Raw genomic sequence first — 288,358 nt, 5'->3', positions numbered from 1 at the left:
TGCTCAATTGATTTGAATTTTATGGCATTGTTATAAAAGCCTTTAAAGGTACATAATGAGGAATATGAATGTGGGGCATACCCCAGCTTCAAATCAGCAGAGGAAGGCCAGATAATTTAAAAGCAGAACTCACAGTTCATGAAGTGAGCAAAATAATCAAGGGGTAAAGAGTGAAGACTTGTTTTGGGTCTGATGGCCTTGCTGCCAAATTCACAGGAATCTTAAGACCTAGCTCTGCAAGGAAACTTAGAGACCCCTTAGTCTGACTGTCTTATTTTGCAGGTGAGGAAAAGGAAGCCCAGAGAAGTTATGACATGCCCAATATCATGGACCAGGGTCATATGTTCTGAACTGCTGAGGACTGACTTTCCAAGACAACCGTTGCCTTCCGTCTCAATGACCTGCAGAAGAATGGTGAAATAGTAATAATAGTAATGCAAAAATTATTAGCAGGGATCTTCTAAGTAGGAGAGAAGGATGATATTAGATCCTGAGGGAGGGAGGGTTGATATCACTATATACTGATGAGATTTTTGTAGGAATTCCGCTGCAAAGACAATTGAGAATAGCAGATGGGATGATTCATGAGGCACAGAGGTACACCATAAGGGAGCAGAAAATAGCCTACTATTTAGTGAACTTGAGAAATCCTGGAACATGCTAGTGACGTTTGCTGTCACTTCTCAGGCTTGAGTTTGCAGGGCTAGCCCTTCAGATGCTATCTGTTACTTCTTAGGCATGCTGCTGCCCATCTGAGGAGCTAGAATAAGATAAACAGGGGTACTGGGAAAAGGCTGCATAAATAATTAGTACACTCTGTCTTCTCTTGTACATTTTCTATTAAAAATGACCTTTTATTAAAATAAAGCATCATTAATAGATTGTGAATTATAAATAGTTGCATGCATTTCAAGAAAATTTTGAAGCAAAACAATGAAATATGGAGCCTCTTAAATTAAAGTTTAAAGTCTAGGCTTGACCATGAGACTTCTGATTTCCAGTCTTGTGTTCTTTCTATGATGATAGAGCTAAATCTTAATGGATTAACTGAATTTCTTTTTTCATTCTGCCTGGGAAATTAGAAATTATTCTTTCATTTAATCATTAAAAGTTTAATAGTGGTTTCAGTTACCAGTACATTTTCTTTTAATCTGGACCTGTGATTTTATTAGTGTGGGAAATTCCCAGGTGAAATTGTATTCTTTTATTTTTGCAGCTTCTGGGTAATAGTCTTAAAGAGTTGTTGGGGAGGGTGTCTCAGCCAAGATGGCTACTTGAAAACATGGACTCACTTAAGCTCTCCCCCAAATCCTTCCAAACACCTGTAAAAATGACTCTAAACAAATTCTAGAGCTATAGAACCCACAAAATAACAGAGGGAAACAAGTCTCCAGCCCAAGATGGTATGGATGGTCACTGGGAAGGGCCTATCACACCATCCTGAGAGCAGAGAGCATGGGCAGAACGAGGACAGACCAAGCCAGGAGTAGACCACTGAGCAGAGCAGGCTTAAGGGTCCTGAATCACTGAGCTGTGGGAGTTACCAGACTTCTCAACCTACAAACACCAAAGACAATGAAGCAGGTCAGTGGGGAAAACTGCTGGATCTGGGTGAGAGAAGTGACTGCGCTGGCCCTAGCCCCAGGGGTGGTGGAGGTGGTGCAGTGGCAGCAGAAGGAAGCACTGGTGCTTCTTCCAGAGCTCCAGAAGTGGTTGCTTCCAGCACCAGGCCCATCCAGTGGGAGGAATCAAGTGGCTGATCAGAGCAAGAGTGCAGGGAGTCCTTTGCTGCTGCAGTGACAGGTTCTCTTGCTTCACCCTGCTAGGATCTGGGTCATGGTCTTGGTTAGCAGTTCTTGGGGGAGGAGGAGTGCTGGTGTGGCAGAGCTTGCAGTGACTGTGGAATAAAAGTCGTTCTGAAAGCAGCAGCGCAAGACGCCTAAAGCTAGGGGCAAAGTACTTTCCACTCTGAAAGCACTCATACCCTGAAAAAAGGCTCAAAACTCAAGTAAGTGGCTGGGAAGAGGAGCAAGCAATGTAAAAGGACTCAGACTATAGAATCTTTTTGGTGACAAAGAAGATCAAAACATACAGCCAGAAGAAGTCAACAAAGTCAGAGTCTACAACAAAAGCCTCAAAGAAAAACATGAATTGGTCTCAGGCCATGGAAGAGCTCAAAAAAGATATGGAAAAGCAAGTAAGAGAAGTAGAAGAAAAAGTGGGAAGAGAAATGAGAATGATGCAAGAAAACAATGAAAAACAAGTCAATGACTTGCTAAAGGAGACCCAAAAATACTGAAGAAAATAACACCTTAAAAAACAGAATAACCCAAATGGCAAAAGAGCTCCAAAAAGCCAATGAGGAGAAGAATGCCTTAAAAGGCAGAATTAGTCAAATGGAAAAGGAGGTCCAAAAGACCATTGAAGAAAATACCACCTTAAAATTAGATTGGAGCAAGTGGAAACTAGTGACTTTATGAAAAATCAAGAAATTATAAAACAGAACCAATAGAATGAAAAATGGAAGACAATGTGAAATATCTCATTGGAAAAAAAAACCACTGACCTGGAGAATAGATCCAAGAGAGATAATTTAAAGATTATTGGACTACCTGAAAGCCATGGTCAAAAAAAGAGCCTAGATGTCATCTTTCAAGAAATTATCAAGGAAAACTGCCCTGATATTCTGGAGTCAGAGGGTAAAATCAAAACTGAAAGAATCCACTGGTCACCTCTTCAAAAAGATCCCAACAAGAAAACTCCTAGGAATATTTTAGCCAAATTCCAGAGTTCCTAGGTCAAGGAGCAAATACTGCAAGCAGCCAGAAAGAAACAATTCAAGTATTGTGGAATCACAATCAAGATAATACAAGATCTAGCAGCTTCTACATTAAGGGATTGAAGCCTTTGAAATATGACATTTCAGAGTTCAAAGGAGCTAAGATTAAAACCAAGAATCATCTACCCAGCAAAACTGAATATAATATTCCAGAGCAAAATATGGATTTTCAATAAAATAGAGGACTTTCAAGTATTCTCGATGAAAATTTGACTTTCAAATGAAAGAATCAAGAGAAGCATGAAAAGATAAACAGGAAAGAGAAATCCTAAGGGACTTATTGAAGTTGAACCATTTTTTTTACATTCCTACATGGAAAGATGATATTTGTAACTCCTGAGACCTTTCTCAGTATTAGGGTAGTTGAAGGGAATATACACATATATAGACAGAAGGCACAGGGTGAGTTGAATATGAAGGGATGATAGGGAAGGGAGAAGGAAAAAGGGAGAGATAGAATGGGGTAAATTATCTCACATAAAAGTGGCAAGAAAAAGCTATTACAATGGAAGGGAAGAGAGGGTAGGTGAAAGGGAATGAGTCAACCTTGCTCTTATTGGATTTGGTTTAAGGAGGGAATAACATACACATTGAATTGGGCATTTTACCCTACAAGAAAGTAGGGGGAAGGGGATAAGAGGGGGGATTATAGAAGGGAGGGCAGATTGGGGGAAGAGGTAGTTAAAAGCAAACACTTTTTTTTAAAGGTGTTTTATTTATTTTTAGTTTACCACACACGGTTCTACATAGTTTTGAGTTCCAGTTTTTCTCCCCTCCCTCCCTCCTCCCTCCCCAAGACGGCATGAAGTCTCATATAACTGTCATGTATAACTTCGCATTGAATTAATTTATGCTCTAGTCAAGTCGTGGAGAAGAATTTTGACCAATGGAATGAATCATGAGAAAGAAGAAACAGAACCAAAAAAAAAACAAAACAAAACAAAAAAAAACCCCAAAAACAAAAACAAAAGAGAAGCAGAAAAGGGGAGCATGTAGTGTGCCTCAGTCTGTATTCAAACTTCGCAGTTCTTTCTCTGAATGAAGATAGCATTCTCCATCGTGAGTCCCCTGGAGTTGTCCTTGCCCCTTTAGGTTGCTGAAAGAAGCGCAGTATGTCAGGGTTGGTCCTCACGGAATCCACATATCTGTGGCTGTGCACAACGTTCTCCTGGCTCTGCTCTGCTCACTCAGCATTATGTCGTGTAGGTTTTTCCAGGTTGTTATGAAGTCTGCATCATCCCCATTTCTTATGGCACAATAGTATTCCATCACCTTCATATACCACAGCTTGTTCAGCCATTCCCCAATTGATGGGCATCCCTTTGAAAAGCAAACACTTTTGAAAAGGGTCAGGGTCAAAGGAGAAAGTTGAGTAAAGGGGGACAGGATAGATTGGAGGGAAATATAGTTAGTCTTTCACAACGTGACTATTGTGGAAGTGTTTTGCATAACGATACGTGTATAACTGACATTGAATTTCTTGCCTTCTCAAGGAGGGTGGGTGGGGAGGGAAGAGGAGAGAGAATCTGGAACTCAAAGTTCTAAAAACAAGTGTTAAAAAATGGTTTTACAGGCAACTGGGAAATAAGATATACAGGCAATGGTGTATATAAATCTATCTTGACCTACAAGAAAGTAAGGAGAAAGGGGTTGGGGGGGGAGTGGGGTGATAGAAGGGAGGGCAGGTTGGGGAAAGGAGCAATCAGAATATATGCCACCTTGGGGTTGTGGGGAGGGTAGAAATGAGGAGAAAATTTGTAACTCAAAATCTTGTGGAAATCAATGTTGAAAACTAAAATATTAAATAATATTTAAAAAATTAAAATTTAATTAATTTTTAAAAAGAGTTGTCTGTGGCACTGGGAAGTTCTGTCTTATCCCAGCCAGTATGTGTCAAGTGGGACTTGAACCCAGGTCTCCCAGACTCCAAGACTGGCATTTTACCCCTGAAGTACTTCACATTGCTTTTCTAGAGAATTATGGATTTTTAATGGAAAAATGGAGAAGCCTCTGTCACAGAGAATTATACTACTTGTACTACCTTTGCCTGGTGCCAGGTTCAAAGCCCAAGGCTTGCCAGGGGCTATGGCTACATGGGCTCCCTGATCCTGACTGAAATTTTCCTTTTCAGAATTTAGAAGGGTCAAAAGAAGTTTCAGCCAGGAGATAGGTCTTGTAGTGCGAGCGATTATAGATTAGTTGCTGGGAAATATAGATCGTGAAATGGATATGGGGTCACAATGTCCAGAGTGGAAGGAAGCCAAGGTCTGTTGCTGAGGTTGTCAATCACAGTGCTAAATGGGGTCAAAAACACTGTTAGCATCCAAAGAGAAAGTTGGCTCAAACCAAAAACATAACCAATTCCAGGGGTGTCCAAAAGAAAATAAGGTCTGGTGTCAGAAATTAGGGATTCAGTGATAATTTTGCAAGAAGGTCCTGATTTAAATAAGAAGAATTCCATTTTTCTGTGATTGGTATTGTGTTGGCTCACATGAATTTTTCAGTTTGGTCATTCACAGCTAGGATCCTACCTTCTAGCTTTCCCTGAATCCCCTCTATTTTAAGACCTCCTAACATGAACACTGCCTTTATTGTCTTTCATAGGAAGCATTTGCTCAATAACAGACAAAAGTCAGAAAATTAGTTAAGGTGTCAAAGTAAAGGAATCTATAGAAAGTCTTGACCCTGGTCCCATCCCAAGCCAGGCCCTAAGGAAGAAAAACAATGTTCTGAAAAATGAAATAACTTTTAAGTGAGACTTGGCCTGGAGAATTCAAGGGAAAGGTTAGAAAAAAAATCAGACATTTAAGTTGATGATACATTAGAAGATTCATGAACAGAATCATCAGGAAAACATACCAGCTTCTGACTTCCACCTTCATGGCACAACCAATCAGTGAGCTAGGAATCAACTGGAAAACTCCAAGTCTAGGCTCCCTTAAAACTGATTCTCAATGGGGTAAGAGGAGTCATTTAAAGGTAAACAAAGCTGAGACATTAAGGAGTCTCAGTATCAAGGACCCTGCTGCTGGTGCGATATCCTTGTTCCCTCAGTTTTGATTCATCTCCAGTTGTTGACTATCTTCCCTACCATTCAACTGTGCTCCTCACTCTCTAGACTTCTCATCTGCATGTCCTTCACACATGCCAGGTAGCTTGACCTTCTGACATTCGTGGAGATTTGATTTGTCTTGCTCTCCTGGCCTCTTCATTGCACCAGACCCTGATGTTTTGTTCATGCTCAGAAATCTACATCCTGGAGATCTTTGACTCAAACTGATGGGAACAAAATATTACAATCTGTTTTATACATGACTTTTAACAAGATAATAGAGTTGCAGAATTCACTGACTAGAGAAAAATCTATAAAGTAACAGAGAGTCTTAACTCAAGATTTTAGCTGAAGTCTAATAGCTACTTTACAGAAACTCTAAAAATTATATTGATCAACAATGACAAATTTACATAGCACTTTAAGACGCACTTTATTTTTGCTTCAAAACAATACCGTGACGTAGGTTGTTGTTTGTCCTTTATTCTTAGAGAGGACCATGACATCAGGGAGGTGATGCCATGACAAGAAAGTGAATTGGATTTAAATGAGAAAGGGCTATGCGAAGTCACCAGCTTTACTCTCTCCTCTGGATTCATCTGAGTCCAGAGGCAAGATGTAGATCAGGATGACTGGAGATGGCCCTGGATGCAGTGGGAGACATTGGTCTTTTTAAGCTAAGGTCTTTAACAGGTCTCAGTTTGACCTAGGCAATGCCCATTCAGTGATTGAGGCTAGGTAAAAAATGAAGCCGAGAATGGTCTCCTTTTCCTTACTCAAGAAAAATTTAATCTGGGAGGGGAAGCCCCTCGGAGTTTCTGGCCAAAACAAAAACAATAGCTAATTACTTTGACTCTGAGCCAATCAAGGCTAAAACAATGATCCAAGTGAGGCTTGGTCTGGGACCTATTGTTGGTCAATCAAGGAGAGTCAGAGTGATTTGGGTTTTAGGCATGGTCCTAAAGAAAAAACATCTAGTCCATGACCCCCAAGATATCTTGAAAGGTTTCAATTATCACAATGTACATTCCTGTGATGTGGGCAGTGTGGTAATGATGATATTCAGTCCTTTTCAGTCATGTTCAATGCTTCATGATCCCATATGGGTTTTTCTTGGCAGAGATACTGGAGTAGTTGGCCATTTCCTTCTCTAGTTCATTTTACAGATAAGGAAACTGAAGCAAACAGGGTTAAGTGACTTGCCTAGGTGATGGGGTTTAGACTGTGCAGGCCCCAGGAACCAACGCCTCCAGGACCATGTGCATGTGACCATGAGGGACATTGGAGGAAGGATTGTCCCCGAGGTTGGAAAAGTGGTAGAATTGCCCCCCAGTACCCTGTCCTCCAGTTTTCTCAAGAGTTGAAATGACAGGAGAGCCTGGGGCTTGGCAGGACTCCCACTTTCTCCACCTCTCTCACCAAGACCTGGGCAAAATCAAGGCTGAAGGTAAAGTTACCCACTTTATCAAAGCTAAGTTCTCTGGTTTTAACTAATTACTCTGGCCTTACCCACCTGTCCGCCCATCAGGTCACTGGCATTGAAGGAGAAATTAAGGGATGTCTCCAGACATAGCCCCTCCATGGCCTACTCAAGGATCTGTTGTTGGAACACTCCTTTCGTTACGCTCTCCTCTTGCCCTTTCCCCTTGTTAGGGGACCTGATGGTGAAATTAGGGAGCCAATTTTTTCTAGTTAAACCTCACATCTCCCTTTTCCCTCTGTTCACCAGAACTCCCCATGTTCCCCCAGAGACAGCTGAGCCAATTGCTTGGAATCAGGAAATTCCTGGGCAATCTACTTCTGTCACCCCAGCTGTAGTTGGCCTCCAAGATCCTAAAGGGTTCCCCCATTGCAGTCAATATCCCATTAAGCCCAAGGCCTTGGAGGGACTGCAACCATTAATTGCTACTCAAGGCCTGGACTCACTCCCTATAGAGAGGGTCTCCAACCAGACTTTGAAAACTAAATTGACCAGCATTCTAGCAATAGCTTTACTTAATCTAGAAAAAAACCTTTCACTCAGTATGTAGATGAAAGGAGAGGACAGGCTTTGGGATTCCTAATCTAGTCTTTAAGACAAGACCCCATGTTGGTTGCCTATTTTTCAAAACAATTAGACTCCTCTGCTGCTACAGCCATGCTAATTACAGAAGCTTCTAAATCTCTAGTTGACCATCCCTTAGAAGTTCTTAATTCCCATCTAGTTCAGAGCATCCAGGAAGCAGAGGGCTGTCAGTGGCTGGCTAGCTACAGGCTCAAAAAAATGTCAAGCCTTGTTCCTAATTCTTTGGGTGTGATACACTCTCTTGAACCCCAAAGCAGTGTGGTACACAAAACAAGTGGTTAGGAGAGCTAGGGTACAAAATACTCATCTTTAATTCCCAACAGGAAAATTGTCTTTTACTCCAGGGAAATTGTCCTTTTTCTATACTCCTATACTGCCTGTTTGGTTCTTGTTTGCTTAACCTGCTTGCTGAGTTTGTCTCCTCCAGGCTCCAAGCCATCAACTTCCAGAAGACTGCTCAGACTGTGTACCCCTTGAACTTGACCCATTGAGGCAGGGACAGCTCTATATCCCTTGCCAGCAGAAAGAAATTTCAGAAACTGAGACTTTCGCCCTTTACCCCAAAGGAATTTGGGTCCCATTCATTTGAGGGAGGGATGATGGGGTTTAGAATGTGGGAGACCCATTGAACTCCCCTTGAATCTTTCCAATAGATGAGGCATTTGCCTGAGGCCATAAGCCTTTCATTATTGCTAGGCCCAAATGTCTAGGCTAGGTTACTCTTAACCTAGCCTAGCCCTCCATAGTCTGGCTAGTTTCCACCCTTGATATGATCAAAGTGTCTATGCCTAAACCTGTTACCCTTAAAGTAGGCTAGTCTTATATTGTCTTAACTCCAGGTAGCCTTCAGCTACTTCCTACCCTTAATCCTTAATCTTGCTTCCCGAGTCTGACCTCACCCCAGTCCCATCAACCTCCTCCTTAGACTCCTCCTCAAGACCCTCCCTAAACCCCTCCTCCCATCACACCAGGACCACCCTAGATCCCTCCCACAATCTTTGTGTGTATAAGTTTCATCTTGCCTCCATGAAGGTCCTCAAATTCAATCTACCTCAGATTGAATCTGGCTGGCTTGTGAAAACGAGAGTCACAAATGGTGAGATTTCTTAAGACAATGAACTTTGTTTTTCTCTTTGGCTGTGAGAAGGCTCAAATCGAATTCATTCGAGCAGGACCTGGCATGTTGGTATTTTGAGGTCTCAACCACCCCTAAAAACATATAGTTCTCTGACCTAATCATAGGGTCACACAGCTAGTTAGTGTCTGAAGCAGTTTTGTACTAAGGACGGTGAGTCTCCCTGACTCCAGACCTGACACTCTGTCCACTGTACCACCGACAACTGAGGAAACCAAATCAGGTACCTATCAGAACAACAACCTCTGGGACCTTGAATGCCTATGCATAAGGCTTAAAAGTCTTCCCATTCCTTCAGATTTTTGCACCTGGGTCCTTTTCTTGTAGTCAGTTATGACCTGTATTGGGTCCCATTCAATATTCCCCTGAATTTCTACTACCCAAGGAATTTTTTCCCCCAATTGTGACTAAGGGGATATATAGTTAATGTTAATTTCCTAACCCATAATCTATAACTGTCTTCATGTAGTCCAGAGAAAGAAAAATTCATATGTTGGACAAGAATAATTCCAGGCATTCTAAAAACTTCATGTGTGTTGGTTTTGAGAGCGCTAAGGGTTGCCACAATGCAAGGTCATTTCCATTGACATCAAAATTTGGGTCAAGGACCTCCTAGTAACCTCTTGTCACAGGACAATAGGTCCCAGAAGAAGCCCCATGTGCTCATTGTTTGGGCCCTGATAGCTCAGAATGAATTTAAAATTTCTGTTTTGGCCAGAAACCCTGAGGGTCTTCCCCTCTCGGATTTTCATGTATATATATATGTGCATGTGCATGTGTATGTGTGTGTGCGTGTGTGTTTACTAGATAAAAGAGACCATTCTCTGCCTCATTCCTTACCTCACTGAATGGGTGTTGCCTCAGTCAAATGGAGACCTGGGAAAGACTTTTGCTTAAAAAAGTCAAGGACTCACACTGCATCCATCTCCAGTCATCCTGATCTATATCTTGCTTCTGGACCCAGATTACTCCAGAGGAAAGAATGAAGCTGGTGACTTTACACAGCCCTGCCGCGCTTACATCCAATTCACTTGCAAGTCATGGCATCACTTTCCTGATGCCATGGTCCTGTTCAAGAACAAAGGACAAACAACAATAATAAGCCTGTCACACAAATAGTCATCCTTATGGTTAGCATATTCCCTGTGCATTATAAACAAATCCACTTGCAAATTATTATGTCCCTAAAATTTTCAATAGTCCTTAGGTCTCCAGGTCTCCTCATTTATTTCTATATAATTTTGTTAAGTTACAACATTTCTTTTTCTAATCTCTCAACAATTAAACTATCTAGCTTTCTCTCAAACCAGAGATCACTGACTGATATAGAGGCCCATCTTAACTGACACCTCAAGGTCCCATCTAGAGTGCCTTGGTCACTGAGTCTGAGGACAAACATTTCTGGGGCACATTTCAATTTTATTAATCCAAAGAACTAGAAGGGGAAGACATTCAAGGAACTGAGATTCATAATAACACGATCACAGAATCTGAGAATCAGAAGGCATCTAAGTGGCCATATAATCCAACCTAAACACCATAGTAATCACCACTATAAGATACCAAAAAAAGTGATTGTCCAACCTATGCTTGAAGCCTATCAGGAGGGAGAACCTTTCAAGGCAGGTCTTTCCATTTTTGAACAGCTCTCTTTGTTAGGATGTTTTTGATACAATTCAATAAACACTTAGTAAGCACCTATTACAAACAAGGTATTATATTATGCATTAAATATAAAAAAATCCCTGCCCTCGAGGAGCTTATTTTATCCTGCAGGAGTACAACATGAATATAAGCCAATAAGTCAACAAATGTTTTTAAGCACCTACTGTGAACCAGGCATGTTGCTAAGGGCTGGGAATACTAATAAATGGAAGAAAAAAAAACAGTCTCTTTTCTCTATAAGCTAATAGTCTAAAGGAGAAGACAACATGCAAAAAATTATATAAATGAACAAGTTAATACAGGACGATTTCAAGAGGAAGAGAGTGCCAATAACTGAGGAAATCAAGAAAAGTTTCATGATGCAAGTGGTACCTCAGGTGTATTTTGAAAGCCTTTACAAGTAAGGGTGAAGAGGACAAGGAGAACCACTTGTACAAGGCACACAGACAAGATACGGAATGGTATATTTGGATTGCCCAAAGGATAATGTCATGCATTTTATTTGGTAAACTAGCCACTTGTTTCCCATATGCTCTGTTCACAAGAGAGAATGGAATCACAGAGTAGAATTTTACTGTCCTAAGGGACCTTGGAATGTAGGTATGCCTGGTTTGTTTGTTTTTTTTTTCTGACTTTCTTTAGGTTTACATACAAAATATTGAGAATCCATTAGGGGATCATATGTTTGGAACTAGAAAAGACCTTGGAGGTCATCTAGTCCAACACACTACTTTTGAGGTATGGATACTAAACCACAAGTGGATTAAATGATTTGCCAATTGTCACATGGAAAAGAAGCAAACAACAGATTAGAAAAGAAAATGTACAATTTAGGTCCTATTGGAAAAACCTGGAAACTGGCATACTGCTTACATCAGAGGTTTTTTCCTGATACATAGTGTACATTTTGGGAACTTCTCATTTCCTTGCATCGTTTTACCCTCACTACTTGGGCAATGTGGAAAGGTCATTGTCTCACAATCTACTAAGGGAAATTGCCAAGTGCCTTAATAAACTGACTGCCTCATAATGCTCAAAACATAAGCAATTTCATTTACCTATAAATAAAAACAGGTTTCACATCTATGTCCACAGAAAATATCAATAATCCCTAGTAAGCAAACTTCTCCCTAAAGATCTGTGTAGTCTCCATGATTTATGGCATGATTCTGGTTGGACTCCAGTCAGAGGTAATCAAAGTTTGATCACCTATCCTGTCGCTCTCTGTGATCCATCTCTATGTCCAGCACGACTTGCTTCAGTTGCTATCATGTTTCATCTTTCTTAACAGGAATTTCTAATTGCTACTCTTCCGGGGTCTTCTCAACCACTGTCTTTCTCTACATTCCCTCTGAAGTTCCATTCAACAGTCAGCAGGTGGGGTTCATTTTATCTCTATCACTCTTTCTATAGTCTCTGATTCCTATCACTCAGCTCTCATTCTATCCTCCTTTGCTCCCAGCTCTGGTCTTTGTCCTCTACATTTTGGCATTTCAGCTTTTCTCCAGGTAGTAGTACTTGTCACCTTCTCCCTCTGCCTCTAAGCTCTTAATCAACTATTTTTATTCACTATCTTCTCCATTTTTTCCTCTCTACACTTAAGTAATACCATTCTGTCCCAATGGGACTGGCTTCCCTCTTCCACTAAGGGACATTATTTCTGCATTCACGTAGACCAGGCACATCCTTGGGGGGTTTGGCCACTAAAAAGGACCATACTTTTTTCTCATTGACTCTGGCTCATGACACCCCTTAACCCAGAAAATAACTGTGGGAATAATTATTCAAACAAGGCACATACTGGCTCATATCTAGGGTCTCTCCAAAATAGATTAATAATGTTCCTTCTAGAAAAAGTACTCAATGTACAATGTAAATTGTGTATAGGAGAGGTTTTATCTCCCTCCACTGTAAAAGAAATGCTTCAATTACAAAAGACACATAAGTGCACATTGATAAATACTTAGAATATGATACAGTAAGATATCATTCCTGTTGTACTCTCCTGGGAGGTTAATGCCTAAAACATTGAAACATAAACATTTTGCATGAGGGCTGAAGACATTCTACCTATACCTTGGCTCTGTGCTCTCTGAAAAACTCTGGCAACTGGAGCATGACTCACCATATGTGAAATATTGTAGTCGCTGCAGGGAGCATTTCCCCCAGGCAGCTGACAATGACCAAAGAAATTTACAACTTCTGAACTCCTGATTTAGCCACTAGGTTCAAAAAGTCTATCTCCCAGGATGTCTGATCAATCACCTGGAGGCAGGGAAAGAAACACTAAGCACAAGAAGCAGCTAGGGCTTTGAGATCTAGTCTCAGTCTCACTTACATAAGCAGATTGGTCACAAGTGAATATCTTTGTAATGTACGGTATTGTTTTTGTCTCCTAGGTAATATTTTATTTAAGATTTTTGCATCCATATTCATTAAGGAAATTGTTCAATAATTTTCTTTCTCTGTTTTTCTTCTTCCTGATTTAGATATGAGTACCATATTTGTTTCATAAAAGGAGTTTTGTAGGACTCCTTCTTTGCCTATTATTCCAAATAATTTATTTAAGATTGGAATTAGTTGGTCTTTAAATATTTGGTAGAATTCACTGATAAATATATCTGGTCCTAATGCTTTTATCTTAGGACACTCATTTATGACCTATTCAATTTCTTTGTCTAAAATAGATTTATTTAGATATTCCATTTCCTCTTCTGTTAATCTAAACAGTTTATATTTTTATAAATATTCTTCTATTTCACTTAAATTGTTAAATTTATTGGCATATAATTGGGCAAAATAACTCATTATAATTGTTGTTAGCGTTGTATTCACTCTTCATTTTTAATACTAGTGATTTGATTTTCTCTCTTTTTAAAATCATATCAGCCAATTTTTTTCATACACTAATTCCTAGTTTTATGTTGGTTTTCCTACACTCAATTTTATTAATCTCACTTTTAATTTTTAGGATTTAAAATTTAATTTTCAATTGGGGATTTTTAATTTGTTTTTCTCTCATTTTTTAAATTGCATACCCAATTAATTTGTCTGTTCTTTCTCTATTTTATTGATATAAACATTTAGATATATAAAATTCTTTCTGGTTACTGCTTTTGTTGCATCCCATAGGCTTTGATACATTGTCTCATTGTCATTTTTCTTAATGAAATTGCTGATTGTTTCTAAGATTTATTCCTTAACCCACTCATTCTTTAAGATTATGTTGGTTAGTCTCCAATTGTTTTAATCTGTTTTCCATGGTGACTTGTTGAATATAATTTTTATTGCATTGTTATCTGAAAAAGATACATTTAATATTTCTTCTTTTCTGCACTTAGCTATAAAGTTTTTATTTCCTAACATATGGCCAATTTTATAAAGGTACCATGTACCACTGAGACAAAGGTATATTTCTTTCTATTCCCATTCAGTTCTCTCTAGATATCTATCATATCTAGCTTATCTAAAATTCTATTCACCTTCTTGACTTCTTTATTATTTATTTGTATTTAGATTTATCTAATTCTGAGAGAAGAATGTTAAAGTTCCCCACTATCTTAGTACTATTTTCTGTTTCCACATGTAATTTATTGAGTTTTTCCTTTAAATATTTAAATGTTATAGCATTTGGTGCATATAGGTTTAGTACTGATATTGCTTCATTATCTCTAACAAACATTTACAATTTACAATTCATTAACAACCTTTTTCACAATAATCCTGTGAATTAAGTAGCATAGGTGCTATTATCCCCATTTCCAGGTGTGAAAACTGAGGCTCAGAGGGGATACAAATGATTTACCCAAGGTCACATAGATAATGAGTAGCTTCATTATTTAGGGAGGGACTTGAACCAAGGTCTTCTTCCACAAACACTACTGTACATTCCTCTATGTCATGTTGCATTAAGTAGTTTTTTTAAAAGCCAGTGATTTTTGAAAGAGAGCTCGGTTCAAGAGGAATGGGAATCACTCAGAAATGAAATTCCAACATTAGAATCACAAATAAGTTGAAGAAGTGGGGGGAGTAGTTGGGAGATTAAAGAAAACAATGTGGCCATGCAGGGAATTTTCAAATAAACCCAGATTTTTTTTAAAGGAAAAGAAAGCAGACCATGTAATCAAAGACAAATGCAAAAGTTTGGCATAAATACAAAAGAATAGTGTCAGGGGATTAAATCCAGAATGAGCTGAGGATTGTGAAAAATACTAAGGATGGGAAAAGGGTTTGTGTTTGTTTTTGCTTTGTTTTGAATCTATGTTGAGAGGTGGGAAATGGATATAGAAAAGATTGGTCTATTGCTTGGGTCAACAGCTGTAGTATTCACAGATGACAGAGAGAAAGCTAAATGCCCCCTTTTGCTTTTATCTTGTTTCTCCAAGAGAATGAGCTTTACACTCAGAGGAAGAAAAGAAATATGGTTAGGATGAAATTGAAGCCCTAGGTAGAGGAAAATATAGGCAAAGAAAAACTAGCTACTTTAAATAAATCTTCATCTTCAAGACCTAAATGAATCATTTACCAGTCTACTAATAAAACTACAAATGGGATGGCCAAGTAGCTTCCTCTATAAACTCTTTGTGGAAGCCTCAATAAGGAGAGAGGACTGAAGAGGATAACTTCTCCAAGCAAAATGCTACTCAAATATTTTTAAAATGGAGAACAGTAGTTCCCCCAAACCATACAACACTAAACATGATGATGATCACTGGTAAATATCTACAGGATGGCCCAAAAATCTTGATGAAGTTTTAAACTTTCATAGTTTTAAACTTGTAAATTTTATATTTCAAAACTACACTAAGGCTTTGAGCCACCTTGAATAATGGATTGCTAAATGGATGCTTTGTGGGTACCTAAATGATGAATTCATGATTAATAAAAGTCAGAATCTGTTAACTATAAAAAATAAGAGGTAGGTAGATACATAGATAGATAGATAGATAGATGATCAAATACATAAAATGATTGAGAGATAGCTTGATGAATAAATAAATAAAATAATATTTTTTTTAAAGAATCACATTTAACCACACTTAAGGGAGGTGTTTTTTATTTTGTTTTTGCTAGCTTACATTTACTGTGATAATATGAAGGACCTAATTTACCTACATTTCAGAGGCCTTTGACTAAATTTTTTGTGATGTCATTGCAGATATCTTTGTAGTATGATGTGGAATCAGAAGAAAAGGATATACCTCAGGTGAAAAGATACAGGCAGGAGCTTCTAGGTGTAATATTAATTAAGGTGGGACCTCGCATTGGTAATTAAGGGAGGACTCTTTTATTGTTTTTTTTTTCTTTTAGAAATGCTAAAGTAATCAAATACCTTTGATTAAGCCTTACCAGGTGCAAAGCCCCAGGCCCACACCCTTTTGCTAACTAGGTACTAAACCCCAGGCCCACACCCTTTTGCTGATTAGGTGTGAATCCTTCTGGCTTTGGCATGGGTATATAAGATTCAAGGTTGGCCTTTGACTTTTGAGGCTCTCAGTCACTGGAAGAGTGGTGTGTGACTCTGGGCAAGCCATTGTTAAGAGCTCCCTGGCTCATAAACCCAGATGTTGATGCTTTCCTGGTAAATATGAATTGTGATTTGGTCCGTTTATATTGTGTATGTTTTTAATTTGTTTATATTTTCTCTGGAGCTCAGGTTGCTGGCTTTTCTTCTTGAACCAAGTGAGTACATGCATATATACACACACACATATATGTGTGTGTGTGTGTGTGTGTGTGTGTGTGTGTGTGTGTGTGTTTTCTTAGTGTTTTCTCTTCTAGAATGCTAAAGTAATAAAGTGCCTTTGATTAAGTTTTACCAGGTGCAAAGCCCCAGGCCCACACCCTTTTGCTAATTAGGTGTAAAGCCCCAGATCCACACCCTTTTGCTGATTAGGCATGAAGCCTTCAGGCCCTAAGAAGGGTATATAAACTTAGAGGTTAGCATTTTGTTTGGGCTCTCAATCACTGGAAGCATGTTTGTATGGAGATTCTGGGTAGCCATTGGAGCCCCCCAGCTTTGAAGAAAACCCAGATGTTGGTGCTTCTCTTTTTGGTAACTATGTATGTGATGTCTTGCTCAGACAAAGCCTGTCTGTTGAATTGTGTTATTTGATCTGTTGATATTTTCTGTTTGTCATTTCTATTTGTACTTGATCTGAAGTTCAGAGTGCTGGCTTTTCCCCCTGAACTAAGTGAATGATACATGTATGTTTGATTAAAGTGAGATTGTTAACCCCTTAAAGTTGCTTTCCTTAGAAAAGCAGATCAAAGAACCTGTGCTGGCAGCTTTTGTTGCTGGTGTTGTTGGGCCTTACACCTCGGCAGCAGCTGCAAGCAGCATTGTTGTTACACTAGGACAAAGGTAATTCTGTGATTATAAGCAATTTCCAGGTAATTAAAACTGCCTCTGGCCTTTTAATGTTTTATTACAGGCTAAAGACAGACAAAAAATGTTAGATTGACTTAGACCACCACTTTCCTCAGATTATTTACATATACATCCTTGCGATTCCACTTTTATGGGCAAAATACATAGAGATTCAAAACTTGTACACAGAGGCAACACATCTCAAACCCAAGTATCACCATGTGCTATGGTTATGAGGACAAGTCTCAGATTTAGACCAGAGTAACTGATCATAAACATCAAAGTACTGAGTTCCACTGTGTAAGCTCACAGAACTGCAGGGACTCATTTTAATAATTACTAGTGCTGAATGACTTCAACTAGTGCCTTAAATACTAAGCCTATGTTCCCTCTCACCCACAGAAAGGCAACTGTTCCTGCATTATCCATGAGTTACTCCTGCTTCTGTAAGGATGATCCATTGCAAAACTCTTTTCCTACTTCTATAAAGGGTAGTATCATCCAACCAGTCATCCAACTTTACAACCTGAAATCATCTTCAACTTTCCTGTTTTTCAACCCCCACATTCACACAATCAATCACACAATCTTGCCAACTCTTTGCCCACAACAACCCTCACCTCTGTTTCCTTCTCTCCATTCACATAGTCAATAGCTCAAGTCCCCATCATCTTTCGCTTGTGTTGTCATGGTAGCTTCCTAACTTATTCTCCTGCTTCCACTCTCTTGCCGTTCTGATTCATTCTCTACATAGCTCTAAATTAATATTACTAAAACAGAATTATGATGATGTCACTCACCTCCCTACCACTTTTAAGCTGAAATTCAAACACCCCTAGAATTCAGAGCCCTTAACAATCTGGTTCTAGCCAACTTTTCTATAATTCCCCTTTATGCATTCTGTATTCCAACCCAACTGGCCTCCTTGCTCTTGTTCATACATGGAATTCCAACTCCCATCTCTGTGTCTTTGCACAGGAAATCCTCCATGCATAAAATGCACTCCCTCCAATATCTGGGTTTTGAAAGCTGGGGGCTCCAGCGGCTACCCAGGGTCTTGTCTGATCAAATCGCACAACTCTCTTCCAGTGAATGAGAGCCCCAAATAAAGGGTTACCCTCTGAGTTTATATAGCCTACTAAGGGTCAAAGGGCATCACAACCCTGTGACTCAGACCTATGTGAACTAGGCTTTCTTGTTTCTTAAGCAAGTCATCAAAGACTCCCAATTTAATCAAAGAAACAAAAGCCAGACTCATCAAAGGCACTTGATAACTTCAGTGCTCCAAAAGGGAAAACGGTAAAAAAAGAGTCCCACCCTAATTATCATTACAGATTATTAATGTATTTTGTCTTGCCATCACCTTAAAACTCAAGTAGTTCTTCCTTCTTTCCCTCCATAGACCATTGTAACCTTAAAAAAAGAAAGAAAAGAGAGTTCAGCAAACTAAACAATATATGAACCCAGTCTAATAGATTGCTATATGCAGTCCACAATCCACAACCAGAATTCCTCCACCTCTGCAAAGAAGGAAGACAAGTGTTTTTTTCCTCTTCTCTTTGGGAAATACCTTCATAATCATAATTACACAGCATTAAATTTCATATTTTGCTCTTTGCTTTTGTTAAATTATTGCCATTCTCTTGGTTCTGTTTATTTCATTTTGCATCAGATCATACATCTTTCCTGAATTTTTTATAATTTATAATTTCTCAAAGCAAAACAAAAATCCATTATATCCATATTTAGTCTTTCCCCAATCAATAAGCATTGACTTTTTTCACAGTTCTTTTCTTCTATAAAACTGATACTTTCAATATTTTTGTGTGTGTGACCTTTCTTTCTCTCTTTAATTTCTTAGGCTATATGACAAAAAAACTGGGGATCCCTAGGTCAAAATCTATGGGGCATTTTAGGTGCTTTGCGAAGATGCTTTTTTCATTTACTTCTAGACTGAGCGTTGTTCTAATGATTGAGATTACTGGCAGTCCTACATTCCAATAATTGAGGTATTACTATATTCGACTTCCTCTTTTCAGAATCTGTTTTTTTCTCTCCTAATAAGTAAACTCACCAGAGGAAAGTGGGATTGCTAATCAAAACATAAGTCTTATTTCTGCAGACATTGAAATTTTTGATTCTGAGAAAATCCTCATTTAGAGAGGAGCAATTTTTAATTGGCTGGTTGTGTTTCATTTTCATTTAATCATCTTTTCTTTTTCTAAACATTTGACTAAAATAAATATGTACAGTTATACTGGATGAATGCTTTAGAGGAGTCCAAGATTTTGAAAGTGAGACTTTACTTAAATGAGGGAGGGTCTTGAAAACTATCTAGTTCAGCACCTTATTTTAACAGATTAAAAAAAAACTAACCAACTAATTCCCAGAGAGGTTAATGACTTACATAATGTCACACCCAAGTGGCAGAAACAGAACTTTGAAGTTGGGTGCTCTTACTACAAATGCAAAACTCTTTCTGCTATACCACACTACGTTTTGAAAGAACCAAGGAAAGGGAAAACACATGTAAAAATGTTGCTGAAAATGTTGCTGAAAATGTTCCACTCCACATGCAAGTGCATGAAAAAAGATGGAGAGGCAGAAGGAGGGAAAAGTGGCAGGATGCTTGAAACATTGCACAACAGCTTGATGAGTTTCCATGGAAACAGCTAGAGTTGAATGCATGGGTGCATAAGCCAGTCATACCAGGTGCCTGTTATTGGTTTGGAGGAGGGAAAAATTATATTTCCATGACAGTTACAGATTAGCTGAGCAAGTAGCTTTCTAAAGTGATGCACTTGCAAAAAATAGATAAGCGCTGTCCAGAATGAAAATGTTTGTATTCTCTAGCTCCAGCTGGGTAATTAGATCTCCCCTCAGAAAGGGCCAGATTGCAGTTTCTTCTGCCTGACCATTTTGCCCAAGATAGCAGGATCTTCCACAGAGAAGCAATTTTCTGGAAAAAAAATCTCATAAAATTGTAGGTAGAGAGTGAGAAAGAAAATTGAGAATGGGAAAGAAATTGCCCCCAAAGAGAGCTATCCAGGCATCTCAGAGGTTACTAAAATAAGACAAGAAATAGAAAAGTGTGTGAGTAAACAAAGGAAGTTATGAAATATTTATAATGGCATTGAGACATAGGGCCAATTCATAGGGAATTGCAATATATATATATTCAATGGGACTTGAGATTGGCTGACACAAAACACTCCCATCAACCATGAATCAAAATGTATGTAAGAATGAAAGACAAAGTCTATAAGACTTGTTAAAGGAGCCATGATGAGATTCCTATAGCATGGCTACCTACATATTGACTGGGATACTGATGAAGCCCAATGGTAGATCTGAAGACTTTCAAAATTGCAATAGCTCCTGTCAATAGGGAAAACTTTCCAAAAGTTCTTGCTAAACAGTACCACTGATTGAGTTAAACATTTATGGCATCCTGATTGTGTGCTCTAGAAGATGCAAAAAAAAACCAAGATAGAAGTTATGCTGCTGCCCACAGGCAGTTTTCAGTATAACTGGAAGACAAGAATACACATACAAAAATGCAACAGCAATTAAGGTCAACTCACAAAGTATATGATAGTACTAGGCATCGTAGCACCCTCCTGTAATTTCTGATACTGGGAAGGCTAAGATGAGTGGATCACTTACACTCCGGAGTTCTGAGTAGTGATAAGCTAAGCTGATTAGTCTATCACCAAACATGGTAAGCTTCCATGAAAAGGGGGGCCACCAGGCTGCTTAATAAGCCTCTCACTAGCTCATGTATGAAACAGAGCAGGTCAAGAGGTATAAAGAGTTGGCTCTGTGGGTGCCCATTGTACTTCCAACCTGGGCAAATATGGAGACCCACTCTTGGGGAAAATCTGAAAAAAGGAAAAGGAGTTGGAGGAGAAGGAGAAGGTCAAGGAGGAAGAGACAAAGGAGAAGGAGTAGTGCTCTTGAGGGAAAATGAAGAAGAGAAGTGTAATAGTTTAATAACTTTAATCCCCAAATCCTGGGAGATATAGAACAAAGGACTGACTATAGTAAGGCTTTCTGGAGGTGCGGAGTTTTGATACCAATCTTTAGAGAAAGCCAAATATTGGTGAATAGAAATTGGCAAGCCATCCCAAATGGGAAAAATACTGTATCCGTAGACAAAGACATTGTAAATTTTTTTGAGTACATAATCTACATGGGGTCACAGATTTAGAGCTATAAGAGAACTTAGAGGAATTTTAGTCTAGCAACCCTCATATCACAAATGAGGAAACTAAGGCCAAGAAAGGTTAATAGCTTGGCCAAGGTCACTCATAAAGACAGTGCCAAGATTTGAATTCCAATCCTCTGACTCCCAGGCTAGGGCTCTTTCCATTTCATAATGCTTCTTAAGAAGCTAAACATCTGGTTCAGTTAGAGGAACTAAATAGTTTTACCTGAATAGTATTACTCTCTGAATACAAACTATATATGATTTCAGATAGATTTTTAATCAGGTTTCCCAATTCTTACAATCATTTAGTAAATATTTATCTAGTACCTGCTTTGTACAGGACACTTAAATCATTACTTCCATGCCCATCTTAGTTCACTCCCTGATCAGTTAGCTACCTTTTTAGCCTGAGAGCTTTGATAACACCTTCCTTTTTCATAGTTCACTCATCTCCACCCTATAGCCAACATAGGAATTTGGCAGTCACAGGAATGAGAGATATGAGACAATAGCTTGAAATGGCGGCAGAATACCTGGGCATATGTGTAAGTTGCAAGGAATAAGTTGGTAAAAAAAGAAAAGAGAGATACTAAAACTTAGAGAGCAGGAATAATTGAAGACAAGTTTCCAAAAGGAAATAAGAGGAATGAACAAGTAGGGGGATGGATGTTGGCAAGGAAAAGGGCCATGCTATCTTCCAAGACTGGAGCAAAAGAGAAAACAATGGAGACCGTTACTGAGGGAGTGTGATGTATGATGCTGAGAAGAGGACACTCACCATTGATAACTTCCTTTTTGTTAGAACAAAGCTTTAGTGATCTTTGCTCCCTGAATCACTGCAAAAGCAAATCTCTTTCCATTTCCAACCCCAATTCAATGCTTTAGTTCTGGATTGAAACTGCTCTCCTTGTTACTTGCTTACCTGAACTCCAGTTTGGTGTATTCCCTGGGTTCTGCTCACAGAATTTTTCTGAGCAAGCTTTTTTCCTGAGCACACAGTGCCTTTATTATTTCAAGCATCATAGCTTGAGTGGGTCAACTGGGGCTTGGCTGTGGAGTGTACATCCTCCTTGAAGTGGTCCTCCAGACTGAAATTCTTATATAATGCCCATCTCTTGGCATTCTTTCTCTGCTATCATGTATCTTGTCTGCCACTTCTACCATGCTAGAGGATTCTGGGGTTAGACTCTGTAACAGCAACCACACTGGCATACCTAGAATGGCTGCTAGTACAGGTTCTTTTATCTGCTTTACTAAGGTAAGAGAGCTGTTTCAGGGGGCAACAATCTTTCCTTTTTAATCACATAAAAACCACCACAGGATATACAGAGAAGAGAAATAAAGACCAACAGACAGGGCTCTACTGCCTGAATGAAAGCTTTACATCTGCTACTGAATCAAGAGATCCTTTACCTCTGAGGAGTTGGGGAGCTTTGAACATATGGCCACTCAGAGTCTCAATTAGGGAATCACAACATCTTTCTCATAAGTGAGCCCCCAAAGCAAAAGCTCACCTCTCACAATATATACCCTTTAGGCTCAATACCTAATTAGAAATTAACGAAAGGCATGTAAGCCTTCCTGCAAACAAGGAAGCTTCTCTTAATGGGCTCCACATGAGGCCTATTGATGGGCAGGGAAGATCTTATTCCCCATTAACCTTACAGACTCTCCCAAGGACAATTCATGCTATGTCCTATTTTGTATACACGCTGTCAATATGGATCTGACCAGAATCAACTATCTCCTTTTTTTATCACACACTTACCTACACACACACACACACACACACACACACACACACACACACACACACTAGCTCCTGGCACCAAAATTTCTAATTAATACTCCAATCATTTTCCCTAAACCTCCTTTACTCAAGGACCTTCTTGAACCCTTTCTCACTTGCAGTTTCTCTAAAAGATCTTTCCAAGTTCCATTCTCCCTTACCTTAGCCCAATTTTGTCATTTCAGGACTTCCAATTTTCTCATGCTAAATAATAACAGTCCCTTCCAAGGAGTCATGTACCTAGGCATTCATCTCCTAAGCATTATCTTTTCTAAGAGAAGCATTAGCATAGAACACTAGCACCTATACAACTTGATTATACCCCCCTGATTGTTCTGGCCCCAGCAAAACTCATATTAATCCATGCCTGATTTGTTGGGAGGAATAGATTGTTACAGTTTGCTTTGTACAGTAGAATTTAATGAGGCAATAGAAACTATCACCACTGTGGCTACTGCCATTTTTGAAGAGGACTAAACAAGAAATATCATAAATGGTGCTTAGGTCTCCAGGCTGGTCCATACAATTCTATTTAGTTCATTCCATGCCATTGTATTATTATGTCAGCTATAGCTAGTTCCCATTTATAACAGGTTTTATTGGAAAATACTTTCTGAGATCCAGCTTTTAAAGACCGTGTGACCTTGGACAAATTGCTTAACCCCTGTTTGCCTCAGTTTCTTCATCCATGAAATGGGCATAATACTAGCATCTACTTCCCAGGTTGTAAAGATCAAATGAGATAAAAATTGTAAAGTGCTTAGCATGGCACCTGGCACACAGTAAGTGCTATAGACATGTTTGCTATCATTATTGTTTTTTTAAATTATTATTGTTGTTATTATATGGAACAGAAGTAGTGCCTCAACTCTAAACTTCTACAACTGCTTAAGAAGATAGCTCCTTCCTAGATCATTTACCTGGAATTGTAACTAGGGTTTGTTGAACAGAGCCTTGCATGAAGGCTCTAAAACTTAGAAGTTGGTAATAGGATTTGCAGACTTTCAAAGAACTAGAAACCACTGATCTAATACCTAGTTTGCAAGAAAAGTTGAAATGAGATGTGACCACATGGTGCTTCTATACTCACTCCTCCCTCTTCTCAGGTGATAGCTTCTCCAGAAACAAGCAGCCTTGCAGTGTCTGAAAGGATTCCAATCTCCCCGCCAACTGAATTTGCCTTTAAAAGGTGATCTGAGGGTGAATGGCATTTTCAGTTTTTTATTTTGTTTTGTTTTTATTTATCATCCCAGCTAAAAAAAATTAACAGCTACATGTTTATATTTTCCTCTGTGGTATTACAAATTCGGGAACAAAGAACAATTATCTTCACAGAAGACAAAAAATTCCAGAATCAGATTCCCATTGGAGCCCATTTGAACACATGGTTCATTGTAAGTGTCCAAAAGCTTTGTTTTTAAATTTACCTGATGCATAGAAAATTTTGTTCTAGCTCCTCATGTTAATCCTGTGCATTTATAGTTTTGTATCCAGGAGTGTTTTTTTTTATAAGCAACATATCATGCAGTTTTATTTTCTTATTCAATCTGTCGTTCTTTCTCATTTCAATGGATTGCTTAATTCATTCACATTGCACATTATGAGAGTTAGGTTTATATTTCTTCCATTGGACAGTAATAGGTGCTTTCTCTGAAATAGAATATCTTTTTGTTCCTATTCCTCTGTAAAGCCATTACTTTGTCTCTCTAGCTATTTTTTGCCTTACCTACCTTAAAGTAACTCTATTCTCACTGACTCATTTCTCCTAACCCTCAAGCACCCCTCTTTTGTCATCCATTTACTTACTTTCAGAATTTTGCTTAGCACATTAATTCTGTATTATTTTTCTTGATCTTTATCTGAATATCTAATTCTTCATCTCTCAGTAGTCAAGTAAAATCGTCCTTTCTCTCTTCCACTTCAAATTGCTTTTCTTGTTATTTCATTTCATTTTCTGTTCCCTTTTCTTAGAATAATTATTTTGTCATTTTCATTTTTTTCTCTTCCCCTTCTTTTTTTTCATTTTTGATTAATATTCCTTATATTTATTTATACTTTCTTTATTCTCTCTCTTTGACCTTTGCATTCTTCATGGAATTAAAGCTTTTAATATACCTATTTGGAATTCTCTCTTCAAGGTAGTTTCTATGGTATTTCTACTAGATCTTTTTTCCTTCCCCTTTTTTTCTGTTGTGTCTCATTATTGGAAATATCAATTCCTGGAAGAAGGGGAAAGGAGGGAATAAACATTGAGAGATATATATGTATATATATGTGTATATATATATATATATATATATATATATATATATATACATACATATACACCCACACGCGCACACACACACACACACACACACACACACACATACATATATATAATATATTACATGTCAGGCATTGGGTTAAGTACTTTTTTTACAACTTATTGTCTCATTTCATCCTTACAAGAACTCTGAGAAATAGGTGCTATTATTATACCCATTCTACGTTTGATGAAACTGAAGCAAATAGAGGTTAAGTGACTTTCCCAGGATTACTCATCTAGTGTCTGAGGATTAATTTGAATTTTCTTGACTCTAGGCCTAGCAATCTATCCACTGCGCTATGCATACATACATATATACATACATATATCTGAATTAGAGAAGGCAGAATTATTGCCTCATACTAGGACCCTATGTCCCTGACTCATTACTACTAGTAATTACTATTGTTTGCCTAACCCGTGATTATGTTTCACATGGATTCTGTCTATGGAGGGAGAGACAATACTCTCTCAGAGGGACAATACTCTCTCTGGAAATCTGTAAAACATTCATTTCATATAAATCTTCTCATGCTTCTCTATATTCTTAATATTAAGAATTTATTAAAATATAATATCCCTTTATATGCCTGTACTAATGGGTTTTTTAGCCATTCCCCAATCAATGGACATCAACTTGTTTCCAGTTCTTTGGTTTCTGAAGGACTTTGAGCAGAAGATGGATGTGGACAGTCCTGTGCATTAAGAATATTATATTGGCAACTATGTAAAAGATGAATTAGAGGAAAGACTAAAGAAACAGAATGATCAATTAGGAAACTATTAAATAGATCTAGAATTCTAGATAAAATGGCATAAAGGCCAAATTATGGACAAATGAATAGAGACATAGGAAGAGATTTGAAAGATGTTGTGGAGATTGACATTTATTGGGAGATATGATTTAGGTTAGCTATGAGATTAGAGGAAGAGTGGGAGTCAAAGACAATTCTTGATGACGTGAAGGGTGTTGGCATCATAAGCAGAAATAGAGAAGTTTGTAGAAGAAAAGAGAATTTAATGGATATATGTATGTATATATATATATACATATATACATAAACAATGTGTGTGTGTCTACATGTATAAGGAAGGCAAAAGGTAGGATAAAATTGGATTGAAAGATGTCCTGGGATATAGGATATTTCAAAAAAGTTGGGTTTTGATAAATGCAAACAGAAATAATGTCAAAAGAGAAATTAATTATGATAGAAAATTTGTTATCATTTTGAGTTGGTATACCAAATGAGAATGGAAATTAAGGGAATAGAAGAAAGTAAACTGGGACCTGATAGAATTGAAGTGAAGGAAAATAATAACCATGGAATAGAGTGAATATGAATCATTAGCATTAGGAGAACATAAAGTAGAAATTTCTCAGTCATATACACTGATTGGAAGCCTACCTTCCTTGGTCCTATGATGATGGAGAGTAGCATAAGAGTATCCAAGCAGAGCAGATCAGAGAGCAGTGGTATAAGAAAGTTGAAGCCTGAGGTCTGGGTCTTTAGATATTTCTCTAAATTCAAATGTGGAAGCAACTCAGTACCTCTGTTCTAAGATGGTAAAGGAAGATGCACACTCTGAAGGTGTCTCACATGTGTAGCTTGCTCCTGACTCCAGTCCCCTTAGTGTTCGTTAGGGTGTCACTAGGTCATATACTGAGCTCCCAATCTTTCCAGATAAAGAAGAGGACAGATACAAATTATTCTGTAGAGTTAGAATTGGCAATAAGTCAACTAATTGGATTTAGGGGCGGGAAGTAGAAAAAGATGATTGTCTAGTATGACTCTGAGATTTAGGACCTGAGTGACTGGAAAAATGGTGACGCCATCTTAGATAATGAGGACATTTGAAGAAAATACAGGTCTAGGACAAAATGTGATTTAATTCAAAAAGCTTTTATTCAGTTCCTATTACATGCCAGATAATGTAGTAGGGTCTGGTGATAAAAAAGCAATAGTATCTTTTCTCAAAGAGCTTGGATTCTTCTGGGGACAAAATAATATGTGTCTAGATTTAAAAAAATACAAACACTTGAAAAATACATATATATATGTATATAAGATAAATACAAAATAATTTCATTGGAAAAGAAACAACTGAGCCATGAGAAAACTAGAACAGGTGGCGGAACTTGAGCTGAACCTTGAAATGAACCAGAAATCTCCAGAGGTCAAGCTGTGTGTGAAAAGCATTCTAGACCTGAGAAGGGGCCAAGGCAGAGAGTCAGCATATAGACCATCATGAAGAGGATGAGTTCATTTAGGGCATTCTCTGCTGGAGCTGATGAGAGGGCATATATGATCAAATATCCAACAAGCAGCTGGCGATGAATAACTCGAGTTCTGACTGGAGACTATTACTGAATTTATAGATTTTGGACTCATCCGGGTAGAAATAATCATTGACCTTCTTACAATGACTAAGCCTTTTTGGCTCAGAAGCTTTCAGTACATTCCAAAATCATTTCGTTTTCTCTGCTTTTCCTGAAACTAATTCACTTTTGCTATGATGAAGAGATTAAAGCCAAGATAGAGATCAAAATGAAAGTTACAGTCCTTGGACAGTGCTTATCTGTCTTTTTGTCATCAAGTCATTAATGTTACAGTGAAATATCAGTCTGACTGGAATGATCGAATCCAACTGATGCATGAGTTGCTTTTAATATGAAATGTGTCTTCCACAGGATTGATAGACGAGGTAGGAGAATTTATTCAATCATCTGAATCTTTCAGTCAGTAGAGACACTTGTCCTGGGGTATAACTCCTTTTTTAGAATATGGATGGTTTATGATGTATTTTCATTTCAATAATTAGAGGTTACAAAGTGAAAAAAATATTATTACTGCCAATTCACACGTAAGTAAATGAAAAGTTTTGATAAAGTTCTGATTGGTTAATGATGCATCCATAGCTATAAAGTTAGTAAATGCTGAACACTGGAATTGAACCAGGTCTTCTCACTTCCAGTCTAAGAGCTTTCCACCTATTGCTCCAATAAAATACAAAATAGAAAATTAGTTTCTTAGGTAAGAGAGCTGGTTGAAAATCCAAAGATATTATTTGACTTGTAATGAATTTCCTGGAATGAAAAGTTGCAAGAGCTGTACTTTCTGGTTCTTTCTTAATTTGTTGTGTGAGGTAAGGGAAATTAAGTAAAGTTTAAGTTTCTCCCTCATTGAATGAGGTAGCTGCGTAGTACAGTGCATAGAATGGTGGAATTGGAGATTAAAAGGTCCTGATCTGAATTCAAATCCTGCTTCAGACATGTTTTAGTTGTATGGCCCAGGGCAAGTTATTTAACTTCTCAACCTCATTTTCTTCATCTGTAAAATGGGAGAAATAATAACACCTACCTTATAGGGTTGTTCTGAGAATCAAATGAGATAGTATTTGTAAACTACTTCATGAAGCTTAAAGTGCTATATAAATCCTATGTTTTAGCACTCGTCTAGAAGCTGTTCTTTGCCTAAACATATTGAATTTAGATCAGAAAGAGACATTATAAATCATTTAATGCGGCCTCTTCATTTTCCACATTATAATACCTGAGGTTCTTTGACATAAAATGACATGTCCAAGATTACCCACTTTTTAGATGGCAGATTCAATTTAATCACAGCTCGCCTTGGCATAGGGCCTAAAGATTTAACAGAGTATTTTTCCAATTACCCAGTGAGTATCCAAGTGTCATTATGTCTTTCTTACAGATAAAAGAACAAACACTCAGAGAAATGAAGTGACCAACCCAGACTCAAAGAACTAGTAGGTGTTGGCACAGAAATTTGAACTCAGGTATTCTGACACCAAATCCATTACCCTTACCACCATATTATTTGCAGCAGTTTAAAACAGAACTTTAAGAGTGACAGCTACTAACCCTAAATGAGGACAACCATTGCAGTTTTCTGCCCTGCTTCAAAACATGAACTATTTTAATGTGCAAATTGAACATGCAGGGGGATAGAACAATTGTTTCAAAATTGTTCTCTGGATCCACAGAAGCATTAGAGTTAGCTCATCAATATTTATAGGTGCCAAGGACACAGGACTGACCAGAAGATGACTACAACAGCACTCAAGGCAATTGCTAGAATAATAAAATATTAGAAATTTCTTGTCCTCCATTGACTCTGTCTGTAGAAAACTGTGTGGTCCAGCACTGTTCAAGACCTAGAGACAGAATGTTCTTGGCTCTAAAAGTTTCAGACTTGTGGCTCTAGGCCTCAGAGATCCCATGTTATAATTAATATATCTAATTGCTACACATATGCAAATGCTTAACAAAGATAGGAGATATAATAAGATCTCAAAATTGCTTACAGTTACCTAAACACAGAATAGTGAAAATCGTAACAATGTTGCTGTTGTTGTTGACATTAATTTAGAGGGAAAATTGAATGAATGTAGGATTTGTAAAGATTAAAGTGAACTTTTCCCCAAGAGTTGTTCTATCAGAATTTTTTCCGAGATGCAAGGAATAATGCCACACAAGACTTTCCATGGATGTTAAAAACTCAGAGATTTCACTGTCCTGGATCTGATATTCTTGCCTAAGTTTTTTTTTAATCTCTCCTTCAGATACAGTTTGATGAGCTTCAGGCTTTGATAACACTATCACCACTCTCTCTTCCATCAATGTTCCTTTGTGACTATCTCTCCCAGTGGTTCAGAAATCAAGACATAAACCGTTCTGTAGGGGTTCCCATCCCTTCAGAGGAAAGAGAAATGGAGACTCTGCATACTGAAGATTTCAGTGCAACCAAAAGGGTTAGAGAGAAAGAAAAAATGAATATATATATATATGTATATATGCAGATATATACATATCTGTCTATGTACATGTTCGTGTGTATTTGCATACATATGTTACATACATACAACATACATGCATTACATGCATAAGTTACATACATAAGTTTCATACATATAGCAAAACAGGAATGAGTATAAATGTGATTCAGCCCTGTCCAATAACAAGGAAGAAATTCACAAATCTATGACGAAATTTCCTGAAACAGAAAAGGTAAATAGAGGTGTTAGTTCTTTGGTAAAAGCTATATTGTTTTCCTCTCTTAGCCCGAGATCTCCCTGATGCCAGGTTCCCCTTAAAAGGTCCCGTTCAAGGTGCATTTGTCACACAGATACACACACACACACACACACACACACACACACACACCCCAACACATTGTCATCACTCAATCCTACCTCATATTCCATCTTCCACAGCAGGTCATTTCTTATTCTTCCCTTGTCCCATTGTTAGTTCCTTTCCTCTGAGATTATGTTCACTATATTTTTAGTACGTTATTAGTTTTTTGGATTCCCCATTAAAATGTAAGTTCCTTGAAGGCAGGAATCGTGGTTTGTTTGTTTGTTTTTTTTTTTTTGCTTTTTTTCCTTCCTTTGCTTTCCTACAGCTTAGCACAGCATATATAGCACTTACCAAATGCACATTGGTTGACTGACATTTATATATACAGTCCATCCTGGCTGCTATGCCTTCCAGATCTTATCTTAGGAAGCCTTTGACACTGAGTAGCTCCATTGCAAGTGCCTCTGCTTCTCTAGCAGCTAAGTATTCCCCTCATTGCTTCCTTTTTTTGTCACTGAACAGCAATTGTTGAAGCTATTTTTAATGATCAGGTAACATGGCATATCCCAGGACTGCTCCCCAATTCTCCACCTTGTATGTAAAAGAGAACTTGCCCTTTCTGACGTGTTTTGAATCAGGACTGCATCCAATTTCTCTTGTACCCTGCCCCCCAAATAGAAGGTAATACTTATTTTTCCATAGCTCAGTCTCTTGACAGATCCAAAGACCAATGGAGACGGGAGCCTCCTTTTTCCATAATATGAATTGGTTTTAGTTCAAGGACATCCTATCCTATGATAAAAGAAAACCATCATCTCAGCCTGGCTCATCTACTCTTTCCAGGGGTTTATTATACCCATTAGCATCAAATGCATAAGGATGGTTCTATTCCCCACCTCCCTTTCCAAAATGGAAGAAGATAATGTATTATGAGGAATATTGCCAATAATAACTGAGAAAAAAGGCCACTAATGTGATGAAACTCGTTTCCACTGATATCAATATGTTGTAGTGCTATGTAATTGGCTAGCACTAAACACTGAGGCTCTGAGCTGATATATATGTTTTTGTTGTAGCAGATCCATGCCCATAGCATTTGTCTCCATGAAGAATGAGCAATATGATTTTGGATATGACACAAAAGGTAGAGTCATGAAAGCTACCTTCAGTTCCAGAAGGTCCCCATTTATTCAACATTCCAAATGTATGGCATCCCATTCCTCAATAATTAAGTGAGTAGCTTGACCAATCAATCATTTGGTGTAGTGGATAGAGCATTGAACTTAAAGTAAAGAAGGTCAAGTTTCAAATGTCTTCTTCCCCACTACCTTTTTGACCATGGCCTAGCATCTTCACCTTTCTGATCTTGCATTTTCTCATTTGTAAAATGGGAATAATGAAAATACCATTTAGATCATAGGTCATTGAATGAAATAAAAGTCTGAAAAGTGCTTGGAAAAAACCCTACTTTAAAAAATATGAGTTATTGTTATGCTTGTTCATCTCAATAGCATCATTGTCATAACTTTTACGGTCTCATTTTTTCCCCCAGTGGGGTTCAGATAATTTTAGAATTGCAATGATGCTAGAACATCATCATTCTGGCACTATTATTTTATATACAAATGCACAGTGGATTACATTCATGACTAGTGATCATCCCTCATGTTATCTTCCAAACACTATGGTCACTGAATCATGTTTATTAAAATAATACCTAAACATTGCCAAGAAGTCAGTTTTAAAGCACCTATCATCTCCCAACAAGGAGTATCTTCCATCAGAGGAAGAGCCTAATGCTTACTAACTCTGAATTTCCTTAATTCAATGTCTCCCTTGCCTGATGCATCATGAATTTGGAAGGCTTTGTCTTCAATGCTAGTTCACACTGACTGAAATTTCCATGGTCACTCTCATCACATTATGAATATGGGTGGAAATAGATGCAGCAAGATCAGAAAATGATGAGTCTACAATTTACTGTGGCACTAGATAGACAAGCACAATAAAATGGGTCGATATTGTTAATATTACTCTTAAAGTAATTAATTAGAACTTATACAAGCTACTCAAAGAGTATGAAAACATCCTGTAGAAGGTCTATGACAGATACAGGAGAAAGGAGGAATGCTATCCACAAGGCTAGTAGTAATCTTAATACAAATGAAACTCTCAAATATACCCCAAGGCTGATGGGACAGTGTCTGGAATAGCTATCAACCCACATTTTCAGTCTATACTGCAAATCTTAAAAGGGCATTATTGTGACAAATTTACCTGTATTTTGGAATGTTAATCCTACAAAGCCACTGAGGGAAACATCAAGTATATACTTGGATTCCCAAGGGAAGGACAAACAAAGGGATAACAGTTCCATTGCCTCCTTTCCTATGGAAGTCTACTATAAAAAACACAGAAGCATGCCCACATCAGAAAGACCCTAGAGGATCCCAAGTAATACAGACATATGCTTCCCACATCCTAAAGGCTTAGCTGGGTCTGAATCACCTTCTACAAACTTATTACTATTATAGACTCTTTGGTTGATTCATTCTGATAACCACTTAACTTTTCCCTTAAATGTTCTCACTATATAGTGCCCCAAAATATCCACAATAACCACAGAACCCATCCCAGCTGTGGCTAGCTTCAGTATTTTATGAAGCAAAAGAGATAACCAAGGTTGCTGCTACAATTTTTCTTCTACCCCTGGCCATGGTACTAATAGCAGTAGGCATTGGCAAAATGAAAAAAACAAAATGAAAAACAAACAAACAAAGGAAAAAACCCAACCCTTTTTTCCACTTGAGATGGCGTATTCTTTTGTAGCGGAAGTGTACTTTCCAATCCCCCTACTCTCTACTGTATGTTAGTATTCCTATGGGCCCAGATATAATCCTTCTTCAGGATTCCCAAGGGTTTCGCTGCATGTAAGTACCAGTATTTAGACAGAATTGTACAATAAACAAAAGAGAATATTACAAGAAATTCCAAATTATCATTCTTTTCTTCAGTGAAATATCTTCTTCCACATTATATATATATATATGTATATGTATATGTATATGTGTGTATGTATGTATATATATATATATATATAAATTAAGTTAGGCCTAATGGTCTCCCTTAAGCCTCCCTTCTTCCTTTTATGAATAATTCTTTTACTTCTTGTCTTAGAGCCATCCTTGAATCAATCTTGCCTAAGTTGGAAAAGAAACCAAATTCTCAGGCTCTTAGACCTTGGAAAATTTGGGAAGGCAAAGTTACAAGACTCCTTTGTTCTGTTTTAATTGTTAATTTTTATTATTCTAAACTTTACAAGCAACAGCAAATATGAACATTTTGTATACGACAAAGAAGAGAAAGGAGAAATCACAATTTTGAATTATATACTTTTTAAAAAGTGCATAATGAATTTAACATGTTAGTTATAAAGTTATCCAATTTGTGAGTATTTTACTCTGAGCCTCTTTCTCTTCTCTTTCATTTAAAAATATATTTCATTGGAGCTCTTTTTTTCATGAGCATCATTATCACTACCCATTTTCCCTTCTCTCCCCAAAATAATCTTCCTTTATAATCAAGTTAAGAAAAATAGGCCTGCACATTGGTTGTGTGTGTGTGTGTGTGTGTGTGTGTGTGTGTGTGTGTGTGTTTAATACACAGAATGAGATAGAAAGAGAGAGCAATAGAGAGAGAGAGACAGGCAGACAGACAGACAGACAGACATATAGGTGGACTCTAATTCATCACATCTCTATCAAGAGGTAGAAAGCATGTTTCATCACAAATGCTCTGGAGTCATGGATGGTCTTTGAAATGATCATTCTTGATTTTTTTAAGATATTTTTCTTTACAATATTATTGCATAATTGTAGAAATCGTTCTTCTGATTCCAAGTTCAGTCTATGTCAATTATTACAAATATTTCCAACTTTTTCTAAATATATTCTTTGTATCATTTTTTAAAATCTTATTTTATGGTATTTTTTCAAATTATGTGTAAAGACAATTATAACACCAATTTTTTTATAAAATTTTGAGTTCCAAATTTTCTCCCACCCTCCTTCCTGATCCTCTCCCACACCCAAGACAGCAAGCATTTTGATATAGGTTATATATATTCAATCATGTAAAACCTATTCCCATATTTGTCGTGTTATGGAAGAAGAAACAGTTTGCAAAACAATTACAGTTGGCAAAAGGAAAAAAAAAACATGAAAAACTTAAGTGAAAATAGTATGCTTCAATCAGCATTCAGACTCCATCAACTCTTTCTCTGGATATAGATAGCATTTTTCATCATGAGTCTTTTGGAGTTGTCTTAGATCATTGTATTACTGAGAAGAGCTAAGTCAATCAGAGTTGATCATCTCACAGTGTTGCTATTACTGTGTACAATTTTCTTCTGGTTCTGCTCACTTCACTTTGCATTAGTTCATGTAAGTCTTTCCAGGTTTTTTTTTTCCCTGAAATTTGCCTGCTCATCATTTCTTATAGCACAATAGCATTCCATTACATTCATATATCACAACTTGTTTTGCCATTCCCCAGTTAATGAGCATCCCCTCAATGATCGATTCTTTGCCACCACGAAAAAACTGCTACAAATATTTTTGTACATCTGGGTACTTTTCCCCTTTTTATAATCTCTTTGCGATAAATAATTTAGATCTGTTTTTATTTGTATGAAAAGTGTTTTGTAATTGTGTTCATCTAATCCCTGGGTTTTTCTTGGCAGATAGCCTCCCAAGTATTTCATATTATCTGCAGTTATTTTAAATGGAATTTCTCTTTCTACTTCTTGCTGCTGGGTTTTGGTGATAGTATATAGAAATACTAATGACGTACATGGGTTTATTTCATATCTTGCAACTTTGCTGTTAGTTGTTTCAACTAGTTTTTTAAGTTGATTCCCTAGGGTTCTTTAAGTGTACAGTAACATCATCTGCAAAAAAATCTTGTTTCCTAATTGCCCAATTTCTTTTTCTTGTCTTATTGCTATAGCTAGCACTTTGAGTAAAACATTGAACAATTATGGTGATAATGGACATCCTTGTTTCACTTCTGATCTTATTGGGAAGGCTTCTAGTTTACCCCCATTACAAATAATGGTTGCTAGTGGTTTTAGATAGATACTACTCATCATTTTTAAAAAGGCTCCATCGATTCTTATGCTCTCTAATGTTTTTAATAAGAATGGGTGTTGTGTCTTGTTTTCCCTACTTGTCTCTCCCTGGTTTAGGTATCAAAACCATATTTGGGTAATAGAAGGAATTTGGTAGGACTCCTTTATTTTTTAAAAATATTTTATAGAGTTTTATGATTAATTGTTCCTTAAATGCTTGGTAGGATTTTTCTCTTAGGGAGCTCACTTTTGACTTGTTCAAAAGCTTTTTTCTGAGATAAGCATATTTCAGTATACTATTTCTTCTTTTGTTAATCTGGGCAATTTACATTTTTATAAATATTCATCCTTTTCACATAGATTTTTGGTTTTATTGTCAGGTAATTAATTTAAAAATTGATTTAATTTAATCCTTATTGAGTTAGTTTAATCCTCATCTGTGGCATTCACACTTTTTATTTTTGATACAAGTAATTGCTTTTGATTCTTTCTTTTTTAGCATGTGTTGATTCCCTTTTTTAATTGTATTTTTTACTAATTACATACCAAAATGACTTTTAACATTCATTTTTACAACATTTTGAGTTCCAAATTTTTCTCCCTCCTTTTCCTTTCCTCTTCCAGAACAGTAGGCAATTTTATACAGGTTATGCATTTGCTATCATGTACAACAGATTTCCATATTAATGACAGTTGTGAAAAAAAGAAACAGATACAAAGGAAAAAACATGAAAAATGATAAGTTAAGTGAAAAAAAATATGCTTCAATCTGCATTCAGAGTCCATCATTTCTTCATCTGAATGTGGATAGCATTTTCCTTCATGAATTTTTTGTTCTTGTCTTAGATCATTATGTCAATGAGAAGAGCTGAGTCATTCATAGCTGATCATCACACAACATTGGTGATACTGAGTACAATGTTTTCCTGGTTCTTCTCATTTCACTTTGCATCACTTTATACAAATCTTTCCAGGTTTTTTTTTTCTGAAATCTGCCTGTTCATCATTTCTTATTACACAATAGGATTTCATTACATTCATATACCATAGTTTGTTCAGTCATTCCCCAATTGATGAGCATCCCTTCAATTTCCAATTCTTTGTCACCACAAAAAAGACCTACTATAAATATTTTTGCACATGTAGCTTTTTTTCCCTTTTTATGATCTCTTTGGGATACAGACTCACTAGTGGTATTGCTGGGTCAAAGGGTATGCACAATTTGGTTGCCCTTTGAGCATAGTTGCAAATTGCTCTCCAGAATGGTTGGATCAGTTTGCAACCACATTAATAATACATTAGTGTCCCAATTTTCTCACATCCTCTTGAATGTTTATCATTTTCCTTTTTTCTGTCACATTAGTCAATCTGATAGGTGTGAGGTCATACATCAGAGCTGATTTTATTTGCATTTCTCTAATCAAAAGTGATTTAGAACACTTCTTCATATGCCTATTGAAAGCTTTGATTTCTTCATTTGAAAACTATCTGTTCATATGCTTTGACCATTTATCAATTAGGGAATCGCTTGTGCTCTTAAAAATTTGACTCAGTTCTCTATATATTTGAAAAATAAAGACTTTATCAGAGACACTTGCTATATATAAAGATTGTTTCCAAGGTTTCTGTTTTCATTCTAATATTGGTTGCATTGGTTTTGTTTGTGCAAATGGTGTTCCATTTGATATAATCAAAATCATGTATTTTACATTTCGTTATGCTCTCTATCTCTTGTTTGGTCATGAACCTGTAACTCACTAACGTCTCTTTTAAGAATCTGGATGCTATACCCCTTGGCGCAGATATGCTTAGTATTGATGTGACTTCATTTTCTATTGTATCTTTTAGCAAGATGTAGTTTCCTTCCTTATCTCTTTTAATTAGGTCTATTTTTTATTTTGCTTTGTCTGAGATTAGGATTACTACCCCTGCTTTTTTTTCTTACTTCAACTGAAGCATAATAGATTCTGCTCCAGCCCCTCACCTTTACTCTGTGTCTATCTCTCTGATTTGAGTATGTTTCTTGTAAACAACATACTGTAGGATTCTGATTTTTGGTCCACTCTGCTATCCACTTCTATTTTATGGAAGATTTCATCCCATTAACATTCATAGTTATTATCATGAACTGTGTATTTCCCTCCTGTTTGTACTCTTTTTCCTTTCACCCTTTCCCTTCTTGACAGTGTTTTTGCTTCTGTCAACCACCTCCCCTGATCTACCCTCCCTAGTGTCAGTTCCCCCAACCCCTTTTACTTAATCTCTTCCCCTCCTAATTCTCTGTTGTGTAAGATAGATTTCTATATTCAGCTGATTGTACATATTATTCCCTCAGTAAGTCAATACAGATGATGAGAGTATAGTTCAAGAGATAGCCATTGCCCACGTTCCCATCTTCCCCTCCACTATAATAGGGTTTTGTGCCACTTCATGTGGAATAATTTACCCCATGCTACCTTTCCCTTCCTTCTGCACCCAGTGTACTCCTCTTTCTCACCCCTTAGTTAATTTTTTATGTCATTCCTTCAAATTCACTTTATACCTGTGCCCTCTATCTATGTATATCCCTTCTAGCTACCCTATTAGTGGTACAACTTTCAAGAATTGTAAGTGCCATCTTCCCATGTATGGATGTAAACAGTTCAGCTCCATTGAAACCTTTCTGTTTTCTTTTTGCTTTTTCCCTTTTTAGGCTTCTCTTGGGTCTTGATATTGGAGATCAAATCATTGTTCAATTCTGGTCTTCTCCTTGTGAAAGCTTGAAATCCTTCTATCTCATTGAATGACAATTTTTTTTCCATTGGACTATTATGCTTAATTTCACCATGTAGGTGATTATTGGTTGTAGTGCTATCTTCCTTGCCTTCTGGAATATTATGTTCCATGACCTCTGATCTTTTAATGTTGCAGCTGCTACATCTTGCATAATCTTGATTGCGGTTCCCTGATATTTGGATTGTTTCTTTCTGGACACTTACAGTATTTTTTCGTTGACCTGATAGTTCTGTAATTTGGCTATGATGTTTCTTGGAGTTTTTATTTCGGGATCTCTTTCTTGAGGTGATTGGTGGATTGTCTTAATGCCTATTTTCCTCTCTGGTTCCTGGATATCAGAGCAGTTTTCCTTGATAATTTCTTGAAAGATGCTGTCCATGTCCTCCTTTTGCTTATGGCTTTCAGATAGTCCAATGATTCTGACATTGTCACTCCTGGATCTATTTTCCAAGTCAGTTCTTTTTCCCATGAGGTATTTTACATTTTCTTTCATTTTTTCGTTCTTTTGAATTTGTTTGATTGATTCTTGATGTCTCATAGAGTCATTTGCTTCCACTTGCTCAATGCTAACTTTTAAGGAGTTGTTTTCCCTAGTCAGCTTTTGTACTTCCTTCTCCATTTGGCCAATTATGCTTTTTAAGCAGTCGTTTCTTTTTAGAAGCTGTTGACTCTTTTTTTATAACTCTCTTTCATCACTCTCATTTCTTTTCGCAATTTTTATTCTACCTCTCATATCATTTTAAGCTCCTTTTTGAGCTCTTCCATGAGTTCTTTCTGGGTTTAAGATGACTTCCCATTTTTAATTTTTGTTTTGTCCACAGGTGTTTTGTCATTGTTGTCCTCTGCTGAATTTGTGTCTTGATTTTCCCTGTCACCCTAATAACTTTTTATGGTCATATTCTTTATTGTTGTTGTTGCTTGCTCTCTTTTTTGGCCTTTTTCCTTTCTTTTAAATTTAAGCTCTGCTCCCAGGGTGGAAGCTGAACTATTTTAAGCTTCTAGTGCCAGTCTTTGAAGGCCTTGGCTATTTACCTGGTGCTGCACTGGTGTTGCCCTTGTGTCTGGTGCTATGCTAAGGGGTTGGGTGGGAGTTGGCTGATGCTGCTGAAGGTTGTAGGGGTCTGGCAGCTTACCTCGTGCTGAGCTGGTGTCCTGGTGGTGGTGCCTGGCATGTGCTGAGTCCAGCGGGGTGTTTTTACATTCTGCTGGAGCTACACTGAATTATGTGGTGGTCTGGCCTCCATAGGCTGCCTATTTGCCCGGGGCTATGCTGAAGCATAGAGGGGCCTGGAGCTGGCAGCTGCCTCTTTGCTTAGGTACCTGTAGGATGGGCATCTACATGTTTGCCTAGGCTATGTAGAAGCATGTGGAGGTCTGGCTGCTGGAGGATGCCTGTTTGCCAAGGCCTATGCCAAAGCATGTGGTGGTTCTTGGAGCTAGAGTCAACCAGTTCCCCAGGCTATGCTAAGGCATGTGGGGGTCCTGGTGTTGGCCTTTGCCTACTCCACCACACTGGGGCTCAGGATCTGCCACTGATTTGCAGAGGTGGGGCTTGCTGTTGGCTTGGTCAGATGTTCCCTACACTGCACTGTATTTTCCCTTTACCTGAGTGAGACAAACCTTTCTTGCAGATCTTCTATGTTTTGTACACTAAAAGATTGTTTCACCCTGTCTTTTTGCTGGTTCTACTGTGTCAGGATTTGTTTGGGGGCACTTTTCTGTGGGTTTTTTGGAGATGAATATGAGAGAGTTACAGCAATTTGCTGCTTACTCCATCACCTTGCCTCCCCTATCCTTTCTTTCTTTTAATCAAATTAAGCAATGGCTTATATATTTTATTGGTTTTTCATGAAACCAACTCCTAGTTTTATTGATTAGTTCAATGGCTTTCTTACTTTCAATTTTATTAATCTCTCCTTTGATTTTCAGGATTTCCAACTTGGTGTTTAATTGGGGCTTTTTAATTTGTTCTTTTAAGTTCTTTAAGTTGAATGCCCAAATCATTTGTCAGCTGTTTCACGCTTTTAATGATGCGTGCATGCATTTTAGTCATTTTTCAGTCATGTCCAACTCTTTTGACCCCTTTTTTAGCTTTCATGACAAAGATACTTGACTGGTTTGCTGTTTCCAGCTCATTTTACAGATGAAGAAACTGGGTTACAGATGAGGGAAACAGAATGAAGCAGCTTGCCCAGGGTCACACAGCTAGTAAGTGTCTGAGACCATATTTGAACTCAAAAGCGCAGTCTTTCTGATTGCAAGCCTGGCACTCTATCCACTGTACCACCTAGTTTACCCCAATATATGCATTAAGACATATATTTTCACCTAAGTTCTGCTTTGGTTGCAGTCCACTAATTATGGAATGTTGTCTCTTTGTTGTCTTTCTCCTTAATGAGATTATTGATTGTTTCTTTTATTTGTTCTTTGACCCAATCATTCTTTAGAATTAGATTATTTAGTTTCTAATTAACTTTTAATCTATGCTTCCATAGCCCTTTATTAAATATAACTTTTGTTGCATTATAATCTGAAAATGATGCTTTTAAGATTTCTGCTTTTCTGCATTTGATTGTGAGGTTTTTATGTCCTAATACACGGCTAATTTTTGTGAAGGTGCTGTACACATTTAAAAAAAAAGCATATTCCTTTCTTTTCCCATTCTGTTTTCTCTAGAGGTCTATCATATTTAACTTTTCTAGTATTCTGTTAATCTCTTTGACTTTTTAATTTTTTATTTCATGTTTAGATTTATCTGACTCTGAAAGGGGAAAGTTGAGGTCTCCCACTAGTATAAATTTATTGTCTATTTCCTCCTATAATTTATTTAATTTTTCCTTTATAAATTTGGATGCTATTTCATTTGGGTTATATATGTTTGGTAGTGATGTTACTTGATTGTCTATGGTGTTATTTAGCAAAATATATTTTCCCTGCTTACCCCTTTTATCTAGGTTTAATTTTACTTTTGCTACGTATGAGATCATAACTGCTATCCCCATCTCGTTTTGCTCAGGTGAAGCATAATTAATTCTGCTACAATCCCTTATTTTAACTCAGTGCGTATTTGTTTCAGGTGGAGTATGATTTCTAATCTATTCTGCTACCTACACTCTTCTTTTTTATGGGTCAGTTCATCCCATTCACATTCATAGTTATGATTACTAACTGTACATTTCCTTCCATTCAATTTTCTTCTATCTTCTCTCTTTTTATTTTGTTCCTCCTCAAAAGCCTATTTTACTTCTGACCAATGCTTTCTTTTATCTGTCCTCCCTTTTATCACAACTCCCCTTCCACTCCTACTTCTCTGTTGGGTAAAATAAATTTCTATTACTTATTGAGTACATATATATATATATATATATATATATATATATATATATATATATATATATATATTCTTTGAACTAATTTAGGTATTACTGAGGTTTAAACATTGCTTGCTTCCCAAACACGCACACATGCACACACACACACACACACACACACACACACACACACACACACTTTCCCCTTCACTGTTAAAGCTCTTCCTTGACATGACTCTTTCACATGAGATAAGTTCCTCTTCCTTCCCTACTTCTCCCAGGGGATGCTTCTTTAGTAGCTATCCATTTTTTAATATCATCCCAACATAAAGAACTCACTCCTGTACCCTCTTTCTCAGTTGAATCCTTCTAACTTCCCTAATAATAGTACAGTTCTTAGATGTTGCATGTAAAGATAGCACCTTAACTTTATTGATTCTCTTGTGATTTTTCTTTTATGTTTACCTTTTTATGCTTCTCTTGAGTCTTTTATTTGAAAGTCAAATTTTCTATTCAGCTCTGCTCCTTTCATGAGGAATGCCTGAAAGCAATATATTTCATTAAATATCCATTTTCCCCCTGAAGGATTATACTCGATATTGCTGGGCAAGTTATTCTTGGTTATAATCCTAGCTCCTTTTCCTTCCAAAATACAATATTCCAAGCCCTCCAGTCCTTCAATGTGGTAGCTGCTAAATCATTTATGATACTGACTGTGCTTCCATAGTATGTTAATGATTTCTTTCTGGATGCTTGAGGCATTTTCTCTTTGACCTGAGAACTTTGGAATTTTGTTATTATATTCCTGAGAGTTTACATTTTGGATGCTGATTGGTGGATTCTTTCAATTTCTATTTTATCCTCTGGTTCCAGGATATCAAAACAATTTTCTTTGATAATTTCTTGAAATCTGATGTTTAGACTCTTTTTTTTTATCATGGCTTTCAAGTAGTCCAATAATTCTTAAATTATCTCCCCTGAATCTATTTTCCAAGTCAGTTATTTTTTCAACGAGATATTTCAGATTTCCTTCTACTTTTATTCTTTTGACATTGTTTTATTGGGTTTTTTATGTCTCATGAAGTCATTGACTTTCATTTGCCTAATTCTAATTTTTAAGGAATTATTTTCTATTGTGAAATTTTATGCCTCTTTTCCATTTGGCCGATTTTGCTTTTTATAGGGATATTTTTATCAGTGAATTTTTATACCTCTTTTTCTATTTACCCAATTCTTGTTTTTTTGGTATTTTCTTTAGTATTTTTGAGCTTCTTTTACCAAGTTGTTTCTTTCTTCTCATAATTTTCTTCCTTTGCTTTCATTTTTTTTGCCTAATTTTTCCTCTAACACTCTAATTTAGTTTTGAAAATCATTTTTAGCTGTTCCAGAAATTCTTGTTGGGCTCGTGTCCAATCCACATTTTTCTTTGAGACTGCTCATGGCTGTTTTGACTTTATTATATTTCTCTGAGTTTGTGTCTTGATCTTCCCTGTCACTATAGTAGCTTTTTATAGTCAGGTTCTCTTCCTGTTATTTGCTAATTTTTCTGCCCCATCTTTTCATTTGGAACTTTATGATAATGGTGGGCTCCACTTGTGGCATGGGGTTACAGCGCCACTGTCTCCGGCTTCAGGATTTTCACACTGCTGTTTTCAGAGTTAGTTCTGGGAGCATGGAATTTTTCAGTGCTTCTAAGGTGTTATGATCTAGGGAAAGGTGTGGTCTCTTTGTCTGTATTCCAATTCTTACCCAGGAAGAACCTCATCCCTTGGGATTGCAATTAATACTGCTCCTCAGGGTCCCTGATTCCTTGATAAGTGATCCTACCCCTCAGGGTTTCCACTTCCTCTTGACAAAAAATGTTTCTCCTTGTCCATGAACTATGACCCAGAAGTAGGCACAGGCAACGGAGTTGCCAAACAGGTCCTGTGTCCAGTGCCAGCACAAGGCTCCCTTGCACTCTCTTTATGACCATTTGCCAGGTCTCCTTACCATCTCTGGCTTGGGAGTGCCTGAAGCTGCAGCTGCTTCTGTTGTCACCACATAGTCCCCCCATTGGTATTTCATCCAGTGGGCTCTGGGCCAGCCTCCACTCCCATGTCACAGATTTTTGTTTCCAAACTCCTAAGTTGTCTTGGGCTGGAAGAATTTCTTAACCTGACCTCTTGTTGACTCTATCACTTCCAAATTTGATTTGAAGTATTATTTTAAAATATCTTGAAAGAGAATGTTAGGAGGACTTAGCTAAGTACTTTCTTTACTCGGACATCTTGGCTCTGTCCCCAGAAGTCCGACTCACTTACTTGAAACTTTTTTGTTCTCCTTCTGAGTCTTTGTTTCACAGCTCTTCTGTAATTTATAATTGCATTTGAATTCTCTTCTTTCATTTCTTCCAGACACTCTTGTAGTCTCATGAATAAGATTTTTTTTCACTTTCTTAGATTCTGCTTGTATTTTTTGCGGAGTTGCTCTCCTCCTTTGGGTTTACCTCTTGTGAATCTCTTGACCTAAAATAGTACTTTAGGGCATTCATTATCTTCCCTTTTCACTCATACATCCAGCTTTAAATCTCCTCCATTTCAACTTTTTCCAGGCAAGATTCTGCCTGCTTCCATATTTGTAAACAGGGTGATCAGCCCTTGTCTGATCTTGACCTCAGGTTCTCTGTTCCTGCTGGTGGCTTCTAGTTCCTCTAGTGTTCTGGGAGGCTTCAATGTTCCTGCTCAGTGATTTGCCCTCTCCTAGCCCCTCATAGTATGTCCCCAGTCAGGATGTTTCAGTGAGTTTCTGGTATCTGTGATTAAAGAGCTGTTGCAGATTTCTGCCCTGGTTATCTGAACTCATGCTGAATTCCCTGGCAGAGTTGCTCCTAATTGTCCACAGCTTCTGGCTCTTTTTGTGCATCATTGGGTTGGGTGAAGTAGCTTACTAATGCTTCTCTTTGATCTCTTGATCGTTATTTGACTGGGTTCACTTTTTAGATCGTTTTTAGAGTACATGTGGGAGATCTAGGCACCTCTATGAAATTTCATCTATACATGAACTTACCATTAAGTCCAAAGCTGTAAGACTTCTCAATTTCAATTTAATTCAATAAATATGTATTAAGTGCCTACCATGTGCCAGGAATTGTGCTTTGCACTGAGGACAAAAATAAGAAAAAATACAATCCCTATTTCCAGGGAACTTACAATCCAAGGTTGTAAGACATGTAAGACAACATGCAAAAGGAAGCTGGAAGGCATCAGGGCATTGGAGCACACAAGGGGGGGAATTTTGTTCCAAGGAGTTAAAATCCAGCAAAGGTGCTAATGCAAAGTGCTTCCCAGAAACTATCTTATTTTATGATGTAAGACCTTGAATTAAAGAAGGCATTGACACATCTTCATCCTCCTCTCAAGTCTGCCCTTTTTTTCAAATCATAATTCATTGACCTTATAATTCCTTCTTTCTCCTTTCAAAGAAGTTCATATGAAAATGGTTCCTTGCAGATTTGGTACCCTGACTGGTACTGTGCTATTGGTATAGCATGCAGGAGGAGCATTAGCTGGACAATTAAAGAGAAAGAACTGACCTTGACTGCTCATAGACAATCACAAAAACTGAGAGCTGGAAGATACCTCAGAAACTCTTGTTCAAATCATCCCTACTCAAGAATCCCCTCTACAACATTACAAAGTGTTCTTCCAGCTTTCATTTAAAGATCCCTCGTAAGGAGAAATAATTTACTAACAAAAGAAACCCATTCCACTTTGGGCCAGATCTAGTTGTTAGGAGAATATTTTTTCTAATATTATCAAGCCTGTTTTCTCTTCTTCAATTCCACCCACTGCTCTTTCAGGATCGGAAAAACAGACATACTCCCTCTTTCACATAACTACTTCTCAAAAAACTTGAATCCAGTTGTCATGTTCCCTCTAAATCTTGTCTTCCCAAAGCTCCATCCATTTCTTCAACCAGTATTCATATGGCATGATCTCAAAGCTCTTCATCTTCTTTTCTACTCTTCTCTGAATGATATCGAATTTATCACAGCCTTCTTATGTTATAGCACCAGAACTCAATAAAATATGCCAGATGGAGTTTGACTGAAATATTGTGTAATGGGACTATCAACTCTGTGTTTTGAATACCATGCCTTTCATAATGCTCTTGGGTCATAGGCCATCATGGCAAACAGAATGGTAGGCTTTGCCATCATCCAAGATTTTGTCAGAGTAGCCACCCTAACTCTCACCTCGAACCACTCAGTGTCATATACTTGCACAAAGGAAGTACTAGAAGAAGAATTTTCTGGAAATATAATAATACTCATATTTTGTGGAAAATAATAAAAAAATGGTTATATGAATATAGAATGTTAAAACTTGCAACAAATTTGTGAGGTGGATAGTAGAAGTATTTTATTTCTATAATTTCATTGGTGTAGGTAATTTCCAGTGAGTCTTCTCCCTCTATTAATGCAGGTAGGTAACTATGCTGCAACTTATACGCTTAGAGGATTTCCTGGTACACTCAAAAGTGAACTGGCTTTTTCAGGATCTGAAAAGCCAGCATGTGTCAGAGGCAGTCCTTGAAAGCAGGAATTCACAATTTTGAGAATGGCTCTCAAGTAACTATACCAGGTTGTTTCCTAATAAAATTATTATCATGTCCGTTATTATCATACCAAAGCTCAAATCAGTCAAGTGACTTTCCTGATCACATACCTAGGAAAATAATAACCAGGACTCAAACCAAGGGTGTGCCGAAGCCAACTCAAAATGACTCACAAGAGTTGATTGTTAAATTTTCAGTGTGACCAGTTATATTTTGGAAATTCATAAATAGTACAAACCAGGGCTGGATTTATTGCTTTGATGATTGTCTAGATTTAATAAAATGATGGAGAAAAATGATAATAATTAATTATAAAAATAATGAAAAATGATAATAAATTAAATTGTATTGTGAGTAGATTTTGAAAGCTGGTTGTTAAATGTTTACCTCATACCCCTGATTTAAATCTGAGTCTTATGCCTCTAATACCCTTTCACTATGTCCTTATGTCTATGAAAATATTTTTAAAATCCAGTGATAGCAGACGATTCTCGCCAACAATAAGAAGAATAAATGGTTATGGAGGTGATTGACTTTGTCAAACTAGACTCAGGGATCCCAAATCTACACATACACTTCGCTTCACAGTTATTGTGGTTGGTCTTCATATATTTACCATTTGTTATGCAAGTTGACATCACATTTACATAGCACTTCAAGCCCTTTCTTCACACATTCTCATGAGGAAGATTTCTCAAGTAGAATTACCCTTATTTTGTAGATAAAGAAATTGAGGCTTGGGGAAGACAAGGGCTCACAGCCATGCAGCTCAGAAGTGAAAGAGCCAAGATTTGAACCCAGGGTCCAGTGCTCTTCCCATCATGCCTCCACTTCCTAAAAAATATAACAGAAAAAATGGGATAGGGAAAGGAAGAGAGGCACTAACTGGAGGGAGTGACACAGAGGTTGTGAAATCTGGGAAACTTCAGTCTGCAGGCACTTTTCCTATCTTTGTGATCCAAATTCAGTCCTTTAAAACTTTTACTCACTTTTCCATGATGATAAAAGGTTTCAATTGTGTCTGTGTTATAGAACCTTTTGAATCTTCTTTCTGTCACAGAATCCGTGGCCTACTAAGGATATCGAGCTACTAGGCATATTAGGTCTATTAGGTCATGATGTATAAATGCATTTTCTCAGAGCTGTTCACTTAACAAAGATCACTCAGCCAAGATTAACATCCAGCTATAAGATGAACAATGAAATAAATGTTAATTGCAAGAGTCATACACCAAAATACTGTGCCTGAACACTTGCATACCTCAGTCTATCTATTGGGTTGCAAATAGCCCATAAGTTGCTGCCATTATGTCTGAGGAGTGTTCTTTCATGTTAAAAAATCTTAAAAAAAAAACTTGCTCACACAATTACCACCTTCCTTCTCGGTGATGCAGCCTGGACAACATAGAGGGCATGGTATGTGAAATGACTTTAGAGCACTAAGCAGAGTAGGGGCAGTTAACGGTCAAGGTGATTCATGGGTTGTTAGTCACTTGAGCCTCTTCAGCCTCTCTATAGAAATCTTTGCAGCTTTGCCCATAAAGATGAAAAATATTTGCAGCGGGACAGTGAACTGGAAAATATATTTAAAAGAATAATTCTCTGGCAGTCCAGTGACAAAAGACAGTCAAGAGAAACTAAATGGATTTTTTTCTGCCTCAAATTTCTCAGAATGGAATGTAATCATCACACCAGAAAAGAAGTCTATTTTTAAAGTAGGGAGTTTTTATGGGGTGGGTGGTAGTGGGGAATGCTACAGGGTTGGGGAGTGGTAATTACAGTCTTATGAGAGCCAAGGGAGGGACTAAGAAAGAAGGAAAGATTAAGACTTTCACATTGCTCCTAAGTCTCCCCCACCCCACCCCAGGTGCTAAAACATAAACTTATTTAATGTAGTTTGAGTAAGCTGATAAAGACCCATAATGTAATCTTGGGTTCCCACTGTAAATTCCCACAACTATCTGATACAAATGACAATCTTAGTTTCAAGAATTTATGGTTTCATGATTCTAATATTTTCATGGAATGTGGAAGAGACTGTAGAAATTACTTTGAAAATTGGTTTTACTTCATATTTGGCTAAGAATAACTATAGAATGAATCCCATGATTAGCAGGCTGTATTCAACGGCCATTATCCATGCCCATGTTATAAATAAGGGTCAGCCTACACATGCACAACCAGTGAAGAAGACTGTTATTAATGTAACAAAGAGACATCTTCTGTATTTATTTATAATTCACACATATCACTCCTCAGTTTTCTGCAAATAGTCCTTTCAGCTCCTAAGGCCACTTGATCCAAAATATTAATAGCATAAGGCTAGATTTTTTTTATTTTGGTCACAGTTTTATAAACCAATTTTGTCTGAACACAGAAGATTGAGTTTGATGGTCTCTAGTGATCCCTCTTGGTTCAACGATTTTCTGTTATGCTGTTACCACCTAAATAAAAGGTCAGCATCCATTGTGGATGTCCCATCCCACTAAGTAGTTGATACCAAATAGGATAAGTTAGAACCTCCTGAGGCTGTATGCACTAGGATCCTTTCACAAGACTTTGCTCTCAAGTTACCGTACTACACTTTGGCATACGTTACAGAACTGGGCAGTATAAGATCGCATACTTAGTACAATAGCCCCATGGTGTAAGATAGTCCCCTGGGAGAAGATGAAGTGAACTGGCCCACTGATCCACATTAACAAATAGCTAGTGTGTCATGCATTTATAGGAGATGAGTAGGACCTCTCTGCATCCTCAGTGACATACTCACTCAATCACATACCGAAAAAGGATACTGCCACTAAGATCAGTCATCAACAAAATTCCTTTCTAGGCTACCCACCTACAGTACACTATGCTTTTTGCATTGTCTCATGCCTCACTACACAAGGTGCCTATAACCTCTCTAGAATATTCAAAAATCTTACCATTCTGGTGATAGGTGGCTGTGGCAAAGGTCTTTGAAAGTAAGACTTGAATTAATTTTGTTATATCTGCTATACTTATTTCTTACAAAGGAAGCTATTAATTGGGAAGCATTGAGTAGCTGGTGGGTAATGACAGAGATGAAAAAACAAAAACAAAAATGGATCAATAAAATATATAAAAACTCAAAAGAAAGCAAAAAAAATTCAGAAGAGGTACAAACAAGGAAAATGTTACCACTATGTTGTATTTAATATACATGTTTTATCAAAACAAACATAATAGAAGTTCACAATTTCATACACAATTCTTTTTTTTCTTTGAATATCAGAATTTTCATGTTTGGGGATAATTGTCATGCTGATAATAAAAGGAATACTAAAACACCAAAGAAAGTGGGATTTATGATTCCTTCCCACTCCCCCCCCACCAAGATTTTATGGTCTAGGAAGACAAACTGGCCACCTGCAATTGAGGAATGACAAGATAGCCTGAAATTTAAATTTACCTTCTTTTTCTATAAAAAGGAGTGGTGGTGGATATATACAGCAAGGGATGGAGATGGTCTATGGCAGCAGGTTGGTTTTGAGTGGCATAGTGAGGGCTGCCTGAGGCAAAACTATGAAAAAAGGTGAAATTGTTCTTTGTCACCCTCCCACTCCCACTGTCAGCTCCCATTTCTTCCATCATATGGCTCCCTCCATCTTCCTTCTCCCCTGTACCTATCTGGTATATGAGGTAAAAAAAAAGTTTTAGTGTTCTAGCTAGAAATACTACATAGTGAAAGGGAAAAATAGGATGAGACAAAGAGTTGGGTGACCAAGAACCTAGTCCTGGTTCTAACAATAACTAGTTTACGACATGGGACACTATTCTTCTCACCTTTTGGGGTCTCAGTTTCTACATCTATAAAATAAGTAGGATAAGCAAGATAATCTCAAAAGTCCCCTCTAGGCTGTGATTTGACTCTAATGAATTCTGAAATATTAACTAAAAACCAAAGTACAGACTGATGGTGACTTAAGGTATGAGCCTATTGAAGGTATTTGCATTTTGAAAGGAACTTTTAAAGGTGGAAGTACATTTAAACTCCCAAGGAAAGAAGTTCAGATGGTGGTTTGAAGACTCAGTTGATATTTTGAGATATATGACTGACTAATAAGACCTACCATAAACTTGACAGGCAGAGATTTTAGAAAATCAGAACTCCACCCCATTGTCCCACCATTCTACTCTTTCAACTATTCTCTTGACAAGCATCATAGCTATGGAAGGTTGATAGAGACTTTGCCCTGGAGAATGAAATTTAAAGGGTAAAAAATAGCATATTTACTCCCTAAGCCCAGTAGGACATGAGAAGAATGTGAGCTCAGGAAATAGGTTGAAACTATTGCTCTTTCTATATCATTTGAACAAATGCCTTTGATGATTGCAAATTATGTCTACTGATTGACTATTACAATGGGAGGCACATTAGTGAAGGTCCAGGAGCCATAGACTTAGAATAGCCCCATGTGGTTACCCCTAGATCCCTGAGACTAACAACCACACCTCTGTGAGTACAAGTTTTAGTTGGAAAGTACCCTCAGAAAATGGTGTTACACAATGGACTAGAGTAGTTGAAACCCTTCTGTCTTATTCTTACTTTCTCCTGATTTTTATGTGGAGGACACTGGATGACATTAGGCACTGATTCCCATAAGCATATAGTTTCATTATTTTGAAATTTGAAGTTTAAAAAATGATTCTCACATCCAAGAGAAGGCAAGCCAACTTAACAAAGAAAGCAGTTCTAACTCGGCCAACAGAGAAAAGAATCTCTTCAAATCAAATAGGATGAAGAATATGAATTAAAGGCAGGAGATTTTGCTAGAAGTACCACAATATCTTCAAAAAATAGCAAAAGGGATGACCAAAATTTAGTTCTTGGGGTTTGAAGCTGGTCAAGTACAAATGATTCCATGCTCAACTTAAAGATTCAAGTAGCATATCTTAAATATCTGAGACAACTACAGTCTTGGCAGACTGAATCTAATGGCTGGAAATCAAATGCTGAGGTGATATCACATGATCATAGAATTAGAGCTGGAAGGAATTTTATAAGTCATCAAGCACAACTGTTTCCATTTGACAGATGAGGCAGCTGAGGCCCAAAGAAGTTACTTGACTTGTCCAACGTCACATAGCTAGTAATCGTCTGGGGTAAGATTCAAACCAAAGTCTGACTCCAAGTCTGTAGTGGACTGGATGGTTCTAAGTACAAGAGTTAGGATAAGTAAGGAGTGAGAAGAAGAGGAGGAGGAAAAACCAATAGAGAGAAAAACCTATTTCCTTCTAATTGAGAACCAGAATGTATCACTAAGACTAATGGAATCGTGTAATGTGACCTTTTGACTCATTTACTGTTCCTCACTAAAGTGCTTAGTGGAAAACTCCTTTAAAGTATCTAAAGGAGGGGAATGTGCTATTTTCAGGGAGCAGATGAAGACAAAGGTCTGTAGCTTATCCCACAGGTCAAGCTTGGGCTATAGAGAATTGAGCTGAGAGAGGAAAGGTGGTGACAGCTAGATGTCTGAGACCTTAACAAGCCAAATTCTGGAGCTTTTTGGTAAAAATTATCACACCTTCCACCCCATTATGACATGGATATATGTGACCTCAAGTTTGTTGCTGTTGTTCAGTCATTTCAGTCATGTCCAACTCTTTTTGTCTCCATTTGGGGTTTTCTCGGCAAAGATACTGGAGTGGTTTGCCATTTCCTTCTCCAGCTCATTTTACAGATGAGGAAACTGAGGCAAAAGACATTTAAGTGACTTTCCCCAGGCCATATAAGTAGTAAGTGTCTAGGGCCAGATTTGAACTCATGAAGATGCCAGTCCCAGAGTTCTATCCACTGCACCAACTGGCTGTTCTTGACATCGAGTTACCAGGAACAAACCATGTTAAATTGTATCTAACAATAAAACAAAATCTGATTGGACCATGACCATCATGAAGGCATGTTACAATTACAAAAGTTCCTAATGATTAAATAGGACTATCAACAACAAAAAAAGAAAGAAAGAACGCTAGAGGAAAAAAAATTGTTTATGTGTCTACAGTACAGTCCAAGAGAGAAGGGGCTCTGACCAAGATTCCATTAAGTTTTCTCCATTCCTGGATGATTTCAAACAGAGGCTAGATGAGCACATCAGGTTTGGAGAGTTGAACTCTTAGGTCTCTTCCCATTCTGAGTGTCTTGGAGTCTGTAAACTTAGATCACTAGATTGAGCAACATTTCACCGGCCCCCAGTTTTATACAGAAATGGTGGAAGTCTAGTCATCATTATGTCAGCATGATGCTTCTATAAGTACCTCTGGCTTTAGGAGTTTGTAGTGAGCTCTGCCAAGGATGTCAGTGTGATTTCCCACATATGGCTTCATCCTTAATTGCTAGTGAACCTTTGCCCTGTCTCCCAGGGGGACACACAAACACTCCCCTTCTTTCTGGATTTTATTGGTGTCATTTATTCTTTTGTAAAAACAATCATCTCAGGAAGAAGAATCCAAAAGGAATGATTTCTTTTCTCCTTGCCCTCTCTGGCGGTCTCCCAACCACCCCAGCTATGCAGTTCTGGATTCTGTCTGACACATCTTAACTACTGACATTTAGCAGATGCTCCTTGAAGAAATAGGGGAGGGCTAAGGTGAGGCAGGGTGTGATATAAGTAATTAGAGTAAAAATGTCTCAATTACCAAGATGTTCCCACAGGGTCTTCTTCTGTTGGCAAATCTGGAGCAGGAAGGACTCTCTTTAGGGAGAAGAGTTTGAGTGAAGGGAGATAGTGAACTAGGTCAAAGGTAAATTAAGGCCAAAGAGATAGAAAATCACAGAATCACAGAATTTTAGTACTTGGAAATCACTGCAGAGTTTATCCAGTAGAATTCATACCTAAATAGAAACTCTCTTTACAGCATCACTGAACAAGTAGCCACTCAGCTTCCATTGAAGGCATCTAAGGATGGGGACCATGCCATCTACCCAGGCTTCCCATTCCACTTTGGACTAGTCTAATTTTAGAAAGATTTGTGTTTTTGTTCTTGTTCTTGTTCTTGTTTTACAGACCAGTGATATCTTCTCTGCAACTTTCTCCCCTCCATCCCAGCTCTGCCCTCTGGAACTAATGGGACATATCTAATCTCTCTTCAACATGACAGCCCTTTGAATATTGGAATCAACAATCCCAGGCTCACTAAGTATTCTCTTCCTTGGGCCAAGTTTCCCCAGTTCCTTCTACCAGACCTTGATGGGCATGATAGATATGTTTCTAATTTAAGCAACTCAGAAAGGATAAATCACCACCTAAAATAATGCAAGTTTCACCTTTGTATAGTAACCAGAATGACCAATAATGGAGGCAATTCCACCATTTGGCTTATTTTGTTAAGGATGATTCAGTCTTTTGTTCCACCATGTTCTGCACTGGCTAATATCACGGAAGGCTGACCTGTTCTCACAAATTTCTCGTACCTCAGTTGGATTGTATGGGTCCAGAGTACCACTTTAAACACTGTAGATTAGTTAATTTGTATTTCTCAATTCACCAAAGTACCCTGAGGGATGTGGTTATGTTAATAAAAGTCACTGGAGACTGATAACAGTGAATTGCTTGACATTGAGAACTCTCTAAAAGTATTTGTCGTTGTTCAGTCATGTTCAACTGACCATAACACAACAGGCCCTTCGATTCTCCACTGTATTCCAAAGTCTGTCCAAACTCATATTTGTTGCTTGCATGACAATATCTATCCATCTCATCCTCTGCTGTCCCCTTCTCCTTTTGCCTTCAATCTTCCCCCAACATCAGGGTCTTTTTTCAATGAGTCATATCTCATTATGTGGCAAAAGTAATTAAGCTTCAGCTACAGTATTTGTCTTTCCAATGAATAGTCTGAGTTAATTTCTTTAAGTGTTGACTAATTTGATCTCTTTGCTGTCCAAAGGACTCTCAAAACTCTCCTCCAGAATCACAATTCAAAGGTGTTGATTCTGCATCACTCAGATTTCCTTATTTCCAAGTGTCACAGTCATACATTACTGTGAAAAAACATAGCTTTGACTATACAGACTTTTGTCAGTAAGGTGACGCCTCTGCTTTTTAGTATGCTGTCCAGATTTGGCATAGCTTTCCTTCCAAGGAGCAAGTGTCTTTTAATTTCATGGCTGCAGTTGCTGTCTGCAGTGATCTTTGAGCCCAAGAATATAAAATTTGACATTATTTCCATTTCTTCTCCTCTATTTGCCAGGAAGTAAAGGGACCATTTGCCATGATCTTAGTTTTGTTGTTTGTTGTTGTGGTGGTTGTTGTTAAGCTTGCACTAGGTTTTTACACTCTCCTCTTTTACTTTCATCAAGAGACTTCTTAATTCTTCTTCACTTCCTGCCATAAGAATGATATCATGGGCATATCTGAGAGTGTTGATGTTTCTCCTGGAAATCTGGCTTTTGATTTGTCCATCCTGGCATTTCACTTGGTGCACTCTGCATGTAAGTAAAATAAATAGGGTGATGATACATAGCCTGGCTATGCTCTTTTCCCTATGAGTTGTTCCATGTTTAACTCTAACTGTTGCTTCTTGACTCACATACATGTTCCTCAGGAAACAAGTGAGATGATCTGGTACTCCCATCTTTTTAAGGACTTGACACATTTCGTTTTGATCCACAGAATCAAAGGCTTCAGTGTAGTCAATGAAGCAGAAGTAAATGGTTTTTTGTTTTGTTTTCTTTTGTTTTTCTGGAACTCTCTTGCTTTCTCTGTGATCCAGCGAATGTTGGCAATTTGGTCTCTATTTCCTATGTGTCTTCAAAAACCAGCCTGCACTTCTGGTATTTCTCATTTCACATATTGCTGAAGCCTAGCTTGCAGAGTCTTACACAAAAGCCATAGGCATGTGAGATGAGCACAATCATTTGGTAATTTAAACATTCTTCGGTATTGCCCATAAACTGATCTTTTCTAATCTAGTGGCTACTGTTGGGTTTTCAAAATTGGCTCACATACTGAGTGCAGCACGTTAACAGCATCATCTTTCAGGATTTGAAATGGCTCAGCTGGAATTCCATCACCTCCACTAGCTTTATTGTTAGCACTTGCTAAGGCACACGACTTCATTCACCAGGCTCTAAGTCAATATCCACATCATCGTGGTTATTAGGGATGTTAAGATCTTTCTTATATAGTTCTTCCATATATTCTTGCCACCTCTTCTTAATCTCTTCTATTTCTATTAAGTCCCTTTCATTTTTGTCTTTATCATGTGTTTTTTTACATGAAACATTCCCTTAATATCTCTAATGTTCTTGAAGAGATCCATCTTTCCCATTTTATTGTTTTCTTCTATTTCTTTGCATTGCTCTTTCAAGAAAATCTTATCTCTCCTTTCTATTTTCTTAAATTCTGCATTCAGTTGGGTATATCTTTCCCTTTCTCCTTTATTTTTCACTTTTCTTTTTTCCTCAGCTATTTGTAAAACCTCATCAGATAGCCATTTTGCTCTTTAGTTCTTCATTTTCTTTGGGATGTTTTTGTTGCTGCCTCCTGTGCAATATTGCCAACCTCTGTCTATAGTTCTTCAGGCACTCTACCTACCAGATCTAAACCCTTAAATCTATTCTTCATTTCAATTTCATATTCATAAGGGATGCTTTTCAGGTTATACCTATATAGTCTGCTGGTTTTCCCAACTGTCTTCAATTTAAGTCTAAATTTTGCAATAACAAGCTTATGATCTGAGCCACAGTCAACTCCAAGTCTTGTTTTAACTGACTATATGGAGCTTTTCCACCTCTGGCTGCAAAGTATATTATCAATCTCATTTCATTATTGATCATCTGGGGATGTCTATGCATAGAATTGCCTTTTGGGTTGTTGAAAAAGTGTTTGCTATGACCAGCAAGTTATGACAAAATTCTATTAGTCTCTGCCCTATTTCATTTTGTACTCCAGTGCCAAACTTGCCTATTATTCCAATATCTTTTGATTTCTTACTTTATCATTCCAATCCCCTATGGTGAATGAGACTTTTTTGGTGTTATTTATAGATGTTGTAGGTCTTCAAAGAACTGATCAATGTTGGCCTCTTCAGCATCAGTAGTTGAAGCACAAACTTGTGTTACTGTGATGTTGAATGGTTTTCCTTGGATTTGAACAGATATCATTCTGTCATTTTTAAGATTATACCCCAGTACTGCTTTTTCATCCTTTTATTGACTATGAGGGCTACTCCATCTGTTCTAAGGGATTCTTGCCCAGGAATGATTACTTGAATTAAATTCACCCATTCCTGTCCATTTAATTCATTGACATCCAAGATGTTGATGTATAATCTTTCCGTCTCCTGTTTGACCACATCCAGCTTACCTTGATTCATAGATCTCACATTCCAGATTCCTATGCAGTATTGATCTTTATAGCATCAAGCTTTCCTTTGGTCAACAGACACATCCACAGCATAGCTTCCATTCAGCATTGGTCCAAGCACTTCCTTCTTTCTGGAGCTACTTGTACTTGTCCTCCACTCCTCCCCAGTAGCATGTCAGACACCTTTTGGCCTTAGGGGCTCACGTTCTGGTGTCATATCTTACTATTTTAACACTGTCCATGGAGTTTCCTTTGCAAAGATACTGGACTGGTTTGCCATTTCCTTCTCTAGTGGATTACCTTTTGTCATAACCCTCCACTATGACCTGTCAGTCTTAGGTAACCCTATACAACATAGCTTTGTTGAGCTACTCAAGCCGCTTTGGCACAGCAAGGCAGTGATCCAGCTTCTAAATTTTATCTGAACTTTGATTGGAGGATCTGAATCCATTTTTGTCTTGGATGTTTAATACCTGTGTAAATTTTAGCAAGTAGTATAACCTCCTTGAGCCTCAGCACCCCCTAATGTCTCACCAGCTACACTACTTTTGGTACTTCTTTGGAACTCTACATCATACCTTCCCTCCCCCAGGAAACTCATAATAGAAAATCTCATTGTGCTGCAAGATTGAATTTGCTTGTTTTAACCACTCATCACCCTCTGCCCTTCTGATTGGACCTTTGGACTGGACTCTATTTAAAGAGAGGGCTGAGAACAGTTTTTATCCCCATTTCTCAGCAGCTGTATTATTGGATGTATTTGGAACTCTTCATCATGCCCCCATTTTTTCAGTTTCCTTTTGTAAGTTGCCTTCCTTCATTAGATATAAGATATACAGATGTTAGATATAATCTCCTAGAGGAAAGGGATAGTCTTTGTTTTTATGTTTAACCTCAGGGCTTAGAATAGTATCTAACACATTAAAGGTACTTAATAAATGTTTATATACTGACTGGCTGGCTGGCTGTCTTATTTATAAAATGAGAGAATTGGACTAGATGGTCTCTGAGATTCCCTCTAGTTTTACAGCCATTTAAATTAGTTTAAATTAGTTGTTACTAATGATCAGAAATAGACCTCACAATCTGTGGAATAAAAAGTTGTCTTTATAGCAACCATATCCCTCTTTGCCAAGTGTTATCCCTTTAACTTCACTCTATAAAGCATTTATTCTTCCCCTGCCCATCGTGGTTTTTCCTCACAATCCTGAAGTCCCACCACTTGACCAAAGGGGGCAGGGCTATTCTATCCATAAATCAATCTTGAAGCTAATGCCATTTGAAGAAAATGCGTTTGGTTGTTCTAAAACCACCCATCACTTTGCAGACAGTAATGTCATTGTAAGATCCAAAGAGTAATACCACAGAAACTGATTGTTCCTTCTCAGGCATTATTCAGGCTTTTGCCCTCAGATGAAAAATGTCTAGTCATGATGATATCATCTTCTCCAACATAGATAACTGAGAGAAGTAAAACAGCATAAGATGCCACAAAATTGTACATATCTCTATAATAAATATAAAAATAAAAGGATACAGTATACAACTATTAGCTACTTACTAAGGATAAGTAAGTGCATTCAATATAGTAAGATTTAATTATTTTTTAATTAAGAAGTATTTATTCTATCTCCTTTGAATATTCCAACTCGAACACCTCCTTACCCCTTAGGGGAAGAAAAGCAAAACAAAAACACATAACAAATTTGCATGGTCAAGCAACCAAATTCCCACATTTTCCATATCCAAAACTGGACATTTTATGAGTCCATCATCTCTCTATTAGGAGGTGGGTAATATTCTTTGCCATTGGTACTCTGAAATCATGTTTGATCAGAGACCTTAAGTGTTTCAAATTTGTTCCTTTTACATTTTTTTATTGTATCACATAATTCTCCTGATTCTGCTCAGTGCTCTCTGTATCTATCTAAAAATTCTTCTTGGGGTTCTCTCAAATTGTGCACACACTTAGGTTCATGCTGTGTAGCTTCTTGTTAACCTTTCATCCTTTTTCCATCACTGTCTAATTTAATATAACTTCTATTGTCTTCATTAAGCTAAATAGAATTGATTTGGTCAGAATTCTTCTAGAATCTAATTGTTCCAGCTCAATCATAACCTTTGACATTTATAATAATAGAATCTGAGGCAAGAGGAAGTCATCTAATATCATCTATACCTGAGCAGAAATATTCTCTATCTCCCCCAATTCTTTGCCATGTAACATTTGGCACCAATGGTTACTAATCTCCTTTTTTCAGGCAATAGATCTTGCATAAATAATTAGCCTATTTGCTCTACCTAGGGCTTTTTGAGTACCTATGCTCCAAGGAAAAAAATTTCCCATCCCTTCCCCACCAGCAAAATTTTCCTTCTATATGACTTCTCTCTGCTCCAAGCTACCGAGTCTAATGTCCCCTATAGTCAACAGAGACAGGAAAAGGATGAAGTGCTCTGCACTATATTTAATTTCCCTATAACCATTTTCTTTCTACATCAGGGGAAGAAGAAAAGAACAAAGATTTCTTAAGGGCCTACTATATGTCAGGCACTATGCTAAGTGCTTTACAAACATTATTTCAGATGTCACCAACCCCCCTGTTAGGAAGAGGTCATTTTTCTCAATTTATCTACATATTAGTACAATATACAGGGTTGTTTTTGTTTTTGTTGTTGTCATTATTTGTTTGTTTGTTTTGGATGGTGTGTAAGGTTTTGATTTTTTTTTATTTTGACTCATTCCTGTAGTTAATATAATTTTAATGTGTTTTGGACTCTGGTAAATGCTTCATTTAGTTGCTTTTGCTTCCAACCCTCTTTCTTTGAACATTTAAGAGAACTTTATAAACCAATCGCACCAGAACATACAGTTTTAAAAATATAATATAATGACTTACATCTTTTCACAATGTATCTTAACTAATTCGTCACCTTAAATCTTTCTAGTGACCTTTTTAAGAGATGTGCTTTGGCCCATGGGGAGAAATGTGTTGCAGATGTATGTACTTAGTATAAATGGCCAGATCAGCCCTGCTCAATTTTGAAACAGGCACACTATCACGTGTTAGGAGACATATATAGAATAAATGCTTAGTAATTTGGCAATCTAAAATGTGCCAAGGATATTTGCCTTTTAAGTTGTTATTCAATTAATAGCAGTTTTGTGTGTCCTTGGGAAAGTCATTTAATTTCCCTTGTTCTTGGTTTCTTAATCTATAAAATGAGGGGCTTGGACTAAGTGGACACTGAAGTCCCATACAGCTCTAGATCTCAGAGCTATGGCCTCTAACTCTAGGATGTCAGACTAAATGATTGTTAGTCTCTTTTAGCGTTGAAATGCTGTCTAAATCTGTGATTCACGCAGTGTGGTAGAGAAAGTACTGGCCTAAGATGCAGGAGGCCTGGGAATCAGTGTGAAAATGATGGTATTATTATAGAGATTATAGATAGTTAACATTCTATGAATCTGTTCTATAGAGAACTTCCTATACTTTATTTGTGTTCCATTAGACGATCTGTGTGGCACAGTCTAGAGATGAGTTTTATAGGTTGTTTAGAACTTTGAACCTAGGGGAAGAGCTTCATTGAGTGTATTAATCAGAAAGTATAAAATCTTTGGGACCATGTATGGTGGTGATAAGAGATTCTAATGTGGCAAAAGAAAACAAATAGTCAAATTGGCCAAGTAGTTATCAAAATGAACCATGTATTCTATTCTGAAACAAAAGAATGGCTGAAGTTAAAGAACACTTAGGGTTGATGCTTAATTTCATTCTCCACACAGTCTTTCAAAAGCTTCTGCCCAGTAAATGTTAAGAATGCTGGTAATGACTGTTTAATATACACCAGGATTCAGTAACTGATGTCTTGCTGAGGATAATATTGAAAGATGTGATTTCTTGATGCTTGAACTATAAACATTTAACCTTTTAATTTGGCTTAGAACCTATGTTTTTGGCATTTCTGAATCTAGACTTAGGCTTAACCAAATGCCAACTGTTTCTGGAGGAACAAATATTGCATTAACCTTCCCCTGAGATCTGCCACCACTAGTCACAAAATAGTCCAGAGTGACAGAAGCCTTAATTGAAAAAGATAGTAGAACAATAAGAGCCATTTCAGCTCTGTCAAGCTGCCATGTTCCTTGGCCAGGCCAGTCCTATCAGTGCTTCAAAAATGGTAATAGAGAGAATTTCTTTAACTGATAACGGCTTCAGAGAAGCCTCAGGAAGTGAAATGGGAGGCTGAATTTGCTCTTAGGACTGGATACCCTAATTGTATCCTTTCCCATTTTTCCTTTTCTTCACATGCCTATTCATCTCTTCTATGATAGAAAATAACAGGGGGTGGGGGTGGGGTTACAGGTTGTGTGAGTTATTATAATTAATCTAAGGGTTTGTCATTCTTTTATATATATATATATATATATATATATATATATATATATATATATATGTAGGTATACACACACACATATTATATATAATTTTTTGTACAGTATATTTCCTGGTCCTTGTTCCTCCACTCTGCATCATTTTGCATTTGCCTTCCCATCCTTCTCTCAATTTTTCATACATGCTATACCTTAAAGAATTTCATTAATTTTCATTAAAATCACAGAGTCTCAGAACTGGAAGTGACCTTGAAAACCATACAGTCAAACTCCAGGATGAATATGTATATCTTCTCTAGTAGCTCTAAGAAGTAGTTGTCAATCTTCACTGGTAGATCTCCACTAGTGGGGATTTCCCTATAACCTGAGTCAGCTATTTCTGATTTGGACAGCTCTAGTTGTCAGGAAGTTTTTGTTTCTACTGAGTTGAAATCTACTGTACAACAATCCATTATTTTCTCATCTCTGCCCCCTGGGGCAATGTACATGTTCAATTGCTCCTTCACATGGCAACCTTTCAGATATTTGATGACATCTATTATTGTAATTTTATCTACCCCATATTCCCTTTCCTTTACTCTAATTCACATAAAAATCTTCTCTTCTCCAGTCTGAATACCACTAGTTCTTTCAGCTGGCCATCATACAACTTTGTTACCAGTTCCTGTCCCCCCACACCCTACTTGTTCTCTTCTGGATCTCTTCCTTACCTCATCATTGTTCTCAAAATGCTATGCCTGGAATGGAACACAATATTTCAGATGTGATTTGACATGGGAAAGAAGACCATTGCTTCCCTTTTCTGGACTTTCTATTAATGCAATATAAGATCACATTAACTTTTCTGGTTGCCATGACACATTGCTAAAAGCTTCCACTAGTAGTTTCCTATATATTCTTTGCCTAAATTGTTTATCTTGTCCCACATCCCACATCTGGTACATTTGGTATGGCTCAACATTTATCCCTAGCAAATCATCTAAGAGAGTTTGAAGTGTGAGAATAGGAAAGAAACACAAAAGGAAAGCCTAACCCAAAGTATCTTCTACACACAATTGAATAATGTAAGATCCCCTTGAGTCAACAAGTTCCTCTTTTAAAATGTTGAAATTACCTTTAAAATTGTTATGATATCCTTACCTTAGTGTGTTTAATTTTAATTAGACCCACAACTAGTTTAGAGTTTTAGTTGAGAGGAAAGGGCAAGTTTTGTTGGATTAGAAAAGTTTAGTCAGTAAGACAAAAACATGAGGGCACTTGTACCTATGGGATGCAGGTAAAGAAGCAGTAGAGACAAGGGTTAATCAAGGGAGACAGGAAGGGGAGAAGCGCAAATTTTGTCCCCTTTACAATTTTGCCTGGGGCCCTTACAGGAGCTAATACACCAGGGACAATGCTTCTTGTTGGTTGCCAATGACTGAGTTAATTAGAATTAGTTTGGAAAGCTGAAAACATCAACTTCCCCCAGTTCAGTTGAGTCTTCCTAGATAAGTAGAGGCTAATTTTGTTCCTAAAGAACAGATCCTTAGTTCCAGAGAATACATATTTCATTACATGCATGGACCCTTCATTTGAAATATAAACCTCAATGGATAAAGATACACTAATCTGCCAGCATCTTACTCATAGAACTATCCCATAAAATGAAATACATGTCATACTCTAAGGGAATAAGGGAGATTCACACAACTGTGAATCTTGTATGAGAACGTATAAAGGAGAGTGTGCAAATTGGATGCTTGTCTTTGAATATGGATGTACTCTGCATGATGTGATGATTTACTATTTGTGTGGATTTTCAGTGTATAGAAAAGGCACATTTATCTATATTCCATTCCCTCTTGGAACCTTTTTAATATACATGATTGTTCCCATATGAAGGAATATGTCCAGGCCTGAGGACAGGTTGCTTTCTTCCTTCTGTTTTCCTGTTTGGAATGCATCGTATACACGTTTTTCCCATCTTAACTTCAGTACGTTTTTCTTCATTATCCATCAACTAAAATGTATTTTTTAATGTATTTTTAAGTACTCATTACATGCCAAATCTAAACACTTTGGGTTCAAAGACAAAAGTGAAATAGCATTTGCCTGTGTGTTCTATTGGAGAGATGTGAAATTCCTTCCCAGCAGACTGTTGCCTAAAATAGTCATGAAGATTACAAACTTGTTGAGGTAGGTATTTATTTAATTCACCTTTGTATATCCACCTAATACCTAGCAAAGTTTCCTGAATAGAGTAGGTGCTTAAATCGTGTAGGGAAAATATTATATTAGAGAAATGGAAGATAGATGGATGGACAGATAGATAGATGGACAGCAGACAGACAAATAAATACTCAACATTTTTCTTTGACCAGGAAAACAGAAAAGGAAAGAGAGGAAGATAAATTATACAATAAGATCAACGATTGGTAAGGAACTTAAGGATATGGAATGGACCTGGAATATCATTTCCTAGGTGTGAGAACTCCCATATTACAAAAGAGATTCCATCAATGTAAGGCAACACCTCTACAATTTATATTGTTAAAGAGTTGCCTTTTAGAGAGACTTTAAAGGTTAATCAATCAATCAGCATGTCTTTGCTGAATGCCTATTGCGTAGTACTAAGTACTAAAGTAGAGGTACTACGTGCTAGGGGGCAAAAAACAAGAATAAAATATTCCTTGCTTTCATGGAATTTATATCCTCTCGGGGGAGACATGTCCATATAAAAGCAAATACAAAATACATACAATGTTACTACAAAGTAATGGAGTGGGGTATTAGTATCTGGGGAGTTGGTAAAGCCCTGATGTAAGAGGTAGTGCTTGAACTAAGTTTTGAAGAAAGCTAGGGATTCTACAGAGCAGAATGAGGAGAAAATTCATTCCAGGTATGGGGAACAGCAGTCATGCAAAATCAAATAGATAGAAGATGGAGTGTCTTATAAGCAGATTACCAAGAAGGTCTGTTTGACTAGCATAAGGAATGTGTGAAGGGGAGTGGTACGTTATATACCTGGACAAATAGACTGGAACCAATTTGCCAAGAGCTCCAAATGATAAATCAAGAAGCTTATATTTTGTCCTTGAGTGATGACTTAGAAGTGCCACTTTGCCAGCTATGAGGAGGATGGATTCTAAAGGGAAGAGATGAGGCAGAGAGCCCAATCAGGGGGCTATTTCGATAGTCCATCTGGGGTAAGGTTTACCAAGAATTGAAAGAAGCAGGTGCAAAAGAGAGAGATCTTAGAAGTTGAATTACAGAATTTGATAATTGAAATCATCTAATCCAACTTTTATTTTACAAATGAGGAAACTGAGACTCAGATGGGGCACTCATTTACCATCTGCCACATGTGTATCAGAGCCAAAATTCAAACTTAGCTAGTCTTACTCCAACTCCACTGCTCTTTCATAATTGTGCTGAACATAATCCCCTCTCCCTACTTCAGGAGACTGATTATCTCTTGGCCAGTCTTGTCATTGGCACAGGGAAGGAAATGAATACAGGTGGGCAGAAAACATATTGGAGAAAAGACAACCTAGAATTTGAAATCTGTTACTACAAGGAGTTAAAAGTGAATTGAGGATAACTGAAATGCACAAATAAGAAAAGGCATCTAAGTTCCTTGTCTAATGCTGAAGGAAAATGTATATTTGGCGAGCTACCAATAACATTAAATTTTCTTTCCACTAACATCAGACAGTGTTGGCTGGAACATCTTCCCTGTCTTTCTGCCAGACTGGTGATTGATTATACCCCCTCATTAACTAATCAATTTGTGAACTGAACATGGACTGGATTCAATAGGCAAGGGAGGCATGGGCAAGAGAAAATGGCTACCATAATAGAAATGAAATTATTTGGGATAAGACATGATTTCATTGTAAGCTTAGCTTTTATTAACATTCCTACAGGTCTCTTGGCTCCCCTATTCCTGCTCCACATGGTAGGTGCTTCATTTCTTTTAGGACTGAAAAAGCAGACAACAGAACCACATTCATCCTAAATTCAATATATTCAGCAAGTATTTGTTAATGCAGTACCATAGAAGAAAGACTATTGTAACAAGTCAGGAGACTTTGAGTCTCCTGAGTTCAAGATTCAATTCTACACGTACTGCCTAAGATTTTGGGTGAGGCAACCAACTTCTCTGAGCTTTAGTTTATTTTTCTGGAGGAAAAATGGATCATATGCTTGTACTACCTATCTTCATAGAATTCTTTAAGCAAAAGTAAGGCTATATAGTACCATCAAAAGAGTAATGAAACTGGAGACCTGAGCTCAAATCTTGGCTTTGACATTTACCCCCATATGATTTGGGGCAAGTCATTGTATGCAAATCTCTAGGGTTCAGTTTCCTCATATGTAAAATGAGGGAGTGAAACTATATGACTTCTAAGTTTCTCTCCAGATTTAAGCCCAAGACCCAGTAGCATTCAAATCTCAAAGAACTATGTAAGTGAAAGTTGTTGTTTATTATTGTTCTCATTCTTCTCATCATATATTGAAAATGGGATCACCACTAATCACCAGCATTCTTACCATTGTCCCATACTGCCTCACTTTTCTCTAGACAACTCTGAGAGTCATATAAGTCTATCATCTACTAGTTTCAAATAAGAAAACCAATGCAATATCCTTTAGAGATAATCATACAACCTCAGTTTGAGTATTTCATTGATAAGACATTCTCCATTTCCCAGGAGAGTGTCTTCCATTGTTGTAAACCTCTAATTATCAGAAAGTTCTTAGGTTTGGCCAAAAGCTACCATTTTGTCATTTTTACCCTTTCATTTTAGCCATGCCATCTGGAATATTCCAGAACAAGTATGCTCAGTCCTCTCACATGGTAATCTTTACAATGTAAGAAGACAGTAATCGTACTCCTTGCTCTTTGAGTTTTGTTTTTTTCAGGTCGCATAACTTTAGTTTCTTCACTTTTCCTACAGAACATGGATTCTCAACTTTTTTTCTCAACTCTAGTTCACTAATAACTAAAATATATCAACCTTAATTGAACACATGCAATCTGTCTAGAGCACATAAGGGGGAGAGGCATCATTTTCCCATGAACTTGATACCACAATTGTTTTAACACAATTTAATTTGGGGAGTGGATGGAGGGTCCAAACCTGAGGTAGAAACTCCCTCTACCAGTACAGATTGATTACTATTAGAGAGGGGGAGTGAGAAAAAGGAAAATCTGGGCTCCGATGTATCCTCTGACATATACAAGATGTGGGACCCTGGACAAGTAAGTCATTCAATTTTGCAATGCACCCTTGCCTTAAGAAAGCATTCACATGTGCTCACTTTGGCATCAGATATACTAAAACTGAGACAACACAGAAAAGATTAATATGGCCCCTTTGCAAAGATGACATGAAAATTAATGAAATGTTCCAAATTTTAATTTAATTTAATTTTAAAATTGCATTTTTTCTGTTTTTGTCAAAAAAGAAACCATTAATTTTTAAAATTAACATTAACAATTTATTTTAAACTGTGATCAACTTGAGATCTTGTATATTTCTACATAAATTGATATCAAGGGGGCAGAGCCAAGACAGCGGCTGGAAAGCAGGGACATGCATGAGCTCCCCGCCAGGTCCCTCCAAACACCTATAAAAAATGGCTCTGAACAAATTCTAGAGCTTCAGAACCCACAAAATAGCAGAGGGAAGCAGGGCTCCAGCCCAGGACAGCCTGGACGATTGCGGGGTAAGGTCTATCGCATGGAACTGGGAACAGAGCTGAGCAGAGCCCAACGTGAGCCCCACCCAGACCAACCAGACCAGGAGCCAGGCAGAACAGGCCCGAGCACCCTGAATCAGTGAGTTGTGTCAGTTACCAGACTACCAGTTACCCACAAACACCAAAGACAACAGAGAACGTTAGTGGGAAACACTGCAGGAGACAGAGTGATAGGAGTTCCCAGTTCAGCCACTGCTCTGGGGACAGCAGGGTGGTGCAGCTACAGAACTACAGCTGCAGTTGCTTCTGGCCCCAGGCCCACCTGGTGGGAGGAACTAAGTGGCTGATCAGAGCAGGCATGCAGAGCCTGCTTAAGAGGTGAGTCAGGTCCAGGTTGGTGGTTCTTGGGGGAGGAGGAGTGCTGGTGTGGCAGAGCTGGCTGTATAGAAATAGCTCTGAGAACAACAGCACATCCCCTCAAGCATGGAACAAAGTACTCCTTACAAGCAGTCATACCCTGACAAAAAACTCAAGAGTCAAGTAAGTTGGCTGGGAACATGGCCAGGCACCGAAAATGGACTCAGATTCAGTCTCAGACTTTGGAATCTTTCTTTGGTGACAAAGAAGACCACAACATACAGCCAGAAGAAGTCACCAAAGTCAAAGAGCCTACTTCAAAAGCCTCCAAGAAAAAAAAAGCATGAACTGGTCTCAGGCCATGGAAGAGCTCAAAAAGGATTTGGAAAAGCATGTTAGAGAAGTAGAGGAAAAATTGGGAAGAGAAATGAGAAGAATGCAAGAAAACCATGAAAACAAGTCAATGACTTGCTAAAGGAGACCCAAAAAAAATACTGAAAAATATACTGAAGAAAAAAACACCTTAAAAAATAGACTAACTCAAATGGCAAAAGAGATCCAAAAAGCCAATGAGGAGAAGAATACCTTGAAAGACAGAATTAGACAAATGGAAAAAGAGGCCCAAAAGATGACTGAAGAAAATACTACCTTAAAAATCAGATTGGAGCAATTGGAGACTAGTGACTTGATGAGAAATCAAGATATTATAAAACAGAACCGAAAGAATCAAAAAATGGAAGACAATGTGAAATATCTCATTGGAAAAACCACTGACCTGGAAAATAGATCCTGGAGAGATAATTTAAAAATGATTGCACTACCTGAAAGCCATGATCAAAAAAAGAGCCTAGATATCACCTTTCAAGAAATTATCAAGGAGAACTGCCCTGATATTCTAGAGCCACAGGGCAAAATAGAAATTGAAAGAATCCACCAATTGCCTCCTCAAAAAGATCCCAAAAAGAAAACTAGGAATATTGTCACCTAATTCCAGAGCTCCCAGATCAAGGAGAAAATACTATAAGCAGCCAGAAAGAAGCAATTTGAGTATTGGGGAAACACATTCAGGATAACACAAGATCTAGCAGCTTCTACATTAAGGTATAGAAGGGCTTGGAATACGATATTCCGGAGGTCAATGGAGCTAGGATTAAAACCAAGAATCGCCTACCCAGGAAAACTGAGTATCATATTCCAAGGCAAAATATGGATTTTCAACAAAATAGAGGACTTTCAAGCTTTCTCAATGAAAAGACCAGAGCTGAATAGAAAATTTGATTTTCAAATACAAGGATGAAAAGAATCATGAAAAGGTAAACAAGAAAGAGAAATCACAAGGGACTTACTAAAGTTGAATTGTTTTGTTTACATTCCTACATGGAAAGATGATGTGTATAATTTATAAGACCTCAGTATTAGGGTAGCTGAAGGGAATATACACATATATATATATATATATATATATATATATATATATATATATATATATATATATATGTGTGTGTGTATGTTATATGTGTGTATAAATATAAATATATAGACAGAGGGCACAGGGTGAGTTGAATATGAAGGAATGATACCTAAAAAAATAAAATAAAATTAAGTGATGAGAGAGGAATATATTGAGAGAGAGAGAAAGGGAGAGATAGAAGCGGGTAAATTATCTCGCATTTAAGAGGCAAGTTCTGTAGGAAGGGAAGAGGGGGCAGGTGAGGGGGAATGAGTGAATCTTGCTCTCATTGGATTTGAACTGAGGAGGGAATACCATACACACTCAATTGGTTATCTTACCCCACAGGAAAGAAGGAGGAAGAAGATAAAAAAGGGGGGGGGTGATAGAAGGGTGTGCAGATAGGGGAAGGAGGTAATCAAAAGCAAACACTTCTGAAAAGGGACAGGGTCAAGGGAGAAAACTGGATTGGGGGGATAGGTTAGGAAGGAGTAAAATATAGTTAGTCTTTCACAACATGAGCATTGTGGAAGGGTTTTACATAATGATAAACATGTGGCCTATGTTGAATTGCTTGCCTTCTTAGGGAGGGTGGGTGGGGAGACAAGAGGGGAGAGAATTTGGAGCCCAAGTTTTAAAAACAGTTGTTCAAAAACAAAAAAATAAAAGGTTTGCATGCAAAAAAAAATAAAATAAATTGATGTCAAGCAGAATTTCCTCCTGTTCTGTACTTTGTGTAATTGTTGTAAGTTTCAAAAATTAAGAACAAGACTTTGCATTTATTCCTGCTAAGTTTCATCATTTTGGATTGAGCCCAGCTTTCCATCTTGTCAAGATAATTTTGAGTCTTGATTTAGTCATCTAACTCTCTATGCCTAATTTCATCTGCAAATTTGATGAGCCTGTCTTCTACATCTTCCTGTTAGTGATACTAAAATGTTGAAAAGGATGAAGGAATGACCTTGTTATAACTCAAACTAAAGTAATAAGTATTTATTAAGCACCTACTGCATGCAAGGTACCATTACAAGTGCTAGAGATACAAAAACAAAATTAAAAACAGTTCCTGCTCTGAAAGAACTAATTTATATTCTAAAAACTTCCTCCATGATGTCATTGAACCATTATCTAATGTCTTTTCCATATTCAACCATTTACAGAACCATCTAGTACTACTATCACCCAGACCACATTTCACTATTTTTTCAACTTGAATATTCTGGGATACTTCAGAGAATACATTGCTGAAACCAAGATATAGTGTATCTAGTTGTATTTTGGTTATATGTCAACCTTGTAATTATATTTTAAAAAGTGAAATGAGTTTAATTTAACATAGATTTTTCTTTGTGAACTCATACTGTCTCCTAGGGATCACCACGTACTTTACTAATTTTCCTTCAACTTTCTATTTAACAATTCAATCTTAATTTTTCAGGGATTAGCATCAACCTTACTATTCTCTAATTATCAGTAATCTGGTTTAAAAAAATAATAGAATATCTACTTTCCTTCCACCTAAAGGTGGATAGAATTAGCAGATCATTTATTATATATTTAGTTTCAGGATCCAAACTCAGAACCTCTGTCTCTAAATTTATCATTCTCTCCACTGCACCATGACATAAGTCTAGAAGTATGTTTTACTCTAAAACATTTGATGCAATAGACATATTACTTATATTTGTGGACTTTAACAAAAATCATTGAGTCTACAATTTAATCTCTGCTCCTCATGGTGACAAGAAAACACAATAGATTTGAAAAATCAGATGCCCAGAAGAAAATCAGATACCAAGAAGGAATGGTTTCAGCACTCATGCGTTGTGATCATGAATAAGAAGGAGTTATGTTTTTTACTTTTTCCCTCATTTTGTATGATCATAAAGATAATAAACTTCAATGGAATTTGTAAAAGACATGTATAGTGTTGGCAAATCACAATAGAACAAATCAAACACCTGATCACTAATAGCAGGTCATGATTTTTCATGACAATAGAATATTTCTTCCATCTTCCTAGTTCAGTAAGGTGCAGATGATAGAGAGGATAGGATTTAGACCTGTGAACTCATCGGGATAGGGGAACTTCCAGTGAGGAAATGCTCTTCACCAATTTAGGTCTACACCTTTGAAATTTAGAGATTTGCCTAGATGACTAAGAGGTTGAATAGTTTGCTTTGCTATTGTTCTGTCATTTTCAGTCATATCCAACTCTTTTTGACCCCACTTGGGGTTTTCTTGCCAAAAAGACTAGAGTGGCTTGCTATTTCCTTCTCCTGCTCATTTTACAGATGAGGAAACTGAGGCAAACAGGGTTACATGACTTGCCCAGGGTCACACAGCTAGTAAGTGTCTGAGGCTAGACTTGAACTCAGGAAGATGAGTCTTCCTGATTCTAGGTCTAACACTTATCAGCTAACTGTCTAGGGAGTCTCAAAAACACTATGTTTCAGAAGCAATACTTGAATACAGGTCTTGTCTTCAAAACTACTACTCTCTGCCCACTATGATGTGCTACATATGAAATACATCAATGATTCACATAAACAAATTGCCTTCACAACACAAGTTTTTAACAACTAGAAAAACACATTGGGCCAGATAGTAACAATTAAGGGCTGGTTGACTTCTATTCAGCACATCTTGAAATGCCCAAAGAAAGTGGGAATTTGTCCCCTTGCCATGGCCTCCCCATATATTGTCATCATAATCACAGAATTTTGAAACTGGTCAAGATCTTGTAGATGTTGTCCAATCAAATGGGTTCATTTTATTGAAGAGTCCCATAATAGTTAAATTAATAATATGATATAAGCTCCTTCTGTATAGTGTCTATTTCCTTTATGTTGTTGTACCTCTGGTAACTAACACAGTGCCTGACACATAATAAGCACTTAGTTCATATTTGTTGACTTATTAATTGATTGGAGCGTTTTCTTTCTTATGAGGCATAACAGAGAGAGAGGGGGAAATTTTAAAAATAAAGATGCTTAGCTCTGTAAAATCCCTGCTGTTATTTGGCAATTAATCAGTGTCTTCCTTTCATTTAAAAATGGACATGTACTGAGTTCCCTCAAATATACATACAATATATTAGCTACCTCTCTCCTCACCCTGTAGAAGTCAATTGTGTTAAATCTGCACCCTCTCTGAGTTCTGTAAGTCTTCTATTTATCCTGACAAGTATCACACACTTCAATTTATCCTCAGCCCACTTAAGCCTTTACAATCTACCACATGTTCCTTAGGTATAGTATCCTGATATGCAGTGAAAAAAATCTCTACTCACCCTGTCTAGACATTCCATGATATCAATGACTTTGTTCATATTCTTTCAAAACCTTTGTCCTAAGAAGCAGTATGGCATGATGGATAGAATGTTGGACATGGCTCGTGGTTCAGCTGCTTACCTGTTATATGACCTGAGCATGTTATTAAACTTCTCCTGACCTTAGTTTCCTCATCTGTAAGATGAGGGGGCTAGACTCAATGACCTCTAAGTTGCCCTTCCAACTCTACATAGATGATTTTAGGATAATCATTCCAGACTGAAGAATGTTAATCCTTTAATCTGTTCACAAATACAAGCCCTTCCGTCCATTCCTTCACTTCAGTGATTCTTTACTGCATTGTCTCCAGCTCTGACATATCTTTCCTAAGTAAATGGCCCCCAAAATGAATAGACGTCCTAGTTACAGATGCATCTTTCGTTGCTATGCCAGCACCTTCTATACCTTAGACAGCAGTGAGTTGGACTGCAATTCCACTAGGCTCCACTGGATGGAGGCCTTATCGCCATGAATGGTACTGCAATCCATGCTTAAGAAGCCTTTGAATTCTTCCCTTTCCAGCTTTTCAGTCAAGTTGTTGTCATTGGTTAAAGGTCTCACCTCTGCAACTAGGGCCTTTAAAATATCTAGAAGAAAGGGAAAACAGAGTGAATATGAGAATATTTTATATATTCCTTGCTTATACCTTTGTATGTTTGTCTAGCCATATTGGAAATTGTTGCTCTTAATACATGTTGCTCTATCTCCCAACTATGTTGTTTTTTTTTTTTACTTTTAAATACATTTTATTTTAAGAATCATCATAATGCCCACAAACATCTGAAAAATAGTAATGTGTATTTGTTCGAGATGCTATTTCTTCAGTCTACAGAAAGACAACTTACCTACTTAGGGAACTGCATATTTAATCTGATCCCTTACAATCCAATTCCATGTTTTTGCACTGGCTGTCACCCTTGCCCAGAATGTTCTCCCTCTTCACCTCTGCCTCTTACAGTCCCAGGATCACTTCAAGCCTCAACTTTCTGTAGTCCCTTTGGCTGTTAATTTCTTCCCCTCTAGGGTTACGTTATGTCTACTCTGTATGTATCCTGTACATACATGTATATACATATATATATATATATTTATGTAAATGCGGCAGCTAAGTGGTGCAATGGATAAGACCCTGGGCCTGGAGTCAGGAAAACATCTTCCTGAGTTGAAATCTGGCCTCAGATACTTATTGGCTGTGTGACCCTGGGCATGTCACTTAACCCCATTCCCTCAGTTTCCCCACCCAAAAAATGAGCTGGAGAAGGAAATGGCAAACCACTACAGTAACTTTGCCAAGAGAAATTGAAATAGGGTCACAAAGAGTGGGATATGACTAAAAAGACTAAACCACAAAAATCCATGTAAATACCATCAATTCCATTAGAATTTAAAGGCAGGGACTGCTTGGGCTTTTTCTTTGGATCTCTACCCTTTAGTGCAGGGCCTGGCACATTGTAAGCATTTAATAAATGTTTGTTGATGGATCAATTGCTTGATTGATTGGTCTCACTTTGAAAGGTTATAACATGATCTGAACAAAGCCTAGTTGATTTGGGAGAATTGAACTTGGAATATTGCCTAGGTGATGAAGGTCAATGTTGCCTCCTTAATGTTTCTGTTATTATTAGTTTTGTTTGTGATAGTTTGCCAGATTAGAAATACAGAGAAGAAAAATGTGTCCAAGTATCTTTAAAAGAATATGTACATATATACATGCATATAGAATGTATGTATATATATACACATTCATATATATTTATAAATACATCCCTATATATACATACATATGTGTGTGTGTGTGTGTGTGTGTGTGTGTGTATACATTGTATTTTGTGAGGTGAAAGTGGGGCTGTCTGCCAAGTCTTTCAGTGAAGTGACAGGGCAGGCAGAGAAGAAATATCTCTAGACTGACTAAGCCCAATTGAAACAGATATTCTATCTCTGAACTAGTTAGACTAAGGGGAGTTGGAGGAGGGAGAGGGGTTTATATTCAATAAAAGATATATTTTGGAGTGCCAACTAACAACATGTTCAATAGAACAGAATATAAGCTGTAGGCATAGTTTTGACAAGCTAGAACTAGAGATAAATCAGGAAAATGCTCTCAGGAGAATGACTCTAACAGATCAGGTTAAAAAGACTAGCTATCGTGTCTCAGAACTGTAAGGGCTACCCAGTCCAATCTAAATTTGAAGCTCAGTTACCATCCATGACAGGCCAGCAAATGGTTGTCCAACTTTAACTTAAATACGTCTAACAATGGAGAACTCCCAACCAGTAGACAGCCCACGGCATTTTTAGATTGCCCTACTTATTAGGGTGTATTCTTATGTTGGATCAAGATCCTTCACTCACAGGAGGAAGAGAGAATATGTGGAAAGAGACAGCTAAAGTAACTAATGATGACCCACTGAGCACCTATTTTTATGTTAACCTCTTTGTTTACCCCTACCCACTTACCTTAGCTTGATGTACCTGTAAAAGGCTCCATCTCTCCCATCTATCCACACACAGAATCCCACAGTCTCTTAATATCTATGGGAATATAGAACCAGAAGGTTGCCTGGACCAAGCTAACTTCCTGGGATTCAGCTAACTACACATGAGATTTATTTTCAATATTCTATGTCAAAGCAGGACCTAAGAATGGACAGGAGGTAGAAAGCCCTTATGTCTTGTACTTTTTTTGTGTGCGTATGTGCACGTACTTTAAAAGTTTGTATACTGTTAACAAACCTGTAGATCAACCCAGCATATATCTTTGCATTTGTTACTGGAAAGCTCCACACCTGACTAGCATAAGCCAAATCAGCTTTGATCCTTGTCTCTGGCTTTATCTCATTGCCAAGCCATACATTTTGTCAATCCATCACAAAATCAGATACAGCTGAAACAAGATCACTCAGTATACTTCTCTATTTTAACAAAAGAGACTGAGGTTTATGGAGATTACAGAACTTGCCAAAACTACACACCAGTTAGTGATAGAAACAGAATTCAAATCCAGATCTGCCGTCTCTATACCTAGTACCTCTCCAATACATTCTGATGCTTCCTTGCTGCTTTAATGGTCATTTGCATTTGTATAGGGGCTAGTCTTTCCTCAAAGGAATGATTCTGTCTTAGCAGAATTTCAGGCATCAGTGACAGATGGTAGAGGAGAGTTAATTGAGGGGCCAGAGACCTTCCCCCAGCTTCTCAAATCAAATCATGGAAGGAGTTGAGCCCCAGTGACTACATTGTAGGATGCCCCTTCTTTTTTATAAGGAAATGACAGTACACACAGCGGCATAGTAGACACAGTATACACAATAATCTAAATGAAAGCAACATAAAAAGGCAGCCATCCTCAAATTTATTGCATTGACCAATCTTGATCTCAAGGAACAGACCTTTCCTCATAGTCAAGAGGTAGAGATTATGGGTATATAATGTTCAATACAGTCATTTTGTAAGGTAATTTTGCTTAACTATTTTTCTTTGTAATAAGGGAGTTTTATGGTTGGAGGGTAGAGTGGGTAACAACTATAGTATTTTTTTAAAAAGAAAACATTAACAAAAATTTTTGCTTTGTTTTGTCGAAGGGCATTGGGCTCAGAGTTAGAAACTTCTCATTTGAAGCCTTGCTCTGACATTGATATGTGACCAGATTAAGTCACTAAACTCTCCATCTCTCATTTGATCCTCAATAAAATGGAGATAATAAACACTCTTTACCTCACAATATTATTGTGAGAAAAGCACTATCATCTATTCATCTAACTTATGTATGTATGTATGTGCATGTATGTAGGTACATGCATGGTATCCCAAAAGTCTTAGTAGAGTTTTAATGAAGTAAAGCTTAAAATTAAACTAAAAGGTTAATTTTTTTAAAACTGCACTAAAACTTTTGAAACACGCTGTATATGTGTACTATTATGGATTTTAGAAGAGAAAAGACCTCAGTAATCAACCAGTCCAATCCCCATGGTTTACAGATGAAAAATTTGAAGACCAGAGAGTTTCTGAATTACCCAAGATCACTCACAGGAAATGGCAGTGCTGGGATTCCAATCCAAGTCTTCCAAATCCAGACCCAATGTGCTATTATTCTGTTACTTTGGGATTGTAAAACATTCAAACCTTGTTTTTCTTCCCTTTTTTTAAACAGGAAAATCTATTATCCTTTGGGGACAGCACTGGGCTGGAATCAAGACCTGAGTTCAAATATGACCTCAGACACTTAACCAGTGATGTGTCCCTGAGCAAGTCACCTAATCCTGTTTGCCTCCATTTCCTCATCTGTAAAATGAGTTAAAGAAGGAAATGGCCAACTCTTCCAGTATCTTTGCCATGAAAAGTTGGACATGATGGAAACATGAAACATCAACAACAACCTATGAAGGTGTTGTTTGTCCTTTATTCTCTAAGAGGACCATGACATCAGGAAGGTGATGCTATGACTTGCAAATAAATTGGATTTATGTGAGGTAGGGCTCTGCAAAGTCACCAGCCTCACTTTCTCCTCTGAAGCCATCTGGGTCCAGTAACAAGATATAGATCAGGATGACAGGAAATGGCCCCTCCTATAAAGGTGCTTATCAAGGCAACATATAAGAATTTGATAATGCACTAGGAAGTTTGCTTTGATTGGTTCCCTATCATTCTCATTTTTTCCAGAACCATTCATATTTGGCTGGGGATCAGAAATCTGTGGATGCTTTGGTTAACACCCAACACTAACATGTTCCAGCTCAATCCCTGTATGCCTCCTTGAATAGAATGGACCACTTACTTATTTAAGGAAATGTTCTGATAAGAGAATGAGTAGCATTGATTAAACACAGACCAGTGACTATTTATATGCAGTTCTTTCTGCATTTATTTTGTTTTTTAATCCTTCTGGTCTTCTTGCCAAATGTTTTTCTTTCTTTCTACTTTTCTTTCTTGCTGTGAAAACTTCTCTGTACATAGAGAGAGCTACGTCAGCTGCTACCCCCACCCCCTACAAAAAAATAAATAAATAAAAATGAACAGGAAATACATTCTTGCTTTTCTCTATATTCTTAAGAACCAAGAACATGACTTCTTCACTTTGTCCATATCCTTCAAGGAAAGGAATTCCCCAGGGGTATTTTAAAATTCCCTGTTATGCCACAAGGCCCCCAGAAAGACCAGGAACATAATTACACTGGAATTGTACGTAGAAATTTGGGAGATATTACTCTATTTTGAGACACTCAGGCCTTAGCTGGCAATCCACACACACAATGTTAAAATTGACATTTTATATGGTCTCTAACTATTTCTGGGGTCCCTGGATTGACCTAGACAGTCACTTCATTTTGGTTATCCTGATGATTGATGGGAATCTTAAAATCTCAGAAGCAGATTCAACCTTGGTAGTCACTGAGTCCAACTACCAAACCAATGAAGGAACATTCCTAAAAGGAAATACTTTGGAGTCACTTTGCCTAGAAAAATTTGCTCAAAGAAGAATCACAAACCCAAAAAGTTTGTTTTGTTACACTGTGGTTACACTGACACATAGACACATTGTTCTTCCCTTGGAACTGAATTTCCTTCCACCTGATCCCAAAATATCACTGGCTACTTGAATGGTGGATACTCTGTGACTTTGCAAGCATGTCTGCTCCCCATATGTGCTATAAAGGTAATACCAGTAGGGGAGTAATTAATCAGATCCCTTATTGTGTGGGGAAATAGGATCTTACTATTGATGTCAGATTTAAGGAACAGTTAACTACAATGTTTTCTAAAAGTGCTATGAAGTAGTTGATGTCTTTTCACTAGAATAGTTTCTTACTCAGAGTAGCATGCTTGAGCGTGAGTGAAGAGGAGGGAAACCAGAATTGTTCACCTTCTTATGATTATAAGCAAATTACAGTAAACCATTGGGTGACATATTCCTAACTGACCTAGCTCTGTCCAACTTCAAAATGCACCTTGGGCTCACTAAAAAGTAGATCCTACATATTTTGCATGGCTACACATGTATAACTTTTATCGATCTGCTTGCCTTCTCAATGGGGGTGGAGGGTAGGAAGGGAATTTGGAACTAAAAGTTTTTAAAATGAATGTTGAAATTGATTTTACATATAACTGGGGGGAAAAATACTAAAAAAAAAGTAGATCTTCGTTGCTAATAATTGCCCCAGGATTGCCTTGTTACCCAGCAGTCCAGAAAATGTCTGACAATACTTCAGGAGATGTTAAAGGCTTTTGTTCTCTATAGCTTAATGATGACTCTCCAAGAAGTTACTAACATCAGCCAAGAGTGAAGATTATTCTCTTTCTTGTTCTATAAATGGGTCACACTATACAGAACCAGATCTACAGAGAGAAGAAATCTTTGCAGAATAGATTTTCTAAAAGTTAATTATTCCTCAAATCACAAAGGGATTAAGGAAATGATTCACAGGATTCCCTTACAGATGAAGCTCATTTAGTGCCCTTGGCTATTTGTTTAGAGATAATTAACTGTTAACATTTAGCTAAAATGTCCATTTATTTACATGTTTATTCCTTCAAAATATGTTTTGGACATTTGTTATGTGTCATGCGCTATGCCACTATCAATTAAAGTTCACAAGGATCATTATTAAATCATCCCAAATCAGAGCAGATGACCCTGAGAATAAAAGAGGAAATATATTTTTTAAAATAGTTTACATATGTTGATTCTTTTGCACAATGACAATTTATTTAATAATATCTACATAGCATTTTATAAATATTAGCTCACTCTACCTAATAACAACCCTGAGAGGTAGGTGCTATTATTATTCTCATTTTATACTTAAGCAAACTGAACAAACTGAGGCAGACAGAAGTTAAGTGACTTGCCCAAAGTCACACAGTCCGTAAGTGTGTGAGATGTGTAAGGTGTGTTCAGGGAAGACTAGCACCTCTGGTTGAAGGCTGCCAGGTCCTTTTAAGGGCTGCTTTCTATCTTTGGTTTCTACTTGATTCACCTACCTCTCACCTGTGGCTCCAAGAAGCCATAGTAAGCCCAGTGACCACACTCCATTAAAACATTTTGGCGGACAGGTAAAATCAGGTTGAAGATAACCTAGGGGTCTCAAACCCACTGGTGAGTTAGCAGGGTGTCTACAGTCCAAGCATGTGAAGATTTCCCTGGTGGAATGGGTATATCAGAACAATTTGTTCCAACAGCCATGAAGGAGGAAGAAGCAGGTTTTGTGGAGGTCTTAGAGTTTGGTTAGATATTAAAGACACCAAAGTTGTCCATTGCATCCTGAGCCATCACCAGCAATCTAGATTTTGTCTTGCCACTAGACTGTGATCACTCTAGAAGAGAAAGGCTAGCAAATTCACACAACTCTGCCTCACTAAAATTCATTTTATGTACAAATCAAAAGATATTACTGTACTGTTTACCATTTTTACCTATCTCAAAGTCTTGTGGTGATAGGCAAGTGATGAAGCAACAACTGCAGATACCCAGGAGTTGTAGTCACAACCCTACATACAGGTGGCCCAGGCCATAAGGTCATCTTCTCACTGGATTGAAGCAGTGATGGGTATCTGGCAAGTCTTTTTGAAGAACCACTCTACTCACCTCCTGGTGTGAGGAAGGAACTAGAAAAGGCACCCTAAAAATTCTCTGCTTTACCCAATTCTGGCCTCCTTACTGTTGCAGGAAGGATTCCCACCTTGAAGTCAAAATACCAAAAAAAATGTACAAAAAATTTTGCAAAGATGATTCCCCTCACCATCAATACACAGAATGTGTGTGTGCTTATGGACAACATGAAATCTAGTAGACCTGAAAGATGAAAAGCTTTTGTTGCAAGACAACTCAGTAGGTATTGCATCCAAACAGAAGCCCTGAGTGAAACAAGACTGACAAGTGAAGGCCAGCTGACTGAAGTCAGAGATGGATACAGATTTTCTTTTCTGGAGTGACTACAGCGAATGGAATCTGGGTGAAGCTAGCACAGGTTAGGCAATCAAAACTAATCTAGTCAATAAGCTTATCTGCCTACCAAAAGGAGTGACTCCAAATATTCATGTGGACTATTGGTGTCTGACTTGTGGTAGAGCCTCCCAAGGTTTTATTGGTCTGATCAGCCACAGCTGAACACCTTGTACCTTGACTCCAACATAGTGATATCATTTTGGTCCTCTTCAAGAATGAAGGATGACAACCAACCAAGCAAGTACCTGAAGCCAGATTTCATTTCAGGTCTTACAGACTCCAGGTCTTTTGTTCTATCCACTGCACCATAGCAATCTTGGTCTGCAATGATAATGATGATGATGAGGATGATGATGATGATGATGATGATGATAATGATAAAGAACTCTGTGACATTGAGTAAGTCTCTTGACCTCTCTAGGCTTTGGTTTCCTCATACTTAAATGAAGTTGAACTAGATGATGCCTAAGGTTCCTTTTGATCTAAAACTCTATGACTCTAAAACAAGTTATCCCTATATATATGCACCCTCAATGACAGTAGGATTCTTTAATCATAAGAAAGACATTACTGTTGTTCCTTGAGCTACTCTAAATAACTATCCCTGTCTTTAGAAAGAGCCTAGTCCCCCTGCATCTCATTGTTGGAGTAGAGGCAAGGCATGGAGATTTGAATGGTAAGAACCCTAATTAATTATAGAAAAAAATGTAAATTGCACCAGAGTCTGAAAAAACAAATATAACAAAAAACACATATTTATTGTGGAGAAAAGGGTTACCATGGAGATTATTTAACAATGGGATTTCCATATTCTAGGGAGGAGCAGGTGGTATGAAATTCTACGAAAGTTTTTTGATCTGTGGGTTCCATTCCACTTGGTGGCCAATTAGGGTTCTCACATGTGATTTTTTCTTTGTAAATAAAAGAAAAAATAAGTCGGGAGGAAAAAGATATCAAACTTCAATATATTTAAGGGCTTAGTTTAAAGATGAGGGCTTTTCCTTTGGAGACAGAAAACAGGAAATTTTATGTATTTGGGCTCCTGAACATTAGCCACAAAGTGTGTAGCTTTTCTTTCAAAAAAATGCCTCATCATTGAGTTAGAATTCCAATCCAATTTTTCAAAGGAATTAGGACAATGAAATCATCCATGACTGATCAAGTCACTGATCTCTTATTAAATTAAAATGAACCAACAAGAATGTCCCAGTTAGAAACTGAAGGAAGGCTGCGATGCTTATTTTCTCTATTTCTAGATACCATCCTCTATTAAAGTCCTAATCCCATGCCCATTGAGGCATAGAGGTGACCTCGGGAAATGCCTATTCCTGAAGAAGATAGGGAGTTAAGGGGCCACCATTTTAACTCTTAGGGACAATGAAAAGCATTAATTATTTCTTGCTAATTTTTACTTTGGTGGGAAGGGGGAGTATAGGTAATACAGTTTTTTTAATGCACAGAGCAGCTTTCAAAGAAAAAAAAGGAAAACAGGTAAAGTTGAGAGAGGTTCAAGATCAAGTTGAATCTACGTTCTCAAAGACTAAATACTAAGTTACAATCATCATTAACGAGGGAAGCTCCTACTCCTATGAAATTACAAATCTTTGAAGTATTGAAATATTATATGCCACTAAAGATTTCATCTAATTATATTGTTACATTTTTTTTTCCAAAATTGGGTATCAGAACTTGAGATTTTTATCCCATTGTTGACTTCTTTGGATTCAAAGAAACTTTTAAAATGCCATGAAATTCTCATGAGATAAAGGCAAAATACCATTGGTCCCATTTAGCAGATGGTGAAATCAAGGCACCTCAAAGGTAAAACCTACTCAAAATTACACACAGTAACAGTGAAGGAATGTAAAATAAGAACCACAGACAGGTGTCTGTTTTCCCTGAATTCTGATTGCTCAGCCAAAGTGCCCTACTATTGCTGTGCTTAGTTTAGCATATTGAAAAACTGTCTTGAAGATGGCGGCTGAAAAGTAGGGACTAGCATGAGCTCCCCACCAAGTCCCTCAAAAAACCTATAAAAATGGCTCTGAACCAATTCTAGAACTGCAGAACCCACAAAATAGCAGAGGGAAGCAGGGCTACAGCCCAGGACAGCCTGGATGGTTGCTGGGTGAGGTCTATCCTGCACGGAGCTAGAAGCAGAGGTGAGCGGAGGGGAGCAGAGCCCAGCGTGGGTGGTGCAGACCAACCACACCAGGAGCCCAGTGGAGTGGGCCATAGCACCATGAATCAGTGAGCTGTGGCAGTTGCCAGACTTCTCAACCCACAAACACCAAAGACAACAGAGAAGGGGACAGGGTGATAGAGTTCATGGTTCAGCCACCACCCAGGGGCAGCGGAGGTGGGGCAGCTACAGAACTACAGCTGCAGTTGCTTCTGGCCCTGGGCCCACCTGGTGGAAGGAATTAAGTGGTGGATCAGAGCAGGAGTGCAGAGCCTACTGAAGATCTGAGTCCAGTCCAGGTTGGGGGTTCTTGGTGAAGGAGGAGTGCTGGTGTGGCAGAGCTAGCTGTAATACCTCTGAAATCAACAGCACATCCCCCCAAGCTTGGAACATAGTACTCTTTACTCTACAAGCAGTCATACCCTGACAAAAAACTCAAGGGTCAAGTACGTTGGCTGGGAACGTGGCCAGGCAGAGAAAACACACCCAGATTCAATCTCAGACTTTGGAATCTTTCTTTGGTGACAAAGAAGACCAAAACATACAGCCTGAAGAAGTCAACAAAGTCAAAGAGCCTACAACAAAAGCCTCCAAGAAAAACATGAACTTGTCTCAGGCCATGTAAGAGCTCAAAAAGGATTTGGAAAAGCAAGTTAGAAAAGTAGAGGAAAATTGGGAAGAGAAATGAGTATGATGCAAGAAGACCATGAAAAACAAGTCAATGACTTGCTAAAGGAGACCCCAAAAAATACTGAAAAATATACTGAAAAAACAACACCTTAAAAAAATAAACTAACTCAAATGGCAAAAGAGCTCCAAAAAGGCAGTGAGGAGAAGAATGCCTTGAAAGGCAGAATTAGCCAAATGGAAAAGGAGGTCCAAAAGACCACAGAAGAAAATATTACCTTAAAAATTAGATTGGAGCAAGTGGAAGCTAGTGACTTTATGAGGATTCAAGATATTATAAAACAGAACCAAAGGAATGAAAAAGTGGAAGACAATGTGAAATATCTCCTTGGAAAAACCACTTACCTGGAAAATAGATTCAGGAGAGATAATTTAAAAATTATTGGACTACTTGAAAGCCATGATGAAAAAAAAGAGCCTAGATATAATCTTTCAAGAAATTATCAAGGAGAACTGCCCTGATATTCTAGAGCCACAGGGCAAAATAGAAATTGAAAGAATCCACAGATCACCTCCTCAAATAGATCCCAAAAATAAATCTCCTAGGAATTTTTTTGCCAAATTCCAGAGCTCCAAGATCAAGGAGAAAATTCTGCAAGCAGCCAGAAAGAAAACAATTTGAGTATTGTGGAAACAAAATCAGAATAACCCAAGATCTAGCAGCTTCCACATTAAGAGATCAAAGGGCTTGGAATATGATATTGCGGAGGTCAATGGAGCTAGGATTAAAACCAAGAATCACCTACCCAGCAAAACTGAGTATCATGCTCCAAGGCAAAATATGGATTTTTAATAAAATAGAGGACTTTCAAGCTTTCTCAGTGAAAAGACCAGAGCTGAATAGAAAATTTGACTTTCAAACATAAGAATCAAGAGAAACATGAAAAGGTAATCAAGAAAAAGAACAAGAAAAAGAAATTGCAAGGGACTTACTAAAGTTGAACTGTTTTGTTTACATTCCTACATGGAAAGATGATGTGTATGATTCATGAGATCTCAGTATTAGGGTAGCTGAAGGCAATATGCATATATATATATGTATATATATATATATATATATATATATATATATATATATATGCGTGTGTGTGTATGTATATACGTATATGTATGTGTGTGTATATATGTATGTATGTATATATATATATATATATATAGAGAGAGAGAGAGAGAGAGAGAGAGAGAGAGAGAGAGAGAGGGCACAGGGTGAGTTGAAGATGAAGGGATGATTTCTAAAAGAAATAAAATCAAATTAAGGGATGAGAGAGGAATATATTGAGAGAAGGAGAAAGGGATAGATAGAATGGGGTAAATTATCTCGCATAAAAGTGGCAAGAAAAAGCAGTTCTGTAGGAAGAGAAGAAAAGGCAGGTGAGGGGGAATGAGTGAATCTTGCTGTCATCAGATTTGACCTGAGTAGGGAATACCATACACACTCAATTGGGTATCTTAGCCCACAGGAAAGAAGGAGGAAGAAGATAAAAAGGGGGGATGACAGAAGGGAGGGCAGATGGGGGATGAGGTAATCAAAAAAAAACACTTTTGAAAACGGACACAGTCAAGGGAGAATACTGGATATAGGGGTATAGATTAGGAAGGAGCAAAATATAGTTAGTCTTTCAGAACATGAGTATTGTGGAAGGGTTTTACATAATGATACGCATGTGGCCTATGTTGAATTGCTTGACTTCTTAGGGAGGGTGGGTGGGAAGTGAAGAGGGGAGAGAATTTAGAACTCAAAGTTTTAAAAACAGATGTTCAAAAACAAAAAAAAAGTTTTTGCATGCAACTAGAAAATAAGATACACAGGCAATGGTTCATAGAAATTTATCTTGCCCTACAAGAAAGGAAGGGAAAAGGGGATGGGAGGGGAGTGGGGTGACAGAAGGGAGGGCTGACTGGGGAACAGGGCAACCAGAATATAGCCATCTTGGAGTGGAGGAGGGTAGAAATGGGGAGAAAATTTGTAATTCAAACTCTTGTGAAAATCAATGTTGAAAACTAAATATATTAAATAAACTAATTAAATAATAAAAACACACACACAAAAAGAAAAACTGTCTTTAACTCCACAGGACCTGTGATATCTCAGTGCCATGATGACTTTGTCTACACAATACCCTAATTGCATCGTAAATACAAGGACCCCCAAAATATTTGTTGAATGATTGAATTAATGAATTAGCTTACAAATAATAGTGAATTCTGTTGTTCAGAGGTTACGTAGAAAAACCAAGCAACTGAAAAATAGCTCAGAAAAGGCCACAAAAGTGCAATTTTTACAACCTTGTAAAATTTAATGTGTTCTTATTTAAAATAAGCTTTGTAACAGAAGCTCACAGTTATATGTACAAATCTCCTTTTTGTTCTTCTTTGTATATTGAAATTTCTGAGTTCACTGAGGATTAATTTCCTAATAGAAAAGAAAACTAAATAAAATAACCATTTGTATTGATATTGCTAGACCTTCAACATAACTTCACAGAGAGTGGCTTTAAACTCATCATTGTGATCTTTGTTACTTTTAGAGTAATTTGTTTAATAGTGTGTAATAAGCATTTGTGATTGCAGAAGGAATTCATCAACCAAGATTTTTAAAACACACTAACAGACAGTGTGGTGGTACACACCTGTATTCCCTGCTAGCAGGGACATTGAGGCTAGTGGATCGCTTGAGTTAGGGAGTTCTGTGCTGCAGTAGGACAAATGCCAATACAGTAAACTCTTGAAAATGGGAAACTACCAACATGCCTAAGGAAGGCCAATCAGCCCAGGCTAGAAAAAAAAGTAGGATAAAGCTTCAATGCTGATCAACATCAGAATTAGACCTCTGAGCGGCAGTTCTACACTCAGCAAGATAAGGAAAAAGGAAGGAAGGAAGGAAGGAAGGAAGGAAGGAAGGAAGGAAGGAAGGAAGGAAGGAAGGAAGGAAGGAAGGAAGGAAGGAAGGAAGGAAGGAAGGAAGGAAGGAAGGAAGGAAGGAAGGAAGGAAGGAAGGAAAAAGGAAGGAAGGAAGGAAGGAAGGACATGTACAGAAGATAAAAGCCAAAATAAATGATATAGGGTAACTACAAAAAGCCAAAATAAATGATGTTGGATGACTACACAACATTGAAATGGAAGGAAGGTACAGCTGCTCAATTAATATTCTGTTTGTGTTTTCTCTGTTAAAGAAAATTATTTTTGTACAAGGATGACTTCAGCAAAGATGGCAAAAGGAGAGTTGAAAATGAAGAGAAGTAGGGAGATATTAAGAGTGTACATGTTTTCCTTAAATAAATTCAAGTCATAAGATTCAGATAGACTATGTCCCTGAATAGTGAGGGTGTAGGAGCAAGGTGAATGTGATTGATGAGACACTCATTGTCAGTGATGTATGAATGATCATGGGAAACAAGATAGTACTCTAGTCATAGGACTGAAGAAGTCCAATTAGTGTTCTCATTTTCCAAAACGAGTAAAGCACAGTATTTTTAAACATGCCAAGAAACATTATTTCATAGATGGGCTCATGGCACCTGGAGATAAAGTTATTGTCCTTCCCAGACATTCAATCAACCTCAACAATTGATCAAACTTAGCTATCATGTTGTACACATGACTTTACTGATCAACACCTGCTTGACATGAGGGGAAAGGATATATTGATATCTCTGCTATCTATAAAGACTGTCAGTAGACATAGAAAGTGGGTGAAATTAGTTTCCTTTCATTTACCTTTGTTCCTTTTCAACAACCTTTTCCTCTGTTCTTACCCATTCTCCCTATCCCCCATGCCTAGCCCTTCACACAAGCAAACACACACACACACACACACACACACACACACACACACATACACACACATTATATTAGTAGTCCATCTGCTAAACAAAATTCATACAATTCATTTATTCATTCAGCATACATTACTAAAGCAAATCCTATGTGCAAACCATGGTGTTATATATCATGGGGAAAATCTGTGATGTAGCACTTGACTTTCAGTAGCTTAAAATTTAGTAGGGAAGATTCAATTACATTTAATCAGCACCTGCAAAGCATTTATGTGCGAGGAATTATGCTAAGCCCTAGAGAAGGTAGAGAGATGAAAAAGTATATGGTTTTTGCCTTCACAGGTTAGGAACTAAATGGAGGGAATAAAACAAGATCCTAGGATCATAGGCTCCTAGATCTTGGAGTCATAGATTTAGAGCTGTAAGGGACCCTTAAAGTGACTGAATTCAGTCCCCTCATTTTATATGTACACAAATAAATAGAGTACAATTCAGGATGGTATAGTGCATAAAAATCTTCAAACAGAGGCACAAAGGCATTGAGAAGAGATAGAAACAGTAGAGTACAAAGAACATTGGAATTAAAGGAAAAGACAGGTTCAAATATAAACTCTTCTACTTTAAAGCAGTACAGTCTTCTGACCCTTGAGCATGTCAGTGTAATATCAATTAAGTTGGGACTTTTTTACTGTTTTAGAGTGATAAATTAATTGTCTTTGATTGAGCCTTACTATGTGAAAAGCCCCAGGCCCAAACCCCTATCTACTAGGTGCTAAGCCTATGTGGGCATGAAGCCCTCAGGGTCCTAAGGGAAGTTGCTAAGACCAGAACAATTAGTAGGAGCTTAAGTCCTGATCGCTTGGATGACATTTGATGATGGCTAAAGAGTGTATAAAAAGAGAGAACATGGCTATTTGCGAGGGGCTCTCACTCTTGGAGGAGCATTGATGTTGAGACTCTGGGCAGCTGTAGTTAAGAGCCCTCCAGCTTGTGAACCCAGATGTCGATGCCTTCTTGGTAACTATAAATTATATTTGGTCTCTTTATAATTTATCTTTGTAATTTGTTTGTATTTGCTCTGAAGTTCAGGGTGCTGGCTTTTTCCCCTGAACTAAGTGAATGATATATGTATATGTTGGATTAAAGTAAGATTGTTAACCCCCAACTCTACTTTCCTTAGTAAAGCAGATCAAAGAATCTGTGCTGGCAGCATTCTTGTTGTTGGGCTTGTGTTCAGCTGCTAGCTGAATTGTTGCAACAATCAGTTAATTTCCCTGGGTCTAGGTTTCTTCATCTAGAAGATGGAGAGTTGAAATGGATGCATTTGAAGGTCTTTTCAGCTAAGATTGTCAAGGAAGTCTTCATGGAGCAGCTGGTGCCTGATCTTGGCCCTGAAGAAAAGGGATGATATCAATAGGCAGAGGTGGAGAAGCAATCCATTACTGAAATAGGATACTGTGTGGGCAAATAATGCACAGAGGCAGGAAAAAAGCAGCAGGAAATAAGGGAATAGTTACTAATTCTGTTCAATAGGAATTCAGAGGGTGTAAAAGGAGCTAATATTTTAAAAGGCTCAAAAAAGAAAAAAATGAATGTTTATTAAATGACTACTCTGTATCAAGCACACTTGATCCTCACAACCCTGAGAGGTAGGTGCTATCACTATCTCTAATTTACAGTTGAGGAAACTGAGGCAGAGGACCTTGAATTCCAAAATAAGTAGTCTTTCTTTTATCCTGTGGGAAATGGGGAGTTGCTGGAAATTTTTGACCAGGATAGTGACTTGCTTAGACTAGTCCATTAGGAAAACTACTTTGGTTGTAATAGGAAAGATACGTTGAAAAGGAGAGAGACTGGTGACAGATGGACCAATTAGAAGACTATTAAAATAATTCAGACAAAAGTAAAAGAATTAAGGTAGGATGCTGCAAAAGACTTTGTGGCAGCAATCTAAATCTGGGGAAGTTAATATGGAGTCAAGAAGTGGGCAGCAGTAGTTGTCTGTGAGATTATGGTTTGTCTGGCAACCTCTGTACTCAAGATAGTTTGGGTTTTTTTCATAATAATGGCACAGCAATTCTCTTCAATGAATTGGCATTGCCATCATCAGAGACAGAGAACCGATAGGTGACAATGGATGAGTAAAGCTGTCAACGCTAGAGATATTCCAGAGTAAAATTAATAAAATGTAGAAAATGATTAGATAAGGAAGTTAAGGCAGACAGATCAGTCAGAGATGACTCCAACGTTTTGATCAGTTTTGTCATAAACACAGTGTTAGGAACAGAGATGGGTAACTGGAGTGGGGAGGGAGGAATTGTGAATTTTATCTTGAACATGTTCAGGTTGGTGTTCAGCAGGCAGCTGGAAAATTGGGACTGAGACTCAGAAAGAGATTAAACTGCCTACGGTGTTTTGAGAGACATGGGGATGGGATAAGAGTCCCTAAGCCCCAGAGCCCACAACCCAGGAGTATCTAAATGGGTAGGATTCAGGGCTGGTGTGAAATGTTATGTTTGTGTGTTTCCTAGGACAGTTCACAACATGTCCCCTTTTTGAGGTGACCACCAGGGTAGTACTGGGGTTCCACCCTCTGTGTATATCCTATCCCTAAAAGAGAAATGGTCAACACCACAGCCCATGACTAAGGTGAAGAAGAAAGTAGCTAAGTGCTTCAGCAGTAAGGTAGTGGATAGTAGTGGAGTTCCCAGAACTATGCTTCATTTTCTTGCATTATGGTGGCAGAGATGATATCTCCAGGGACATTTAAGAAATTGTATTGCTTGATTTAATTAGACTAAGCTCTCCCTTTAAATTTCTTATACTGCTCACAAAGTGAAGGCATAAACAGGTGAGCTTCTGAGACAAAGAGAGAGCCATCACTGAAATATTTGGGTTCCCTGAAAAGAAACTTCCACAAAATGAGTAAGTCTTTGTGCCTTTTCTTTGGTCAATCAATCCAAAAACATTCATTAAATACTTATTACATGCCAGGCACTATGGAAAGTTCTGGGGATACAAGAGAAAAATGAAACAGATCCTATATTCAAAACACTGTAGTACCAATTTAGATTTGAAGATCTTTCTCACCCATTAATAGGCCATGTGACCTGCTTACATCACAGGAAGCCTAAGTTACATGTGGTGGGAGGAGCTTTCTGACAGGAAAAGGAAGTTATGTCACAGAAAATGCTGAGAGAAAGAGAGAGAGAGAGAGAGAGAGAGAGAGAGAGAGAGAGAGAGAGTGAGCAGTGATGGTGGCTAATGGCTGCTAATGGAGACCCTTATGATTGTTAGAACTGAACAGGCTGACTTAGCTGTATTGTGAATTTGTTTTGGGGGAAGACTCCAGCAGGGGATCAGAGAGGTTTTGGGATGGTGAGGCTCCAGGTTTTTATATTGTGTGTGGAATGTTTTACTGCTGTAATAGGCTGGATGAATGGCTTGTGGGATATGGTTCTCTGGTGTCTGAATAAATGGTATACTTCTTTTACCTTCTATGTGAAGAGTCTTGTATACTTTGCAATAAATAAATACATAGGCATTTTGACAATTATCATCTACATTGTTAATATTACCTTACTGTTACATCATTTGGTGACTAGGAGGATGGGATCACAAGGTGTAAAATCTCTATTTAGAGGTAGAAGGACGTTAGAAGAAGAAATGGTTGTCCTAGGATGGGAGGATGTAACTTACTGCTCCCTAGCGAAGGAATGGTCTAAAGGCACTGGTCTCTGTGAGGACTGGAAGAAGCTACAGAGTGGAGGACCAAGAGATCTGGAGCAACGTCTCAGAGAGATTACTGTTGAGCCAGCAATGGCGATCCCAAGAGCAATCTCTAGACGAGGCTGGATTTTACTCACAGCCTATCGTACTGTATGTGAACAAAGAGACAGACTATTAGGAGAGAAAGCTCGGGCTCAGACAGTTACTGAAACATCTGAGAATACTTCTCCTACACCACAGCAAGATGGAGAACCTCAGGTGGTAGAAGAGCAGGAAGCAAACAGCTTTGTTGTAAATTTAGCTGGAAGGCAGAAGGCGCCAAGGAGGTCAAAAGTGCACCTCAGTTCAGCTGAGGTCGAGCCTAGGAGTCAGTCTGGTTACCATGGTAATAGGGGCAGAGAATCTAGAAAGAAGGATACAATGTCAGAACCTCAGACACAAGGTGATACTTTGTGGCATGCTACTTCCGAACTACCATTGAGTGTTACAGTATGACACCAGACTTCTCAAAGAGAAATGTGCCCCATACTGCAGAGGAGACATGAAATGCAAGATCATACTATTCAGTTTAGGGAGGTTTTGGAAGATTTTACACAGCAGGAAATAACAGATACCTTGAGTATGTTCACCCACAGAATGAGAGAATTGTTAATATCTTAGATGGTGAGAATCAGTGATGAAGGGGCCGCAAGAGTGTTTGTGGATTCTGTGGATTGTATGAGATTAATAAGTATTAGTCAGAATTCTTTCGTACAGCAAACTTTTACAGATTATCATTCGCAAAGAACTAACCAAAAAACCAGTTTGTTGGCTTTGACTGCAACAGGCTGTAAAGAAGAATATCCTGCTGATACTATGTGGCCTACTGAAGATACACCCTGATATTCAATTAGGGACTGTATGAAAAAGTTAAAGGGGGAAGTAATGAAGACTGCTATTATGTTGGGGAATGATGAACTTTATTATGAAACTCCCTTGGGAGTCTCTCATAGGAATTTGATAGTTAAGACAGCATCCCCCCACTTATAAACACGATTCTGACTTTGCTGATTGCAAAAACACCTCTCTTTCTGAGGTGCTGGATAAGATTTCACAGTTAAGTGATTTAGAAGAGTGGGGAAATGATGAATTTCCTCAGGAAAGAAGGGTACATAGCCAACAGATTCAACCTCAGGATAGAATGACAAGGAAAGAGATGTTTACTGCTCTATTGAAAGCAGGGGTAGATTTTAGAAAAATAGGTGGTATTCCAATTAATGAGCTATACAAAATGTACAGAGATAAGGCGCTTAATAGCAAATGGAATAGAGCGGTAAGAACTGCCCCTACCAATCCTACAGATCTTGAACCCTTCTATCCAAGTGAGTCACACTTTTAAGGAGACTAGGGAATAGGCTGAGCCCCAGCTCAGATTAAAGAAACACACGGATGGGATTACAGACCCCATATTAATCTGACTATATATTGGAAGAATGGATCAAATACTGTAATCAGGGTATTGATAGACACTGGGGCAGAGGTCAGCTTGATTTATGGAAACCCTGACAAATTTAAGCATAGAACTCCTATTACCATCACAGGACTAGGAAGGGCTGAAATATCAGCCAAACAAGTTAAACTGATGATGAAAATTGGACAATTGCTTAAGAAAGAATATACCATGGTCATTGTACCCATCCCTGAATACATCATTGGAATACGTATATTGAAAGGTATGACTCTGAATTTACTTGAAAGGAGATATCAATTTGCAGTAAGGAAGATAGGAGTTAATACAATTTTTGTGGGAAAAGTAAAGACGGACTCAATCACTTTACCTGAACCTTCTGAAGTAATTACTTTGAAACAGTATCATGTGCCAGGTGGGCAAGATGAAATTGCCAATACTATAAAGGAATATGTTGAAGCAAAAGTGTTAGCACCTACAACCACTCAATGGAATAATGCTGCATGGCCAGTACAGAAGTTAGATGGAACGTGGAGAATGACAGTGGATTATAGACAATTGAATAGTGACTCCACCCTTGTATTCTGCTGTTCCAGATACTGTTACCTTAATAGAAAGGATCCAGAAATATGATGGGACTTGGTAGGCAGTTATTGATTTGGCCAATGCTTCGTTTATGATCCCAATAGACTCCAAACAATGGGATCCATTTGCTTTCACGTGGCAGGGCCGACAATATACTTTTACCAGATTGCCACAAGGATATCTACATAGCCCAACTATTTGTCATAGGATTGTGGCTGAACATTTGGATGAATTGAAGTTACCTGATATACAGCTTACCCACTACATAGATGATATTTTGATACAGGGAGGAAATGTTTAAAAAGTGGAGAAGAGTTTGATACTTTTAATTGAGCATGTGAAAAGAAAAGGATGGGAAATTAACCCTGCATATAGATTCAAGGACCAGCTCAAACCATAGAATTTTGGAATAAAGGACTGTGAGTAATTCTCCCACAAGCTGGACAAAAGATTCAAGATTTTCCTATCTCCACCAATATGAAAGAGGCACAAAAGTTCATAGGACTGTTTGGATATTGGAGGCATCACATTCCACATCTTGGGCAAATTTTGAAATACTTATATAAAGTTACCAGGGAAAAATATGAATTTGATTGGGGACTTGAACAGAGTAAAAATTTTGAAGAAGCTAAAGCTGCTACACAATTGGCTCTGGATTTATGGCCTATGCAAAGTGGACCAGTAGAATTACAAGTGACTGTACAAGATAACTATGTGAATTAGAGTTTATGGCAGAAACAACAAAGCCAAAACGTACCCTTAGGATTTTGGTCAAGGAAACTATCTTCATCTGGATTACAATATACACCTTTTGAAAAGCAGTTTTGAAAAGCTGCATATTGGGCTTTGGTAAAGACTGAACAACTGACCCTGGGACATGAAGTGATATTAAGGGCTGGAATCCCTAATATGACTTGGGTAATGAGTACCCCAGGATCTCACAGAAGTGGACATGCACAAGAGGCTATCATAATTAAATGGAAATGGTATGTTCAGAATAGATCTAAAACGGGCAAAAGTGGAGGTTCTGCTCTACACAAATCCATAGCAAGCATTAACATTGATGGAAATGACAAACATTTTGAACCAAGGCAGCAGTTGGTTATAATCCTTGGTAAAATTGAATGATGGATATGATGGACTGATTGAAGAACAGAAGAAACATTCATGGTTTACTGATGGGACAGCAAAATACTTGGGCCATAAAAGACATTGGAAAGCAGTAGCCTATAACCCATATACTAAGAGGATTTTGGAAAGTACTGGGATAGGTGAAAGTCGTCAATGTGCTGAACTTATGGCAGTACACCAAGCTATTAAAACAGACAAAGGAGGACAGTGTCATATATTCACTGATTCGTGAGAAATAGCTAGCAGGGTAGCTACATGGATGCCAATGTGGAAAAATCAAAATTGGAAAATTTATGGTAAACAAGTTTGGGGCAAAGAACTATGGGAAGATATATGGGACATGTCTTTGGTTACCAATTTGTCAGTTTTTTATGAAGACACTCACATGCCCCTCACTATGTTGATCAACTAGCAAAGAATGCTACTGAACACATTGCCCCTCCTATGACACCAAGTGATGATCCAGTACTAGCAAAATGGGTCCACCACACAGCAGGACATTTAGGGGTCCAGGACACACACTGGTGGGCACAAGATTGAGGTATTAGTATCTCTTATTCATTGTTAAAGCAAATAACAGAGGAATGTCATATATGTCAATTGGAAAAGGAACAAACTGTTCCTCAGGTAGTAACTGGAGAAATAGCAAGGGGAAAAGTTCTCATCCAGATTTGGCAGATAGATTATATTGGACCACTACCCCAAGATAAAGGATGCAAATTTACATGTACTTGCGTTGACACCTATTTAGGTATACTAGTGGCTTGTCCTTATAAGAATGCAACCCAGAATAACATCTGTAAGACTCTAGATATTATAAGTCTATATTATGGAACCCCAATGCAGATTCAAAGTGATAATGGGTCACATTTCAAAGGTAATGAGATGAAGAGATATTGTGTATTGAACAATATAGAGCAGATGTATCATATTCCATATTATCCACAAGCATCTGGATTGATAGAATGAATGGATTGTTGAAAGAACAATTAAGAAACTTAAGTTCTAATAATTCCTACCAAAATTGGAAAGATAATTTGTTCACTGCTTTACGTAATTTGAATAACAAACCTTTAGGAGGAGGTACACCTCTAGCCAAGATGATGACCCTGAATCTGTAAATTAGAAAACATCAAACATATAAGATCAAAAATATTGAGTATTGGACTATGAGGGAAGATGTCCCACCACTGTATCCAGGAATACTTGGTTCGGTAGGATATGTTTTACATTGTTTAGAGAACTTTTGGTTGGATAGAAAAGAGATAAGAATAATCTCTACTAGGATACATATGAAAATCCCTAGGAATCATTTTGGATGGATATTACCTAAACCAAGATTAGCAGCTCAAGGAATACATGTATTGGCTGGAGTGACAGATTCTAGTTATCAAGGAGAAAGTATTGTGACACTCCAGAATTTAGGTGAAGAACCTATACAGTTGTGTAAAAATGATGGAATAGTTCAATTGATTATTATTCCTTGTAAAACAACACCTCTTGTGAAAACTGAAGCTCCTTCCAAAATAACTATCAGATGAAAGGAAGGATTTGGTTCTACTGATAGAATAAAATTGGGAGATAAAATCTAGGCAAAACGGAAGTCAGATGATGTTCCAAAGGCTGCAGAAATTATAGAACATTGGAAAGACAATACTGTAATAGTAGTCTATCCAGGAGAAAATAATTATGAAATTGTACCCTTGCCTTATGTGTCCTATCATGAATGGGGCTATGATAGTCTCTTTGTTTCTTTTTGGCTTTTGTCTATTAAATTTGTTCGTGAGATTTGTTTCCTGCAGGCTTAGTGCCATCCACCTGCAGATGCCTGATCACTTAAGCCAGATGTTACCTTCTGATGTGTTTGGATGTCACCTCTGGACCTGTCCATGACTGTGATGTGTCATCCCTGGACCTGGCTTCAACTGAGTTCCAGATGCCAGCTCACTAAAGAGCTGACCTCTCGAATAGGACTCTTAATCTCTTGGGGTAGGGTCAGCTCTACGTCCAATTTCAGCAGGAAGAAGCTTTGGAGGATGAGATCTTAATTCCTTACCCCAAGATTTTGAGCCCCATGCATTTGAGGAGGGAAGGATGACATTGTTTTAAATGCTTATTTTCTGTTATTCCTGTTATATTGTTGTATAAAGTTCTGTTGACACCAGTTATCCCAGAATTCCCATTGCCCTACGTAATGGATAGGAAAGATCTTGGAGCCAGATTTTGTAGCAATTTAAATTTGAAGATCTTTCCCACCCATTAATGAATGGGCCATATGACCTGCTTACATCACAGGAAGCCTAAGATACCTGTGGTAGGAGGACAGGAAAAGGAAGTTATGTCACGGAAAATGCTGAAAGAGAGAGAAAGAGAGAGAGAGAGAGAGAGAGAGAGAGAGAGAGAGAGAGAGAGAGAGAGAGAGAGAGAGAGAGAGAGAGAAAGAGAGAGAGAGTGAGAGAAAGCAGTTATGGCTGCTAATGGCCACCCTCATGATTGTTAGAACTGAACCGGCCAGGCTGACTTAGCTGGTACTGTGAGTTTGTTTTGGGGGAAGACCCCAGCAGGGGATCGGAGAGGTTTTGGGATGGTGAAGCTCCAGGTTGAGATATTGTGTGTGGAACGTCTTACTGCTGTGATAGACTGGATAAATGGCTTGTGGGATATGGTTCTCTGGTGTCTGAATAAATGGTTTACTTCTTCCACCCTCTATGTGGAAAGTCTCCTATACTTTGCGATACAGAACCACACAGGCATTTGGACAATCATCTACGCTGTTATTCTTGCCTAACTGTTACAAGGACATATGTTCTTTTGAGGATGACAACATATGTATAAATTTGTTGTTGTTATTGCTGTCATTGGTGTTTTTCAGTCATGTCTGACTCTTTGTGACCCCATTTGTGGTTTTCTTGGCAAAGATAGTAAAGTAATTTGCCATTGCCTACTTTAGCTCATTTTACAGATGAGGAAACTGAGGCAAACAGGGCTAAGTGACTTTCTCAGGTCACACAGCATATAGGTATCTGAGACTAGATTTGGATTCAAGTCTTCCTGACTCCAGACCCATTTCTCTAGCCACAGTATTAGCTGTCCCATGTATATAAATAAGTATATGCAAAAATATAATCAAAATAAATATTGGACATTTTAGAGGGGAGACACTAAAGGACTGAGGGTCTCAAGATTGTCTTTGAGCCAAGTCTTCGAGGGAAAAGGATTTGAGGGAAAAGTATACTAAGACAGAGAGCTAAGGTGGAAGCATATCTGAGATACAAGAAATAGCCAGTACCTTTAATTAAAGGTGCAGAGATGGAAGATAGAACATCTTGTTTGAGGAGCTGTAAAAAGGCCAGTTTGCCTAGATCAGAGAACAAAGAAATGGGTATAATGTATAAGAATGTCAGAAAGGCAAGTTGGGGTCAGGTTATGAAGGGTTTTCTAAGTTCAAGAAAGGAACTTATGTTGCATACTAGGTACAATAGTTACTGGAAATTATTGCATGAAGAAAATGCCTTCATTGGACCTGCACATTAGGAAAACCATTTTGGCCTCTGTGTGTTTAGAGAGAGTCTAGGCAAGAGATGAAGAGGACCTGAACAAGATGGTGACCAGGATGTAAGCAGAGACAGATGCAGGAGATGCTGTGAAGGAGACATTCTCCTATGCACTAGCTTCCAGGGAAACAAAATGTAGAGAGTTTTTATGTCTGCATATCTCTTTCCCCTGGTGCATGGTGTCTTATAGAAGCCCTTGGTATCATTTCCATGTGGCAAAATGTTCAGTGTTCTGGGAAGGATGGAATCTCTGGAGGGGAAAAACTGTCAGAGATAACATTGGCTGTATTTCAACTATGGTGCTTGTTCTAAGACTCTATCCAATTATCCTAAATGTATGTCTGAAAGCCCAGACATAACAGATCCATCCAAAGCCATATTGAAAGGAAAAAATGTCTAAAAGGATTAGTGGCCTGATGACCAACAGAAACATGGAACAGGGATCTCAGCCTGTCAGAAAGCTTAGGCTGGCATCCCAAGGCAAGAAGTCTTTGGTGTGGGCCCCTTGTTTCTAATGGTACTGCTGGATACATGGCTTATACAAAGCCATTGTGAATGTGCACAGATCTATTCCTTTGAGTAACCAGTGTCTGAATTTCAGGCAAGGCTGAGGTATGATGATAACACTTGAACAGACACTGGACTTGGAAAATTTTGATGAGTTGTATGTTCAGTGACTCCCTTAGATAAGGATTCCTTTGGTACTTACTGATTGGAATGGGACTTGATTAAAATCCAAGTCTGACTGAACGGGTATATTGTCTCTCTACTCAGAGAGGAGTTGTATCAGTCAGAGCTGTGAGGAGTGGATGAGATGACTAAGTGAGAAAGAATAGGGGCAGAAGAAGTCCCAAAACAAAATGTTGGGGCAGAGGCCCAAGGAGCAAGAGCAAGAACAATGAGGGAATGAGAATGAAAGCAAGATAAGCCATGTACACAAATAACTACAAGCTAAGGCAGCATCCAGCCAACAGGGGCTATAGGAATGGTGCAGATAGTTAAGTGTTTATGGAAGAGGAAGGAAGGATCACTCTTGGTGATGTATTCAAGTGTTAATGGATAATAATGGGCTTTATGTGCTATCAACATTAATATTCATATTAATAGTGAGAGTAATAAATGTAACTACTCACTTTTGTGTAGTGCTTAACAGTTTTCAAAGCACTTGTTTTCCCATCTTATCCTCCCAAGCCCATGAGGCAGGTATAGTAGTTATTATCACCCCATTTTATTGAAAAGGCAAATAAAGGTTAGAGATGGGGTGAGTTTCCTTAGGTCACATGGCTTTAAAGTGGTGGAATTGGCAATAGAACCTAGATCTTATGATACCTGATCATAGGATCCTAGTACATGGAATATTAGAACTGGAAAAGATCTTAGATATTATCTAACCCATAGGTTCCCAAAGTGGGTGATACTGCCCCCTGTGGGGCACTGGAACAATGAGGGGAGAATAGTAGCCTTAGTTGTAATTGGAGGGTGTTAAATAAAAATAAAGGGGCAGTGGAAGCATAAGGAAAGAAGAGAAGAAAATTTTGAAAAAAAACATTCGTACTTTTCATCTGTTGTGTAAGAGACTTAAAGTTGTAGTCATCATTTTCCAGATAAACACACAAAATGCAAGTTATAAAAGATCAGCAGTCAAACACACTGACAAGTCTTAGCAAGAAAGTGTTGGCAGGTGAGTATGTCATGCATTGTCAGGAAATGCCGCATGCATCAGCAGGAATATGTGTGTAATGACTTGTTTACAATATGATACTAAATGGTTACATGGCATAATATTTCATTATCAAAATTTCAATGCTGGAAAAAAACAAAAATTTACAATAAATTATTAAATTTAAGATGCATCGTTTAAACAATTTATTTTTTAAAATGTTTCAAATTTCCAAAAGATTTTAAAGGGTTAAAGAAAGTAAATTTCTAAGGGGTCACTGTGTAATTTTTTTTGAAAGGGTGGTGATAGGCCAAATAAGTCTGGGAACTCTTCTAATCAAATCTCTTCACTTTACAGATGAGAAAAATGAAGCCCCAAATGGGGAATTAACTTGCTCATCACACAGGATCTGGGTTTGAATCCTAGCTCTGCTAATCCCTGTTCTCTTGGGCATATCATTGTTTTCCTCTGGGTTCATTTTCCTTATTTGTAAGGTGAGAAGGTAGGTAGATGATCTCCTAAGTCCCTTTCCATATTAAATTCTCTCATTTGATGAGGCATACAGCATAGCTGTAGAGACAACAACATAGAACATCTGATTACTGTTCCAATACACTGATTACACAACATGCTGCCTATAGTAGCAGTTTAACTGAAATGCCAAAGTTCAGGGCTTAATAATATTACATTTATTTTCCTACAGTATCATAAAATATTCATAAAGAGGTTCACCAGATATGGTGAACCATAATTTTGGAAGAAAGATTCTGCTTGAAAACCAGGTACCAGAAAGTATAGGAAACATAGTGAGAAGCTTACTAAAGTTAGAATAACTTTAGTAGAACAGAAAGTGCCAAGCTGTGGCTGTCACACATATCAGCTTTATGACTTTTAGCAATACACTTGACATCTCTGAAACTCAGTTCCTTCCTCTGGAAGTTGGAAATAATACCATCTGCCCTATCCATTAATTTATCTATGTGTCTGTCTGTCTGTCTGTCTGTCTGTCTATCTATCTATCCTATAGGGCTAATGTGAGTCAGAGCTATAGCTAGGAAATTTGACCCATGGGACAAATTGAACGTGGTCTCACTTATCCATTTCCTTCCAAAAATGTGGCAACTGTAAATTGAACATATCGTTCCAGACCTTGATTCACCAATAGTGCTTACTGTGTGTCAGATACTGTGTAAGTGCTTTGTAATTATTCTCTCATTTGATCCACACAATAACCATGAAAGGTAGATGCTACCGTTCCACTCATTTTACAGATAAGGAAACTGAGGCAAATAGAAGTTAAGTAACTTGCCCAGAGTCAAACAGTCTCTGAGACCAGATTTGCACTCAAGTCTCCTTGACTCTAGACATTGCTCTCTATCCACTGGGCAACCTAGCTGTCCCCCTAATGAAATAGAATAAAACAGCACTGTAAGTCAATCAATTAATCAACCAACATATATTTATTAAGAGCCTATTATGGACCAGTCACTTAGATTTTCCTGAAGGATACAACATGACCACCAATCAGTAAACAGGTTATATAAAATATATAAAGTGACTGGGGTGGGGTGGCGCTAACAGTAGGGAGGAGCCTGCTGAAAGAGATAGCACTAGATCTGACAATTAAAAAAGGCTGGGGGATCCAAGAGGTAAAAGTGAAGAGGGAGAGCATTCCAGTCTGTTCAAAGACATGGAGAAGATGGGAGATGTAATGAATAACAAGTAGTCCAGTTTGTCTGCATCATTGAGCACATAAGAGAGAATAATATGCAATGGCCTTGAAAGGCAGGCAGTAGGGACCCTGAGCAAGTCACTTAACTCTCTTTGCCTCAGTTTCCTCATCTGTAAAATGAGCTGGAGAAGGAGATGCAAACCACTCCAGTATCTCTACAAAAAAAAATCTCCAAATGGGGACACAAAGAATCAGACACTACTGAGAATGACTAAACAACAATAATCTAGCAGAAGACACAAAGATAACTCTGAGTTTGAAAAACTGAATGATGGAAGGATGGTGCTATATTCCACAAAAAACAGGGGAGTTACAAAGACAGAGGGGAAAATAACAGGTTCTATCTTGAACATGTTAAATTTTAAATGCCTATGAGGCATTTAGGTGGCCATCAGGCAATTGAAAGTCAATGTCTACAGCATAGTAGAACTTTATGGGAAGGTCCATGCAGGAAAAAGAATGGCAACAACTAAAAGAGAATCAATTCTAGCTTTTACATTGGTAAGTTTTATCAAACATAACCACTTGAGAGTAGTACCCCCTTTTCTTGGTTTCATTATTTTTTCCTTGAACATTTTTAATGGAAGGACTTGAGGTTTTGGTTTTTCTTCCATCTGTAGTGGGTAAACTATTAAAAAAAATCCTAGTTCATCAATGGGAATGTCTTGAAAAAAAAGAACTGCTGTAAAAGGAAAAGAAACTTGGAAAAGATGTCCTGGTTTCCTCTTTCTCTGAGAGGATGATGGGGGTTAATTACAGTGCTTGGGCATCTCTAATTATTATTATGTTTGAAATCTGAGCAAAGAATATATTCCATTCTTTAATTATTTAGATTGTGCTGGTAAAGGTGCATTTTCTCATTGACCTCCCTAGCGCGCTACTCGAATTTGCTTGATGTACCAAATATCTATCCTACATTCATTCTAACCAGATTTTTACCATTTTCTTCTTATCAGTAAAAAGGAGATGATCCCTTTATATTTAGAACAAAAGTAGGAAATCTTTCCACAGTGAAGGGAAACATAATGAGCTGTATCCCTGAGCTGCTATTAATGCTGTAGTTAATCCTCACACATAATTGAGGGGTAGCTTATATGCATAGCACCTGAAAGATGTTCTCTTATTAATCTGTTGCAGCTTTTATTTTATACTTGGTCCTCATTCCTGCAACCATTGTTTGATAACTTCCAAGCACTAATTTATAGGATAATGGAGCTCAGATTTTGCTGTGTGACCTTGGGGAGGCACTTTCCCATCCCTAGGTCTAAGTTTCTTCATCCATAAATATTATAGAGTAGAAAGCAAGATGGACCTGGAGTGAGGAAATCTGTGTTATAGTATATATCAGCCATGCTATAATGAACAAGTCACCAAACCTCTCTGAGCCCCAAATTTCATTTTACAGTGTTGATATGGGAAAAGTATAGTCTAAACCTTAAAATGCTACATAAGGTAGGCTATCATTAAAAGCTTCATTTACAAAATTCTGTGGTTTTCTATTTAAATACTTATCAGTGATTAATGTTCATATTATATACAATTTAGAATTTATATTTTGTGAGGCAATGTATCAGAGATAATGGGTGAAGCTGGCCTCAGACTCAGGAAGATCTAGGTTCTGACTCTGGCTGTGTTACATTAAGCCAATTATTTATTTTCTTGGTGTCCCCGAGAAAAATATATGAGTGTATGTTGCAGAGCAGTCCCCAATCTGCTTGGATGCAAGGAATTTCTTGAATTAGGATACTGGAGGTCAGTGAAATCATGGTTCTGGTCTTAAAAACTATGTATTTTCATTACATTTAATATTGAAGAATCAGAATTCCAGTATATAATTTTTCTGATGTTCCTTTCTCAGTCCTCATCTTTTTTTTTACTTCTATATTACATTTGAAAATATTTACTACCATTTCTTCCTGAATATTCTCTCCTGTTTGAGTTTTCTTGATTCTACTTTCTTCTGGTTTTCCTTCCACCTATTTGACTACACCTCTGTCTCTTTTGCTGCCTCAACATCCATAGCTTGCTGCCTAACTTATGGGTGTTACCCCAAGGCTTTGTCATGAACCTTCTTTTCTTCTCTCTCTACATTTCTCTCTTGATGGTGAAGGCAATTCTCAAGGGCTTAATAATCATTTCTGTGCATATCAGTCACAGATTTATATAACCAGACCCAGTCTTACGCATGAGCTTCAGTGCCAGGCTATTAGACATTTTGACTTGGATATCCTATAAATACCTCAAGATAAACATGCCCAAGTATAAAAATGTGAATATCTTGACCCAGCAGTACTGCTACTAGGTTTGTATCCCAAAGAGCTCATACAAATGGGAAAAGGAACCACATGTACAAAAATATTTATAGCAGCTCTTTTTGTGGTGGCAAAGAATTGGAAATTGAGGGGATGCCCATTAGTTGGGGAATGGCTGAACATGTTGTGGTATATGAATGTAATGGAATAAGTATTGTGCTATAAGAAATGATGAGCAGGCAGACTTCAGAAAAAACTAGAAAGACTTTAATGAATTGATTCTGAGTGAAGCCAGCAGAACCAGGAGAACAGTGAACATAGTAACAGCCACAATGAGTGATGACTAACTTTGATAGACTTATCTCTTAGCAATGCAAGGATCCAAGACAACTCCAAAGGACTCCTGATGGAAAATGCTATATCCACATCCAGAAAAAAAGAACTATGGAGTCTGAATGCAGATTGAAGCGTATTATTTGCTCTCTCATTTTTGTTCCTTCTTTCTAGTGGTTTCTCCTATTGTTTTTAATTCTTTACAACATGACTAATATGAAAACAGGTTCAATATAAATGTATCTGTAGAGCCTATATCAAATTACATGCTGTCTTGGAGTGGGGGAGGGGAGAGAAGGGGAGAAAATCTTATGAAAGCAAATGTTTGAAACTAAAAATAAATTAATTTTTAAAAAGATAAACATGCCCAAGCCTGACAAACTGGCTTGATTCCCACTGAAATTCTGAAAGGCATTATCCATGGATAGTCCAATGTTAGAGGGAGGAGTGAGTGAGAAGAAAGATTGATGAATCTGAGGTTCTTAAGGACCAGGAAACAACGAATGGCAACATAGATAGACAAAAGGAGGAAGAGGATTGAGAAGTTTGCCTTGGTCATTCATAGGCAATGTAAGAAAACACTCATTTATTTATTGTACATGGATTTCATATGTTGGAGAAGTTAACTATTTTGAGTAAGACTATTTTGATGCCCTAGCAAGATGGGGACCACATCTCTGTTCCACTGGGTCTGTTCCCTGCTCTCCTTATTTGATTCTGGGGGCAGGATACAAAGGATGTTGTTTTCTTTTCTTTCTTTAATAATATTTTTCCAATTACATGTAAAAACAATTTTAGCATTCAATTTTTTTTAAGTTTTGAGTTTCAAATTCTATTTCTCACTCCCTCTCTGAGATGGCAAGGAATCTGATATAGGTTATATATGTGCAATTATGTAAAACATTTCCATATTAGTCATTTCAAGAAAGAAATTGAAAAGAAAGAAGAAGAGAAGAAGAGGAAAAAAAAGGAAGGAAGGAAGGAATGAAAGAAGAAAGAAAGAAAGAAAGAAAGAAAGAAAGAAAGAAAGAAAGAAAGAAAGAAAGAAAGGAAGGAAGGAAGGAAGGAAGGAAGAGAGAAAGAAAGAAAGGAAGAAAGGAAGGAAGGAAGAGAGAAAGAAAGAAAGAAAGAAAGGAAGGAAGGAAGAGAGAAAGAGAGAAAGAAAGAAAGAAAGGAAGGAAGGAAAGAAGAAAGAAAGAAGGAGAGAAAGAAAGAAAGAGAGAAAGAAAGAAAGCAAACAAGGAAGAGATAAAGAAAGAAAGAAGGAAAGAAATAAAGAAAGCAAATGAGAAAGAAAGAAAGAAAGAAAGAAAGAAAGAAAGAAAGAAAGAAAGAAAGAAAGAAAGAAAGAAGGAAGGAAGGAAAGGAGGAAAGAAAGCAAAAATAGTGTACTTAGGTCTGTATTCAAACACCATCAGTTCTTTCTCTAAAGGTGGACAGCATTTTTCATCACAAGTCCTTTGGGACTGTCTTAGATCATTGAATTTCTGAGAACAGCTAAGTCATTCACAATTGTTCATTGTACAATATTGCTATTACTGTATACAATGTTATATTTCTGCTCACTTCACTCTGTATCAGTTCATATAAGTCTTTCCAGGTTTTTCTGAAATCTTTTTGCTTGTCATTTCTTATAGCCCAATATTTCATTACAATCACATACCACAATATGCTCAGCCAATTAATAGGCATCCCTTCCAATTTCCTACCATGAAAAGATGTGCTATAAATATTTTTATACAAATAGTTTCTTTTCCCTTTTTATCTCTTTAGGATACAGACCTAATAGTAGTATTGCTGGATCAAAGGGTATGCACAGTGTGATGATCTTTTGGGGATAGTTCCAAATCGTTCTCCAGAATGACTAGATTAATTCGCAACTCCACCAACAATGCATTAGTAAGACATTGTTTTCTAAAAGAATTCTGGAGTTCTTGATCAGCTATATAATTCTAATCAGTTTAACAAACCTTATTTTCTTACTAGCCTCTGATGTCCTAGGACATGTCTTAGAACATGCTTCTTCTGCTTAGAAGTAGGAAGTTCCTGGTTGTGCTATTTTTTTTTTGATTGACTAGATACATTTCCAAAGTTGGAACATAGGACGGCCACCTTGATAATTAGTAGATATGACAGGTAGGGTTCTATTTGGTAGTTTACTCTAAAACAAGGTTTCTTAAATTTGAGTCCATAGGTAAGCATCCATGGATAGATCTCAGGGGTTCCATGAACTTGAATGGGAAAATATTATATCTTTATTTTTAATAACCACTAAATAAATTTAGCATATTTTTCAATTATTTAAAAATAATAATCTGAGAAGGGTGTCATGGGTTTTACCAAACTATCAATGGGGTTCATGACAAGAAAAATGTTAAGAATATTTGGTCTTAAAGGACAGGGAGACAGAGCTTTTTGAGGATTATGGATCCAATTCAATGAAAACAAAGGTTGGGTTCACCAAAAGTAATTTTATTTAATACTATGGGAAGTAAACTAAAATAAAACAAATTTACAAAGTGCCACAATCAATGGATTTTTAGAACCTGGAACTCTTAATGAAGTGAGTACATTCTGGCCCACTCTACCGCAGCCAGAGAACAATGTGTTGGGAATCTGATGCACAAAGTGCACCATTTGGCCACTGGCTGATGCAACATCCCCACATGGAGAGATGTGTGCTCTACATCCCATTACTCTAAGATATCTTTAAATTGCAATAATTAGCCAATAAAGCAAACTATTCAAGTTTGCATCAAACTGGCCTACAGGCTTATGCCTCCATTTATAATTGACCCTATGTTTACTTCCAATTTCTCTGTTTCTTTCCTTTTAAAAAACAGGATCTTGTTTCATCACTTCCATCAAGATCCAGAGGCAAGTGATGCTGGGTCATTAATTCTCTTCATTGCAAGGCTTGGAAAGATTGATACAGGTTGAGTCAAATTACATTTTCAGACTTTTCTCAGACCTACCATTTACTGCACTCACTTTCTTGAGTTCAGAATGACACTTGCTCATAATGCATGATCCTTCCACAGCCCTACTGAACAATTTTACAAATGCATAAATATATAATAATTAATGCAGAAAAGGGCATATAATTCCTACAAAGCAAATAAAGAGTACTTAAGTAGATTCATTCACATACAGGTGACAGTTTGACAGAGATAAATTTTCTGAAAGAGAGAGACTAATGAGAGAATAGAGGACTAAGAGCTAGACCTTCACAAATGTCCATAATCAGAGGAGCATGTGGACGAAGAAGAGAAAGCAAAAGAGTCAGAGAAGGGGAAGTAAAAACCATAGAAGCAACATCAAAAGGAAGCAGTGTCATGTAGTCTAAGAGTAGAGGGAATTTCAAGAAATAAGGGATAGGCAGTAGTGTTAGATGCTAAAGAAAGGTCAAAGAAAATGAAACAAAACAGGGCATTGAACTTTACCATTAAGATAGTAGTGATAATATTAGAGAATATAGTCAGGGAAGAACAATGAGGAAGAAGACTGATAGACTTAAACCCAAAGAGGTGTTGAGGAAATGTAAAAATTGATTACAGGGCTCACATTTGAGGAATTTGACAGTGATGTAAAGTGAAAAAATAGAATTCTAGCTTAGGTATCAAAGGAAAGTTTATTTGCATTTTTGGTATTGTTTGGTTTAATTCTCTCCACTCCCACCTAGGAGAGGTAGGCATCTTCAAATTTGGAGGCAGGGGAAAAGAGGCTAGCAGAGATTGGTAGGAGTAGGGAGAAGATTGAAGAAGTTGGAGAGAAAGAGGAGAAAACAGGGATGATGAGGAGGATCATGAGGATGTCAAATCAATTACCATTTATTTAATGATGCTTATATGCCAGGCACTGAGCTAAATGTTGAGGACACAAAGAAAGGAGGAAAAGCAGTCCCTTTTCTCAAGGAGTTCACAGTAGTAGAACAAGTCAGTATAATCTCAAGATAGGACTGAAGGCAGTTGATAAGAGTAATCCAATGTTGACGCTTGGAAAGGAAAAATTAGCAATAAGAGAAGAGGGCAAGGGTGATGCTCTGGCAAAGAACTGAGAAGTAGAAGAATTGGAAGTCATAGTGAAAATGAGGAATAGGTTTTGGGCTTGCAATGCAAAGAGAAAGGTAGGTTGACAGCAGGTTGTGATTAGGCAAAGGAATTCCAGAGTTTATGAACTTACGAGTTGTGAATTTCTGCTTATGACCAAATCAAAGATATGACTATCTCTAGGTGTAGCTTTGGTAGGATGGAGAAATGAATAAGTTGAGGAACGAGGAGGTTAGGGTGCTTGAGGGTGTATCAATTTTAATGCTGAAGTCCCCTAATATAAGGGCAAGAGTTGAAGAGTAAGAGACTGTGAGTCAGGCACTGACCATATTGAGAGGAGAATGAATGCCCTGGAGGCTGATAGATAAGTTACCAGCATCTTGTCTGGGTTGCAAATATGGATTGAATGGAACTCAAAGGAGGAGAGGTTATTGCATGATGGTGGTAAAGGGAGAGACTGGAAATGGAAACAGAAAGTAAGGCATATTTAGACTCTCACTAGGACCAGTGAGTTGGAGGAGCCTGAGTGAAAGTGCAGCCAATGTTGGAAAGGGAAGGCAGGGAAACTGTGTCATTAGGAGGGAGCCAGGTCCACTGAATGCAAGAAGATGGAAGGAGTGAGAGAGAGAAAAAAAGGTTTAAGATGAAAGTAAATAACAACTGATTATATAACTGAGATGAAGGGGGAATTTCTGAACAGTAACCTTGTTCTTTTTGAACTACATCCTTTATAAGGCTGTATTCCCAACCTGGGACAGACAAAAGACTTTGAAAAGCACTAGGAGAATTCTTGTGAAAGATTCAGTGCAGTGATCAAGAAGTACAGCAATTAGATGAGAATAAAATGGCAGCTGTGCTGAATCTAGATATTGCTCTTTAACTTACACATTTTGGCCATGTCGTTATTTGAGTATGATTTGACTGTGAAGCTCCATGAAGTCAGGGATCATGTCTTATTTTCATTTGCCTACACCAATATCTCACACATAATAGACATCCAAGAAATCATCCTCAAATGAACCAGTGAGGACAGAAGCAAGTTGGAAGGTGAAGGAAAAGCAGATGTGCCTGTCTCTGACACTCCCCCCTCCACCATTGGATGCTTGCCGCCATTCCTCTTTTCACTTCTAATAAGCACTCCTGCTTCTGTTGTTTGATGTCTCTTTTATTCCCTTTTCCTGTTCTATTGGATTTTTTAAAAAAAAATGTCTTTTCTTGTTCTTGTTCTTTCTTTTCACAAGCCTCTCAGCTTGGATAGAGCCAGGGCTAGACTTTAACATTTTAAAAATCTTTCTCTTAAAGTAAAAAAAAATCAAAAATTGAAAAAGTGAAAAAGTAAAAAAAAACAGTTGAGAAATCTTTCTGCCCTTATACCTTGGATGGGAGAACATAGGTAATTAGGGTTGCTCTTTCAAGAAGGAAAAAGCAATCACATTTCAAGACAGTATTATGTAAGCTAATTCTAGAATTGATTTTATCCTACATGAAAGTATTAAATTAAATAAATAATTTTTTCATTTTATCTACCATTTGTATATACATTGTAGGCACTTAAAAATATCTGTTGACTGTCACTGTTAATACTATATGGTAGGCAAATCAAATGAGGAAAGATGAGGGAGAGATAGATGAGATGGAAGAAGAAAAGTTCATTCATCCTATTTTTTTCCACCGCTATTAAAATTATTTTCATATTTTCCTTTATCATGAATTCTCAATTTCTACATCTATAAAATGGAATAATAACTACTACTCTCTCCAAATCACAGGAAATCATTAAGCATTCCTTCTTGCAAAGTGTGGTCTTGAAGCTCTTTTAAGGAAAATGTAGTGAAGATAAGGATGACTGAGCTGATATAATAAAAATGCCAATTTTACCTAAGTTAATTTATTTATTTAGCACCATACCAACCAAACTACCAAAGAATTATTTTATAGAGCAAGAAAAAATAAAAAACAGAATTCATCTCGAAGAATAAAAGGTCAATAATATCAAGGGAAACAATGAAAAAAATGTGAAGGAAGGCATCCTGGCAGTACCAGATTTAAAGCTACATCACAAAGCAGTAATCAGGCACTAGCTAAGCAATAAAGTAATAGATCAGTGGAATAGATTAGGTACACAATATACAGTTGTAAATGACCAGAGTAATCTAGAGTTTGGTAAATCCAGAAACTCACCTTCTGACAAAAAAAAGTGCTGGGGAAATTAGAAATTGAAACTAGGTATAGACCAACATCTCACAATGTATATCAAGATAAAGGTCAAAATGGATAAATAATTTAATCATAAAGGGTGATATCATAAGTAAAGTAGGGGAGCATGTAAAATTTTATCTGTAAGATATATAGATAAGGGGAGCTTACAAGAGATACAGATATCATGGGAAGTAAAATGAATATTTTTGATTACATGAAATTGAAAACTTTTTGGGTAAACAAAACTAATACATCCAAAATAAGAATGAAAGCAGGAAACTGGAGGTGGAGGGAATATTTAAAGCAAAATTCTCTGATAAAGGCATCATTTCTCAAGTGTCTAGACAACTGAGCCAAATTTATAAAAATATGAGCCATTCCTTAGCTGATAAATTGTCAAAGGATATGAATAGGCATTTTTCAGAGGAAGATTTCAAGCTATCAATAGTCACATTAAAAAGTGCTCTAAATCAATATTGATTAGAGAAATGCAAATTGAAACAACTCTGAGATACCACCTCAAACATATCAGACTAGTTAACATGACGCAAAATTAAAATGACAAATGCTAGAGGGGATATGGAAAAGTTTGGGACACTAATGCATTGCTGGTAAAGTTGGAAACTGGTTCAACCATTCCTGAGGACAATTTGAAACTATTCCCAAAGGGGCTATAAAACAGTGCATATTCTTTGACCCCAGCAATATCACCACTAGGTCTGTATCCCAAAGAGATCAAAGAGGGGAAAGACCTATTTGTGCAAAAATATTTGTAGCAGCTTTTTTTGTGGTGGCAAAAAAAATTTGGAAATTGAGAGGATGACAATCAATTGGGGATTTGCCAAAAAAGTTGTGGTATATGGTTGGGATGGAATACTATTATGCTATGAGAAATAACAAATAGCATGGTTTTAGAAAAACCTGGGAAGTCTTGTATGAACTAATGCAAAGTAAAGTGAACAGAACCAGAAAAACAGTGTACACACTAACAATGATATTGTAACAATGATCAACTGTGAAATATTTAGCTACTCTGATTAGTAAAGTGATCAAGACAATTCCAAAGGATCCATGATTACAAATGCTATCCAACTCAAGAGAAAGAATTGATGAACTCTGAGTGCTTTTATTCCACTTTATTTTTCTTCTTTTGTGCTTGTGTTTTTCTTTGCAACATGGCTAATATGGAAATTCATCTTTCATGATTTGACATGTGTAATTAATATCATATTGCTTGCCTTCTAGGGGTGTTGTGATGGGTGGAATGGAAAGAGTGAATTTGGAACTCGATTTTTTTAAAAAAATGATTGTTAAAATATTTTAAATAGGAATCCTTTCCGGAGAGGCAGAGAGAGACACCTACCTACCTGGTCTAGGGTGGCAATGAGGTAAATTCCAGCTTTATCAAGTCTTTCTATAGTTAGACCATTTCCTTGTCTCAGAAAATCTCCGGCTGACTCCTTGAGGGAACTGAATTTGGAACTAGGAATTCTTCCTGTGACATCAGAGAGAAGAGGAACTTTATGAGGTCATTCTTTCTGAGTAGTTAAAGAGTCTCCTAGTTCGAAGAGGTCATCTAAGCCAGCTCGTTTCTAGACAAGAATTCCTTCTCCAATATTTCCAACAAGTTAGCATCTGGGATCAGCTGTCTGGGCTTTGATACTCAAGGCAGACCACCTACCTCCTGCATATCTACTCCAATCCATGAAGTCCTCTCTGAGTTGAGATCTAGTGAGAAACTAAAAGTGATTTCTTCTACCTGACAACAGAAAAAAAAAGAAGGAACTACAGACAATAGAAAACAGGGGCCTGGAAATAAAACTAGGGTCTACATCTCCCAGTCTAATCAAGGGGTTCACGTAGACTGTAGCCCACAAAAGTACTTTTTCCTTTGCAAAATCCCAGGGGTGGCGAGTTTGGAACTGCCAGGGTGCTGAGGTTTCAGCTCTAAACCTCAAAAATCCGAAGAGGCCTAAACGCAGGATGTTTAAGTCTGTGCAAGAACCCAGGGAATTGAAGATAAGAAGGAGCCTGGGCGTGGTTGGTTATGCCACCAGGGGTCATAGCCTGGGCCTAGTACAAAGCTTCAATTCAGAACCTAAACCTGGAGAGGTAAATACATTAAATATGAAAACATCAACCAGTATCAAATCTGCAGATCCTCCAAAAGAAGGCAATTCCATAACAACTCTAAACATAGATTCTAAGGAAAAAATGGATTTTCCACAAGGACTACGTGAATTCTTAGAAGAAATGAAGGAAGAGATAAAAAATGAAATAAAAGACCTGGAGGAAAGAATTGGAAGTAGAATAGATAATTTAGAAGAGAAAATGGTAGGCCTTATGCAAGAAGTGGAGTCCTTGAAAACAAGAATAGATCAAACAGAAATCAATGACTCCGTAAGACAGCAAGAAATATTAGAACAAAATGAAAAGACTGAAAAGCTCGAGGAAGAAAATGTAAGATATCTGGTAACAAAAACAACTGACTTGGAAAACTGGTCAAGAAGAGATAACATAAAAATTATTGGGCTCCCTGAAAACATTGATATAGTAAAAAGCTTGGATACTATATTTCAAGAAATCATAAAAGAGAATTGCCCAGGTTTATTAGAACCAGGAGGCAGAATAAATATAGAAAGAATCCATAGATCACCTCCTCTTATAAATCCCCAAATAAAAACTCCCAGGAATGTCATAGTCAAAATTCAGAACTCCCATGTCAAAGAGAAAATATTACAAGAATCCAGAATGAAGCCATTCAAGTATCAAGGAATTACAGTCAGGATCACACAAGACCTAGCAGCTTCAACCATAAATGAGGGGAAATCTTGGAATTCAATTTTTAGAAAGGCAAAAGAGATGGGCTTACAACCAAGAATAAGCTACCCTGCAAAACTTGGTATAATCTTATATGGGAAAAAATTAACATTTAACACAATAGAAGATTTTGAAGAATTTTTGATGGAAAGACCTGAGCTGAGTAAGAAGTTTGGAATACAAACACATGAGTTCAGAGAAATCTAGAAAGGTAAATTTATCGAAACAATTGGAAGGGTACTGCATGATATATAGTGCTAACATTTTAATGGGAGGAAGGAGGAGGAAGAAATTTTAAGTAGCCCTTTAAAACTTAAATGTTCTTCAGAGGATATTGGAGGGAGTGGACTAGTTCTAGGGTTTTAAGAATAAGACCCAGGGAGGATAAAATAAATGCAGTTGAAAGGAGGAAGGGTGAGGCTTTCTATTTCTCATAATTGGGGTACATAAGAAGTATGTATGTGATTTTAGGATAAAGGAGATTAAACACAGACACAAAAAGCTTTGGTATAGAAGGTGATGGAACAATGGGTAATAATGGGAACAGGGAGCGGGTCATTGAGAGCGGCAAAATAGTGTGAAGGTAAAAATTCCTGATCCTGAAGCGGGAATTTAAAAAGTAAAAAAAATTAGAATCTGAGGTATTTAGGGTATCCTCTTAGACAGTTGGGAAATGGTCAAACCAATTGTGATTTGAATGTAACGGAATATTATTCCACCATAGGAAATGAGAGGTGATTTCATGGAATCCTGGGTAGTATGGCCTGATGCCAGAATCAGAATCAGAAGAATTTAAAGCAGTACAACAACAATGCAAAGAGAAACAACTTTTGAAACAAAGCAACTCTCCAGAAAGACCTGAAAATAATCCTTCAGACAGAAGATGACACAAGATGGAAAAAGCATACATTTTAAGGCATGGTCACTTGGTGGATTTAATTGTTACAACTCTCTACCCTGTTCCACCCCTCCCCACCCCTCCTTTTTGTGTACTTTTTTTAAATTAAGATTTATTTTTAGTTTACAACATTCGGCTCCGCGTGGTTTTGAGTTCCAGATTTTCTTCTCCCCCTCCCCCTCTCCAGGACTGCATGGAATCCGATGTAACTTCTAAATATAACTTTGTGTTAAACTTATTTGCACAATAGTCAAGTTGTGGAGAAGAATTGTGGCCAATGTAATGAATCACGAGAGGGAAGAAACGAAACCAAAAAAAAAAACCCCAAAGAAGAAAGAAAGGGGAAAGCAAATGGTTTGCCTCAATCTGCGTTCAGACCCCATAGTTCTTTTTCTGGATGTGGGTAGCTCTCTCCATCGTGGGTCATTTGGAGTTGTCTTTGTACCTTGTATCGCTGAGAGGAGCCAAGTCTATCGAGGTCAGTCATCACGGAATCGATATATCTGTGGTTGTGTACGGTGTTCTCCTGGTTCTGCTCCTCTCAGCATTTTGTTATGTGGGTTTTTCCAGGTTGTTATGGGGTCCGTATCTTCCCCTATTTCTTGTGGCACAATAGCGTTCCATTACATTTATATACCACAAATTGTTTAGCCGTTCTGCAATTGATGGGCATCCCCTTCATTTGCAATTATTTAATACCACAAAAAGAACTGCTTTGTACATACAGGCCCCTTTTCCCCTTGTGTGCCCTAGGGGTGGTGTTCCCTGGGTCAAGGGGAATGCACATTTTTGTGGCCCCTTGGGCATGGTTCCAGATTGCTCTCCAGAATGGTTGGATCAATCAGTTCAAAACTCCACCAACAATGTAACAGTGCCTTTTTGTGTTTTTAATTGGGAGGAAGAAAGGGAGGTTAATGAAAGGCGGTGGGAGTTAAGTGATGTGATAATAGTAAAAATGATGTTTTAAAGGGCCATTTTAATATGTGTAAATTCACACGAGGGAAATTCAGCTAAGATGACAAGCAGAACTGTTTTGAAATGAAAGTATAGAATTATATTTAAGGCAAATGGTATGATGCAGAATTCATAGTTTCATATACAGTTCTATTTTTGCATGTTTTTATGTATAGAAATTTCTCTTTGGTGTTGAAACAGTAATAAATAAAAACAATTCTAATTCAAAAAAAATATTTTAAATATGGTTGGGAAATATTTAATGAAATAAATAAAAATCCATTTTTAAAAATAAGAATGGATCATTTCACTGATCATTTCAACATTTTTGAAAACTTCAGATTATACATAAAACTATAATCTTAACTTTTAAAATAGTTTGTTCAGACTCTAGGAATCTAATATAAAGCTTATTATATACAATTCTAAGGAAGTTTCCACTTGGCTACTGGATTCGATGTTTAGAAGATGATATATTCCAAAAGAATAGGGCCAAAAAAGATAACAAACAGCATAGGTGTGGGAAATTTAAGAGGTGGATTTTCCAGTGTTCTTCTAAAAAAAATCTAGAGAGATAATAATTCACAGCCTCTGCAGCAAGGGCATAAAAATCCTTCACAATTTAACTTGCAAATGACCCTTAAGGGAAAATGTACCAACTTGAGAGATCTGTGACTAGAAAACTACCACATCAAACATTTTCAGGAGGAGCAAGAGAATTATAATCTGCCATGTGAAGTTGATGGCTTTTGTTTAGGATGTAGGATTTCATTGGTATGAAAGAAGGTCCCTATTGGTTATTCACCTATAATTTTTATTCTTTTTAAAAAATTTATTTATTTTATAAGATTTTGAGTTCTAAATTTGCCCCCCTCTCTCCACTCTTCCCCTCCCCAAGACGGCATGCAATCTGATACAGGCTGTACATGTATGATCATATTAACCATATTTCCACATTACTCATGTTGTGAAAGAAGAATCAGAACAAAAGGGAAAGACCACGAGAAAGAAAAAACAAAAAATGACAAAAGAAAGAGAAAATAGCATGCTTAGATCTGTATTCAGAATCCATAGCTCTTTCTCTGGATTTGGATAGCATTTTCCAACACGAGTCTTTTGGAATTGTCTTCATTGCATTGCTCAGAAGAGCTAAGTCTAACCCAGTTGGTCATCACACAATGTTGCTGTTACTGTATGTAGTGTTCTCCTGGTTCTGCTCAATTCACTCAGCATCAGTTCATGCAAGTCTTTTGAGGTTTTTCTGAGTCCTCCTGCTCATCATTTCTTATGGAACAATAGCATTCCATTACATTCATATACCACAACTTGTTCAGCCATTCCCCAATCGACAGCCATCCCCTCATTTCCCCAATTGACAGCCATCCCCTCAATTTCCCATTTTTGTTCACCACAAAAAGAACTGCCACAAATATTTTTTGTGCATGCGCATCCTTTTCCCACTTTTATGATCTCTTTGGGATACAGACCTAGAAGTTATATTGCTGGATCAAAGGATATGCACAACTTTATAGCCCTTTGAGCATAGTTCCAAATTGTTCTCCATAATGGTTGGATCAGTTCACAATGACAATAATGCATTAGTCTTCCAATTTTCCTACATCTTCTCCAACATTTATCATTTTCCTGTTTTGTCATGTTTGCCAGTCTGATTGGTGTGAGGTGGTGCCTCAGAGATGCTTTAATTTGTATTTCTCTAATCAATAGTGATTTAGAGCATTTTTATATAACTAGAGAAAGTTTTAATTTCTTCACCTGAAAACTGCCTGTTCATATCCTTTGACCATTTACCAATTGGGGTGTGAATTGTATTCTCATAGATTTAGCCTTTATCAGAGACACTGGTTGTAAAATTTGAATTTGTTTGTTTGTTTGTTTGTTCAAAACCTTTTTAATATGACATAATCAAAATCATCCATTTTGCATTTCATAATGTTCGCTATCTCTTGTTTGGTCATAAATTCTTCCCTCCTTCATAGATCTGACAGGTAATCTATCCCTTGTTTTCCTAATTGGATTATAGTTTCACCCTTTATGTTTAAATTGTGTACTCATTTTGACATTATCTTGGTACATGGTATAAGATGTTGATCTATGCTTAGTTTCTGCCACACTGTTTCCAGTTTTCCCAGCAGTTTTTTTTTCAAATAGTGAGTTCTTATCCCAGAAGCTGGAGTCTTTGGGTTTATTAAGCAGTAGATTACTATAGTCCTTGACTGCTGTGTCTTGTGTACCTAACCAATTCCACTAATCCACAACTCTTTCTTAGGCAGTGCCAAGTAGTTTTGGTGTTTATTGCTTTACCAGTATTAGATCTGGTATGGCTAGGCCACCTTCCCTTGCATTTCCTTTCATTAATTCCTTTGATGTTCTGGACCTTTTTTTCTTCCAGATGAATTTTGTTATTATTTTCTTTAGCTCTATAAAATAATTTTGGTAACTTATTTGATATGGCACTGAATAAGTAAATTAATTTAGGTAGAATTGTCTTTTTATTATATTAGCTCTGCCTACCCATGAGCAACTGGTATTTTTCCATTTATTTAGATCTGACTTTATTTGTGTGAAAAGTGTTTTGCAAGTGTGTTCATATAGTTCCTGGATTTGTCTTGGCAGGTAGAACACCACATATTTTATGTTGCCTACGGTTACTCTACATGAGATATTTCTTTCTATCTCTTGCTGCTAGGTTTTGTATAACTTCTATTCTTAAAAAATGGGCTGGGGCCCTTAGTAGTTAAGTGACTTGTCAATGGTCACTAAGGAGTACAAGCTATGGGTAAGTCAATTAACTTGAGTGTGTTTGTGTGTGTGTGTGTGTGTGTGTGTGTTTGAAAGATGCCAGTGTTACTTCATTGAATCAACCTGTAGACAGGATTCTGTTTAAAATTTTAAAAAAAATCACAGAAGAGATTTAATAAGAGTTAGAGAACTGATCTAACCATCAGGCACCTTGCAAGTCTTTCAATACCATTATAACATTAAAATTGTGGTGTGGCTTGGACCTATAAAAGCCAAACATTAAGAAGGATTAGAAGAAAATTGCTCTTAGCTATTATGTTTTCAGAAGTACTTTTTTTTCAAATGATGCAGAGGGAAAAGAGAATGATCAAAAAGGAGGAAGAATGTTTCATTTTTAAAATAGGACCTCCTTAAATACACAACCCCAAGTCTTCAAATTGATCTGAGATATCCTTTTTCTGTACTCCATCAATAAGTTTAGGCAAGTGAGTCAGAAAAGCAAGATGACAAAGCTTACCAACCCGCCATAGTTTAATGACTATGTGGGCAAAGTTTTTACATAATCTAATGTATCTATTGTATTTCTTCTTCACAACAGCTCTGAGATAAGTACAAAAAATTATTGTCTCCATTTTTTTCAATAAGGAATCAGTCTGTGAGAGGTGATTTGACTCGCCTATAGTCAAACAGCTACTGTGTCAAAAGCTGAAATTGACAACAGGTGTCTTCTGACTACAAAAGCAAATTCTTTCAATTACCCCATGTTATTACTCCGAAAGGCACTTATAAATACAAGGATGATGGTTTTGGCAAGTGAGATAATTGTATAGGAGAAGGCTACTCAGCCTTTGATTAACAAATTAATTCTGCAGAAAGGCAGCCATGTTACACTGGAGGGAAGGTGATTCAGCTACATATTCTTCATGTCCCCTTGATAAGTGAGACTGACAGTATGAAATTGGAGAAGGAATCAAATTCTAAGGCATCCCATGGTTTCTGGACCTATTCAGTATTCAATCAACTTCCCACACCATCCAGATCCCCTTCATTTCCAGTACAATAACTGATGGTCACCAAGACAATTAGTCATCGAGGAAAGTTTTAAATCACGTTCAGCATAATCTGTTTGTAAAAGTGTGGTACTACATAATATTTACCACTATTCCATTTTTTATCAAATGAGTAAAATAAAAATATTTTTGCACTGAAAGGATTAAGCATCAATTTGACCTATCCAGACTGCCAAACCCATGACCATTGAGAATGACTGAGGTATTACTATAATTCAGGATTTTAGAAAACTCTTAGAAGAGAATTTGTATTCTGTCCAATAGTTTTGACAGTCAAAAGACAATAGCCAAGTTCTCTTTGATTAGTTTATTTTTTTTATTTTTTATCTCCACTAAGAGCAAGTCAAGTAGATAGATACAATCAACAGATGTGTACATTCTCTAAGGCATCCCACCATCACAGGAGGCTAGGAAACCATTAGGGATATTATATCAGGATTATTCATGTTTTTATTCTATTATGCAGATATATGGCTTTCATGCAGATTTTTAAAGACCAAAAGATAATATTCTTCTAACAATCAATATACAAAAAAAATTTTAAAAACTTCACCCAATCCCATGAGTAACTTGACTATAGTGTTTAATAGGTATATACATGAGATTCATCAATCTTTTGTGCCTGTTAAGTTTTTATTTGAACATATTTTCTTATTTTAAGCTATAAGAGCAAAGTTGTGGGTGCAGAGAGTGGAAGATTTGTTGATTTTTTTGCCTTCTCAAACAGAAAAGTCATTTAGACCACCATTTCCTCACATGAAAACATTCTTGAACTGAGATATTTCATTGGCTACCCTGCCCAGGCACTGCCAGGTCACCCTGAGGGCATATTTTAACTTTGGTTTCTACTTGGCATAATGGGTGACTGGGAGCAATAAGAGAGAGAGATTACTGTAGCAAGGGGACATTATTAGTCACCCTCTTCAAAGTGTCCTCCACACTGTCCTTCCCCTGGAAGCCAGACAAGTATGAGGTAGGCACTACTTGCTACAGACTCAGGACCTTCCCTCTTGAGCAAACTCATTGGAAGAAATCAATAGCCTCTTTTAAATCTGGAATCAGTGCCTTGAAAAACTACTTTCAGGACGTACTTCCTGACCTTGTCATTATGGAAGAAGATTAAGAAGGGAGAAATTCTTTGCCTTCATCCCATTTAGCAAACTAGAACCATGTACAGCATTTTAGTAAAGTTTTGATTTTTTCAGATGGAAATAATGTTATAACTATATAATCTGAGGGAAAATATTCTTCTCTCTTTCCCTCATAAATCATCACACCCCAAAAAAAGTCTCCTTAATTCTTTTTCTCTTCGCTTAAGAAGCTAATGCCAACTGAATTATCTTTGTTAAAGAAAAAAAGTTGTGTAGCCTTTCCCAGTCACTCAAACATTTAAAGATTCCATAAGGTGATTAATTCCGGCTCTCCTTAGGTTAGATAATAGTGAACTAGAAATCAATGCTTTAGGAGGGCTAATAAATCTATACCTTTACTTTAAGGATTTCATTCATTGCCCCCAGTGACTTTGAAATACTTATGGGTCAAAATTGACAACAGTAAGAGCCAGATTTCAATTGCTTTCAAATGAATGCATAACGAAATTAAGCACTATCCAAGGACTCACTACCACTCTTTTCTGTAGTTCTCCTTGGTTTAAAAGCAATCCACATTTTCTACAAAGTCGTCTTCCAACCTTTGAGTCCCAAAACAAACCTAAGCATGACTCTCTATCCCTGTAGTCCTGAACTTGGATAATGAGATGGAGTTTTCTTCTAGTTATTTCTTAATGTGGTATCCTAGAAGGGAGGCCAGAGAAAGCTCTTCTTGAAAGTGAATTTTTCGCTTCTTCCTAAGTAATCAGATTCTTTCCCATCGGTTATATAGTCTTTCAACTCCCTATATGATTCTAGACGGAAATGGTTTCAAGGATTTACACTATCTCAAAGAACCATCCTTTGATAGCACTTCAGTGACTGGGAATTCTATATATCATCTCTTAGACCTTTGTGAAATTTGCCACCAACTGCCCTAACATAAGGGCCTCATTTCAATGAATCCTTTCTTTTTATTCCTCACAACCTGCACAAATTGGGATGGAGCAGTCATATTTCTTCATGGTATGTCCAAATAACTAAGAAAGTAGATGTGTTAGAAGTAGTCAAGGGATAGCACCCCTCCTGAATACTAAGGCATGATTACTGGGACCCTTTAATAGGGATTCTCTATTTAACTTGCCAGAAGGTTTTGTGAGAAAGCCTCATGTCTACCATATTCTTCCACTCATGCAACTGGCAAATACTTGAATGGAAACCCCTGAAATACATAAGGAAATCTAGCAGAGTTCTTTCTGTATCACCACTCCTTCCCTCCAGGATTAGCAGGTTTAAACTCACATGAAATGAAAAGGGTTTGGAGAAAGGGTTTCCCCTGGTGTTCTCTGAGACTCCTAGGTCTGTGGGGATCATCTGTTGTTTCACCACCACCACCACCAAATGCAATAATCATCCATGTTTGGAGCTTAGTCTTTTTCATCCTTACCTCCTCAGTTTCTCATTATGATTTAGCAAGTCAGAGAAAGCCAGTTTTGGTAGAATTGTTACGGCAGTTGGAAGGAAATCTAATTTCACACATATGCAACTGAGATTACAGCCCTGCTATACAAACTGACCTTTTTTCCATGACAAGGGAGAGAATCAGAGGGTCAATTATATGGTTTGTTAAGGGCTGGAGATAAAACAACAGAAATCTCCTGCATTTCTTTGGCTTCTCATAATGTCCTGTCAATATAGGAATGTGGCATGGATATTTACCAGGCTGTCTGTCACTTGAGAGAACTTGTTCTGACTCATTAATAATTCATGGGCCGTTGTTTTTGGCCAGTACCCGTAGTAAATGCTAATGGAGAAGCAATGCTAATAACAAGCTAATAGAATGTAGTGTCGCTCCTTCTATCACTCCCAGCATTCAGTTGTGTGGAATCTTGAATAGCCAACAGACAGTTGGATGCAATAAATTTCTTTCACCTCATCCCTCTACCCCCCATGCATATTTTCCCCCTTTGATTAGGGTTGGCCTGAAAAAAGATATCAATTCCTATGCATCTGGCTATCATTTATATCATCTAAGGCATTCTGTTTTTATTAAGTGGAAATCAATCTCAATGCATGGCCCTTGCCTCTTTCTAATTAGTTTTGTAGGTTGGCATTTAGTTTTGAGGCAGAATTGAGCACAGCCCCCCTAACAGAAGGACTTTGCCAAGAATTTAGCATGAGATGGGCCAGACCAGTGGTAGAACCAATGAAACTATTCTGTGAATTGATCTCATGCCCTTTTGAGAATACTGACATACATAGAGAGATATAGATATATGTATTCCTTCCTTAAAATAAGCATTGTAATAATTTTAATCTTTTGCCTTACAGAATAGTTGATAATGGTAAGCTTGATACTTTGAACTTAGCCAACACCTAACTACTTTCTATCTCTCATAGAATCAGAGAAATCTTCCATTCAGAGACATAACTGAGATGGTATGATTGAGGCTTTGCTCCAGGGCACCAATATTTAGAGAATACAAAGATTTAACACACACACTCCTGCAGCTAGAAATAAGAAATTACTAACTAGGAACTTATAACTACCTAGTTAACATGACAAAAAACTTAAAATAGGAGGCTACAAGTTCACAGGTAATGTTAATAGCACCCATCTGTGAGCAAGTGTGGTAACTAACTCCCCCTTTTCAACTGACTTTGTCCTGATTACTTGTTTTCTTATTTGCATATAATGAATTACATGGTTTATTGGGGGATACAGTTTGTGCTGTTTTCCCTGGGCCCCTAAATTCCTAATTATAGCTCTGCTTCCTTTATAAAAGTCCCTTGCAGGGCCAAGAGATAAAGGTGCTACACAGATGGTCTTTGGCACTCACATGATATCTATTGGAACCAAATAGCCTGGCATAGACACAGGGCTCACACTCTCATTTCTCACAGTTGCCCCAGGACTGGTATGTGCTTTGCAATTGTAAACCTTTCCATCAAAAATGTAATTCCTTCTTTCCTATTCCCCAAAGCCAGTCCTATATGTGGCCTTGCTTGAGGCCAATAGCACCAAACTAACCATGCTTTCCAATAATTGGTGTAAAGGAAAAGAGCATCGCTTTAAAAAAATCTTCTGCTCATGCACGGAAATCTTTTAACTAGATCTAAGTGAAAAATCGTCATTGCTAATAGATCAGACTGGGTGGAGTCGACTGGGGCAATATGGTGGGAGGTAGGGGAGGGTTATGGAAGTGAATTATTTCACAAAAGAGCATATTTTTCTTCCTAGCAGTTTTTCAAATGAAAAAATCTCTTTTCTCTAGAAAACAAACATTGCTGCCAAAATAGGAGACCATTTCTAATACAAAATATTTTTGCTTTAAAAAAAAACAGCATTTGGTCCAGAGCATAGGAGAAGGTTTAAGATTATTGACCTTTACTCTTTTAACTGACTAAAAGCAAAGAAGAGCTCATTGGCTGAAAAGATGACCTTTCTCCCTATAATAAATGGGCAGAGGAACTCAATTTTATTTTGCCTAGGAAAAAGTTCAAATTTGAAAAGGGGGTGGGGAGGGCACCTAACCTGAGAATGTATTTACTCAGTCATCATGAAATCTTAACTCCCACCAAAAGAAAAAAAATATATAAAGATTGTTGGTTTTAGACCTAAAATTGTGCATGACTTTGAAAAATGGACATTAAGCTTTTACATATTGTTCATTGTATAAGAGAAATAAATTTCTAAATGGAATTACAGTCTTTTAATACAGGCACCTAACAATGTTATGGTTACACATGAAAAAATACTACTATAAAAAAAGTTCTTTTTTTTCCTTTATGCCTATTGTATAATTAAGCTATAAATAACTTCAGGATAGAACCCCTACAGTTGATGTAAATAAAACTGTTAACTGATCACGTTTGCTGATGTCCTTTTCATGTACTTCCCAGCTTGCTGTCTTTTAGTCCAACATCTTCTCCTGTTTCTTGCCTTCCTTTTTCTTCTTCTTGGATTCTGCTGTGGTAACCAAAAGAAGAAAAAAGAAAAGAAAAAACAACATTAAAATACTAAACCACATAAATGCAACAACCTGCCCTGCCCCTAAAAAAGGCAGTAGGATGAGGAAAGGAATTCAGGGAGAGAATGTAGCTGGCTGTCCTGAATGCAAAAGCAAATGTCTGAAATGAAGTGGGTGCTAAGGGCTGGATATGTGTGTATGCTATGTGTGTGTTCATGTTGAGGGTGGAAGCCAAAGAGGATATTTTAGCGAGAAAGATGATTCTTTCTGTCCAATTGGCTGCCTCTACTTGGCATGCAAGGCATTGTCTTGAGGTCCTGTTTATAAAATAGGAAAATAGCAGACAAGGGAGAGAAACCAGGTCACAGCTCAGTGGAAAGCTGAAGACTAGCATCGCACACCCCTCTTCCCCTCATTCCCTTTCCTGCAAGTCTGCCTGAATTAGCCTTTCTGTGAATATTTCCAGAGAATGGCAACGGAGGACTGAGACCCTGTCTCCTCTCTGGCTTCACTTAGCACCTTTGTGTGCCTGAAAACCCATGAAAAGGCCCTTTGTACACAGCATCCAACAGCAATTGGCAACTTTTGAGTTCCTAGGGTTTGATCACCTTTGGGGAGGCAAAGGGAATGTGCCAAATTTGGTTCATCTGCAGCTATCTAAGAAAAGCACTCACATGGATGATTTTAATGAAAAGATCTCTGTTCTGATCAGGAAACACCCAACTCAAAGTCGAGATGGGCATGTTTGGGGGCTCCATATAGCACATAGGAGATGCTAGGTGAGTTGCATGAGGGGTTAAGAGGGATGCTACCAATCACCATGCATGTCTTGAGAATTATTGTGGGCTGGGCACTCGGGATACAAGAACAAAAGCACAACCATGGAACTTCAATAGGATTCTGAGATTCTGTGCTCCACCCACAATTTAAGTCTCTTATATGAGGGAATCAATGCTGGTCAGGTTCTAATAATGAGAGAATCTCTACTTTATCAGTGTCCTTTACCTGCTCAAACAAACCTCACCAAATAATATTTATTACATGTTCTCACTGTGTCTACCAGACACCAGAAGTTAATATCACGTTTGTATTTAAGTTTCAATATTTAAATTTATAATGTTTCTTTCTCTTATTGTGTATTTGAGTTTTAGTATTTAAGTCCAAAAGAAAAAAAAAAGAAATTAATATCATGGGCAGATCACCTAATATAAAATGCACCCCTTGTCAAAGCCAGAGACCAAAATCAACCCATCAGCCAATCAACAAGCATTTATTATGTGCTCACTACGTGCCAGGCACCAAGCTAAGTACCGAGGATACAAAGAAAGATAAAAATAGTTCTTGCCCTTCAAGGAACTCACATTCTAATGGAGGATTCAACTATGTAGATGGAAGATTATGCAGAACAAATGGGGGTAATATCAAAGGAAAGAGCATCAACAGCTAGGACATTACCCATTCCTTCATTCATTCAACAAGTATTCATTAAGCATTTACTCTGCGCCAGCCTGCTAAGTGCCCAGGACATGAAAACAAACAAAGTTCATGCCTTAAAGGAGCCTATGTTGTAATTGGCTGAAAACAAGACAAAAATTAAATCCATTGGAATAGAGAAGTTCACCAAGGGAGAATGATAAGGGCATAACCCATACGTACATGCAAGCAGATGCACATACTAACACATAGCCCATGAGGGAGGCACAAAGCTAGAGGTCTGCAATAAAGACCTCTACAAGATACCATCTGATAATTTGTTCTGCAAACCAGGAAAGCTAAATGAAGCTGCAGGAGTATGTTGTGATCTAAAATAAGGGCATTACCACAAAAACGTAGAGGTGACTCACAGCAATCTAATGGCTGACAACAATGAAACCCCATCCATAAGCAATACAATGGAGTGGATGCAGCATAGGTCTTAGGGTCAGAAAAACTGGGCTTAAATCCCCTCTCTGATGTTTATGAGTTGTGTGACCCTAGTCAAGGATTTACCTTCCCTGACTCTTTCTTTTCTCATCTATAAGAAGAGAAGACCAGTCAAGATTGCTTCTATAGTCCCTTCCACCTCGAAATCAATGATTCTGCATTTTTATGAGCCTACTATGTGCTATTCTTAGGAACAGAAAGAGAAAATGAAAACGTTTGCCTTCGAGGAACTTACATTCTACTGGGAGTATGGATGGTGGGCAGATACATCCATATAACTTTATATTTTCTTCCATAAATGTTGCATCTCTTCCATGCTCCTCCGCACACCCATCAAATAGAACATAAGCTCCTCAAGGACAAGAGTTGTTTCATCATTCTTGTCTTTGCCACAATCTAGTATGTTACTAACAGGAGCCTCAGTCTCTTCTTACCAGTCTGCTAGAGAAAAAGCCTCAGCTTAATGAAGGATGTTTCTTCATCCCCAGACTATGGGCCTGGGAAATATTTCATCTACATCTGGTAACCCTTGGTGATTTTGATTACTGTATGGAGAGGTATTCTTTGTTTAGATTTAGTGCTGGGAAGGACCATCATCAACTCCAACCCTCTCATTTTACAGATGAAGAAACAAGCTTGGTGAGCCCCCTACCCCCACTGGTTCCCAAGATTCAAGTTAGAACTCAGATTACATCTTCCCACAGAAATAAATGTTATCAATAGTGAACAGTGGTCTGGCTCGCACAGTCCTGTATCTTACTGGTTTAATATGCTTTTGGGGGGAGGGTAACCAGGGACATCATTAGATTTATTATAATAATACATTCTATAACATCCAGGTTTGCCTAACCACTATCTATAATGTTGTTTCTAGGAGAAAATATATTCTGAATTTCAAACAAGTGACTTGCAAATTATTTTTTGAAAGAGTGCTTCACAGAGTGAGGTTTAAGGAGAGTTTTTAAAATGTCTTTGATTATTTTTATTCCTTTTAGATAAGTCAGGTTTGGCACTATGGCTCTCTGCAGCTGAAAGGTGAGGTTGCCTACCAAAAACAGTAGTTAGTCAACAATTCCTATTAGGTTCCAAAAAGAAGTTGTACAGAAAATGGAGGAGAGGGTATGGATTCTGACATTCAGATGCCAAGGCAACCTTAAATGTTTGGCCCTTATCTGTCTATTGTTCCTTATCAATATCCTTTGCTGGAGCATCATCTGTCTCAGAATCCCTTATCATGGCTGGCCCCCCAGGGCCCCCTCCTCCCCTCTTCTCCTCCTCACCTTTATCTCCTCTCCTGTCTTCCCCCCCTCCATTTTTTCCTCTCCTCTCCTCCCCTTCACTCTCCTCTCTTCTCTTCCCCTCCACTCTCCTCTTCTTTCTACCTTTTTCCTCTCCTCTCCTCTCCTCCCTCTACATCCAGAAGGGTATGACATATGTAATAAGCACACTATAAATGTTTGTTCCTATATTATGTAAGTAATCAATAAATATTGATTATTGGTTGATTGACTGATTAGAACAATAAATGTATCTGATTGAATAGATCAGACTACACCTGGCATATCAGGGTTTGAATCTTGGCCACAGAGATACGATCATAAAATGTACCTCTCTCTTCTCAGCATAGAGGTGAGAGACTACAGTGGCAGATAATTGCATACAGTATCAGATGCTATCACTCTATTGGTAGTTTTTGATAAATTGTTTTAAATAATTACAAGAGAGAGTTCAATTGGGTTGTGTGGGAGTGGGGAGAAAGGGAAGGTATATCCAGAAATTATAGCCATGTAAAATCAAAAGCCATCCACAATTTTTTATAACAGAATAATTGCATATCTTGTGAGATAGTATTTTTTACTACTTTTCTATCACTAATGATGTACAAATGGAATCAGGGTAACCACTTCTAGAGGGGGTACATGTTTGGATATGGATTGGCATAAATCATTTCTAAGATCCCTTCTAATAGTGAGATTCTGTGATTCTCAGCCAATGGATAGGTGAGATGAGTGTACTATTCTGGGAATGCAAACACCTGGGAAGTATGTAGTCTTTTGGAACTCTTGGTTTGGAGTTTGAATGGATTAGTTTTCTATGACCCTAAGTGGGCCTTTATAATTCTGGAACTTCCATAACAATCTCTCCTTCCTCTTGGATCCAGCTGACCAACACACCTAGCAAGGGCCTATCAAACTAGCCCAGTACTATGGGCATGGTGGGGGTTGGTAACTGCTTAGTAATTGCCTAATCAGACATGGAATGATGTGAACTCTTATCACATGGCTATGTGTCATAACATGATACCATTCACTGAATTTCCCAATATTTGAACTTCAGGGAGAAAACATTGACCTTTACAAGTATTACATTGCAGATGGAGAGTAATATACTTTTTTTTACTATTTGAGTTAATGTATTCACAGCTATACTTCACCCTCACATTTGTGATCTTGGCTAGCAGTAATAAAATAAATGGAATGCATTATTCAACAGAAAAACTAAGTTTTGCAATGTTAGCATTTTCTGGGCACTTAGCTTACAACTCCCCCTCTCTTGTCTCCACACACTCTCTCCATATAGCTACTGACTGTGAGCCCTGATCCATCTTTTCTCATCTGTCAATCTTTTCACCCTCTCTCTTTGAGCAGCCAAATTATAAGCCTTACCTCCCTAGAGTAGGGAATTAGCTGTACATGTAAAGATATAGGTGTAGGCATTCACATGGATGTCAAAGTCAATGTCTGTATAAATGCAGGTGCCAATGTGAATGTGGATCTGGTTTTAAATCTGTGTGTACAAGAATGTACATCTCATATATTTGCATGCATATCTGTATATGTGTATCTCTGAGTATATCTACAAGCATTCTAACTTGTCCACTCTTTCTAGCTGTGTGAACAAAGGAAAATCACTTAATTTCTTTGAGATTCTGTTACTTTATCTATAAATTGGAGATAATAATACTTAGGCATCTAGGTGTCTCAGTGGATAGAGCCTGGACCTAGAATCAGTAAGACTTAAGTTCAAGCTGTGTGTCCCTTGGGCAAATCACTTAACCTATCTGCCTCAGTTTCCTCAGCTGTAAAATAGGGATGACAATAATAGCACCTACCTTGCAAGGTTGTTTTGAGGATCAAATGAATAATGTTTGTTGAAAAAAAAACAAGAAAAAAAGTGCTTGTACAGTGCCTGGCATATAGTAGGTACTATATAAATGCTTATTCCCTTTCCCTTCCCTTCCTTCTCTGTGCCCTGGCTCATAATATAATATAAAACTTGGGAGTAATAGTTCCTCATCTACAAAAACAGTGAGGCTAAAAAGGATAATGCTTAAAAAGCATTCTGCAAACCTAAAAGCACTGTGTAAAGGCCAGCTAATACAATAATATATGGACTCAAAGCATTTTTGGGAGGAAAGAATATTCAATAGCCTTAAGGTTCTATTGAAATGGAATTATTGTTTCTGAGCCTACCATAATTAGTTTTTGTACCTATACATGTATGTGGATCTGTAAAGAGAGCAATGTATATGACCATACCTATCTGCAAAAGTAAATTCTTGCAAAAGCTCCTAGTTACGTGCTAATTTGTGTGAAAATATTTTAAAGCCAGCACCCTTGTCTCATCTCTGTGTATTTGCTACATTTACTCTTGGTTTCTTCAAGCTATATTTTGGTCAAGGGGAACATCGGTTTTGTGGGGTGGGTATTGTGTATGTGTGTGCATGTTTGTGTGTGTGTGTTGCTATCTTACTTAAAGTGTGGAGGCTGCCTTAACTCACCCTCTCTTCACTTCAAAAACACATTTTAATTTCCTATAGAAAGAGGAAGATGTATGTGAGGAGGACTTTTACTCCTGTTTCTTTTCTTCTAGATATGTATGACACAATGGAAATAACACTGGATTTCAAGTTGGAAGACAGGTTCAATTCTAGATTTTCCCACTTACTTTGTGATCTTGAGCAAATCATTATACTTCTCTGATCTCAATTCCTTATCTATAAATCAGGGAATTGGGCTAGTGGTCCCAATTTAAAATTCTCTCAAATTTTAAATGCTATCATGCACTTTTACTGAACTATTCTCTAAGCCAGGGATTCTTAAAACCTTGGAAGGTCCATGTATTTGAGTAACAAAATTACATCTTTATTTCTTTCAATGGTGAATTTTTAAAAATAACCTAAAAAGTAGTCCACAGGTTTTGCCAGATGACCTAATGGGTTTATGACACACAATTTATTAGGAAAATGTGACATAGAGCCTGGAAATTGTTTTTCAAACAAAAGGTTAAAATTTCTACCAAAAAGGGAAAAATGTAATATTCCCATCTTCACCTAGGCCAATAGGAATATGGAACTGAGCTATTATGCTGGGTTGTTCTCAGAAAAATACAGAGCAACCTGGAGAAGTCACTTCAGATCTATTTTTGGATTTCTAAGCCTGACAATGGGGAAAGCCTGTAGTGGAAGTGAAAATACTTATCTATCTATGTCTATATCTATCATCTACATCTATTTATATGTATATATGCAAATGTGTACATATGTGCACACACATACATATATAAGGACACATACATACAAACACACTCATATCTGTGTTTTTGCCTTTCTTTGCATCCATAGTACTTAGCACAGTGCCTGGGATGTGGTAAATTCTTAATAAATGCTTATATTGTCTGACTGTCAGATAGACTTCTTATTTCTCTATGGTCCTTCCTATATCACAATAATGAAACATAAAGGAAAGAAAAATAGTCACTAAAGTAGTATTTAGTGAAATTGGATTTTATTTATAATTAATAGTACTCCTTAAGTATAAATATTATATTTAAATCTAGAAGTATCTATAATAGCATATAGATATTTAAGATGTATAGACATAATATCTACATATTAGACATTAGAAGTCATCTAACTCAAATAGGCACCCAACAAAGGAGGTGATAGAAGAGTCCAGTGGAACAGGACTAACAAAAAATAATCTATTGTACATATGTATTTGTATTTACGGCTATATCTATTATGTTTGTAAATACATATACATACATAAAATGTAATAATGTGGAAAAATTTGTTGTTTAGTTTATTTTAAATAGCCTTATATCAATATATTATCGAGTTATTCTATTCCACATACCTTAAGTGAAAGATTGAATGAGGTGAACTCTAAGTTCACTTTTAGCTCTAAGAGTTTACAATCCTGAACAACACTTTGTTGTTGTTCAGTCATTTCAGTCATTTGGGGTTTTCTTAGCAAACACACTGTAGTGGTTTGCCATTTTCTTCTCCAGCTTATTTTACAGATAAGGAAACTGAGGCAAACAGTGTTAAGTGACTTGCCCAGGGTCACACAGCTAATAAGTGCCTGAAGATCAAGTTGAACTCAGGAAGATGAGTCTTCCTGGCTCCAGACCCATCATGCTATCCAATGCACTACCTAGGTACCCTCAAACACTTATTAGGTACCTACTATAGTCAAGGCATTGCTCTATACACTGGGGAATATAGAAAGTTTAAAAATCACACAGGCCCTGATCTAAGTTTCCAATACAAAGGAAGGAAATCAAAATGCATATAAGTAAACACTCTGTCCTACAAGGTAGACTGTGAGAAGGAAAAAGAAAAAAATCTAAACTATTCTAACATCATACGAGAAATTATTTCGGGTGAAGGAATCAGCACAGAGTTCATGAAGTCTTCAACAGGCACCTGAACTGGATCTTTAAGAGATGAAGATGTGGAGTGAGAGGATTTCAATCATGATGGATAGCCTAAAATTTGAATGAATGAAGGTGTGACAGAAAAGGACAAAACCAGGTAAGAGCTAGTGGGCCTATGTGATTGGAATTTTAGAATTGTGAAGGACAGGAATTGCTTGACTAAAATTCACATGAAAACAAAAAGGTCTAAGGATTTAGCAGACTTCAAACTCAAGATTAGAATACATTATGACAGGTATCTAGGTGGCACAGTGGATAGAGTGCCAGGCCTGGAGTCAGGAAGAATTCATCTTCCGAAGTTCAAATTCAACTTCAAACACATCCTACATGTGTGACCCTGGGCAAGTCACTTAACCCCAAATACCTCCCAAAAATAGCAATAATAATAAAAAGAAGGTAAGAGTACTTGGTCCCAAAAGGGAGGAACAGCATACTAAAGTGGATGGAGAGTTGACTATGCGACTCTGGGGAAGTCCCCTCTGCTCTGTGCAGAAAGTAAGTCTCCATGATTATAAATTGCAGAAAAGGTGCCAACCTGCTTTGGTCAAGCAAGTTCATTCCTCAGGAGATTCCTACAGTAATGAAATCACAAGTTCGATCTCTGTCCCAAAGGGCAAAACTGAACAATGCTTAAAGATCACAGAGAATCAGATTTTGACTTAATACATATAAAGGCAAATGGGGTTAGAGATTGCACACTGCCATAGGAAGGAAATGAATATTTATCAAATACCTACTATATACCAGGAGCTGTGCTAAGCACCTTAAAATATCATCTCATTTTATCTTCCCAACTGCTCTGTGTGGTTAAGTTCTATTATTTTCACCTTTTATAGTTGAGAGAATTCAGAAGGACAGAGCTTATGCTCAAGGTCATACAGTTAGTAAGCATCAGAGTTGGGATTTGAACTCAGGTCTTCCTGACTTCAGGCCCAGCACTCTATCCACTGAGCCAACTAGCTGACATTAATGATAAAACAACACGAAGTTCATAAATATAGATAATCAAAAAATCTCAATAAGTTCACTGTCCAAAGGAAGGGAGAATTTTTGAGGAATGATTTACCTTAAGAGTGAAGAAATACAATTGTTCTCCGTCCTGTTCTTCTAAAGCTAAAATTCCCCTCAATCCAGCAGCTAATGAGTTTGAGCAATGTTCTATGACATGACCTTCCTTAATACTAATTACTGTATAACCGTGTGTGTGTATGGCTAATGAGGCTCAGAGCTTGGAATTTACCAAGGGAGATCAGGGCAGCCTAAAACCGACACTTTAGACCCACAGACATTGGCAGTTCCCAGTTCTTGCATCTGTTTCAGCAGTTAGAACCAAGACTTTTTAATAAGGATGAGAACACAACATCCAGAAGCTTCCATGTGTCATCATGCACTTTGGCCATAGGCTAAAAGTCCAATTTAGTGGTCCTGGTTTTATCTGGCTAATTATAAGCACATCACTCAATCCATAGTTTAATTTTAGAGAATAATTTAAGAGGTAGAGGGAATGTGGTTTATATACTGGAGAATGAGTGTGCTGATCTTGGGGTTACAAGACCCAGGTTCAAGTTTGGGCTCTGACACAAACAAGTTAATTACCATGGACAAATAACTAATTGTTCCATTCCCAGCACCTCCCTAAAGCAACTCTCTATAACTGCAAAATTAATTATTTGCTTTTGGGGAAGGAGTTTCTGCAATGGAAGTTTTTCTCACATGGATTAGTCAAATACACATATGTTGCTGGTGTTTTTGGGCCATGTCCAACTCTTTACCACACCATTTGGATTTTGGCTTTTTGTTTGTTTTTTGGCTTTTATCAAAGATAACAGAATGGTTTGCCATTTCCTTCTCCAGCTTATTTTACAGATAAAGAAACTGAAGCAAATAGTTAAGTGACTTGCCCAGGCTCACACAGCTAGTAAGAGTCTGAGGCCAGATTTGAACTCAGAAAGATAACTTCTTGACTAGGCAAGGCACTCTGTCCACTGTACCCCCTAGCTGATAAATACACATACACACACACACACAGAGTATATATCCATATATCAATACACATCAATTGATAATATCAAAATGCATTGATTGATATATCTACATATAAAATCATATGTTGATATATATATGTAGCAATTGATATCTATTGACATATGAACATATCCATAATTGTACATGGATATGGCTATTTATTAACACACAATTGTGTATAATTTTAAAATATTATAACGTATGCGGATAGCTAAGATTTTTTTTGTGGGAAGTGGCTTCTCTCAATTCAACTGAATATATTTTAAAAGTATTTACTTAGTCCCTAACAAGTGAGGTGATGCAGTGCATAGAGCACTGGATCTGGATCCAGATAGACCTAAGCTAAGAGTTCAAATCTGGCATCACACAGTTACTATCTGTGCAGCCTTGGACAAGTCACTTAACCTCTGTTTGTCTCACTTTCCTCAACTGTAAAATGAAAATAAAAATAGCCCCTACTTCCCAGGATTGTGTGAGCATCAAATGAGGTGATATTTGTAAAGCACTTAACACAGTGCATGGCTCATGACAGGCACTTCATAAATGCTTGTTTATTTCCTTCTTTCCTTCCTATATACAAACCCAGTGTTAGACATGGAGAATATAGTGATAGATATGACTTAGACCCTGATCTCAAGGTGCTTATAAATTAATCTCTCAAAAAATAGAAGTGATTCATGGGACCTGTTAGTTCAATTGATTTAAAGTGGTAATACTATGGCTAAAGTTGTGAATTTAATTCTCTTCTACAAGTTTGTTTGACTCTGATCCATGGGCATATACTTCATCTCTAAATGCAGCTAAGAGTCTTACCAATGTGCCCCTGATCAAAAGGAGACCAGGGAGAAGAGAATATGGAAAGACAAGTATAGATTATTACAACTAATAGAAAAGGCAGATGCCCAACTAGAGGTCAGTAGTACCATTTTTAATACAAAGGATACTATATTATTAATAAGCAAATAGATACAGCTAATAGTGTCTCCTAGCCAAAAGAACATGGTAGATTCTGTCTATAAATCCAATCTACATAGAAAACAGAGATGATAAAAATCTCTATTTATAATTATGGTATCCCTTTATTCATAGTAGAATTGAGAAGTGAAGGGATGTAGGGCAAAGGAAGCCTGTGATCAAATTCCACCCCCATACAAAAGGACCTTTATAATGATGGGGAAGTCAATTCAACTGTCAGTGATCCAGGTCATTCTAATAGTATATGTATTTGAAGGGTTAGCATACAGAAGAAAGATTCGACTTGTTCTATTTGGCACTATAGGGTAAAATCAGGGCAATTAGTAAAAGTTGTAAAGAAGCAAATTTAAGATTGATATAAGAAAAAAATTCTTAACAGAACTATCAAAAAATGCAATGTACTTCCTGCACGCTCCTTCAACACACACACACACACACACACACACCCATGCAAAAACTCAATAGAAAGTCACCTGAGAATGATCTTAGATTGACCTACAATAGAGTCAATTGGAATCTACCCCCATTACTAAGGGTGAAGCTATGACCAGCATATTATGTGTGCCTATGTTCTTAAAAAGTACAAGGTACTTTCTCTGAGGCAAGACTTGAGGGAACTGTGACAATAAGTAGGACCATTATTCCTGTTTTACAGATAATTAATCTAAGGCTCAAAAAAATTAAGTGATTCGCTAGTTAACTAGTAAGTGCCAGAGTTTGTATCTCAGTTCAGAACTCCTTACTCCAGGCCTAACATTCCACCTGCTACCTGCATGCCTCTCTGTGAGGAAGGTATTTGGGAAAGCTTGGCACATCATTACAGCCTCAGAAGTTGTCTGCAAATACCAAAGTATGTATGTTTTGGGTGGGGAAGAGGAGAGAAGGTATGAATGGAAGGAGGTTACTTGAAGTATCTATTATACAAAAAAATGGAGATTTTGGTCTTCCTTCCCATGAATAAGTTCTCAAAGTTAACTCCAAAGGAAAAAGAGAGTTTCAACAGAAAAAAAAGAAGGATGGGCATAGGGTGAAGGACAAGGGCTCTCTAAAGGCTGCCCAGCGGAGGTGGGGACATTGTTCTGGTCTTAATTCAATTCCATTTAGCTCAATTAAGATTGTCTGAGTGCCAAAATTATGCTAGATGTTGTGAAGAGTACCACAGAGATATGAGACAATTCCTACCCTCAAGAAGGTTATCTGACTAGAGAATTGAGTCTTACCAGCACAAGATATTTAAGGACCATAAAATATAGTATATAATAAGCAAAGTGCCAAATGGAATAGAATCACACAACTTAGATGTGTGGGATTAACATTAAGTCTATGGGTCTTCTAGAAGGGAAGTAATTAGTGACAGCTAGAGTTCTGAAGGTAGACTATATGAAAGTAAAACTTAAGATGAACTCTGCAAAATTTCACAAATCTGAAAAGACAGAGGCGAGCAGTTATAAGAGATAGGAAAAGAACAGAAAGTAATATGGTAGATAGTATCCAGGTCCCCTGAGCACTTCGGGATGGGAAGAGAAGGGAGAATCAAAATGAACACCTTGTTAAAACACAAAAATAGAGGCAAAAAGAAAAGAAAAGTATACTGTGGAGTTGATATGAGCAGGAAAACACAGAGATACTAAATGAGTTATTTCCATTAGGAGAACAAGAAAGAAAGAGAATCCTGAAAGCAAGTTCAAGATTTTCTCCTTCTGACAAAGAAGAGCAAAATGTTCTGAGAAAGTCCCATCCTGTCTCTTTTGTCAGTTGAAAGAGAAATAATCATCAATTCAGCTACAGTGGCCATGGTGGGGAGTAGCAGATGGGGATTCATTTGCAGGAATTTCTGCCCATCAGAGCCTGGCAAAAATGCTTGTCTCCTTCAAATTGTCAGCATAGATTCAAGGGACTTTGAGTGTTCTCAGGCTGCCACACACCAGCTAGGCTGGGCTACTGTGCACATTCCTATAGGATGTCAAAGCTAATACAATTCAAGGGGAAAGCAGTGAAACTTTTCTGTTATTTTTCAAAGACCCAAGACACCCCTTGGCAAAGACAGAACACCAACAATCACTTTTATGATCCCTCCTTGTTATTTAAGAGAGTGTCCACCAGATGCTATGCCTTATAAACAACTGGAAAGACACAGTCCCTGAACTCAAGTACTCGCTAATCCTTTGATCTTTTCAGTTGAAAAGTCAGTCAGACAAAAGAGGAAACTTGGTAAAGTTCCAAAAAGAGCAACACAAACGGTAGCACTTTCAAAAATAGTGATTTTAAGGAGAAATTAAAGGTTATCGGGAATTTTTTTTACAATGCCACTCCAAAAGCTCAGTCTCTATGACTACACTCTACTTAATTAAAAAAAACTTTGTTTTTACATCAACTGTAGATCCAAATATACCCCTCTCCTTTTTGTTGTCAGTCATCTCTAATAACAATGAATAAAAAAGAAAACAAAAAAATGTTTAGCACAGCCAACCAACATTGGGAATATACATGAAATTCCATTTGACATGCAGTGTTCCATATCCATACTCCCCCAACTCTTTAAGAAGAGAAAGGATATTGTATACTTTATATGATAGGTTTAATGGCAAGGAAAAATTCTTTTTCTATTCTCCCCATGTTTGAATGGAGTTAGATTTCATTAGCAGATAGAGGTGTTGATAGAGAAAGGGAAGAAAATTCTGGACATCATTTCTTGTCACCTGGTCCTACCTTGTACAAGTAAAGAGAAGGGGGTATAAATCAGGTACTTTGACTTGCATAGAAGGTCATGGAATTATAGAGTTGGAAGAAGCCTCAGAGATCATCTAGTCCAACTGTTCATGCCTAACAGATGAGAAATGAAGATTCAAGGACTTGCCCTGTATTAGATAATCACTGGGTAAAAGCCCAGTGGCAGAGTCATGACTGGAATCCTGATGTTTGTGAGAACAGACCCCAAAATTAGAAATAGTTTTCTAGAGAAATTTATTAGGCTGTTTGGTAGAGAACAAAGAGCCAGAAAAGGAGTGGCTCTCTCTACCCAAATTCTGGAAGAATTACATTTTATAGGAATTTGGCAAAGGTTTCCCACACAGGAATTCTAAGTACTCTGAGTATGCACTTGAGCAATTTTGCCAAGAGGGCAGCCTGAAAGCAAGATAGATTAAGATAGATATGAATAATACCAAATAGAAGCTTGGGGTGAACTTCTCAAGAGTTCCTGAATATGGTAACCCAAAAGAAGAATGCTTTGGATGGCTCTGGGGCCTGGGGGAATTGGGAATACCTTCAGCCATCTCTGGTATTCCTAGAGAGTTACCAGTGTCAAGCTAAGTTTTGGCTATGGATAACATTTAATCATATAAGGTTGGATTTAAACAGCATAATAAACTTTCCCAAATAGTATAATAAATTATTTTCCCCACAATCCAGAAAAGCTTTCAACATCCATTACCCTTAAAGTCACTCTTGGATGTTCAACCAGGTCAATTTTGGCATTTAAACTCTACAAGTATTTTCATCCATTCCCCCCACACACAAAAAAAAATCCATGGAGAAGAATTTGTGCCTATGGTTGACTTGGGTTTTTTTCCTCAACTGTTGATTAGAGCAAGGAAAAAAAAAACATGTTGGAAAAGTTTAAAGCTAATCCTAAGGCTAAAAATGAAAAAAGCGAAGACTATTGTTTTCACTCATAGATATGAAACTACCATAAACACACAATCAACCTATACCAACTTTTATGTTAGACTTGTATTTAATCTAAAAAAACATCTGGCTCAGTTGGAAATCTATTTGATGCCCACCAAGCAAATCATCTGAGACACTACACCGCCACTACTCCTGGTATAAATTATTCCCAGTACTTTGTGCCTGATGCTGTAACAGAATTCATTAGTAAGCTCAATTGATTAGGAGAAAAATGAGTGTCTTGTATTAACGAGAGTCTGTGACAAAAAGAGAAGAGTTGCTTTGTGAGCTCAGAAGATTGACTGTGAAATTGGTAACTACTCTTTTGGAGATGCTACACTACCCTCTCCTGTCTCTTTCAAGTATAACCAGTAACTTTGCAAACTGGGCCTAACTCAGTGCAGATACTCTAAGCAATCTTGTCTCAAATTCCATCAAAAGACATTGAAAATGAACAAAAATATCCCCATTTGAGAGATTTTCACCTATGGTTATTTTCAACATGGTAGACTGAAGCAAAAACTTATGTTGTATCTTTAATAGTATATTACACTTGGTCAAAAAGTCCCTTCCTTTGAAGTTTACAGAAGAAGAGGAAAAGTGGGAAATATTCAGCAGTCCAATCAAAGTAGAGAGCTCACTTCATTGAGTCAACATCCTAGAATGACTTTTCTAACTAGTTCCCCTATTTCCCTTCCATAGACCCATTCGATCATAATATTTCTCTCTCACGCATCTTCCTTGCATGTACTCACTCTCTCCCACTCATTGAACCCTCTCTGACTTAATAACTCTCACAGTTTCTTCCCCAACCACTAAGACAATCACTGGTCCTCTCAATATACATTTACGAATTCTGTTAGTGCCTATCATAGTACCATACACACAATAGATGTTTGTTGAATGAATCACAATTGGACTCATAAAATTTATTAGAGCAACAAAGTAGTCTTGTTAATATTTCTTGCTTCCATAGCAGATGATGCTGAATTTCTCTAGCACTTTGTTTTCAAAAATCTATTTCTTACATTTTTATGTTTTAACCAATGAATAGGCTTGTTTTCTTTAGTTAGATAATCCATCTATGGATGATGATAGGAGCAGAAGCATTTTTATGTCCACTGCCAAATACACATACACACATACATATACACACATACCAGCCACCAAAAATAACCTGAGGTTCTAGATATCATCAATTTCAAAATTCCTCAGCCACTATAAACAAGCAAAGCCTTCACTTGTATGAAATGATCAGCCTGAAATTGATGAAATCTGGGAGGGAAATGGCATGAAATTGGCAAACCCACCTGGAGAAAATGGGTTCATGGGCGTTAAATACTCCTTTAGTGGCCACTATCCACAGTATTGATAAATTTTGCTTTGTTTTGTTTTTCAGTGGGAGACTATTTTTGGTTTTTGTTTGCAATATTTATTGGCAAAATGCTATACCATTACTTTTTTTAGAAATTACTTGCGTATCTGTGATGACTAACTTTGATAGACTTGGCTCTTCTCAGCAATACAAGGTTCTAAGACAGCTCCAAAAGATTCATGATGGAAAATGCTAAACACATCCAGAGAAAGAATTATGGAGTCTGAATGCAGATTGAGGCAAATGATTTGTTCTCTTTTTTTCTCTTCTTTTTTGGTTTTGTTTCTGCTATATAATTCTTTGCAACTTGACTGTTGTGTGAATAAGTTTAATGTTAAGGTATATGTAGAACCTATATCAGATTACATGCCATCTTCAGGGGTTCGGGGAGGAGAGGAAGAGGGAGAAAATTTGAAATTCAAAAACTTGTGGAAATGAGTGTTATAATCTAAAAATAAAAAAGAAATTAAAAAAAAGAAATTGTCTGTTAAGGAGCACCATGATCTCAGAAGAATTAAAATAATTGATGATGCTAAGGGTATTTTGTGCTATGGGTATAAGCAGGCTGACACTTGTTTTCAACAACTTGCATATCAGAAGTGATGGGACAGATATTATTGAGGGTGCATGATTAGAAAAGCAGGTGCACTAATTATGTCCTATCAGTAGTACATGTGGACAGCCTAAATGAGACACTACTAAACCCTGACGTGCTAAATAGAGAAATGAAGAGAGATTTCCAAGGTGTTATGTATCTATTCTTTATGAAGGATTCATATAAATATATTAAGTATAAACATATTTACAAATACATCTTTGTTTTCTATTATGTCTAAAAATATGTAGATAAGAATCACAAAAATAAGAAGGCCTGAAGGAGTTTTTATCTGTAAGAAGTTGTCCTCTGACAACAATATCTACCGACAATTTCACTATGGTTTGGGACTCTTCCAGCTCTTCTTTAACTAAGAAAAATCCTAAAACTTCTCTCTAAATTATCCGGATTTTCACAGATCCAGATCTTATATAATTCCAACGAACACATAAAACTATACTGTAACCATCAGAATCTACCTTGTGGTTTGGGTTTGGTAACTTTCCCACATGGCTTGGAGATGGTGACCGTCTTCTGACATTCAGCGTTATGAAGAGCTCTCTTCAGGTTTCCTGTTCTTGTCTTCAAGGCAGTGTTTGCGTCACACTCTCCCCAGGCCTGGAACTGGTATTTGCACTCTGCTAAAAACAAGAAAGAAACCCAAAAGACATTTCAGGATGAGCTCACTATTGCACAGTAAAAATAAAGAAATATTTCAGATTTCCAACAGATAGGTCTTTAGGTCTTATCCTAAGGAATTTAAGTACAAAGATGCCTTACCTTTCTCTGCCAAGTATACCTGCTCCTTGTGTTCAATACCACTAAATCACACATTTTGTACAGTATTTCCCTCCATAAAGGGTGACTTTATACAGGGCTCATTCTGAAATGATGACATATGACATACATTATAGAAAGGCCCAGAGGGAAAAATTGTTTAATCTAATGCCCCTGGCTAGGAATGGACTCAAAAATTTGTTCAGTAAGACTTCAACATTAGACTTAGGAGTATAAGGATTGGGAAATTCAACCCAGGAAAGAAGGGAAGTGATAATGTGAGGGCCAATGGATAATGCGCCCTTTGATTGCAAAGATTTCACTTCTGTCATATGTCCCTAAGCAATACAAAGACAGGAAGGCCCCAAATATACCGTAATTTTTGTTGCTTTGGTTTTGTTTTGTATTGCTTCATTTGTTGTTTTGGTTGTTGCAAAGAACTGAAAACAAAGTAAGTACCCATTGATTGGGCAAAGGCTAAAAATAAAAAATTATTACATGATTATAATAGAATATTATCTTGCCATAAGATACAAAGAAGATAAAGAATTTAGAAAAATATGAAAAATTATATCAAATGATGTACAGTGAAATAAGCAATCTATATTACTATGATGACATAAATAAAACAAAAAATGAAGATGGACATTATATATTTATAACATCCCCGGGAAAAAATGAAAGAAAAATACTCTTCCTTTCATGGGAGAGGTGAGGATTATGGGTATAAAATGTTGCAAACACCAGATACAAGCAGTGTGTTAGTTGGTTTTGTTAAACTGCTTTTTTTCTAAATTATTGTTATAAGGGAAGGGGAAAGAGGAGTATGTTCATAAATCATTGTGATATAAAAACAAAATGCATCCAAAAATTAGATTAATATAATGAATCACTGTACCATTAAAGAATTGCTACCAAAAATTCAAGGAGATGAATGGGGAAAATAATTCAAGAAAAATAGAAAATGAAATAGTGAAAGACAATGAGAAGGTGATACATATATTTACCTCCAAATTGTTTCTTCCAGTTGCATGGGATCTTACATCTTTGGGTCTTCATAGTTTGTTTGCACTCTGCACCAGTCCGAGTGCCCTCCCGGGTACCCAGACCACAATCCCCACTGGTTGGGACACACACACTCCACTGCCATTCCCCACAGTCTGATTTCTTCACCTTTTTTTCTGAAGGGAATAGAAAGGAAATAAACAGCATTAAGGCAAGCTTCTTTAAGCACGCAACCTTCTCATGTACCCTCCTGATCCTTTGGAATGTGCCATAAAACGTGTGTTGGATAAGTGGCCAATATTTAGAATCAGCGATCCAAAGCAGCTAACACTTACTAAAAAAAGCAGTACCTACAGTGAGATTAACTGTCATAGTTAAGTTACTTCCCTTTTGCTAGGATTCAGCTTTACTGTAGAATAGCATGATTTACTGGAAAGAGTATTTGCTCTGGAGTCAAGGAACTTGAATTCAAATCCTGTCTATCCCCTGTGTGACTTTATGTAAGTCACCTCACCATTCTGGGCCTTAGTTGTTTCATCTGTAAAAAGGAAAGGTTGATCTAGAAGACTTCAAAAGTCCCTCCAATTCTAAATCTTTGCCCTTCCTTGATGTAAGATTATACCAGAAAGGATTGTTGTTGCCTACCCTTTGTGGCCTGAAGGCCTTTGGGAATAAAGAGTGATGCTAGCTACCTGACTCTACCTCAGACCCAAGAGGATCTTTTACTTGCCTGGTTTCTCTTTCTTGCCAGCTTCAGCAATGTCCACAACTGCCAAAATGAAAATGAATGCCAGGAAGGCAGCTGCAAATTTTCGACGCTGCTGTTGCTGCTGTTGTGGCTGCATTCTGGGGATTAACAGAGAAACAAGAAGAAAGCAGTGTCAAGTTAAGTCAGATGGGGGAGCTGATTGAACTCCATGATGAAAGAATTCCACTCTCCATTTCTGGAAGATTGGATCCCAGCAAAATTGGTATTAATTGTATTTGCCCAATTTTCATCTTTTTCTCTATGAGAGCTACTGAACCAAGAGCTCTTCTATAATCAGCTAAGCATTCTCTTGCAAAATGCAATACACTCCCTACACATGACTCTACAGACAACCATTTGTTAAATAGCATTCAAAGCCTGCAGAGGTACTAATGGGAGAGGTTTCCTCCATGTATGTCAGTTGCTATCCTGCTAGTTCATTGGCATACAAATCAATTCAATTCAGTAAGCATTTCTTAAGTATGTGCAAGGCGATGAGAATAGAAATATAAAGAGAAAAAAAATGAAACACTCCGTGCCCTTAAGAAGCTTATATTCTACCAGGAGAAACAGGGATATCTCAATGACATCCACTCTGGCCACCATCTTGCAGGTCTCTGTGTAAAGTCATGGCTCCTTCTGTAAACTAACCCAAACAATAGTATGACCAGGAAGTACTCTATCTCACGCTGAATTACGGGCAACATGGTATGATCTATAGTGTACTAAATTCCAAGTCAAAGGAGCTAAGTTCAGATCCTGGTTCTGACATTTTCTACCTCCGTGACTTGGGCAAGCTATTTAATATTTCTGGGCCTTGGCTGTCAAATGGGATAGTTGGACTAAATGACTTCTATGGTCCCTTCCAATTCCACAGGTCCAAGTTAATCATGGCACTTAGGTTGATTGAGTAGTAAATCACATGGGTCTTTAAGGAACAAAATATATAGCTCATTTGAAGATATCATGTTTATTTTGCATGTGGACACATAACTTTAGTCTCTAGAATCATGAATATCATCAGTATTTCCTGATGAACCAAATGACAGACTATAGAAAGCAAGAAGGGAGAAAGTAGCGAATCCATAACAGCCAACATTTCTATAGTACTTTAAGATTTGGAAGCATCAACTAGTTTATCTTGTTTGAGCCTCACAACAACCCTCTGAGGCTGGTACAATTATTATAGATGAGGAAACATGCTAAAGAGAAGGTAGGCAACTTGCCCATAGTTGTACACCTAGTACAATGCCTGACGCAGGATTTGAACCCTCCCAAACTCATTGTGCCACCAAGCTGCCATAAGTAAATTTGATCCTACCTGTGGAAAGGAATTTAAGAGACAGGAGTCTATCCTTGGCATTAGTATTGACTACCTTGGGAACCATAGAGAAGTCACAACCTATCTAGCCTCAGTTTTCCTACTGGTGAGATGGAACAAATGTTCATTTCTTCTATGGGCTTCAGTTTCCCAAACTGCAAATGATGGCTACCTTTAGAGGCCTCTTACAGCTCTGTATCTGTGATCCTATGTTCTCCCCCACAATTTCACAGGAGATCTCATGAGATAAAATACATGAAATTTTTCAAATCCTTTTGGAACTAGAAAACTACTATGTATGTTTAAGTACTAACTCTTACCTTTCCCAAAGAGAGAGGCAGACTTTGAATGTGTTTCGTTTTAAAATGTTATCCAGAGCTTCATATGAAAAGCCCAGCTTACACTCTCATTTCTACTATCTTTCTCCAATGTAGCAAAGACAAACACACTGGAAGACCCGGCCGTGCTAGAAATCCTCTAACTCCCTTGAGTTCCCACAGCAGATTTCTCACACATATGCAGAATTTGAAAGAGTTCCAGATCTCAGTGAGCTGAAGTCCCAAGGTGACTTCATTCAAAAGCCCCATCTAAGGCCTGAAAGCATTGGTGGCAGCTGAGGACTGACATTTTCCTGTTCCCCGTATTCCTACAGGGTCTGTTCCATCAAAGCCAAATCCAATCCCTGCTAATGTCACTAGCCAACAAAATTTTTGAATCACCTACTCTTTATAGAATGTTGGAAATAAAAAAAGAATTTATTCCAAACATCTTGAGGTTAGGTCTAATAATCTGCTGTCTCAAAAGATTTGGAAGATCATAGACACATAGACAGTCACATGCTACTCTCAAGCTACTTCGTTTTTTTTTTTAATTTTGAAAAATTTTCATTTAACATTTTATTTTTCCCCAATTACATGTAAAAACAATTTTTACCATTCACTTTTTATATTTTGATTTCCAAATTCTCTCCCTCCTTCCCCCAACCCTGAGAAGGTAAGCACTTTGATGCAGGTTATACATTTGCAGTCGTGCAAAATAAATTTTCATATTAGTCACATTGTGAAAGAAAACACAACAAGCAAGAAAAAATAAGGTGTTTTTTTTAAAAGTATGCTTCAATCTGCATTCAAACTCCATCAGTTCTTTCTCTGGAGATGGATAATACTTTTCATCATAAATCCTTCAGAATTGTCTCAGACCATTGTATTGTTGAGAAATCAGCTATTCATCTGATATCTAGCTTTGGAGATACCCAATTATTCAAATCCTTCTCATCCTTGTTCTATCCAGATCATTCTTTGGTCTCATTGTGGGTCTTTAGTCATAACACAATTTAATCACCCAGGGCCATGACTTTGTTTTGTAATATTTTTGATCGCAATCTTGTAATCTTTAGAGATTAGAAAGGCGGTTTAGCAGAGTGAATATGGGTTTTGACTTTGACCGAGGAAGACCTGATTTCAAATACTACTTTTGACACATACCAGTTGTGTTACCACTAGAGGCAATGGCAGCTACATGGCGTAGTAAATAGAGGGCTTGAGGGCCAGGAGATCTGAGTTCCAGTTTTGCCTCAGACATCTACAGATTATGTGATCCGAGGTATGTTACTTACCTAACTTCAGTTTCCCGCTGTGTAAAATGGGAATCATAATAGTACCTATCTTACTGTGCTGTTGTGAAGATCAAATGAGAAAATACATCCAAATACTTTTAGTATTATATTAATATAGTTAGTATTATTATCACAAAAGAAGTTGCTGTATTTCCACAGCTGAAGTTCCCAACAGCAATGAAATCACAGGTCCCCTCCAAAAAAGTGACCTATGTAAGCATGATCTCTTTCCTTCTCCCCATTATTTATTATTTAAGAATTACATATATATATTTATTAAGTATTAAGTATTGTTTAATAAGTATTTATTAAGAGCCTACCATGTAGCACACACTGTAAGTGCTTTGCAATTATTATCTTGTTTGATTCTGACAACAACCCTGTGAGGTACATACTATTATTAACCCCATTTTACACCTGAGGATCTCAAAGCAGACTTGAGAGATAAGTGACTTGCCCAGGATCACACATCTGGTGTCTGAGGATGGATCCGAAAGTAGGTCCTCCAGACTCTAGGCCTAGTTTTTTATCCACTCCACCATCTAGTTGCCTATGAAAAGTAATGTGCCTGTACAAACATATTAATAGCAGCTCTCTTTGTGGTGGCCAAGAACTGGAAATTGAGGAGATGTCCATCAATTGGGGAATGTCTGAAGAAGTTGTAGTACATGATTGTGATGGAATACTAAGATGCCGTAAGAAATGATGACCAGATGGACTTCAGAAAAACATGGAAAGACTTATATGAACTGATGCTGAATGAAGTGAGCAGAACCAGGAGAACATTGTATACAGTAACAGCCACAGTGTGCAATGACTGATTTTGACAAACTTAGCACATCTCAGCAATGCAAGTACCTAAAACATTTCCAAAGAGTTCATGATGGAAAATGCCATCCACATCTAAAGAACTATGGAGTTGGGATGCAGAGCAAAACAGACTATTTTCTTCTTTTTGTTTGTTTTGTTTTGTTTCTTTCTCATAGTTTCTCTCATTTGTTATAATTCTTCTATACAACATACTAATGTGAAAATGTTTTATGGGAATGTATATGTAGAGCCTATAACAGATTGCAAGCCATCTTGGGGAGGGAGAGCAAAAAATTTTAAAATTTATGGAAGTGAATGTTGAAAACTAAAAATAAATTAATTAATTTTAAAAAAAGAACAAAGGCCAAAAATAAATAAATAGAAGTGAATGTTGAAAAAGAAAAGAAAAATAATGTGCCTTCTAAAGAAAACTGCCAGGAGTATGGAGTACACAATTTTGTGACTTTGTGGTGAAGCCAAATGGCTCACCTGGGAACCTAATTCTTGGCCTCACTGTGCTCTGATGAGAGGCTCTGTGGTACGTGGAGGCAACATGACTTTGACTAAAGCTCACTGAATTGGAATTTGGAGATCTGGACCTTGGAGATCCAACAATCACTTGGTGGATGTGTTATAATGGAGATTCCTTTCATGTATAGGTTAGGGGTAGGAGTAAGGAGGAAAAAAGTAAGTCATATAAAAGAAGGCTCTTGCTTCTTGGATTGATTCAGAACATTTCAGAATCTGATAAAATTTGAGTTTGTCTTGGGCTCCGTGACTAATAATACAGACATTTAAATAGGTATAATGACCACAACCTCATGAAGTAAGTATTACCTTAAGGGAAAGACATTATTATCCCCATTTTACAGAAGAAGAAACTTATACTTAGAGGGGTCAAATAACAAGGAGTAGCCAGTGTGTAGAATTTGAACCCAGGTGTTCCTAAAGCCAAGTTTGACACTCTGCTCACCACAGCAAGCTACTTTGAGAGCAGGGCCTATGCTGTATCTCTCTATCTTTGTATCCTTGGCACCTAGCACAAAGCTTTGCAGAAAGAACAGACTCACTAAAAATTGAATTGAATTATAAATTGGCTTTCTGGAATAAGATACTATTGAGCTCCACCCAGTTATCCTATATCACCTCAGGGCTCTATTTAGCAGAGTGAGCAGTGAAAGTTTAAGAATCATAAAAGCTTTCATATCCCTCACTATCTCACTCTTGGGATAAACCTGCCTTGTGATTTTATAGGTAAAGAAAATGAATCCTTGCAATGAAGCCTATTTGAAAGAGAGGAGTTTGGGGGTTTAGAGCAAAATGATTATTTTTTTAATCTCTTAAAAATCAAGTGAGCCAAAACAATACCCAATTAACGGGCCCAAAGCCTCTCTGTTCTACTAAGTAAAGGAGTAATTAGTTTAGTTATAGATAATACTTCCCCTTGCTTAGGATATTTGCATAGTTGATTGCACGTTTTGTCTCCTGCACCAAAGGAAGGCAAGAGCCTCACTGCATATGCCTTAACCCTTCCTGCTCCCCAAATGAAATGATGCCAGAGGACCCTTGGAGCCCTTATTCTCAAAATGCCTCGGACTTCTCTGGTGGATTATAATCCAAATTATGCCCATTATTCAGCAAATCAATCCCTTTACTGAGTACATTCTAGTGATTCCCAATCATCTCTTGGACCAAATATAAACCCCTGTTTAGCTTTTAAAGCTCCTCACATGCTGGACCAGTCCTTTTATAGGCTAATTGTACCAGATTCCCTTCTACACGCTTTATAATACAGCAATCCTGGCCTTCTTTCTGCTCCTTACACAAGATACTCTCTCTTCCCTATGCCTTTGTATGGGCCATTGTCCTACATGCCTGGAATGTTCTCAATCTTCACCTTTCTGGTTCCCTTCAAGACTCATTCTGAGTATCAACTTTCTAAGGCTTTTTCAAAATCTTCACACACATAGACATACATACACACACACACACACACACACACACACACACACACACACACATACACTCTCATTTATTCATACACCAACTGTTAATGCCTTCCTTTCCAAGGTTACCATTTATCTATATTATGTTACAGACCTGCTTAGAGCAGCTAAGTGGCACAGTGGATAGAACTGAACCTGGAGTAAGGAGACTTATCTTCCCAAGTTCAAATCCAGCCTCAGACACTTACAAGCTGTGTGACTCTGGGCAAGTCACTTGACCCTATCTGGACAAGCAACTTGATCCAGTTTCCTCTTCTGTAAAATAAGCTGGAGAAGGAAATAGCAAACCACTCCAGTATTTTTGCCAAGAAAACCCCAAATGGGGTCACAAAGATTTGGACACAGCTGAAACCAGTAAACAAAATAAATCTGTGTATGAGTATGTTGTCAGCTCTACTATAATAAGGAGCAAACTCCTCTATGGCAAAGACTGTTTTCTTTTTGCCTTTGTATTATTCTTTGTTTAGCACAATGCATGGCATTTGGTAACACTTGCTTATCGATTAGCTCTCAGTTGGCTCATCTATAAAATGAAGAAGTTGGGCAAGATAAATTCTAAGGTCCCTTTCGCCTCTGAATCCTGATTCTATAGGCCCAGTCTTCAGGAATGAGCATTATTCTGGGTTAAAGCAAAATTATATATATATATATATATATGTATATATATATATATATACATATATATATATTTTTTTAAATAAGAGATCAGTTACTATTCTCAACAAGCAGGCATAACACATAAGTGTTGTATAATCCATTGGGAGAAGTGGATTAATCCAGAGGGAAATCTAAAGGCTCAGAAAAAATAGAGACGAAATTGTGGAAAATCAAATTGAGTGGGTTTTTTAAAATTTATTTTATGAATTTTTTTCAACTTAGGGAAGAGAAAATTCTTTAAGAAAAATATTTCAAAATGGACATCAGAAGAAAGAAAAGATTGCCAGAAGGTCCAAGAAGGATTCTTTATCTCTTTAATTGTTGTTAATTTAGATAACAGCTAGGAAGAAATCAGAGTATATACATATATGCACACACTCTCTGTTTTGAGGTATCAGTATATACTCCACTGGGGATTAAATCTATTCAAGACAGGATTTGGAAGTTACCATTGATGAGAAGGGCATTGTAAGAGTTTATTACATTGTGAAAGGACTGATGTTATAAAAACAGGAGACACAATGTCTGGATATCATCATGGAGTCTAGGAAACAGAACAATTACAACTGTAGTACAATTAGTGCTCAGTAGGGGACTGACTTCTGGTACTTATAGTTGCACCCCCTAAAAAGTTGCCTCAAAATTATAAAATCATAAATTTACAATAGAAATGAATCTCAGATGTCATCTGGTCCAATCACCTTATTTTATAAATGAGAACAATGAGGCCTGATCTATGCTATGTCACAATATCACTAAAGCATTATAATCAGATTTCAAAATCCCAAAGGTTCACTTTAATTCTACTTGGTGAATTAACCAAATTGATGAATTGGATGCTCGCTAACTATCTGAGCTAACTCTGGAACACCAGTCACATTAACTTACCTGAGTGTCCATCTCCTTATTGTCACCATATTATTTTGGCATGTGTGTAAATGTCATACTTAAGTAATTGGTTGCCCCTCGTAACATTATTTTCTCTTAGGACACCTACAAATCATTGTAGTAGGAAAGACTTATGCTGTAGGCTCAGCCATAGTTCTGATGAAGAAGTGTTGCAAGACATTCTACATAAATAAGCTGCGGTACCTGAATGTAATGGAATTATTGTTCTTGTTTTTTTCATTTATGTCTGACTCTTCGTGACCCTATTTGGGGTTTTCTTGGCAAAGATACTGGAGCAGTTTGCCGTTTCCTTCTTCAGTTCATTTTACAGATGAGGAAACTGAGGCAAACAGGGCTAAGTGAAGCACCTGCTGCGAAGTACAGAGGAGATGTAAGAGACATTATTGAAACATGAACGCTATATTGGATATTTCTGCATGTTTATCTTGTCATAAGAAAAAGGTCAGTCTGGAGGGAACTGGGAAGTAATTGAGATGTAAAAACAAAAGGCATGAACAAAATGTGGAAAAACAGACAGACACAGAGAGAAGAAAAGAGGTGGGGGGAAACAGAGAGAGAGAGAAATAAAGAGAAGGGAGAGAGAGAGAGAGAGAGAGAGAGAGAGAGAGAGAGAGAGAGAGAGAGAGAGAGAGAGAGGAGAGAATTCCAGTGCTGGGAATTGTGTTGGGCTTTATGTAAGACTTAATCCCTCTTTACTATCCTGATATTGGATGTCTGCCCTCTAGACCAAAGGTGTCAAACACATGGCCTGATAGGAACCACAACAATCTCAAGTGTTGCTGAACCAGATTAAATGTAATTGGGAGATATTTGACAAAATAAATAAAAACACAATAAAACATAGACAATATTACACTGAAAACTAAATTAACGTGTGGCCTACATGAATTTTTCTTATGAATTAGTGGTACTTCTTCTATTTGAGTTTGACCCCACTGCTCTAGACCAGAGATGCCAAATATAGGCTGCAAAGTATCCAGTGGGAACCAGTAATTGAGTAAAATTAGTTGAGTAAAATGTAATTGAGCTATAATTAGCAAAATAAGTAAAAAAAAATACAGCATAACAAAGATAATGTTAAAATGTGTTTCTTTCTAAGTCAATATATGGCCAGCAGAGATTCTTACATGTGATTTAGTGGCCCCCAATTTCTATTTGAGTTTATTCACACTCATCTAACTCTATTGATCAAGATAGTCACTCACACTTCCAATCGCAACTTGACCTATTTCTCTGGACATTAGTTCAGTAGTTGACACAAGCATTCTCTGGCTACCTATTACTATATATTATCTACCAAGCCAATGCATCTGACCCAAGATTCCCTAAATAACAACACTAAAGTCATGCTATGAAATGATGGCACATACTTCCCTTGGTGTGTTTTGACAAAGTAGTACGCCAAATCACTTGACTCAAGTTAGATTAAGCCTATGTGAAAACCACCCAGTTTCTAAATGTATGAGGTGAGAGATTGAACTCTAAAGCAGAGGTAAACCAACCCTGAGGCTGTCGTATTTGAAAAATGGAAAGTTGGGCCAAGTTTTCTTTGAAGAATTAAAAATTAATTCTTTTAAAGTACAATTTCATCCTCTATCAAAGAGTAACAATGACATGTATTTAATGTTGACTACTTTTGTTTTGTCTAGTTAATTTACTAATCTTAACAATATCTATTGTACTTGTATCTTTTCAAAATGCTTTCAAGGAATCATTGAAACTTGGCAGTTGAAAAAAAAATAATGATCATTCCACCCATTATCTTATTTTGTTGGTTAAAGTCACATAGCTTCCCATAGTGGGTGATAGTGCCCCCTGGGGGGCGCTGGAACTATCGGGTCGGGGGGGGCGGGGAGGCTTTTTTTTAATGGAGCAAATTTAAAAGAAAAACCTTACAGAGTTAAAAAAAAAAAAAGTAGATTTCTAGTAAGGTACTGAGTAATTTTTTTTGAAAAGGAGACAGCAGGCCAAATAAGTTTGAGAACCTCTGAGAGAATAGGACTGCTATTGAAATCAATGTCATTGGTTTGTTCTCCTGCATCAGTCAAGTTTGCTGTGTGCTTAAGGCCCTTCTAAACTGATTATCTCTTCTTCTAGTATCTTCTAAGATTGGCTTCTAACAAATCAAGTTAAATGTTTCCAATCAACATTTTAATTGCCTAAGATAATGATTGATATGCCTGAATTCTCCAAATGGTATTGTCCAGAAGAGATCCAATGCTGTCAACAGTTAGCAGAAGTACCATCTACTTGTGATCAATACAAACATTAGGCACATAATGCCTAAGGCATATAGCAATCAACATTCATTTATTGTCTGCTGTGTGCCCAGCACTGTACTAGGCTAAGGGGAGGGAGAAATACAAAAGCAAGACAGACTCTGCAGTCAAGGAATTTGTTATATAGTAGTGTAAGGACTCAAAAGACATGCTTTAAATGCAATGTACATACATAAACACATGCACAGTGACACTGAATATTTCATTCCCAATAGATGGCAAATCCTTTCATGAGTGGTAAATAATGTATAATATCTTTTTTATACTATGAGATAATCTATGTAAAGCCTTTTTACAAACAAAAGCAATCTATATAAATTGGTGGTAGTAGTGATAGTAGTCAGAGAAACATGGTGCAATGAATAAAGAACTGATATTTAGTCAGGAAGATTTAGATACCAGTTTTATGCATAACACAAACTGATCATATGGATATTGGGAATGACACAATCCTCAGGGTCCCAGGAAGCTCTCTAAAATGATAAAATCAAAAAAGGTAGCAATCTGCATTGGTGGAGGAGACAGAGGAGGAGAATGAGGAGAAGGAGGAGAAGGAGAAGAAGGAGAGGGAGGAGAAAGAGGAGGAGGAGGAGAAGGAGGAGGTGGAGGAGGAGAAGGAGGAGGAAGACAGGAGGAGGAGGAGCAGGAGGAGGAGGAGGAGAAGAAGGAGGAAGAGGAGGAAGAGAAGTAATATCAATAATAATAGTACCTCAAGGACTGTGTCATGCCTGCATTCAATAAACATTCAACAAATATCTTTGATTACAAGTAAATTAAATTTAAGTGAGGAAGGGCTGTGCAAAGTCACCAGCCTCTTCGATAATGAAATACTGAATACCTGATGTTAAACTCTGAAATTTGTATTCAGAAAAAAAAATGACATATTTTTCAAATACTTGTGGAAGTATAAATCCCTTTGTATTTGTGATATCAGAAATGGATGACCAATCAGATATGTCTGCTGAAGATTCCTGCCCTCTCTGAAGTACCTGGGCTAGTTCTACATAGCTCTGTTGTATGGGAAGAATTGGAGAACTAATTCTTTGACTGGAACAATTGGAGGACTGACTAAAAGCATGGCAAAACCTAGACACCAGGGCAGTAAGGGGTCTACCATTCATATCATCAATCCTTACTCTCTTCCTGCTAGGCCTAAAGATCACCACACCCAAACTTGGGACTCTGTGCTTATGGTATGCTTTTTAAGCTTTGCTTTCTCCCCACTTTCTCTACTCTTCATGACATTCTAAGTACCTAAAGTGAAGTAACTTCCTTTATGTGAGGTAAAATGTGTCTATAACAAAGGCTTATGGCTATTTAGCACTATTGATGGGTTTGTTTCTTCCATGGAAATTTCTAAATCCCTCACAAACATAGAAATAGCTGTAACACACTGGGACATATACACATTTCTTACCTCACAAGGTTGTAAGTAAAGGACCCTGATATTCTTGAAATGCTATAAAAACATAAGTTAGTGGCAGTAGTAGCAGCAGCAGCAGCAACACTATATAGACAGAGGCAAATGGACTGAGAATAAGACCTAATACAGAGATCACTAAAGATTCAATAGATATCTTTTGATGCTGCTGATGATAGTTTTATATCATTTAAGACACCCAGCTTACTAACCCATTACAATCTACTTACCTCTAAATCTAAGAAATATATCATTTCCTTTATCCTTTGTGGTTCTGATTTAAGAATAGAATCCAGCGAATGTATGAGGCTTTCCTTGTCCGTTCCTATAGAGAGCTCGATGATTATCAAATATTGACAAACCTATTATCTAGGGCTTGTCATCAGCTAGGTTTGACAATCTTTTCTTTGGTATTAAGTCATGGAATCATGTGGTTACTTTTTCTTCTCCCAACCCCTGGCACTCTACATTTCTTCTATTAAAAAGGCCACCTCACATACTATACTATTCAGTAACATCCTGGATTTCACATTTTGAATAACCTGAATACTTTCTCCCAAAGTTTTCTCCTCCATTCATACTTTCTCTTCTTCCCTTTCTCTCTTCCTCTCATCCTTTATCTTTTCTTTGTTCCTTCCTTCTCTCCTTCCCTCCTTTTTTTCTTCCATCCTTCCTTCCTCACTTCCTCCCTTCCTTTTTCCCCATTTCTCAGTCTTTCCAGTTACAGTTATTTTGCTTCTTAAATCATACTTTTATACTTCAATTTCCATTTTCAATGAAATTTATTATTGATTCTGATCATAAGATCGCAGGATCATAGATTTAGAACTGGAAGAGACCTTAGAAGTCAACTAGTTCAACTCTCTCATTTTATTTTTTTTAATTTAGTTTTCAGCATTGATTTTCACAAGAGTTTGAATTACAAATTTTCTCCCCACTTCTACACTCCCCCCCGCTCCAAGATGGCGTATATTTTGGTTGCCCTGTTCCCCGGTCAGCCCTCCCTTCTGTCACCCCACTCCACTCCCATCCGCTTTTCCCTTTCTTTCTTGTAGGACAAGATAAATTTCTATGACCCATTGCCTGTGTATCTTATTTTCTAGTTGCATGCAAAAACTTTTTTTTTGTTTTTGAACATCTGTTTTTAAAACTTTGAGTTCCAAATTCTCTCCCCTCTTCCCTTCCCACCCACCCTCCCTAAGAAGTCAAGCAACTCAACATAGGCCACATGTGTATCATTATGTATAACCCTTCCACAATACTCACGTTGTGAAAGACTAACTGTATTTTGCTCCTTCCTAACCTATCCCAGTTTATTGAATTTACTCCCTTGGCCCTGTCCCCTTTCGAAAGTGTTTGTTTTTGAATACCTCCACCCCCATCTGCCATCCCCTCCATCATTCCCCCCTTTTTTATCTTCTTCCCTCTTCTTTCCTGTGGGGTAAGATACCCAAATGAGTACGTACGGTATTCCCTCCTCAGGTCAAATTTGATGAGAGCAAGATTCACTCATTCCCCCTCACCTGCCTTCTCTTCTCTTCCTACAGAACTGCTTTTTCTTGCCACTTTTATGCGAGATAATTTACCCTATTCTATCTCTCCCTATCTCCCTCTCTCAATATATTCCTCTCTCATCCCTTAATTTGATTTTATTTCTTTTAGATATCTTCCCATCATCTTCAACTCACCCTGTGCCCGCTCTCTGTCTCTCTCTCTCTCTCTCTCTGTCTCTCTCTCTGTCTCTCTCTCTCTGTCTCTCTCTCTCTCTGTCTCTCTCTCTCTCTCTCTCTCTCTCTATATATATATATATATATATATATATACATATACACACATATATATGCACACATACATACACATACATACATACATACATATTCACATATACATATATACATAAAGATATATATACATATATGCATATTCCCTTCAGCTACCCTAATACTGAGGTCTCATCAATCATACACATCATCTTTCCATGTAGAAATGTAAACAAAACATTTCATCTTTAGTAAGTTCCTTGCGATTTCTTTTTCTTGTTCTTTTTCTTGATTACCTTTTCATGCTTCTCTTGATTCTTGTGTTTGAAAGTCAAATTTTCTATTCAGCTCTGGTCTTTTCACTGAGAAAGCTTGAAAGTCCTCTATTTTATTAAAAATCCATATTTTGCCTCGGAGCATGATACTCAGTTTTGCTGGGTAGGTGATTCTTGGTTTTAACCCTAGCTCCATTGACCTCCTGAATATCGTATTCCAAGCCCTTCGATCTCTTAAGGTAGAAGCTGCTAGATCTTGTATTATTCTGATTATGTTTCCACAATACTCAAATTGTTTCCTTCTGGCTGCTTGCAGTATTTTCTCCTCGATCTTGGAGCTCTGGAATTTGGCAACAATATTCCTAGGGGGTTTCTTTTTGGGATCTATTTGAGGAGGCAATCTGTGGATTCTTTCAATTTCTATTTTGCCCTGTGTTGTTTTCTTCAGTATATTTTTCATTATTTTTGGGGTCTCCTTTAGCAAGTCATTGACTTGTTTTTCATGGTTTTTTCACATCCTTCTCATTTATCTTCCCAATTTTTCTTCTACTTCTCTAACTTGCTTTTCCAAATCCTTTTTGAGCTCTTCCATGGCCTCAGCCTAGTTCATGTTTTTCTTGGAGGCTTTTGTTGTAGGCTCTTTGACTTTGTTGACTTCTTCAGGCTATATGTTTTGGTCTTCTTTGTCACCAAAGAAAGATTCCAGAGTCTGAGACTGAATCTGGGTGCATTTTCGCTGCCTGGCCATATTCCCAGCCAACTAACTTGACCCTTGAGTTTTTCAGCGGGGTATGACTGCTTATAGAGTTAAGAGAACTATGTTCCAAGCCTGGGGAGATGTGCCAGCTCTGCCACACCAGCACTCCTCCTTCCCCAAGAACCCCCAACCCAGACTGGACTTAGATATTCAGCAAGCTCTTCACTTCTGCTCTGATTCAGCACTTAATTCCTCCCACCAGGTGGGCCTGGAGCTGGAAGCAACTGCAGCAGTTCTGTAGTTGCCCTACTTCCTCTGCCCCCTGGCCAGTGGCCTAACCGTGAACTCCTTTGTAAACTCTGTCCCCAGCAGCTTTTCCCACTAACCTTCTCTGTTGTCTTTGGTGTTTGTGGGTTGAGAAGTCTGGTAACTGCTGCAGCTCACTGATTCAGGGTGCTAGGGCCCGCTCTGCCCAGCTCCTGGTCTGGTTGATCCGCGCCGCCCATGCTCCGCTCCGCTCCACTCTGCTCCCAGCTCCGTGCGGGATAGACCTCACCCAGAGACCATCCAGGCTGTCCTGGGCTGGAGCCCTGCTTCCCTCTGCTATTTTGTGGGTTCTGCAGTTCTAGAATTGGTTCAGAGCCATTTTTTACAGGTTTTTGGAGGGGTTTGGCGGGGAGCTCACGCTAGTCCCTGCTTTCCAGCTGCCATCTTGGCTCCACTCCCCCCCCCCCCATAACTCTCTCATTTTAGAGATGAGGAAACTTAGGCTCAGAAAGTTTAAGTGACTTGCCACAGATCACACAGGTGCCCTTGACAGAAATGACAGAAGAAGGATTTCTAATCCCAAATCCAGTATACCTTCCAGCGTACAGTTAGCTACCTGGAGCAATGGATGGAGTGCTGGGCCTTGAGTCAGGAAGAACTGAGTTCAAATCTGCCCTCACACACACACAGCTGTGTGACCCTGGGTAAGTTACTTAACCCCATCTGCCTCAGTTTCCTCAACTGTAAAATGGGGATGATAATTTTAGCACCTGCCACACAGGGTTGTTGCGAGGATCAAATGAGATAATATTTGTAAAGCAGTTACAACAGTTCTTGGCCTATAGTATGCATTTAATAAATGCTTATTCCATCCATTCTTCTATCCATCTGTCCAACCAGCCAGCCAGTGTACCATCATGCCTCTCTATACATCTCCATCCTTTGGTTATGCTCATTTCTCTGAATGTTCAGCTGAATGTGTGTCTCTCTGCATGTCCAACCCAATACCCTGTGAGTATGTTCATCCTCATTTACAAGATCTGCAACCTGAATTGTTCAACTTGAGAACTAACTAATTTACTCTTAAATGGTTTAGACATAGCCAGAGATACAGACGTAGAATTATTAACACTCAACTTCAACGTGTAAAACACACACACACACACACACGCACACGCACGCACGCATGCACGCACACACATGCAACTTTCAACTTTAGGAAAGGTCTGATTTTCTCCAAGAAAAATAAATCCAACCCTTGATTTCATTTAGTCAAAGAACCCACATTTCTGTTCCCTTTTGCTATCTGAGTTTGTAATTTAGTGGGAAAATCTGTTTAGACTGAAAGCATGTGGCCTTTTTACCTCTGCTCCCTATTAATCTTTGCAAAGATGCGTGGGCCTCTGTTTATTTTTCTTGGAAATTGCCTCTCTACTTCAAATGAAAACCTCTGAACACCAGGGAAGAATGAAGAAATGAAAGAGAGAAAATTAAATCAAGCAAAACAAGTATGCTATGTAAATGGATTTTGTTTTCATCCATGAGATGATTGTGATGTGAAGGTATGTTTATTAAATCCTTTTCTGGAAGCTAAATTAGTTTAAAAGGGACAGAGCTTGACTGCCTGTCTCTTTGCTGCTCTGATTCATTACAAAGAAAAGGCAACCTTTGGGATTCCCAGCAACTTGGGAAAGAGAGGACTTTGAGAATGTCTTCTCACCATCTCGGCTCTTATTTAAACCTTTCCTTATCTTTTAAGGGCTAGCTCAAGCCCCTGTCCACCAACTCTAGCTTTTGCTCTCCCCCCTTTGAATTCATAACAAGTCTCTGTCATTCATTTTATAACCATTGTATGCACTTGCAAACATTCCCATTGTTTTGGTGGTTGCAGTGAAAAGAATTCTGGGTCTGGAGTCAGAGGAGCTGGATTTGAATCCTGGTTCTGCTGTGTACTATTTGGGTGATTTTAAGTAACTCACTTAAGTTCTCTTGACCTCAGAAACTTCATTATCTTCATACATAGCTATTTTAAACAATTATGCCTCCTACTGCCTAACTGGGGGACACAAGGTAGTATGTTCTCCTTGAGGACAGAAAGCTGTCCTTCTACTTCTGTATCCTACTCCACACCTTGTGCTGCCTGCACATTTGGAGACTCTCAAAAAATACTTTTTTGATCAATGCACTGGACTGTGCTTTTGATTTGTCTCCTTGGATTTGGTTATAGTAACTGTTTCCCCTTTTATTGAAGATAACCAGTGAACTAAGAATTAAATGCAAAAAATTTGACTAGCAATTCTTATGCCCAGGGAAAAAAAAGCACACTATGTGTTTTCACATAGTGGCTCTTGCCCATTAGAATGTGAGATCCTTGAGGGCAGAGGATCATGTTTTTGCCTTTCTTTGTATCCCAGTACTTAGCACAGTGCCTAGTATATAGTAAGCACTTAGTAAATGATTATAGATTGATTGACTTCAATTCGGTTGAGGATATTGAGAAAATAGTAGACACTCCAGGAAACCTTTAAGCTTCTTTCAGAGGGGATTATTTCTAAAAGACCCAAGGAGCAAGACAGGACTGGATGGTTGAAGGGCTCACTTAAGAATCCAGAAAAGGAAGGAAGACCAACCATATCTTTTAACTAATAAGTTGTCTCAGTTGTGGTGGTGGCGGTGTGTCAGTCCTGTCCAACTCTTCATAATCCTATTTGAGGTTTTCTTAGCAAAGATACTGGAGTGGTTGGCCACTTCCTTCTCCAGCTCATTTTACAGATGAGAAAACTGAAGGAAACAGGATTAAGTGACTTGCCCAGGGTCACACAGCTAGTAAGTGTCTGAGGCCAGATTTGAACTCAAGAAGATGCGTCGTCCTGACTCCAGGCCCAGTACTCTGTCCACTGTACCACCTAGCTGCCCTACCCCCCCCTTTTTCCCTAAGTGCCAAGCTCAGTTGTATTTATGCTACTGAAGTATTAAAAAGGCTAGCAGTATCTCTTGCATTTCAGTAGTGGGGACAAAGCCCAAATTGTCCTGTCTTGGATATGGGTTATGGTTATGGTTTTATCTGATTATCAGCAGATAAAATTCATGTTATTTGACAATATGTCAGACTACTCACCTAACATTGAAAGGGGAGTAGGTTAACACAAACTATATGATGTAACACGAAGTATTAACACAAGGCAGGGCCAGGATTTCACTATTGTTAAGATACATTTTCCATTACACAGTATGAGATTTGAGGGGCTACCAGGCTTTTCCTGTTTCAAAGTGTCTTCCCTGAGGTTCTATCTTCCCTTTGTAACCTGCTAAAAATTGCCACCACTGGAATTACTCATTAAAGTTAGACAACACAGGTTGGATCACAGTCTACACTATTAAAATGCTTCAAAATTACGGCAGTGTAAAATATGAGGGCCTTAAAGGACAAGCTTGAGACCACTGGTCACTACAGATAGATGTCAATTAAAAATGAGGGTAGGCATGACACGGGGAAGTGAAAAAAAAAGAAATTCACCCATTTCTCACTTATACCCAAGTACATCTCTGTTTTCTAACAAGTCAGTAATGTCTTTCCAATGATTATTGGGCTTGGTTAAATGTGTGGTAAATCAAAAGAACTGTTTTGTAATGCCAATAAGAACTTTACAATTTAACTAAATAGCTAAATAACTTACATTCACATTGCCCCAGATTATCTTGAATTAGTGTGTACATACGTAAGTAAATATGCACATATTTCACTCTCCTGCTGATCTCCAAAATTCTGAGACTAGAAGACTGATCACATCATCATGGCATACAAGGGAAAATTGATAAGCAAACTTGGTGAGTGGGGCCATAAGTAGGTGTAAAGAGGGGATATCTCTGAAGAGAGAGTAGATAGGGAAGAGGGCTAGGAAAAAGGGTTTAGATGTTAGTGGTTACTTAAATATATTTCTTTAGGCTAAAAGGACTTAATTTTTGGAAAATACATTTTGAAACCAATTCGCACACAGAAGAAATAGAGCATCCTGTTGGGTCTGAATTAAATGTCATTTTCCCAGGAGCCACAGTATTGCACAGTAAATAATGATTCAATAAATCTACCATTTCGTTTTTACTTCCTTATTATATTTTCTCCATCTTTTTCATCAGAATGATAGCATGCTCTGCATACAGATGCTCACTGTATCCCCCCAACCTTTTCTTTGTTTCTTCCTCCATTATACAAGGTTCTTACCAGTTGAAAGGCCTGTCTCTTCCCTTGATTCATTGTGGGGGAGGCAGGAGGGAGGTTCTGGACTCTCCTATAAACAGACCTTGTTTAGAAATGGAATTTCTCAATGAGTCAGTCAGCCTCTTTTAGTGTGCTGGGGTCATGTAGCTGTTTCATTTAAACAATCAGACAGAGCAGTACAGAAATAAAGTTTGACAACATACAAACATCCTTCCTTTTAAGTAAATTTCTTTTCAGAATTTCAAGGTTGCAGAATTGGTAAAGTAGGGCACCCAATTCATTCTACAGAAACCAAAGCCTCAAATGTAAAGGACTTATCAACTGAAGGAGAAAAAGGATATCCTATACTACAGGGGCACCTGCTGGACAAGTAAGGTATTGTAACTCATTCCTGCTGGGCGTTGTAAAATTACTGGAGAGGAGTGACAGAACCTAATTCTAGGACTTGGGGAAGGTAACATTAAGGATCCCCAGCCATGGAAAAGAGAGGGGAAATACAAAATAAAAAAGAGAAGGACTAGAGCAGACCTAGAGCATGTCCTAGAGCATGACAAAATGCTACAAAATGTTCCTACTACCAGAAAAATAGGTATAGGACCTAGTCACTATGTTCTTAATAAAATCTGATGCACATTGGTGATATTCTGAGGTTCTTGCATTTGTTTGTTCTTTTCAAAAGATTTCTATTGTTCAGCTACTCATCCACATCCCATGAAAGGGAACTCACCAAAGGTCAGATGAGTAGTTCAAACCGTCTGTTTCGAATGCATGAACATTTAGCTACCATCTAGGATGTTTAACTTCAACATTCTGTGCTTGTACCCAATAATCCCACCTCACCTCAACTGATACAGCGTCACTCCTCATTAAAGTTCTAGAATTCCTTTATTCAGTAAATATTTTACATTTTGGGACTGTATTATACATGTACTACTTAGAAATGAACTTCTAACTAGCTATGTTGCCTCTTCAGATTATATTTCCTGTTTCTCAGCACTGACATTCCTGCCCCCCTGGTTAGGACATGAGCCTCAAATTAGCTCAGCTGAACTCGTTTTTTCACAGAAACACACACACGTGTATTTTTATATAAAACTATCCAAACACACAGGGATGGCTATATTTAAAGCCACTCACAATCCTATAGAACCTTGTACTGTGGAATTATGGGAGGGGAAAACAGGGGAGGGAGGGAGGAAAGGAGGCGGGGAGAGAGAGAGAGAGAGAGAGAGAGAGAGAGAGAGAGAGAGAGAGAGAGAGAGAGAGAGAGAGAGAGAGAGAGAGAGAGAGAGAGAGAGAGAGAGAGAGAGATATTCTATAATTCCATAGTAAATGATACTACATGAAGGTGTTTCCTTCTTTATTTTTTCCTTCCTTCTTTCCTTCCTTTATTTTTTCTTTCATTCTTTTTCTTTCCTTCCTTCTTTCCTCCATTCCTTGTTTGATAACAAATAGATTACACAGAAAGGCTGTAGAACAAATATATTTCTCAAAGCAAAACTATCTAGTATTTGTTATCCAGGCACTAAATTGAATAGAAAGTTCATCTCCACTATTCCAAAGTTGCAGAATATTTTGCAAATGAACAAAAGTATTCCTATGGTATTTCTACAGTTGTCTGTTTTATTTCTTTTGAGAAAACTGAATCAATTAAAATGTAATTAAGAAAGGAGTGACATCCTTCTTGATGACACAAAGTCCAAGACTGCCCATACCTGTGTACATTTGCAAGCTAGCTCATATGTTGATGGGGAATAAAATTTTCAAGATTTACTGATATTGTGCAGATGTTCTTGGTTGTCAGTACAAAACATAATCTTATCAAGGGAATACAGTATAAGTGCCAACTCCTATTTATAAAAGCAGCTAATTTTTTTTTTATGAGTTAGGAGGATATTCCTTCTTTCCCCCCACACCCAGAATAACACAAAACAAAACAAAAAACCCCACCCTCCTCAAGGATAAACATAAAGAATTTATTTGCAGGACTAAACGAAAACACAACTAAGTCCCTTTAAAAATATTATCCTGGAATATGTTTTTTAAAAAAGGAAGACCATTCAAATTATTGTAAATTTCAAGATTTTGGAGCAATTAGTATTAGTGATGCTTAAAGACAGGCTTGTTTTACCTACATGAGAGGTTATTAAAGTAATTTTTGGGAGGAAAGTGAATCTGGCTTCTAGCTTAAAAAATAGAAGTATATGTCTAAGCAGCTAGAAATCTAAATGAGTAGTTAATCTCTAGTATATTATTTAAATTGCTATCATAGAGAGTCATGTGATCAACGAGTTGGTCAGATGAGACATTTTTTTTCAGTCCCCACTCATAAACTCCTCTCCCCAGAAGAATTATGCACCAGAAGTAGGACAATTGCAACTGAATCCACAGGACAAGAAAACCAGAAGCCCAGCAAGGTAACAAACAACCTTAATATACTCACTCAGCAATCCTCCCTCACCAGCTTCCACTTTCCTGGAGAGTGCACAAATGCACCACAGGCTTGTGCTTGGAACCTACTCAAGGATTTTCTTTCTGTTGTAGACACCCTGCCAGCACATCTCACTTCTTACTCATTTCTCACCCTGTTGCAACAAACAGCAGATATCAATTCTGTCCAGAAAGGAGAGGAGGAGGAAAGAGGAGAGATTCAGGCTTTTTTTCTGCCTGGTAAATAAAAACAATTACAAAGAAGAGGAATGAATTGCCCCATCTCTAAAGATAATTTTAAAAAAGAAACACCTAAAGAAAGGTAAAAAAGACACCCTTTTACTGGTGAACCAATGTAATTTTTAGGACAAAATTGAAAAATGGGAGGGTATACAAGTGGGAGAAGGAAAATGGAGGACAGAGGGTATTATGTGATGTTTCCTAGTCAGGTCCATGGGTGAACAATGAAGGAGAGACAACTCTCTTAGTTTCTCATTTAGAAAAGAATAAAAGAGAGGCAAGATGGCAGTAAAAGGGGATTGAAATAGGAGGAATGAAAGCAGGAATTGGAGACCAAATAGGGCTAAGGGGACCCACTGAACAGCACTACCACAAGGAAAGAGTTATTTGTCTATAATGGGAGATGGGGAATCTTAAAATGAATCCACTCTGTAGGGAGTTGGTGCACAGGGAGTCCATTTCCTCTGAGAGGGTATTGCTCCTCCAGGAACAACATTCTATATCCCAAGAATGGATATCATAGCTCCTGGGGACAATTAATACATGGGAGGGTGGATAGACATGGGCCCCAAAATGAGATTACGTGGCAAATGGGAAGGAGAATGATCATAAAAATAGTAGGGGCCAGAAAATTGCTGTTATAGGGTAACTTCTACCCTGAGACAATGCTTCTACCCTCAGTATTTACCTTCTGAATTGATACTGCTAAAAATAAGACACATCAGATAAAAAGGATGTTATGGCAAGATGTATAGAAACAACAGGAAAGAAACTGGTTAGAAAGGGAAGTCAAAATTGGAGTTTCAGAGCTTCAACTACATGATAAACGCAAAAGGATTTTAGCTAGAATAAGTAATCATAAAGATGATGAATCAAATAATAAAAATTTAGAGTAGTCTAAAAATAATGAGAATTATTGAAGATAATAAGATATTCTCATAAGATAAAGGTACAGAAAAAAAGTTTTTAACAAAGAAACAAAATAAATTCAAGGTGGGGGGGGATATTACCAACCAGTTAGTTCAAGGGAGATGAAGAGAGGGAAATTAAATAACTAAAAAGAAATCAGTAAATTAAGTAAAACTCTTACACAAGGGGAAGGGATGACAAATGGATGAGGGGAAAGGGGGGAGAAGAGGCTGTGGGAATATAATTGCATCAAAGTAGATTAATCAAAACTAATCATAGGGACAAAGCACTGACTTTAAAAAGGAAGAAAAGAACAACAAAATCCTTATCAAATTATAGCCTATTCCTGCCACTATCTTCAAAATGAAGGCAAAGGACTCTGGTGTCAAAAAATATTCTCTTAACGGGAATGAAATCATTATATTTTTTTACATAGATCTTTGATGTAGAAATAACTTGTGCCATTTTGTTAATGGTCTGAATTTTTCCTCTCCTTTTTCTTCTTTTGTCATGAGAAGAAGAGGAAGCAAGGGACTAGAATGGGAACTGGATTTAACCCTTGAGTAATGAGCTAGCAAGAGTGTGGATGGCTAACTAACAAGGGTAAAACGGTGGGGGGGAGGGTGGCTTTTACCAATGGCTTTAAAAACCTTTGACCAACAGAAATCTAAATTTGGATACTCTAAAACCTCAAAAAAACCCAGATATACAATCAAAATTATTCATTTTGCTTGAAAGACTTCTGACACTAAGGAAAGTTTAAAGTTAGTTCTTTTAAACAACCTTGGCATAGAAATAGAGTTAACTTAAACAGTGACTGATTTAACAATCAAAGGTTTGGTAAAGGTATTGGTATGGTATGGTATGGTATGGTATGGTATGGTATGGTATGGTATGGTATGGTATGGTATGGTATGGTATAGAAATTTAACAGCTTAGCTTCCCCTTATCTATGCAGTTTCTAGTTATAGCCTCCCTCTTCAGATAACCTTGCATTTATTTATCTATTGGGGAAGTTAGGTGGTGCAGCGGATAGAGTGCAGGTGCCTAGAGTCAGGAAGACATCTTTCTAAATTCTAATCTAGCCTCAGACACTTATTAGCTGTGTGACCCTAGGCAAGTCACTTAGCCCTGTTTGCCTCAGTTCCTCATCTGTAAAATGAGCTGGAGAAGGAAATGGCAAATCACTCTAGTATCTTTGCCAACAAAACCCCAAATGGGGTCACAAGGAGTCAGACACAACTCAACAACAACAACAAACTCATGCTTTGCATATACTAGTGGCTTAATAAATGTTTGTAAAATTACACTATTGTTTATATTTTAAAAATAGGTTCTCCACATATTTAGATTGTCCCAAAGGAATATGACTGATGAGGGAATATTTTTTACTTTTTAGGGCTCCTAAGGCATCAATTGCCATAAGGCATTAATTTGTATGCATAAGATTCTCATATAGCATAGATCCAAAACCGAAACTTCAGAGGTCATCACTAAATAACTGAATCACATAATTTGAGAGGTGGAAGGGACTTCACCAGTCATTTAGTCCAGGCAGAAGAAATTCCCATTATGATGTAATCAACAAGTGATTGTCCTACTTCTTCTTGAAGATCAACTCCTCCCTTTCTACAGATAAGGAAACTGAGGCTCAGAGTGTGATTTGTCTGAAATCCTGTAATCAGGAATCATAAGAGGCAAGAGTTGAATGAAATTTCTTTTACCTTAGATCCAGCATTCTTTGTAAAACAGGAAAAAACAAGTAGGATTTGCCTCACAAACCCAAATCAATACAGTGAAATTTTAAAAATACAACCATAGCATCTTATATCTCTTTGAAGAGGAGGAATTAGAAGGAGAGGATTAAACATTTAAAGATACAGTCATTCAATACCATGGAGGGAAAGTGTAAGTCTCCTTTTCTCAATTCTCTCCATCTCTCCTCCAGTTTCCTATCCTCTCTCTCCCATTCTTGAAGTCCCTCCCTTGATCTCTCCCTTTCCCTGTCTTACTCCCTCATTAGAAAATGCTTCAACAATGCTAAAAAATGAAAATACAAAAGTGAAAAACTGATATTTCTGTGTCTGTTTCATCAGCTGCTATACTTTCTCTCTATCTCTATTATTAATCTTTGACTTTGCCATCTGTAGCCTAATGCCTGAAGGGAATGAAAAGTAATAACCATTATCATAGAGCATTTAACAATTTTCCAAGTGCTTTTGTCATTAGTCAATTCACATATCATCTTCTCTTTAGGATTATTTTAACTGTGGAATGGAGATAGATAGATAGATAGATAGATAGATAGATAGATAGATAGATAGATAGATAGAAAGAGTGATTTCAACCTCCAAGGATCTTTGAGCAACTTTTAAAAAGTCATACAGCAAGTTGCACCAGAGTTAAGATGAAAAATTCTCCTGAATCTACATATAATTCACCATTGTAAATAATTTCCAAAGTCCACTCAACATTCACAGACTGTATTGGTCTTAATCATATTTATCAATCCCACTCCTCCTCAAAACCATTCTTATATCCTATTGCTCTATAAATCTAGTTCCAACACACACACACATACACACTCCATAATTACACTACGTAAATATAATATTGTCATATAATTATATGACAAGATAAATAATTATACATGTATATATATATATATATATATTTATATGAATAGATTCCTATAACATCCATTCCATCCCTTTCCTGCCAAAAATGGTAACCCTTACCCCAAAAAGACAATATACCATGTACTTTTTTTTATTAGTTCCTTCATTTCTCGTGTTTCCTGTTTTTATTTAACCTATCATGCTTCAGTGAGTGTTATCATAGAACTGCAAGTGAAGGCCAGAGTAATTAAAAATTAGATGCACATATTTTCCCCATAGTGCTGTCTGCTAATTTGTCCATCCACAGCACAAAGGACTCATGGGTCCAATGTTTGCTGCCCACTCCAAGGAGGTGCAGGATCCCCTCCCCCATGGTTCCCACACCACTAGAAAATGGCCAAATTAGGTCCTAAGGAAACCTGACATAGAGAAGTGGTTTTTTTTTTGGTGAAAGGCTGGGTTATTAATGCCTTGGCCTGTCTGAGGGAAAGAGCCCAGGAATCTGTGCACAATTGCTCAGGAAGCTATTTGGATCAAAGAGAACCTCTCTATCAGGAGCGGAAGAGGTGAAACTTGCCAATTTTGATTTGCACGCCTTTCACCCACCATTTCCAAGGGATTCAGCTCATACAACCTCAAGCTTTTATTTAGGGCTGAGCTCATTGACTGGGGGGAAAATATCAAGGAAAAGGCTTGATTGCTTATTCAAAGGGTTGCTTTGAGAAAGGGGTAAGTCTTGTTATAAACCTGGCAAGCTTGTCTGATTATGAACTCAAAGACTTCATGTTCAACCATTAAGTCTTGTCCACTTAGTTTTAAACTCCATTTGGCCTATAATTCAAAAACTTGATTATGAGCAAATATGATCATATACAGACATAGAGGTGAGTTGTTAGAACTCAGATATTCTAGAATGTTAAATTTTGATTATAGCTGGGAATCACAGTAAACCCTGGTTTATTGCTGGTCAATCAACGCTCTCTTCTCTATTCCCTTTCTTATTCTACCTCCCTCTCATAGAAGAAAGATTAGACTTATTCTGCTTGATCTCAGAAGGCATATTATGAGAAGCTACAGGGAGGCAGATTTTTAACTGAATATATAGAGAAACTTGCTCAAAATTAGGTTGGTGCAAAAATGGAATAGGTTGCCTTAAGAAGTGGCTAATATTAGAGTCACAAGCAAAGACTGAAAGATGATTTTATTTGGATAGTGTGAACAGGTTTCATGTTTACACTTAAGATTTTGTGACTTAGAATCTCTTTTGAATGTAAGATTCTATGATTCATTTCAAAAGAATTGTCATTAATGGTTCCATGCCAATCTTTAGAAATATTTGGTGGGAGCCAATGAAATTTAGCAGGTGAAATGATACAAAGTCATTAACTGTGATTCAAAAAATATATAGTGTGCAGGAGTCCTTGCTGGAAAATATTTCAAATAAAAAATGTCTCTAAGGTATTTTTTAGCTCTCCTATGACCCTATGACCTGAGGAAGAAAAAATTGTAGAGTCACCTAGTAGTTCAAAAGATATAAAATGCAAGAAATCAGCCAGTAATAGAACCCCTGGCTCCAGTGTTTATCAATAAATGTACAAGTCATGAGAAACAAGCAAGATGAATTAGATAACTCAAAACAAGGAAGCAAATTTGACAATATAAGTTGCACTGAGACTTGGTGGGATAGGGCTTATTCCTGGAATATGACTCTGAAGGGCATACCTTATTTAAAAGGAACAGACTAGATAAAATGAGTGGTGAATTATAAGGAGCTATATTAATATAAGGATATCTGAGATCCACTATGGAAAGCATGGTGAAGAGCATTTGGTTGAAGATCAGTGGACAGATCATAGGAATATAGAACTGGAAGGGACCTCAAGGGTTAATTAATCCAACCCCTCTATTTTACAGATAAGGAAACTGATGCCAAAGGAGGTTGTGACTTTCCAGGCAGTAAGTATTGGAGGTCTATACAAATAAGGAAGGAGTGGAAGAGTGGGTATCGTCTGAACTTCACCATGACTGATACTGATTGAAATGAGCAGAACCAGAACAATTTATACTCTAATTTTTCTCTATATCAGATAGAACATATCTGGAGTTTCATACTACATACTACTTCTTCACTGACAAATTACAAGTTGTCTGAAGGAAGTCCACCAAAATTGTGAAGGATTTAAAAAATCATATCCGAATGACTCAAGAAAATGGATGTATTATAGAGGTTCCAGGAGGAACTATCCAATAAGAGAAGGAGATAGGGGGGTTGAAGTAGAAAGCAACTGAGACATGGTAGTAAATTCCAAAGAATAAAGGTTGAATGAACTAACCCTTCATCAAAATGGAGGTGCTTAGGGGAACTCAACAATGGTAGAAATTTTTAGCACAGTAATAGCTTCTCTGAATCCTTAGGCTCTTGCATCAAATTCTGAAACTCCTCCCAGAACAGGAAGAACAGGTTTGGGAAGTTTAGGGCTAAACATATCAAGTTGGAAGTGCTATTATTACTTCAATTTTACAAAAGAAAATTTTACAGAAGAAAACTGACTCTAAAAGAGGCTTAAGTGACTTGATCAGAGTCACACAGGGAGCGTGAGATAGAATTCCAACCCATGTCTTTGTGACTCCATATGTCTCACACTACACTACTATCTCCACTTTCCATCAGCACTCTGCTTGTTCTGAACTCCACAGAACAAGATGCCCCTGCACAAGGCACCGCTGGTGTCCTTTCCCCCAGCCCAAGTTCCTACTTTTCTGCTTCTTTTTGTATGCTGCTTTCTCCCCATTCGATTATAAGTTCCTTGAAGGCAGACTCTGTCTTTGTCTTTGTTATTTTTATCCCCAGCACTTGGCATAGTTCCTGGCACATAGTAGGTACTTAATAAGTGTTTATTGAATCAAATTGAATTGAATCTAATATGCCATACTGATTAGATCAAAATCCCTAAACAGGGTCTGAAAGATTGTTTCCCTTGCTAATTGTTTTAATGTTGATTAAAAATTTTACTTAAAAAAGGATCAGGGTAGCTGCATTCAAATATACTGTACACTGCGAAAGCTAAAAAAGATTTTAAAAGATCAGTTAATTCAACTCCCTTTTTTTATAAAATGAGGAAAATGTGGTCCAAAGGAGCTAAGTCAATTTCCCATGTCCTCATTGCATAATTGGAACACTTCATTTTTCTAATGATACATTTCCTAGATGAACTCAAGAGCACAAATTCTTAACCTGAGATCTACACCCTCCCAAGAGGTACACACATAGATTTCGGGGGCTCCGTAAACCTGGATAGTGAAAAATTACATCTTTATTTTTATTGACTTCTAACTGAAATTTAGCATATCCTTCTATTAAGAATGTAGGCAACAAAGTTTATTCTGAGAAAAGAGCCCATTGATTTTGTCAGATTGTGAAAGAGGGCCATGACCCAAAACATATTAAGAACTTCTGCCATTGGGGGAGGAAACAAGATTTGGGCATAGACAAAAGAAAAGCAAGGACCTAACAGAAGCATGAACTCATGCCACTGAGGTGGAAGAAGTTGATGAAAACCATCTTACAATGAACCCTATTGGCAGGCGTGGATACTTAAATCAGTTTTTATTAGAGGGAGTTTAATATCTTGGCACTAATTTTCACTAAAAAGAAGGAAATTCTTGGGTACTTGGTAGGCAGTAGGCTAAAATCAAAATAAAATTTGCTCTAGGGAATTTGGATTCACATACTTCCTTCCTTGGTTGCTTTATTACTCCTGGCTTAATGCAAGAAACTTTATCTCCTTAAGTTTTACTTCCCTAGGAAATCACTTTCATCTCTAGTTCTAAGATCCTAAATTCATTTTTTATATGCAGGTTATTTTTAATCTATTGCAGACTACTTATGCTCAAAATCCACTTTTCCATCACTCTTAGGGTCAATCTTTTGGGCTATAGACCCTTTCTACAATTTTGATTTTGGGAGGAAATTGTGGTGTTTCATCATTCACAGCTAAATAGCAGCAACAGAGTTATATTGGTGTTGGAAAGATGAATTCCAGTAAAGAATGTTACACAAAGCAGACAATGAAGCCTTGGTTCTTGAAGCCAATTCAGAAAGACACTTGATTCAAGCATAGGCTTGACTAGTGGCAGGAAAATGATCTAGATAATATCTGAGGCTACTTCTTAAATCTAAGATTCTGTGATTTCTATAAAGGCAACTTCTGTCCAGCCACACAATTCAGATTTAATTCCTGGCTAAACTGGCAGCAAAGGCTGCTAGCCCCACCTGTAGCTCGTTGGAGCCTGAGGGGAATTTTCTGATGGGAACGTAGGCCCAGCACTTCTCTAACAGGCATTTTGATGTATAGCCTTTGTGGAGCCCTGTATTAGGTCTGATAAGAACATCTGACAAAAATTACCTTCTACAGACTATTTAACTACAGTGAAATACTTAATGTGAATAGATCTGTGTCTCTCTCCCCACCTAGGATTTCTCTGCTATGTGAAGAATGCTATCACTAAGTCTTACATAGCTCTTTACCTAGTGAAACCTCCTAGTGAAGTCCTTCAAAGATGTAAAATAATGAGAAATAGGAAGCAAGAAAGATGAGAGGTCAGGTAAAGAAAAAGTTCAAATTGAGAGAGACAGGTTGTCCATGTCCTTTCCAGATGCTAAGGGCTAGCTTAGTGAGTTGCCACATTAATATTCCAGATGTTGAGAAGGAGAAAGGCACATCTTGAAGTCCAAGGGAAGAAAACATTTCCCAGAGTAAACCAAGTAATGTGTGGCAAACAAAGTTTGCATTGTGCAGGAGAGAGTTACACTTTACATGCCATAGCTTGATTCACGGTGGGAAAAAAAATGCTGAATTTGTTATCAAGAAGACTTGGGTTCAAATTCTAGCTTTGCTCCTTATTACCTGTGTGACCTTGGGGAAGTTTCAAAACCTTTATAGGCCTCAGTTTCCCCAAATGTAATATGAAAGGGGTGGACTAAATAAGCTCTAAGATCCTTTCTAAATATTAATCTATGAGCCTAAGAGTGGCTTAAGTTTAGATTCAACTCAGTGCTAATGTGTTACACCACCACCCTCTGCTGGCTGATTGCAAATTTCAGCTCTTAGAGCCAGTGCCCTAAGGCTCCTCAGCAAGACTGGGGCTGTGGAAAGGGGTGAGGGTCTTCAAGGGGTACTGGTTCTCTCCTTACTCTATATCACCTTTCATTCTCCTTTCATTTTGTACCAGAATAATTTATCTATCAGGTACCAAAGCAGAATCTCACCTATAGAGGAAAAAAGAAGATTTCAGATCCAGACGTTCTCAACCATTTATCTAAAGTGAAGACATACCTCCTAGGGTCTCTGGATGAACCACATAAAAGGTCTTGATATAAAACCCCTATACATAATATTAGAATTAACATTATACTGTCAAGTGTTTGGGACCTTTGTATAACCTGGGGCAAGGCACTTTATCTCACAAATGACAGAATTGGACAATTGTTCACTCTAGTTCTGAGATTAAATGCAATTGCATTGGGGAGTAGAGGAGGAAGGCGTGGAGAATGGCAGACTTGGTAAGGGTAGGAGTTGTTAAGGTAGGAATAGAAAGGATCATACCAACTACCAACACAGCCGTAAAGATGAATGATTAACTTTGATCAGAATAAAAGTATGGTAGCAGAAAGTAATACTCAAAGAGGGCTAGAGATCATCCACTTACTCAACCAAATGATAAATTTAGGGTAGCTTCAGGGTACCAGTATGAATACAAGCATTGGGAGATGTGACCTGTCATAGTGAATAGATAGTTGGCTTCAAAGCCTCCAAAAGATCTGGATTCATGTCCCATCTCTAACATCTACAGGCTGCCTGACTCTGGGCAAATTACTTAACCTCTCAGTGCTCTAGGTAACTCCATAAAACTATAAATTGCATAGAAGGTGCCAACCTGCTTTGATAGAGGGAGTTTCCTCTATACCACTGAACAGTCCTTATTCTTTATTCATTATTCTATTTTATTTTATATCCTGTTCCAATTTATTATTTATTATTATTTTAAAATAACATTATTATTTATTATTCTCTACTTATTAAGCACCTAATAATGAGGGCAGAGCGCCATGCTAGACTAGTCAGGAAATATAAAGTTGAGATAACATACAGTTCCTGCCCTCAAGAGTTTATAGCCAAGTATGAGGATAGGACACCGATACAGTTTGCCAAATATACACTAGTAAGAGGAGGGATAAGTAAGACAATGGTAACAAATCAGATGTCAAAAGGAAGGTAAGAACAGTTTAACTTTCATTATACATGTTTACTAGGAAAAATGGTTTCCATACCAGAAAATATAAAATGAAAATGCTTAACAAGGGATTAGATCCCAAGATGGAAAAAAAAAGTATCTAGCTGTCCTCACTGAATTTAAACCACCAGCACGGGGAAAGCTTCTTCCCAAGATAAATGAAATAACCCGTGTATGTGTGATTTCTCAGTTTGAATTGTAAGACTGACAGTCTTTGAAAAATCATGGAGTTTGGAGGATATGCTACAGAATAAGAGATAAGCAAGTACTATGCTGATTTTCAAAAAGGGAAGGAAGGATAATCCATCAAACTGTTAAGACAGTGAATTTGACTTCAATTCCTGGCAAAAATTCTAGAATATATTATTAAGTAGATAATTTATGAGCACTTAGGAAGAAATAATCACTATGAAATAGGAAGAGCTCAAGATGGCAAAATGGAAAGAGGAGAGGATAAGCATCTATATGGCAGCTACTATGTACCAGGCACTGCAAAGCACTTTACAAATATTATCTCATTTGACCTTCACAACAACCTTGTAAAGTTACTATCCCCATTTTAAAGTGGAGGAAACTGAAGCAAGCAGAGGTTAAGTGACTTGCACAGAGTCACACAGCTAGTAAGCATTGGAGGCTAGATTTGAACTAAAGTCTTCATGACTCCACGCTCAACACTATGTCCACTAGGGTCCTGCACTTCTTAAACTGTGGGTGGCAACCCATATGGGGTCGTGAACCACAGTTTAAGAAGCACTGAAGAAGTCACTAGTGGAAAAAAGTTTAAGAAACCCTGCGGTACACTACCTAATGCCTAGAAACAATTCATGTCGGATTAATTTAATTTTTTTAACAGTGTTAGAAGACTAACCTACTATTCCAGGGAATGCAAGGGGCATAATATGGGCCTGAGGGTATGTAAGCACTAACAGTAACAAAGTATACAACTGTTTCCTAGTCAGATTATGATGTTTAATTAGCTGAAGGTCTTCTCATGGAATTTTTACCGCAGAGTGGCTGCTTTAAAAAAAATTGGGGAAAGACAAAGCAAAGAAAAAACAAAGACAGAAAAAAATTGTAGATAATAATGAAGTTTGATTAAAATAAAACTAAACCAAAACCTTTGGTCCAGACTGAGTTGACACTAAACTGAACTTTTCCTAAGGTTTCAAAATGTTTATAGTAGAAATCACTCACTATATTCAATCTGAATTTCTTCCAGGTTTGAGTAATGATGCTGAGACAGTGTTTATATGACACAAAAGAGTTGGAGATACAAAAGTAGGGAGGAAAAGCCCTGTTAATTGATCATTACATATCTTAAAAACCAAAATCAATGTATCACTGGATTTTAGGCGTAACACGGTAGATTTTACACTAGCAATGAGGAATTGAGAATCCCTAGGTTCAATCCAAACTCTTCCGCTTGCAAGCTATGTGACCTTATGAAAACTAATTATCTACCTGAGCCTTAGTTTCCTCATCTGATTGAAAAAAAAAGAAACAGAAATGGAAAAGAACAAGGTGAGGGTGGGGATTTGGCAATGAATGTAGTACTCAGTGGAAAGTACTTGACAGAGAATGAGAGAATTTCGTTTTCAGTACTACCTTTGCTACTTGCTGGCTTAGTGTTAAACTATGGTTCTTAACCTGGGATCCATGAACTTTAAAAAAAAAACACCTGTTTTGAGAACTGTATTTCAATAGAATTTGCTTCCTTTGTAATCCTATGTATTTTATTTTGTGTATTTATTACCATTTCCCTGAGAAGGGTTCCATAGGCTATAACAGGTGACCGAATGGTACCATAACACAAAGAAGGGGCACTAACTCTTACCAGACCTCAGTTTTCTCAGACATAAAACAATTGATTAGATGATTTTTCTTTTTAAGATTTCTCCTAACTCTAAATCTTAAAAGTCTATACTACACAATCTGTAAGGTCTCTTACATGTTGGCAGGTCTAGGACTCAGTTCCTCCTCTAAGTAGCACTGGCTTATTTGGACCACGATTGGCTCAGCCTTAATGACTGACAGACTCCTCCTATTCCTGTTATTAAGCTGATAGCTGGAATGGCAGCCCTACAATGTGGATCTTTTTCCTACTCAGGTTAGGATGGGAGTAAAGGAAATATAATCATCCTTATAAGGTAAAGAGGATCCAGACTCAGGCTGTTATTAGGGATTGTACCTACATAAGTACAGGTGTCACAGCATATCGGGCACCTAATAAATGTTGCTTGATTGATTGGTTGATAAGTTCAGATAGTAACAACAGTTGAACATCAGGCCATCTTGGCCTAAGGCCCAGCTCTATCCCTAAGTACCCCACATCACAAGGAGTATATCAGAACTTCTCAGTTTTATTAAGTGTTAAGTGGTTTTTGCAATTCTTGCTATGTGCCTAAAAGGATGTTCAAAGACTGTCTGGGGACATCTGAGGAAAAAAAAAGCAAGGACAAGTACATTACCAAGTATTATTCATTGTTGAATTCTAGCGTTATTTTTATTTTCCTATGAGTAGGAGTAGGACTCCAAGAAATCACTTCCTTGGTTTGAATCCTTTAGTGGCTCCCCATCACTTAAATAAAATACATATTCCATTCAAAGGCTTCCATAAACTGCTTCCAACCTATATTTTTAACCTTTCCCTACACTCCACATTCTAGGAAAACTGGATTCATCACCACTATCCAAACTAGTCCTTGCTTCTCCTAACTCCATGTACTCATATATGCTGTCCCTCATGCCTAGAACAGGGAAAAGGAAGGAAATAAACATTTATGTGGAATCTATGATGTGTCAGGCACTTTCCTAAGTGCTTTTACAAATATTATCATTTAACCCTCATAAAAATCCTTTTCTTATAGGTATTGTTATTATCTTCACTTTACAGCTGAGGAAACTGAGGTGAGCAGCCAGGTTTGAGTGACCTGCTCAGGGTCAAACGACCAGTAAGTGTCTAAGGATCAGATCTGAATCCAGATCTTCCTAACTCCAGGCCCAGTGCTCTATTCACTGTGCTATCTTCCTACCTCAAAAACAGAATCCTTTCACATATCTATCTATTGAAATTCTTTTCCTTCCTCAAAGTATCCAGGTGCCACATTCTCTAGAAAGCCTTGACTTACTTCCTGAGCTAAAAGTCATCCCTCCTTCATGCCACTGACCAGTGCGACTTTGGGCAAATCATTTAAGGATCCGGTTCTTAGTTGCATTATTTGTAACATATAGTTTCCTTGTCTGCAAAATAACTGGGGCTGGATTAAATAACTTTTAACATCTCTTGATGTTCTAAATCTATGGTGCTGTAATCCTGATCCATGCCTTTGGGTATGACCTCTTCTACACACTTAGCAATGTTCTGACTTATCTTTGTATACACAGAATCACTGCTTGCTCTGAAAGAGAATTCAGAGTCCATCTATTCCAATCCTCTCATTTTAAAGAAGAAGAAACTTGGACCCATAAAGGCTAATTATTTTTTTCCAAAGTCGTGCAGATGGTAATTGTCAAAAGAGGAATATGAAGTCAGGTTCTCAATGTACTTTTTCCACTGAACAATGTTTTGGATTATAAGTCCCTGGAGGACAGGGGCTGTGTCATTCTGTTTTTGCATCTTTATATCCCCCAACATGGCCCTTCATACAGGCACTTAATGTTGGCTATATTGTTGCAGAAATACATATAGAGGATAACACACTGGGTCAAAAAAGAATTATTTCAGACCTTAAGAGCTTTGTAAAATCTTTCCCTTCCAGGCTTTAAGAAACTAGCAACATCACAGGATACTGATAGAATGAAAAATCACCCAAAAGGAGGAGTTACTGCTTACTTTCAAATAATGGTGGTTAAAAGGTTATAAATAGGAAGTTAGCCATTCTGCAGGTTTATACATGTTAAGATGACCTTGAAAGGAGAAAAATCTACTAACTCTACTTGAATAAAAATGATAATCCTCATTACTTATTAGAATATAAGCTCCTTGAAGGCAGGATCTTCTTTATCCTTGTATTTGCTTTTGTCTTTGCTTTAATATTAGTACTACTACCACCCCTAGTGATTGGCACACAAGATGCAATTGGCAAATGCTTTTTTCCATTCATTCATTAATTCATTCATTCTCCATATGCCCCTGGCTCTACTATCACCTGAATTTCAACCCCATTATTTTCTCCTTTAGTATATAGCTTCATAATTAGTAGCTTCATTTAGTATATAGCTTCATAACAAAAATAATAATTTTTGTTACTGTGTTATACATAACATCAAACATTTATGCTAAAGATGCATGGGGGATTATTGATGGAACAATGTCATGGAAATGGTAGGTAAAAGAGTTAGATTTAGTGAAGAAAAAGATGATCTCATCCTTTGAGACTAGAGGAAAGGAAGAAAGAATAGGTGAAGATATTGAGAGGTATGGAGAAGTACCATATAGGGGATTCAAATTGATTGCCTAGATCTTCTCAGTAAGGAGGAGGTATGACAGTTTACTAAGAACAAGGACCAATGTAGGGATTTGAAGGGTTGAGAAGTACAAAAAAGATTTAGAACAGTTTTTTTTGACAATTAAGAATGGCCGGAAGAGAACTTAGTTTGATGATAAGAGTAAAAAAGAGAGATAAACATAATAAGAAGTGAAAGGACAAGAGACTATGATCAAACATTGGGGATTCAAAGATATATAATCATATTTGTCCTCTCAGAATTTGAGAAGCTAGGTGCCAGGACAGGACAGGACAATATACGCTAAATGAGTGGTAAGTATTATAGGGAAAGATAGCATGCAAAGTTGACTGGGTGGGGAAAGTCTCCTAGAGAAGCTGGGACTTGAACTAGTCCCTAAAGGATGGTGGAAAGGACAGGGAAGCATAAGGAAGCTCTATGGTCAAAATGGAATGGAAACAAGATAAATTATAAAAGAAGAATATAGGGGAATAATTAGATACACAAAGTAAGTGACAGGGACAAGTCAAAGATGACATCCAAGTTTGCTAATAAGGTCGTTAGAAAATGATATAATTTAAACAAATAGGAAAGTGAAGAAGCAGAGCTAATTTGGGATATTTGTGGCTAAAGATGATGAACAACAAATATAAATCAATGGTGGGGCATCCAATGGAAAGCTCCTACAAGCATTTAGAGATGCTGGACTAGTGTTCAGAAAGAGAGTCCAGAGCTGCAGATGTGGCCTGCGAATCATTCTCACAGGTGTAGCAGTTGAATATGTGATACTACATGAGAAACTCAAAAGAGAGAATGAGCATACTAAATAACAGTGGGCCAGGGGATGAACCTTAGAGTCAATTCATATTTAGGGAGTTGTAGATGGAAGGGAATCTAACAAAAGAGGGAAAAACGGTGATCCACGTGGCAGAAAGAGAAAGACTGTATATTGTCATAGAGGCCAAGAGAGGAGAGAGTTTCATGAAAAAAAAATTTAGTAGTGTCAAGTAGCTAGAGAGGTCTAGGATTTAGCAAAAACTACAATAACTGGCAGTAAGAGGTTAATCCTGTTGTTGGAGAGAGCAATTTCAGTAAAGCAGTGGAGGTCAAAACAAGATTGTAGGGGGTTAAAGAGGAGATGATAAAATGGAGGCATGGGATATAGATTATTCTAGAAGTTTGGAAGGAGAAAAATCTAATAGGAAATTGAGAGAGTAGCAGGGGATAAAGGAACATTGTTTTTTTTTTTTTTAATTTAAGGGAGACAGCCCATATTTGCGACCAAAAAAAGCCAGGTTAAAGGAAAAAAAAGTTATAGTGTTATATAAACTGTGTAGGATCTTAAAATGTGAAATACAATTGTCACTATGATTAATTAGAAGGGATGGAAATCAAGTGAGAAATTGAAGATGCCAGAGGTAATAGTGGAGTAGGGGGAGGGATATAAAGCAACTGACTCATCAACAAGCCATGAAATTTGACTTTCTCTAATGCATTCCAGAGATGCATTTGATGGAGCTAACTACTGTCAACATGTTATGACTATGGGTTCACATATGCAAAAAAATGAGAAGGTCTAGTCTTTGACTCAAAAACAGAAGGTGATTTTTTCTATCTTCATCAAGATTAATGAAATTAACCTTGTAAGTTGGGATTCATTCACACTTCACCTTTAACCACCTGGACTATATAAATGTTATACTCATCTGTGACATACACACACAATCATACCCCCAGAGCCCACAAACATACCCATTTGAAATTATTTTTGTTCCTTTTCCTATCAAATTTGAGCTATAGTCATCCCAAGGTCTTTTTCTGGGGGGAGGGGTTTACCCTTCCCCACGAAGCAACATAATCTCCAAGGGTCTTTTCTGCCAACATGGCTAGAATAAGAAAACATATTGATAAATAAAATAAATCCAAGCATCATCCAAATGATGTGGGGTCAGGCTGAACCATCTACTACCCGTGCTTTTCTGAAGAATAAAAGATATTTTCTGTTTTCCTCCTGTAGCCTGAACAGCCAGGTTTCCCATTCATTTAAAGTCTGTCATACCAGAAACATTCATTCTCTGAAGGATGAGTGACTTGCAAAGACTATCATAGTTGCATGTTTTTTTTTTAATCATCTTCCTAAACACTTGCATTGCTTGAAGAATTCTGGGGATGTGTCAGCATGAAAGGGCTTCTCTGGCATCTAGCTCCCACCCCATGAGTGCGGCATGCTGACCCTTGGCTCCATCCTCTCTATTGGTAGCTTTTTCTCCCTCCTACCTCTCAGCTGGGCTTTTAGGCTTGTTTCTGCCAAAATAAGCCCAAATGATTAAGCTGACAGCTACAAAAGTGCATAGTTTATTCTAACCTATTTTCAAAACCAGAAATAGTTCCAGAAAAGGAAAATCAACCCATTGGTCACATATTTATAAGGGTTACTTTGTTATAAGTGTGCTGGAATTATAACCTCCCCACCTACCTTGTTTTCAGAGTCTAGGATAGTGCTACTTAACTTTTTTGGTAAGAACCCTACAAAATAGGATTCATAGTTTTGTGGGATTTTATCTGTTTAAGGAAGAAGCCCTATCAGCACTAAAACCATCTCTTAGACCCCAAAGGAGAATCTAGTCTACTGCTCTTGCAAAAGGCAAGAACACATAAAAAGCCATTTTCATTTTCTTTGGTTCTGGGAGCATCAAAGACCCAGCCTATTTGCTCCCCAGTCCTTCATGCCTTTTCTTGGAATCTTGGCTTTATGCTCTTGAACAAAAATGGCCAAACAAAAAAGGTGGCTGTGGGACACCAGAAAGAGGTTCCAGAATAGACAATCCAAACAAGAGTGAGCAGCTAAGTACACCAGTTAAGTCACATCTAACTTCTCAAACATATTGAAAAGGAATCCAAAATGTTCTTATGACCCTGCTGCTAGAAATGCCATGATAGGCTTAGAATACACATTGAAGGTTATATTTGAAAGGAACGTGGCATTTTCACCTTTTGTGTAATGGAAAGAAGGGCTGAGTGTATGAGGGGAACAAAGGGGAGGTGTTACTTCCAGTTGCTGTACTTAAAGAAGGGAGGAAGAAATGAAATTTACATTTAAATCCCCAGAGTAATGGAGTAAGTTCTCTGGAGTTCATTTGGAATGACATTTTATGTAGTACCACTTGTCGTGACTCTGTCAGGGGCCCAGCCAGGTCTCTTGAGGATCAAAGAGAAATTGCTACAAGAGTCAAATCTAGTTGTGCAGATGGTTTGGTTGAGTATTTGCCAATATATTTGTGGGCAGGCTGTATGAGACATAAAATCTCCTGGCTTCTTTAAAAAGAAGCTTAAGTGGACACTAAAAGGCAGGAGTCTGGCCCCATATTTCCCTCCCTATGTCCTTGGAGGTTGTCAAAGCAGTTGTTCATGCATTTAAATGCAGAATTAGATAACCAAGCTCAAAGACTATTTCAATGGTCTTGAAGCCTAGTATTGCTTTTTTCACTATTAGGCTGCTGAGTTTCCCTCAGCACCCTTCACTAGAGACAAGAAGATGGAAGGAAAGTCAGCTTGCATTCTTCAGAAAGACATTGCTAGACTGAGTCTGACTATATTGTTTCATTATTACTGTCATTGAGTCAGCCATCCCATGGAGTATATGTGGTCTGACATCTAATCCTTTGCTAAAAGACATGTACACCCAATACAGTGTTGGTCCTTTTCCTTTAGGTACAAGTGGCTAGAGTCTGTACTGTAGACGACTGGCATCTGAATAAGGAAGAGCCATCCTTTCAATGGGCTTTAAGGATCAAGAATGGAAGGCTTCCAATTACTTTTGAGAACTCTCTCTCTCTCTCTCTCTCTCTCTCTCTCTCTCTCTCTCACACACACACACACACACACACACCCCTACACACAAATACACACTCACACTTTTTATGACACCATCAATCAGTCAACAATCATTTATAAGGCTAAGTTCCAGGAACTGTGATAAGATCTAAAGATAAAAGAAACAGCAAGAGCAGAACATTCCTGATCCTCAAGGTGCTTATATTCTTTTTTTCTTTTGTATGTGTTTAGGTTTTTTTCAGCCACAAGTATTATTTTCTCTACCTCTCACTATCCCCCACTCACTGAGAAAGAAAAAAAGAAAAACAAAACTTGCAACAAATATGCAAGGTCAAGTAAAATAAATTCCCACATGAGCCATGTACAAAGCTATGTATGTTATTCTGAAGCTTGAGATCATTATCTCTCAGGTAGGAAGTAGACAACACTCTTCACCTTCATTCCTCTGGAATTATTACTGTTCATTGTGATGATCAGAAATTTTTTTTTAATTTTCACTGGTCTTTTTATTTTTGACTTCACTTCATCATTCTTTTTTTTTAATTTTTAGTTTGCAACACTCAGTTTCACAAGGTTTTCCAAATTGTCTCTCCCTCCCTCTCCTCCCCCCTCTCCCCCAAGGCAGCATGTAATCTAATATAGGTCCTACATATACTTTCATATTAAACTTATTTACATAATAGTCAAGATGTAAAGAAGAATTATAACCCATGGAATGAATCATGAGAAAGAAGAAACAAAACCAAAAAAGAAGGAAAGAAAAGAGAGCAAATAGTTCACCTCAACCTGCATTCAGACTCCATAATTCTTTCTTTGGATGTGAATAGCTTTTTCCATCATGAGTCTTGGAGCTTAGAACCTTGTATTGACGAGAAAAGCCAAGTCTATCAAAGTTCGTTCTTACAGATACTCTGTGTCTGTAATCACGTGTAATGTTCTCCTGGTTCTGCTCCCTTCATGATGATCAGGATTATTAAGTCTTTCAAAGTTGTTTGCCTTTACAATGTTAATGTTTTAATATAAATCACTCTCTTGGTTCTTCCCTCTCTATTCTGCATCACCCCAAGCTTTTCTGAAACTACTTCTTTCATCACTTCATATGGCAAAATAATATTTCATTACATATATATGCCACAATTTATTCAGCCTTTGTGCAATTGATAAGTACTTTCTTAGTTTCCAATTCCTTGCCACCTAAAGAGTTACTATTAATACTCTTGTACAAATGGGTTCTTTTCCTTCATCTTTGATCTCTTTGGTGTATAAGCCTAGTATTATTTACTGATTTGTAGAATATGGACACGGTAGTAACTTTGGGGGTATAGTTCTAAATTGCTATCCAAGATGGCTGAGCCAATTGACAGCTCCACCAACATTCAATTAATGTACATATTTTCCTACAACCACTCCAACATTTGTCATTTTCCTTTTTTTCTCTATTTTCACCAATTTGATAAATATGAAGTCAACCCTCAGAGTTGCTTTAATTTGCATTTCTCTAATTATTAATGATTAAATTCCAATGAAGAATGGAGGAATTGCAAGGTTAGACACTACAGGCACTGCTGTAATAGTTTCATCACATTTCCCAGTCACTACTGTTATCTGCCCTATCCTCCCATCCTTCCCTTCATCCTTGAGTGCTTCATTAACTCATCTGCTCTAGCCATAAAACATATTCTCTGGTTCAACCATTCTATACCACCAAATAACAGTTCTAGTCTAAAACTGCCAAACCTTTCCTTCTTCTTGTTCTTGTCATTCTTATTCAGTTGTTTCATTCATGCCTGACTTTTTGTGACCTCATTTGGGGTTTTCTTGGCAAAGATACTGGAGTAATTTGCCATTTCCTTCTCTAGCTCATTTTACAGATGAAGAAACTAAGACAAACAGAGTTGAGTTACTTGTCCAAGGTCACACAGCTAATAAGTAGATGTCTGAGGCCAGATTTGAACTCAGGTCCTCCTGACTCCCGGCCCACTGTTCTATCCACTATGCCACCTTTACTACATCTGCCCCTATCTGCCATGACTTTAAATTCCCTGATGGAAATGTTGACTTGACTAGTCCCATCACCACATCAGACACCTAGGAAGCACAATGTATAGAGGACTGAAGTGAGAAAGACCCGAATTCAAATCCAGCCTCAGACACTTACTAGCTGTGTGACCCTGGGCAAGTCACTTAACCTCAGTTAAACAATTTGCTTTGGTTTCCTTAACTGTAAAACAAGGAAAATAATACCACCTACCTCAAAGGGTTGTTGTAAGGATCACAGTAGCTGGCACATAGTAGGTACTACATAAATGTTCGTTCTTTTCCCTTCCATTCCTTTCTCTTCTCTTCTCTTCTGTTCCCTTCCCTTCCCTTCCCTTTCCCACCAAATAAAGAGCTCTACTAAGGATGTTCTCTAACCTTTGAAAATGGCAGCACAAACACTTACACCATATGTCAGCCCTACCGTCTCCTGACACTTCTCATAAAACCAACTTAACACCATTCCTAAAACCTTTGTAAAAAAAAAAACAAAAAAAAACAGAAGTCTTTCCTATGTAGGGATAGTCAATTTAAATTCCATTTGACAACCATTTATCATGGGCTACTACATGCAAAGCATATTACCAGTGGTCAATATGTTTTTATTGAAACAACTATCAATAATAATAGGCAGATAGATCTCTAGTTTTAAAAAACAACAAGGAAATAGTAGAGAAGGAGCTGGACACATTTTTCTCAGGACAAAATGGAGAGGCTAAGAAATCATCGGCCATTGGAGAGAGTCAAAGAATTGTACATTGAGCCTGGAAGAGGCCTGAGAGTACATCCAGTCCAACATTCATTTTTTACAAATAAGTGAGTTTAAATTCTGATGAAATGACCTGTCCAAGGTCACAAAATTAGTAAATGGTAGAGCCCCTACATCTAACATTCTTTTCACTACACCACAATATGTCATGAGGAATTTTATATTTCTTGATAGCAGCATAAGCTGAAATAGTTTTTGTCTTTTTCCTATTTTTGATTTACAAGGACGAAAATATTCAGGACAAAGAAAAACAGGATAGCAGCAAAGAATTGCTGTGTTTCCTTCTAATATTGCTAGTAGTTCATTCTCTTGACAGCTGACAGGGAGGTTAAGAAGATAGCCAGTTGCTGAGAGACAAGGGTGCTTTCATGTTGAGCCAAGGAAAACTTTGAGAACATATCTTAGATTTTGATTATAGGCTGAGAATTTGAGGAGAATTGGTAAGAGAAACATTAAGAATTAATGAAAAGGGGACAAAATTATACCCCTGACTTTGCTTTAAAAATTGTTCATCTTTAAATACAGAAGATGATTTATAATGTTTAAGTTCTGTGCTGTAATAAACAACTTTATCTGGAGTAAAGAAAAAAAGTGTAAATACCATAGTTATAAATCTGCGAAAAGCTATTCACAAACCTAGCATATGAATTTCAGGTGAACACCATACTTTCAGCTTTCTACCACATGACCAAAAACATCCACCACTATTTGGTTGTAGCTCATCTACCTAAATTACAAGTTAAAAGTTTAAAATTCAAACGTGAAGAAACTTGTTTTCATAGTCGAATATATGAAACTACATTCAGTGACAGTAGTCCCATGCCCAATGACACTGTGGACAGCACTACTTGCAGAATGAACCAATTAATGGAGGTCTTCAACATATATATCCCAGACCAAAAACAACTTTCATATTATTTTAGACTAATGGGTAAAGGATATGAGGAAGGGGAAAGATTTTTTTAAAGTGAAATATGTAGCACGGAAAAGGAAAAATGTCAATATTGAGTATGGGAATGTGGAGAGGAGCAAGGATTTATAATATGCATACTTTTATCAGATGCAAATATAACTATTATCTCTTCATTTGTGTAATGTAGGACAAAAGAGGGAAGCAAAAAAATTTAAATCTTTGATTAGTTCTCTTAAAAATCTTAAGACAGCCATAAATGCAAATGTAAAACTGATGGAAAGTGTACTGACCTGGGAGGGAGCCAGAGACCTAGGTTTCAATTCAATTGAAAAGAATTAAGCAACTACTTTTGTTCCTTTCAATTCAAAAGGCATTTATTAAACATCTACTGGGTGCAGAGCACTGTGCTGGGCAAGATACAAGGATGAGATTGGCCATGACCCCTGCTCATATAAAACTTCCAGTACATACCATATTTCACCACACAATCATCACAGATTTTATGCCAAGTTTTTTACAAAAAAGGGGTGTGACCATTACGTGAAATTTTAGAAATTGTGCCGGTATTACTTAAAAATCACTAATTACTAAACTGACTTTGGTGCAAGATTAGAATGCATGGAATACCTCGTGAATATACGTTAAAATTGGGAAGATGCAAGTCTTACCATATCATGTGACTTACTCAAGGCAGCTTCACCTGCCTGCCCATTCCCCTTGTGCCTACAGCTCTTCATGGGGTTGAGTAACAATACCATTAGCACTGCAGTGCTCTAAACAAACCACACAAGTCAGCTTTCAGAAATATACTGACAATGCATGTGCACTGAGAATTCTAGGCTGGGAACTCACAATGTGTGAGAGATAAATGTGTATCCATATGCCACCGCTGAATACATTGCTGCTCTGTTTACCTTTTAAGCAGCATGATGAACAGAGTTATGCCATGCGATGATTACACAATGAAGTTATAAACCGATTTTTGAACCGAATAAACAGGGTGCAACAATTATGTGGTCGCAATGATTATGCAGTGAAATATGATAGTCACAGGGAGATAATACAAGAGTATAAGCACTTACAAGCCAATGGGAAAGTATGGTCTCTCTGAACCTTACTTCTTTAGCCATAAGATGGGGGATAATAGCATCTGCCTCACACTGTCTGATCTGCCTCGAAAAGTTATTGTGAGACTTATATAACCCATGTATGTAACAATGCAAGAGAACCAGCTCATATGGGCTACACCCAATTTTTAACTTTACAGGGTGAGAATTCATACTTCTGAAATCAGCCATTGTATGTACAATCAGGACTTGCTTGATTGTTTTATCCATCGTCTAGACTTAAGAAAATGATGAAGAAAATGTGAATATTGCAGATTAAACTTAAAAGTGTGTCATAGGTCCTTTTTTCTTTTTTTGAGAGCCATTTGTTAAATATTTATCAGCATCTCACTAAATAGATGGGATAGTGCTTTGAAAATCAGTCACTTCACAAATCACCTCGCAAATGCCTTTACCAGTTAATTAAAGGCAGATCATATCCAGTACTAGAATTTCTCAGATAACAATATATATCTGCAGATTGTCTATTGTGAAACCTACATTTTAAAAAAAAAACTATGGTGAATGTTAAAAAGGAAGCAATGGTTTTAAAAATGGTTTAAAAAGTCAATCAACAAGCATTTATTATGGATTTACTATGTACAAGGCTCTGCACTAAGTTCTAGAGTTGCAAAGAAAAGCATGGCAAAGTGAAAATATCAATGGTTTTAGACTCTAAAGAACTGAGTCTGTCACTTATTACCTTTATTATACTAGGTCAATTAACTTCTCATGCCTCAGTTTCCTTATCGAGAAAATGAGAGGATTAGACTAGATAGCCTCTATAATTCATTCCAGCTTAAAATCTATGACCACATGATCTCATGAGTATTCCTTGCCAGCAAAGACCTTGCATTCTAATGGGAAGACATATATGTATATATAAAATATATTTAATATAATAAAATATTATTCATGTATCAAATAATATATGTATGCATGAATAGAGTTGATGGAAGGTAAAAATTAAAATACTCCATAGTCTTTCAAAAATATTTATCAATTATATTATTAGAATGGGAAGTTAGACTCAGGCCTTTAAAATAGAGTTGGGAAGATAGGCCATGAAAACAAATAGCTAATACAAAATAGAATATGGTGCATTAGAGGAGAACAAACAAAATGTTAGACCGATGTGAAATATTATCATTAAATTCCATGTCTCAGACCCCCAAATAACCTGCCTGACTCACCACCCCCTGCCCAGCCCTATTCCTCCATGTTCTTCCGTGTGTTGCTACTGCTTGGGATGTGTGTTGGGGAGTGCTCAGAGAATTGGCTGTAGACAGAATCTATTGAAGAACATGAGCTGTTTGCAAAGCTGGTCCATTTTTGCCTCTACAAGAAGCATGTAACCACAACCTAATTATAAGCTCCTGAGGCACAGGTGGTCAAATTTCCATCCACTCATTATATGTTCACAGGTAGCCCTCGGTACCACATGTTGGTTCTTCCTTTTGACATTCCTAAGAGAAAGTATTTCCTGGAAAGGAAATCTCAGGTATGCAAAAGTCTCAGAAGTTTGGATGGGAGAGAGATTTTTATTTGCAACACTTCTAATTCCTGGATCCCAACCACGTTAACTCTTCTTGCCAGCAGTTCATTGGGAAGGTTGTCAAAAGAGAAGCTCAGGCTGCTGTTCAAGAAGGAAAATGGCAATTGCCTTCAATTGCATATGGAAGAGTGCTGGGAAGTTCCCAGCCATGGTGGCTATTTGTGTGAGGCCTAATGCAGTTCCATATGCCTCATGCAGTTCCTAATGCCAAGTTCCCCTGGCAATATCCTGTAGACACAGTCTGATGGCTCAACAAATCAATATGAACTTCACATTGCCATGCAAGGTCTCTCCACACAACACTGGGCTCCTTTGCCCTTGGTTGTTCTAAAGAGGCCTGATTTACATCACAATGGCTTGCATCCCTGCAGGAGAGAGCATTAAGTATCCCCACTTAGTCTAATCCACATTATTCTGAGAACCACAACTCTGTAGGGGGTAGGCTTGCATTGCAAGGAATTCAAAAAAGCTAAGACTCTCTTCCAGTTGAGTCTCTCAACCCAAACTGAACTAGTGAGGAAAAAAAAAAATTGGGGGTAGTACATGGGGGGAGCAAGAAAGAGAACCTGGCTTCAGGATTAAAAACTAGCAATGTGCCAATGATAAGATTCATTCCCTCCACTGTCCCTCTATCTTTTCTAGAGGGAACTAAGGGTTCAGTTTCCTAGAGGATTCTGTGGGATTTGCCAAACCATCTGCCTAATCAAAACTGGCATTAAGGTAAAGAATAAGCTGCTTCTCATTCAGTCTGAAGTCAAAAGACATGAGAGTTTGTGCAGAATAGTGGAAGGGGCATGGGGCTTGGAGCAAGAAAGGCCTGGATTCAAAGACCTGCTTCCCTCACTATCCATAACTATGAAATGGGGATAATGATAGCACCTACTTTTCAGAGTGGTTATGGAGGTTCAAATAACTTATTTGTAAAAAGCACTTAGTATAATACCCAGGGCATAATAAGCACTATATGGACTTATTCCCCCATTCTATGAACTAAAACGTAGAGGACTCTTCACTGAAAAAAGGGAATAGCAAACGTTGCATATATTACAGCATTATAGAATGCACCTTACCAGTTGCCTGATCCCATTCTCCAATAAGGAACATACCATTAACCCAAGACTTATCCCAGTGATTATACACTCCATTCAACACCAGAGGGTGCACCAGGGTAGCATCAAGCTCTTCTGGCTCTCAGCAAGCTGGTTATCTCTCCTGCCATGTTCTACCTCTTTTATGAGTGGCAATACTCATTTCATTGGCATAAAGACTTAAGGTGCATATAACATATTTCTATTTTCACTGTTTCTCAACTGAAATGACACACAGTTTTTTATTCATAATATTCTAAAAATCCAAGTAAATTAAAGCTGGGTTCCCATGAATCCTTCCTAGACCTAAAACCCAAGAGCTTTAAAAAAAAAAGACCCAGATTAGATGCTCAGATTCTAATGTCCCCATATTATCTGTAGGCAAGTTATATCAACAATCCACTGGATTGGAAAAGATCCATTTACCACTGGATCTTAAAGAAGGACAATGCCAAAGAATGTTCAAATTACCAAACAACTGAGCTCATTTCACACACCAGCAAGGTTATACTTAAGATTCTTCAAGATTTCTTCAGCAATATATGAACAGAGAATTATCAGAAATGCAAGCTGGTTTTTGAAGATGCATAGGAACTAGAGACAAAATTTCCAATATTTTCTAGATTATGGAAAAAGCAAGGGAGCTCCAGAAAAAATATCTACTTCTGCTTCATTGACTACACTAAAGACTTTGATTCTGTGGATAACAACAAAATGTGGCAAGTCTTCAAAGAGATGGGAATACCAGATCATCTTACTTTTCTCCTAGCGAATCTGTATGCAAGTCAAGAAGCAACTAAACATGGAAAAACTTATTGGTTTAAGATTGGAAGGAGTATAACAGGGTTGTGTATTGTCACCTTGTTTATGTAATTTATTTAAAGAATACCTCATGCAAAATACCAGGCTGGATAAACAAAAAGCCAGAATTAAGGTTGCTGGGAGAAATATCAACAGTTTCAGATGTGCAGATGATACCACTCTGATGGCAGAAAACGAAGAAGAATTAAGAGGCCTCTTGGTGAGGATGAAAGAGGAGAAAGCAAAAACTGACTTGAAGTATAACACTAAAAAAATTTAAGATCATGGCAAATGGTCCCATCACTTCCTGGCAAAAAGAGGGAGAAAAAAATGAAAGCAATGTGAGATTTGATTTTCTTGTGTTCAAAGATCACTGCAGCCAGCAACTGCAGCCATGAAATTAAAAGACACTTGCTCCTTGGAAGGACAGCTATGACAAATCTGGATAGCGTGTTAAAAAAGAGGACACCACCTTGCCAACAAAGGTGCATTTAGTCAAAGCTATGGTTTTTCCAGTCGTAAGGTATGACTATGAGAAGTGGACTATAAAGAAAGTTGAGCACCACAGAATTAATGCTTTCAAATTGTGGTGGTGGAGAAGATTTTGAAGAGTTCCTCGGACAGCAAGGAGATCTATTCAGTCAATACTTAAAGAAATTAATTCATACTATTCACTTAAAAGTCAAATACTGAGGATGAAGCTTAAACACTTTGGCCACACAATGAGAAGTCAGGACTCATTGGAGAAGACCCCAATGTTGGGAAAGATTGAAAGCAAAAGGAGAAGGGGTTGTCAGAGGATGAGATGCATAGATAGTGTTATGGAAGCAATGAACATGAGCTTGGACAGACTTCAGGAGACAGTGGAAGGACACAAAGGATCTGCTGTGCTATGGTCCATGGGGTCACAAAGAGTCTGACACAAATGAATGAATGAACAAAAAATTCCGTAAGTTAAATCCCCTTGAGATTTCAATACCTTCCCAGCAGGTATCCTCTCTGGTTTTTCCTCATTCATGACAAACGCCCCCAAAGGTAAAACATCTAGACAATGGAGGGGATTTAGTGACTAGGGTCACCCAGCTAGTGTCTGTCTTTTTCACCAAAGGCAGTGTAGCTAGATGAGGCGGGGTAACAACAGGAAGACTGGATCCATGGATCTTTCATGGGGGCCATCTGATCTCTCGTTCTCTTTGCAACTAGGCTCTGCTAATCTTCATTTGGTAGTGCCCCAAGCCTCCTTCACACCATCAAGTGTGAGAGGAGGGGATGTCCACAAGGCATAACTGAAAGGAGATCTTTCAGTCCTGTTCAATAACCAACATTGGCTAATATACAGATATCTCTGTCCAAGGTCCATTCCCTGTATTTACCCCTTACTATATTCACCCAAAATTTGAATCCAGCATCCTATGCCACTCTTTGATAGGCTCCCCCTCACCCAGATTACTATCTCATGGGCCCCTTTCTTTCCTCTTCTTCTATTCTAGCTTCTTCTTCCTGATTCCATGATCATGGGCTCTTCTTCCTGATTTCATGATCATGAGCCATTCCTGTCCCCTGAAAATTCTTTGAAATTCTGTTGGATTTTGTCAGGTTATTGGTGGCCTTGGTTTTCAGTAATAAAGAGTACTGCATAGGTCTGAGTAGTTGCCCTTTCCTCCTATAAACCATGAATCACATCTCATTTGTTGAATGGGGGAAATGAAACCTCAGTTATCAAATGGAGGCAAAAAGTTACTGAAAGGGACTCCCCCACCCCCACCGATTCCAGAAGCTGGAATCCTAAAGGAAACAGTAGGGAATAACTAATTCTTTCTCCAAACATTTCTATTATAGTTTCTGAACAAGAATTTAGTACAGCCCCTTGGTAGAGCTTAGCCAAGAGAGAAGGTAGTAATATGCCTCCAAGGACATCTGCAATATGTCTTTGTGCATGAGAACATCAGCACACAAAGATGAGAAGAAAAACAGGAAGTGCTGCTACCTGCTTCCTGCCTGGGAATCTTGTTCTGAGGGAGACTGGCAAAGGGGGAAAGCTCTTAGAGTGGTGTTGAACATACAGTAACTAAGTAATGCTAAGGTTTACAATAGGAGAAAACAGTGTGAACTAAAACTGAACACAGCTTCCTATTCTATTGCTAACTTTTTGCTCCCCCTTTAAACATTTCACAATGAAATTCATCTCCAAATAACTTCATGAATCAATTAAACCATGCAATTCTTCCAGCACTCTCAGGTCTCAGATCATTTCACCCTAAAATAACAGTGATGATAATAAAGAACTTATATTTATTTGTAGTGTGATTTTTAAAAATGTTCAAAGTACTATCACGTCTGTTGTATGTCAAGTTTTTCATGCCAGAGATCAAAGCCAGCTCTTGTCGAAAGATAAGATGCATAAGTGAAATGAGAAAGCACTGCAGCACCGTGGGAAGGATAATGGACAGCATATGTATCCTTACATAAGTCCTCTGCAGGGGTCTACCCAATGTGCTTCTCCTTTTAGCGGGCCACACAAGATCTTGTCATGTGTACATGCAGGGTCTCAACTGGAACCAGCACACAACAAGGCTCCTATTCTCACTGTCCTCATTCCAGTCTGCCCCTAACGCCCTGTCCATGTCCCCTTAGTCTTTCCTCATTCCACAATGGAAAATGAATCTTTAGCCTCACCCCAATCTAAGGGAGCCTAGAATTCCCTTTCCACTCTTACCTTTAGTCCCACTCCCTCCTTTCCAATGGTGTCGAACTACTGCTGTGCGGTAGATATCCCAATGCTTGCTAAAGACTCCAGGGCTTTGCCATCTGCCCTCGTCCAGCATCCTGTATATGTCCCCTTTTCCTACATCCACTTTCTTTATCTCTCTGCCCTTCTATAATGACTTTAAATATGCCTTTGTACTCACCTCTTGCAGAAAGAGAGATCAGTTTATTAGAATTTGTTCCCTGCTTATAAAGTCAGAAATGAGTACCCAGCACTCCCTAACTTTTAAAGCTAGAGGCAAAGAAGGAAACCAAATTGTTTCTTCATGTCTATAAGAAGCCAGTGACACCACAGAGGGGTAAACTGCACTATTTGGAAGCTAAAGAAACCCAAACACCGCACACACCAACTAAAAGTAAACCCAAAGCTTTACCCAACCTACCCTTGGGTGGCTGGGAACCAGCTGTGTACTTTTCTCCTCCAGTAAGGAACTTGTGGAATCTTTGCCATGACAAAAAAAAATAGCTGCTATAAGTACTTACAGCAAATCTTTTTGTGGGGGCAAAGAAGTGAAATTGGGGGAATGTCAGTCAATTGGAAAAAGGCCAAACAAGTCATGGTACATGACTCTGATAGAATATGTGGTTTGTGTTATACAAAAACAACGAGCAAGATGCTTTCAGAAAAACCTGGGAAGACATATGAATTCATGTATAATGAGGTGAGCAGAACCAGAACACCGTACACAGTGATAGCAATATTATAAAGATAATCAACTGTGAAAGACAGCCACTCAATATTCCAAGATACTTCCAAAGGACCCATGAAGAAAAACGCTACCCACCTCCATGAACTCAATGCAGATTGAAGCATTTTTTTAACTTTTGTTTGGCTGGGGGGAGTTCTGTGTTTTTCTTTGCAACAGGGATAATAATGAAAAATATTTTATATGACTTCAGGTATATAATCAACATCAAATTGCTTGCCTTCTCAAAGAATTCAGAACTAAAAGAACTTTAAATAAATGTTTAAAAAATTACATGTAAGTGGAAATATTTAACAAAATAAAATATATTTTTAAAAGAAAGGGACTATTCTAAGGATATATGTTCCAATGCTACATTTTCTCATTTTTCTGTTTTCCAAAAAATTAATCAAGCCCAAGGATTTTTTATCAAAATCAAAAAGATTAATTAGAGTGTAATGGGAAATGTATTTTGTGGGGGTGTCTTTTATTCTGTAAGGTAGAAAATATTTCTATAATGCATTTGGCATTTTAAAATGTATGAGATCAACTATTTTCAATAGATACTTTCCCCAATATTGAGATGCTTATAAGGGAAGTTTTCCTACCCCATAAAAGGCTCTAATTAATAAACATTTTAGTCCTCAGTCTTCAAACCTGTTACCTTTACTACTAGACCATGATGTAATATAGAGAAATGACTCACACTACATAGAGCCTTGCCACAAAAAAAGATCCCATCTTAAGGATTACAACATAGAAATGAGTTATCCACAAATACTAAAAATTATCTACTTCTTAAAAAAATAAAAAGAACTTGTGGAATCTTTGACTTGGACCCTTTTCTCTTGTCCCCATTCTTCCATGCCCTTGCCCCAGGTGTCATATTAAGTCTTAAGTCTTCTCTTGTGTAATTAAAACATTCATAATTGAAATCTATTGATTTACATACCTTACTGGCCTGATGGTATCTTTGTGAAAGCTTCCCAGTTTTTGAGGAAATTTGGACACTCCCCAAAATAGTTCTTCTGTCCTAGAAACTTATCTCTAATCTCTTCCCCTGCATATATAGACAAATTCCACCTTCATGTCTTTAATCGTACTATTGTCTCCAATTGATGTAACCCCCAATTCCTCTCTGGCAGGTTTACCGGTTTATTTTTCCCTTCAAAATCTGGTTCATCACTCAGCTCTACGAAGCTTCCTCTGACTGATCCTACTCCCACATTGATCACTTTGCAACTATGAATTCCTTTTGCACATATAGGTTTTGCCCCATATTATGTTCTTTCTTTCCTTATTTTGTCATTTCATTCCATATTTCTCCACATGGTCTATGAATTCCTCTAGGACAAAGGTCATATAATCTTTGCTTATTGTGCATGCCAGATGAGCTCTGAGCATCCTTATCTCAAGCCCCCTCCCACTAATGGGCTTTGTCCTCAAAAACTGAAATTCAGAGAAGTTCAGTGATTTATTCAAGGTCAAATAGCTAGTTTCTAATAGAGTAGGGACTAGAATTCAGGTCTGCTGAGTCCAGGGCCAATGTTCTTTCTACTAGCCCCTGCTACCTCTTCCTATAGCAGTGCCACTGGCAGGAAAGAAGGGTTATAGGTATATTCCCTAAAGGCCAGATGTGATTCTCTAAAGGCCTTGACTTGAATCTCCACTGGTGTGCTTACTCACAAGATGGTCACTGAAGAATCAATTTAATCAGTCAGTCTTAAGAAATTTTTAGAAAGGGATATTTACTAAGGTGGCAAAAGAATAAAAGTTGGTACAAAACATCCCCCCAAATACTTGTGATGCCCTCTCCCACAAATACATGGAGAGTCCAAATGAAAGTGAGTTCAAGTTTGGAGAGTTCACATGGCAAAGGGATAACTAAATGATCCTGGTTGCTTAAAGTCCCTTTCTACTATTCATAGGGTGCCCCCCCCAAAAAAATCCCATTAAGTCCAGTGAATCTGAAATCAGTTTGTCTCTGGATCCTGATACACACTGCTGCCAGCTTATCTGGGGAAGCTACTTCAGACTCCAGTGAGAAGAGGGGAAGTCCAGTATCCTCCATGATCACAAATTAGTTGATCACCTAATCTCTCCAACCCTTCAAAGCTTGAAGGTCCCACTCTAGTCAAAATTAGGGGTAAGGGAAGGAGATCTGTCAAAAGCCTCTCATTCCACTCCCTCCCTTAGTCCCACAATGTTTCCTCTTCAGTACTGTGCTAGAAGGCCACACATGATCAATTACTGGGATAACTCTATTCTAGTTAACTGGATATTTTTATATTGGAGCCAGAGGCTATAATGAAATCCTGGGCCAAAATGGAACAAACCTCTTGTTTGGCACCATTTTACTTTATCAAAACTCTTTCAAAGAGTTTTATGCACTATTTTTAAGGTCTCTTGAATAATGAATAAATGACATATTTTCACATAGTTAAAGTATCAGAATAAAATCAAATGGGGTGGTTTTTACCCCTATCCTTACAACTGTATTCTCCGTAGTGCCTAGGACAGTATAGGTTATGGATTAGCACACAGTTCAGTGGTCAGTTAATAAACATGAGAACTAAAATAGCCTAGACTTGAAGTATTCAGACATTGTGTGTTTCTCCCTCTTTCCAAAGCCATAGTAATAGGCTACATCTACTCCCTAAAGAAGACTGATATATTGGAAAGAACCTGAGCTGGAGTCAGAAATTCTGGATTCGAGTTCTGGCCTTGCTATTCTTTAGCTTTGAGACTGTGAGCGAACACATCATTTTTGAGTCCCACTTTAAGCTATACAAGGAAAAATCTTTTTCTATTTGTCTTTTTGTCCATAGCACTGAAGCATGCATAATGCCCTGCCCAGAGTAGGCATTCAACAAATATTGGCTGATTTGAATTAATGAATACAAACAATATGGAGACAACTAATCTGGCTCATCCAGACCAAAATAATTTGTCAACTACAAAGTGCTATCCATATTCATGTGTGCTATTATATTTCTACCTATGATCTCAATTGAATGCTATTACCTGATTTCCAATGATGTACAGGACATGTCTCTGCTATCTCAAATTCAACATTTTGAAGCCTGAATTCGTCACTTTCCTTCCTGCATCAAGTTGGCTGATCTTCTCAATTCTTCCATTTTTATCAGGTATTCTTCAATAATAAATACTTGTTTACTGATTGACAGCTGTCAGTTCCTTCTAAACTCATCACCCTGGAGCAAAGCACTGATTGCCCCACCCTAGTTATCTCTACAAATTTTGGGTATGACCCTTACTTCCTCTGTGCCTGAATTTCTTTATCAAAAATGAAGAAACAATGAATGACTTATAATCCCCCTCCAGCTCTAACATCCTACAATTTCAGGGGAAAAGTTTGTATCTATTTTATAGATTATCTGTGTTACAGTCAGGGTTAAGTGCTATGTAAACTAAGCTCATTTTGAAAATTTGAGGAGGCATGATACAGCGGAAATGGTACCACATCTAGAGTCAAGGACCTGGGTTCAAGAGCTAAGTCTGACATTTACTACCTTACGCAAATCATAATCTCTCTGTTTTCCTATCCTAATATCCTAATATGAAAGGGTTAAACTAGATGACTTTTGAAGTCCCTTACAGCTTTACTTCTATGATCATACAAACTTTATCCCTTGCTTCCACTCTGTTCTGGATTATTCTTGGGAAACTGCTTAATGATGTTCAAGTATGTTTAATGATGCCAAGCTGCTCATCATCGTAAATGCCCATTTCTAACACTGATATTTTCCCAGTGATGTTTATAGATCTGTGAATCATGGAATATTATAATCTCAGAAGAATCAAAATCATAAATGGAGGGCAAGAGAAAGATGCCAGGTAGGTAGACGCAGAGCATAACATTGCCAACTATGACTTAAGAGTGAGAAGTGCTATAAAAGACATAGAGAAGATACATGGGTCCACTAAGGAAGTGAACCAGTGATATATCAACTTTCAGAAATAAACAGATTGCACGCATGTTGTATTCATGTCCTCAGGATATTAAAAGATCTAGAGGGTGTCCTCTAGTGCATTGAATGGATTCCCTATGGAGGAGTTATGGAAAGATATACAAAGGGAACAGCACAAGATGAAAAGTCAAAAGGAATTGTAATCTTCATTGATGAAAGATGGCATCGCACTGATTCAATCTCAGATTCATGAAAGTATTTGTGTGTGTGTGCTGTGTTTGAATGTGCTTAGAAATTATTTCTTCTGCAAGAAAGCAAAACAAACAGTAACAAAAATAATTCTTTTAATATAAAGTTTGTGTCTGATCTCAGCTTAGTACAGCTGTTTTTTATGGGGGGGGGGAGGTTGAGTGTATATTCAAAGTAACCACCTAGAAGGAAACAAGCATAAAGTCTCCTCAGAAAGAAAAAAAAATAGTGGAGAAAAGGATGTAGCAGCAATCCTTCTGATTGAAAAAAGACAGACTACGTTGTTGCTTCATAGATTTATATGGTCAACAAAGAAGCTGACATGTAACTATCATCTCCTGCTTTTTGACAATAAAGAGGTTTGAAAACTAAAAGTTCCAGGAATCAGAAGAAATGCCAAGGTTATCACTTTATTTAAATCTACTAGCCTAGGAAGGATCTTTGTCACAGAGCAAAAAAGAAAAAAAATGTTAAACAACCAGGGAATCAGAGCATATGTTTGGGAGCTTTATCACCTTGAAATAATACTTAAGCTGTCTAGTTTGACTAGAAGTTAAAAGGTGCAGATCAAGTTGAAAGAAGTTTTCTACTGAAACCTAAGTGGAAAATGAGTTAGATTATGCAGGGATTGTAAACAGTTGAGGATTAGTGAGGACAGCACTAAATTGTACCTAGGTGTTTATATATTTCATTTTAAATCCATTCTTTAGCACTATCTACTTCACTTTTAAATGTTTGTGTTTAACTGCTTTAATGTATATTTATGTTGTTTGTTTGTTTTCTATTGAGTAGAAAAGCAGCTAGTGTTCCTTTCAGTTAATTACCCCTTCAGGAAGCCTGCCTGTGTAGACTGTAAGGTCACGGACAAAGCTCTCTCACATGCTTGGTGGCAACAGCAGATTGTAATTGGCTGAAAATTGCTTAAATGAAATATATATATTTCTATATACACAAACACATATGTATATATGTGCACACATATACATATATACACATATGTATGTGTGTGTATTTGTGTATGTGTTTGTGTATCCTCCTGAGAGCTGAAAAATCTGATATGAAAACCTACAATAAAGTAGAAACAAACATCACATGCAATTAAAAGACTACCCTAACACTAGGAAGGCATTTTGCACTATAAATAAAGACTATTCAAGGAAGTTCTTGATAAAAGAGAGAAAATGAAATCATTCCTATGTAGAGTCCACACTCTATTAACATGGAGTCTTTCATCCTAAAGCCTGGGAAAAGCCTCTTGTGCAATTTACACAAATAATGACTCTTATATTAAGTCACTACACATTATCTTGACATTGTAAGTGTTGTTGACTGACAAGAAGGACTTTCATCTTTTCCCCTTTCTCTGATCTCCATCCTTCTCTTCTTTTCTCTCTCTCTCTCTTTGCTTTGCATCCTCCGACAGCCAAGTTCTTACAGAGTTACTCGAGGTTACAATGTGTTGTCCCTAGTGGAAATCAGAAACTTTAATTCAAAAAGTGGCTACTCTTGACCTCTCACCCTGCCGCCACCCACTCCGACACTCCCATCTTTTTTCGGTCTCCATGGAAATGAATGGCCAAGTGGAAAAATGGGAGCAAGTGAAGTCTAAAGCTATTCACAGAGCCCCCCGAGAGAAAGATGAATGAAACTCATTCATCAACAAGCAGGAGATGGAGAAAGCATTACTCACTGCAAAGCAAGCTGAGAAACAGAGAGGGAGAGAGAGAACGAAAGCCAGAGAAACAGAGAGGGGTAAAAGGATAGCAGGAAGGGAGCACATGATAGAGAAAAAATGTTATGCAGGTTGAAAGAGAGAACTAAAAATAAGTGAGTAGTAACATTACCCAGTTCCCAAAATGGGGCTATCTGGAGAAAAATGGCTACTCTAAAGAATTCACATCCCTAGACCATTACCTACACACAAGAAGATTGGGAGAATGAAAAAGAAAATAAGGCAGTGGCTTGGATATAGGGCAGCTGTCCAGAATTATGTGCCCATAGGTCAATCAACCTATTGATTCTGAATGGGAGTGAGAAGCTATGTTGGACTTCAAAGAGACAGCCATGGCTGGCTGCCCCAGGCACCCTGAATCCCTGAAACAATTTGGAATTGAGGAGCTCATCTATGTTGCCCCATAGTTCAGAAATGGTATTAGAAAGCAATCGAAGGTCACAGAATTTGAGAAGTGGGAAAGGAGCTAAGCAGCCAGATTTATAGACTCATGCATACATTCAGAATTTTACTTCCAGCAACTGAGTCCCCTGTATATAATATTTTTAGAAAATGAAGATACAGTAAAATCAAATCATTTTAGAGCTGGCATTGACCTTAAAGGTCTTCATTTTAATGGAAGCTCAACAGCCAGATTTATAGACGCATGCATAGATTTAGAATCCCAGGTAAGGATATGAGCTAATGGTAACTATAACCAATGACTCTTAGAGAAAAAGAGGTGTCTAGACCACTTCTAACAACGGAGTTCCCTGTATATAATATTTTTTTTGAAAACAAAAATACATTAAAATAAAATAGCACATCATGCTGAAACATAATTTGTCATTATTTTTTATTTAATGAACGCTTTCTAGTTTTTTTTTCCTACAGAAACAATAATTATTAAGGAAAATCTTGCTTTCTTACAAGATCACAATTAGACCAGAGAGGTTCTTTCCAATTCTAGATTTTATTATCATAGTTTTAGAGCCAGCATTAACTTTAGAGGCTCATTTACCTAGCTCCCAAATAGCTTCTGGATGAACAAGGACATGATCCCTGAACCTTCAAATTAAAAATTAATTCCTCTCCTCACTGAGATAACCTGGCAATCACAAGCCTGATGAATCTACTCAAATGTCCTTGCCTAGAGTTGCCTGGTTAGAGCACTCTACCAGCCAAATTATAGGCAACCTTTGAATTTGGGTTCCATAACAAATGATTCATCTCCCTTCATGCCTTCCCCCTCTCCCATGGGTGGACCTTGTCTTTTTTTTTAAAAACTGAGTCTCTCTGTTCCACCCAGGATGAAAGTGCAGCAGCCACAAACTTAATCTCACTACTGACTGACAAAGGAGCTTCCAACCTGGGCTGGTTAGTTTCAGGCAGTTAGGTTGCACAATGGATAGGGGACTAGAGTCAGGAAGACTGGAGTTCAAATCCAATCTCAGACACTTACTAGCTGAGTGACCCTGGCCAAGTCACTTAACACTCTGCCTTCGTTTCATCAATTACAAAATGGGGATAATAATAGCACAACAGGGCTGTTGTGAGGATCAAATGAGATAACATCTATAAAGTATTTAGCAAAGTACCTGGTATATAGTAGCTGCTATATAAATGCTTACCCCCTTCGCTCACCCTTTCTCTTTAGGGAGCCTGATGGTCCCATGCTGCCAAGGTGGTGCTGTTGCAGGCACTCGATCAGCTTAGCCCACTGCAGCTCAAAACTCCTGAGCTCAAGCAATCCACCAGCCTCAGCCTCCTCTGTAGCAGGGATTGATTACTGAAATACTCAACCATAGTTGACTTGACTTTATCTAAACTAAGAGGAGCTTGGGGGATGGGACACAAACTTTCTGGAGTACTAAGAGAGTTAAATTATGTTAATACACACTACCAGTAAATCATCTCCTTGCTTTCCAGATAAAGCCACTTTTAGTTGAAATCAGTTTCATTTGCTTTTTTGCCACCTCCTGTCTCACGCATCTATTTTAGATACAAAAGGTCCATGTAGGATGGATGGGATCATAAAAAGGTAAGAACCTCAGGAAAATCCATTTATGCTTGCAGGAGCAAGTTATAACAAATGTGCTCTTTGTCTAGGTATAATCACCCACTCAGTCATTCTTTCAACAACTACTTTTCAGTACATTAGTGGCCTAGCAAGGTATTGTACCTCATTATCAAAAGGGATGTGGTCCAAACCTTGAATCCCCATCACCATCAATCAGATAACAAGACCCCCAAGCTGTTCATTATCTAAAGAAGCACCTAAAGTTATAATTATATTCAATGTATGCATGAAATAAGAAAGAAGGACCCAACTTTGAAGATTTAGTACAAATCAGAAATGTGTACATAACAATTGTCTGCTGGCATCCAAATGATATATACCTTTCTCTTAGGCACTGAAGATAGAGCTTTCCGTAGCAATCCTTATTATCTACCAGATGGAAAGATATCCTATGCTTTATGTATATGTTTAAAAAGAAAAAAAAATCTGTTGATCAACAAAAAAGCAATATCCTTCAGCTAAATACCCAAATAAGAGACTTTCCCTTTGGGTGAAGGAACCCTAAACAAGTCATCGTTCTATAGGTAAAAGAGACATTGGATTTCATCTAATTCAAAGAAGGAAAGGATGATTTAAAGGATCTTGAGCCAGAAAGGGCTTCAGAAGTGAGCCTGGTCAAACTCATGATTTTATTGCTGATGAAAATGAGCTCCAGACAGGTCATTTGACTTGCCTAAACTCTCACAGGTTATAAGCAACAGAGGTTAGTTTTGAACCCTGGTCCTTTGACTCCCAAGTTACCGCCTCCCTTAATGGAATTAAGTTGAGCACGAAGTCAAAGAACAGCTCTGGGTATACATCTTGTTTTTTTCACTTGCTACCTTTATGATTTGGGAAAAACTACTTGACCTACCTGGGCCTCAGTTTCCTCAGCTGTAAAATGAGAGGGTTGGACTAGATGACTCCTCAAGCAGCTCCTCACTCTAAATCTATAATTCTACTATAGCTTAATTTGAACCCAGGTACTCTATCTTGAAATCCAGTTCACATAGAAACTTAGAGATGGAAAAAATCTTCAGAGGTCATTTAGTCCAACTTGGACAAGAGCTTGTATAATTATACATTATTACTTCTTATACTACACATCACTAACTTTGGAGTGTTTATACATCTCAGTAGACCATCTATGCCAATTCCCTACCATCAAAACGATGTCATTATAACATTCCAGATAGATGGCTGCTTTGGGTAGATTCCACCCTTTTCAACCCCAGAATAAGCTTTACCATTCTTTCACTTAGAAAAACTCACACTAACTACACCTACTGGTGCCTCTCACTTCTCATCATCTCCTGTGCCCCATGTTTCCAGATTTTAGAAGTGAGAACAAAAGTCAGGGTCTCACTGTGGTGCTAAGAATAAGCAAGATAAGATCAGAGGTTTAGAAGCAGATAGGACCAGGAATCCGACTCTTTATTTTAACAGTGAGGAAAGTGAGATTCAGAAAAGTTTTAACTTCCTCAAGTTTATACTGAAAATAAGTGTCGATGTCAGAATTTGAGCCCAGTTCCTCCAACTATGAATTCCCCATGATTTTCCAGATTTCAATTCTCACTAACAAGTGAATTCCTAAAGAAAACAGAGCTACTTCCTATTTTTAAACTCCAGCACAGGGCTATGATGATCCTCGGTGGAGGAACAGTTCATCAACATGGGTAACTATCCCATACAACTAAAATGGCCCATGTCATTAAGCTAAAGTACAAGTATGTGTTGGTGATAAATATATTTGAGTCCTGCTTCCCCTTCAGCTCACATCCCCCCAATTCAGATTCCCATGAAAAAAATCAAAAATAGAAGAGATTGTAGAGGCAAAGTAGATTCAACTCCTTTCAGGCCCTCAGCCAGATCCTCATTAGGCCCTGGACATGTGAGCCAATGCTTATTTTCATGGCTGGTCTAACCTAAATCTGCCCTTCCTGAAACACTAGCCTTTGTCCTCCCAATCTACATCTCTAAATAGGGATTTGGGTGAGAGTGACACCAAGGAGCCCATTATTATGAAATTGATGGGCTCTAAGTCTTTCTGTTTAAAAGCTATTAAAGGGAAAAATCGCTATTCGATTTTAGAATCATTATTTCCTTAGGAAATCAGGTTACAAATGAGAAAGGGGGGATGGAGAGATAAAAGAAGAGTGCTTTCGCCCCAATTCACCTCCTCTTCCTTCAGGAGGGAAAGGTCATCCATACTCAGTAAAGGCTAATTATATAAATAAGATACCCTGGCTCAGGCTCCAGCCTCCTGGGAGCACAGAGAGCTGGGAATAAATGAGACCCTTTGCAAACTGAAAAAAGCCTATTGAAAACATGCCGGAGCTGATGGTTACACAGTTTAACCCAATGATTTTTTTTAATGTCAAAAAAGAAAATGTGGACCCAGAAAAACAAAAGTTCCCAAGTTTCAGTGTTCCCCAGGATTTTGGAGTGTGTTAAGAGCTCATTTACCACCACCCTTTTCATTCCCATTGTTAGTTTCTCCTCTTCATCGTATGCCAATGACCATAACACTGGTTGCATACAGTAATGATGTTATGTACATCCCCTGGCCATCTTGCTTCTAGCATGTTCCATTTCCCATCTCTTTGCCATAGAACTATCTTTTTTCCCAAATCTGTAGTATAGTCCCTCCTTTCCTCCACCTCCTAGAATTCCTAGTATACTTCAAAACTCAGCTCAAATTCAATCTCATGCTTTAAGCCTTTCCCTAAATCCCTTCCCACCCATGCTCCCAGCTGCTAGTCTCTACCTATTGAAGTTAACAGAAGATAGATAGATAGATAAAGATAGATAGACAGATATATATAGATACGTATATAGATGTATGTATATATGCACACATATATGTATGTGGGAGTATACACACATATACACATACACACATACATACATACACACGTATATATCCAGACAATTTTTGTAGCCTGGCACCTAGTAGGTAATTAATAAATGCTTGTTGATTAATTGATTGGTTTCCCTTCTCCGCTTTCTTGATGGTCAAGAAGCTCAAGTTTTCAAATACTATCCCAAGGTGCAGTAGTGGACACCTATCTTTTCTGAGCCGCAGTTCACTCATCTAGCTGTCTTTATCTCACAAGACACAATATTAATTAACTAAGAATTAGTTAGTCTTTCAGATAAAACAGAATTTCTAATAATAATCAGGCAACAATGAAGCTAGACAACAATCATGTAAATGAACTGCTATAAAACTGGCTAGCAAATCTTAGGAGGACTTTTGACAAATGAGAGGGTGCCCACATGAGAATGAGCTGGACGGTGAAGGGCCTCAAAAGCACATTATTTTGAAAAACACTTGAAGAAACTGAAAGATTTTACCTTGGAGAAGAATAATGGTGAATATGACTGTAATCTTTATAGATATATACACAGATACATATATATATATGTGTGTGTGTGTGTGTGTGCGTGTGTAAATAGTTATATCTATATATGTGTGTATATTTTTATTCTGCACTTAAACACCAAATATAATAGTCATTTCCATATACATAGTCAAACAGTCAACATAGTATTGTACATGAGATAGCAGATTTCTATAATATTTGATATTTAGTATTTAGTCTTCAAATAGTTGAAACCTGTCATGAGGAAGAATTAGCCTTATCCTGTATGGTTCCAGAGAACAGAACTAAGGCCAATGGGTGGAATTTACAAGGACATAGATTCCAGCTCAATAAAATGAACAAATTCTTATTAATTGCAGCTAACTAAGAATAGGATGTTCCTTGGTCAAGGGGGTGGATAACAAAGATTGAGTTTCCCATCAATGGAAGAGGATTAAGAAGTGGGACTGTGGACTAGTTAGTTACGCAATGCCCTCCACCCCCCACCCCACAGTCTCTCGTCCTTAATGTTCTCCTCCTCCTTAAATTACATTATTATTTTACTTAGCTGAATAGATGTTGTGCCTTCTCAGTCAAATTTTAATTTAAGGTCTTCATGGGCAGAGATATATATTTTTTTTCTTTTTGTATCCTCAAGATCTAGCAGAGTGTTTCCTTTTTTGCCTTTGTATGTGAAGCACCTAAGTTCTTGGCACATAGTAAGACCTTAATAAATGTTAATTAAATTAAATTGAATTTGTCAGGGATAATGTAGAGAAAATTGCTCAGTCAGGTAATACAGTACTTACACTAATTGACCCCTTAAGTGTCTTTGGATTTTTAAGATATGATTTTGCCTCTCCGGGCTTCAGTTTCCTCACATGCAATTGAAAGGATTTGCCTAGATCAATAGTTCCTAACCTTTCAGAATAGGAGAAACACTTTAAAGTTAAGGAGCATTACATTTTAGGAAGCCTTCACATCAAAGAAGCTAGCATCATCACTACCTATTAACTCAAGAATCAATCAATCAACAAACATTTACCAAATATTTAAGATGCACCAGGCATTGTACTAAGCACTGTGAATACAATGAGAGGCAGAAACAGCCCCTGCCCTTGTCAACAGGCATCACAATGTCACAAGACTTATGTGAAAACCCAGTTTATTACAAGAGAAATGAACATGCATGTGGAATCCAAAGGGTTCCCATCCTTTACATAAGTTTACATTTTCATAATAGCAGGACAAAGGGAAGAAGGGATACCAGGAAGAGGTATGACATAGGAGGGGGAATTGTGCAGCAAAGGTGGGTAAAAGACAAGACCACTCCTCATGGGGAGGAGCAAGGTGATGGCAAAAGCTTCATTCTTTTCCCTTGGGAACTGCTAGACTATGAAGAAAGAAAGGCTACTAATCTGCTAAGGTTTTTCTATGGCACATGAAAGCTCATCTAAAAATCAATAAACATGCATTTATTAGGTACCTGCTATGGACCAGAAAATCTACTAAGTGCTAGTTACTCAAAGACAGAAATGAAATATTGCCTGTCCTCAAGGAACTTATATTCTTTTGGGGAAAACTTTAGAAACATATAAGTAAATACAAGCATACGAGTGTGTATATATTTGTGTATGTATGTATATATATATATATATATATATATATATACATATATATATATATACATATATATATCCTTGTATGTATTTTATGTATGTATGTATGGCTACATAACACATATACATGCACACCTACAATGGTGCTCAGGAGTATACACTAGACCGGTTCTAAACTAGCTTCTTCGCCTTTTTAACAAGTAGCTTTGAAAAGGAAGGAGAACAGAGGAAGGAGAATCTCTGAAGGGGAGCCTCTTCCTGTTTCCTGATCCATGGCATGCTGGCACTCCAGTATAAACAGCAACCCTAATGTCTACTTCCCATATGATTTACAATTTGCCAATATGGTTGTCAGTGGATTTCCAGTTTGGCAACAGCAGAAACAAACCAGCATTCTTAGTGAATTAAGATGGAAATAACCTATGAACTAGTGGGTTTTAGTCCCCACTACCATGTGTTCCTAGACTTTAAGGTCTTAGGTACTAAATGGAAGGGACTTCATTTTTTGCACTGTGAGGATCAGAGCTATAAAAGGAACAAAGGGCCAGTCCATACCTGATCAGCAGGCCGCCACAATAGTCTGGTAAGAGTGGGATATATATCTCTTTTGATATCCTCTTTCCCCCTTGGCCCAAAATTATTTTCTCATGTGCTCCTTGATGCCTGAAATTCCACCATTAGAAACTCATTCCTTTAGATCCAGACACAATTCCCTGTTTAAATGCACTCTCAAGAATGCATCTTCACTGCATTTTCAATTAAGAAGAAACAGAACAATGACAATCAGGAATTTTCCTTGTCTGGAGCAGGATGACCCAGAAAGTAAAAGGACTTGAGATTGTACTATATTAGGCTCAGGTGAAGGAACTGAATTGTAGAGGAAACTGAATCATAGAAGAATGAAAGACTCAGGAAGAACATACTTGTTCTCTTCAAATACTTAATAGGCTGTCTTGTGGAAGACAGATTAGACCCACCCTGCTTAGCTCTAGAGCTAAGAACTTGGAATAATGGGTGGAAATAGCAGATACCAATTTAGGCATGGTATAAGGAAAATTTCTAACAATTAGGAGCTCCCTAAAAAGGGAATGGCCTGCCTCAGGGAGTAGTATGTTCCCACAAAAAGGGAAGAAGAGAGTGAACGAGGAAAAGCTGAATGGCCATCTGTAGGATATGATGCAGAAGGGATATTTGTTCATATATATTCAAGTCTCTGAGGTCCCTTCAAATTTTGAACATGAGAATCTGTTAGCATAAATTGAGGAAAAGCTGATTAACATTGTTTAGATCAAAGAATTTGCTCATGGATATTTGCCCCATGTGAAGGGTCAAGAAAAGGGTATGCTGAGACAACCATTCATTCATCCATTCAATGGCACCCAGATAGTTGTCAAAGTATCTAAAAATTAATTCATAAAATTAATGTTTTATGCACAGATTTTCAGCAACTGTATAAATCAAATGTACTGTCTAGCCTACATGTGAAAATAGCACTTACCACAAACATCTTGCTTAAATACTTCAAAGAACATTATTTGATCATTGTGTGTCTTCTATTGACTTGAAGACTGCGATCTCTCTATACCTGTGTAGACGATCTTTATGAGTTGCCATGCCACACCCCCACAAAAATCAATTTGTTGTTGTTCATCCTTCATTTTCAAAGAGGACCAGTGGGGTCACAAAGTGATGTCTTGACTTGTGGGTGAAGTGGATATAGGTGAGGCAGAGTTGCATAAAGTCATCAGCCTCACTCTCTCTTCCAGAGTCATTGAAAACCAGTGGCAAGACAAAAATCAATGCCCCAGGATGTAGTAGATGACCTTGGTGTCTTCAATGTCTGACCAAGCTCTAAGCACTCCACAGCACTTGCTTCAGCCACCTTCATGGCTGAGCCCTTCCTCACTTACCTAGTTGTTTTACAATTGTCAGTTGTGGAACCTTTATAGGATCTACTAGAACATATGGTCCACCGGCATATCCTTCTGGAACCCCAGGGTCACCTCTATAATATAATGAGGCTTTGGATCAAGATTTTAGCATTGAGCCACAAATACCATATCCAGGTCATTGAGCCATTTCACTGATGCTACCTATGCCTATACTAAACCCTGTCATAGGGCCTGATTGCCAAGAATAGGGTACCACAATACAACTGTTCATCACAATGGGCAGGACTCACTTGTCACTATTGGAAAGTGGAAGACAGTAGGCAGAATGCTTCTACATACAGTCAATGAAATGATAAATAAATAAGTGCCAAGTAAGTGCCTACTATATACCAGACTGTAAAATTAGGGGCAGTTAGGTGGCGAAATGGATAGTGTTGCTGGGCCTGAAGATAGAAGATTCTTCTTCCTGAGTTCAAATCTGGCCTCAGACACTTATTACCTGTGTGATCTTGGGCAAGTCACTTAACTCTGTCTACCTCATCAATAAAATGAGCTGGAGAAGGAAATGCCAAACCATTCCAGGATCTTTGCCAAGAAAACCCCAAATGGGGACCCATGTAGGGACATAAGTGACTGAACAACAACAAGAAATTAAGTGGTAGGACTCAATAATCACTAAGTTTCCTTCTAGCTCCCATAATCCACAACTGAACAAACTCAACAAATATTCATCAAATGCTTATTATACTAAAGACACTGCACTAGCTCTTAGTGATTTTTTTCTAAAATTTTCATTACTTTGACCCAGATCTGTGATTTTGTCAATGTGAGGAACTTCTAGATGAAAACTGCCTCTAGTAATACAGATCAGTGACTCGTCTGTTGTATTCACATAGATAGATTTAAACAAATACTTAAAGAAAGCAAGCAAAATTAAGCATTGTAGACTCCTCTGTAGGTACAGACTTATATATACAATATCTGTGTATATATGTGTATACACACATCCATACGCATGGCATCCCAAAGCTTTAACATTAAGATTTTGGGGACATCAGCATAGAAACTCATATGTACGCATAAGCACAGAAACATGTATGTATACATAATATATACATAAATATGTATGCCCAAGCAAAGAAACATATGTGTATACATAATACATACATAAATATACATATACACATAGACTGTGAGAGCTGAAAAAGACCTCAAAGAACACTTGGTCTTGTCCATTATTTTACAAATAAGGAAACTGAGATCCAGAAAGGTGAATCTATTTGCTCTATATTGAATGTCACATAAGGGGCTGAACTGCGACAGGAACCAAATTCTTTTCCTATCATATCAATTGATATTCTCAATTTAAGGGAAGATAGCTTCCATGAGCATAAACAAGTTCCTGTGAAATTCTATCAAGTATTTTCCATCATTGCATAATGGAAGATTGTTTTACAAGATGGGCCAAAATCACTTCTCATTTCAAACTGTAGCCTCATTTCTTTCAATTATGAAGTATTTTTTAAATGGCTCATCCAATATATAAGAGGATAATGAAGGGTGGAGGAAGGACTCCTTTCTTTGTTTTAGAAGTGATATTCCAAAGAGAGCACAATTCAGCCCCATAATAGAAAGAGAACGATAAGGCAGAGGGAATAAAGCTCTCATGGGGAATATAGGGTTTCAAGAGGTGGGCCCCCAAAGCATTACCTTTCCTGCAAATTAACCAGCTGCCCGGCCTGGTAAATATCATAAATCTCCAAAAACAGGGCCAGCACTCATGAGGTAATCCAGGTGTTGGACCATCCAGGATGCTGAAATGTGCAAGGCCAGCACTGCCCTTGCCAAATGGGTCACAATGGCTTCTCTGTGCTCCAGTTTCCCAAGGCCCTTAATGGGAATACATACAATGAATTGCTTTGTCAGTCACTAAGCTGGGCCTGCCCAGATTTAGGGTAGGATTCCCCCAGAGTGCTTCCCTAAGGTTAGGTTTACACATACACACACACACACACACTCACAACACACACAGTACAAAATTCATCTGAAAGCAAATTAGCAAGATTTTGCTTTTCCTAAAATGCATTCATAGTAAATAATTGAATATATTGAACTTATTGAACATAACAAAATCCGTAGAGAAAAAAAACCCTGAATTCATTCTGTTCACTCACTACCTCTGGTTCTGTGGATTTCCATCTCTTTTATTCCCTCCCCAAGTGAACCTGGGTTTGTTATTTCCACTCTGTTTTAGTTTCCACATCTAAAAAGACAGAATGCCTGGAACTCCTGCCCAATTCCCTTGAGGGGAATAAATTGCAGTGTGTTTATAAAGAGCTTAATAAACACAAATTTCAATTCTTAAAGCTGACATTTTTAACTTTCAAAAAAGTTATGGTGAAGAAGAAGAAGAAGAGGAAGAGGAAGAAGAAGAAGAAGAAGAAGAAGAAGAGGAAGAGGAGGAGGAGGAGGAAGAAGAAGAAGAAGAAGAAGAAGAAGAAGAAGTAGTAGTAGTAGTAGTAGTAGTAGTAGCAGTAGCAGTAGTGGTGGTGGTGGTGGTGGTGTATAGAAACTTAAAGAGAGAGATGCCAGCTTGGAATTGTAAACCAACAAAAAATCCCTTACATATCCAAAAGTGAAATGGCCTAGCTCAGAATTCTCAGTCACCTATCATTGTAGGTCTCCAATGTACGACTTGTGGTAGGTCTCTAATCCTTGTCAAGATACTGTAGAAAGTATTCTTATTGAGGTACACATTATACTACATGACATTAGAGGTCTCCACCATTCTAGGATTCTGTGAAGCCCTACCCAAATCATGAATCCCACCTAGAACACTCCAACACATATCATATTAAATCAAAATCTGTTTGCCTGCAATTTCTGCCATTTTGTCCTACTCTTCCTATGCTAGTGAGTGGAAAATGACTTTAATCTTTCTTACACATGACCACTTTAAGTATTTAATAACATCTAAGGCATGGGTATCTTCTCCATGTTATCCATCCCCAGTTCCTTCAGCCTAACCTCATATGAAATGGCTTTTACTATCTTTGCCATCCTGGTCATCTCTCTTCTAAATGGACTGCAGATGGTCAATGTCCTTTCTGAAATGTAATGCCTGAAATTGGACACAGTATTCTAGACGTGATATGAACACTGCAGGGTACGGCAGAGCAACAGTCCTTCTCTCCTTATCAACCTGAGCTTGTTCTCTCCAAACCTAATTCTGTCTTATTGAACATTGTGTGATAGGACTTTGGGGGATGGTTTTCACTTATTTTATTGCCTGGAAGCCTAGTTAAGTTATAAGTACAATACTGGTAGCAGGAAGGTCATTGGAAAGAAGGTCCTCTCAAACTCCTTTTAAAATGCAAATGGTCCCCAAGAGAGTTCAGCCCATTCACACTTTAATGTGTGTTACTTTATTTAGATAATGGGATCAACACGGGAACAGTAAGTTTTTTTTTTAAAGGGAATAGGAATTATAACTAATGACTTATGTGAGAGGAAAGGAAGGAGAGATTTACAAATGACTTCAGAAAGGGAAGTGGGTGAGTGACAAAAACACACTTGCATACCTTGAAATTTTGCATCAGTCTCAGTTGCTCTCCAGTGTGACATTTTAAATAACTATCTTATGTTTCCAATTTCTGTAGCACCACTCAGTTCTCTCTGTCTCTCTCTCTCTGTATGTCTCTTTGTCTTTCTGTCTCTTTCTTTGTCTCTATCTTTGTGTCTCTGTTTCTGTCTCTGTCTTTCTGTCTCTCTCTTTGTCTCTGTCTCTCTATCTCTGTCTTTGTGTCTCTGTCTGTCTGTTTTTCTTTCTCTCTTTCTCTCTGTCTTTGTCTCTGTCTTTATGCCTCTCTCTGTCTGCCTTTGTCTCTGTCTCTCTGTTTCTGTCTTTGTGTCTTTCTCTCTTTCTATCTCTGTCTTTCCGTCTCTGTGTGTGTCTTTGTCTGTCTTTCTGTCTCTCTGTCTCTTTCTGTGTCTCTGTCTATCTCCTTCTGTCTCTTTTTTTCTCTTTCTCTGTCTGCCTTTGTCTCTGTCTCTTTCTGAATTTGTGTGTCTCTTTCTGTGTGTCTTTGTCTCTGTCTCTCTGTATGCCTTTGTCTCTGTCTTTCTGTTTCTGTCTCTGTCTCTCTCTCTCTCTGTCTCTGTCTCTCTCTCTCTCTGTCTCTCTCTCTCTCTCTCTCTGTCTCTCTCTGTCTCGCTGTCTCTCTCTCTCTCTCTGTCTCTCTCTCTCTCTCTCTCTTTATCTCTCTCTCTCTCGGTCTTTGTGTGTCTCTCTTTCTGTCTTTCTCTTTCTCTCTGTTTTTGTCTTTCTGTCTCTGTCTTTCAGTCTCTCTGTCTGCCTTTGTCTCTGTCTCTCTGTCTTTATTTGTGACTCTCTTTGTTTCTGTCTCTGTCTGGCTTTCTGTTTCTCTGTCTTTGTCACTGTGTCTGTCTGTCCTTCCATCTCTGTCCTTCTGTCTCTGTCTGTCTGTCTGTCTGTCTCTCTTCTACTCTACCCAGTAGCAAATTCTCTCTCACTTAAATGAGGGAAATAGAAGGGGAGGTGGGAGGAGACAAAGGCACAGTCGTACGTGCTCCTCATCTCAAAATGTTACTGTACCTTTATTCCTTTTCCTATCACCTCGAAGACAATATATGAGTAAGAGGTAAAGCAGGGTAGCAGAAAGGATGCTGGATTTGGATATAGGAGAACTGGGTTCACCCCAGCTCTATCACCTTTGTGACCTTGAGAAAGAGTTTTTCCCATTCTGGGTTTCAATTTCTTCGGTCAGTCAACAAGCATGAGCTAAGTGCTTACTATGTGCTAGGCACTGTGCCCATCTGTAAAATGAGTGAATTGGGCTAGATGATCTTTAGGATCCCTTCCCTTCTAAATCCAATGACCCCATGATTGATGCAGATGACAAGTTCCATGGCTTTTCAAAAGGAGAGATCACAGCTACCTAGAATGACTGCATTAGTCCTCATGGAGGTTTGATGAAAAAACACTGCAATGAAAGACACAGGAGTTGTGCCCCGGTCTCATCCCTTCCCTTTTCTGAGCCACATTTTCTTCATCATTGAACAGAAGGAGTTAGACTAAATGATCTCCAAAGTCCCATCCTGGGCTAACATTTTTATCATTCTAGGAGGCAAGAACTGACTTTTTGGGAAAATTTTTCAGTATCCTCAATATCTCACCATTGAGCAATCATCTATTCTGCCTACCTACAAGACTGGCCTAGTGGTAGCAGGTCTACGAAACTAGCCCTACTTTCAGAGCTTCCAATGGTCAGTATATTGAGAGACATTCCCACAGGAGTCAGAAACATTTCTCTGAGTTTATTCTGTACATACATTTAATTTACTTAATTGTCTACATGTATTTCCCCTAGACCCAACTCCTGCAGAATGTAAGCTCCTTGTGGGCATTATTATTAGCACTTATCAATAAATAGTGTCTAGTATTTAATGCATGTTTATTGGATTGAACTAAAAAATTATCATCATCCTCCCAAATCAGTCTGATGATCTCTTTCACCAAACCTTAAGGGTTTCCATCTTTCTCAAATACCTTCTCTTAAGTAAAAATGGATGTTCCCAGGGAGCTTTGTTTCAATAAAAGGGATTTTATACTTTAGTCCATAGAATCATTTTTGGTGAGATTCCATTAATTTTTCCATTGAATTGAACCATTCCACAAGTGCTAAAAGCAAATCCTTACACCCTCATTCTATTCCACCACCACCCCTTACATGGCGCGCTACTCATATTTCTTCTTTTGGCTACCCAGATTCTGCTGTAGTCATGAAAATGGAAAACCCAGATTTTCTCCCTTACTGGGTTTTATTTTCCATTATCTAAGGTTCTAATGCTGTGTGCAATACCCACATGATGTATTAATGCCCATGTGGTTAAAGAAAACCACTTCCATCACTCTAAGATCTCCATGAGGAGGTAGAAGCTCTTATATGGAGTGCATCCCATAATTTAATTGGTTCTAAAAGAATGCTGAGGTTATGAAGCATGGAAAATATGGGGGACTGGGAGATAGATTTGCTTGGGTTTTGATTTATTTCAATTGAATTCCTGCTCTCCTGGACATTTAACCCATCTCTCTGAAGCTACTATCCATGTCTCAAGGCACCATTACAGTGATTAATTGTTGTTTACAATAGCTGGAATTTATAGAGCAATTTAAAGCTTACAAAGTGTTTTACAAATATTATCTCATCTTATTCTCATAACAATCCTGGGGGGTAGGTGCTATTATTATCCCCATTTTACAGATGAGGAAACTGAGTCAACAGCAATTAAATGATTTCCCCAGGGTCACACAGCTAGTATGTGTCCGAGGGCAGATTTGCATTCAGGTCTTTCTGACTCCAGTGCTTTATCCACTGTAGCCCTCAGCTACCTTCTTCCTCTCCTACCCTGATCGTCACTTGATTTCCATGATGGTTGTCAATTTAATTCAATACAACAAATAATCATTAAGCACCTACTGTGTGAAGAACATTTTGCTAAGTGCTAAGAACCATTCAGGGGTGGGGAACCTGCTGACTTGAGGCCACATTTGGCCTTCTAGGTCCTTGGGTGCAGCCTTCGGACTAAGTCCAAGTTTTACAGAAAAAAAATCCTTTTATGAAGGGCTTTGTTCTGTGAAGAGTGGATTCAGTCAAAGCGCCACACTTGAGGACCTAGAGGGCCACATGTGGCCTCGAAGCCCAAGGTTCCCCACCCCTGGAACTTTAGACAACCCCTTCCCTACTGAGCTTTCAGTATGATAGGGGATAGGCAGAAAAGAGAAGGTATAAATGGGCAAAATTTGTGGAAGGTACAATCAGGGGAGAAAAAAGGACTTAGGTGGATGGGAAATGGGAAGTTCCACACTAGGGAAAACATATTAACAGAATTCTCCAAATGTGCATTCAAAACTACTGCATTTTTTAAATCAATAGCTGGAGCATTTCCCCAGTAATTCTCATCTTGTGGTGCTTTTATTCACTACAAGTATTGTTTGGCATGGAGGTAATCATGTGTGGGCCCATAAAACTGTCTCCTGAAGAATACCAGTTTAGAAGATTAAATTAAATGACAACTAATTTTCCTATCAAAACCTCCCCACTTTTTTCCCCTTTCTTGTCTGTCCCAAGAAAAAATGAGACTATTATTCTTTCCTTAGCTGGACATTGAGGTGGCATGCATTCAGGCCCATGAGGTACAATTCAATGGAACAAGCTTTATTAAGTGCTTGTTTGTACAAGGCATCCTGCGAAGAGCTAGGGACTCAAAAGCAACGTGAAAAATAGTCTGTCCTCAAAAATTTACTTTCTGCTTGTGGGGTACAAATGACATGTAAACAGCTAAGTTGTTTTAGTTTAGTCTAGAACTGGGATTTCATCTGTGTAGGTTACTTCCAATGCAGAACTTCTCTCTAATACCTATTAGCAACACTTTTGTAACTTGCAATGTGGTTTAATTTGGTTTTGTTCTAAACTTAAACACTTTTTTTTAAAAGAAAAGCAGAATACAGAGGATTTTGTGAATCTCTATTTCACACCACTTGTTTCTGCAACTTGTCTTAAAAGTATCACCTCGCGTTTTAAGAACTTAACTGATTTGCTTGGGGTAGCAAGGTAGATAGAGTGCCCCCTTGAATCAGGAGGACCTGAGTTCAAATCTAGTGTCAGACACTTACTAGGGCTGTGTGAGTCAAGGCAAATCACTTTAACCCTGTTTGCCTCAGTTTCTTCATCGGTAAAATAAGCTGGAGAATGAAATAGCAAACCACTTCAGTATGTTTGCCAAGAAAACCCCAAAATGGGGTCACAAAGAGTTGGACATGACTGAGACAACTGAATCACAACAACAACACACAGCCAGTTTGTGTTGAAAGCTTGGACACAAGTCTTCTTAAGTCAGAGATCAGATGTTAGCTATTTATTTATTAGGTCAACCTGCTTCTCAAACAGATAAATATATATACAAACATTCTGTCTGTCTGTCTGTCTGTCTCTCTCTCTCTCTCTCTCTCTCTCTCTCTCCATACACACACACACACACACACATCTATACATATCTATACACACACATATATAAACACTATATTGTATTGATAGTATTTTGCCTGCTTCTACCATACACACACAAGCACACATACATACATATAAATATCCATACACATATATAGAGATAGAGATAGAGATAGATATCAGCTTCCCCCTGTGGAGCCACACAGACATCTTTGTCCTTCAAAAGACAGACACTTCCACCCTCTGAAATTTCATCTCATTGCTTCAAATTAATTTAGTGCTGGAGATTAAAAAGAGAGAGAGAGTTATTTCAAGATGTAAGAGTAGCAATGCCAAGAAATATGGCTACATACATATTCTTGCCTAAAAACTGGAAACAAACATTTAATTCATGTATTTCTGTAAAGATTTTATTCATCTCTTCCTTTGAATTTCCCAGACATGAGCTTGTTGATGAATTTTCCTCCTTCCTCTTGGAGTATTATCTAACCTTGGGCTCTGTCTTTCATGGTAGTGCCAGCTCACTGTCATTCTTCACCACAGGATACCTTGTTATTCCACTCTAGACCCCTTGAAGAGACAGCTATTCATCTTCCAGAGCAATCTGGGTTTAGTGAACCTTCAGGGTTGCCTATTCTCATTTTTTTAAAACTGGAATCTAAATGATAATTGTCAGCATTGAGGAGATTTTTTTTTTTACTGTTGGGACATGAACCAAGGTATGCTATGCAGACAGATGTGACATAAATAGAGCATTCCAGTGAATTCCAAGTGGAGGATCCACACTAGCAGATCCTGAAAGCCAAGAACACTGTCCATCATCTCTTTCTTTCTACTACTAATCTTCTTTGCCATACTTCGTTCTGAAGACCACATGCTATATACTGCTAGACAAGCATTAAAGCTCTGCCCGCACCATGGTCTTCTCACATAGCTAGTCAGAAAGAGTAACACAGCTTTTATTTATTACACTCAACAAAGCTCATTTATCTAAAATAGAAAGAGAGGCCTATGGACAGGATTTCTGTCAGCTCAGCTTGGCAAAGACTCAGAGAAGTTTGTAAAAATGAAATCCCTCATTGCCACCTTCGAGTGAAGCATTGGTTTTCTCCTCTCTGGTTCTACAGTGATATGAACCACACACCTTTTTGAACATTTTTTCCCTACTCAGAGTGCATTATTTTTCATTCTGCCATTTGAAATGCATATCACTGACCATTCATGCCTTCTTGGTGTATTTGCTCAGTTTTTCCCAAGTTGTTTATCCTGCTTCTCCCCTTCTGGATCTAACCATGTTAATTTTCCAGGGCCCAACATGGTGCCTTGCACAGAATATTGTAAATAGTTAATAACTAGAATTGAATTAATGAGTCTATCTCAGATTTGAAGCTTTAAGATAGGAAGCCCTTCTTTTAAATTTGTCTCTCATGAAATGTTTTCTGTGAGGGCCCCTAATTGATTGACAGCAGCGCTATTGTTGCTAGGCATTGATAAAGGTTAAAATGGAATTGCTATATTCTGCATGACCATCATAATGTGGCATTTTTTTTCTTTCCAAAAATTCTGAGAAATAGGAAAATATAACTGGCACAAATACATATAGTATATACAGGCATATGTGTGTATGTAATTCCATATTGAGTTGTGAGCTTGCTGACAATTTATTATAGGGTAAATATTGTGACAGGTAATGGCCAAACACTCAATGCCTAATGCTTGGAGTAAGGAAGAAAATAAGTGAATTCATTTGAAATATTTATAGCAGCATTGTTTATAATAGCAAAGAACTGGAAACAAATTGAGTTCCCATCAAAAGAAGAACAAAAGAAAAAATGTGTTACATGAATTAATGGAATATTATTGTATGGGATTAAGTCATGAAAGAAAAATTCAGAGAAAAATTGGTAGACTCCATGAACTGATGCAAAGTAAAGTAAGTAGACATAAGAGAATGACATACATAATAACTACAATAATATAAATATGAAGTCTAAAAAGAAACTAAATTCAGAATAATTTATATTATCAATCTTGGTTCTAGATAGGGGAAAATGAATATTTTACTCCTCTCTGCAGAGAGGTGGGGCCTTATGGGTGAAGAATGTTTCATATAATTGTCCAATACAATTGCTGTATTAGTTGGTTTTGTTTAATATTTTTGTGTTACTAGAGAGAATTTAATGCTGATGGTGGGTGGGAGTGTACCAATACGAGGAAATGAATAATATAGAATAAAAAGGTATCAATCAAATTTTTCTTAATCGTCTGTTTACAATTCCATTCTCTAGACTAAACTATTGATATAAAATATTCTGCCATGGCTATGGCTCTTAATGATCATGAGTAAGTGGATAAGTGTCTGCTGTTCAAAGATCAATTTAATTTTTAAAAGTATCAATTCCCTCCTCTGGAAAATGGGAAGGTTGGAGTAGATAACCTATAACCCAATTAAACAAATACTGAATACTTATTCTTATTTAATGATATGTGATCTTGCATTTCACTCAGGCTTAACTAGTATTTATTCTTATAATTAAGGAATAGAGATTGTTAATTTCAGATGATCATTCTTTCACAATAGCAACACAAACAGAATCCTCCAATTAATGAGTTCACAATTTACCCCTGTTCTCATATAACATTCTTATGTTTTTTTTATTTGTGCATTCAGAAGCTAAATTGAAAATACGACAGTACGTATTTAGTCCTTAGACCTACAGGATTTTTAAAAATAATAATTCATATGCTGTCATTGGGTCAAGAGCTGGAGGAGACCTTAGCAATCCAGGGGTAGGGAACCTGTGACCTCAAGGCCACATGTGGCCTTCTAGGCCCTTGGGCACAGCCTTTTGACTGAGTCCAAATTTTACAAAACAAATCCTTTTATGAAGTTTGGATTCAGTAAAAGGGCCACACTTGAGGACCTAGAGGGCCACATATGGCCTTGAGGCCCCAGGTTCCCCACTCCTGATAGCCTAACCTGTTAATTTTATAGATGCGGAAAGTGAGGCTAGAGAGTTGATGGTGTTAATTGCTTGTAATCAAATCCAGCACCTCCAACCCAAATGCAAGTGTTTAGGGAACTGGTATGGCTAAAAGGAATCAGTGTGAGATGGGGCTGCAGAGATGATAAACTAAATGTTACAGTGGTGAAAGCATTGGCTTAGGAGTCAGATCAAATCCTGCCTCCTCTATCTACTGCCTTTTTGATCTTGGACAAGTCATTTAATTTTCCTAGGCCTTAGATTCCTCAACTGTAAAAGGAGAGGATTGGACAACAAGGTGCCTTCCTGATCTACATCTATGATCCTGAGTTCTTACTGTATTTTCTAAGTAATGAAGGCTGTGCAACTGGAAGGTTTTGAGCAGTAGAATGAGATGGACAGAATCATTAGGAAGAATAAGCTGGTAGTGGTATGTAAAATAGACTGGAGAAATAAAACTGGAGTCATAGAAATCATTTAGTAGAGGCTACTGGAACAAACCAGATGAGGGATAATAGGTTTGAAAACAAGAGAAAGGGAGTGAAAGGTGGAAATACGATAGACCAGAACTGGAGGTCAAGGGATTCCTTAAAGATGTACTGAAAATAAGATTTGTGAATCCATCACTGGGGGTCACCTGCATGCCTTCATTTGGGCACAACAGATGATAAATTGATTATCTTTCCAATGGTTAGTGATTCATCAGAGATTACAACTTCAAGAGAAAGATTATGAGATCTGCAGCAACAAAGAGTTTAAACCATTGAAGTTCAGTCTTCTCATTTTATAGACAAGGAAACTGAGCTCCACAGAAATTAAATGAATTGTTCAGAGTCACAAAGGTATTCAGAAGCATCACTGGAATTTCAACCATATCCTCTAATTCGAAATCCAGGGTCAATTCTACTATGCTATGGTATTTCTTGAGGTAGAGACATCATCACTAGAGGCCCCAAATCCTTACCACACAGTACCCACATTTCTCTGGTCTAGGATATTTTGATCACTCTATACTGGGCCATCACTGAATATTACCCAGCATCCTAATCTTTCCTCAGAAAAAATCCTGTAAACAATCTATTCCCAGGACATTTTCTATCTCCTTTATCTCACAACTGAATAGGGAATTGGAAGCCAGACAACTTTGACTTCCTTTATCTTCTGTCTTTTGTCGAGACCGAAAGATAATTTTTGAAAACGGAAAATGAAAATGATCCCCACCATCTTCAGTAGGGAATGAATTTCTTTCAGATGGACAATGGGCATATTGTAAGTGATGGTTGCTTCTTCAAACTCTGGCAGGATATATGGAGAAAAAGGAGCAGATTGTGGATAAGGAAGAAACGGCAGAGTTATTAAATATCCTCTCGGAGTTGGAAGTCCACTGAGCAGAACCCACATGGGATTATTTCTTCCTTTCATGGGCCAGCACTTTGTTTTTCTCCACATATTTTAATCAATATCACTTGGCATTTATTGAACTGTAACAATCTGGCTTTCTCTTGCATTATGGTATTGAGTTTCAAGAGTGGTTAAATTTTCCAGTGGAATTTGAGTGGCTGAAAGAATGCCTCCATACATAATTTTGGCGACACATTTTAGAGTGGGGAAAAATTAATGTTTTTACAGGCAAATCAAGCAATTGTATGAGCCAACCTGTATACATCTACAAGCAGTTATTAAATTTACAAGAGACCAAGGAGAATGTTTTAGGAGAACAGGTGAGTATGTTTCTAAATCAAACTTTAGTAGCTTTTTTCAAAAAATATAGCTCCCAAACCTTTTTACATACAAGTTAAATTTGGTAAGCCTGTAAATGATATTTTTATGAAAGTTTATACATACAAGTTAAATTGGTAAGACTGTAAATGATATTTTCATGAAAGTTTATATATCCTGCCAGCCCTCAAGATCTCAAGAGCTGGAGGGAGGTTTGCATTAGCAAAGGTCTCATAATGCAGGAAATAAAATGTCTCCCAGAATATGATATCATTAATGCAATCTTAAATTTTCCATAGCACATCCTAGTAAGAAAATCTCTAGGGAAATAGACTATATTCTGTGTCCTCGGGGCTTCCGAAGTTTAGATTGGCCACTGTTCTCTGCTGACAAAAAGCCAAGACACCTCAAGATAACTACTACTAGAATGGAGTGGAATAGAATAGGAATAGGAATAGGAATAGGAATAGGAATAGGAATAGGAATAGGAATAGGAATAGGAATAGCAATAGCAATAGCAATAGCAATAGCAATAGGAATAGGATTAGGATTAGGAATAGGAATAGAATAGAAAAGAATAGGATAGAATAGAATAGAATAGAATAGAATAGAATAGAATAGAATAGAATAGAATAGAATAGAATAGAATAGAATAATTGATAAAATTGAATAAAATGTTAGAGCTGGGAGGATTCTTAGATAGTCACTGCTTCAATCCCCTTAATTTTCTAGATTTGGAAAATGACCCAAGAGAGTTGAGATATCTTGCCTAGGGTTAAACAGTAAACATGGTCTTGTCAAACTTCTAGAATCCAGCTGCAGTTCAAGCGTTCTACTCTTGTCTGGAAAAACTAAAAGGATTGAGAAAATCCCATGCTTTGGTCCTACCACCCAAAGTTTAGAGGGTGAATTTTAGGTCAGCCTGGGAATCATTTCCTCTTCCCGTATGTCCTTTAAACTGGTATATAACTAACCATTCCTTTTGCCCATCATTCAAACAGCTCCCCACTCCATCTCTCAATGGCAGTTCTCTCAGTCATGGAGCCGCTAACTTTTAGTCATCATTGATTGCTTGCTCCCTCAGAATCAGTGCCTGCATTCTATCAGCTATTTCTTTGTCATCTGAGCCTCAGTGCTTCTCTGTAAAATGGGCATATTTCTTGAACTACTTATTGACAAGGCTATAGTGAGGAAAGGTGCCTTGTAAATCTTAAAGCACTACTTAAGCATATTGTTATTACTATGCCTCTGGAATTATACTTTTATTTCCATGCCCTTTGTCACCTACCTATTCTGGGCCCTCTTCAGTACATACGCATGGCTACCAAATTAACCATCCTCAAAAACTATTTGCTTTATCATGTCACTCACTCATTCAAAACCATCCATAATTTCGTATTGTCTATACAGAATGAAATCTAACCTGCTCAGTTATACTCCATACCTAATTTATCATCTCTAGCTAACTCCCCCCCTTGCATACACTCTGTAGCAATGGTTCTCAAACTTCTTGGTCTTAAGACCCCTTTATACACATAAATGTCATTAAAGACCCACTCCATAGACCTTTGGTTTATGTGAGTTTTATCCATCAATATTTACCATATTTGAAATTAAAATGTCTTAGTGTCATTACGAAAAATGATTTTGACCTCCCAGACCCCATGAAAGGGCCTTGAAGATCCCCAGGAGTCCCTGGACCAGACATTGAGAACTGTTTTTCTACTACCTGGAAAAGTCAGTCTGCTAGCTATTTGCCCAAACATGCCTTATTCCTTCCCACCTTTGTGGCAATTCTTATGTTGATCTCCCTTCTGGAATGTACCACCCTCTCTGCATACTTAAACCTTGCCCACTCTACAGGGTCTTCAAGTCCTACATCTTTAGCGAAGGTTTCCCTGATCATTCCTATCTACACTGACCACTGGGTCCTCTGAATTCCTGCAGTGCATACTGTATGCTCCATCCATTTAGCAAAGTACCACCTCATAGTTACTGAACTTTTTCATGTATCTATGTCTTCTTTCCTTGATGAGACTGTAAGTTTCTCAGATGCTGGAACCATGTATTGGGGTATCCCCACAGTACCTAGTGCAGTACTTTGCACATAGAAGGAATTCAATAAATATTTAATAGACTGATTGATTTTATAATCTTCAAGGTTAAGCTGGACCCCTTCTCAAAGAGAAGGGTGATGAAGAATTAGTTTGGTAGATTCTTAGGTGGGTGCAGTCATTTTGTTATTAGATTAACAGGGCAGTTGTCCCACAGGCAAAAATTAGATATATTCACGGTGATAAAGATAAAATAAAATTTCATGTCCTCTTTTGCTCACAAATCATTGACTTTACCACCAGAACATGCAACAATTGAATGAAAGAATGAAAAACTCTCCTTCCTCCCTAAGCAAGTTATAGGATTGGGTCATCTTGAGGACCAAACTGGATCCATGCTTCCTTTCAACCTCTGCCAGTTGACCAATGCTTTTTTCCATGCTGAGATTGGCCCATTAATACACATGAACAGGTCCAACTCCTCTGACCCCTGATATCATGGGAATCACCACTGCTTTCCATTCCTCTACTACCTCTCTTTGCCCCCTGCTGCCTCCCACCCACTCTTCAATCCTTCAGAAAGCAACAACTCTACAAATAGAAAATTCACCCAGGCAGAGGGGCAAAGGGAAGATTTGATCTTGACTCTTCATGGAAATAAATGAAGTCATCTTTAAGAGCTGGTCCCTGGTCAGAGCAAGCACTTCTCCAAAGGGTTCTGAACAGACTCCCCCTGGGCGCCACTGTGGGATCACTGAAAGTGATACCAATCGCCTTCCAATGGGAAATTGTAACAAGATTTTTTCCCCTCTACTCTTTGGTCCCTATTGTATGCTCAGCTGCACTGTAGCCTGCTGCTAATCAAAGCCAGAGACTCTCACACACAAACAAAAGCATCATTGTGGCCTCCCCCAGGACTGGAACGCAGCAGCCCCAACAAACAACTTAGTCAGGTGACATCAGACTGGAGAGGCTAACAGAGCATCTTTCCTGCTGCTATGAGGAGTCTGGCTCTTTCTACTCCTTCCCCTCTCTGTACCAGCACAGAAAAGTGAAGCCACTAGAACAAGAAAATAGGGTGTTTGAGAACACAGAGGAGAAACAAGCAAAATTAATAATGAGAAGGCATTCCAACCATACTTCATCAAAAAGTTAGTCCCTAGACACAAAATACTGTAACAGACATAGGGGCATTTTCCCAGATATCAGGGAGGGAATCTTGTGATGGAAAAATACATTCTCACTAAAGACTAACCAATGTGATTTCAAAGGTTCTGTAAAACATGGGTCTGAGGTTCTTGGTCTAAAGCTAAGGAAAGGCTAAGGAGGATCCAACTGCTCTGGCAGAAAAGGGAAGTAATGAGAGGAAGATAGAGACCTGCTTGGTGGACATATACCATCTCTTGGAAGTTTATAGGAATTTAACCTAGAAAAGGACCCTGGTTTCCCCATCTATAAGATAAGGAGTAATACCGACTGTCTCTGAGGCCCACACAGTGAAAGGAATTTGGCCAATGTTCCATATGGAGTAGATTTCAGAGCATTCAAAGGATTCAAAGTCAGGTTGTTCATTTCAAGTCAATGCATCTTCCATGCATACCAGATGCATCAAACATGACCTGCAACACTCCTGAAGTGAAGCCCAAAAGAGTTTAAAATGTTATTGGAGAATAACAAATAAATAAAAATATAATAAAGCATAAATAATGTTAATATATTATTTTCTAAGGCAATATACAGCTTACATATGGTTTAATGGCCCCTCCAATTTGAGTTTGACACCACTACCTGATCATATGGGAAACAAGGCCTTTTGCTTCCAGCACTTTCCAAGAGCAGCCTTTAACTAACTGCATCTGGGCAAGTCCTAGGCTCATTCTTCTCAGGAGAGTTGGTTGAAGATACCAGAGAGAAGTTTAAACGACCATTCTAAGAGACTTTCCTCTTTTGATGTAGGTTAAGTGAGGGCACTAAGTCCCTTAAACTAGAACAAGAGTCTCCGTTAAATCAGAGGAAAAAAAGGAAGCAAAAACTAAAGATGTTGAACAAAACTTTGGCCAAACCCACACTTTTGCTTAAGATCATCTTCACTAACTTCAACCTCATTTAGACAAGTAGAACTGATTTTGGCCCATACCTACACCAAGAGTCATACTGGTATATAGCATAGTGAGAGCTTTGTAACCCAACTCTATGATCCTTATATGATGGCATCTCTTCTTCACATGACTTATAAAACATTTTAAACAAAGTCAATCTCATTATCAAGCAGCTTAGCCCTCAAAGAACCCAATGAATTCAGGCACAGCTGTGTGAACCAGCAGATCAGGACATGCTAGCCTGAGAACCTTCTCCTAGTAAGGCTCAGAAAAAGCTGATTTGATATTCTTTACCACAAAGTTCACCTCTATATCTCCAATTCCAACAAAATATTTCTTCTCAATGTCACTCATTGAAACATATTGTCCATTTCCTGCTTTGCTCCCTTCTCTTGATTTACTCAATTTGAATAATATTTATTTATCAAATCACACCAAATGGTCCTATTTCACCTTTTAATATGATCCTGGCACAGGATTTTTGATCTTGGCATCATAAGTCATAGGTTCATTCCAAGTTTTGACATTTACCATTTATGAGATCACCAAGTTAAATGTGAAGAACAAATAAAATAATATTTAAAGTACTTTGAGGAACTCGGTGTTAGCTATCATTACCTACTTCACAGGAGTTGCAAGGAAAACACTTCATAAACCTTTTAGTGCTATATAAATTTAAGTTACTATAATTGCAACAAAGATGCATGAGTAGATAGTATAAGAACAATTAGTTCTTAATAAATTCAAAATTATGAGGCCTGGTCAAACTACATCCCCTAATAATGAAAGAATTGGTGGACATGGATTGCTGATGATCTCTGCAAAATCATGGAGAGTGAGAAAAGTGCCTCAGCACTGGACATAGGCAAATGTCTTTATTTTCAAAAAAGGGAAAAGAATGATGACTTTGGCACCACGTTCTGTGAATCTGAATTCACTTCCTAGAAAAAAATTTTAAATGTACTGGTAAAAACATGGGTTATTAGCACTTAGAAAAAGGAAGGGGTAATTACTAAGAACCAACATGGTTTCATCCAGGATAAACCAGATTAAACTCATTTCCTTTTATGATAGGGTTGGTAGACTGGTAGATAAGAGGAGTGCTATAGACATAATATACCTCAAAAGTATCAAGATATTTGACAAAGCCTGTCATTATTTCTCTGTGGATAAGATGAAATAGTATTGGCTAGACTATAATACAATCAGAGGGAAGGGGACAGGTTGGCCAGACTTCCAAAGTAATCATCAGTGAATCAGTTTTGACCTAGAGGTAAATATGCTCAATCCTCAACTCTATGATATTTAACATTTTCATCAATGATTTGGAAAAAGGTATAAATGGCACACTTGTCAAATTTGCATATGAAATAAAGCTGATAGAGACAGTTAACATCTTGAAAGAGATAGGATTGAAAAATATTTCAGGCTCAAACAATAAAATACAATCTAACAGAGATAAATGTAAAGTCATATAGTTGGACTTAAAAAATCAGCTATACAATTATATGGTTTGGGAGGCTTGGCTAGACAATAGTTCATATGAAAAAGATCTGGGGATTTCCACATGCCTCAACCTCAACATGAGCCAATAGTACCACACTACAGCCAAAAAGTTAATTTAGTCTTAGACTGATGCCACACACATCCCTTAATTCTGGTGCCTTTCTTTTGTTGATTATCTCCAGTTTATCCTGCACATATCTTATCTGTACGTGGCTGTTTACATGTTGTCTCCACCATTAAACTGTGAGCTCCTTGGGAGCAGGGCTTGGTTTTTCACCTCTCAGTGTTTAACACATTGCCTGACACAAAGTAGGTGCTTAATAAATGTTTATTGAGTGACTGATTGCTAGAGGAGCAGTATACAGAATGAGGGAATTAATAGTCTTGTACTCTGCTCTGGTCAGGCAACCTCAGCAGTGTCACATTCACATCTGGGTGGCACATTTAAGGATGGACAATAGGTATCCAGGATGAAGAAAGAACTGGGCACCATATTATGGCAATTATTTGATTGGAGATATTTAATAAAGAAAATCAAAGACAGAATAGAAAGGTGACATGATGGCCATCTTCAAATGTTTAAAGAATTTTCATGGGGAAGAGAGATTAGGCTTTTCTTCTTGCCTTGGAGGACAACATCATCAGCAATGCTTGGAAACAGCAGATTTAGAGTTGATATAATTTTTAAAAATAATAATTTTTATTATTATTATTTTTATATATAATATATAATTTATTATTAATTTATTTTTATTTTAAAATAATGCTTTTAAAAATTTTAATATTTTTAATTTTAATTGTTTCATTTAATTTTAATATTTTTTAAAAAATTAAAAAATATTTAGCAGTAATTAAAGCTGTCTAAAAGTGAAATATGCTTCCTTATAATATAGTAAGCTACCCAATACTGGAGGCCTTCAAGCACAAAGTGAATGTCTAGTTTTCAGGGATGTTATTTAGGGGATTTTCTTTTGAGGTACTTAGGACCATATGGCCTTTGAGGTCTCTACTAACTCTGAGCTTCTGTGATACCTCCCAAGATTTTGGTAAGGAAAGAAATTATTGAAAACCATGAAGAGTTCTAAAAGTATTTGCTAACATTATTAATTTTGCATCTGGGAAAAGTTAGACTTTACCAATTGTTCTTCCCTTTTTTGGCCAAACTCAACTTCCATCTGGTTCCACTAATATTTTGCAAGGTATAGCTATCATGAAGCCACCCCCTGCACCAAACTTAATATTCTCCAGACACCACTCTAACAAATTGTACAATCGAGTAAAATGATAGAGTAACACTGCTTTTCTTGATTTCCCCACCCCTTGAACTGAGTTCTCCCATTTCTGTATTTTGAACTGTCTCCCTTCCTTTACTCACCAGAAAACCTCTTCTGACTCCTCTCCATGGCAGTTGTCACTCCAAATTTATCGTTTGCATTTGTATGTATTTCTCCTTTGCACTCATCACATTTTTTCTTTTTCTTTTTATTTGTGCACTAAATTTTTCCCCAGGTAGAAGACAAGATTCTTGAGAGCAGGATTTATAACCTACTGTATCCCTAGTACATTACCTTATACAAAGTATGTTTTCAACAAAAAATTGTTGAAGATATGACTGTTTTCATTATTCTCACCCTGTGTCCTTCATTAAATAGCTGAAACATGTCTTGGGGTCAAAATGTAACATGTAGATTTGTGAAGACCTTCCCTTTGCTTGCTATGTTATATAGTGGCATTTTTTTAATCAAAGTGTACAAAGAAAAAAATCTTACATCTCTTTTAATCTTTCCATCCATCCATATTTAGGCCAGAAATTAAATCATCCATCCAATGGTTCTCTAATGAAGTTTTCCTGGAAAGCAACTCTACAAAATCCTTTGATAATAAGTCTTAGTTTCTGATGACTTCTTACCAGAGAAATTAAAGAGTCTACTATAGAAAACTACAATTTGATAACATTTTTCCTATTCAAATTCAATCAAAAATATTTATTGAGTATTCACTACGTGTGCAAGTACTACTACTCAAAGCAGTATGGTAAGGAGACCGCATGTAAAATGAGGGCTTGTTCTCTCTCTACCCAAATTTTATTAAAGCAGTTTATCTGGATTTCTCCTTTCTTCCTATCCCATACACAAATTGATATATGTCATACATTCTCCCCTTAGACAGTAAATTCTCAGGAGTCACATATTTTTCAAAATTTTTTTTCTGTTACTAGAACCCAGATCATTTCTGGTATATAGTCAGCATTTAATATTTGTTTTAACTGGAATTACATTTTGGGAACCTTAGTTCTCCTCCCTACATAAATGGGAAGTTAACATTTGACCTTCCTCTAGTGTTCTGAGGCAGAATAAACCCAAATGTCTTGACATTCTGAAAATATGACCCTAATATTATACAAAATACTGCCTGAGCATCTGTTTGGGTGGGAGCAAAGAATCCCATTGGACTCTGGATGGGTCAATTAAATCGATGATGACCTTCTAACCATTTCCGTTCTTAGGAAACAAAACTGTAAAGTCTTAGTTTGTGTTTGACTACTCCAAGGTTTCACAATATCTCCCCATGTTAACATAGACATCTAAGTAGCTTGTAAAGTCCCAAGAATTCTAGGGCTCTTCCCATCCCACAATAAAGCAAACAAAGAGAAGCAGACAAAGAGACAAACCAGTTCAGTTCAATATAGCAAACATTCCTGAAAGGCCTACCACAACAAATGGCACTGTGGTTGCTACAAGACACTATGGAGGCAGGAAAGTGAAACTATAAGAATGCAAATAGACTGAGAGAACTGTGGGAGGCTGAAGAAGTGGGTTCCTACAGAAGACAAAGATCAGTTTGGTGGAATAAGGCTGTAGGAAATGTAGAAGGATAGGAAATTATGATCAGACAGCAAAATGTTAGCATTCAAGGTCTTGGAAGTAGAAAACTTTTGGCATGATGGTGAGGTCTAAGGTGAAGAAAGCAAGATGGCTGAAGTAGAATACAGATGAGGTCATGTGTTTTGAAGAGGTCAAGAAAATGGGAGATCAACATTGATATGAAAGTCACCAAAGAGGAAGATGGCATTTGGACTGAAGAGGAAGGTAAAGGAAAAATTTTCGAAGATGAGGGAATCACACTTTCTATATGGCCTATTCTAATTTTTACAATGATATATAATTTTATAATTAATGGTAATGAACCAAACTACCTTAGAATGAATAGAGGGGGGTGGGTGGAATAAAAATAAGTTAGGGTTAGGAAAATCATAGTTTCTATGTTCTAATATACAGATGGGCTTTCTTTGGAGCAGAATTCAATCCACAATATCTGACACTTTAGAGCTTACAACTTGCGAAGCACTTTGAAATGTATTATCTCATTTGGTCCTCTGAGAGCTATGTGAGTAAAGCAAGGAAGATATTATTATCTCCATTTTACAAACGAGTAAACTGGGGCCGAAGAGGTGAAGCAACTTATCCAAAGTCATGTCACTATTACATGGAGAGTCTCGACTCAACTATAAGTGATGAGATCATAGATTTAGAGCTGGAATGGACCTTAGAAGTCATTTAGTCCAATGCCCTCATTCACCCAAGAGGGAATTGAAGCCTGGAGAGGTTAGAAACTTGACCTGGTCATGGATGGAAGTGTTAGAGATAGGATCCTCTTCCCGCATGACTCCATGGTACTACACTGAGGCTTTTCTAAGGCATAATGCAGTCCTCTCTCACTGTCTCTACACGTGCAGAATGTCTTCTGAGTTTGAACTTTGACTTCAGCATTGCATAGCACATGGATGAGAATTGCAAGCAAGGTAGAATAAACAATTTAGGAAGTGATCATAGCAATTCACAATTTGGCTCTGACTATAGGAGGAAAAGGAAAAGGAAGGAAGGAAGGAGAGAGAGAAAGAGAGAGAGAGAGAGAGAGAGAGAGAGAGAGAGAGAGAGAGAGAGAGAAGAAGAAGAAGAAGAAGAAGAAGAAGAAGGAGGAGGAGGAGGAGGAGGAGGAGGAGGAGGAGGAGGAGGAGGAGGAGGAGGAGGAGGAGGAGGAGGAGGAGGAGGAGGAGGAGGATCTCACTTCTGATGCCACCTGGGCTTACACTTAACCTCCCTGGTTCTCAGTTTTCTCATTTGCAAAATTAGGAGGCTGAATTCAAAGGCTTCTGAGATCCTTTATGACCTTATTTGTATCCATGATCCTAGTAATAAGAAGGTCCAGGAGGAGGAAAAGAAAATAGGAGGCAACTCTGGATGGAACAATCATGGTAAAATGACAAAATTAGTTCAGACTACCTATCAATTTAAAAATAAGCCACTTCTGTGTGTGTGTGTGTCTGTGTCTGTATCTGTGTGTCTGTCTGTCTGTGCGTCTGTCTGTGCGTCTGTCTCTTGCTGTTTCTGTCTCTCTGTGTCTCTCTCTTTTGCTGTTTCTGACTGTCTGTCTTATACACACACACACACACACACACACACACACACACCCCACCCCAGTCCATAGTAATGGACATTATTTTGAGGAAGCAATAGACCAAAGGAAGAGGGCTCCCCTGGAAAAATCAGTTCAGGCCCCCAGATTTCTAAATTTTCACCAATGAGCCTGAGATTTCTCAGATCAGACTTCTCTTTTGGGGGAAAAGGAGCATTTCAGTAGAACAGCTGAATAAGATTTGTCTTCAAACACTTCCTTTGCAAAGAGAAAGGCAGGGGGCAGGGGAGCAGCAGCACACAGTGTTGGCTTGGCTTCACAGGAATATTATGCCAAGAGGCATCTGGAGCCAAGGGAGATTTAAAAAACAAACAAAACAAATCCACTTGGGAGAAATCTCTTAATGAACACTGCCTAAGTCAGCCTGCTCCTCAGGGTGAGAATGGCTTGAATGGCCAGCATCATTGGTCTATGGATCAGCCATATTAGAAAAGTATCCCTTAAGTCTAGGCAGAGATGGGGAACCTGCAGCCTCAAGGCCTTGTGTGGCCCTCTAGGTCCTCAGGTGAGGCCCTTTGACTGAATTCAGGACCTAGAGGGTCATGTGTGGCTGGAGGCTGAGGGCATAGGTTCCCCATCCATGGAAGATTCCTCTCTCTTTAGCATAGGTCTCCCTAGAAAGAGCTCTAGTATCCAACATGGAGTCAAGAAAACTTAGGTTTTAGTCTCAACTCCTGTATCTAGTAGCTGTGTGGGTAAGTCAGTTCACTTCAGCTTCTTCCTTAGAACAGCTGTGGGATGACCCCTCTCACAGGGTTATTGGCATCAGATGAGAAGGAGAAGGAGCTTTCTAATTATATAAATGAGACCTATGATTTTTCCTATAATCATCATTATGAATTTAAACAGCTTCCTCCAGATCTTCATCCTCTTTCTTCCTTTTCCAAGATGACAAAGTTAGTAATTATCCTAGGTGGGATTTGAATTGACAATCCAGACTTTTTCAATCCAAGACTCTTCCCACTGAAGATAGATATAGATATAGATATAGACATAAATAGATAAATATAAAGATAAAGATATACACACACATATGAATACACATACACAGTATCATAGGCAAATGTGTGAGGCACTGCGTAAAATATAATGTTTAAATATGACATGGTCCTTATCCTAGGACCATAGTTCTAAAGTTGGAAAGAGACTTGAAGGCTATCTGGTCTAGTCAAAACATCTCATTTTGCAAATAAAGAAAATGAGTTCTAAGGAGATGAACTGGCTTGCCAGAAATCACATTGCTTGTGAGTGGCAGGATTTATTATTTGATCCCAAATTCTCTCTTTATGGAGCTCAAGGTCTCAACCTATTATTGCTGAATCACCTTTGGACTATTTAGAATCATAGAATATTAGCTCTCTAAGGAGACTTTGGTCTCCAACCTCTTCATCTGACAAGTGAGGAAACTGAGATCCCTAGAGGGGAAGAGATTTACTCATTATGGCACAGCTCAGAAATGGCAAATTCAACTTTTCCAGATGTTTCTCTAATGTATGACATCACTGAGCATGGAAACATTGACTGGAAGGCTTTGCACCTGAAAATCATTTCTAGCGAAGGCTGATTTTTTTTTCCTTGTTGGTTATTCATGTTGGTAGAAATCTCAGTGTTGGGTTAGATAATAATAGAAATTTATTTCAGTCATCCTCTACAATAATGAATGTGGGTGTCAAAGCTACAGGCTGGCCATTTGTGCTGTATTCATCACCTACAGTGGTAAAGCAAAGAAATAACTGCCTAACAGGGCCAAGTACCCTGAGAGAACATGTAGCAAAGGGGCAGTTCACTCAGCCCAGAACAACTGGGGGCGTCCAAACTGACTCTAAGGGGTGAATGGACCTGAAAAGAGACCAAGCAGTCCATAGCTGGACCAGGGACCTTTTCCCACCAAGTTCCCAAGCCAGGGGTCCACTGAGGAAATGGAGGGAAGATCAGTTCTTAGCCATCCAAGTTTGCAAAAAGATCACTAATTACAGCTGGAAGGGACCTTAGAGGTGATCTGATCCAACACTCCTTATTCTATAGATGAGGAAACTGAGGCACAAGAATGTTAAGTGACTTGGCCAAGGTCATCCAGGTGGCAGAACCATGTCTACCATTTGAACCTTCTTTCCGTGGCTTTAGCCTAGGGTCTTCCACATTTGACACCCTACTCACACAATGGAATCTCTAAGGAGTAATTTTAAATTACTTCCTTTCCCTCACATTGGAAACCCTTGGGAAAGCCTCATAGATTCCTCAAAGTTTCTGAACACTTCAAAGAAAGTTTGTAATCCAGTTTGTTGTGTGGCTTGCCAGCTGAAGTCTAGTCACTGAAGAACTCCACCAAATTCCTCTGCTGACAAAACAAAATGTTGGATTTGATCAAACTTCAGAAACTCTTCTGGTGTCTGAAACCAGAAGCCAATGGATGTGTGGAGACAGCTCTGAGTTATGAGGAATAAAGTGAAGCCTCCTGAAAACTTTATTTCTGTTTTGGTTGTCAGTGAATAGCATGAGAAAGAGTCTTAGACTGAGAATTAATAGACCTGGATTCTAGTTCCAGATCTTTTTGCTAACTACCTTGTGAACTTGGTCAAGGTGTTTCAACTCTCCAGCCCTCAATTTCTTCATTGATAAAATGGGACTGTTGGTATTATGCTGTCAAAGACATACAGCTATTACATGATGATCAAGTGAGGTAATATATAAGAAATTATCTGGATAAATAGAAAGCACCAAATTAAAGAGTTATTACATACACACACACACACACACACACACACACACACAGAATTCAAGAAGGCCCAGTGAACTACTGTTAAAGAGATTGTAGGACTCTCAGTGACTCAGAAGACTCTTAAGCATCTAATTCAAATGCAAAGTTTCTGAATAAAGAGGCATGAACACAAACAGCAACTCAGAAAATCCTATAATGGTTATAGCAAAAGAATTCTAGAGTTGAAAGAGAGCCCTCTCCTCTCCTCTCCTCTCTTCTCCCCTCCCCTCCCCTCCCTCCTCCCCTCCCTCCCTCTCTTCTCCTCTCTCCTGCATAAGAGTCTCTATTTGAGGACCTACAGGGGCATGCAACTTACTACACCTCCATTCCATTTATAGACAGCTCTAATTTGGGGAAGCTAATTTTTTCCACCTAAATTGTACACTACTATTGGTAACTTCTCCCATTGCTCCCACGTGTGCCCTCTTGAAAGGACACATCAAATAGCTGTAATCTTCCTTCCACATGCCAGCCCTTCAAATTTAATAATAGCTGACATTTATAGAGCCCTTCAGATAACAACAGATTTAGAGCCAGAGGAGACTTCAGAGGCAATCTAATCCAGCCCATCATTTCACAGATGAAGAAATTGGTATTCAAAGAGATCAAAAGACTTACTTCCCAGTGGTCAGACAGCTAGTAAGTGTCAGAGATGGGATTTGAACGCAGGTCTAGCCTGATTCTCAAGTCCAGGATTCTATCAATTGCACCATGCTGCTTTTCTAAGCCACATCATACCTTCTGGCCCTCAGAACAATTCTATGAGTTAGATAGTTGGTGGATATATTATCATCTCCATTTTATAGATGAAAAACCAAAACTTAAAGAATTTAAGTGACATGCTGAAGGTCAAAAATACAAGAAAGAAGCAGAGTTGAGTTTTTCTATCTCAGATTCCAGGACTTCCTCCATATAGCACCACTGCCTGTCAATACATGAATAATTTCTCACATTCCCCCTAAGTTTTCTCTTCTCCAGGCCAAACATCCACAAATTCTTTGATTTGGCCCTTACATAAGTTGGTCTCTTGTCCCCTCACTTACAAAAATGTATTATTTTTAATGAAATTCTTTAGAGCAAATCCTTTAGAGCATAAACCAGACACCAGATGCCTACAGCCCCTCAAATGGACCTCAACAATAGCAGTTATAACAATAACCAGCATGTCTATAGTACTTTAAGTTTGGCAAAGTACTTTATAGGTTTTATCCGACTTGATCCTCACAACAGCTGTTTGGTTGGGGATATTACTATCACCACTTTACAAATGAGCAAACTGAGGTTCAAAGAGGTTAAGTGATTTGTCCACAGTTACACGGCAGTATCTACAAGAGGATTTGAATTCAGGTCTTCCTGACTTTTAGTTATCATTTCTATCCATTGTTCCACATCTCTGCCAAATTTTACATTACTCTCTCATGTATACATAGCCCCATAGCTAAAGCTACAAATACTACAGTCATTTATTTGCAGAGAGAGAGAGACAGACAGACAGACAGACGGACAGACAGAGACAGAGAGAGAGAGAGGAGAGAGAGAGAGAGAGAGAGAGAGAGAGACAGAGAGACAGAGAGACAGAGACAGAGACAGACAGAGACAGAAACAGAGGAGAGAGACAGAAGGTGGGAGGGAAGAGCTCATCACTGCCTCTAGAGGTAGTCCAATCAATTTTCAGACAATTCTAGTAATTAAGACTTTTTTTTTCTCCTAAGGGGGCAAGCTGGGAGAGCTTATTCCTTCTTCTATAATATATACGATAGCCTTTTAAATACATAGTATCTAGGTTTGGAATAGGAAAGGATCTCAGAGGCTATTTCATCCAATGCTACCATGGCACAGATGAGTAACATGAGACCAGAAAGTGACTTTGTCCAATGTCATTCAGGAAATAAATTTCAAAGGCAGGACTAGAACCCACATCCTCTGATGTTCAAGCCAGTGTGCCACACTTCCTCCCTTTAAAGGCAACCATCATGCTCTGCCCCAAACCTCCAAGCCTTTTCTTCTCAAGCTTCTTTTGCTGATCTTCATTTGACATGTTTCCTTCAGTCTTCTCACCATACCATTCACTTTTCTCTGGATACTTCGGATTGTCAGTGTCCTCTTATATTTGGTCTCCAGGCTTTTTACACTGATTCCATCTCATTCACAGGCTTCTCACCCAGCCTCTACATGAGGAGTACCTTGGTCATTATCTTCTCTGTAAATTGAAGCACTGAGAAGTCACAAACAGGAATAGCTTTCCACAGGGATAGGACAGTGAGAGATTATAATGATGGCTTTAGACTTCATAGCAGCTGCCTGATTGGGCTCCAAATAGGGTTCCAGAAAGAGTTAGCTCCCTAACCTCAGCAGTAGAGTGATCACTAACGTTCCTCATTCATCAACACCATCAGTTAAGTATACATTGTGTGTGCAAAATGGACCAAGTGGGAAACATGCAAGAAGCTTACAATCTACGAGGGGATTTGATGATTACATAAAACTTGAAGCGAGTGCCATGGCCATAATTAGGTAAGAATGATTAGCAAAGACTTTACGGAGAATGTGAGAAAGCATTTTATATAAATATACATCGAGTATCAGAGGCAGGAGGAAATATATGGTGGAAATGCTATCTGGTTTTCTTGACTTAATTGGAGTAACCAAACTGGGAAGTAGTGGGAGGATGCCAATGAATGGTCAAGGACTTCAAAGTCCATTAAGCCAAACTAAAATATCTGGATTTGAGTTCTGCAACAGTTAGGATTTGCCACATATTTCTTTGCAGAGGTGAGAGGATATAGTCTGCAATGAGAATCAGGAGAATTATGATTATGGTAGTCCTGTTTATTAGTTATGTGACTTTGGGTAAATTACTTCACCTTTTAGGCCTCAGTTTACTCATCTGTAAAAGGATATTAACAGTTCCTACCCTACTTATGATATAAAATGAGGAAATAAATACCTTAAACTGAGCAAATTGTTGAAAATGACAAAAACTAAAGAGAGTTAATGCTGGATAGGCTGTGGGAAAATAGGTATACACTGTTAATTGCATAGTAACTTAAATAATTCTGGGAAATGATTTAAAATTATGAGAGCACAGTCACTAAACTGTTCAAAACCCTTTTCTCAGTCATTCAACTACTGAGCATGTATACTAAGGAGATTTAAAAAAAAAACAGAAACCCCATATGAAGGGGAGAAGGAGCAAGCATTTGTTAAGCACTTACTATATGCCAGGCACTATGCTAAGAGCTTTAAAAATATTATCTCACTTAGTAAGATGAACCAAAAGATTCACAGTAAAACTTTCAAGATAGGAAAACGAAACAAAAGCTGGAAACCAAGTCAATGCTCATGTGTTGGCCAATGGCTAGACAAATAGTTGAAATGTTATAGAATAATATTATGCCAAAAGAAATGAATATGAAGAATTCAGAGAAAAATGAGGAGACATGCCAATTGATAAAAGTGTCTGAAGAAATCAGAATCAGAACAATATATATTGTGACTACAAAAATGTAAATGAAAAATAAATGCTAAAATCAGGCCAAATTCTGAGTAATTGTAATGACCAGTCTTGGCCACAGAGAAATGATGATGATGATGATGATGATGATGATGATGATGATGATGATGATGATAAAATAGCTACCATTTCCATAGTACTTTAGGGTTTATACAGTGATTTGCATATGTTATCTCGTTTGATCAAATGAGAAACAGCTGAAGAAATTCACCCCACTCTTTTAAGGAGAGAAATGGGGGATTACATGTTACATACGCTCTCCAGGCAGCTGAGTTGCTCAGTGCATTGAGAGCTGGCTTTAAAGTTAGGAAGACCTGGGTTCAAATCCTACCTCAGAGACTTATTAACTTTGTGACCCTGAGCAAGTGAATTAACCTCTATCAACCTCAGCTTCTCCAACTGTAAAATGAATACAATAAATGATACCTACTTCCCAGGATTGCTGTAAGGCTTAAATGAAGTAATATATGTAAAGTGCTTTGTAAACCTTAAAGAACTATATAAATGCTAGCTACTATCATATACTATAAGATATGTCCACTATGTTTTGTTTAACTGTTCTTTGTTACAAGAAAGGGCTCATCCGATATGTATGTGTATGAGGGAGATAACATATCCAGAAATGACTATGCAAAAAGAAATCAGCAAAATATTATTTTTAGAAGGTGAAAGCATTTTAAAAAGTAAAATGCTATGCCTGCCTAGGAGTCTATTATTAAAATTTTGCCTCGAGAAGAATACCTAGTCCAGAAGAAATGAGTTACAGGAAAGTTATGTGAATTCAGAGATGCTTTTGTCTGCAGAAAAAATGTAATTCTAATCTGTATTAAGGTGGTGGGTATAACTGAAGATGTGAAAGAGTTAGTGACTTTTTGTAGGAATAGCTCATGGGGCACTTAAGTGGCATAGTAGATAGAGTGCTGGGCCTGGAGTCAGGAAGACTCATCTTCCTGAGTTCATATCTGGCCTCAGACACTTAGTAGCTGTGTGACCCTAGGCAAGTCATTTAACCCTGTTTGCCTCAGTTTCTTCATCTGTAAAAAATGAGCTGGAGGAGGAAATGGCAAACCACTCCAGTATCTCTACCAAGAAAACTCCAAATGGAGTGACAAGGAGTCAGTCATGACTGAACAACCACTCGAAGAGACTTAAGAGGAAATCAAAGACAACACCAAAGTTACAGGACTAGAGGACACATTCAGTGGTAGGATGGAGAAGCTGGAAAAGATCAAGGGAATCTTATGAATGGCCTTCATGAGGAAAGAAGGTGGACTCAATTTTTGGCATATTTTGCTTTTAATGTCCTAGAGTAAGCCCCATCGACTTTACTGTAAAGTCAAGTCTGATTAGAGGGCAAGGAGAATTCTGGCAAGATTCCTATAATAGCACTTGGAGGGGAAGGGGGATGAGAGTATGTAGAGCACATCAATAATGATTACTTTGGAAGGCAGCTAGGTGGCGCAGTGAGTACAGCACCGGCCCTGGAGTCAGGAGGACCTGAGTTCAAATCCGGCCTCAGACACTTTGACACATGTACTAGCTGTGTGGCCTTGGGCAAGTCACTTAACCCCAATTGCCCTGCCCAAAAAAAAAAAAACAAACAAATAATGATTACTGTGTTCAGTAGTCTGGGAGCTGAGAGTTAGAGCTGAAGGAGAACATGTAGGCTACGGAAAACAATGAAGTAATCAGGGCTATCCTGAAATGTAATTGGCTGATTACAGGTAGTTAGTTTCTTATCAATGAAGAGCTTCAAATGTGACTCATCACTTATCAGAGATATCATAGAGAGGTGTTCATTCAGCTATGGGTCTCTGACATTCCCTCCTAGTCTGAGATGGTAGCTGCTAGGCAATTGAGGAGGAAAGTTTAGTTGCTTTTACTTTGGGAAACATTCCAGTGGAGACCGTGAGTGTCTAGGCATTACATAAACTTCACCCCAAATCCACAGCTATAGGTAGAGAATTTTGTTTCTCATCTTCAATGTCTCATTTTAAAATAAGAACAAGTCCATGATTAGAGTGCATTAACAAAAAGTAAACTGTGCCCAGAATCCCAGTAGTTAAGGATGATCCCTTTAAATGAATATACATCCTGCAGAGCCATGATTAAATTTCAAATGTTACTTTTCATATTTGCATTCCTGTCCGACTGTGGCAAATATCAAAGGAAATGATAAGAAACAAAATGTATTCGGCTTCAGTAAACAGACCTAAACTATATGAAAATCTAAATTGGTCAATTTGGAAGAATCGTAGAATGGGAAAGACAAGAACTTCAAACAGTCATTTACTACATCAAATCTCCTCCAGGGTGGGCTGTATTTAAAATTGTTATTTATTCATCAAAAAACAATCTACTGAGTACCTAAAGTGCTTTTCTAGGCACTATGTAGGATACAAAAATGAGTTAGACACGGTCCCTGTATTCACAGGATTTGTAACATAATTGAGGAGATATTATCATTATGCAGATGATGAACGCAAGATAACATGTGGGTAAGTTCCACAAGAATGGTTCAAACTATGAATAAAAGGAGGTCAGGTTTATGAGATCAGGGAAAGTTGTATGGATGTAATATTTAAGCTGCATCCTCAAGAATTGGCAGCATTTTGACAAGGTGGGCCCTTTAGGAGAGAGCATTCTAGAAACAGGGTCCACAAAGGTGTAGAAGTGGAAAGCCACTAAATAACTTCAGTAATAGCAAATAGTTCAGTTCAGATGGATCCTAGAATACTCATGAAAGAGAATGAAAGAAGAGCCTAGAAGCAGAGGTTGTGGAGAGTGTCAAACTATAGAAGATCTTAAATATCAGGTTAAGGCATTTGTACTTTGTTTGATGCAAAATGATAAAACATTGAAGTTTTTAAGTGTGGGTGGGCATGGGAAGGGGTAATACAAAATAGTGCTTTAGGAATAGTAATCAAGTGATACTCAACAGGATGGATCAAAAAGGAGAGAGACTAGAGGTGGGAAAACTGATTAATAAGTTATTATAATAGTCTGGACGTGAGATAATAAGGGTACAAATTAATAATACGGCTGCAGAAATGTAATGAACGATATGAACCCGAAAGACGCTATGGTAGCTAAGAAGGGGGTTTAGTGCATCTGGCAGCTCATGACCATGATGGCATGTCAGAGCAAAGCATGGTTGGGGAACACACAATAAAAGAACAATGCAGTATACAAAGGCATATTACACCAGACAAAGAGTCATTCTGCAGACATCCATAGTATCATGCCTCCAGATTTTCATGCAGACCTCCTTGGTTTCATGCTTCTCTTCTGGCCCTTGGCTTCCTTTTTCCACCGCATCCCTTAGGTTTTTGAATTCCAATTACTGACATGGCAGCCTGCTTTATCATCTCACATTGATGCTTATTTAGACCTGGTCCCTCTTTCCCCAACAAAGGAAGGACTTCCCTCAGCTCATGATTAGCCTATTCACCAGCACAGGTTGACCTCCGGCTGAGAATATAGCATAAAAGTTGTATGGGCAATTAAGATAATACCAAGGTTTTAAGTCTGGGTACATAATGATGTCATTAACATAAACAGAGGAGTAAGGAGGAGTAACTAATTTGGAGATGGAGGGGAATAAGGGAAGGAGACAAAGAATGAATGTTAGTAAGATGAAAAGTTCAGTATTGAACAAATTATTTTTTAAAAATGCTGAGATGCCAGCAGGCTTTGCAGGTGCAGACATCCAGCAAGCAGTTAGGAATGTGAATGCCTTTGCACCCTGTCTAACTTTTCCTGTTTGTTATTATTAAACAGCAAACACTGGGGTGAGTCTCTGAGTGATCTCTCTTTCCTTCAGACTGTGAAAGAATCATGTCATATCAGTCAATACAGAAATTAAAGATGGAGTATAAAGGTTTCTGAGAAATCAAGGAAGAGGTGAATTGACAAAAGGCCATTGGATTGCATAATCAGGAGGACATTAGCGCCCTTTGAGAGTGCAGTTTCAGTACAACAGGCTTAAATTATATATTTTCACAAAATGTCTTTCGGGCAAGTAGCATTTCTTGTTTGTATTTGGGGAAATACTTGATTCCTTGAATTATAAGCTCTTTGAGGGCAGGGGACTTTGTGTGTATTCTATTTCTTTTTATCTCATAGTGCATCGTATAGTTTGGCACACATAGTAAGCATTTAACAAATGTTGCTTTCTCAGTCGACCACAGGAAAAAACTGTTGCGTTGGGCCAGAAATGTGGAGGACAGGGGTGTGAAGGGGATCGGACGTGGAATTAGGACATTGTACATTCTGCTGAGGTAAGCTGAAGGAGTAGGGATGGGGGCCAACATGTATCGTGGTGATATAAACAAATGCTGAGCTTAGCTAGGATCGAGATCTAAGGTGAAAATGGATGGTACGCTTTGGACTACTGTCATGCCTAGGTCAAAATGGGAAACAGTCATCAATAAACATTGATTAAGCACCTACAGTATACCAGGAACTCTGCTAAGCACTGAGTATACAAATGCAAAAGTGCAACATTCTGCCCTTAAAGAGTTAACACTGAGAGGTAGGCATGTGTGGGGGAAGGGCACAATCTGCTCACTAAAAATTAAATACAGGATATGGACAAAATAAATTCACAGTGACTTGGGTGTGAAGGAGCCTCCTAATAATGAGTTATACAATTAAGTGAGGCCCCATGGAGGAGTCAACACTTAAGCTGAAGCTATAGGTGAGGAGGGTGAGGATTCAAGCAATGAGTGACAAAGGCAAGAAATGGGATAGCATGTATTAGGGGACAGTAAAAAGACCAGTGTGCCCAGAATATAGAAATGAGGAGGAGTAATGTCTGATTTAGATGGAAAGTCTAGGATCAGTCAAAGGAGGCTACATGAACTCCCGAACTAACTTCCAGTACATCCAACCATAAGAAAATGTCTCACTGCTAAGAATAACTCATTTCTATACATGCCAGAAACAGCAGACATTCCCAGATAATTAGGGTGCTCCAAAAGTCTTAGTGCAATTTTAAGCTATTAAGTGCAGTTTTAAGCTATCAGAGCTTCAAACTGTACTGAGACTTTTGGGACACCCTATAAAGACAGAGGAATAGATAATGAATGAAAGATTATATAACTTTGTGGATGGGGTAGGATAGAGTAAGGGGGATTAAAAAGAGGAGGGAAGAGAATAGGAAATTAAAGTAAGTGTGAGGGGGCAAGTAGACAAAAACAAAGGGGAGTGGTCAGGAACCAACAAGTTAGCAGTAACTTTTGCATCCCCAATACCTAGCCCAGGGTTTGACACATAGTAGGCACTTAATAAATTCTTGTTGCTTTATTGATTGATATTAATATGTTGCATTATAATATTATCTCTGTGCACATCAGGGTTTTTACTGAGACATATTTCTGGAAGATGGATAAGAATTCTATTTTTTATGACTCATTTCCTTGGAGGTTGGTGTAATTTAACAATGGAATGCTTTCTGGATGGGAAACCAGTGGTTCTAGGAATCTCATTTTTAGGAAATTTGTGATTAAGATCTCTCCTTAGCTAAATGCTAAACAGGCTTACCTATTAAGAGATAGCTTTTACAGTGAAGTCCAGTGGGGACAACTGCGTCCTATTATTCCTCAAACCATGTCAAAATGACATCTGAAGCTAATCGTAACCTAATTCCACTTCTGTTTCTTCTAAAATTAAGCTCAATTTGTCCTCATGAGGTTGAGAATCAATGATGGATCAGGTGTTTGGCATGATGCATGTATCGATCAAATGAATTACATTTAAAACTTGGCAGGAAACAAAGAGATCATTTAGTCTGACTCCTTCACTTTATCAAGAGGAAACAGAGACCTGGAGAGTTCAAATGACTTGCCAATGGTCACACAGATGACCATGGCAGAGCTAGGCCTCAAACTCAAGTTGTTTGATTTAAAACCCAAGGTGCTTGCCACCCCACCATGATATCATACATACATAATAAAATGCACAATATCAGTGTACAGATAATATCTAATGACCACTTAAGTCTAAGTCCCTAGTAGTTTAATGGGGCTGATTCGGGCTAATTAAACATCAAAAGCAACAAGATTTTTGCCATCAGATTCTACCACCTCAGAAGAGTGAGATGATCTATGGAAAATCTGCCATACACAAGAATTGTATTGAATGGATGGAAAATGAGCCTGTAGGTAGAGCCTGAGTCTGCCAGAAACATCAAGAATGCTGAATGGCCTCCAAAAGGTGAGGTCACAGCCCAAATTCTTTGCAAACTAATCAGCTCCAGATGGAAAAGGACTGTACTGCCAAAATAAAGAGTTAGATTGGCCCATTTCAGAACTTTCTTATTACCCAGGGGATGTGTTCAGTGACCTGGTACCCACCTGGAGACTAAAGACTTTCTGTTGATTGATTCATTGGGACAGCCGTCAAAGGAGAGAGATTTTTTACTATTACAGTTGATCCCTATTTGGCTTCATGGTCAAGTACATAAGAACAAAAGGCAGCAAGGAAAACACAAGGCCTCTAGAGCCACTGCCCAGATGGAGACGTTGGTTCCAGGGGAATTCTCATTCAGGTACTCAGAAGAGTTCACTTTGCCTGGAAATATAACCAGTTTAACCTTCAATAACCAAAGAAGAGGTTAACTGTCAGGTGAGCCCTGAGATAAAGATGGTCCTCAGAACAAAGGAAGTAGGACAACTCTAATTCTTTAGGGTCCATATCAACTTATGAGAGTAAGGTAGTTAGGGACCTAGAAATTAAGATTCTAAGTCTGTCCCAGGTCCTGCCTTTGAGTCTGTATGACTTTTAAAAAGTTAATTTAATCATCTTTCCCTCCATTGTCTCCTCTAAAAAATACTTGGGATAATATAGTTTGTGGTCACAATTTAAGAGAGTGTACATTTCATGCATGCTGAGTTACTGAGGAAAAAAAAAAGATTGCCTCTGATATGGATATATGAGGTTGATTTTATTGATGAGGATTATGATAATAGAAAGATAGATTAAGATCTGCAGGGAATCTTAGAGATCATTTAGTATAACCTTCTCATCTTACAACTAAGGGAACTAAGGGCCAGAAAATGTTAGTGTCTTGCCCCAGATCACCCAGATTTTGAGGGAAAGAAGCAGGATTGGACCCAGGGACCTTTGGTTCTAAACCCAGGGTTCTTTCTATTGCACTTCACTGCCTCTTTTGAAAGTATCTTAGATATTATTCCCTATAGAATTCTTGAAATGTCCAGTGAACCTCTCAAGTTTGAACCATTTCTTGGGAGCCAGTAGAGTAGATTTCACCTGAAGAGTCAAATATCTATCTCACATCAATAGCCCCTTTTAAAAAATTAGAAAGTGCAAGTACAGTACTTCCAGAGAAAATTTCAAGTAACAGCGAACTTCTGCCTTCTCAGGTTCCATAAAAGTCCATTTTAAAGTGAAAGTTTTCTTTGTTTTTTTTTTAATTTTTAAGTTCATATTAAAGGGAGTTTCCATTTTGGTTAATCATTAACTTTAAGGAGACTAAATGGATTAATTTATTTATTCATTTGCCTTGGCAGAAAATAACACGAGTAAATCAATAAGATTATGATTTCAGGTAAAGGATGAGGAAAGAAACTATCCAAAGATATAAGATCTCATGAGAAAAAAACCCTAATGGTGTGTGAGGGTACAGGAAGGATGTCTGTGAATATATAGATAGAGTCAGTGCTTTGGATACAGAGAGATAAAGTCTCTCAGGAAGAACTGGGATCCAATTCTACTTCTGACACATTCTGACTGTGTGAACCTGGGCCAGTCTCTTTATCTAACAGTGTCCCAGGCAATAATCAAAGACGGTAAGTTGTAGAACAGTTAATAATGTGCATGAGCAGAGTGATTTTCCACTCTGAGAATTCCCTATACAAATGAAAAAATCTAAATCAAAGTACATACACATACATGGACATACACACAGAGATGGATAGGAAGGATCTACAGTTTCATTAACTTAGGAAACTTTCTTAATAGACAAATCCTAAGGATATATTTAAGGCACACAGAAGTTAAATGACTTGTCCTTAATTAACAGGCAGAATTTGAACTTTATTCAATATGTGTGTGTGTGTGTAAATATACGTGTGTGTGATTATATAACACATATGTACATATGTATGTATGTGTGCCTATATTAATATACATATATGTGGCAGAGTTCAAATTCCACTTCTGATTTATATGCATATGTGCATTATCTACTCATATATACATAACACATAACATGCGCATATACAAATATTGCCTTATGTATATACATCATGTATATATGTATATATGGGTGTATGCACATATGTATGTATGCAGAATATACATGTGCATATTGTAGATGCATGTGTACATATGCACATGCACCTGAATGCATCTATATATGTATTATAAACATGGGTGATTATATATAAATAGATATAATTACTATTAGAAATTTTAAACAAAACACATTTGAAGAGTCATTCATTAATCCTAAGATAAATCAACAATCCCAAGCCATTAACAAATGCAAAATTACATTTATTTCTTTCTGTTCTGAAAGAACCTGAAATCTTAGGGAAGCAAATTCAAAGCACATAGGAGGACCATGTCTACCCCACTCTCCTTTGGGTCCAATAGGCTTGTACGTGTTGTCGTTACTTTGATAGCACACATGGTTCTGTAAAAAAAAAGCACTAGAGTTTGGGGTTTTTAACAACAAGCGGAGAAGCTTTTTCTATACTATAAGAATTCTCTTTTTTTATTGTCTCATCACCCATCATCCTTTTATATTTCTACATATTGATTAACCTTAAGACCAGAAGATGTTATTAAGTGGTTAAATAGAATTCTGCTGTTTCATCAAATCCACACTTAGCTGAGATCATGGAACTGCTCCATTATCCTATTAGTTCAAAGAAACTCCTTGATATCTCCTGAATCTCCACATCCCCTCAGCTTTCATATGGTAAGAAGAAACCAGTGAGGGGTGGAAACAACAACAAAAGGGTGGAAAAACTTTCAATGGAACTTTGAGATCCTTTATTTTCTACTCTTATTTCCCTCCACAACCTCCCTCAGCACAAACCCCCACCCCAGGTATGTCCAAACTTTCAAAGCAGTCGCTAAATCAGAGGGAACAACAAAACAGGTATTAAATTCATGGGGTCAGGGGGCAAATGAAAGGAGAAAATCAGGTTTTTTTTTCTTTGTTTCTTTTAGACTCATTGGAGATTTATTCAACAAAACCAATTCAAAACACACACACACACACACACACACACACACACACACACACACACCATAAAGACTTGAGTTTGTCTAAGTGTCTTTGAGGATATGTATTTGAGAAAGAACCAAAAGTTCAATGTCTTTTGGGGAACTTACTGAAAATTAAAATCAGAAGAGGAGATAAAGGGAATGGGAATTTTTTTTTAAAAGCTTGGAACTTAATCCTTTCTATGTTGTGATTTCCAAGCTTCTCTAAAAGTTTTCAGGCTAAGGCTTTTCCCCAAACAATCTGGGAAGGTGGGAGAGGCAAATACTGGTAACCCCCATCTTACAGATGAGGAAAATGAGGCTGAGAGAGGTTCAACACTTGCCCATGATCACAGCGCTAAGAGTCAGGGCCCAAACTGGAACCCCTAGATTTTCGAACTCCAGATCCAGCGCTCTATGCATGAGGAAAGTGTGTTGCTCCTTCTGACTGTCTGTGCTCAGTGCCCTTACTCCGGCCAAAGAGCAGCAGTTGCGGTGAACAGGAGCCAGCATCATCGGACTGAGAAAGGATGGAGCCCCCCAACTCCTGCCCCAGCTGGTCGGAGAGGATGGTCAGGATAAACTTCTGGGGAACGTCTAGGGCACTGGGGAGACGCAAGGGCATGGGCTGCAAAAGAAAGTCCTTTCTGCTGTCCTGACTGCCTTACCTTCATCCACCACCCCTCACCCACCTGCTAAGCGCCAGCCTTTTTCGAGAACTAATGAGGTCACTTGAGGCATAATCCGGCTTGGTTCTCAGCCCCTGCCATAAAACTACATTAATATCCATATCCCTGAAGCCAAGAGAACAAGTGGACCGTCAAGCATTACCACCCGTGACTGCCTCAGTTTCCTTCCACGTTCTGTAAGACCTCTCATTTCCCCCGCCTCAAGCTGATCCACACCACCAAATACCCGGGCTGCTGTCAGCAAATCGAAAGGCGAGGTGATTGCAAACTAACCCAGAGGAAATCCGACATTCCTCCATTTGCGCCTACTTACTTGGAGTTGTGAATCTCCGCTCTCCTGGTCTGGCCGTTGGTCAATGGAGAGGGATGAAGCTGGCTGCTAGGATTCCAGAGACAGGAGATCGGGCAGGAACAGCCCCGCTGACTCCGCTGCTGCTGCTGCTGCTGCTGAGGAAGCTGTTTCTCCAGCTGCTCGCTCTCCTTTCTGGACAGGATCACTCACTTGTCTCTTCCTTTCCCCTTTTCCAGCTGTGGCTTTCCTCTCCTGCTGGGACTTGCTAGGAAAGATTTCTGGACTCCAAGGCAAGAGAACCTGATCCTCCCTTGGACTCAATTAAGCCTTCACAGGGAGTGAGTCCAGAGAGAGAACGAAGAATGGAAGGAGGGAAACGAAAGGAGGGAGGGAGGCAAGTGGGCAAAGTGAGGAAGCCAGCACCAGCAAGGGCACTTTTTAACTCGTGAGCTGATTGGAAAGCTTATTAAAAGCAGGTCACTCAAGGGGCAGTCTCTCCCATTAGAAGCAAAAAAAAAGGGGGGGGGGGAGTTGCAGGAAAAGGAGATGAGATAGTAAATTGGACTTCTTGACTAGTAATTTTTCAAAAAGGAAGTCTTGACAGCACATTTCTTCCCTGAAACTTTGTGCGATTCAGAGGAATGAGCTTTTTACCCGGATTTTGTCAGGTAGGGAATCAAAGTGATAAGACCCCAGTCACCCATTACAATTTTGAGAGGAAGGGTGTTGCACTAGTATCAGGCAAAATACAACCAGGGGTCATAGAACGTAAAGATTCCTACTGGCATCGAAGAGACTTGGAACACCACATATTAATATTTTTTTGTTGTGGTGGTTCAGTCATGTTCAACTCTTCATGACCCCATTTGGGGTTTTCTTGGCAAAGATACTGGAGTGGTTTGTCATTTCCTTCTCCATCTCACTTTACAGATGAGGAAACTAAGGCAAACAGGACTAAGTGACTTGCCCAAAGTCATACAGCTAGTAAGTGTCTGAGGCCAGATTCAAACTCCTGAAGATAAATCTTCTTGACTCCAGAACCTGTGCTCTATTCATTGCTCCACCTACCTGCCTTCATATTAATATCTAAGTTTTATTGTATTTTCTTTATTTTGTTGAATTTTTCCCAATTACATTTTAATTAAATTAGGGCAGCACTTGTGGGCCCTATGTTTGACACCTCTGTGAGCTGGCCTTGAGATCCTGAAGACCTCAGATATATACTCTGGCTGTGTGACTCTGCCCAAGTTGCTTAACCTCCCAGCATCCTCAGGCTACAACTTCCAGAGAAGGTGAAGACCTGCAGAAAAGGTGAACTTCTTCACAGGAAGTTTCCTGGATTGATGGCCTGGTCTAAAGCAATAATAATAATAATAATTTGCTTCTATATATTTCTTTCCCTCTTACAAAGTGCTTTCTTAAAAACAACGCAGTGAGGTTTGTGGTTCAAATATGATTATCCCCATTTTACAGCTGTGGCAACTGAGGTTCAAACACATAAACCGATGTGTTCATGGTCACACAGCTACTAACATCAGAGCCAGGAGCTTGTCAGTCAGTCAGTCAACAAGCATTTAATTAGTCCTTACTCTGTGACAGTCCCTGTGCTCCTAATTTTCCTAACAAAGTAGAAAGAAAAAGGATGGAGTGGGGAGAAATGGATCTAGTGACCAAATACCTTCTTCATCCCATTCCCACCATCATTTCTTCTTCCTGCAGTTCCTACTGGTTCAATTATCCAATCCTTAAAGAATTTCCCATTCAGCTTTATATTGTAGACAGTGCCCCAGTGACACTCCACATAAGAAGCTGCTGAGGTCCCAAAGAAGGCTAGGTAGTTGGATGTCTGAAGAACCAGAAAGGCCAATTAAATGCTCCAGGGGGTGGGGAGCATAGAAAGTTACAGAGAGGTGCTTTAGTGGATCTGGCACTGGAGGGACTTGGCCTTAGCTCCAATCCTCTCTGAGTCATTTACCAGCATTATGACCTGGATCACTTCACCACCAAGTCTGTTTCTTCATCTGCAAAATGGAAGTAACAGCACCTACTCACAAGGTTGTTGTGATTAGGGATTACCCAAAATAATATATGTAAAAAGCATTGTAGAAGCACTACATAAGCATTAAGTAATAACAATTGAGGATGAAGATGCTTTTAACAAAACACCCAAGATTTTAGGTGGTGAATGGTCTCTTAGGTCCAAAAATGAAACAGGAGATAAGCCTGCTGACTAAAGGGCCCTGTGAGCTTTCTAGGACTTCTGATCAGGTCTGCCTATTAATGATGTTAATGTGAGTACCTTAATCAAGAGAGAAAGAGACAGAGACAGAGACTGAGACTGAGAGACAGAAAAAGAGGCAGAAACAGAGACACAGAGGTTAATGTTCTTTTCACTCAATTACAGTTCTTTCATATTAAAATGACCGAAAAACAACTAAGTATAAAATACCAAGTTGAATGAGTATTTTTTTATTTCAAGTAAGTTGCGCAGAGCAAAATTTAAAAGAATGCAACAATCCAAGAACAATTATTAATTTATTTATTCATGTTGAACATGTATATATTGAGAATATGTTACGCACAAGATACTGTGTCGAAGGTTTTGGAGATGCACAGAGAATAAAGTAGCATGGTTCCTGATGTTAATGAGTTTATAATCTGGGATTAAGATGTTCACAAGAAATATAATACAAAATAAAATACTACAAGTGTTATAAAAGAGTCAAAAGGTACCATGGAAATCCAGTGGAGTGAGAGGCTGTGACTAGGAGGATCAGGGAAAATTTCCTAAAGGGAGTGGCATCTGAATTGCATCTTAAAGGATGAGTAGGATTTTGACAGGTGAAGACCAGTGAGCAGAATATTACAGGTGATGTGTTGCTCTGCATCAGTCAGTTAAGTGTTAAAATCTTCAGAGGTCAAAGTAAAAAAAGACTGGGAAAGGATAGTAAGATTTAGCAGGGGGGAGGTTACCAGTGTCTTTGGAGAGAACAGCTTTCACAAAATGATGGAATTAGAAACCAGATTACCAGGGGTGGAAGGACAAAGTGGACTGTGTTTGATGAAAATTTGGAAGGGAAAGGAAGGAGTTAGGAAGGAATTGGGAAGGAGTTACAGAAGATGAAGTTCATCAACTTTTTTAAGGGAAAGGTTCTGTATGTTTGTTAAGGACAGTAGAGACCTGTTTTTGCCAGAGGGAGAGCAATTACTAGGGAGGAAAAAATGGAAGTGCAACAGAAAGGGAATAATTAATAGTGCAAGGTTCTGGAAGTAGGAATAGGTATTAGGACTATGACATAGTCCTACCTCTCTATTAGGAATAAGGACCATCATTTCCTTATTCTTAACAAAGAAACAGGACTATAGGAAACAGGGAAAGAAGACAGGATGGGCAAAGATAAAAGGAAATTTTGAGGTAGAGAAAAGGGATGTTAAGGAAGGTCGCATTGGGTAGGGCTCCTCATAGTACCAAGGATGCTCATCTACTAAGAGTGAGAGATTAGGGACTATTTGGAACAGAATTTGCTAGGAAGTTAACTTTTTTTTAAATCTGTGATTTCATGCAGCCTAGTAGCCACATAACTTAGAATCTTAGTTGCCTGGTCAGTCAGTCAAGGAATATTAATTCCCTACTACGTCCTAGGTACTATTCCAACCACTGGGGATACAAAGAAATATAAAGGGCAGCACCTACTCTCAAGGAGCTCACAGTCTAAGGGGGGAGATGACTTGCAAACAACTGTTAACAAATTAGCTATACACAAGATCTATTGGAAATAATGATAAGCAGAAGAAAATTACTAGGATCATCTAGACCCTGAGACCTTAAGTGATTTGCCCACAGTCACACAGCCAGTACAGGTCAAAGGCAGAACCAGGTATTCCTGACCGAGGGAAAGCTTTCTATCTACAAAGGCATTCTCTCCAATTAGAAGTGAATAAAAGAATTGTAGGATAGCAATGGCCTTTATTCACTAAGCCTTTACTCTTATCTATCCAGATCTGAGCCAGGCTTGAACAGACTCTTTATAATCACTCTGAATACCTCAGGTCAAAAGCCTTTTCAAAGTCTACTTATGGCTGCAATACAATTTTCACTTCTCTAATGAAAGAGCTCTATACTTTTCCAAAAGCAATTAGCCATTTACTAACAATTGCTTTGCTCTAAGACCATTTCAGAAATCTTGCATTTCAGATTTCTCTGGAAATCTATTTGAAATCTCCAGTAGTCACTTGATAATGCAAGTCTGAAGCTCAGGAGAGAAGCTGAATCTGGATATATAGATCTGGAAGTCATCAGTATAGAAACGACAATGAAACCAATGGGAACTGACGAGGTCACCAAAAGAAAAAAAAAGAATAGAAAGAGAAGGGAAGACAGCCCAGGACAGAGTTTTGGGAATCACCTCCTCCTTCTGGGAAGCTTTCCTTGACCATTCTAGCCTAAAATTCTCTTTCCTTCATTGGAACTTTTGTAGCACCATCCCTGACCTCTCTTATCTGTACTGCCTATAAAGCACCTGTCATTTACTCTATCGCATTGTTATCATTTTCTTTGGAAAGGATATCATTGGATACTCTACAATTTGAAAATGTGATAACAGTGATTTTTTGTCTCAATTCAGTATATCACAAAGATATAATTTTATTCATCTATTATTTAAGAAAGTTGAATCATGTGGATTTTTTTGTCTTGAATTAGAGGCATTTTCTAAATATCCTAAGATATATATTTCACATGACAGATTCCATTTAAAAATGATGTCAATATTTGAAGGGCCAGACAACCTATAGGACTGCCTCTTTCGTAAGGATATAGCTCCAAGGGAATAGGCTATCTGCATCATGGAAAGACCACTAGACTGCACTCAGAAGGCTTACTGCAGTCCGAGTCTTTACTCAATATGCTTACTAGGTGTATGTCCTTAGACAAGTCACCACCTCTTTCTGCTTATCTGTATAATGGGAGTAATCAGTCTTGTACTCTTTGCCATTTTTGACAGTTAGTTCTGATGCTGATACTATCCACCTAGACCAGAAAATGAAAATTGTAGAATGTAAAAGAAAAAAATTGATTCTTCTGAACATCCCTCTAAGACCTAAAAAACAAGCAAGTGATAAAAGCTCATATTTCTGTACTGCTTTTCCCACAATGGGGACAGGTGCCAACTGGAAGCTTTGTTGCCCATTACCCAGTTCTGGATCATAGATCCCGGGTAGACTGAGAAGGGGACCTGTATGATGGATGGCATTCCCAGGTAGGGAGGCCTTAGGCAATGTGCTAAGAAAAGTGGAAGTTCAGAAGCAAGCAGCAGCATTGTGGCTTAGACCCCTGGGTCACAGCAGGGTCTCTGTCCAGCATTCAGCCCAGGCTGAATAATCAAGACAAGAATCCCAGACCAAAGGGGAGACTACAATTCTGTCACTCTGAACCGACAGTTTTCCAGCTGGCTGATAAGGGCTGAGTCCAGCAGCATCTACTGTTGCTCAGATCCAAACCCAGGTCAGAACCTTTCAGAACTCAGACTAGCATGCCTGGATCAGATCACTGGAAGCACTGGAAGCTTGCAGGTCTCCAGCTTGTCCTTGAGAACCTGGAATGACATAACATATAATCTCTCCATCTTTTTAAGATCCAGATGAATTCTTTCTCAGTCAATCCAACAAGCATTGATTAATTGCCTGTCAGACACTGTTCTAGGTGCTGGGATACACTTGAAATGAAACAATTCCGAATTACAAGGAGCTTTCATTCTTTGTGAGGATGCAGCAAGTACATATATAAGTATATAGATATTATAAACACAAAGAAAATAAAGACAAAACAAATACAAGGTAAATAGGCAGAGAAGGCACTAGCAGTTATAGTAAATAGATGAGTCTGCAGCTAGAAGATAATACTTGAGTAGAATCTTGAAAGAAGAGAGAGATTCTATAAGCCAGAGTTAAGGACAGAGTAGATTCCAAGATTGAGAGTTACCAGTGCAAAGGTATAGAGAAGGGAATTGGAGTGTTTTGTGGGGAGTTTGGCTGCATCAGAGTTCAGGAAGTGGAGTAATACTGGCATGGTAGTGCCTCAATACAGGGCTGAGGCCCACCTGCCCTGATACTGGAGTCCTTCACATGCAATATGCTCTGGATCTGGCCTGTCCTCAGTGTCCAAAGAGCTCTGGACAAGTGACTCACTATGACTTTTTCTGGATTTTCCTATCAAGATTCAATCTGATACATTTTCTTGATCAGTTTGGAAGGAGAAGGGAGGTTGGTTTTACTGCTTTCTACAACTCTATCATCTTGGTTATACTTCTTGGACAAACTATAGATAGAAATAAAACAGGAAAGGCAGTCTAGATGGGAAGGAGTATGAGTTCAGCAAGAGTCTAGAGGTCAAAAAACAAATCAGATTGTCTGGAATAGGAAGTTCGTGTAAGACAGTATCAGGAGGTAAGGTTTGCAAAGTATCTTGGTGACAGATTGCAGAGAATACTGAATATAAGACTCGTTAATTAGTCCAGAAACTTGGTGTCCTGTCTCAAACCTACCCCTCCTTTAATTGTCCTTATTTGCATAGTGGACACTACCATTCTCCTAATCATCCTCGTTTGCAAAGTTTTAACCAACTCCATTTTCCTCTCCTTCACTCTCCATAGTCAGTTACCAAGTCTTGTAAATTCTAACTACAAAATTTCACCTTTTCCCTTCTCTCCATTTTTATGGCCACTGACCTAGGTTCTTATTACCTCTCACCTGAACTATGACAGTAGTCTCTTAATTGGACTCCCAGTTTCCAATCTCATCTCTTATCTTATCTGACCTCAATATATCTGCCAAAACAATCTTCCTAAAGCACAAGTCCTACTATGCCTCTCCCTTGGATCAAGAGGATTCAGTGGCTCCCTATGGCCTCTAGAATAATTTTTTGAGGGGGGAAGGCAGGGCAATTGGGGCCATGTGACTTGCCCAAGGTCATACAGCTACTAAAGGTGTCAAGTGTCAGAGGCCAGATTTGAACTCAGGTCCTCCTGACTCCAGGGCTGGTGTTCTACTCCCTGTGCCACCTAGCTGCCCCTATTGCTTCTAGAATGAAATACAAAGTCCTCAACTTGGCATTGAAAGCCTGACCACAGCCTATGTGACTTGATTACTTCCCTTCATTCCTCATCTCACATCCTAAGTTCCAGACATATTCTCTCACTTTCACCTTTTCGCAGGCTTTTCCCTGGTGCCTGGAAAGTACTGCTCAACCTTTACTTCTTAGAATCCCTAGATTCCTTGAAAACTGAGCTCATGGAGCCCCTCCTATGGGAAATCTTTCATAATCTCCCTAGCAGTTAGTGCTTTCCCCCTACTCAAATTGCAATGGATGTATAGCTGGAAAGGTGTTCGGAGATCATCTAACCCAACTCCCTTATATTACTGTCAGGGAAATTGAAGCCTAGAGAGACTTAAACTTGATCATAGAATACACACACACACACACACATACCCCTGTGCATGTGTATATGTAGGTATATACGTATATGTATATGTATGTGTGTGTGTGTGTGTATACACACACACACATACATATACAATACTATATACACACATCCATGTACATATCTATATACATGCCCATATCTGTTTATATATATCCCCAAAGTATAATAGAAGACTTTTCTTGAAGGTGCTAAAAAGATACTTGTCAGATTGAATTGGCTTGTACATTGTTCTGTAGGTGGTAGAAAAGTTCTTCACTAGGACAGAGGGAGACATGTATGGACAGAATGAAGGGTTGAGTTACTAGATAGAAGAAAATGAGGAGACTTTTATCTCATTCTCTTGCTTAAATTATCAATAATGATTCCTCATTTCCTATAACATCAAGTGTAAATTCCGCAATTTAGGATTCAGTTTTCCATATTCTAGTTTTCTTTTCCTACACCAGTTGTCTCCTGCTACTCCCCTAGTCAGACCAGTCTACGCAGCATCACCCTCACATGTCAATTCTAGAATATCTGTATCTTTCTTTGACATTTACCCCAATCCTGCCTACCTTTCTAGACCAAGCCCAATATCCATTTCTCCCATGGATTTATTTTCATATTATCCACTTACATTGATCTGTCCTTTTTCTAATCTTCCATAGCAAGATTCACTTTCCTTTTTTGTTAGTTAAAATTGAGGCTGGAACATTATTGCCAAAATCATGAAACCATATGATCTTGGAGTTGGAGGTCAGAGTGCCCAGTGTGTACCTGAACAAGAATCTCTCCTGCAATATTCCTGGCAAGCACTCATCCATCCACCACCTGACGATTTCTAGTGATGGGAAACCATCTAAATCCCAAGGTAATCCTTCTAGCTTTAATCATCAAGGAAGCTTTTTCTTATAACTACCTGCAGCATCTTTTATCCTTTCTCTGTTTAATGGGGAAGAGATGTTTGAATTGTAATCCCAAGTGATGACCTTCTTTAGGCTCCAACCTGCATAGTGACAACTTCCATCCCAACTTTATTTTTTGGCATTTAATGATTCATTCGTTCATTCATTCAAGGTTTAGCGAAGATCTACTATGTTAAAAGCATTGTGCTCTCTGCTATTCTATGTTATTTCTTTTCATCAAAGTTATAAGCTCTTTGAGTGCACAGATCTTGATAATATTCTTTACAACTCCTATGATATCTAAGCATATAGTAAGCAATTTGTAAAAGTACCTGCTGAATTGAATTCTTTTAATTTAATAATTATATTTTATTTATTTTAACATTCCTTTTTAAAAAATTTGAGTTCCCTCCCTTCTTGCCTCTCCTCTTACCACTGAGGAGACAAGCAATATAATACTAATAAAACATATGAAGTCATGCAAAACATATTTCCATTGAATTAAGAAACAATATTTTTGCATTCAATTAGAGCAAAAGAAAAGAGACTGTGTGGTGAGCGATATATGATTTACAATTTTAGAGATGTTTTGCAATTGCCCTCATTAAGGGAGAGCTAATAAAATTTGAGAGCTGGGAGCTGTAGTGTCAGAATCAGCAGATTCTCTGGCTCTTTATTCTCCAATGCAGTCAAGTTGACTTGTCAGTCTCCTAACATTTGTGTACCTGAAGACCCTGGGCTGGGCACTCTGAGAGATTGGTTCTACCCCAGCAGGAAGGATATGAGATAAACTAGATGAGACAGAATTGCCATCATTTCAATGCATCTTGCCCTAGGCATCTAGTGTCTGGTTTTTTTTTCTGTATTCTTGCCTGGTTTCTGTCCTACTGACTTCTTTACTCTTTTGTACCTGCAAATTCTGTGATTCTGACACACAAGCCAGAACTTGTATCTTGGCACATTTGAATATAATACTTTGGCTTTGTTCACAGTCTTGGCTCCATAGTGACTTGGGCACATGTCAGGATTTTATTAGAATATTTAGGAATCATAATAATGATAATAATGACAAATTTATATAATGCTTTAAGTTTACAAATTTTTCACGTGAACCTCACAACAACCCTGGGAGGTAGGTGCTGTTATAATCTTCACTTACAGTTGAGGAAACTGAGGCAGGCTGAGGTTGAGTGACTTGCTCAGGGTCAAAAAGGTTATATGTCTCACCAAATCACACAAAACGAGTGCCTATTGCCATGTTTGAATGCAACTCTTCCAGATTCTTGGTCCAGGGCTCTGTTCACTGTGCCACCCAGCTGCCTCTTGCCCTAAATGGACTCAGAGTCCTTGAACTCTGCACACTGCAAATTCTTTTTATAAATTGAATTTTTTATTGAACAAAAATCAAAATTTTTTAATCCCTTTCATCTATCCCACCTCCCACCAATGGAGAAAAAATAAAGAACAGCAAAACCCTTGCAACAAATATGCACAGCTATGCAAAACAAATTCATATACTGTCCATGTCATACATACATGTATACACATATATATATATATATATATATATATATATATATATATATATATACATATCTTCTTCTGCACTTTTAATCTCACCTTTCTGTCAGAAGGTAGGTAGCATTTTTTATCATTGGTCCTCTGGAATCAGAGCTGGTCATTTTGTTGATCAGAATTCTACAATATTTCAAAGTCATTTGTCTTTATCATACTGATATTATAAATTATTCTCCTGATTCTCATTTAACTCTGCATTAGTTCAAAGAATTTTACTCTGATTCCTCTGGAACTATCTCTTTTTATCATTTCTTATGGCTCCATAGTATTTCAACACATTAGTACACCATCATTTGTTCAATCATTCCTCAATTAGTAGGCATACTCTCAATTTCTAGTTCTTTGTTCCTACAAAAGGAGTGGTTAAAAATGCTTTTGTACATATGGGTCGTTTCCCTCATTCTTTGATCCCTTTGGAGCAGAAGGCTAGTAATAGTATTGTTGGGTTCTCATTCTGAGTGACCTTGGGGGCATAGTTTCAAATTGCTTTCCAGAAAGGTTGAAACAATCCATAGCTTCACCATCAACAGTACATTAACATCATAATGCTAAAGAGACTTCCTTATAGGAGGAAATAGAATCTCTGCCATGCAAAACCCCCATAAAGGCCTCTCCATAAACCCCTTCAATTACATACCAATTCTTCCTTTTATCCAGTTGTACCCAACATAGCACATTGATAGCAATCCCAAGAAAATACAGTGATTTCTGAACCAATTTTACAATTCTTCTCAGGGAAATGTGGCTAAACATTATATCGAGTCATTGCAATAGAAATCTATAAGGTCTATATTATTGATTTAGAGACTCTATACTCATAAAGGTACTTAAGATCATCTTGTCTATCCCTGATCCATTTTTAGAGATGAGAGAACTAGGGCCCAGAAGAAAAAAGGAAGGAAACAAAAATTTATTAAGCATCTATCATGTGTCATCATACCCATTGTGCTCAGTGCTTTACAAAAATTATCCCACTTAATCTTCCCAATAACCCTGGACAGCAAGGGCTATTTTTCCCCCATTTTATAGTTGAGGAAACTGAGGCAAAGAGAGATTAAGTGACTTGCCCAGGGTCACACAGATAGTAATTATCTGAGGCTCAATCTGAACTCAGGTCCTCTCAATGCTAAGCCCAGTACTCTAACCACTGTGCCAGCTGGCTACCCATGAAGGAACCTGACCAATGGCACAGATTTGCCTTGGCTGGGGCTTCCTCCATACTAAAACCCAATGCTGACTCTGCCTAAATGCTTTGATAGGGTAGGTGCCTTATGTCTCATTTTGCCACTGAGTTGTATATGCTGATGATGAGTATGAAGTGGCCTGAGGCAATACATTGCATTAATTTCTTAGAAGGCTTCAAATCAGTCATAAATGAGGAACCTTCCTAAGTAAATGCCCCAGTGATCCTACAACTTTGTAGACTTATGTCCAGATTGACCACCTTGCATAAATATGGTGAATATTTACATAGTTGGAGGTCCTGCCCTCTTTGTGGCTGCATCATTATGAAACAAATCATTTGTCTTACTGTTCTTGGATCCTTGGCTATAGGTGACAAGTTAAAATGTCAGAAAAAATAAAACCTACCACCAGTCCTGTCAATTAAAGAATTGATTAATCAATCTTCATGCATTAACCACTTACTACATGTTAGGCACTGTATTAAGTGCTGGAGATACAAAGGTGGACACAGCCAGCCCTGCCTTCAAGGAACTCACATACTATTGGGGAATATAACATACAAGTTAATTGGTATTTACCAAATACATACAGAGTAGACGGAAGGGAACGATAGAGGGTAAGGCTTTAGCAGCTGGGGGAACTGGGAAATGGACAAATGTTTTCATTCAAAATTCTATTAGGTCTTGGACAACACCTTCCAAAAAGCATTGGCAGTCTTCAAAGACCTAGTTCCAGTTACCATAATTCTATTCCAATAGGGTCAGCTGTCTCAAACACAAGTTTTAATGATTTAATAAGGTTTTGGTGCCTGGGACTAGAATAGGGCAATGCTGGTGGAGGCATTGGCCATGTCCCTAACCACCCCTTTTCTCATCCTTTTCAAAACTAGTTTTCTCAAAAGAATCATCTATACTGATGACTTTCATTTCCTCACAACTCATTCACTCCTTAACTCTTTGATATCTGCCCCCTGTCCCTACCACTCTACTGGAATTGTTCTCTTCACTAGCACAATTGAGCTCCTAATTTTGAAATTAAATGTACTTTTCTTAAATCCATGCTCCATGACTTGTGCAGTATTTAACACCTGGGATTTTCCCTTCTCTCTTGTTTTCTATGATGTTACACCATCCTGGTTCTTTTCCTACAACTCTGGCTACTCCATCTATGTCCCCTTTGCTAGGTCCACTTATATCTTCCAGTCCTTAATTGTAGGAATACTCTCAAGGCTTAGTTTTTGGCCCTGTTCTTTATATTCTGTAATTTCAGAAAACTTATCTGTTCTCATGGCTCCAATTCATACAGCTCTTAAATCTGTATCTTTTCCTCCATTAATTCTTTCCCATACATTAATCCCATATCTCTACCTACCAGCTAGGTATCTTGCTTCATCTTGCCACCATTTCAGATTCGATATGACTAAATCAGAATTTATCATTCTTTGGTAGCTTCCCCCCACCCTTGGTTTCTAAATTTCTGTCAATGTCCATTATTCTTCCAGTTTGTGAAGCAGGAGTGTGCTGAAACCAGCTTATACTGACTCACAGGAGCTGAATTAAATTTTCAATGTGAACAGAAATCAACAATCACAACAAATTAGGGCTTGATTTACCTTGCCGATGTCTAGACTTAAGAAAGTAATAGAGAAGATGTTTAATAATACTGTTTGAATTTTAAAATGTCTTGTGCATAAATTAACTTTTTCAGAGAGCCAGTTGTTAAACATTTATCCTTCAAGTCTTTCTCTCCTTCATAGCAATGGTTACCAAACCTGTCATTTCTTCCTTAACGATATTGTTTCATAAACATCTTTCCCTTCATTTCCTACTTTCACTACCTTAGACAAATCTTTCATTAATATGTAGAGGAGACTACAGCAATAGTCTCCCCAGTGGTTTCCTTACCCTCAGTCTCTCCTCTCTCAAATATATCTCTTTGGGATCTAATTAATCTCCCTAAAACAACCATTTATACATGTTGAATACATATTGAATCCTTCATCATCTTCTCCAAAAAAATCTTCATCCATTTTAAGCTATCATTTCTGCTGATAAATAATCGGACAAAACAGTTCCTAATAAATTCCTTTATTTTCTCTTCATCTTATAGTGTATTCTTTTTTTTCCCCACTATCGATACTCGCAATTTGTCTTTCCTCTCTGTTTTTGGGTGAGATTAATATTTTTTTTCTATCATTGGTTGTTGCTGTTGTTTTTTAAACAGCCACTAGCTTTTCTTACAAATTCAGTGATGTAAGAAATGGGAGGAGGAGTTTTGTTTCCACAGAACTAAAGGTGTACTTCCCCTCCCTCCCCCACCCCAGCTTTAGCAGAAGCCAGGTCTCAAGGTCGGTCATGTGAGAGGTCAGAGGCTTGTACAAATGCGCATGCTTTTTGAGAAGGCAGTCAGGGGAATTAGAGAGGCCAAACCACTTGAACCAGTTCAAGCTTATCTAGGGTCTGGTCTTGGTCAAGAATCCAGGTCTACTGATTTGCATAATTTGCATATGTTAAAGAGGGAAAGTAGGGGAAGTAAAAGAATGTAGTTTAATCCTAAACTAAGACAAGGAAAATCTCATTAACTTCACTTTTGCTTCTGTATCCTTATTATCCTACCTATATAAACTGTATAACCTAGGAAAACTATGTAAAAAATAAAGATTGTAAACTAACCATAACTCTAGCAGGAGTGGAGGGAATGGTTACCCCTGCCCCTGCAGCTGTATCAGTGTGAGTGTTCCAGTGAGCACTACACCCGCTCTCTCGAGGAGAGTAATAAAATGCCTTCCTCTGCCTACTCTGGTCCTGAGTTCTTTGGGTGAGAATGGGCAAATCACATGGATCTTCCTAAGGTCAAGTGAAGGGAAGCAATGAGCAGCAGAAGCTCGTCTCGGGCTTACTCCCAGATCTTTCCTTGGGGTGTTCGGTGATCTCCACTGTGGTGTTAAGAGGGCTACCACTCTGGATTCCCTTGGGGAAGCTTGTGGTCTGCACAGCATTCTTAAGGGGACATCACTTGTGTCTTCCTGCCCTGTATTAGGAGCCTTGTGATCTTACCGTCATTCTAAGGGGTCATCACTTGGGTCCTCCTAGGGTCTGACCCTAGGAAGCCCTGTGATCCCCACAGATTAAGGTGGGGGGGGCTACCACTTAGCCTTCCCCTGGGAGTCCTGTGGTCTGCACAGCCTTCCTTAGGGATTATCACAGGGTTCTTCCTCAGGACTTTGGCCCTGCCTAGGAAGTCCAGTGATCCCCAAAGCCATGTTCCTCACAAGTGAGTTTTTTTCATTTGAATTTAATCTCTGGGGCGGTGGAGCCAAGATGGCTGCTAGAAAGCAGGGACTTGTGTGAGCTCCCCACCATGTCCCTCCAAAAACCTATAAAAAATGGCTCTGAACAAATTCTAGAACTGCAGAACCCACAAAATAGCAGAGGGAAGCAGGGATCCAGCCCAGGACAGCCTGGATGGTTGCTGGATGAGGTCTATCATGCACTGAGTGGAGGGGAACAGAGCTCAGCGTGGGAGGCAGCAGTACCAGCCAGACCAGGAGCCGGGCAGAACAGGCCCTAGCACCCTGAATCAGGGAGGAATTAAGTGGCGGATCAGAGCAGGAATGCAGAACCTGCTGAAGATTTGCATCAGGTCTGGGTTGGTGGTTCTTGAGGAAGGAGTGCTGGGGTGGCAGAGCTGGCTATATAGAAATAGCTCTGAAATCAATGGCGCATCCCCTCAAGCTTGGAACAAAGTACTCTTTGCTCTACAAGCAGTCATACCCCAACGAAAAACTCAAGGGTCAAGTAAGTTGGTTGGCAACATGGCCAGGCAGCAAAAACGCACCCAGATTCAGTCTCAGACTTTGGAATCTTTCTTTGGTGACAAAGAAGACCAAAACATATGGCCTGAAGAAGTAAACAAAGTGCAAGAGCCTACACCAAAAACCTCCAAGAAAAACATGAACTGGTCTCAGGCCATGGAAGAGCTCAAAAAGGATTTGGAAAAGCAAGTTAGAGAAGTAGAGGAAAAATTGGGACGAGAAATGAGAATGATGCAAGAAAACCATGAAAAACAAGTCAATGACTTGCTAAAGGAGACCCAAAAAAATACTGAAAAAAATATTGAAGAAAACAACACTTTAAAAAATAGACTAACTCAAATGGCAAAAGAGCTCCAAAAAGCCAATAAGGAGAAGAATGCCTTGAAAGGCAGAGTTATTCAAATGGAAAAGGAGGTCCAAAAGACCACTGAAGAAAATACTACCTTAAAAATGAGACTGGAGCAAGTGGAAGCTAGTGACGTTATTAGAAATCGAGATATTATAAAACAGAACCAAAGGAATGAAAAAATGGAAGACAAGGTCAAATATCTCATTGGAAAAAACACTGACCTAGAAAATACATCCAGGAGAGATAATTTAAAAATTATTGGACTACCTGAAAGCCATGAACAAAAAAAGAGCCTAGATATCATCTTTCAAGAAATTATCAAGGAGAATTGCTCTGATATTCTAGAGCCAGAGGCTAAAATAGAAATTGAAAGAATCTACAGATCACCTCCTCAAAAAGATCCCAAAAAGAAAACTCCTAGGAACATTGCCACCAAATTCCAGAGCTCCCACGTCAAGGAGAAAATACTGCAAGCAGCCAGAAAGAAACAATTTGAATATTGTGGAAAAACAATCAGGATAACACAGGATCTGGCAGCTTCCACATTAAGGGACCAAAGGGTTTAGAATACGATATTCTGGAGGTCAATGGAGCTAGGATTAAAACCAAGAATCACCTACACAGCAAAACTGAGTATCATGCTCCAAGGCATAATATGGATTTTCAATAAAATAAAGGACTTTCAAGCTTTGTCAGTGAAAAGACCAGAGCTGAATAGAAAATTTGACTTTCAAACACAACAATCAAGAGAAGCATGAAAAGGTAAACAAGAAAGAGAAATCCTAAGGGATTTACTAAAGTTGAACTGTTTTGTTTACATTCCTACATAGAAAGATGGTGTGTATGATTCATGAGACCTCAATATCACTGTAGCTGAAAGGAATATACACATACACATCTATATAAGTGTGTGTATACATATATATATATATACATATGTGTGTATCTATGTATATATACACACGCACACACACACACACACAAAGGCCACAGGGTGAGTTGAATATGAAGGGATGACATCTAAAAAAATAAAATCAATTTAAGGGATAAGAGAGGAATATATTGAGAGAGGGAGAAAGGGAGAGATAGAATGGGGTAAATTATCTCACATAAAAGTGGCAAGAAAAAGTGGTTCTGTAGGAAGGGAAGAGGGGGCAGGTGAGGAGGAATGAGTAAATCTTGCTCTCATCAGATCTGACCTGAGGAAGGAATACCACACACACTCAATTGGGTATCTTACCCCACAGAAAAGAAGGAGGAAGAAGATAAAAAAGGGGGGGATGATAGAAGGGAGGGCAGACAGGGGGAGGAGGTAATCAAAAACAAATACTTTCCAAAAGGAACAGGGTCAAGGGAGAAAATTCAATAAAGGGGGATAGGTTAGGAAGGAGCAAAACATAGTTAATCTTTCACAACATTAGTATTGTGGAAGGGTTTTACATAATGATACGCATGTGGCCTATGTTGAATTGCTTGCCTTCTTGGTTTGGGTGGGTGGGGAGGGAAGGGGGGAGAGAATTTGGAACTCAAAGTTTTAAAAACAGGCGTTCAAAAACAACAACAACAAAAAAAAAAGCTTTTGCATGCAACTAGAAAATAAGATACACATGCAATGGGGCATAGAAATTTATCTTGCCCTACAAGAGAAGAAGGAAAAGGGGGATGGGAGGGGAGTGGGGTGATAGATGGGAGGGCTGACTGGGGAACGGGGCAACCAGAATATATGCCATCTTGGAGTGGGGAGAGGGTAGAAATGTGGAAAAAATTTGTAATTCAAATTTTTGTGAAAATCAATGCTGAAAACTAAACATATTAAATAAATTTTTAAAAAAAGATTTTAATCTCTGATTTTTAGAATTTCTGGTTTTGTGTTCATTTTTTTAAAAAATTGTTTTTTTTTCTAGTTGTTTATTTGGTTGCATGACTAACCCACTTATTTGTTTTTTCTTTTGTGGATGACAGTATTTAAAGATATGACTTTTCCTCCATTCCTTATCGAACACCTTTGGATATTTTTCTACTGCCTACAATCTGAAGTCTTCTTTCCTTCATTCCTTCCTTTCTTGCTTCTGCTTCTTTTTTACCTTCCCTTGCCACATGTGGTCCCTCTCTCCACTTGGGGCACCGTACTCTTACATGTGGGTGCTCTCCCCAGAGAAATACAATTTTTGGTCATTTATATTGTACAAGCTATTTTGGGGATTAAGGTCTAGAGTTTTAAATTTTTTTCATTTTTTTTTTCGAAAAGCTGAGACTTTTTTACTTGTTGTACTGTGAAGTTTTCATTTATCATTTTCTGAAATATAGCTCTAGAAAAACAGGCTTTTAAAAAGCCCATTGTGATTCAAATGGAGCTCCTTGACTAGGCCTTTAAACCCAAATCACTCTGGCTTTCACTGAATGGCTTATAATAGGCTCCAGCCCAAGCCTCTGTTTCTTATTGTTTAGGTTTTGATGGCTTAGAGTGATTATAAATAGCAATTTTTTTTTTCTGTTCTGACCAGACTGATACTTTCGTGACGGTAAATTAGCTATCTTTAATCTCAACTTTTACCTAGCCCCTAGACAAACTGAGAGCAGGGAAAGACAGTAAGTTCGAAAGGCCGAGGTCCCCTACTACATCCTAGGCCATCCCCAGTAGTCTTGACTTTTGTCTTGCCAATGAACTCCAATGATTCTAGAGGAGACAGTGAGACTTTGTGTATCTCTCCCTCACTTCAACCCAATTCACCTGCAAGTCAAGACATCACCTTAGTGAAGTCACTGGTCCTCTTTGAGAATGAAGGATGAGGAACAGCAGGATGAAGTACAGAGTCTTTAGCCTACTGTTTTCCAAAGCTCTATACACATTTACCCTCAACTTCCCTTTTCAGTTTGTATTAGTCAAATAATCCCTACAGAAACCCTCTGCTCATAATGATCAGAGACTTAAAACTAAGCAACATTTTTTCTTGGTATTGTTGATTTGTTTCAGTCATGTCTAACTCTTTGTGACCCCATTCTTGACAGAAGTACTAGAATCATTTGCCATTTCCTTCTCCAACTCATTTTACAGATGAGAAAACTGAGGCAAACAAGGTTAAGTGATTTGCCTAGTGTCACACAGCTACTAAGTATCTGAGGATGGATTTGAACTGAGGTCTTCCTGACTCTGGGCACAGACCTCTATCTACTGTGCCATCTAGCTGACCTTAGAAGCCATCAAATACATCCCTCATTTTATTTTGTTTTATTTATTTTTTTTGTTTTTTTTTAGTTTAATATATTTAGTTTTCAGCGTTGATTTTCACAAGAGTTTGAATTATGAATTTTCTCCCCATTTCTACCCTCCTGCCCTCTCCCAGATGGCGTATATTCTGCTTGCCCTGTGCCCCAGTCAGCCTTCCCTTCTGTCACCCCACTCCCCTTCTATCCCCCTTTTCCTTCTTCTCTTATAGGGCAAGATAAATTTCTATGCCCCATTGCATGTGTATCTTATTTCCTAGTTGCATGCAAAAACTTTTTTTTGTTTGTTTTTGAATATCTGTTTTTAAAACTTTGAGTTCCAAATTCTCTCCTCTCTTCCCTCCCCACCCACCCTCCCTAAGAAGGCAAGCAATTCAACATTGGCCACATGCTTATCATTATGTATAACCCTTCCACAATACTCATATTGTGAAAGATTAACTATGTTTTGCTCCTTCCTAACCTATCCCCCTTTATTGAATTTTCTCCCTTGACCCTGTCCCTTTTGGAAAGTATTTGTTTTTGATTACCTCCTCCCCCTGTCTGCCCTCCCTTCTATCATCCCCCCTTTTTTATCTTCTTCCTCCTTCTTTTCTGTGGGGTAAGATACCCAATTGAGTGTGTATGGTATTCCCTCCTCAGGTCAGATCTGATGAGAGCAAGATTTACTCATTCCCCCTCACCTGCCCCCTCTTCCCTACCTACAGAAGCACTTTTTCTTGCCACTTTTATGCGAGATAATATACCCCATTCTATCTCTCCCTTTCTCCCTCTCTCAATATATTCCTCCCTTATTCCTTAATTTGATTTTTTTTTAGATATCATCCCTTCATATTCAACACACCCTGTGCCCCCCCTCTCTCTCTCTCTCTATATATATGTATATATGTATATATGTATATATGTATATGTATATATATACCTACATATATACACACATACACACCTATGTATATATATATATTCATACACACAAATATATATCTATATACATGTATATATGTGTATATATACATGTGTATATATATATATATATTTATATATATATATATATATACATATATATATATATATATATATATATATATATATATACACGCACATTCCTTTCAGCTACTCTGATACTGAGGTCTCATGAATCATACACATCATCTTTCCATGTAGGAATGTAAACAAAACAGTTCAACGTTAGCAAGTCCTTTAGGATTTCTCTTTCTTGTTTACCTTTTCATGCTTCTCTTGATTGTTGTGTTTGAAAGTCAAATTTTCTATTCAGCTCTGGACTTTTCACTGACAAATCTTGAAAGTCCTTTATTTTATTGAAAATCCATGTTTTGCCTTGCAGCATAATACTCAGTTTTGCTGTGTAGGTGATTCTTGGTTTTAATCCTAGCTCCATTGACCTCCAGAATATCGTATTCCAAGCCCTTCGGTCCCTTAATGTGGAAGCTGCCAGATCCTGTGTTATCCTGATTGTTTTTCCACAATATTCAAATTGTTTCTTTCTGGCTGCTTGAAGTATTTTCTCCTTGACGTGGGAGCTCTGGAATTTGGTGGCAATGTTCCTAGGCGTTTTCTTTTTGGGATCTTTTTGAGGAGGCGGTCTGTGGATTCTTTCAATTTCTATTTTACCCTCTGCTCTAGAATATCAGGGCAGTTCTCCTTGTTAATTTCTTGAAAGATGATATCTAGGATCTTTTTTTGATCATGGCTTTCAGGTAGTCCAATAATTTTTAAATTTTCTATCTTAGATCTATTTTCCAGGTCAGTAGTTTTTTTAATGAGATATTTCACATTGTCTTCCACTTTTTCATTCCTTTGGTTCTGTTTTATAATATCTCGATTTCTCATAAAATCACTAGCTTTCACTTGCTCCAGTCTCATTTTTAAGGTAGTATTTTCTTCAGTGGTCTTTTGGACCTCCTTTTCCATTTGAATAACTCTGCCTTTCAAGGCATTCTTCTCTTCATTGGCTTTTTGGAGCTCTTTTGCAGTTTGAGTTAGTCTATTTTTTAAGGTGGTGTTTTCTTCAGTATATTTTTCAGTATTTTTTTGGGTCTCCTTTAGCAAGACATTGACTTGTTTTTCATGGTTTTCTTGCATCATTCTCATTTCTCGTCCCAATTTTTCCTCTACTTCTCTAACTTGCTTTTCCAAATCCCTTTTGAGCTCTTCCATGGCCTGAGACCAGTTCATGTTTTTCTTGGAGGCTTCTGGTGTAGGCTCTTGCACTTTGTTGACTTCTTCTGGATGTATATTTTGGTCTTCTTTGTCCCCAAAGAAAGATTCCAAAGTCTGAGACTGAATCTGGATGTGTTTTCGCTGCCTGGCCATGTTCCCAACCAACTAACTTAACCCCTGAGTTTTTTGTCATATCCCAATATGACTGCTTGTAGAGCAAAGAGTACTTTGTTCCAAGCTTGAGGGGATGTGCCGTTGATTTCAGAGCTATTTCTATACAGCCAGCTCTGCCACCCCAGCATTCCTCCTTCCTCAAGAACCACCAGCCTGGACCTGACTCAGATCTTAAGCTGGATCTGCACTCCTGCTCTGATCCGCCACTTAATTCCTCCCACCAGGTAGGCCTGGGTCCAGAAGCAACTGCAGCTGTAGCTCCGTAGCTGCACCACCCAGCTCCCCTGGGGCGGTGGCCGAACTGCGAACTCTTTTCACTCTGTCCCTGCAGCTTTTCCCACTAATCTTCTAGGTTGTCTTTGGTGTTTGTGGGTTGAGAAGTCTGGTAACTGCCACAGCTCACTGATTCAGGGCGCTAGGGTCTGTTCCGCCTAGCTCCCGGTCTGGTTGGTCCTGCCGCCACCCACGCTGGGCTCCGCTCCCCTCCTCTCTGTGAGGGATAGACTTCATCCAGCAACCATCCAGGCTGTACTGGGCTAGATCCCTGCTTCTCTCTGCTATTTTGTGGGTTCTGCAGTTCTAGAATTTGTTCAGAGCCATATTTTATAGGTTTTGGGGGGGACATGGTGGGGAGCTCATGCAAGTCCCTGCTTTCCAGCCACCATCCCATTCCTCATTTTACAGATGAAGAAAACTAAGGTTCATAGAGGTTGTCCAGGTTCACATAAGTAGTATGTGTCAGAAGAGAGGATTTGAACTCAAGTCCTGTGTGTCTATCCTTTACCCCACTTAGCTACTTCTAAGTGAACTGCTTCTAAGTGAAGTGGTCTATTCATTTCAACAAGATTTCTGTCTTAGCACTTTTGAGCATATCATTCTCCTACCTTGAAAGAGACTTTCCCATCCTTTCTGCTTCTACACATCCTACCCTTTTTTACAAGATCAACTTAATCCTTCCCTGGGCTTTAATGACACCTTCTCCGAACTTTAGGAACACATTGTCTATACCATAAAATGTTATAGCTAGAAGAATGTCATGATCATTAAGTTCAAACCAGTAATTATATAGGTGAAGAAACCAAGACATAGGGAGGTAATGAGATTTGCCCAAGGTCATATACCTAGAGTGCAGCAAAGCATGGACCAGAAGTCAGATCTACTAACTCCTGACTTCATGACTTTTCTTATAGACTGCATTGCCCTCTCATTTGGTACTTAGCATATACTGACTTATTACTATTTTCCTTTTCTTTTCTTTGATGTATGGCTAGTTTCTCCAATTAGATTATAAGTTTTGGGAGGACAGAGATCTCATAGCACTTTGCATTACCTTATCTAATTCACATAACTTGCTTAATATGTGTTCTGTGATGATAATAATTCACATTTTTATAGAATTTTGTTTGGTTCGGGGACAAGACCCAAGATTCCTTGGTATAGAGAGGTGTTGGTGAGAAACTCCCTCTATCTATGCAGATCAGCATCTGTTCTTCAGTTCCTGAGACTAAGAGAGTTGGCCGAGGATTCAGGGATTGAGTGACTTGCCTAGCGTCATGTAGCCATTATGAGTCAGAAATGGGACTTGAATCCCACCTCTACCTCTAACCCCAGTTTTCCTGATTCTAAGACAAACTCCTCATGAAACATTAAGATTCACAAATTATTTTTCTCCTCAACCTGTGAAGTTTGTACTATAATTTTACCCCCATTCCATAGATTAGGAAACTGAGGATCTGAGAAATTAAATTATACTGTAGTTATAGATAGTTATATAGTAACCTATAGTTACACAGCTGATAATTGTTTGAGGAAAGATCAAAACAAAGGTCACTGATCCCATGTCCAATGTTCTTTGCATTAGATTATGCTCATATCAGGCTCCATGAACATAATACTCCTCTACTTTGTATGATTTAATTACTGAAATTAAAAACAAACTAAAGGAATTTTTATTATCCTGGATCTATGACTTGCAAAGTCAACTGGATTCTTGTCACTTCAAGTAAGACTAACCATTTGAAGAAGCACAAAATATTTTAAACTTTTGTCTTCTTAAAATCTATACGTATAAATCAGAACAAATATAAATATAGTCAGAAGTGAATCAATGAAACTTCCCTGATTACATACCTGCCTTTCTTATACAAATATCCTAAGCAATATTTTTTTAGCCAGCATTACTCTTTGGGGACTTTACTGGAGTCTTCTCTGTGGGGAATCAGTGGAGTCAATGGAGATCCTTCTTTTCTCTCCTCCTGCACACAATTCTGCAGAAGAGCATTGGTTTTGCAGTCAACAGACTTGGGTTCAGACCCCATTCTTGTCCCTACCTGTGTGAACTTGAGCTAATTGTTTATTCTTCCTGGGTCTCAGTTTCCTCATCTGTAAAATGAGGCATTTTGGCTTGCTAGCTTCTGAGTACCCTGCCAGGACTATATCTCTGAACATAGTTTACTGGCATAGTCCACATTCATGCTAAGATGTAAATGTTTTCTCTCCATGCCCTTTCTCTAGGCTGGTTTTCTTGAGAACAGGCAATGGATGACTTTTTTTTTAGAACCAGCCAGAGGATACATGGGTCTGTGTTGTATAGGCATGCAGTGCCTCATTACTTTGCATCTAGGGTCTGGGACTCATTTTAATAAAAGTTGTGTTTCAGTGATCCATCATTTCAGTTACGGTCTACCTAATGGCTTTCAGGGTCCTCTGGGTAGGAATACCTAATAAAACAGCATTATTGTTGTGGTTCCCAAGCTTTATCCTTGGGGGCTGAGTAGAGAATTCCCTGAGACTCACCAAGGATGGCTTAGGCACGTCATTACTGCACAAGAGCACTGGGAAGATGAAGGAATGGAAGGAATCCACCAACAAACAGTATTCAAAGGAAACAGACTGCATACCTAAAGGGAAGAGTTTGATGACCATAAAGCAGTTTTTACTTTTAGGAATGTACCTAGAATATCCATTTCCTGCTAACTGCATGCATGGGTAACACTACAGATGGTGGATAAGTTACTGAGAATGGAGACATTCTCCTTTCTCCTGGGATCCCAAAGCTCTGAGTTTGTAGCAACCTCTGCCCCTGCCATCCCTGCCATATTGGATTTTACATCAAGAGGGAGATTCTGTGACTAATATCAATGAGAACAGAAATAAAAGCTCTCTAATCCCTGGGCCAGGAGCCAGCAGCCCCACTGTATGGGGACCATTGGCCAGAAGTCCCACTGTATGCTGGGCCCAGAGCCAATTCTGGTTGGATACAATGCGTTTCAAAGCCACCTTTTCAGAACTGACACTGAATGTCAGGGCACCAACAGCCTTTGATAAGGGCTCCAACTTTCTCTCAAATGCTTCTCCCAGATACTCATAATGCTTATTTTATTTATACAGTGGCTCTCTCTTGAGAATCTCCACCATGATTTTAGAGACACAATCTCATTAATCTCAATGCTTACAGTGAGTTTGTGGGTAGAACTGGTGGCCAAGAGGGGAAAATTAATTTTCTATGCTTTAAACAAAACACAACAAAACATGTCATTTTCAGCTACAGTTCATTCCATTATTGAGGTTTCCAGATAAAAGGTGCCATATGAATATTCTTCTTCTTTAAATGAAATATGCCTCTGATGAGATTACCAAACCTTGCCCTGTGTGGTTGTTTACTTGGAAAGCCTTCTGTCCTCATAAAGACACTGCATGCTTTTGTCAGGCAAGTTAATACAGGCACCTCACTTTGAACCATTTTTTTCTTGCTTCAGATTTGAATATTGATTTTTTCCCCCCATCACTCTCTTTGACTCTTCTAAACAGCAGCAGCTGCCGGGAAGTTGGGAACTTAATTCCAGGAAAGCACACAAGAGAAGCCGACCACCATTTAAAGGTTTTTACCTCTCTTTCCATTGTTGTTCCCCAAAGCTATTGAGTTCCTAGCCCCTCATAGTGAGGAACCAGGATCAGCTATTTCTTCTGGGGAAACATCAGATCCAATTTCCATTAGACATTCTGAATTATTTAGTGGTTATTGAATTCCCAAATCAGTTGCTTTCAATACTACTTTTTCTCTTCGTATTTTTCACACTGGGCTTGAATCAGATGCCTTCTTTGAGAATAGATGGAGGAAATATGATTTGCAACATGTTTACTTTAATTTGGCATGGTTTGAGGAAGGGAAAAAAAAAACTCCACTTTCCAAGAATGAGGTTGGCAGACATGCTTGTCTAGTATGCAAAGTGAGATACAGCACATTGGAAATTTAAAGAAACAGATATTCTTAAAAGCCATGCAAAATCACAGCTTGTTTCCAATCCCAACTTTTGATAGAAAGCAATTCTAACATATTATTTTCATCTTTTGAAAACTGAAAATAAATAGGCAAGGCAAATCTCAGGATGCTACATTCTTAGCACTCAGATTACATCCACTAAACATTATGTTCAGCCTGGATGGGTAAGCATGTTTGAAAGGCACTGGTAGAGAAAAATGTGGAATTGGTCCAGGAAAAGATTTTTAAAATTGGGCCAAAAGAGGAAGGAACCAGGATGGGGATACGTGCTATCCTAGGTATACTTGTGAGCTAAATGGGAATGAAATCGTGTAGTAGAGTCTTTGAGCCTGCTTGGCACATTGGGTTACAGAATGGCTATCTAAAACCTGATCCCAAATTACCTTGTCTTTTCTCTTCCCTATTGTCCTTGCAGGTTTTTTTGTGCCCACTGCTTCTTTCCCCTGAAAATACTCCAGGCTATAACAGTATGCTTTCTGGGATTTACTTACAAAATAAAAAGGGTCTTCAGAAATATCTAGGCTGAGAGTGTGAGGATAATCAAAAGTTCATGGAGTAACATTATCTAGCTTATATCAGATAGCACCTTAACCTTGTCATTTATGTGTAGCTAATGTTCCCCAGACCTAGCTCGGCCTGTGATTTCCTTGGCCTAGCTCCAAAGTGAGGAAGGTAAATCTTGCCCAGAACATCCCAGCCAGTTTGTGATTGGCCCACAAAGTTACTCTGGGATGAGTTTATTCTCTCAATTGCAATCCACACTTACTCTCTCTCTATTATGAATGCTCTTAATTTCTGGAAGGCTTTTTTTATTTTGACCACAGTCTGATGTAATCACTTGGCTAACTGTTTCGTTCCGTCATGTCCCTAGGCAAAACATAAGTTGTTGTGTGTTTGTCTTTCGTTCTTGAAGAGGACCATGACATCAAGGAAATGATGACATGACTTGCAGTTGACTTTGATTTGAGTGAAGGAGGACTGTGCAAGATCACCAGCCTCACTTTGTCCTCCAGAGCCATGTGGGTCCAGTGGCCTGATATTTACCAGGATGACCAGAGATGGCCCAGGATGCAATGGGATACCCTGGCCCTTTCCGGCCTCTTTAAGAATTTAATCAAGGGATGGCCCCATAAGATGGGGCCTGGTGGGTAGAACTGTGGCTGAGTAGGATCTATAGAATTGATTGGTTCCTCTGTTTGAGCAGTAGGGAAAAGAAGAGGAGGAGTCCTAGTGCAAGAGGAAGTCAGGAATGTTACGACAGCCTTAGGTATCAAGAACAATGATTAGGAAAGGGTCAGAGCCAGGAGTGCAGGTACAAAGTGGAAGAAGTATAAAAAAGAGCAATCTACAGCCATGTCTGAGATATCAGGAAGCATGGTCCCAGTTTTAAGCTGCTGAGTTGTAGATAAGGCATTGAGATAGACAAATAGTGATCTAGTTTGTTGCATACTATTTTCTCATGGACATAGGCAATATTTAATCCTAGGCCCTAACCTTTAGCTTCATTGAAACTCGCATAACACCTGAGCTGAAATTTGGAGGACAAGGGAGAAAAAATAATTTCATGAATTAGCAGATTAACTAAATTGTTTCCTATCACTCAGAAAACAAAGTAAATTTATTTCTCAATTCTGCCCTAATTTTTCTCCTCTTCCCTTTCAGTGAAAGAATCATTATGATCTCCAAGTATTTATGGAAGGGAAAGGATGAAATTTGATATCCACTAACATCATTTTACACACACACACACACACACACACACACACACACACTCACACACACACACACACATACATGGACACCAGGCAAGGGTTAATGGATGTATCTATGCTAAGTACCTAAGATACAAAGAAAAAAGTACAATAGTCCTTCCCCTCTAGAAGATGACATTGCCTGTATAGTTCTGTATCAAAGTATAAGAGACTCTCCATATAGAAGGCAGAAGAAGTGAAACATTTATTCAGACACCGGAGGATGAAATCCCTAAACCAATAACTCAATTCAACATAGCAGCAATTACATCCCAAAACCAGTAAGCCTACTTTATCATAACAGCAAGGAACTTAAAACACAGTATCACAGCAGGGAGATAAGCCATTCCATAATGTTCCCCTCTGCTGGGGCCTTGCCATAAACATTCACTCACAAATTCTAGCTGTCTGCTTGCCTCTGTCCTCTCCCCCTGCAGTTCTGAGAGAGAGAGCTTAACAGCTACCCTCAGAGTATATATACCTTTTTAGAGCCCAATGGCTTTACAACCCTTTTGACCTAATTAGCAAAAGATTGTGGGCCTTCCTACAAACAAGCCTTTCCTAATCAAGCTTCCCTTAACTAGCGCTATCTGAGGTCTGTTAATGTGATTAATGGGCAGAGAAGATCTTTAATCACATTAACACGACAGAGAGACAACATTTACATATATTTTAAAAAATATAAAACAGAAACAAGGTCTGCTGGAAGCAGGAAGGGAAAGGGAAAGTGCTAGCAGCTGGTGGGACTAGGAAAAGTCTCATATAGGTGACACTTGAGCTGGGTTTTGAACGGAATCAGAGATACCAAGAGACAAAGGTGGGGAAGAAGTTAATGCATCATCAAGCATTTATTAAGGTTTTATTATATACCAGGCACTGGTAAGCACCTGGAATTCATGGGAGAGAATGAATTCTAGGCACAAGGGATGAGCCAATGCAAAGATGCAAAACACAGAGATGGGAGATGGTGAACCACACATAAAGAACTCCAAGAAGGCCAATTTGACTGGGCCATCCACTGCATCTTTAGGCTTTCTAGGTTTCTATCTGCCTTGCAAATTAAATTTCTTTTATGTTAGAATGTGAGCTACTTGAAAGCAGTGACCCTCTTGATTTTTCTACTTGTATCCCCAACATTTACCAAAGCATTGGGCATTTAAATAGTTAGTGATTAATAATACTTTCTATTCATTCACTGTAGAGTATATTAGAGTGTAAGTAAGCTCGGAAAGATGGATTAAGGTCCTATTCCTCTCATATGTTTAGGGAACTTTACCACTGAAATAAGGTTTAAAGTTTTGGTTTTCTTCAATCCCTGTTCATATTATTTTTTTAACATTTTAGCAAATATGCAGAACAATTTGAACTGATGAATTGCCATGTTTAATTATATTTAAAATTTCCAAAAAGGAATGAAAATATCATGTTGTGTTTCAGGTAAGCATTCTTATCTTTTCTCTCAAAACTTCTACAAAGTCATATTCTAATGCTTCATTGTGGTATGGAGATGACACTGCTACCTTGAAGGATGCCTCATTGGTCCTCTTCAAGAACAAAGGACAAACAACAAACTCTGTGAGTAGAAAAGGAGCTATTCGCTGAGAACGAAATTGGAACTGAACAGTTGAGCAACTTCCTGTCTTTTTTCTTTGTTTCCTTCTTTTTTCTTTCTTTCTGTCTTTTTTCCTTTCTTTTTCCTTCTTTCTTCCTTTTTTCCTTGCTTCCTTTCTTCCTTCCTTCTTTCTTTCTTTCTTCCTTTCTTCCTTTCTTTTTCTTTCTTTCTTCCTTTCTTTCTTCCTTTCCCTTCCCTCTGAACACATAGGGTATCACCAGGTGCTCTGCCCAAAGGGAATGTAAATGTTAATCTCTGAAACCTTTTTTTTTTTTTTTGCTTTTTTCTTTCTTAAAGACCAGAGGTAACCTCAAATCCTCAAATCACTCTGGCTCTCATTGGCCAATAGTACATCCCAGGCCGAGCCCCATTTGATCATTGTTTGGGCCCTGACTGGCTCAGAATTAATGTAAATAGCAATGGTTTCTGTTCTGGCCAGAAACTCTGAGGAGCTTCCCCTCTCAGACAGATTTTTTTTTGATTAGGTAAAGAGGCTGTTCTTTGCCTCATTTCTTACTAAGCCTTAATCACTGAATGGGCATTACCTCAGTCAAATAGACCTGTTAAAGACCTTAGCTTGAAAAGGCCAAGGTCTCCCACTGCATCAAGGGCCATCTCCAGTCATCTTAATCTATATCTGGCCACTGGCTCCAGGTGGCTCCCGAGGAGCGAGTGAAGCTGTGATTTTGCCCAGCCCTCCCTCACTTAAATCCAATTCACTTGTATGTCGTGGCATCAACTCCCTGATGTCATGGTCCTCTTCAAAAACGAAGGACAAACAACAACAACAACAGGGTAGCACCAGCTCTGACAGGTCCAACCATGCTGAAAAGGCTTTGAATTTAGTCCTGGCAACAGATTGTGATCACTTTCCGAGGACCCAACTGACTTAGTACAGAAATGTTCATCACCAGCAGAATGGTCCCTTTGTGATGATTTTTTTGGTCACAATAACCCATAAAACAAACAAAAGTACATGATGATTCTCATTCCTTTATAATCCTTCCATTTTTATACTAACTGTGTTGGGGCAGTAGAAATGGGGCAGAGGATGCTAAAGATCACAAAGTTTTTACACTATCCATAAGCGTTAACTTAGGATCTCAGGTCCAGTGACTGATTAGTGGATCTGCTACCATATGAAGCAAATGATACCAACCTTAGAATTCTTGATATAAATGAAACTAAAAGTTACAAAGAAGTTGGACCCAAATGGAAGGATGTCTCCTTAAGACTTTCTCAAGGAGGAAAATTGTTTTCCAGAGAAAAACAACCAGAATGGTAAAGGGCCTTGAGTCCATGTCATATGAAGATCAAATGAAGGAACTGAGGAGATTTGTCAAGGATAACAGAAGATTAAGGTAGTCAGAGGACATTAAAGCTGTTGTTAAGTATTTGAAGTGATATTATATCAGTCAGTTAATCGATAAAGCATTTATTACAAGCTTGCTATGTGCCAGTCACTGTGCTAAGCATGGGGGATTCAAAGAGAGGCAAAAACATGTTCCCTGCTCTAAAAGAGCTCACAATAAACTAGTGGAGATAATATATAATAAATACAAAAATAAAAACATATAGTATATATGTCCATATATACATACAGTGAAAATGAAAATTATTCTTAGAGGGAAAGCACTAGCAGCGAGACAAAAGCTTCCTGCAGAAGGTAGGAAAGAAGGAGCTTTCTTAATGACCAGGGAAGCCAGGAGACAATGGTGAGAAGGGGTTAGATTTATTCTTTTTGGCTCCAGAGGACAGAAGCAAGAGCAATGAGGAATTGCAAAGCAGTCAATTTATTCCTGATGTCAGGAAAACTTATTAAAATTAGAGCAGTCCCAAAGCCGAATGGACTGCCTCAACAGATGGAGAGATCCACCTCCTTAGAGGGTAACAAACAGAAGTTAGACATCCACTTGGAATGTAATAGTGTATATTCTTTGTCTGTACTGCCTTCTAATCATTAAATTCTGTGTTCTATGAAATAAGAGTTATTACTGATTGTTTTTTGTTTTTTTTTAATAATTCATTCAAGGACAATAATTAACATCTTCAAGGGCACGTTGAGTCACACCTAATCCTTCAACTGAACCCTTGGACTGGGCTTTTAAAAGGGTTACAGAAATGGAGAGCCACTGGAGAAAGGCACGAAGGACAGAGAAGAGAGGGCCCACACACAGAGAGCACAACGCCTCCTCCTCCACATCACAGTTCTGTCCCTGCTATTCCTCAGCTCTGGCTCTGGGCCAAGAACTTTTTATTGTCTAGGAACTTCGGTATTGTTCAGGAACTTCCCTTTCCTCCAGGAGGCTTGGTCCAGAAACTCCTTTTCATGAGTTTCCTACTGCAGGAATCTGGGGAGGTCCTCAAGAGATATCTAGATTTTCTCCCACCCACCACACCAGGACCCAAGTTCAGCCTCTATCTGTGGTCCCATTTTCTCTCTGTGTCCTTAGGTTCTCTATCTAGTAGCTCTCCAGGTCTTCCTATCTCTGCTCCCTTTTCTTAAAGACCAAATCTAAGAGCTTAGCTCAGATGTCTCAACTGCCCTGACTCAATCAGTCTTCCTCAAGTGTGTGGTTTTTAGGAATATTTCTTCGATTCCATAACAAAGATCTCATATAGCAATGAGGACCCAAGACATACCCCCTGCACTAAAGTGATGATAATAATACCTCCCAAGTGTGTGTATATATATATATATATATATATGCATATATATATATATATGTATATATATATATGTGTGTGTGTATATGTACATATACACACACACATAATATATACGTGTATATATTATGTGTGTGTGTGTGTATTTTCACAGTTTACCAACAACTTTTCCATTAACTACCTCATTCAATTTTAACACCTGCTCTGTAAGATAGGGTAGATATCATCCCCACATTACAAGTGAGGAAGGAAATCAAGAAGATGAAGTGACAGTTCGAAGGCAACATGTAAATTGGTGGAAGAGTCAGGACAAGAACTCAGGCCTTCTAACTCGGAGTCCAGTGGTTTTGTTTTTCCTACTCCTTCTCTCTGAGATATATTCCATGGTATGACAAATGAGTAGATGTGGGATTGCTATACAGTGAAAGAGCCACACCAGATAGGATAATAGATTTTTGAGCTGATAAGGACATTCAATACCATCTAAACCAAACTGCTCATGTTACAAATGAGGAAACTGAGATGCAAGAAGGTTAAGTGATTTGCTTAAAATCACTCAAGAAGTAAGTAGCTGAGCCTGGATCCCAACCTTGGTCTCCAGACTTCAAATCCAATAATATTCCCACTGCACCATGATCTAAATATCCAGGGCAGCTTTTTCTGACAACCTTTACCCTTGTTTCTCTTTAAATACAAGAAAAATAATGTGGCTAAATTATTAATTGCCTCGGCTGGACTTCAGGTCAAACAGCCAGATGCACAAACATTCAGTCTCATGATTTAGGAGCTGAGTCCACCTGATAAGTTCTGCTTTTCTCAATGAAATATCTGGATAGAAGGAGGGGAAGAGGGAGAGAGAAGGGACACAGGGGAAGGTTGATGCTATAGAGTAATTCCCTCCTGATCTCCTCTATCCAAAGAATGAAGCTCTCATTGGCAGTGGGAGCAGCTGCTACTTCTCCCTACAGGGGCCTGGCACAGACCATTCAGCCAGCATAAAGTCAGACCATTGATTTTTCTTTTCAGATAATTGAAAGCAACTCTTATGCCTATGTCTCATAACTATCACCTGTGGCAGTGAAAAGGCTCAACTGGTGTGACTTAAGTAAGGCCTCCACTGTAAGACTTAGGTTTACATTAAGAAGATACTTTCCTTTCTGGAAAAAAGGACAAGTCCATTCTGGGCAAAAGTATTCCATAGTCCTGAAAAGATTTTCCTCCCTGATTCTGCCTTTTGAAATGCCTAGGTTTCTTCAAGGCTCAGGTCAGGTATTTACCTCTTCTTATATGATGACTTTAAAAAATTATTTATTTTATTTTTAATTTATAGAATAAAACAAACATTTGTGTAACATAGTATAATAAAAAGATGATTGCACATGAAACTGCAAATCTGTTCTGTACAACTTGCTATTCTTTTTAAATACGTAATAAAGTTATCATGCAAATTTCTTTTTTCCCCTTTTTTCCCTTGGCCCCCAGATGGCTACCATTATACACAAATATATATAACACACATACATATATAGAGACACACACATAAACATTTATATATACATACATATACACACATATACATATATAGATACACATGCATATATATACACACATATGTGCAAAATCATTCTATACATACATCTATTTCTCAATTCTTTCTCTGGATGCAGATAGCATTTTCATGTGTCCTTTATAGTTAATTTGGGTATTTATAATAGTCAAAATGACTTCTTTGCTCAAAGTGGTTCTTAAAACAGTGTTGCTGTTACTGTGTACAACATTCTCTTGATAACTTTCTTATCTTCTATCTTCACTTTCACTGATGAGTACTCTCCATCCTGCAAAAATTCATATTTCACTCTGTATATATTTGCATATGCTTATCTGCTGATGTGTTGTATCCCCCAGGAGAACAAAGGCTCCTTGAGGAAAAGGACAATTTTGTGTTTGTCTTCCTTTCTGTCCTCAGCACCTTGTGTGCAAGAGCTGCTTAATAAATTGATGCATAGAATTGTTAAAGAGGAGAGCCAAGAATGGAAGGGATGTAAAGCTAATGATGCTAACTGACCTTCATATATAGTGCTGTAAAGTCTGCAAAGCAGATTTTATATTCTATTATCTCCTTTGACCCTCACAACAAAATCATGAGGTTGGCTGCTATTTTTCAGTTGCTTTTGAGTCATGTCTGACTCTTCACGACCTCATTTGGGGTTTTCTTGGCAAAGATGCTGGAGTGGTTTGCCATTTCTTTCTACAGCTTATTTTACAGATGAGGAAACTGAGGCAAACAGGGTTAAGTGACTTACCCAGGGTCACACAGCTAGGAAGAGTCTGAGGCCAGATTTGAACTCAGAAAGATGAGTCTTCCTGACTCCAAGCTCAGCACTCTAGCCACTGTGCCACTTAGCTGTCCTTATGAGGTTGGTATTGATGTTTTTGAGGCAGGGTTGGCCCAGATTTATGTTTCCAATGGCATAAGGAAGTTCTCATGAGGAAAGTCCCCCTAGCAATGCAGGTCCACACCTTCTCTATTGTGAATAGTCTTAGAGAATTGATTGATTATATTGAATGAGTGACTTGAAAATGATTAGTAAAAATTAAATAAGAGGTTGGTGCCATGGCTATTATCCCCCCTTTTTAGAAGATAAAACAGAGCCTCAGAAAACTTGATGACACCTATGGTCCCATAAAATAAGTGACAAAAGCAGGATTTGAACTCATGTCTCCCTGACTCCAAATCTAGTACTCTATCTACAACATCTCCACTGTCTTATAAAATAGACTCCAAGCAACTGGAGTTATCATCAAAGTTGGAAGCTGGACTGATGGCATATTCATGAGTAGATGGAGAGCATGGGTATCACATCTACTGGGAGAGGAGGAGGGAAAGGAATAAGCATTTATATAGCATTTATTACTTGCCAGACATTGTGCTCAGTAGTTTTCAGTCATGTTTGACTGAAAACCCATTCATGACCCCATTTGGGGTTTTCTTAGCAAAGAGACTGGAATGGTTTGCCATTTTCTTCTCCAGTGCATTTTACATTAATGTGACTTGCCCAGGGACACACAACAAGTAAGTGTCTGAGGCCAGATTTGAACTAAGGAAAATAGGTCTTCCTGACTGCAGACCAAGTACTCTATTCACTGCCCTACCTAGTTGCCCCCCAGACATTGTGCTAAGCACTGTGCAAATATTATTTCATTTGATCCTCACAGCAAATCTATGAGATAGTTGTTATTATCCCCATTTTAGAGTTGAGGAAATTGCCCAAGGTCATACAGTTAATAAGTGTCTGAAGCCAAATCTGAACTCAGGTCTTCTTGACACCAAGCCCAGAGCTGTATCCTATTGCCTAGGACTAGAGAGGTTCTCACACTATATTCTAAAACGTGTCAGAACTTTGGCTTTGAAAATTGAACTCAGCTAATTCTTCTAAGAATGAAGACACCCTACTAGAAGGCAAACACTGAATTAGAATGATGTCCCTAATATTTCACCTAAAGGGATGATGTGTTGATTTCTAAAGAGTATAACATGGCAATTCCTTCCTAAACCAGTAGTGACCACAGACTGAGAAAATATGAAATGCGATTGTATAGGTAACAGATTTAGAGCTAGATGGTTTAAAAATTATTGCCTGGGTGTATGTTAGTTTAGTTCTTTAAAATGTCTCCTCTAGTCAGTTTCTGCCAGATTTTTCAGAACAGCATCTTGCTCATCACTGTCAAGGCTGATGTACTCTAGTTGTTTGTGATGAAAGGACTTCAAGAGGCCAAAGAAAAGAATGAGGCAGCTTAAAGGTCAGATCTTCATAGCTCAAGCACAGCAGAAGGCTAAGCAAGGCTGATCAGTCTCAAAAGTGCACGTTTTCCTCTTCCTTCATCTCTCATCATTTGTTAACATCCTATGAAGTCTAGATCAAATGTTACCTATTAGTCCAAGTCTTCCCTGGTCCCTCCAGCCAAAAGTTATCCCTCTATCTCACATTAGACCACTCTGTACTCCTCTCAGGCATGTACACAGTCTGTTTTCTACTACCTTCCTCTATCTACATGTCATATTCATTCTTATCAAATTATAACATCCTTGAAGGCAGAAATCATGATTTATTTATCTTTGTGTATCCCAGCAACTAGAAAAACCCATGATTTAAGGATCCATGATATCATCAGTGTGGCTAGCATGTCCATAGATTGCCCCCCTTCTATGCTTCAGTCAGATGCCACCAATTCTTATGGCCAATTTATTTTTTTTTCCAACCTAGCTGCCAACCTTCTGATAATGATAGTGAGCTTCTCTGCATTTACCTGTGCTGATCCTTGGATAACAGACGTCCACTCCATGACTATGTCTGTATTCAAAGTGTTTACAGCTTGAGACCACATGTCAAAGCTAATTGTTCTCTGGCATAGATATTGAGAAACCCAGGGCAGCACCTCAACATCATGAGAAGGCATTGGAATAAGACTTTAGTAGAGGGCTCTGACCTTAGCAGGCATTTGCTAATCACTGAATGAATGTATTCCTCACGGTGCCTAAAACAGGGCCCAGTTTAGCACACATTTGGCAAGTGATGATGGTTGTTGAAGGAATGAAATTAGGCAGGGTAAACAGTTGATTCAGAAAATTCTGAAGAGTAATAAAAATTACTTTGGAAATTATTCTTGCTAAGTGAACAAAATAAACAGAAAAATATTTCATCACTATCATAATATACACATTGTGGACTTAAACATTATTGAAAGAATATTGGACATGGTTACTGCCATGAAGAAACCCTATTCTGTCAGGGTAGTCTCATTGCCATCATATTTAAGTTTCTAAAGATATTAGTGCCTCTCCTACAATGTAAGTCAGTCAACAATTTTATTGTGTTCTCACTGAGTATCGAGCACTAGAGTACACACTGAGTGCAAAATCTAGGAAACGGGATGTGGCATCTGTCTTCCAGGAGCTCACAGTCTACCATTTTCTCAAATCAGGGAGGAAATACAGTAGAATAAAAGGAAAAAGGGATTAATATATACATGCATATATACATATGCATATATAGAGAGACAGGGAAAGCGAGAGGGAAGACAGGAAGAGAGAGAGAGAGAGAGAGAGAGAGAGAGAGAGAGAGAGAGAGAGAGAGAGAGATCTAGAAAGTTCAATTCCTGACAACTGTGAAACAGTAAAAAAATTTATTAATAGACTTTGTGAAATATTCTTCTATGAATTTCTTTAACAATAAAAAAAACTATTTCAGGAGGCCATATGTAAAAAAGTGCACATCTTCTCTGGAGTTCTGTAAGTTTATCATTTAACAAAAATAAGAAGTTACTATCAGGTATTTTGGCTCCCAGAATTTTTCTCTAGAATACAGGTGAGTCACATTGGTCCCCACCTAATGGAGCACTGAAAATCATCCTTAGCAACCTTCCCTAGAGAAGCTCTTTGTCCTCATAGGTCTAGAAATGAGAAGACCCAGGTGTCCTCATGCCCCAAGTTTGCTACCATAACACAAATTGTCTTTGATTAAGGCGTTGATCATCAGAGTTGGAAAGGATGTACAAGGTCAGTTAGCTCAACACCTAACTGAGAAAGAAGTCCCTTCTACAAGGCCTCCAGCTATTGGACTCTACTTGAAAATCTTCAGTGATGAGGAACCCCCTACAGAACATCCCATTATTGAGTTGGTCTTTTAAAACATTTTTATATTTTTCTTTATATTGACCTGAAATTACCTTTCCTGTAATTCCTGATCTCTGGTCCTATTTAACATTCTTTGGCTGAATAGAAAGAACAAGTGTACTCTTCCTTCCACATAAGAGTCCTTCACGTACTTGAAGAGAGTAATGATCCTCCCTGCCCCATTAAGTCTCCTTTCTAGGCTAAACTTGCCCAATTCCTTCAACTTGTATGGGCCTTGTATGGGCCTTGTATGTCATGGTTGCCGCTCTGTTACTTATCTTGGTTTCCTTCTTCTGTACTCCAAATTTGTTGATGTTTTCCCTAAAATCTGGTAAATCTGCTATTCCAGGTGTGCTCTGACCTGAGCAGGATTTGTAACCCTCCTCTACTTTGCTTGTAACTTAATACTAGAGTTGTCCCCTATATCAAGTGAATGTAAATACTAAATAGTAACTGTTTCTCTTTTGGCCAGGAACCCTAAGGGTCTTCCCTTCCTAGTTTGATTATCTTTTTGTTGGAGTTTTGATTAAAGGGGCCATCCCTTGATTAACTTCTTAAAGAGGCCTATTCACTGAATAGGCATTATCTGACTCAAAGTGAGAACCTGAAAAGACCTTAGCCTGGAAGGGCCAGAGTCTCCCATGGCATCCTGGGCCATCTTCAGTCGCCCTGGTGAATATCAGGCCACTGGACCCAGATGGCTCTGGAGAAGAAAGTGAGGCTGGCTACCTTGCACAGCCCTCCCTCACTCAAATCAAAGTCAACTACAAGTCTTGTCATCATTTTCCTGATGTCATGGTCCTCTTAGAGAACAAAGGACAAACACACACACACACAAGTTGTAGGAAAGCCATATCTTTATATTTCATGGATGGAAATCATTTGCTCATAAACCCCAGGAAACTGAGACCCACAAAGGGGAAGACAGCCTTTCCATACCATGTGTGCAACACAGAAGAGCAAGTTGTCCTGTTCATGGAGAGAATCCTGCTGAAGAGTCATGCTTCTCTTAGATTCCTTTGTATTTGGCAATTAACAAAAATGGAAGGTGAAATCATAGGGTTTGAGATGTGAAAGATGTGTGTGTACATATATAGATACATATATATATACACACATACATATACATGCATATATGTGTGTGTGTATATATAGTATTACATTATGTATATATACATATATGTATCATATATAAAAATTGTTTTGTTCATACTTTTCAAAACCCATTTGGGTTTTTTTTGATCCTTTCTAGTGCAACATCCATTACACCATTCTGAAATGGGCTAGGTAAGTTAAAAATAAATAGCAGCCCTCAAATCAAATATATTTAAGTCACTTAACCTTGCTTAACCTCTCAATTTCAGTATCTTTCTGTTTATCTTAAAGGGAAAAGGGGAGGGAAGAGGAAAGACTTTCTTCATTTTGCGTCATCTTTTTCATTCATCGAATGCTCAGATTCAGTTGCTCCTTAGATCCTTGTGAGGTCTGTTTAAGAGTTCTAGTTAGCCTTTACCAACATGAATCTGGAACTTGACCCTAGAAAAAATCAGGGTTCTCTGCACTATTCTACCTTGCCCCAATCTCATTCTCATTTTACAGTAAACGAAACTAATTACAGGCCCACAGGATTTGGAATTAGAAGAGCCCTTAGACATGGTCTGGTGCAATCCCACCCCATTTTCCTGAAAAGGAATGAAAGTCAGTGAGGCAACATGATTTATCAAAAACGTGGTCCCTGTGACCACAGAATTGGAGAATTGGGAGGGATCTCAGCATCCACATAGTTCAATCTATACCCAAAAGAAATAGTTCCTATCACACACCTGATCTTCAAGGTCCCTTCCCAGTATGACATTCTATGTTTTTCAGAAATGACAGACTAGTTCTACCGTTTTATAGCGTGAAGTCAAACTTCAAAGGGCTTTTCTTATGGGATGAAATCACTGGAATCATCCCATCCACTCACCAGGTCCCAATAGGTCTTTCAATTGTTTCAACCTAACAACACCATTTTGGGAGATATTTTCACACCTGGGACACTCAGCAGCAGTTAACAGAAATAGACTGGTCTAGTTGTGTTTCGTTTTTATTCTGTACATCTCCACAAATCACAACACACAAAGTTTCCAAAAGTAACTGCAACCAGTTGTTTTCCTTGTTTAGAAATTATTCAGTCCCCAAATTGATTCAAATTTAAAACCTTTGTTAAGCAACACAGTGATCGAGATACTTTGTATAAAGAGGAAATGCAAGAAAAGTAGAGAAGAAAATACTTTGTGACTTTGATACAAAAAAATCCATTCTCCTTCACCTGCCTTATGCCATTCCCTCCCTCCCCTGCAGATGACCTAAAATGGGTTATTGTTTTTTTAAATAGGTAATGCCATCCCTGCTACCTTTTTTGTAGTCCACCTGCCAGCTGGAAGCTTTGAAATAGCCTACTGTAAAAGGGGGTGAGACAGTAGGATCAGAAAGCATGAAAGAGCCCTTTATGACATCATTGCAACTCCTAGTACAGATGTAGCCTTTGAGAATGAGGATGTGAAAAACATGGGAACTCTGAATGGTCATGAAACATTATCAACAGAGAATCTAATTCTATGTCTTTTCAGAGAGGACCAATATCTTTCTTTCTGAGTTCCTCTTTGGAGAGGGAGAGAGAGAGAGAGAGAGAGAGAGAGAGAGAGAGAGAGAGAGAGAGAGAGAGAGAGAGAGAGAGAGAGAGAGAGAGAGAGAGAGAGAGAGAGAGAGAGAGAGAAATGGCCAAAAAAGGGAGGACTTTGCTTACCTTGGACCTTTTCTTTCATTCATGGATTACTCAGATTCACAATTTTTCCCTTGTTTCTCTTGTGTTTTGATTTAAGAGTTCTACGATTGCCTTTCTTAAGTTTAATTCAGAATTTGACCCTTTTCAAAATCTATGTTATCTGTACTATTCTACCTTGCACCAGTTTCATTATGATCAAAATTCAATTTCTGTTTCCCTGGAACAGTACACCATAGCAATGTCATGGAGATATACCATCAGAGACCCTCTCTTTCCTAGGAAAACACCCAGGGCTGTATTGTTGAGTTCTGTAAGCAATATGATTCAGTGTTAGCTCTAGCAAATAAGTAAGCATCTGCTTGATGGCAAAGCAGGCAGAGGGATCATGAGAAATCTGGTAGACTCTTACCTTCCTTTCTATGTGATTTTGAGTTTAGTTTCTATGAGAATCTGAGATTGTTGGTTATAGGGCATGTTTGAGATATATGTTGGTGTGTGTGGATGGCATGGACAAGATGTGGGAGTGGGGAAGAAAGAGGGGTAGTTAAATACCTTTTATTACTTTTCTCCTGGTATCTTTAATTTTAACCTTACTTGCCATCTCCTCCAGCACCCCAAAAGCATCAGGCCTTGGATATTGGTGATGGTATTGCAATTCTTTTCTTTCCTACCTCAGGCCTCTATATCAATAACCACTTTTTCCCACAGAAGATGTGTAAGATGATTTACTCCAACTATAAAGTATAGAGGATAGAACCAATGGCTAGGAGAAGTGAGTGGCGTTGGCAAGTATCTAGGGAGCGAGTAAGTATGTAAGGAGAAAGTCATTTCGAGTTTTGTGGATCCTGTGAAATGTTTGTCTGGACATTTGGGGAATTATTTAGCAAGACTAAATTCATTGTAACCATACAGTCTTACCATCTTATATGGGAGTTCAGGATCTCTAGATTCTACTTCCAGCTCTGCTAGACCTGTTAAATCTCTGAGAAATGGCTTCATCTCTCCGAACCTCTCTTCTAGGTCTAAAATTCTGGGTCCTAAAAACTGGGGCCCATCATTATCTCCTCTACTAAAAATTACATTTTAATGTTTCATCGTGGCATAGAGAAGGTTTGTTACTGGAAGATAAATGTTTTTAGTTACAAGAACTCACAAAGACAGTCTATTAAGGCATACAGGGGCAGCAACGTGTGTTTGCAAGGGAATTGCTCACACAAATACAACAGTACATCCTTGAAGTATAAGTAAGAAAAACTATTTCTCATGTAATCCTAAACCATCCTAAAATCACAGATATTTTTTGTTTGGTAGGGATGTCAGGGATCATCTACTCTACCCCTCCAACAATTATAAGAATCATTTTTTTAGCATCTCTGTGGACAGTCATTCAGTTTCTGTTTGAAATGGTAAAGGAACTCATTATCTCACAAAAGGCAGCCAATTCTATGGTCAGAAAGCCATGATTTCCAGAAAGCCCTTCCTTATATGAAGCTTAAGATTGTGTTTACTTTCTTGGCAAAAGCATCAAATAGAGGAAATTGTGGCATAAATGAAAACACAAACTCCAGAGTTTTAGGAGTAGTACCCTGAAAGAAAAGCATCCCCCTGGCTTTCCATACTGCTGACTTCAGAAATATTAAAAAAAATTAAAAAAAAAAACACTTATTTGCTTCAGTCATTGCAGTTGGACCAAGATACAAATAACCAAAAGGGCTGAGGGAGTAAATAAATCCTGTGAAGGTCATGCGCTTTAATAACAAGCTAGAAGAAGATTCAAGAAGTCAAATTAAAATTTGAATCACCTTTTAACTTGTACTCTTGTTTATAATTTTCCATCTGACTTTCTTATTCCATCTCTGATGGCAAATGCTCTTGTTCAGAGAATAAGGAACCTAGGTCCAAGACAGGTGATTCCTGCTCAGCTCTGACCATGGCTACTTGCAGCAGCTTGGGCAAGTCTTTTTTCAATGCAACAATTTCTTAATCACAGAAATGGAAATAGGTCACATCATAGTAACATTACAGCCAATAGCGAAAAAATTCCTGAGAGTGCTTTAAGCAGATGTTTACAATGCTACAGGTACTGTCTAGAACTAAGGATGTGGGTTATTGTCAAAGGTATTTCAGACCTGTGACAGGCATGAAATGTGGCTTAGTGGCTAGAAAGCTGGCCTTGAAGTCAGGAAGACTGCCTTTCATAAATGCCTCTAGCACGTATTAGAGATTTGCCCCTGAGTAAATCACTTAACATTGCAGTGTTCTAGGCTAGAGGTATCCCAAACCAAGCCTTGGGGA

General features: G+C 38.0%; 1 protein-coding gene and 1 non-coding gene across 3 annotated transcripts; one reads left to right on the top strand and one right to left on the bottom strand.

Moving 5' to 3' along the window:
- The first annotated feature begins 66,370 nt into the window (after window positions 1-66,370).
- Window positions 66,371-66,474, top strand: LOC118852544. Its single transcript, XR_005010612.1, has one exon. It is a non-coding gene; the product is annotated as a U6 spliceosomal RNA (small nuclear RNA).
- A 51,461-nt stretch (window positions 66,475-117,935) lies between these two features.
- Window positions 117,936-246,895, bottom strand: PTN (pleiotrophin). Of its 2 annotated transcripts, none has more exons than XM_036759866.1 (5): window positions 246,461-246,895; window positions 141,510-141,625; window positions 140,782-140,955; window positions 139,477-139,638; window positions 117,936-122,713 (listed from the first exon to the last, which is right to left on the bottom strand). In XM_036759866.1, the coding sequence occupies exons 2-5, from the start codon at window positions 141,622-141,624 to the stop codon at window positions 122,658-122,660; spliced, it is 507 nt and encodes a 168-aa protein (XP_036615761.1). In that variant the 5' UTR covers window position 141,625; window positions 246,461-246,895; the 3' UTR covers window positions 117,936-122,657. The 2 variants fall into 2 exon arrangements, with proteins under 2 accessions (XP_036615761.1, XP_036615762.1); XM_036759867.1 differs by having other exon boundaries at window positions 139,477-139,635; window positions 246,461-246,836.
- Window positions 246,896-288,358: the final 41,463 nt, after the last annotated feature.

Source organism: Trichosurus vulpecula, chromosome 5 (assembly GCF_011100635.1).
Source record: "Trichosurus vulpecula isolate mTriVul1 chromosome 5, mTriVul1.pri, whole genome shotgun sequence".
Classification (NCBI taxonomy): domain Eukaryota; kingdom Metazoa; phylum Chordata; class Mammalia; order Diprotodontia; family Phalangeridae; genus Trichosurus; species Trichosurus vulpecula.
The sequence above is the reverse complement of the archived record's forward strand: the minus strand, read 5'-3'. Positions and strand labels throughout refer to the sequence as shown.

Coding starts and splice junctions, on each gene's coding strand:
- PTN (XM_036759866.1), bottom strand. CDS start 141,624: ATGCAGCCACAACAGCAGCAACAGCAGCGTCGAAAATTTGCAGCTGCC. Junction 140,956..141,509: donor TGGCAAGAAAGAGAAACCAG/GCAAGTAAAAGA, acceptor TATTCCCTTCAG/AAAAAAAGGTGAAGAAATCA. Junction 122,714..139,476: donor TACCAAACCCAAACCACAAG/GTAGATTCTGAT, acceptor TGGTTACCACAG/CAGAATCCAAGAAGAAGAAA.